The sequence below is a fragment of the Triturus cristatus genome, chromosome 1_1 (genome assembly GCF_964204655.1).
Source record: "Triturus cristatus chromosome 1_1, aTriCri1.1, whole genome shotgun sequence".
Lineage (NCBI taxonomy): Eukaryota > Metazoa > Chordata > Amphibia > Caudata > Salamandridae > Triturus > Triturus cristatus.
The window spans coordinates 868,384,344-868,672,701 of record NC_140579.1 but is presented as its reverse complement, the minus strand read 5'-3'; positions in this window follow the sequence as shown (position 1 = coordinate 868,672,701).

Here is a 288,358-nt window from a genome sequence, read left to right as displayed (position 1 = left end):
AGCACGACCCCCTACACTGCCAGAACACCACTGCAATGCCCTAAACCCTGAAACACCAGCCCCAGCATGAACCCCTAAACTGCCCGAACACCACTGCACTGCCCTTAACCCTGAAACATCACCCCCTGCACGACCCCCTATACTTCCCGAACACCACTGCGCTGCCCTAAACCCTAAAACACCACCCCCAGCACGATCCTCTACACTGCCCAAACACCACTGCTCTGCCCTAATCCCTAAAACACCACCCCAGCACGACCCCCTACACTGCCCGAACACCACTTCACTGCCCTAAACCCTAAAACACCAGCCCCAGCACGATCCCCTACACTGCCCGAACACCACTGCACTGCCCTAAACCCTGAAACACCAGCCCCAGCACGACCCCTTACACTGCCCAAACACCACTGCACTGCCCTGAGCCCTGAAACACCAGCCCCAGCACGACCCCCTTCACTGCCAAAACAACACTGCACTGCCCTAAACCACGAAACACCAGCCCCAGCACGACCCCCTACACTGCCCAAACACGACTGCACTGCACTAAACCCTGAAACGCCAGCCCCAGCACGACCCCCTACACTGCCCAAACACCACTGCACTGCACTAAACCCTGAAACGCCAGCCTCAGCACGACCCCCTACACTTCCCAAACACCACTGCACTGCCCTAAAACCTGAAACACCACCCCCAGCAAGATCCCCTACACTGCCCGAACACCACTGCACTGCCCTGAACCCTGAAACACCAGCCCCATCACAACCCCCTACACTGCCCGAACACCACTGCACTGCCCTAAACCCAGAAACACCAGCCCCAGCATGACCCCCTACACTGCCCAAACACCACTGCAATGCCCTAAACCCTGAAACACCAGCCCCAGCACGACCCCCTACACTGCCCGAACACCACTGCACTGCCCTTAACCCTGAAACATCAGCCCCAGCACGACCCCTTACACTGCCTGAACACCACTGCCCTAAACACTGGAGCACCAGCCCCGGTACACCCCCTGCACTGCCCGAACACCACAGCACTGCCCTAAACCCTGATACACTACCCCCTGCATGACCCACTATACTGCCCGAACACCACTGCACTGTCCTAAACCATAAAACACCACCCCCAGCACGACCCTCTACACTGCCCAAACACCACTGCTCTGCCCTAAAGCCTGAAACACCACCCCAGCTCGACCCCCTACACTGCCCGAACACCACTGCTCTGCCCTAAAGCCTATAACACCAGTCACAGCACGACCCCCTACACTGCCCAAACACCACTGCACTGCCCTAAACCCTGAAACACCAGCCTCAGCATGACCCCCTTCATGGCCCGAACACCACTGCACTGCCCTAAACCCTAAAACACCAGCCCCAGCATGACCCCCTACACTGCCCGAACACTTCTGTATTGCCCTAAACCCTGAACACCAGACCAAGCACGACCCCCTACACTGCCCGAACACCACTGCACTGCCCTACACCCTGAAACCCCAACCCCAGCATGACCCCCTACACTGCCCAAACACCACTGCACTGCCCTAAACCCTGAATCACCAGCCCCAGCGTGACCCCCTTCACTGCCCGAACAACACTGCACTGCCCTAAACAACAAAACACCAGCCACAGCACGACCCCCTACACTGCCCAAACACCACTGCACTGCCCTAAACCCTGAAACACCAGACCCAGCATGACCCCCTATACTTCCCAAACACCACTGCATTGCCCTAAACCCTGAAACACCACCCCCAGGCAAAACCCCCTACACTGACCGAACACCACAGCACTGCCACTTAAACTCTACCCCTACACGACCCCCTACACTGCCCGAACACCACTGCACTGCCCTAAACCCTGAAACACCACCCCAACGAAGACCCCCTAAACTGCCTGAACACCACTGCACTGCCCTAATCCCTGTAACACTACCCCTGCACAACACCCCATACTACCCGAACACCACTGCCCTGCCCTAAACCCTAAAACACCACCCCCAGCACGACCCACTACACTGCCCAAACACCACTGCTCTGCCCTAAACCCTGAAACACCACCCCAGCACGACCCCCTACACTGCCCGAAAACCACTGCTCTGCCCTAAACCCTAAAACACCAGCCCCAGCATGACCCCCTACACTGCACGAACACCAATGTACTGCCCTACACCCTAAAACACCAGCATCAGCACGACCCCCTACACTGCCCAAACACCACTGCACTACCCTAAACCCTGAAACATCACCCCCAGCACGACCCCCTACACTGCTTGAACACCACTGCACTGCCCTAAACCCTGAAACCCCAGCCCCAGCATGACAACCTGCACTGCCTGAACACCACTGCACTGCCATAAACCCTGAAACACCACCCGTGCACAACCCCCCATACTGCCCGAACACCACTAACCTGCCCTAAACCCTGAAGCACCACCCAGCACGACCCCTACACTGCCCGAACACTTCTGTATTGCCCTAAATTCTGAACACCAGACCAAGCACGACCCCCTACACTGCCCGAACACCACTGCACTGCCCTAAACCCTGAAACACCAACCCCAGCATGACCCCCTACACAGCCCAAACACCACTGCACTGCCCTAAGCCCCGAAAATCCAGTCCCAGCATGACCCCCTTCACTGCCCGAACAACACTGCACTGCCCTAAACCACGAAACACCAGCCCCAGCATGACCCCCCTACACTGCCCAAACACCACTGCACTGCCCTAAACCCTGAAACACCAGCCCCAGCATGACCCCCTATACTTCCCAAACACCACTGCACTGCCCTAAACCCTGAAACACCACCCCCAGCAAGACCCCCTACACTGACCGAACACCATAGCACTGCCCCTTAAACACTACCCCTACACGACCCCCTACACTGCCCGAACACCACTGCACTGCCCTAAACCCTGAAACACCACCCCCAGCAAGACCCCCTAAACTGCCTGAACACCACTGCACTGCCCTAAACCCTGTAACACCACCCCTGCACAACCCCCCATACTACCCGAACACCACTGCCCTGCCCTAAACGCTAAAACACCACCCCCAGCACGACCCACTACACTGCCCAAACACCACTGCTCTGCCCTAAACCCTGAAACACCACCCCAGCACGACCCCCTACACAGCCCGAACACCACTGCTCTGCCCTAAACCCTAAAACACCAGCACCAGCATGACCCCCTACAGTGCACGAACACCACTGCACTGCCCTACACCCTAAAACACCAGCCTCAGCATGACCCCCTACACTGCCCAAACACCACTGCACTACCCTAAACCCTAAGATACCACCCCAGCATCACCCCCTACACTGCCCTAAACCCAGAAACACCATCCCCAGCACGACCCCCTACACTGCCAGAACACCACTGCAATGCCCTAAACCCTGAAACACCAGCCCCAGCATGACCCCCTAAACTGCCCGAACACCACTGCACTGCCCTTAACCCTGAAACATCACCCCCTGCACGACCCCCTATACTTCCCGAACACCACTGCACTGCCCTAAACCCTAAAACACCACCCCCAGTACGATCCTCTACACTGCCCAAACACCACTGCTCTGCCCTAATCCCTGAAACACCACCCCAGCACGACCCCCTACACTGCCCGAACACCACTTCACTGCCCTAAACCCTAAAACACCAGCCCCAGCACGATCCCCTACACTGCCCGAACACCACTGCATTGCCCTAAACCCTGAAACACCAGCCCCAGCACGACCCCTACACTGCCCAAACACCACTGCACTGCCCTAAGCCCTGAAACACCAGCCCCAGCACGACCCCCTTCACTGCCAAAACAACACTGCCCTAAACCACGAAACACCAGCCCCAGCACGACCCCCTACACTGCCCAAACACCACTGCTCTGCCCTAAACCCTGAAGCACCACCCCAGCACGACCCCCTACACTGCCCAAACACCACTGCACTGCACTAAACCCTGAAACGCCAGCCCCAGCACGACCGCTACACTTCCCAAACACCACTGCACTGCCCTAAAACCTGAAACACCACCCCCAGCAAGACTCCCTACATTGCCCGAACACCACTGCACTGCCCTGAAGCCTGAAACACCAGCCCCATCACAACCCCCTACACTGCCCGAACACCACTGCACTGCCCTAAACCCAGAAACACCAGCCCCAGCATGACCCCCTACACTGCCCGAACACCACTGCAATGCCCTAAACCCTGAAATACCAGCCCCAGCACGACCCCCTACACTGCCCGAACACCACTGCACTGCCCTTAACCCTGAAACATCAGCCCCAGCACGACCCCTTACACTGCCTGAACACCACTGCCCTAAACACTGGAACACCAGCCCCGGTACACCCCCTGCACTGCCCGAACACCACAGTACTGCCCTAAACCCTGATACACTACCCCCTGCATGACCCCCTATACTGCCCGAACACCACTGCACTGTCCTAAACCCTAAAACACCACCCCCAGCACGACCCTCTACACTGCCCAAACACCACTGCTCTGCCCTAAAGCCTGAAACACCACCCCAGCTCGACCCCCTACACAGCCCGAACACCACTGCTCTGCCCTAAACCCTAAAACACCAGCACCAGCATGACCCCCTACACTGCACGAACACCACTGCACTGCCCTACACCCTAAAACACCAGCCTCAGCATGACCCCCTACACTGCCCAAACACCACTGCACTACCCTAAACCCTAAGATACCACCCCAGCATCACCCCCTACACTGCCCTAAACCCAGAAACACCATCCCCAGCACGACCCCCTACACTGCCAGAACACCACTGCAATGCCCTAAACCCTGAAACACCAGCCCCAGCATGACCCCCTAAACTGCCCGAACACCACTGCACTGCCCTTAACCCTGAAACATCACCCCCTGCACGACCCCCTATACTTCCCGAACACCACTGCACTGCCCTAAACCCTAAAACACCACCCCCAGTACGATCCTCTACACTGCCCAAACACCACTGCTCTGCCCTAATCCCTGAAACACCACCCCAGCACGACCCCCTACACTGCCCGAACACCACTTCACTGCCCTAAACCCTAAAACACCAGCCCCAGCACGATCCCCTACACTGCCCGAACACCACTGCATTGCCCTAAACCCTGAAACACCAGCCCCAGCACGACCCCTACACTGCCCAAACACCACTGCACTGCCCTAAGCCCTGAAACACCAGCCCCAGCACGACCCCCTTCACTGCCAAAACAACACTGCCCTAAACCACGAAACACCAGCCCCAGCACGACCCCCTACACTGCCCAAACACCACTGCTCTGCCCTAAACCCTGAAGCACCACCCCAGCACGACCCCCTACACTGCCCAAACACCACTGCACTGCACTAAACCCTGAAACGCCAGCCCCAGCACGACCCCTACACTTCCCAAACACCACTGCACTGCCCTAAAACCTGAAACACCACCCCCAGCAAGACTCCCTACATTGCCCGAACACCACTGCACTGCCCTGAAGCCTGAAACACCAGCCCCATCACAACCCCCTACACTGCCCGAACACCACTGCACTGCCCTAAACCCAGAAACACCAGCCCCAGCATGACCCCCTACACTGCCCGAACACCACTGCAATGCCCTAAACCCTGAAATACCAGCCCCAGCACGACCCCCTACACTGCCCGAACACCACTGCACTGCCCTTAACCCTGAAACATCAGCCCCAGCACGACCCCTTACACTGCCTGAACACCACTGCCCTAAACACTGGAACACCAGCCCCGGTACACCCCCTGCACTGCCCGAACACCACAGCACTGCCCTAAACCCTGATACACTACCCCCTGCATGACCCCCTATACTGCCCGAACACCACTGCACTGTCCTAAACCCTAAAACACCACCCCCAGCACGACCCTCTACACTGCCCAAACACCACTGCTCTGCCCTAAAGCCTGAAACACCACCCCAGCTCGACCCCCTACACTGCCCGAACACCACTGCTCTGCCCTAAAGCCTAAAACACCAGCCACAGCATGACCCCCTACACTGCCCAAACAACACTGCACTGCCCTAAACCCTGAAACACCAGCCTCAGCATGACCCCCTTCATGGCCCGAACACCACTGCACTGCCCTAAACCCTAAAACACCAGCCCCAGCATGACCCCCTACACTGCCCGAACACTTCTGTATTGCCCTAAACCCTGAACACCAGACCAAGCACGACCCCCTACACTGCCCCTACACCACTGCACTGCCCTAAACCCTGAAACCCCAACCCCAGCATGACCCCCTACACTGCCCAAACACCACTGCACTGCCCTAAACCCTGAATCACCAGCCCCAGGCAAAACCCCCTACACTGACCGAACACCACAGCACTGCCCCTTAAACTCTACCCCTACACGACCCCCTACACTGCCCGAACACCACTGCACTGCCCTAAACCCTGAAACACCACCCCAACCAAGACCCCCTAAACTGCCTGAACACCACTGCACTGCCCTAATCCCTGTAACACCACCCCTGCACAAAGCTCCATACTACCCGAACACCACTGCCCTGCCCTAAACCCTAAAACACCACCCCCAGCACGACCCACTACACTGCCCAAACACTCACTGCTCTGCCCTAAACCCTGAAACACCACCCCAGCACGACCCCCTACACTGCCCGAACACCACTGCTCTGCCCTAAACCCTAAAACACCAGCCCCAGCATGACCCCCTACACTGCACGAACACCACTGCACTGCCCTACACCCTAAAACACCAGCATCAGTACGACCCCCTACACTGCCCAAACACCACTGCACTACCCTAAACCCTGAAACTTCACCCCCAGCACGACCCCCTACACTGCTTGAACACCACTGCACTGCCCTAAACCCTGAAACACCAGCCCCAGCACGACCCCCTACACTGCCCGAACACCACTGCACTGCCCTTAACCCTGAAACATCAACCCCAGCACGACCCCTTACACTACCTGTACACCACTGCCCTAAACACTTAAACACCAGGCCCAGTACACCCGCTGCACTGCCCGAACACCACTGCACTGCCCTAAACCCTGAAACACCACCCCCAGCAAGACCCCTATACTTCCCAAACACCACTGCACTGCCCTAAATCCTGAAACACCACCCCCAGCAAGACCCCTACACTGACCGAGCACCACTGCACTGCCCTAAACCCTGAAACACCACCCCAGCAATACGCCTTCCACTTCCCGAACACCACTGCACTAAACCCTGAAACACTACCCCTACATGACCCCCTACACTGCCCGAACACCACTGCACTGCCCTAAACCCTGAAACACCACCCCCAGCAAGACAACCTGCACTGCATGAACACCTCTGCACTGCCCTAAACCCTGAAACACCACCCCCTGCACGAACCCCTATACTTCCCGAACACCACTGCACTGCCCTAAACCCTAAAACACCACCCCCAGTACGATCCTCTACACTGCCCAAACACCACTGCTCTGCCCTAATCCCTGAAACACCACCCCAGCACGACCCCCTACACTGCCCGAACACCATTTCACTGCCCTAAACCCTAAAACACCAGCCCCAACACGATCCCCTACAATGCCCGAACACCACTGCACTGCCCTAAACCCTGAAACACCAGCCCCAGCACGACCCCCTACACTGCCCAAACACCACTGCACTGCCCTAAGCCCTGAAACACCAGCCCCAGCACGACCCCCTTAACTGCCAAAACAACACTGCACTGCCCTAAACCCTGAAACATCACCCCCAGCATGACCCCCTACACTGCTTGAACACCACTGCACTGCCCTAAACCCTGAAACACCAGCCCCAGCATGACCCCCTAAACTGCCCGAACACCACTGCACTGCCCTTAACCCTGAAACATCAACCCCAGCACGACCCCTTACACTACCTGTACACCACTGCCCTAAACATTGAAACACCAGGCCCAGTACACCCGCTGCACTGCCCGAACTCCACTGCACTGCCCTAAACCCTGAAACACAACCCCCTGCACAACCCCTTATACTTCCCGAACACCACTGCACTGCCCTAAACCCTAAAACACCACCCCAGTACGATCCTCTACACTGCCCAAACACCACTGCTCTGCCCTAATCCATGAAACACCACCCCAGCACGACCCCCTACACTGCCCGAACACCACTGCACTGCCCTTAACCCTGAAACATCAGCCCCAGCACGACCCCTTACACTGCCTGAACACCACTGCCCTAAACACTGGAACACCAGCCCCGGTACACCCCCTGCACTGCCCGAACACCACAGCACTGCCCTAAACCCTGATACACTACCCCCTGCATGACCCCCTATACTGCCCGAACACCACTGCACTGTCCTAAACCCTAAAACACCACCCCCAGCACGACCCTCTACACTGCCCAAACACCACTGCTCTGCCCTAAAGCCTGAAACACCACCCCAGCTCGACCCCCTACACTGCCCGAACACCACTGCTCTGCCCTAAAGCCTAAAACACCAGCCACAGCACGACCCCCTACACTGCCCAAACAACACTGCACTGCCCTAAACCCTGAAACACCAGCCTCAGCATGACCCCCTTCATGGCCCGAACACCACTGCACTGCCCTAAACCCTAAAACACCAGCCCCAGCATGACCCCCTACACTGCCCGAACACTTCTGTATTGCCCTAAACCCTGAACACCAGACCAAGCACGACCCCCTACACTGCCCCTACACCACTGCACTGCCCTAAACCCTGAAACCCCAACCCCAGCATGACCCCCTACACTGCCCAAACACCACTGCACTGCCCTAAACCCTGAATCACCAGCCCCAGGCAAAACCCCCTACACTGACCGAACACCACAGCACTGCCCCTTAAACTCTACCCCTACACGACCCCCTACACTGCCCGAACACCACTGCACTGCCCTAAACCCTGAAACACCACCCCAACCAAGACCCCCTAAACTGCCTGAACACCACTGCACTGCCCTAATCCCTGTAACACCACCCCTGCACAAAGCTCCATACTACCCGAACACCACTGCCCTGCCCTAAACCCTAAAACACCACCCCCAGCACGACCCACTACACTGCCCAAACACTCACTGCTCTGCCCTAAACCCTGAAACACCACCCCAGCACGACCCCCTACACTGCCCGAACACCACTGCTCTGCCCTAAACCCTAAAACACCAGCCCCAGCATGACCCCCTACACTGCACGAACACCACTGCACTGCCCTACACCCTAAAACACCAGCATCAGTACGACCCCCTACACTGCCCAAACACCACTGCACTACCCTAAACCCTGAAACATCACCCCCAGCACGACCCCCTACACTGCTTGAACACCACTGCACTGCCCTAAACCCTGAAACACCAGCCCCAGCACGACCCCCTACACTGCCCGAACACCACTGCACTGCCCTTAACCCTGAAACATCAACCCCAGCACGACCCCTTACACTACCTGTACACCACTGCCCTAAACACTTAAACACCAGGCCCAGTACACCCGCTGCACTGCCCGAACACCACTGCACTGCCCTAAACCCTGAAACACCACCCCCAGCAAGACCCCTATACTTCCCAAACACCACTGCACTGCCCTAAATCCTGAAACACCACCCCCAGCAAGACCCCTACACTGACCGAGCACCACTGCACTGCCCTAAGCCCTGAAACACCACCCCAGCAATACGCCTTCCACTTCCCGAACACCACTGCACTAAACCCTGAAACACTACCCCTACATGACCCCCTACACTGCCCGAACACCACTGCACTGCCCTAAACCCTGAAACACCACCCCCAGCAAGACAACCTGCACTGCATGAACACCTCTGCACTGCCCTAAACCCTGAAACACCACCCCCTGCACGAACCCCTATACTTCCCGAACACCACTGCACTGCCCTAAACCCTAAAACACCACCCCCAGTACGATCCTCTACACTGCCCAAACACCACTGCTCTGCCCTAATCCCTGAAACACCACCCCAGCACGACCCCCTACACTGCCCGAACACCATTTCACTGCCCTAAACCCTAAAACACCAGCCCCAACACGATCCCCTACAATGCCCGAACACCACTGCACTGCCCTAAACCCTGAAACACCAGCCCCAGCACGACCCCCTACACTGCCCAAACACCACTGCACTGCCCTAAGCCCTGAAACACCAGCCCCAGCACGACCCCCTTAACTGCCAAAACAACACTGCACTGCCCTAAACCCTGAAACATCACCCCCAGCACGACCCCCTACACTGCTTGAACACCACTGCACTGCCCTAAACCCTGAAACACCAGCCCCAGCATGACCCCCTAAACTGCCCGAACACCACTGCACTGCCCTTAACCCTGAAACATCAACCCCAGCACGACCCCTTACACTACCTGTACACCACTGCCCTAAACATTGAAACACCAGGCCCAGTACACCCGCTGCACTGCCCGAACTCCACTGCACTGCCCTAAACCCTGAAACACAACCCCCTGCACGACCCCTTATACTTCCCGAACACCACTGCACTGCCCTAAACCCTAAAACACCACCCCAGTACGATCCTCTACACTGCCCAAACACCACTGCTCTGCCCTAATCCCTGAAACACCACCCCAGCACGACCACCTACACTGCCCGAACACCACTTCACTGCCCTAAACCCTAAAACACCAGCCCCAGCAGGATCCCCTACACTGCCCGAACACCACTGCACTGCCCTAAACCCTGAAACACCAGCCCCAGCACGACCCCCTACACTGCCCGAACACCACTGCACTGCCCTAAACCCTGAAACACCAGCCCCAGCACGACCCCCTACACTGCCCAAACACCACTGCTCTGCCCTAAACTCTGAAACGCCAGCCCCAGTACGACCCCCTACACTTCCCAAACACCACTGCACTGCCCTAAAACCTGAAACACCACCCCCAGCAAGACCCCCTACACTGCCCGAACACCACTGCACTGCCCTGAACCCTGAAACATCAACCCCAGCACGACCCCTTACACTACCTGTACACCACTGCCCTAAACATTGAAACACCAGGCCCAGTACACCCGCTGCACTGCCCGAAGTCCACTGCACTGCCCTAAACCCTGAAACACAACCCCCTGCACGACCCCTTATACTTCCCGAACACCACTGCACTGCCCTAAACCCTAAAACACCACCCCCAGTACGATCCTCTACACTGCCCAAACACCACTGCTCTGCCCTAATCCCTGAAACACCACCCCAGCACGACCCCCTACACTGCCCGAACACCACTTCACTGCCCTAAACCCTAAAAACACCAGCCCCAGCACGATCCCCTACACTGCCCGAACACCACTGCACTGCCCTAAACCCTGAAACACCAGCCCCAGCACGACTCCCTATACTGCCCGAACACCACTGCACTGCCCTAAACCCTGAAACACCAGCCCCAGCACGACCCCCTACACTGCCCAAACACCACTGCTCTGCCCTAAACCCTGAAACACCACCCCAGCACGACCCCCTACACTGCCTGAACACCACTGCTCTGCCCTAAACCCTAAAACACCAGCCCCAGCATGACCCCCTAGACTGCACGAACACCACTGCACTGCACTACACCCTAAAACACCAGCATCAGCACGACCCCCTACACTGCCCAAACACCACTGCACTAACCTAAACCCTAAAACACCACCCCAGCATCACCCCCTACACTGCCTGAACACCACTGCACTGCCCTAAACCCTGAAACACCACCCCCTGTACAACCCCCTATACTTCCCGAACACCACTGCACTGCCCTAAACCCTAAAACACCACCCCCAGTACGATCCTCTACACTGCCCAAACACCACTGCTCTGCCCTAATCCCTGAAACACCACCCCAGCACGACCCCCTACACTGCCCAAACACCACTGCACTGCACTAAACCCTGAAACGCCAGCCCCAGCACGACCCCCTACACTTCCCAAACACCACTGCACTGCCCTAAAACCTGAAACACCACCCCCAGCAAGACTCCCTACATTGCCCGAACACCACTGCACTGCCCTGAAGCCTGAAACACCAGCCCCATCACAACCCCCTACACTGCCCGAACACCACTGCACTGCCCTAAACCCAGAAACACCAGCCCCAGCATGACCCCCTACACTGCCCGAACACCACTGCAATGCCCTAAACCCTGAAATACCAGCCCCAGCACGACCCCCTACACTGCCCGAACACCACTGCACTGCCCTTAACCCTGAAACATCAGCCCCAGCACGACCCCTTACACTGCCTGAACACCACTGCCCTAAACACTGGAACACCAGCCCCGGTACACCCCCTGCACTGCCCGAACACCACAGCACTGCCCTAAACCCTGATACATTACCCCCTGCATGACCCCCTATACTGCCCGAACACCACTGCACTGTCCTAAACCCTAAAACACCACCCCCAGCAGGACCCTCTACACTGCCCAAACACCACTGCTCTGCCCTAAATCCTGAAACACCACCCCAGCTCGACCCCCTACACTGCCCGAACACCACTGCTCTGCCCTAAAGCCTAAAACACCAGCCACAGCATGACCCCCTACACTGCCCAAACAACACTGCACTGCCCTAAACCCTGAAACACCAGCCTCAGCATGACCCCCTTCATGGCCCGAACACCACTGCACTGCCCTAAACCCTAAAACACCAGCCCCAGCATGACCCCCTACACTGCTCGAACACTTCTGTATTGCCCTAAACCCTGAACACCAGACCAAGCACGACCCCCTACACTGCCCCTACACCACTGCACTGCCCTAAACCCTGAAACCCCAACCCCAGCATGACCCCCTACACTGCCCAAACACCACTGCACTGCCCTAAACCCTGAATCACCAGCCCCAGGCAAAACCCCCTACACTGACCGAACACCACAGCACTGCCCCTTAAACTCTACCCCTACACGACCCCCTACACTGCCCGAACACCACTGCACTGCCCTAAACCCTGAAACACCACCCCAACCAAGACACCCTAAACTGCCTGAACACCACTGCACTGCCCTAATCCCTGTAACACCACCCCTGCACAACACTCCATACTACCCGAACACCACTGCCCTGCCCTAAACCCTAAAACACCACCCCCAGCCCGACCCACTACACTGCCCAAACACTCACTGCTCTGCCCTAAACCCTGAAACACCACCCCAGCACAACCCCCTACACTGCCCGAACACCACTGCTCTGCCCTAAACCCTAAAACACCAGCCCCAGCATGACCCCCTACACTGCACAAACACCACTGCACTGCCCTACACCCTAAAACACCAGCATCAGCACGACCCCCTACACTGCCCAAACACCACTGCACTACCCTAAACCCTGAAACATCACCCCCAGCACGACCCCCTACACTGCTTGAACACCACTGCACTGCCCTAAACCCTGAAACACCAGCCCCAGCACAACCCCCTACACTGCCCAAACACCACTGCACTGCCCTTAACCCTGAAACATCAACCCCAGCACGACCCCTTACACTACCTGTACACCACTGCCCTAAACACTTAAACACCAGGCCCAGTACACCCGCTGCACTGCCCGAACACCACTGCACTGCCCTAAACCCTGAAACACCACCCCCAGCAAGACCCCTATACTTCCCAACACCACTGCACTGCCCTAAATCCTGAAACACCACCCCCAGCAAGACTCCTACACTGACCGAGCACCACTGCACTGCCCTAAACCCTGAAACACCACCCCAGCAATACGCCTTCCACTTCCCGAACACCACTGCACTAAACCCTGAAACACTACCCCTACATGACCCCCTACACTGCCCGAACACCACTGCAATGCCCTAAACCCTAAAACACCACCCCCAGTACGATCCTCTACACTGCCCAAACACCACTGCTCTGCCCTAATCCCTGAAACACCACCCCAGCACGACCCCCTACACTGCCTGAACACCACTGCTCTGCCCTAAACTCTGAAACACCACCCCTGCACGACCCCCTATTCTTTCCTAACACCACTGCACTGCCCTCAACCCTAAAACACCACCCCAGTACGATCCTCTACACTGCCCAAACACCACTGCTGTGCCCTAAACCCTGAAACACCACCCCAGCACGACCCCCTACACTGCCCGAACACCACTGCTCTGCCCTAAACCCTAAAACACCAGCCCCAGCATGACCCCCTATACTGCCCGAACACCACTGCACTGCCCTTAACCCTGAAACATCAACCCCAGCACGACCCCTTACACTACCTGTACACCACTGCCCTAAACATTGAAACACCAGGCCCAGTACACCCGCTGCACTGCCCGAAGTCCACTGCACTGCCCTAAACCCTGAAACACAACCCCCTGCACGACCCCTTATACTTCCCGAACACCACTGCACTGCCCAAACCCTAAAACACCACCCCCAGTACGATCCTCTACACTGCCCAAACACCACTGCTCTGCCCTAATCCCTGAAACACCACCCCAGCACGACCCCCTACACTGCCCGAACACCACTTCACTGCCCTAAACCCTAAAAACACCAGCCCCAGCACGATCCCTACACTGCCCGAACACCACTGCACTGCCCTAAACCCTGAAACACCAGCCCCAGCACGACCCCCTATACTGCCCGAACACCACTGCACTGCCCTAAACCCTGAAACACCAGCACCAGCACGACCCCCTACACTGCCCAAACACCACTGCTCTGCCCTAAACCCTGAAACACCACCCCAGCACGACCCCCTACACTGCCTGAACACCACTGCTCTGCCCTAAACCCTAAAACACCAGCCCCAGCATGACCCCCTAGACTGCACGAACACCACTGCACTGCCCTACACCCTAAAACACCAGCATCAGCACGACCCCCTACACTGCCCAAACACCACTGCACCAACCTAAACCCTAAAATACCACCCCAGCATCACCCCCTACACTGCCTGAACACCACTGCACTGCCCTAAACCCTGAAACACCACCCCTGCACAACCCCCTATACTTCCTGAACACCACTGCACTGCCCTAAACCCTAAAACACCACCCCCAGTACGATCCTCTACACTGCCCAAACACCACTGCTCTGCCCTAATCCCTGAAACACCACCCCAGCACGACCCCCTACACTGCCCGAACACCATTTCACTGCCCTAAACCCTAAAACACCAGCCCCAACACGATCCCCTACAATGCCCGAACACCACTGCACTGCCCTAAACCCTGAAACACCAGCCCCAGCACGACCCCCTACACTGCCCAAACACCACTGCACTGCCCTAAGCCCTGAAACACCAGCCCCAGCACGACCCCCTTCACTGCCAAAACAACACTGCACTGCCCTAAACCCTGAAACATCACCCCCAGCACGACCCCCTACACTGCTTCAACACCACTGCACTGCCCTAAACCCTGAAACACCAGCCCCAGCATGACCCCCTAAACTGCCCGAACACCACTGCACTGCCCTTAACCCTGAAACATCAACCCCAGCACGACCCCTTACACTACCTGTACACCACTGTCCTAAACATTGAAACACCAGGCCCAGTACACCCGCTGCACTGCCCGAACTCCACTGCTCTGCCCTAAACCCTGAAACACAACCCCCTGCACGACCCCTTATACTTCCCGAACACCACTGCACTGCCCTAAACCCTAAAACACCACCCCAGTACGATCCTCTACACTGCCCAAACACCACTGCTCTGCCCTAATCCCTGAAACACCACCCCAGCACGACCACCTACACTGCCCGAACACCACTTCACTGCCCTAAACCCTAAAACATCAGCCCCAGCAGGATCCCCTACACTGCCCGAACACCACTGCACTGCCCTAAACCCTGAAACACCAGCCCCAGCACGACCCCCTACACTGCCCGAACACCACTGCACTGCCCTAAACCCTGAAACACCAGCCCCAGCACGACCCCCTACACTGCCCGAACACCACTGCACTGCCCTGAACCCTGAAACATCAACCCCAGCACGACCCCTTACACTACCTGTACACCACTGCCCTAAACATTGAAACACCAGGCCCAGTACACCCGCTGCACTGCCCGAAGTCCACTGCACTGCCCTAAACCCTGAAACACAACCCCCTGCACGACCCCTTATACTTCCCGAACACCACTGCACTGCCCTAAACCCTAAAACACCACCCCAGTACGATCCTCTACACTGCCCAAACACCACTGCTCTGCCATAATCCCTGAAACACCACCCCAGCACGACCCCCTACACTGCCCGAACACCACTTCACTGCCCTAAACCCTAAAAACACCAGCCCCAGCACGATCCCCTACACTGCCCAAACACCACTGCACTGCCCTAAACCCTGAAACACCAGCCCCAGCATGACCCCCTATACTGCCCGAACACCACTGCACTGCCCTAAACCCTGAAACACCAGCCCCAGCACGACCCCCTACACTGCCCAAACACCACTGCTCTGCCCTAAACCCTGAAACACCACCCCAGCATGACCCCCTACACTGCCTGAACACCACTGCTCTGCCCTAAACCCTAAAACACCAGCCCCAGCATGACCCCCTAGACTGCACGAACACCCCTGCACTGCCCTACACCCTAAAACACCAGCATCAGCATGACCCCCTACACTGCCCAAACACCACTGCACTAACCTAAACCCTAAAATACCACCCCAGCATCACCCCCTACACTGCCTGAACACCACTGCACTGCCCTAAACCCTGAAACACCACCCCCTGCACAACCCCCTATACTTCCCGAACACCACTGCACTGCCCTAAACCCTAAAACACCACCCCCAGTACGATCCTCTACACTGCCCAAACACCACTGCTCTGCCCTAATCCCTGAAACACCACCCCAGCACGACTCCCTACACTGCCCGAACACCATTTCACTGCCCTAAACCCTAAAACACCAGCCCCAACACGATCCCCTACAATGCCCGAACACCACTGCACTGCCCTAAACCCTGAAACACCAGCCCCAGCATTACCCCCTACACTGCCCAAACACCACTGCACTGCCCTAAGCCCTGAAAACCCAGCCCCAGCATGACCCCCTTCACTGCCAAAACAATACTGCACTGCCCTAAACCCTGAAACATCACCCCCAGCACGACCCCCTACACTGCTTGAACACCACTGCACTGCCCTAAACCCTGAAACACCAGCCCCAGCATGACCCCCTAAACTGCCCGAACACCACTGCACTGCCCTTAACCCTGAAACATCAACCCCAGCACGACCCCTTACACTACCTGTACACCACTGCCCTAAACATTGAAACACCAGGCCCAGTACACCCGCTACACTGCCCGAACTCCACTGCACTGCCCTAAACCCTGAAACACAACCCCCTGCACGACCCCTTATACTTCCCGAACACCACTGCACTGCCCTAAACCCTTAAACACCACCCCAGTACGATCCTCTACACTGCCCAAACACCACTGCTCTGCCCTAATCCCTGAAACACCACCCCAGCACGACCACCTACACTGCCTGAACACCACTTCACTGCCCTAAACCCTAAAACACCAGCCCCAGCACGATCCCCTACACTGCCCGAACACCACTGCACTGCCCTAAACCCTGAAACACCAGCCCCAGCACGACCCCTACACTGCCCGAACACCACTGCACTGCCCTAAACCCTGAAACACCAGCCCCAGCACGACCCCCTACACTGCCCAAACACCACTGCTCTGCCCTAAACCCTGAAACGCCAGCCCCAGCACGACCCCCTACACTTCCCAAACACCACTGCACTGCCCTAAAACGTGAAACACCACCCCCAGCAAGACCCCCTACACTGCCCGAACACCACTGCACTGCCCTGAACCCTGAAACACCAGCCCCACCACAACCCCCTACACTGCCCGAACACCACTGCACTGCCCTAAACCCAGAAACACCAGCCCCAGCATGACCCCCTACACTGCCCGAACACCACTGCAATGCCCTAAACCCTGAAGCACCAGACCCAGCATGACCCCCTACACTGCCCGAACACCACTGCACTGCCCTTAACCCTGAAACATCAGCCCCAGCACGACCCCTTACACTGCCTGAACACCACTGCCCTAAACACTGGAACACCAGCCCCGGTACACCCCCTGCACTGCCCGAACACCACAGCACTGCCCTAAACCCTGATACACGACCCCCTGCATGACCCCCTATACTGCCCGAACACCACTGCACTGCCCTAAACCCTGAAACACCAGCCTCAGCATTACCCCCTTCATGGCCCGAACACCACTGCACTGCCCTAAACCCTAAAACACCAGCCCCAGCATGACCCCCTACACTGCCCGAACACTTCTGTATTGCCCTAAACCCTGAACACCAGACCAAGCACGACCCCCTTCACTGCCCTAACAACACTGCACTGCCCTAAACAACGAAACACCAGCCCAGCACGACCCCCTACACTGCCCAAACACCACTGCACTGCCCTAAACCCTGAAACACCAGACCCAGCATGACCCCCTATACTTCCCAAAGACCACTGCACTGCCCTAAACCCTGAAACACCACCCCCGGGCAAAACCCCATACACTGACCGAACACCACAGCACTGCCCCTTAAACTCTACTCCTACACGACCCCTTACACTGCCCGAACACCACTGCACTGCCCTAAACCCTGAAACACCACCCCAACCAAGAACCCCTAAACTGCCTGAATACCACTGCACTACCCTAAACCCTGTAACACCACCCCTGCACAACCCCCCAAACTACCCGAACACCACTGCCCTGCCCTAAACCCTAAAACACCACTCCCAGCACGACCCACTACACTGCCCAAACACCACTGCTCTGCCCTAAACCCTGAAACACCACCCCAGCATGACCCCCTACACTGCCCGAACACCACTGCTCTGCCCTAAACCCTAAAACACCAGCCCCAGCATGACCCACTACACTGCACGAACGCCACTGCACTGCCCTACACCCTAAAACACCAGCATCAGCACGACCCCCTACACTGCCCAAACACCACTGCACTACCCTAAACCCTAAAATACCACCCCAGCATCACCCCCTACACTGCCCGAACACCACTTCACTGCCCTAAACCCAGAAACACCAGACCCAGCACGACCCCCTACACTGCTTGAGCACCACTGCACTGCCCTAAACCCTGAAACATCACCCCCAGCACGACCCCCTACACTGCTTGAACACCACTGCCTTGCCCTTAACCCTGAAACATCAACCCCAGCACGACCCCTTACACTACCTGTACACCACTGCCCTAAACACTGAAACACCAGGCCCAGTACACCCGCTGCACTGCCCGAACACCACTGCACTGCCCTAAACCCTGAAACACCACCCCCTGCACGACCCCCTATACTGCCCGAACACCCCTGCACTGCCCTAAACCCTAAAACACCAGCCCCAGCACGACCCCCTACACTGCCCAAACACCACTGCACTGCCCGAAGCCCTGAAACACCAGCCCCAGCATGACCCCCTATACTTCGCACACACCACTGCACTGCCCTAATCCCTGAAACACCACCCCCAGCAAGACCCCTACTCTGACCGAGCACCACTGCACTGCCCTAAACCCTGAAACACAACCCCAGCAATACGCCTTCCACTTCCAGAACACCACTGCACTAAACCCTGAAACACTACCCCTACATGACCCCCTACACTGCCCGAACACCACTGCACTGCCCTAAACCCTGAAACACCTCCCCCAGCAAGACAACCTGCACTGCCTGAACACCACTTCACTGCCCTAAACCCTGAAACACCACCCCCTGCACGACCCCCTATACTTCCCAAACACCACTGCACTGCCCTAAACCCCAAAACACCACCCCCAGTACGATCCTCTACACTGCCCAAACACCACTGCTCTGCCCTAATCCCTGAAACACCACCCCAGCACGACCCCCTACACTGCCCGAACACCATTTCACTGCCCTAAACCCTAAAACACCAGCCCCAGCACGATCCCCTACACTGCCCGAACACCACTGCACTGCCCTAAACCCTGAAACACCAGCCCCAGCACGACCCCCTACACTGCCCAAACACCACTGCACTGCCCTAAGCCATGAAACACCACCCCAGCACGACCCCCTACACTGCCTGAACAACACTGCTCTGCCCTAAACTCTGAAACACCACCCCTGCACGACCCCCTATACTTCCCGAACACCACTGCACTGCCCTAAACCCTAAAACACCACCCCCAGTACGATCCTCTACACTGCCCAAACACCACTGCTCTGCCCTAAACCCTGAAACACCACCCCAGCACGACCCCCTACACTGCCCGAACACCACTGCTCTGCCCTAAACCCTAAAACACCAGCCCCAGCATGACCCCCTACACTGCACAAACACCACTGCACTGCCCTACACCCTAAAACACCAGCCTCAGCACGACCCACTACACTGCCCAAACACCACTGCACTACCCTAAACCCTAAAATACCACCCCAGCATCACCCCCTACACTGCCCTAAACCCAGAAACACCATCCCCAGCACGACCCCTACACTGCCAGAACACCACTGCAATGCCCTAAACCCTGAAACACCAGCCCCAGCATGACCCCCTAAACTGCCCGAACACCACTGCACTGCCCCTAACCCTGAAACATCAACCCCAGCACGACCCCTTACACTACCTGTACGCCACTGCCCTAAACATTGAAACACCAGGCCCGGTACACCCGCTGCACTGCCCGAACTCCACTGCACTGCCCTAAACCCTGAAACACATCCCCCTGCATGACCCCTTATACTTCCCGAACACCACTGCACTGCCCTAAACCCTAAAACACCACCCCCAGTACGATCCTCCACACTGCCCAAACACCACTGCTCTGCCCTAATCCATGAAACACCACCCCAGCACGATCCCCTACACTGCCCGAACACCACTTCACTGCCCTAAACCCTAAAACACCAGCCCCAGCACGATCCCCTACACTGCCCGAACACCACAGCACTGCCCTAAACCCTGAAACACCAGCCCCAGCACGACCCCCTACACTGCCCGAACACCACTGCACTGCCCTAAACCCTGAAACACCAGCCCCAGCACGACCCCCTACACTGCCCAAACACCACTGCTCTGCCCTAAACCCTGAAACACCACCCCAGCACGACCCCCTACACTGCCTGAACACTACTGCTCTGCCCTAAACCCTGAAACACCACCCCAGCAATACGCCTTCCACTTCCCGAACACCACTGCACTAAACCCTGAAACACTACCCCTACATGACCCCCTACACTGCCCGAACACCACTGCACTGCCCTAAACCCTGAAACACCACCCCCAGCAAGACAACCTGCACTGCCTGAACACCACTGCACTGCCCTAAACCCTGAAACACCACCCCCTGCACGAACCCCTATACTTCCCGAACACCACTGCACTGCCCTAAACCCTAAAACACCACCCCCAGTACGATCCTCTACACTGCCCAAACACCACTGCTCTGCCCTAATCCCTGAAACACCACCCCAGCACGATCCCCTACACTGCCTGAACACCACTGCTCTGCCCTAAACTCTGAAACACCACCCCTGCACAACCCCCTATACTTCCCGAACAGAACTGCACTGCCCTAAACCCTAAAACACAAACCCCAGTACGATCCTCTACACTGCCCAAACACCACTGCTCTGCCCTAAACCCTGAAACACCACCCCAGCAAGACCCCCTCCACTGCCCGAACACCACTGCTCTGCCCTAAACCCTAAAACACCAGCCCCAGCATGACCCCCTACACTGCACGAACACCACTGCACTGCCCTACACCCTAAAACACCAGCCTCAGCACAACCCCCTACACTGCCCAAACACCACTGCACTACCCTAAACCCTAAAATACCACCCCAGCATCACCCCCCACACTGCCCTAAACCCAGAAACACCATCCCCAGCACGACCCCCTACACTGCCAGAACACCACTGCAATGCCCTAAACCCTGAAACACCAGCCCCAGCATGACCCCCTAACCTGCCCGAACACCACTGCACTGCCCTTAACCCTGAAACATCAACCCCAGCACGACCCCTTACACTACCTGTACACCACTGCCCTAAACATTGAAACACCAGGCCCAGTACACCCGCTGCACTGCCCGAAGTCCACTGCACTGCCCTAAACCCTGAAACACAACCCCCTGCACGACCCCTTATACTTCCCGAACACCACTGCACTGCCCTAAACCCTAAAACACCACCCCAGTACGATCCTCTACACTGCCCAAACACCACTGCTCTGCCATAATCCCTGAAACACCACCCCAGCACGACCCCCTACACTGCCCGAACACCACTTCACTGCCCTAAACCCTAAAAACACCAGCCCCAGCACGATCCCCTACACTGCCCAAACACCACTGCACTGCCCTAAACCCTGAAACACCAGCCCCAGCATGACCCCCTATACTGCCCGAACACCACTGCACTGCCCTAAACCCTGAAACACCAGCCCCAGCACGACCCCCTACACTGCCCAAACACCACTGCTCTGCCCTAAACCCTGAAACACCACCCCAGCATGACCCCCTACACTGCCTGAACACCACTGCTCTGCCCTAAACCCTAAAACACCAGCCCCAGCATGACCCCCTAGACTGCACGAACACCACTGCACTGCCCTACACCCTAAAACACCAGCATCAGCACGACCCCCTACACTGCCCAAACACCACTGCACTAACCTAAACCCTAAAATACCACCCCAGCATCACCCCCTACACTGCCTGAACACCACTGCACTGCCCTAAACCCTGAAACACCACCCCCTGCACAACCCCCTATACTTCCCGAACACTACTGCACTGCCCTAAACCCTAAAACACCACCCCCAGTACGATCCTCTACACTGCCCAAACACCACTGCTCTGCCCTAATCCCTGAAACACCACCCCAGCACGACTCCCTACACTGCCCGAACACCATTTCACTGCCCTAAACCCTAAAACACCAGCCCCAACACGATCCCCTACAATGCCCGAACACCACTGCACTGCCCTAAACCCTGAAACACCAGCCCCAGCATTACCCCCTACACTGCCCAAACACCACTGCACTGCCCTAAGCCCTGAAAACCCAGCCCCAGCATGACCCCCTTCACTGCCAAAACAATACTGCACTGCCCTAAACCCTGAAACATCACCCCCAGCACGACCCCCTACACTGCTTGAACACCACTGCACTGCCCTAAACCCTGAAACACCAGCCCCAGCATGACCCCCTAAAATGCCCGAACACCACTGCACTGCCCTTAACCCTGAAACATCAACCCCAGCACGACCCCTTACACTACCTGTACACCACTGCCCTAAACATTGAAACACCAGGCCCAGTACACCCGCTACACTGCCCGAACTCCACTGCACTGCCCTAAACCCTGAAACACAACCCCCTGCACGACCCCTTATACTTCCCGAACACCACTGCACTGCCCTAAACCCTTAAACACCACCCCAGTACGATCCTCTACACTGCCCAAACACCACTGCTCTGCCCTAATCCCTGAAACACCACCCCAGCACGACCACCTACACTGCCTGAACACCACTTCACTGCCCTAAACCCTAAAACACCAGCCCCAGCACGATCCCCTACACTGCCCGAACACCACTGCACTGCCCTAAACCCTGAAACACCAGCCCCAGCACGACCCCCTACACTGCCCGAACACCACTGCACTGCCCTAAACCCTGAAACACCAGCCCCAGCACGACCCCCTACACTGCCCAAACACCACTGCTCTGCCCTAAACCCTGAAACGCCAGCCCCAGCACGACCCCCTACACTTCCCAAACACCACTGCACTGCCCTAAAACGTGAAACACCACCCCCAGCAAGACCCCCTACACTGCCCGAACACCACTGCACTGCCCTGAACCCTGAAACACCAGCCCCACCACAACCCCCTACACTGCCCGAACACCACTGCACTGCCCTAAACCCAGAAACACCAGCCCCAGCATGACCCCCTACACTGCCCGAACACCACTGCAATGCCCTAAACCCTGAAGCACCAGACCCAGCATGACCCCCTACACTGCCCGAACACCACTGCACTGCCCTTAACCCTGAAACATCAGCCCCAGCACGACCCCTTACACTGCCTGAACACCACTGCCCTAAACACTGGAACACCAGCCCCGGTACACCCCCTGCACTGCCCGAACACCACAGCACTGCCCTAAACCCTGATAGACGACCCCCTGCATGACCCCCTATACTGCCCGAACACCACTGCACTGCCCTAAACCCTGAAACACCAGCCTCAGCATTACCCCCTTCATGGCCCGAACACCACTGCACTGCCCTAAACCCTAAAACACCAGCCCCAGCATGACCCCCTACACTGCCCGAACACTTCTGTATTGCCCTAAACCCTGAACACCAGACCAAGCACGACCCCCTTCACTGCCCTAACAACACTGCACTGCCCTAAACAACGAAACACCAGCCCAGCACGACCCCCTACACTGCCCAAACACCACTGCACTGCCCTAAACCCTGAAACACCAGACCCAGCATGACCCCCTATACTTCCCAAACACCACTGCACTGCCCTAAACCCTGAAACACCACCCCCAGGCAAAACCCCATACACTGACCGAACACCACAGCACTGCCCCTTAAACTCTACTCCTACACGACCCCTTACACTGCCCGAACACCACTGCACTGCCCTAAACCCTGAAACACCACCCCAACCAAGAACCCCTAAACTGCCTGAATACCACTGCACTACCCTAAACCCTGTAACACCACCCCTGCACAACCCCCCGAACTACCCGAACACCACTGCCCTGCCCTAAACCCTAAAACACCACTCCCAGCACGACCCACTACACTGCCCAAACACCACTGCTCTGCCCTAAACCCTGAAACACCACCCCAGCATGACCCCCTACACTGCCCGAACACCACTGCTCTGCCCTAAACCCTAAAACACCAGCCCCAGCATGACCCACTACACTGCACGAACGCCACTGCACTGCCCTACACCCTAAAACACCAGCATCAGCACGACCCCCTACACTGCCCAAACACCACTGCACTACCCTAAACCCTAAAATACCACCCCAGCATCACCCCCTACACTGCCCGAACACCACTTCACTGCCCTAAACCCAGAAACACCAGACCCAGCACGACCCCCTACACTGCTTGAGCACCACTGCACTGCCCTAAACCCTGAAACATCACCCCCAGCACGACCCCCTACACTGCTTGAACACCACTGCACTGCCCTAAACCCTGAAACACCAGCCCCAGCACGACCCCCTACACTGCCCGAACACCACTGCCTTGCCCTTAACCCTGAAACATCAACCCCAGCACGACCCCTTACACTACCTGTACACCACTGCCCTAAACACTGAAACACCAGGCCCAGTACACCCGCTGCACTGCCCGAACACCACTGCACTGCCCTAAACCCTGAAACACCACCCCCTGCACGACCCCCTATACTGCCCGAACACCCCTGCACTGCCCTAAACCCTAAAACACCAGCCCCAGCACGACCCCCTACACTGCCCAAACACCACTGCACTGCCCGAAGCCCTGAAACACCAGCCCCAGCATGACCCCCTATACTTCGCACACACCACTGCACTGCCCTAATCCCTGAAACACCACCCCCAGCAAGACCCCTACTCTGACCGAGCACCACTGCACTGCCCTAAACCCTGAAACACAACCCCAGCAATACGCCTTCCACTTCCAGAACACCACTGCACTAAACCCTGAAACACTACCCCTACATGACCCCCTACACTGCCCGAACACCACTGCACTGCCCTAAACCCTGAAACACCTCCCCCAGCAAGACAACCTGCACTGCCTGAACACCACTTCACTGCCCTAAACCCTGAAACACCACCCCCTGCACGACCCCCTATACTTCCCAAACACCACTGCACTGCCCTAAACCCCAAAACACCACCCCCAGTACGATCCTCTACACTGCCCAAACACCACTGCTCTGCCCTAAACCCTGAAACACCACCCCAGCAAGACCCCCTCCACTGCCCGAACACCACTGCTCTGCCCTAAACCCTAAAACACCAGCCCCAGCATGACCCCCTACACTGCACGAACACCACTGCACTGCCCTACACCCTAAAACACCAGCCTCAGCACAACCCCCTACACTGCCCAAACACCACTGCACTACCCTAAACCCTAAAATACCACCCCAGCATCACCCCCCACACTGCCCTAAACCCAGAAACACCATCCCCAGCACGACCCCCTACACTGCCAGAACACCACTGCAATGCCCTAAACCCTGAAACACCAGCCCCAGCATGACCCCCTAACCTGCCCGAACACCACTGCACTGCCCTTAACCCTGAAACATCAACCCCAGCACGACCCCTTACACTACCTGTACACCACTGCCCTAAACATTGAAACACCAGGCCCAGTACACCCGCTGCACTGCCCGAAGTCCACTGCACTGCCCTAAACCCTGAAACACAACCCCCTGCACGACCCCTTATACTTCCCGAACACCACTGCACTGCCCTAAACCCTAAAACACCACCCCAGTACGATCCTCTACACTGCCCAAACACCACTGCTCTGCCATAATCCCTGAAACACCACCCCAGCACGACCCCCTACACTGCCCGAACACCACTTCACTGCCCTAAACCCTAAAAACACCAGCCCCAGCACGATCCCCTACACTGCCCAAACACCACTGCACTGCCCTAAACCCTGAAACACCAGCCCCAGCATGACCCCCTATACTGCCCGAACACCACTGCACTGCCCTAAACCCTGAAACACCAGCCCCAGCACGACCCCCTACACTGCCCAAACACCACTGCTCTGCCCTAAACCCTGAAACACCACCCCAGCATGACCCCCTACACTGCCTGAACACCACTGCTCTGCCCTAAACCCTAAAACACCAGCCCCAGCATGACCCCCTAGACTGCACGAACACCACTGCACTGCCCTACACCCTAAAACACCAGCATCAGCACGACCCCCTACACTGCCCAAACACCACTGCACTAACCTAAACCCTAAAATACCACCCCAGCATCACCCCCTACACTGCCTGAACACCACTGCACTGCCCTAAACCCTGAAACACCACCCCCTGCACAACCCCCTATACTTCCCGAACACCACTGCACTGCCCTAAACCCTAAAACACCACCCCCAGTACGATCCTCTACACTGCCCAAACACCACTGCTCTGCCCTAATCCCTGAAACACCACCCCAGCACGACTCCCTACACTGCCCGAACACCATTTCACTGCCCTAAACCCTAAAACACCAGCCCCAACACGATCCCCTACAATGCCCGAACACCACTGCACTGCCCTAAACCCTGAAACACCAGCCCCAGCATTACCCCCTACACTGCCCAAACACCACTGCACTGCCCTAAGCCCTGAAAACCCAGCCCCAGCATCACCCCCTTCACTGCCAAAACAATACTGCACTGCCCTAAACCCTGAAACATCACCCCCAGCACGACCCCCTACACTGCTTGAACACCACTGCACTGCCCTAAACCCTGAAACACCAGCCCCAGCATGACCCCCTAAAATGCCCGAACACCACTGCACTGCCCTTAACCCTGAAACATCAACCCCAGCACGACCCCTTACACTACCTGTACACCACTGCCCTAAACATTGAAACACCAGGCCCAGTACACCCGCTACACTGCCCGAACTCCACTGCACTGCCCTAAACCCTGAAACACAACCCCCTGCACGACCCCTTATACTTCCCGAACACCACTGCACTGCCCTAAACCCTTAAACACCACCCCAGTACGATCCTCTACACTGCCCAAACACCACTGCTCTGCCCTAATCCCTGAAACACCACCCCAGCACGACCACCTACACTGCCTGAACACCACTTCACTGCCCTAAACCCTAAAACACCAGCCCCAGCACGATCCCCTACACTGCCCGAACACCACTGCACTGCCCTAAACCCTGAAACACCAGCCCCAGCACGACCCCCTACACTGCCCGAACACCACTGCACTGCCCTAAACCCTGAAACACCAGCCCCAGCACGACCCCCTACACTGCCCAAACACCACTGCTCTGCCCTAAACCCTGAAACGCCAGCCCCAGCACGACCCCCTACACTTCCCAAACACCACTGCACTGCCCTAAAACGTGAAACACCACCCCCAGCAAGACCCCCTACACTGCCCGAACACCACTGCACTGCCCTGAACCCTGAAACACCAGCCCCACCACAACCCCCTACACTGCCCGAACACCACTGCACTGCCCTAAACCCAGAAACACCAGCCCCAGCATGACCCCCTACACTGCCCGAACACCACTGCAATGCCCTAAACCCTGAAGCACCAGACCCAGCATGACCCCCTACACTGCCCGAACACCACTGCACTGCCCTTAACCCTGAAACATCAGCCCCAGCACGACCCCTTACACTGCCTGAACACCACTGCCCTAAACACTGGAACACCAGCCCCGGTACACCCCCTGCACTGCCCGAACACCACAGCACTGCCCTAAACCCTGATAGACGACCCCCTGCATGACCCCCTATACTGCCCGAACACCACTGCACTGCCCTAAACCCTGAAACACCAGCCTCAGCATTACCCCCTTCATGGCCCGAACACCACTGCACTGCCCTAAACCCTAAAACACCAGCCCCAGCATGACCCCCTACACTGCCCGAACACTTCTGTATTGCCCTAAACCCTGAACACCAGACCAAGCACGACCCCCTTCACTGCCCTAACAACACTGCACTGCCCTAAACAACGAAACACCAGCCCAGCACGACCCCCTACACTGCCCAAACACCACTGCACTGCCCTAAACCCTGAAACACCAGACCCAGCATGACCCCCTATACTTCCCAAACACCACTGCACTGCCCTAAACCCTGAAACACCACCCCCAGGCAAAACCCCATACACTGACCGAACACCACAGCACTGCCCCTTAAACTCTACTCCTACACGACCCCTTACACTGCCCGAACACCACTGCACTGCCCTAAACCCTGAAACACCACCCCAACCAAGAACCCCTAAACTGCCTGAATACCACTGCACTACCCTAAACCCTGTAACACCACCCCTGCACAACCCCCCGAACTACCCGAACACCACTGCCCTGCCCTAAACCCTAAAACACCACTCCCAGCACGACCCACTACACTGCCCAAACACCACTGCTCTGCCCTAAACCCTGAAACACCACCCCAGCATGACCCCCTACACTGCCCGAACACCACTGCTCTGCCCTAAACCCTAAAACACCAGCCCCAGCATGACCCACTACACTGCACGAACGCCACTGCACTGCCCTACACCCTAAAACACCAGCATCAGCACGACCCCCTACACTGCCCAAACACCACTGCACTACCCTAAACCCTAAAATACCACCCCAGCATCACCCCCTACACTGCCCGAACACCACTTCACTGCCCTAAACCCAGAAACACCAGACCCAGCACGACCCCCTACACTGCTTGAGCACCACTGCACTGCCCTAAACCCTGAAACATCACCCCCAGCACGACCCCCTACACTGCTTGAACACCACTGCACTGCCCTAAACCCTGAAACACCAGCCCCAGCACGACCCCCTACACTGCCCGAACACCACTGCCTTGCCCTTAACCCTGAAACATCAACCCCAGCACGACCCCTTACACTACCTGTACACCACTGCCCTAAACACTGAAACACCAGGCCCAGTACACCCGCTGCACTGCCCGAACACCACTGCACTGCCCTAAACCCTGAAACACCACCCCCTGCACGACCCCCTATACTGCCCGAACACCCCTGCACTGCCCTAAACCCTAAAACACCAGCCCCAGCACGACCCCCTACACTGCCCAAACACCACTGCACTGCCCGAAGCCCTGAAACACCAGCCCCAGCATGACCCCCTATACTTCGCACACACCACTGCACTGCCCTAATCCCTGAAACACCACCCCCAGCAAGACCCCTACTCTGACCGAGCACCACTGCACTGCCCTAAACCCTGAAACACAACCCCAGCAATACGCCTTCCACTTCCAGAACACCACTGCACTAAACCCTGAAACACTACCCCTACATGACCCCCTACACTGCCCGAACACCACTGCACTGCCCTAAACCCTGAAACACCTCCCCCAGCAAGACAACCTGCACTGCCTGAACACCACTTCACTGCCCTAAACCCTGAAACACCACCCCCTGCACGACCCCCTATACTTCCCAAACACCACTGCACTGCCCTAAACCCCAAAACACCACCCCCAGTACGATCCTCTACACTGCCCAAACACCACTGCTCTGCCCTAATCCCTGAAACACCACCCCAGCACGACCCCCTACACTGCCCGAACACCATTTCACTGCCCTAAACCCTAAAACACCAGCCCCAGCACGATCCCCTACACTGCCCGAACACCACTGCACTGCCCTAAACCCTGAAACACCAGCCCCAGCACGACCCCCTACACTGCCCAAACACCACTGCACTGCCCTAAGCCATGAAACACCACCCCAGCACGACCCCCTACACTGCCTGAACAACACTGCTCTGCCCTAAACTCTGAAACACCACCCCTGCACGACCCCCTATACTTCCCGAACACCACTGCACTGCCCTAAACCCTAAAACACCACCCCCAGTACGATCCTCTACACTGCCCAAACACCACTGCTCTGCCCTAAACCCTGAAACACCACCCCAGCACGACCCCCTACACTGCCCGAACACCACTGCTCTGCCCTAAACCCTAAAACACCAGCCCCAGCATGACCCCCTACACTGCACAAACACCACTGCACTGCCCTACACCCTAAAACACCAGCCTCAGCACGACCCACTACACTGCCCAAACACCACTGCACTACCCTAAACCCTAAAATACCACCCCAGCATCACCCCCTACACTGCCCTAAACCCAGAAACACCATCCCCAGCACGACCCCTACACTGCCAGAACACCACTGCAATGCCCTAAACCCTGAAACACCAGCCCCAGCATGACCCCCTAAACTGCCCGAACACCACTGCACTGCCCCTAACCCTGAAACATCAACCCCAGCACGACCCCTTACACTACCTGTACGCCACTGCCCTAAACATTGAAACACCAGGCCCGGTACACCCGCTGCACTGCCCGAACTCCACTGCACTGCCCTAAACCCTGAAACACATCCCCCTGCATGACCCCTTATACTTCCCGAACACCACTGCACTGCCCTAAACCCTAAAACACCACCCCCAGTACGATCCTCCACACTGCCCAAACACCACTGCTCTGCCCTAATCCATGAAACACCACCCCAGCACGACCCCCTACACTGCCCGAACACCACTTCACTGCCCTAAACCCTAAAACACCAGCCCCAGCACGATCCCCTACACTGCCCGAACACCACTGCACTGCCCTAAACCCTGAAACACCAGCCCCAGCACGACCCCCTACACTGCCCGAACACCACTGCACTGCCCTAAACCCTGAAACACCAGCCCCAGCACGACCCCCTACACTGCCCAAACACCACTGCTCTGCCCTAAACCCTGAAACACCACCCCAGCACGACCCCCTACACTGCCTGAACACTACTGCTCTGCCCTAAACCCTGAAACACCACCCCAGCAATACGCCTTCCACTTCCCGAACACCACTGCACTAAACCCTGAAACACTACCCCTACATGACCCCCTACACTGCCCGAACACCACTGCACTGCCCTAAACCCTGAAACACCACCCCCAGCAAGACAACCTGCACTGCCTGAACACCACTGCACTGCCCTAAACCCTGAAACACCACCCCCTGCACGAACCCCTATACTTCCCGAACACCACTGCACTGCCCTAAACCCTAAAACACCACCCCCAGTACGATCCTCTACACTGCCCAAACACCACTGCTCTGCCCTAATCCCTGAAACACCACCCCAGCACGATCCCCTACACTGCCTGAACACCACTGCTCTGCCCTAAACTCTGAAACACCACCCCTGCACAACCCCCTATACTTCCCGAACAGAACTGCACTGCCCTAAACCCTAAAACACAAACCCCAGTACGATCCTCTACACTGCCCAAACACCACTGCTCTGCCCTAAACCCTGAAACACCACCCCAGCAAGACCCCCTCCACTGCCCGAACACCACTGCTCTGCCCTAAACCCTAAAACACCAGCCCCAGCATGACCCCCTACACTGCACGAACACCACTGCACTGCCCTACACCCTAAAACACCAGCCTCAGCACAACCCCCTACACTGCCCAAACACCACTGCACTACCCTAAACCCTAAAATACCACCCCAGCATCACCCCCCACACTGCCCTAAACCCAGAAACACCATCCCCAGCACGACCCCCTACACTGCCAGAACACCACTGCAATGCCCTAAACCCTGAAACACCAGCCCCAGCATGACCCCCTAACCTGCCCGAACACCACTGCACTGCCCTTAACCCTGAAACATCAACCCCAGCACGACCCCTTACACTACCTGTACACCACTGCCCTAAACATTGAAACACCAGGCCCAGTACACCCGCTGCACTGCCCGAAGTCCACTGCACTGCCCTAAACCCTGAAACACAACCCCCTGCACGACCCCTTATACTTCCCGAACACCACTGCACTGCCCTAAACCCTAAAACACCACCCCAGTACGATCCTCTACACTGCCCAAACACCACTGCTCTGCCATAATCCCTGAAACACCACCCCAGCACGACCCCCTACACTGCCCGAACACCACTTCACTGCCCTAAACCCTAAAAACACCAGCCCCAGCACGATCCCCTACACTGCCCAAACACCACTGCACTGCCCTAAACCCTGAAACACCAGCCCCAGCATGACCCCCTATACTGCCCGAACACCACTGCACTGCCCTAAACCCTGAAACACCAGCCCCAGCACGACCCCCTACACTGCCCAAACACCACTGCACTAACCTAAACCCTAAAATACCACCCCAGCATCACCCCCTACACTGCCTGAACACCACTGCACTGCCCTAAACCCTGAAACACCACCCCCTGCACAACCCCCTATACTTCCCGAACACCACTGCACTGCCCTAAACCCTAAAACACCACCCCCAGTACGATCCTCTACACTGCCCAAACACCACTGCTCTGCCCTAATCCCTGAAACACCACCCCAGCACGACTCCCTACACTGCCCGAACACCATTTCACTGCCCTAAACCCTAAAACACCAGCCCCAACACGATCCCCTACAATGCCCGAACACCACTGCACTGCCCTAAACCCTGAAACACCAGCCCCAGCATTACCCCCTACACTGCCCAAACACCACTGCACTGCCCTAAGCCCTGAAAACCCAGCCCCAGCATGACCCCCTTCACTGCCAAAACAATACTGCACTGCCCTAAACCCTGAAACATCACCCCCAGCACGACCCCCTACACTGCTTGAACACCACTGCACTGCCCTAAACCCTGAAACACCAGCCCCAGCATGACCCCCTAAAATGCCCGAACACCACTGCACTGCCCTTAACCCTGAAACATCAACCCCAGCACGACCCCTTACACTACCTGTACACCACTGCCCTAAACATTGAAACACCAGGCCCAGTACACCCGCTACACTGCCCGAACTCCACTGCACTGCCCTAAACCCTGAAACACAACCCCCTGCACGACCCCTTATACTTCCCGAACACCACTGCACTGCCCTAAACCCTTAAACACCACCCCAGTACGATCCTCTACACTGCCCAAACACCACTGCTCTGCCCTAATCCCTGAAACACCACCCCAGCACGACCACCTACACTGCCTGAACACCACTTCACTGCCCTAAACCCTAAAACACCAGCCCCAGCACGATCCCCTACACTGCCCGAACACCACTGCACTGCCCTAAACCCTGAAACACCAGCCCCAGCACGACCCCCTACACTGCCCGAACACCACTGCACTGCCCTAAACCCTGAAACACCAGCCCCAGCACGACCCCCTACACTGCCCAAACACCACTGCTCTGCCCTAAACCCTGAAACGCCAGCCCCAGCACGACCCCCTACACTTCCCAAACACCACTGCACTGCCCTAAAACGTGAAACACCACCCCCAGCAAGACCCCCTACACTGCCCGAACACCACTGCACTGCCCTGAACCCTGAAACACCAGCCCCACCACAACCCCCTACACTGCCCGAACACCACTGCACTGCCCTAAACCCAGAAACACCAGCCCCAGCATGACCCCCTACACTGCCCGAACACCACTGCAATGCCCTAAACCCTGAAGCACCAGACCCAGCATGACCCCCTACACTGCCCGAACACCACTGCACTGCCCTTAACCCTGAAACATCAGCCCCAGCACGACCCCTTACACTGCCTGAACACCACTGCCCTAAACACTGGAACACCAGCCCCGGTACACCCCCTGCACTGCCCGAACACCACAGCACTGCCCTAAACCCTGATAGACGACCCCCTGCATGACCCCCTATACTGCCCGAACACCACTGCACTGCCCTAAACCCTGAAACACCAGCCTCAGCATTACCCCCTTCATGGCCCGAACACCACTGCACTGCCCTAAACCCTAAAACACCAGCCCCAGCATGACCCCCTACACTGCCCGAACACTTCTGTATTGCCCTAAACCCTGAACACCAGACCAAGCACGACCCCCTTCACTGCCCTAACAACACTGCACTGCCCTAAACAACGAAACACCAGCCCAGCACGACCCCCTACACTGCCCAAACACCACTGCACTGCCCTAAACCCTGAAACACCAGACCCAGCATGACCCCCTATACTTCCCAAACACCACTGCACTGCCCTAAACCCTGAAACACCACCCCCAGGCAAAACCCCATACACTGACCGAACACCACAGCACTGCCCCTTAAACTCTACTCCTACACGACCCCTTACACTGCCCGAACACCACTGCACTGCCCTAAACCCTGAAACACCACCCCAACCAAGAACCCCTAAACTGCCTGAATACCACTGCACTACCCTAAACCCTGTAACACCACCCCTGCACAACCCCCCGAACTACCCGAACACCACTGCCCTGCCCTAAACCCTAAAACACCACTCCCAGCACGACCCACTACACTGCCCAAACACCACTGCTCTGCCCTAAACCCTGAAACACCACCCCAGCATGACCCCCTACACTGCCCGAACACCACTGCTCTGCCCTAAACCCTAAAACACCAGCCCCAGCATGACCCACTACACTGCACGAACGCCACTGCACTGCCCTACACCCTAAAACACCAGCATCAGCACGACCCCCTACACTGCCCAAACACCACTGCACTACCCTAAACCCTAAAATACCACCCCAGCATCACCCCCTACACTGCCCGAACACCACTTCACTGCCCTAAACCCAGAAACACCAGACCCAGCACGACCCCCTACACTGCTTGAGCACCACTGCACTGCCCTAAACCCTGAAACATCACCCCCAGCACGACCCCCTACACTGCTTGAACACCACTGCACTGCCCTAAACCCTGAAACACCAGCCCCAGCACGACCCCCTACACTGCCCGAACACCACTGCCTTGCCCTTAACCCTGAAACATCAACCCCAGCACGACCCCTTACACTACCTGTACACCACTGCCCTAAACACTGAAACACCAGGCCCAGTACACCCGCTGCACTGCCCGAACACCACTGCACTGCCCTAAACCCTGAAACACCACCCCCTGCACGACCCCCTATACTGCCCGAACACCCCTGCACTGCCCTAAACCCTAAAACACCAGCCCCAGCACGACCCCCTACACTGCCCAAACACCACTGCACTGCCCGAAGCCCTGAAACACCAGCCCCAGCATGACCCCCTATACTTCGCACACACCACTGCACTGCCCTAATCCCTGAAACACCACCCCCAGCAAGACCCCTACTCTGACCGAGCACCACTGCACTGCCCTAAACCCTGAAACACAACCCCAGCAATACGCCTTCCACTTCCAGAACACCACTGCACTAAACCCTGAAACACTACCCCTACATGACCCCCTACACTGCCCGAACACCACTGCACTGCCCTAAACCCTGAAACACCTCCCCCAGCAAGACAACCTGCACTGCCTGAACACCACTTCACTGCCCTAAACCCTGAAACACCACCCCCTGCACGACCCCCTATACTTCCCAAACACCACTGCACTGCCCTAAACCCCAAAACACCACCCCCAGTACGATCCTCTACACTGCCCAAACACCACTGCTCTGCCCTAATCCCTGAAACACCACCCCAGCACGACCCCCTACACTGCCCGAACACCATTTCACTGCCCTAAACCCTAAAACACCAGCCCCAGCACGATCCCCTACACTGCCCGAACACCACTGCACTGCCCTAAACCCTGAAACACCAGCCCCAGCACGACCCCCTACACTGCCCAAACACCACTGCACTGCCCTAAGCCATGAAACACCACCCCAGCACGACCCCCTACACTGCCTGAACAACACTGCTCTGCCCTAAACTCTGAAACACCACCCCTGCACGACCCCCTATACTTCCCGAACACCACTGCACTGCCCTAAACCCTAAAACACCACCCCCAGTACGATCCTCTACACTGCCCAAACACCACTGCTCTGCCCTAAACCCTGAAACACCACCCCAGCACGACCCCCTACACTGCCCGAACACCACTGCTCTGCCCTAAACCCTAAAACACCAGCCCCAGCATGACCCCCTACACTGCACAAACACCACTGCACTGCCCTACACCCTAAAACACCAGCCTCAGCACGACCCACTACACTGCCCAAACACCACTGCACTACCCTAAACCCTAAAATACCACCCCAGCATCACCCCCTACACTGCCCTAAACCCAGAAACACCATCCCCAGCACGACCCCTACACTGCCAGAACACCACTGCAATGCCCTAAACCCTGAAACACCAGCCCCAGCATGACCCCCTAAACTGCCCGAACACCACTGCACTGCCCCTAACCCTGAAACATCAACCCCAGCACGACCCCTTACACTACCTGTACGCCACTGCCCTAAACATTGAAACACCAGGCCCGGTACACCCGCTTCACTGCCCGAACTCCACTGCACTGCCCTAAACCCTGAAACACATCCCCCTGCATGACCCCTTATACTTCCCGAACACCACTGCACTGCCCTAAACCCTAAAACACCACCCCCAGTACGATCCTCCACACTGCCCAAACACCACTGCTCTGCCCTAATCCATGAAACACCACCCCAGCACGACCCCCTACACTGCCCGAACACCACTTCACTGCCCTAAACCCTAAAACACCAGCCCCAGCACGATCCCCTACACTGCCCGAACACCACTGCACTGCCCTAAACCCTGAAACACCAGCCCCAGCACGACCCCCTACACTGCCCGAACACCACTGCACTGCCCTAAACCCTGAAACACCAGCCCCAGCACGACCCCCTACACTGCCCAAACACCACTGCTCTGCCCTAAACCCTGAAACACCACCCCAGCACGACCCCCTACACTGCCTGAACACTACTGCTCTGCCCTAAACCCTGAAACACCACCCCAGCAATACGCCTTCCACTTCCCGAACACCACTGCACTAAACCCTGAAACACTACCCCTACATGACCCCCTACACTGCCCGAACACCACTGCACTGCCCTAAACCCTGAAACACCACCCCCAGCAAGACAACCTGCACTGCCTGAACACCACTGCACTGCCCTAAACCCTGAAACACCACCCCCTGCACGAACCCCTATACTTCCCGAACACCACTGCACTGCCCTAAACCCTAAAACACCACCCCCAGTACGATCCTCTACACTGCCCAAACACCACTGCTCTGCCCTAATCCCTGAAACACCACCCCAGCACGATCCCCTACACTGCCTGAACACCACTGCTCTGCCCTAAACTCTGAAACACCACCCCTGCACAACCCCCTATACTTCCCGAACAGTACTGCACTGCCCTAAACCCTAAAACACAAACCCCAGTACGATCCTCTACACTGCCCAAACACCACTGCTCTGCCCTAAACCCTGAAACACCACCCCAGCAAGACCCCCTCCACTGCCCGAACACCACTGCTCTGCCCTAAACCCTAAAACACCAGCCCCAGCATGACCCCCTACACTGCACGAACACCACTGCACTGCCCTACACCCTAAAACACCAGCCTCAGCACAACCCCCTACACTGCCCAAACACCACTGCACTACCCTAAACCCTAAAATACCACCCCAGCATCACCCCCCACACTGCCCTAAACCCAGAAACACCATCCCCAGCACGACCCCCTACACTGCCAGAACACCACTGCAATGCCCTAAACCCTGAAACACCAGCCCCAGCATGACCCCCTAACCTGCCCGAACACCACTGCACTGCCCTTAACCCTGAAACATCAACCCCAGCACGACCCCTTACACTACCTGTACACCACTGCCCTAAACATTAAAACACCAGGCCCAGTACACCCGCTGCACTGCCCGAAGTCCACTGCACTGCCCTAAACCCTGAAACACAACCCCCTGCACGACCCCTTATACTTCCCGAACACCACTGCACTGCCCTAAACCCTAAAACACCACCCCAGTACGATCCTCTACACTGCCCAAACACCACTGCTCTGCCATAATCCCTGAAACACCACCCCAGCACGACCCCCTACACTGCCCGAACACCACTTCACTGCCCTAAACCCTAAAAACACCAGCCCCAGCACGATCCCCTACACTGCCCAAACACCACTGCACTGCCCTAAACCCTGAAACACCAGCCCCAGCATGACCCCCTATACTGCCCGAACACCACTGCACTGCCCTAAACCCTGAAACACCAGCCCCAGCACGACCCCCTACACTGCCCAAACACCACTGCTCTGCCCTAAACCCTGAAACACCACCCCAGCATGACCCCCTACACTGCCTGAACACCACTGCTCTGCCCTAAACCCTAAAACACCAGCCCCAGCATGACCCCCTAGACTGCACGAACACCACTGCACTGCCCTACACCCTAAAACACCAGCATCAGCACGACCCCCTACACTGCCCAAACACCACTGCACTAACCTAAACCCTAAAATACCACCCCAGCATCACCCCCTACACTGCCTGAACACCACTGCACTGCCCTAAACCCTGAAACACCACCCCCTGCACAACCCCCTATACTTCCCGAACACCACTGCACTGCCCTAAACCCTAAAACACCACCCCCAGTACGATCCTCTACACTGCCCAAACACCACTGCTCTGCCCTAATCCCTGAAACACCACCCCAGCACGACTCCCTACACTGCCCGAACACCATTTCACTGCCCTAAACCCTAAAACACCAGCCCCAACACGATCCCCTACAATGCCCGAACACCACTGCACTGCCCTAAACCCTGAAACACCAGCCCCAGCATTACCCCCTACACTGCCCAAACACCACTGCACTGCCCTAAGCCCTGAAAACCCAGCCCCAGCATGACCCCCTTCACTGCCAAAACAATACTGCACTGCCCTAAACCCTGAAACATCACCCCCAGCACGACCCCCTACACTGCTTGAACACCACTGCACTGCCCTAAACCCTGAAACACCAGCCCCAGCATGACCCCCTAAACTGCCCGAACACCACTGCACTGCCCTTAACCCTGAAACATCAACCCCAGCACGACCCCTTACACTACCTGTACACCACTGCCCTAAACATTGAAACACCAGGCCCAGTACACCCGCTACACTGCCCGAACTCCACTGCACTGCCCTAAACCCTGAAACACAACCCCCTGCACGACCCCTTATACTTCCCGAACACCACTGCACTGCCCTAAACCCTTAAACACCACCCCAGTACGATCCTCTACACTGCCCAAACACCACTGCTCTGCCCTAATCCCTGAAACACCACCCCAGCACGACCACCTACACTGCCTGAACACCACTTCACTGCCCTAAACCCTAAAACACCAGCCCCAGCACGATCCCCTACACTGCCCGAACACCACTGCACTGCCCTAAACCCTGAAACACCAGCCCCAGCACGACCCCCTACACTGCCCGAACACCACTGCACTGCCCTAAACCCTGAAACACCAGCCCCAGCACGACCCCCTACACTGCCCAAACACCACTGCTCTGCCCTAAACCCTGAAACGCCAGCCCCAGCACGACCCCCTACACTTCCCAAACACCACTGCACTGCCCTAAAACGTGAAACACCACCCCCAGCAAGACCCCCTACACTGCCCGAACACCACTGCACTGCCCTGAACCCTGAAACACCAGCCCCAGCACGATCCCCTACACTGCCCAAACACCACTGCACTGCCCTAAACCCTGAAACACCAGCCCCAGCATGACCCCCTATACTGCCCGAACACCACTGCACTGCCCTAAACCCTGAAACACCAGCCCCAGCACGACCCCCTACACTGCCCAAACACCACTGCTCTGCCCTAAACCCTGAAACACCACCCCAGCATGACCCCCTACACTGCCTGAACACCACTGCTCTGCCCTAAACCCTAAAACACCAGCCCCAGCATGACCCCCTAGACTGCACGAACACCACTGCACTGCCCTACACCCTAAAACACCAGCATCAGCACGACCCCCTACACTGCCCAAACACCACTGCACTAACCTAAACCCTAAAATACCACCCCAGCATCACCCCCTACACTGCCTGAACACCACTGCACTGCCCTAAACCCTGAAACACCACCCCCTGCACAACCCCCTATACTTCCCGAACACCACTGCACTGCCCTAAACCCTAAAACACCACCCCCAGTACGATCCTCTACACTGCCCAAACACCACTGCTCTGCCCTAATCCCTGAAACACCACCCCAGCACGACTCCCTACACTGCCCGAACACCATTTCACTGCCCTAAACCCTAAAACACCAGCCCCAACACGATCCCCTACAATGCCCGAACACCACTGCACTGCCCTAAACCCTGAAACACCAGCCCCAGCATTACCCCCTACACTGCCCAAACACCACTGCACTGCCCTAAGCCCTGAAAACCCAGCCCCAGCATGACCCCCTTCACTGCCAAAACAATACTGCACTGCCCTAAACCCTGAAACATCACCCCCAGCACGACCCCCTACACTGCTTGAACACCACTGCACTGCCCTAAACCCTGAAACACCAGCCCCAGCATGACCCCCTAAACTGCCCGAACACCACTGCACTGCCCTTAACCCTGAAACATCAACCCCAGCACGACCCCTTACACTACCTGTACACCACTGCCCTAAACATTGAAACACCAGGCCCAGTACACCCGCTACACTGCCCGAACTCCACTGCACTGCCCTAAACCCTGAAACACAACCCCCTGCACGACCCCTTATACTTCCCGAACACCACTGCACTGCCCTAAACCCTTAAACACCACCCCAGTACGATCCTCTACACTGCCCAAACACCACTGCTCTGCCCTAATCCCTGAAACACCACCCCAGCACGACCACCTACACTACCTGAACACCACTTCACTGCCCTAAACCCTAAAACACCAGCCCCAGCACGATCCCCTACACTGCCCGAACACCACTGCACTGCCCTAAACCCTGAAACACCAGCCCCAGCACGACCCCCTACACTGCCCGAACACCACTGCACTGCCCTAAACCCTGAAACACCAGCCCCAGCACGACCCCCTACACTGCCCAAACACCACTGCTCTGCCCTAAACCCTGAAACGCCAGCCCCAGCACGACCCCCTACACTTCCCAAACACCACTGCACTGCCCTAAAACGTGAAACACCACCCCCAGCAAGACCCCCTACACTGCCCGAACACCACTGCACTGCCCTGAACCCTGAAACACCAGCCCCACCACAACCCCCTACACTGCCCGAACACCACTGCACTGCCCTAAACCCAGAAACACCAGCCCCAGCATGACCCCCTACACTGCCCGAACACCACTGCAATGCCCTAAACCCTGAAGCACCAGACCCAGCATGACCCCCTACACTGCCCGAACACCACTGCACTGCCCTTAACCCTGAAACATCAGCCCCAGCACGACCCCTTACACTGCCTGAACACCACTGCCCTAAACACTGGAACACCAGCCCCGGTACACCCCCTGCACTGCCCGAACACCACAGCACTGCCCTAAACCCTGATACACGACCCCCTGCATGACCCCCTATACTGCCCGAACACCACTGCACTGCCCTAAACCCTGAAACACCAGCCTCAGCATTACCCCCTTCATGGCCCGAACACCACTGCACTGCCCTAAACCCTAAAACACCAGCCCCAGCATGACCCCCTACACTGCCCGAACACTTCTGTATTGCCCTAAACCCTGAACACCAGACCAAGCACGACCCCCTTCACTGCCCTAACAACACTGCACTGCCCTAAACAACGAAACACCAGCCCAGCACGACCCCCTACACTGCCCAAACACCACTGCACTGCCCTAAACCCTGAAACACCAGACCCAGCATGACCCCCTATACTTCCCAAACACCACTGCACTGCCCTAAACCCTGAAACACCACCCCCAGGCAAAACCCCATACACTGACCGAACACCACAGCACTGCCCCTTAAACTCTACTCCTACACGACCCCTTACACTGCCCGAACACCACTGCACTGCCCTAAACCCTGAAACACCACCCCAACCAAGAACCCCTAAACTGCCTGAATACCACTGCACTACCCTAAACCCTGTAACACCACCCCTGCACAACCCCCCAAACTACCCGAACACCACTGCCCTGCCCTAAACCCTAAAACACCACTCCCAGCACGACCCACTACACTGCCCAAACACCACTGCTCTGCCCTAAACCCTGAAACACCACCCCAGCATGACCCCCTACACTGCCCGAACACCACTGCTCTGCCCTAAACCCTAAAACACCAGCCCCAGCATGACCCACTACACTGCACGAACGCCACTGCACTGCCCTACACCCTAAAACACCAGCATCAGCACGACCCCCTACACTGCCCAAACACCACTGCACTACCCTAAACCCTAAAATACCACCCCAGCATCACCCCCTACACTGCCCGAACACCACTTCACTGCCCTAAACCCAGAAACACCAGACCCTGCACGACCCCCTACACTGCTTGAGCACCACTGCACTGCCCTAAACCCTGAAACATCACCCCCAGCACGACCCCCTACACTGCTTGAACACCACTGCACTGCCCTAAACCCTGAAACACCAGCCCCAGCACGACCCCCTACACTGCCCGAACACCACTGCCTTGCCCTTAACCCTGAAACATCAACCCCAGCACGACCCCTTACACTACCTGTACACCACTGCCCTAAACACTGAAACACCAGGCCCAGTACACCCGCTGCACTGCCCGAACACCACTGCACTGCCCTAAACCCTGAAACACCACCCCCTGCACGATCCCCTATACTGCCCGAACACCCCTGCACTGCCCTAAACCCTAAAACACCAGCCCCAGCACGACCCCCTACACTGCCCAAACACCACTGCACTGCCCGAAGCCCTGAAACACCAGCCCCAGCATGACCCCCTATACTTCGCACACACCACTGCACTGCCCTAATCCCTGAAACACCACCCCCAGCAAGACCCCTACTCTGACCGAGCACCACTGCACTGCCCTAAACCCTGAAACACAACCCCAGCAATACGCCTTCCACTTCCAGAACACCACTGCACTAAACCCTGAAACACTACCCCTACATGACCCCCTACACTGCCCGAACACCACTGCACTGCCCTAAACCCTGAAACACCTCCCCCAGCAAGACAACCTGCACTGCCTGAACACCACTTCACTGCCCTAAACCCTGAAACACCACCCCCTGCACGACCCTCTATACTTCCCAAACACCACTGCACTGCCCTAAACCCCAAAACACCACCCCCAGTACGATCCTCTACACTGCCCAAACACCACTGCTCTGCCCTAATCCCTGAAACACCACCCCAGCACGACCCCCTACACTGCCCGAACACCATTTCACTGCCCTAAACCCTAAAACACCAGCCCCAGCACGATCCCTTACACTGCCCGAACACCACTGCACTGCCCTAAACCCTGAAACACCAGCCCCAGCACGACCCCCTACACTGCCCAAACACCACTGCACTGCCCTAAGCCATGAAACACCACCCCAGCACGACCCCCTACACTGCCTGAACAACACTGCTCTGCCCTAAACTCTGAAACACCACCCCTGCACGACCCCCTATACTTCCCGAACACCACTGCACTGCCCTAAACCCTAAAACACCACCCCCAGTACGATCCTCTACACTGCCCAAACACCACTGCTCTGCCCTAAACCCTGAAACACCACCCCAGCACGACCCCCTACACTGCCCAAACACCACTGCTCTGCCCTAAACCCTAAAACACCAGCCCCAGCATGACCCCCTACACTGCACAAACACCACTGCACTGCCCTACACCCTAAAACACCAGCCTCAGCACGACCCACTACACTGCCCAAACACCACTGCACTACCCTAAACCCTAAAATACCACCCCAGCATCACCCCCTACACTGCCCTAAACCCAGAAACACCATCCCCAGCACGATCCCTACACTGCCAGAACACCACTGCAATGCCCTAAACCCTGAAACACCAGCCCCAGCATGACCCCCTAAACTGCCCGAACACCACTGCACTGCCCCTAACCCTGAAACATCAACCCCAGCACGACCCCTTACACTACCTGTACGCCACTGCCCTAAACATTGAAACACCAGGCCCGGTACACCCGCTGCACTGCCCGAACTCCACTGCACTGCCCTAAACCCTGAAACACATCCCCCTGCATGACCCCTTATACTTCCCGAACACCACTGCACTGCCCTAAACCCTAAAACACCACCCCCAGTACGATCCTCCACACTGCCCAAACACCACTGCTCTGCCCTAATCCATGAAACACCACCCCAGCACGACCCCCTACACTGCCCGAACACCACTTCACTGCCCTAAACCCTAAAACACCAGCCCCAGCACGATCCCCTACACTGCCCGAACACCACTGCACTGCCCTAAACCCTGAAACACCAGCCCCAGCACGACCCCCTACACTGCCCGAACACCACTGCACTGCCCTAAACCCTGAAACACCAGCCCCAGCACGACCCCCTACACTGCCCGAACACCACTGCTCTGCCCTAAACCCTGAAACACCACCCCAGCACGACCCCCTACACTGCCTGAACACTACTGCTCTGCCCTAAACCCTGAAACACCACCCCAGCAATACGCCTTCCACTTCCCGAACACCACTGCACTAAACCCTGAAACACTACCCCTACATGACCCCCTACACTGCCCGAACACCACTGCACTGCCCTAAACCCTGAAACACCACCCCCAGCAAGACAACCTGCACTGCCTGAACACCACTGCACTGCCCTAAACCCTGAAACACCACCCCCTGCACGAACCCCTATACTTCCCGAACACCACTGCACTGCCCTAAACCCTAAAACACCACCCCCAGTACGATCCTCTACACTGTCCAAACACCACTGCTCTGCCCTAATCCCTGAAACACCACCCCAGCACGATCCCCTACACTGCCTGAACACCACTGCTCTGCCCTAAACTCTGAAACACCACCCCTGCACAACCCCCTATACTTCCCGAACAGTACTGCACTGCCCTAAACCCTAAAACACAAACCCCAGTACGATCCTCTACACTGCCCAAACACTACTGCTCTGCCCTAAACCCTGAAACACCACCCCAGCAAGACCCCCTCCACTGCCCGAACACCACTGCTCTGCCCTAAACCCTAAAACACCAGCCCCAGCATGACCCCCTACACTGCACGAACACCACTGCACTGCCCTACACCCTAAAACACCAGCCTCAGCACAACCCCCTACACTGCCCAAACACCACTGCACTACCCTAAACCCTAAAATACCACCCCAGCATCACCCCCCACACTGCCCTAAACCCAGAAACACCATCCCCAGCACGACCCCCTACACTGCCAGAACACCACTGCAATGCCCTAAACCCTGAAACACCAGCCCCAGCATGACCCCCTAACCTGCCCGAACACCACTGCACTGCCCTTAACCCTGAAACATCAACCCCAGCACGACCCCTTACACTACCTGTACACCACTGCCCTAAACATTGAAACACCAGGCCCAGTACACCCGCTGCATTGCCCGAACTCCACAGCACTGCCCTAAACCCTGAAACACAACCCCCTGCACGACCCCTTATACTTCCCGAACACCACTGCACTGCCCTAAACCCTAAAACACCACCCCCAGTACGATCCTCTACACTGCCCAAACACCACTGCTCTGCCCTAATCCCTGAAACACCACCCCAGCACGACCCCCTACACTGCCCGAACACCACTTCACTGCCCTAAACCCTAAAAACACCAGCCCCAGCCCGATCCCCTACACTGCCCGAACACCACTGCACTGCCCTAAACCCTGAAACACCAGCCCCAGCACGACCCCCTATACTGCCCGAACACCACTGCACTGCCCTAAACCCTGAAACACCAGCCCCAGCACGACCCCCTATACTGCCCGAACACCACTGCACTGCCCTAAACCCTGAAACACCAGCCCCAGCACGACCCCCTACACTGCCCAAACCCCACTGCTATGCCCTAAACCCTGAAACACCACCCCAGCATGACCCCCTACACTGCCTGAACACAACTGCTCTGCCCTAAACCCTAAAACACCAGCCCCAGCATGACCCCCTACACTGCACGAACACCACTGCACTGCCATACACACTAAAACACCAGCATCAGCACGAGCCCCTACACTGCCCAAACACCACTGCACTAACCTAAACCCTAAAATACCACCCCAGCATCACCCCCTACACTGCCTGAACACCACTGCACTGCACTAAACCCTGAAACACCACCCCCTGCACAACCCCCTATACTTCCCGAACATCACTGCACTGCCCTAAACCCTAAAACACCACCCCCAGTACGATCCTCTACACTGCCCAAACACCACTGCACTGCCCTAAACCCTGAAACACCAGCCCCAGCACGACCCCCTGCACTGCCCAAACACCACTGCACTGCCCTAAGCCCTGAAACACCAGCCCCAGCACGACCCCCTTCACTGCCAAAACAACACTGCACTGCCCTAAACCCTGAAACATCACGCCCAGCACGACCCCCTACACTGCTTGAACACCACTGCACTGCCCTAAACCCTGAAACACCAGCCCCAGCATGACCCCCTAAACTGCCCGAACACCACTGCACTGCCCTTAACCCTGAAACATCAACCCCAGCACGACCCCTTACACTACCTGTACACCACTGCCCTAAACATTGAAACACCAGGCCCAGTACACCCGCTGCACTGCCCGAACTCCACTGCACTGCCCTAAACCCTGAAACAAAACCCCCTGCACGACCCCTTATACTTCCCGAACACCACTGCACTGCCCTAAACCCTAAAACACCACCCCAGTGCGATCCTCTACACTGCCCAAACACCACTGCTCTGCCCTAATCCCTGAAACACCACCCCAGCACGACCCCCTACACTGCCCGAACACCACTTCACTGCCCTAAACCCTAAAACACCAGCCCCAGCACGATCCCCTACACTGCCCGAACACCACTGCACTGCCCTAAACCCTGAAACACCAGCCCCAGCACGACCCCCTACACTGCCCGAACACCACTGCACTGCCCTAAACCCTGAAACACCAGCCCCAGCACGACCCCCTACACTGCCCGAACACCACTGCTCTGCCCTAAACCCTGAAATGCCAGCCCCAGCACGACCCCCTACACTTCCCAAACAACACTGCACTGCCCTAAAACCTGAAACACCACCCCCAGCAAGACCCCCTACACTGCCCGAACACCACTGCACTTCCCTGAACCCTGAAACACCAGCCCCACCACATACCCCCTACACTGCCCGAACACCACTGCACTGCCCTAAACCCAGAAACACCAGCCCCAGCATGACCCCCTACACTGCCTGAACACCACTGCAATGCCCTAAACCCTGAAACACCAGCCCCAGCACGACCCCCTAAACTGCCCGAACACCACTGCACTGCCCTTAACCCTGAAACATCAGCCCCAGCATGACCCCTTACACTGCCTGAACACCACTGCCCTAAACACTGGAACACCAGCCACGGTACACCCCCTGCACTGCCCGAACACCACAGCACTGCCCTAAACCCTTATACACTACCCCCTGCATGACCCCCTATACTGCCCGAACACCACTGCACTGCCCTAAACCCTAAAACACCACCCCCAGCACGACCTTCTACACTGCCCAAACACCACTGCTCTGCCCTAAAGCCTGAAACACCACCCCAGCTCGACCCCCTACACTGCCCAAACACCACTGCACTGCCCTAAACCCTGAAACACCAGCCTCAGCATGACCCCCTTCATGGTCCGAACACCACTGTACTGCCCTATACCCTAAAACACCAGCCCCAGCATGACCCCCTACACTGCCCGAACACTTCTGTATTGCCCTAAACCCTGAACACCAGACCAAGCACGACCCCCTACACTGCCTGAACACCACTGCACTGCCCTAAACCCTGAATCACCAGCCCCAGCATGACCTCCTTCACTGCCCGAACAACACTGCACTGCCCTAAACAACGAAACACCAGCCCCAGCACGACCCCCTACACTGCCCAAACACCACTGCACTGCCCTAAACCCTGAAACACCAGACCCAGCATGACCCCCTATACTTCCCAAACACCACTGCACTGCCCTAAACCCTGAAACACCACCCCCAGGCAAAACCCCCTACACTGCCTGAACACCACAGCACTGCCCCTTAAACTCTACTCCTACACGACCCCCTACACTGCCCGAACACCACTGCACTGCCCTAAACCCTGAAACACCACCCCAACCAAGACCCCCTAAACTGCCTGAATACCACTGCACTGCCCTAACCCCTGTAACACCACCCCTGCACAACCCCCCATACTACCCGAACACCACTGCCCTGCCCTAAACCCTAAAACACCACCCCCAGCACGACCCACTACACTGCCCAAACACCACTGCTCTGCCCTAAACCCTGAAACACCACCCCAGCACGACCCCCTACACTGCCCGAACACCACTGCTCTGCCCTAAACCCTAAAACACCAGCCCCAGCATGACCCCCTACACTGCACGAACACCACTGCACTGCCCTACACCCTAAAACACCAGCATCAGCACGACCCCCTACACTGCCCAAACACCACTGCACTACCCTAAACCCTAAAATACCACCCCAGCATCACCCCCTACACTGCCCGAACACCACTTCACTGCCCTAAACCCAGAAACACCAGACCCAGCACGACCCCCTACACTGCTTGAACACCACTGCGCTGCCCTAAACCCTGAAAAATCACCCCCAGCACGACCCCCTACACTTCCCGAACACCACTGCACTGCCCTTAACCCTGAAACATCAACCCCAGCACGACCCCTTACACTACCTGTACACCACTGCCCTAAACACTGAAACACCAGGCCCAGTACACCCGCTGCACTGCCCGAACACCACTGCACTGCCCTAAACCCTGAAACACCACCCCCTGCACGACCCCCTATACTGCCCGATCACCACTGCACTGCCCTAAACCCTAAAACACCAGCCCCAGCATGACTCCCTACACTGCCCAAAAACCACTGCACTGCCCTAAGCCCTGAAACACCAGCCCCAGCATGACCCCCTATACTTCCCAAACACCACTGCACTGCCCTAATCCCTGAAACACCACCCCCAGCAAGACCCCTACACTCACCGAGCACCACTGCACTGCCCTAAACCCTGAAACACAACCCCAGCAATACGCCTTCCACTTCCCGAACACCACTGCACTAAACCCTGAAAGACTACCCCTACATGACCCCCTACACTGCCCGAACACCACTGCACTGCCCTAAACCCTGAAACACCACCCCCAGCAAGACAACCTGCACTGCCTGAACACCACTGCACTGCCCTAAACCCTGAAACACCACCCCCTGCACGACCCCCTATACTTCCCGAACACCACTGCACTGCCCTAAACCCTAAAACACCACCCCCAGTACGATCCTCTACACTGCCCAAACACCACTGCTCTGCCCTAATCCCTGAAACACCACCCCAGCATGACCCCCTACACTGCCCGAACACCATTTCACTGCCCTAAACCCTAAAACACCAGCCCCAGCACGATCCCCTACACTGCCCGAACACCACTGCACTGCCCTAAACCTTGAAACACCACCCCCATCACGACCCCCTACACTGCCCAAACACCACTGCACTGCCCTAAGCCCTGAAACACCACCCCAGCACGACCCCCTACACTGCCTGAACACCACTGCTCTGCCCTAAACTCTGAAACACCACCCCTGCACAACCCTCTATACTTCCCGAACACCACTGCTCTGCCCTAAACCCTAAAACACCAGCCCCAGCATGACCCCCTACACTGCACGAACACCACTGCACTGCCCTACACCCTAAAACACCAGCCTCAGCACGACCCACTACACTGCCCAAACACCACTGCACTACCCTAAACCCTAAAATACCACCCCAGCATCACCCCCTACACTGCCCTAAACCCAGAAACACCATCCCCAGCACGACCCACTACACTGCCAGAACACCACTGCAATGCCCTAAACCCTGAAACACCAGCCCCAGCATGACCCCCTACACTGCACGAACACCACTGCACTGCCCGACACCCTAAAACACCAGCATCAGCACGACCCCCTACACTGCCCAAACACCACTGCACTAACCTAAACCCTAAAATACCACCCCAGCATCACCCCCTATACTGCCTGAACACCACTGCACTGCCCTAAACCCTGAAACACCACCCCCTGCACGACCCCCTATACTTGCCGAATACCACTGCACTGCCCTAAACCCTAAAACACCACCCCCAGTACGATCCTCTACACTGCCCAAACACCACTGCTCTGCCCTAATCCCTGAAACACCACCTCAGCACGACCCCTACACTGCCCGAACACCATTTCACTGCCCTAAACCCTAAAACACCAGTCCCAGCATGATCCCCTACACTGCCCGAACACCACTGCACTGCCCTAAACCCTGAAACACCAGCCCCAGCACGACCCCCTACACTGCCCAAACACCGCTGCACTGCCCTAAGCCCTGAAACACCAGACCCAGCATGACCCCCTATACTTCCCAAACACCACTGCACTGCCCTAAACCCTGAAACACCACCCCCAGGCAAAACCCCCTACACTGACCGAACACCACTGCACTGCCCTACACCCTAAAACACCAGCCTCAGCACGACCCACTACACTGCCCAAACACCACTGCACTACCCTAAACCCTAAAATACCACCCCAGCATCACCCCCTACACTGCCCTAAACCCAGAAACACCATCCCCAGCACGACCCACTACACTGCCAGAACACCACTGCAATGCCCTAAACCCTGAAACACCAGCCCCAGCATGACCCCCTACACTGCACGAACACCACTGCACTGCCCGACACCCTAAAACACCAGCATCAGCACGACCCCCTACACTGCCCAAACACCACTGCACTAACCTAAACCCTAAAATACCACCCCAGCATCACCCCCTATACTGCCTGAACACCACTGCACTGCCCTAAACCCTGAAACACCACCCCCTGCACGACCCCCTATACTTGCCGAATACCACTGCACTGCCCTAAACCCTAAAACACCACCCCCAGTACGATCCTCTACACTGCCCAAACACCACTGCTCTGCCCTAATCCCTGAAACACCACCTCAGCACGACCCCTACACTGCCCGAACACCATTTCACTGCCCTAAACCCTAAAACACCAGTCCCAGCATGATCCCCTACACTGCCCGAACACCACTGCACTGCCCTAAACCCTGAAACACCAGCCCCAGCACGACCCCCTACACTGCCCAAACACCGCTGCACTGCCCTAAGCCCTGAAACACCAGACCCAGCATGACCCCCTATACTTCCCAAACACCACTGCACTGCCCTAAACCCTGAAACACCACCCCCAGGCAAAACCCCCTACACTGACCGAACACCACAGCACTGCCCCTTAAACTCTACTCCTACACGACCCCCTACACTGCCCGAACACCACTGCACTGCCCTAAACCCTGAAACACCACCCCAACGAAGAACCCCTAAACTGCCTGAATACCACTGCACTGCCCTAAACCCTGTAACACCACCCCTGCACAACCCCCCATACTACCCGAACACCACTACCCTGCCCTAAACCCTAAAACACCACCCCCAGCACGACCCACTACATTGCCCAAACACCACTGCTCTGCCCTAAACCCTGAAACACCACCCCAGCACGACCCCCTACACTGCCCGAACACCACTGCTCTGCCCTAAACCCTAAAACACCAGCCCCAGCATGACCCCCTACACTGCATGAACACCACTGCACTGCCCTACACCCTAAAACACTAGCATCAGCACGACCCCCTACACTGCCTAAACACCACTGCACTACCCTAAACCCTAAAATACCACCCCAGCATCACCCCCTACACTGCCCGAACACCACTTCACTGCCCTAAACCCAGAAACACAAGACCCAGCACGACCCCTACACTGCTTGAACACCACTGCGCTGCCCTAAACCCAGAAACATCACCCCCAGCACGACCCCCTCCACTGCTTGAACACCACTGCACTGCCCTAAACCCTGAAACACCAGCCCCAGCATGACCCCCTACACTGCCCGAACACCACTGCACTGCCCTTAACCCTGAAACATCAAACCCAGCACGACCCCTTACACTACCTGTACACCACTGCCCTAAACACTGAAACACCAGGCCCAGTACACCCGCTGCACTGCCCGAACACCACTGCACTGCCCTAAACTCTGAAACACCACCCCCTGCACGACCCCATATACTGCCCGAACACCACTGCACTGCCCTAAACCCTAAATCACCAGCCCCAGCACGACCCCCTACACTGCCCAAACACCACTGCACTGCCCTAAGCCCTGAAACACCAGCCCCAGCATGACCCCCTATACTTCCCAAACACCACTGCAATGCCCTAATCCCTGAAACACCACCCCCAGCAAGACCCCTACACTCACCGAGCACCACTGCACTGCCCTAAACCCTGAAACACAACCCCAGCAATACGCCTTCCACTTCCCGAACACCACTGCACTAAACCCTGAAAGACTACCCCTACATGACCCCCTACACTGCCCGAACACCACTGCACTGCCCTAAACCCTGAAACACCACCCCCAGCAAGACAACCTGCACTGCCTGAACACCACTGCACTGCCCTAAACCCTGAAACCCCACCCCCTGCACGACCCCCTATACTTCCCGAACACCACTGCACTGCCCTAAACCCTAAAACACCACCCCCAGTACGATCCTCTACACTGCCCAAACACCACTGCTCTGCCCTAATCCCTGAAACACCACCCCAGCACGACCCCCTACACTGCCCGAATACCATTTCACTGCCCTAAACCCTAAAACATCAGCCCCAGCACGATCCCCTACACTGCCCGAACACCACTGCACTGCCCTAAACCCTGAAACACCAGCCCCAGCACGACCCCCTACACTGCCCAAACACCACTGCACTGCCCTAAGCCCTGAAACACCACCCCAGCACGACCCCCTACACTGCCTGAACACCACTGCTCTGCCCGAAACTCTGAAACACCACCCCTGCACGACCCCCTATAGTTCCCGAACACCACTGCACTGCCCTAAACCCTAAAACACCACTCCCAGTACGATCCTCTACACTGCCCAAACACCACTGCTCTGCCCTAAACCCTGAAACACCACCCCAGCACGACCCCCTACACTGCCCGAACACCACTGCACTGCCCTACACCCTAAAACACCAGCCTCAGCACGACCCACTACACTGCCCAAACACCACTGCACTACCCTAAACCCTAAAATACCACCCCTGCATCACCCCCTACACTGCCCTAAACCTAGAAACACCATCCCCAGCATGACCCCCTACACTGCCAGAACACCACTGCAATGCCCTAAACCCTGAAACACCAGCCCCAGCATGACCCCCTACACTGCACGAACACCACTGCACTGCCCTACACCCTAAAACACCAGCATCAGCACGACCCCCTACACTGCCCAAACACCACTGCACTAACCTAAACCCTAAATTACCACCCCAGCATCACCCCCTATACTGCCTGAACACCACTGCACTGCCCTAAACCCTAAAACACCACCCCCAGTACGATCCTCTACACTGCCCAAACACCACTGCTCTGCCCTAATCCCTGAAACAGCACCCCAGCACGACCCCCTACACTGCCCGAACACCATTTCACTGCCCTAAACCCTGAAACACCAGCCCCAGCACGACCCCCTACACTGCCCAAACACCGCTGCACTGCCCTAAGCCCTTAAACACCAGCCCCAGCACGACCCCCTTCACTGCCAAAACAACACTGCACTGCCCTAAACCCTGAAACACCACCCCAGCACAACCCCCTACACTGCCTGAAAACCACTGCTCTGCCCTAAACTCTGAAACACCACCCCTGCACGACCCCCTATACTTACCGAATACCACTGCACTGCCCTGAACCCTAAAACACCACCCCCAGTACGATCCTCTACACTGCCCAAATACCACTGCTCTGCTCTAAACCCTGAAACACCACCCCAGCACGACCCCCTACACTGCCTGAACACCACTGCTCTGCCCTAAACCCTAAAACACTAGCCCCAGCATGACCCCCTACACTGCACGAACACCACTGCACTGCCATACACCCTAAAACACCAGCCTCAGCACGACCCCCTACACTGCCCAAACACCACTGCACTACCCTAAACCCTAAAATACCACCCCAGCATCACCCCCTACACTGCCCTAAACCCAGAAACACGATCCCCAGCACGACCCCCTACACTGCCAGAACACCACTGCAATGCCCTAAACCCTGAAACACCACCCCCTGCATGACCCCCTAAACTGCCCGAACACCACTGCACTACCCTGAAACAACAACCCCAGCATGACCCCTTACACTACCTGTACACCACTACCCTAAACATTGAAACACCAGGCCCAGTACACCCGCTGCACTGCCCGAACTCCACTGCACTGCCCTAAACCCTGAAACACAACCCCCTGCACAACCCCTTATACTTCCCAAACACCACTGCTCTGCCCTAATCCCTGAAACACCACCCCAGCACGACCCCCTACACTGCCCGAACACCACTTCACTGCCCTAAACCCTAAAACACCGGCCCCAGCACTATCCCCTACACTGCCCGAACACCACTGCACTGCCCTAAACCCTGAAACACCAGCCCCAGCACGACCCCCTACACTGCCCGAACACCACTGCACTGCCCTAAACCCTAAAACACCAGCCCCAGCATGACCCCCTACACTGCACGAACACCACTGCACTGCCCTACACCCTAAAACACCAGCATCAGCACGACCCCCTACACTACCCAAACACCACTGCACTGCCCTAAGCCCTGAAACACCAGCCCCAGCATGACCCCCTATACTTCCCAAACACCACTGCACTGCCTTAAACCCTGAAACACCACCCCCAGCAAGACCCCCTACACTGACCGAACACCACTGCAATGCCCTAAACCCTGAAACACCACCCCAGCAAAACGCCTTCCACTGCCCGAACACCACTGCACTAAACCCTGAAACACTACCCCTACATGACCCCCTACACTGCCCGACTACCACTGCACTGCCCTAAACCCTGAAACACCACCCCCAGCAAGACATCCTGCACTGCCTGAACACCACTGCACTGCCCTAAACCCTGAAACACCACCCCTGCACAACACCCATACTGCCCGAACACCACTGCCCTGCCCTAAACCCTAAAACACCACTCCCAGCACGACCCCCTACACTGCCCAAACACCACTGCTCTGCCCTAAACCCTGAAGCACCACCCCAGCACGACCCCCTACACTGCCCGAACACCACTGCTCTGCCTTAAACCCTAAAACACCAGCCCCAGCATGACCCCCTACACTGCCCGAACACTTCTGTATTGCCCTAAACCCTGAACACCAGACCAAGCACGACCCCCTATACTGCCCGAACACCACTGCACTGCCCTAAACCCTGAAACACCAACCCCAGAATGACCCCCTACACAGCCCAAAACCCACTGCACTGTCCTAAGCCCCGAAACAGCAGTCCCAGCATGACCCCCTTCACTGCCCGAACAACACTGCACTGCCCTAAACCCTGAAACACCAGCCCCAGCATGACCCCCTATACTTCCCAAACACCACTGCACTGCCCTAAACCCTGAAACACCACCCCCAGCAAGACCCCCTACACTGACCGAACACCACAGCACTGCCCCTTAAACACAACCCCTGCACGACCCCGTACACTGCCCGAACACCACTGCACTGCCCTAAACCCTGAAACACCACCCCCAGCAAGACCCCCTACACTGCCCGAACACTTCTGTATTGCCCTAAACCCTGAACACCAGACCAAGCACGACCCCCTACACTGCCCGAACACCACTGCACTGCCCTAAACCCTGAAACACCAACCAAAGCACGACCCCCTACACTGACAGAACACCACTGCAATGCCCTAAACCCTGAAACACCAGCCCCAGCCCGACCCCCTACACTGCCCGAACACCACTGCACTGCCCTTAACCCTGAAACATCAACCCCAGCACGACCCCTTACACTACCTGTACACCACTGACATAAACACTGAAACACCAGGCCCAGTACACCCGCTGCACTGCCCGAACACCACTGCACTGCCCTAAACCCTGAAACACCACCCCCTGCACGACCCCCTATACTGCCCAAACACCACTGCACTGCCCTAAACCCTGAAACACCAGCACCAGCACGACCCCCTACACTGCCCAAACACCACTGCACTGCCCTAAGCCCTGAAACACCAGCCCCAGCATGACACCCTATACTTCCCAAACACCACTGCACTGCCCTAAACCCTGAAACACCACCCCCAGCAAGACCCCCTACACTGACCGAACACCACTGCAATGCCCTAAACCCTGAAACACCACCCCAGCAAAACGCCTTCCACTGCCCGAACACCACTGCACTAAACCCTGAAACACTACCCCTACATGACCCCCTACACTGCCCGAACACCACTGCACTGCCCTAAACCCTGAAACACCACCCCCAGCAAGACATCCTGCACTGCCTGAACACCACTGCACTGCCCTAAACCCTGAAACACCACCCCTGCACAACCCCCATACTGCCCGAACACCACTGCCCTGCCCTAAACCCTAAAACACCACTCCCAGCACGACCCCCTACACTGCCCAAACACCACTGCTCTGCCCTAAACCCAGAAGCACCACCCCAGCACGACCCCCTACACTGCCCGAAAACCACTGCTCTGCCTTAAACCCTAAAACACCAGCCCCAGCATGACCCCCTACACTGCCCGAACACTTCTGTATTGCCCTAAACCCTGAACACCAGACCAAGCACGACCCCCTACACTGCCTGAACACCACTGCACTGCCCTAAACCCTGAAACACCAACCCCAGAATGACCCCCTACACAGCCCAAAACCCACTGCACTGTCCTAAGCCCCGAAACAGCAGTCCCAGCATGACCCCCTTCACTGCCCGAACAACACTGCACTGCCCTAAACCCTGAAACACCAGCCCCAGCATGACCCCCTATACTTCCCAAACACCACTGCACTGCCCTAAACCCTGAAACACCACCCCCAGCAAGACCCCCTACACTGACCGAACACCACAGCACTGCCCCTTAAACACTACCCCTGCACGACCCCGTACACTGCCCGAACACCACTGCACTGCCCTAAACCCTGAAACACCTCCCCCAGCAAGACCCCCTACACTGCCCGAACACTTCTGTATTGCCCTAAACCCTGAACACCAGACGAAGCACGACCCCCTACACTGCCCGAACACCACTGCACTGCCCTAAACCCTGAAACACCAATCCAAGCATGACCCCCTACACAGCCCAAAACCCACTGCACTGCCCTAAACCCTGAAACACCACCCCCAGCAAGACCCCCTACACTGACCGAACAACACTGCACTGCCCTAAACCACGAAACACCAGCTCCAGCACGACCCCCTACACTGCCCAAACACCACTGCACTGCCCTAAACCCTGAAACACCAGCCCCAGCATGAGCCCCTATACTTCCCAAACACCACTGCACTGCCCTAAACCCTGAAACACCACCCCCAGCAAGACCCCCTACACTGACCGAACACCACAGCACTGCCCCTTAAACACTACCCCTACACGACCCACTACACTGCCCAAACACCACTACTCTGCCCTAAACCCTGAAACACCACCCCAGCACGACCCCCTACACTGCCCGAACACCACTGCTCTGCCCTAAACCCTAAAACACCAGCCCCAGCATGACCCCCTACACTGCACGAACAACACTGCACTGCCCAACACCCTAAAAAACCAGCCTCAGCACGACCCCCTACACTGCCCAAACACCACTGCACTACCCTAAACCCAGAAACACCATCCCCAGCACAACCCCCTACACTGCCAGAACACCACTGCAATGCCCTAAACCCTGAAACACCAGCCCCAGCATGACCTCCTAAACTGTCCGAACACCACTGCACTGCCCTTAACCCTGAAACATCAACCCCAGCATGACCCCTTACACTACCTGTACACCACTGCCCTAAACACTGAAACACCAGGCCCAGTACACCCGCTGCACTGCCCAAACACCACAGCGCTGCCCTAATCCCTGAAACACCACCCCAGCACGACCCCCTACACTGCCCGAACACCACTTCACTGCCCTAAGCCCTGAAACACCAGCCCCAGCACGACCCCCTTCACTGCCAAAACAACACTGCACTGCCCTAAAGCACGAAACACCAGCCCCAGCACGACCCCCTACACTGCCCAAACACCACTGCACTGCACTAAACCCTGAAACGCCAGCCCCAGCACTACCCCCTACACTGCCCAAACACCACTGCACTGCACTAAACCCTGAAACGCCAGCCCCAGCACGACCCCCTACACTTCCCAAACACCACTGCACTGTCCTAAAACCTGAAACACCACCCCCAGCAAGACCCCCTACACTGCCCGAACACCAATGCAATGCCCTAAACCCGGAAACCCCAGCCCCAGCACGACCCCTTACACTGCCTGAACACCACTGCCCTAAACACTGGAACACCAGCCCCGGTACACCCCATGCACTTCCCGAACACCAGAGCACTGCCCTAAACCCTGAAACACAACCCCCTGCATGACCCCCTATACTACCCGAACACCACTGCACTGCCCTAAACCCTAAAACGCCAGCCCCAGCACGACCCCCTACACTTCCCAAACACCACTGCACTGCCCTAAAACCTGAAACACCACCCCCAGCAAGACTCCCTACACTGCCCGAACACCACTGCACTGCCCTGAACCCTGAAACACCAGCCCCACCACAACCCCCTACACTGCCCGAACACCACTGCACTGCCCTAAACCCAGAAACACCAGCCCCAGCATGACCCCCTACAATGCCCGAACACCACAGCACTGCCCTAAACCCTGATACACTACCCCCTGCATGACCCCCTATACTGCCCGAACACCACTGCACTGCCCTAAACCTGAATACACCACCCCCAGCACGACCCTCTACACTGCCCAAACACCACTGCTCTGCCCTAAAGCCTGAAACACCACCCCAGCTCGACCCCCTACACTGCCCGAACACCACTGCTCTGCCCTAAACCCTAAAACACCAGCCCCAGCACGAACCCCTACACTGCCCAAACACCACTGCACTGCCCTAAACCCTGAAACACCAGCCTCAGCATGACCCCCTTCATGGCCCGAACACCACTGCACTGCCCTAAACCCTAAAACACCAGCCCCAGCATGACCCCCTACACTGCCCGAACACTTCTGTATTGCCCTAAACCCTGAACACCAGACCAAGCACGACTCCCTACACTGCCCGAACACCACTGCACTGCCCTAAACCCTGAAACACCAACCCCAGCATGACCCCCTACACTGCCCAAACACCACTGCACTGCCCAAAAGCCTGAATCACCAGCCCCAGCATGACCCCCTTCACTGCCCTAACAACACTGCACTGCCCTAAACAACGAAACACCAGTAACAGCACGACCCCCTACACTGCCCAAACACCACTGCACTGCCTTAAACCCTGAAACACCAGACCCAGCATGACCCCCTATACTTCCCAAACACCACTGCACTGCCCTAAACCCTGAAACACCACCCCCAGGCAAAAACCCCTACACTGACCGAACACCACAGAACTGCCCCTTAACCTCTACCCCTACACGACCCCCTACACTGCCCCAACACCACTGCACTGCCCTAAACCCTGAAACACCACCCCAACCAAGACCCTCTAAACTGCCTGAACACCACTGCACTGCCCTAAACCCTGTAACACCACCCCTGCACAACCCCCCATACTACCCAAACACCAATGCCCTGCCCTAAACCCTAAAACACCACCCCCGCATGACCCACTACACTGCCCAAACACCACTGCTCTGCCCTAAACCCTGAAACACCACCCCAGCACGACCCGCTACACTGCCCGAACACCACTGCTCTCCCCTAAACCCTAAAACACCAGCCCCAGCATGACCCCCTACACTGCACGAAGACCACTGCACTGCCCTACACCCTAAAACACCAGCATCAGCACGACCCCCTACACTGCCCAAACAGCACTGCACTACCCTAAACCCTAAAATACCACCCCAGCATCACCCCTACACTGCCCGAACACCACTTCACTGCCCTAAACCCAGAAACACCAGCCCCAGCACGACACCCTACACTGCTTGAACACCACTGCACTGCCCTAAACCCTGAAACACCAGCCCCAGCACGACCCCCTACACTGCCCAAACACCACTCCACTGCCCTAAGCCCTGAAACACCAGCCCCAGCACGACCCCCTTCACTGCCAAAACAACACTGCACTGCCCTAAACCCTGAAACATCACCCCCAGCACGACCCCCTACACTGCTTGAACACCACTGCACTGCCCTAAACCCTGAAACACCAGCCCCAGCATGACCCCCTAAACTGCCCGAACACCACTGCACTGCCCTTAACCCTGAAACATCAACCCCAGCACGACCCCTTACACTACCTGTACACCACTGCCCTAAACATTGAAACACCAGGCCCAGTACACCCGCTGCACTGCCCGAACTCCACTGCACTGCCCTAAACCCTGAAACACAACCCCCTGCACGACCCCTTATACTTCCCGAACACCACTGCACTGCCCTAAACCCTAAAATACCACCCCAGTACGATCCTCTACACTGCCCAAACACCACTGCTCTGCCCTAATCCCTGAAACACCACCCCAGCACGACCCCCTACACTGCCCGAACACCACTTCACTGCCCTACACCCTAAAACACCAGCCCCAGCACGATCCCCTACACTGCCCGAACACCACTGCACTGCCCTAAACCCTGAAACACCAGCCCCAGCACGACCCCCTACACTGCCAGAACACCACTGCACTGCCCTAAACCCTGAAACACCAGCCCCAGCACGACCCCCTACACTGCCCAAACACCACTGCTCTGCCCTAAACCCTGAAACGCCAGACGCAGCACGACCCCCTACACTTCCCAAACACCACTGCACTGCCCTAAAACCTGAAACACCACCCCCAGCAAGACCCCCTACACTGCCCGAACACCACTGCACTGCCCTGAACCCTGAAACACCAGCCCCACCACAACCCCCTACACTGCCCGAACACCACTGCACTGCCCTAAACACAGAAACACCAGCCCCAGCATGACCCCCTACACTGCCCGAACACCACTGCAATGCCCTAAACCCTGAAACACCAGCCCCAGCACGACCCCCTAAACTGCCCGAACACCACTGCACTGCCCTTAACCCTGAAACATCAGCCCCAGCATGACCCCTTACACTGCCTGAACACCACTGCCCTAAACACTGGAACACCAGCCCCGGTACACCCCCTGCACTGCCCGAACACCACAGCACTGCCCTAAACCCTGATACACTACCCCCTGCATGACCCCCTATACTGCCCGAACACCACTGCACTGCCCTAAACCCTAAAACACCACCCCCAGCACGACCCTCTACACTGCCCAAACACCACTGCTCTGCCCTAAAGCCTGAAACACCATCCCAGCTCGACCCCCTACACTGCCCGAACACCCCTGCTCTGCCCTAAACCCTAAAACACCAGCCCCAGCACGACCCCGTACACTGCCCAAACACCACTGCACTGCCCTAAACCCTGAAACACCAGCCTCAGCATGACCCTCTTCATGGCCCGAACACCACTGCACTGCCCTAAACCCTAAAACACCAGCCCCAGCATGACCCCCTACACTGCCCGAACACTTCTGTATTGCCCTAAACCCTGAACACCAGACCAAGCACGACCCCCTACACTGCCCGAACACCACTGCACTGCCCTAAACCCTGAATCACCAGCCCCAGCATGACCCCCTTCACTGCCCGAACAACACTGCACTGCCCTATACAACGAAACACCATCCCCAGCATGACCCCCTACACTGCCCAAACACCACTGCACTGCCCTAAACCCTGAAACACCAGACCCAGCATGACCCCCTATACTTCCCAAACACCACTGCACTGCCCTAAACCCTGAAACACCACCCCCAGGCAAAACCCCCTATACTGCCCGAACACCACTGCACTGCCCTAAACCCTAAAACACCAGCCCCAGCACGACCCCCTACACTGCCCAAACACCACTGCACTGCCCTAAGCCCTGAAACACCAGCCCCAGCATGACCCCCTATACTTCCCAAACACCACTGCACTGCCCTAATCCCTGAAACACCACCCCCAGCAAGACCCCTACACTCACCGAGCACCACTGCACTGCCCTAAACCCTGAAACACAACGACAGCAATACGCCTTCCACTTCCCGAACACCACCCCACTAAACCCTGAAAGACTACCCCTACATGACCCCCTACACTGCCCGAACACCACTGCACTGCCCTAAACCCTGAAACACCACCCCCAGCAAGACAACCTGCACTGCCTGAACACCACTGCACTGCCCTAAACCCTGAAACACCACCCCCTGCACTACCCCCTATACTTCCCGAACACCACTGCACTGCCCTAAACCCTAAAACACCACCCCCAGTACGATCCTCTACACTGCCCAAACACCACTGCTCTGCCCTAATCCCTGAAACACCACCCTAGCACGACCCCCTACACTGCCCGAACACCATTTCACTGCCCTAAACCCTAAAACACCAGCCCCAGCACGATCCCCTACACTGCCCGAACACCACTGCACTGCCCTAAACCTTGAAACACCAGCCCCAGCACGACCCCCTACACTGCCCAAACACCACTGCACTGCCCTAAGCCCTGAAACACCACCCCAGCACGACCCCCTACACTGCCTGAACACCACTGCTCTGCCCTAAACTCTGAAACACCACCCCTGCACGACCCCCTATACTTCCCGAACCCCACTGCACTGCCCTAAACCCTAAAACACCACTCCCAGTACGATCCTCTACACTGCCCAAACACCACTGCTCTGCCCTAAACCCTGAAACACCACCCCAGCACGACCCCCTACACTGCCCGAACACCACTGCTCTGCCCTAAACCCAAAAACTCCAGCCCCAGCATGACCCCCTACACTGCACGAACACCACTGCACTGCCCTACACCCTAAAACACCAGCCTCAGCACGACCCACTACACTGCCCAAACACCACTGCACTACCCTAAACCCTAAAATACCACCCCAGCATCACCCCCTACACTGCCCTAAACCCAGAAACACCATCCCCAGCACGACCCCCTACACTGCCAGAACACCACTGCAATGCCCTAAACCCTGAAACACCAGCCCCAGCATGACCCCCTACACTGCATGAACACCACTGCACTGCCCTACACCCTAAAACACCAGCATCAGCACGACCCCCTACACTGCCCAAACACCCCTGCACTAACCTAAACCCTAAAATACCACCCCAGCATCACCCCCTACACTGACTGAACACCACTGCACTGCCCTAAACCCTGAAACACCACCCCCTGCACGACCCCCTATACTTCCCGAACACCACTGCACTGCCCTAAACCCTAAAACACCACCCCCAGTACGATCCTCTACACTGCCCAAACACCACTGCTCTGCCCTAATCCCTGAAACACCACCCCAGCACGACCCCCTACACTGCCCGAACACCATTTAACTGCCCTAAACCCTAAAACACCAGCCCCAGCATGATCCCCTACACTGCCCGAACACCACTGCACTGCCCTTAACCCTGAAACACCAGCCCCAGCATGACCCCCTACACTGCCCGAACACCACTGCACTGCCCTAAACCCTGAAACACCACCCCAGCACGACCCCCTACACTGCCTGAAAACCACTGCTCTGCCCTAAACTCTGAAACACCACCCCTGCACGACCCCCTATACTTACCGAACACAACTGCACTGCCCTAAACCCTAAAACACCACCCCCAGTACGATCCTCTACACTGCCCAAACACCACTGCTCTGCTCTAAACCCTGAAACACCACCCCAGCACGACCCCCTACACTGCCCGAACACCACTGCTCTGCCCTAAACCCTAAAACACCAGCCCCAGCATGACCCCCTACACTGCACGAACACCACTGCACTGCCCTACACCCTAAAACACCAGCCTCAGCACGACCCCCTACACTGCCCAAACACCACTGCACTACCCTAAACCCTAAAATACCACCCCAGCATCACCCCCTACACTGCCCTAAACCCAGAAACACCATCCCCAGCACGACCCCCTACACTGCCAGAACACCACTGCAATGCCCTAATCCCTGAAACACCAGCTCCAGCATGACCCCCTAAACTGCCCGAACAGCACTGCACTACCCTGAAACATCAACCCCAGCATGACCCCTTACACTACCTGTACACCACTGCCCTAAACATTGAAACACCAGGCCCAGTACACCCGCTGCACTGCCCGAACTCCACTGCACTGCCCTAAACCCTGAAACACAACCCCCTGCACAACCCCTTATACTTCCCGAACACCACTGCTCTGCCCTAATCCCTGAAACACCACCCCAGCATAACCCCCTACACTGCCCGAACACCACTTCACTGCCCTAAACCCTAAAACACCAGCCCCAGCACTATCCCCTACACTGCCCGAACACCACTGCACTGCCCTAAACCCTGAAACAACAGCCCCAGCACGACCCCCTACACTGCCCGAACACCACTGCACTGCCCTAAACCCTGAAACACCAGCCCCAGCACGACCCCCTACACTGCCCGAACACCACTGCACTGACCTAAACCCTAAAACACCAGCCCCAGCATGACCCCCTACACTGCACGAACACCACTGCACTGCCCTACACCCCAAAAACACCAGCATCAGCACGACCCCCTACACTGCCCAAACACCACTGCACTAACCTAAACCCTAAAATTCTACCCCAGCATCACCCCCTACACTGCCCGAACACCACTTCACTGCCCTAAACCCAGAAACACCAGCCCCAGCACGACCCCCTACACTGCCAGAACACAACTGCAATGCCCTAAACCCTGAAACACCAGCCCCAGCCCGACCCCCTACACTGCCCGAACACCACTGCACTGCCCTTAACCCTGAAACATCAACCCCAGCACGACCCCTTATACTACCTGTACACCACTGACATAAACACTGAAACACCAGGCCCAGTACACCCGCTGCACTGCCCGAACACCACTGCACTGCCCTAAACCCTGAAACACCACCCCCTGCACGACCCCCTATACTGCCCAAACACCACTGCACTGCCCTAAACCCTGAAACACCAGCCCCAGCACGACCCCCTACACTGCCCAAACACCACTGCACTGCCCTAAGCCCTGAAACACCAGCCCCAGCATGACACCCTATACTTCCCAAACACCACTGCACTGCCCTAAACCCTGAAACACCACCCCCAGCAAGACCCCCTACACTCACCGAACACCACTGCAATGCCCTAAACCCTGAAACACCACCCCAGCAAAACGCCTTCCACTGCCCGAACACCACTGCACTGAACCCTGAAACACTACCCCTACATGACCCCCTACACTGCCCGAACACCACTGCACTGCCCTAAACCCTGAAACACCAACTCCAGCAAGACATCCTGCACTGCCTGAACACCACTGCACTGCCCTAATCCCTGAAACACCCCCCCTGCACAACCCCCATACTGCCCGAACACCACTGCCCTGCCCTAAACCCTAAAACACCAGCCCCAGCATGACCCCCTACACTGCACGAACACTTCTGTATTGCCCTAAACCCTGAACACCAGACCAAGCACGACCCCCTACACTGCCCGAACACCACTGCACTGCCCTAAACCCTGAAACACCAACCCCAGAATGACCCCCTACACAGCCCAAAACCCACTGCACTGTCCTAAGCCCCGAAACAGAAGTCCCAGCATGACCCCCTTCACTGCCCAAACAACACTGCACTGCCCTAAACCCTGAAACACCAGCCCCAGCATGACCCCCTATACTTCCCAAACACCACTGCACTGCCCTAAACCCTGAAACACCACCCCCAGTAAGACCCCCTACATTGACCGAACACCACAGCACTGCCCCTTAAACACTACCCCTACACGACCCACTACACTGCCCAAACACCACTACTCTGCCCTAAACCCTGAAACACCACCCCAGCATGACCCCCTACACTGCCTGAACACCACTGCTCTGCCCTAAACCCTAAAACACCAGCCCCAGCATGACCCCCTAGACTGCACGAACAACACTGCACTGCCCTACACCCTAAAACACCAGCCTCAGCACGACCCCCTACACTGCCCAAACACCACTGCACTACCCTAAACCCTAAGATACCACCCCAGCATCACCCCCTACACTGCCCTAAACCCAGAAACACCATCCCCAGCACAACCCCCTACACTGCCAGAACACCACTGCAATGCCCTAAACCCTGAAACACCAGCCCCAGCATGACCTCCTAAACTGCCCGAACACCACTGCACTGCCCTTAACCCTGAAACATCAACCCCAGCACGACCCCTTACACTACCTGTACACCACTGCCCTAAACACTGAAACACCAGGCCCAGTACACCCGCTGCACTGCCCGAACTCCACTGTACTGCCCTAAACCCTGAAACACCACCCCCTGCACGACCCCCTATACTTCCCGAACACCACTGCACTGCCCTAAACCCTAAAACACCACCCCCAGTACGATCCTCTACACTGCCCAAACACCACTGCTCAGCCCTAATCCCTGAAACACAACCCCAGCACGACCCCCTACACTGCCGAAACACCACTGCACTGCCCTAAGCCCTCAAACACCAGCCCCAGCACGACCCCCTTCACTGCCAAAACAACACTGCACTGCCCTAAACCACGAAACACCAGAACCAGCACGACCCCCTACACTGCCCAAACACCACTGCACTGCACTAAACCCTGAAACGCCAGCCCCAGCACTACCCCCTACACTGCCCAAATACCACTGCACTGCACTAAACCCTGAAACACCACCCCCAGCAAGACCCCCTACTCTGCCCGAACACCACTGCACTGCCCTGAACCCTGAAACACCAGCCCCACTACAACCCCCTACACTGCCCGAACACCACTGCACTGCCCTAAACCCAGAAACACCACCCCCAGCAAGACCCCCTACACTGCCCGAACACCACTGCACTGCCCTGAACCCTGAAACACTAGCCCCACCACAACCCCCTACACTGCCCGAACACCACTGCACTGCCCTAAACCCAGAAACACCAGCCCCAGCATGACCCCCTACACTGCCCGAACACCACAGCACTGCCCTAAACCCTGATACACTACCCCCTGCATGACCCGCTATACTGCCCTAACACCACTGCACTGACCTAAACCCGAAAACACCAACCCCAGCACGACCCGCTACACTGCCCAAACACCACTGCTCTTCCCTAAAGCCTGAAACACCTCCCCAGCTCGAACCCCTACACTGCCCGAACACCACTGCTCTGCCCTAAACCCTAAAACACCAGCCCCAGCACAACCCCCTACACTGCCCAGACACCACTGCACTGCCCTAAACCCTAAAACACCAGCCCCAGCATGACCCCCTACACTGCCCGAACACTTCTGTATTGCCCTAAACCCTGAACACCAGACCAAGCACGACCCCCTACACTGCCCGAACACCACTGAACTGGCCTCAACCCTGAAACACCAACCCCAGCATGACCTCCTACACTGCCCAAACACCACTGCACTGCCCAAAAGCCTGAATCACCAGCCCCAGCATGACCCCCTTCACTGCCCTCACAACACTGCACTGCCCTAAACAACGAAACACCAGCCCCAGCACGACCCCCTACACTGCCCAAACACCACTGCACTGCCTTAAACCCTGAAACACCAGACCCAGCATGACCCCCTATACTTCCCAAACACCACTGCACTGCCCTAAACCCTGAAACACCACCCCCAGGCAAAACCCCCTACACTGACCGAACATCACAGCACTGCCCCTTAAACTCTACCCCTACACGACCCCCTACACTGCCCAAACACCACTGCACTGCCCTAAACCCTGAAACACCACCCCATCCAAGACCCCCTAAACTGCCTGAACACCACTGCACTGCCCTAAACCCTGTAACACCACCCCTGCACAACCCCCCACACTACCCGAACACCACTGCCCTGCCATAAACCCTAAAACACCACCCCCAGCACGACCCACTACACTGCCCAAACACCACTGCTCTGCCCTAAACCCTGAAACACCACCCCAGCACGACCCGCTGCACTGCCCGAACACCACTGCTCTCCCCTAAACCCTAAAACACCAGCCCCAGCATGACCCCCTACACTACCTGTACACCACTGCCCTAAACACTGAAACACCAGGCCCAGTACACCCGCTGCACTGCACGAACACCACTGCACTGCCCTAAACCCTAAAACACCAGCATCAGCACGACCCCCTACACTGCCCAAACACCACTGCACTACCCTAAACCCTAAAATACCACCCCAGCATCACCCCTACACTGCCTGAACACCACTTCACTGCCCTAAACCCAGAAACACCAGCCCCAACACGACCCCCTACACTGCTTGAACACCACTGCACTGCCCTAAACCCTGAAACATCACCCCCAGCACGACCCCCTACACTGCTTGAACACCACTGCACTGCCCTAAACCCTGAAACACCAGCCCCAGCACGACCCCCTACACTTCCCGAACACCACTGCACTGCCCTTAACCCTGAAACATCAACCCCAGCACGACCCCTTACACTACCTGTACACCACTGCCCTAAACACTGAAAACCCAGGCCCAGTACATCCGCTGCACTGCACGAACACCACTGCACTGCCCTAAACCCTGAAACACCACCCCCTGCACGACCCCCTATACTGCCCGAACACCACTGCACTGCCCTAAACCCTAAAACACCAGCCCCAGCATGACCCCCTACACTGCCCAAACACCACTGCACTGCCCTAAGCCCTGAAACACCAGCCCCAGCATGACCCCCTACATTGCCCGAACACCACTGCACTGCCCTAAACCCTGAAACACCACCCCCAGCAAGACCCCCTAAACTGCCTGAACACCACTGTACTGCCCTAAACCCTGTAACACCACCCCTGCACAACCCCCCATACTACCCGAACACCACTGCCCTGCCCTAAACCCTAAAACACCATCCCCAGCACGACCCAGTACACTGCCCAAACACCACTGCTCTGCCCTAAACACTGAAACACCATCCCAGCACGACCCCCTACACTGCCCAAACACCACTGCTCTGCCCTAAACCCTAAAACACCAGCCCCAGCATGACCCCCTACACTGCACGAACACCACTGCACTGCCCTACACCCTAAAACACCAGCCTCAGCACGACCCCCTACACTGCCCAAACACCACTGCACTACCTTAAACCCTAAAATACCACCCCAGCATCACCCCCTACACTGCCCGAACACCACTTCACTGCCCTAAACCCAGAAACACCAGCCCCAGCACGACCCCCTACACTGCCAGAACACCACTTCACTGCCCTAAACCCAGAAACACCAGCCCCAGCACGACCCCCTACACTGCCAGAACACCACTGCACTGCCCTTAACCCTGAAACATCAACCCCAGCACGAGCTCTTACACTACCTGTACACCACTGCCCTAAACACTGAAACACCAGGCCCAGTACACCCGCTGCACTGCCCGAACACCACTGCCCTAAACCCTGAAACACCACCCCCTGCACGACCCCCTATATTGCCCGAACACCACTGCACTGCCCTAAACCCTAAAACACCACCCCCAGTACGATCCTCTACACTGCCCAAACACCACTGCTCTGCCCTAATCCCTGAAACACCACCCCAGCACGACCCCCTACACTGCCCGAACACCACTTCAGTGCCCTAAACCCTAAAACACCAGCCCCAGCACGATCCCCTACACTGCCCGAACACCACTGCACTGCCCTAAACCCTGAAACACCAGCCCCAGTACGACCCCCTACACTGCCCAAACACCACTGCACTGCCCTAAACCCTGAAACACCAGCCCCAGCATGACCCCCTGCACTGCCCAAACACCACTGCACTGCCCTAAGCCCTGAAACACCAGCCCCAGCACGACCCCCTTCACTGCCAAAACAACACTGCACTGCCCTAAACCACGAAACACCAGCCCCAGCACGACCCCCTAGACTGCCCAAACACCACTGCACTAAACCCTGAAACCCCAGCCCCAGCACTACCTCCTACACTGCCCAAACACCACTGCACTGCACTAAACCCTGAAACGCCAGCCGCAGCACGACCCCCTTCACTTCCCAAACACCACTGCACTGCCCTAAAACCTGAAACACCACCCTCAGCAAGACCCCCTACACTGCCCGAACACCACTGCACTGCCCAGGACCCTGAAACACCAGCCCCACTACAACCCCCTACACTGCCCGAACACCACTGCACTGCCCTAAACCCAGAAACACCAGCCCCAGCATGACCCCCTACACTGCCCGAACACCACTGCAGTGTCCTAAACCCTGAAGCACCAGCCCCAGCACGACCCCCTACACTGCCCGAACACCACTGCACTGCCCTTAACCCTGAAACATCAGCCCCAGCACGACCCCTTACACTGCCTGAACACCACTGCCCTAAACCCTGGAACACCAGCCCCGGTACACCCCATGCACTTTCCGAACACCACAGCACTGCCCTAAACCCTGAAACACAACCCCCTGCATGACCCCCTATACTGCCCGAACACCACTGCACTGCCCTAAACCCTAAAACGCCACCCCAGCACGACCCCCTACACTTCCCAAACACCACTGCACTGCCCTAAAACCTGAAACACCACCCCCAGCAAGACCCCTACACTGCCCGAACACCACTGCACTGCCCTGAACCCTGAAACACCAGCCCCACCACAACCCCCTACACTGCCCGAACACCACTGCACTGCCCTAAACCCAGAAACACCAGCCCCAGCATGACCCCCTACACTGCCCGAACACCACAGCACTGCCCTAAACCCTGATACACTACCCCCTGCATGACCCCCTATACTGCCCGAACACCACTGCACTGCCCTAAACCCGAAAACACCACCCCCAGCACGACCCTCTACACTGCCCAAACACCACTGCTCTGCCCTAAAGCCTGAAACACCACCCCAGCTCGACCCCCTACACTGCCCGAACACCACTGCTCTGCCCTAAACCCTAAAACACCAGCCCCAGCACAACCCCCTACACTGCCCAAACACCACTGCACTGCCCTAAACCCTGAAACACCAGCCTCAGCATGACCCCCTTCATGGCCCGAACACCACTGCACTGCCCTAAACCCTAAAACACCAGCCCCAGCATGACCCCCTACACTGCCCGAACACTTCTGTATTGCCCTAAACCCTGAATACCAGACCAAGCACGACCCCCTACACTGCCCGAACACCACTGCACTGCCCTAAACCCTGAAACACCAACCCCAGCATGACCCCCTACACTGCCCAAACACCACTGCACTGCCCTAAAGCCTGAATCACCAGCCCCAGCATGACCCCCTTCACTGCCCTAACAACACTGCACTGCCCTAAACAACGAAACACCAGCCCCAGCACGACCCCCTACAGTGCCCAAACACCACTGCACTGCCCTAAACCCTGAAACACCAGACCCAGCATGACCCCCTATACTTCCCAAACACCACTGCACTGCCCTAAACCCTGAAACACCACCCCCAGGCAAAACCCCCTACACTGACCGAACACCACAGCACTGCCCCTTAAACTCTACCCCTACACGACCCCCTACACTGCCCGAACACCACTGCACTGCCCTAAACCCTGAAACACCACCCCAACCAAGACCCCCTAAACTGCCTGAACACCACTGCTCTGCCCTAAACCCTGTAACACCACCCCTGCACAACCCCCCATACTACCCGAGCACCACTGCCCTGCTCTAAACCCTAAAACACCACCCACAGCACGACCCACTACACTGCCCAAACACCACTGCTCTGCCCTAAACCCTGAAACACCACCCCAGCACGACCCGCTACACTGCCCGAACACCACTGCTCTCCCCTAAACCCTAAAACACCAGCCCCAGCATGACCCCCTTCACTGCACGAACACCACTGCACTGCCCTACACCCTAAAACACCAGCATCAGCATGACCCCCTACACTGCCCAAACACCACTGCACTACCCTAAACCCTAAAATACCACCCCAGCATCACCCCTACACTGCCCGAACACCACTTCACTGCCCTAAACCCAGAAACACCAGCCCCAACATGACCCCCTACACTGCTTGAACACCACTGCACTGCCCTAAACCCTGAAACACCAGCCCCAGCACGACCCCCTACACTTCACGAACACCACTGCACTGCCCTTAACCCTGAAACATCAACCCCAGCACGACCCCTTACACTACCTGTACACCACTGCCCTAAACACTGAAACACCAGGCCCAGTACACCCGCTGCACTGCACGAACACCACTGCACTGCCCTAAACCCTGAAACACCACCCCCTGCATGACCCCCTATACTGCCCGAACACCACTGCACTGCCCTAAACCCTAAAACACCAGCCCCAGCATGACCCCCTACACTGCCCAAACACCACTGCACTGCCCTAAGCCCCGAAACACCAGCCCCAGCATGACCCCCTATACTTCCCAAACACCACTGCACTGCCCTAAACCCTGAAACACCACCCCCAGCAAGACCCCTACACTTACCGAGCACCACTGCACTGCCCTAAACCCTGAAACACCACCCCAGCAATACGCCTTCCACTTCCCGAACACCACTGCACTAAACCCTGAAACACTACCCCTACATGACCCCTACACTGCCTGAACACCACTGCACTCCCCTAAAGCCTGAAACACCACCCCCAGCAAGACAACCTGCACTGCCTGAACACCACTGCACTGCCCTAAACCCTGAAACACCACCCCTGCACAACATCCCATACTGCCCGAACACCACTGCCCTGTCCTAAACCCTAAAACACCACCCCCAGCACGACCCCCTACACTGCCCAAAACACCACTGCTCTGCCCTAAACCCTGAAGCACCACCCCAGCATGACCCCCTACACTGCCCGAACACCACTGCTCTGACTTAAACCCTAAAACACCAGCCCCAGCATGACCCCCTTCACTGCCCGAACAACACTGCACTGCCCTAAACCACGAAACACCAGCCCCAGCACGACCCCCTACACTGCCCGAACACTTCTGTATTGCCCTAAACCCTGAACACCAGACCAAGCACGACCCCCTACACTGCCCAAACACCACTGCACTGCCCTAAACCCTGAAACACCAACCCCAGCATGACCCCCTTCACTGCCCGAACAACACTGCACTGCCCTAAACCACGAAACACCAGCCCCAGCACGACCCCCTAAACTGCCCAAACACCACTGCACTGCCCTAAACCCTGAAACACCAGCCCCAGCATGACCCCCTATACTTCCCAAACACCACTGCACTGCCCTAAACCCTGAAACACCACCCCCAGCAAGACCCCCTACACTGACCGAACACCACAGCACTGCCCCTTAAACACTACCCCTACACGACCCCCTACACTGCCCGAACACCACTGCACTGCCCTAAACCCTGACACACCACCCCCCAGCAAGACCCCCTAAACTGACTGAACACCACTGCACAGCCCTAAACCCTGTAACACCACCCCTGCACAACCCCCATACTACCCAAACACCACTGCCCTGCCCTAACCCCTAAAACACCACCCCCAGCACGACCCACTACACTGCCCAAACACCACTGCTCTGCCCAAACCCTAAAACACCAGCCCCAGCACGACCCCCTACACTGCCCAAACACCACTGCACTACCCTAAACCCTAAAATACCACCCCAGCATCACCCCCTACACTGCCCGAACACCACTTCACTGCCCTAAACCCAGAAACACCAGCCCCAGCACAACCCCCTTCACTGCCAGAACACCACTGCAATGCCCTAAACCCTGAAACACCATCCCAAGCACGACCCCCTACACTGCCCGAACAACAGTGCACTGCCCTTAACCCTGAAACATCAACCCCAGCACGACCCATTAGACTACCTGTACACCAATACCCTAAACACTGAAACACCAGGCCCAGTACACCCGCTGCACTTCCCGAACACCACTGCATTGCCCTAAACCCTGAAACACCACCCCCTGCACGACCCCCTATACTGCCCGAACACCACTGCACTGCCCTAAACCCTAAAACACCACCCCAGCACGATCCTCTACACTGCCCAAACACCACTGCTCTGCCCTAATCCCTGAAACACCACCCCAGGACGACCTCCTACACCGCCCAAACACCACTTCACTGCCCTAAACCCTAAAACACCAGCCCCACCACCACCCCCTACACTGCCCGAACGCCACTGCACTGCCCTAAACCCAGAAACACCAGCCCCAGCATGACCCCCTACACTGCCCGAACACCACTGCAATTCCCTAAACCCTGAAACACCAGCCCCAGCACGACCCCCTACACTGCCCGAACACCACTGCACTGCCCTTAACCCTGAAACATCAGCCCCAGCACGACCCCTTACACTGCCTGAACACCTCTGCCCTAAACACTGGAACACCAGCCCCGGTACACCCCCTGCACTTCCCGAACACCACAGCACTGCCCTAAACCCTGAAACACCACCCCCTGCATGACCTCCTATACTGCCCGAACACCACTGCACTGCCCTAAACTCTAAAAAACCACCCCCAGCACGACCCTCTACACTGCCCAAACACCACTGCTCTGCCCTAAACCCTAAAACACCAGCCCCAGCACGATCCCCTACACTGCCCGAACACCACTGCACTGCCCTAAACCCTGAAACACCAACCCCAGCACGACCCCCTACACTGCCCAAACACCACTGCACTGCCCTAAACCCTAAATCACCAGCCTCAGCATGACCCCCTTCATGGCCCGAACACCACTGCACTGCCCTAAACCCTAAAACACCAGCCCCAGCATGACCCCCTACACTGCCCGAACACTTCTGTATTGCCCTAAACCCTGAACACCAGACCAAGCACGACCCCCTACACTGCCCGAACACCACTGCACTGCCCTAAACCCTGAAACACCAACCCCAGCATGACCCCCTAAACTGCCCAAACACCACTGCACTGCCCTAAGCCCTGAAACACCAGCCCCAGCATGACCCCCTTCACTGCCCGAACAACACTGCACTGCTCTAAACCACGAAACACCAGCCCCAGCACGACCCCCTACACTGCCCAAATACCACTGCACTGCCCTAAACCCTGAAATACCAGCCCCAGCATCACGCCCTATACTTCCCAAACACCACTGCACTGCCCTAAACCCTGAAACACCACCCCCAGCAAGACCCCCTATACTGACCGAACACCACAGCACTGCCCCTTAAACACTACCCCTACACGACCCCCTACACTGCCCGAACACCACTGCACTGCCCTAAACCCTGAAATACCACCCCCAGCAAGACCCCTAAACTGCCTGAACACCACTGTACTGCCCTAAACCCTGTAACACCACCCCTGCACAACCCCCCATACTACCCGAACACCACTGCCCTGCCCTAAACCCTAAAACACCATCCCCAGCACGACCCACTACACTGCCCAAACAGCACTGCTCTGCCCTAAACACTGAAACACCACCCCAGCACGACCCCCTACACTGCCCGAACACCACTGCTCTGCCCTAAACCCTAAAACACCAGCCCCAGCATGACCCCCTACACTGCACGAACACCACTGCACTGCCCTACACCCTAAAACACCAGCCTCAGCACGGCCCCCTACACTGCCCAAACACCACTGCACTACCTTAAACCCTAAAATACCACCCCAGCATCACCCCCTACACTGCCTGAACACCACTTCACTGCCCTAAACCCAGAAACACCAGCCCCAGCACGATCCCCTACACTGCCCGAACACCACTGCACTGCCCTAAACCCTGAAACACCAGCCCCAGTACGACCCCCTACACTGCCCAAACACCACTGCACTGCCCTAAACCCTGAAACACCAGCCCCAGCATGACCCCCTGCACTGCCCAAACACCACTGCACTGCCCTAAGCCCTGAAACACCAGCCCCAGCACGACCCCCTTCACTGTCAAAACAACACTGCACTGCCCTAAACCATGAAACACCAGCCCCAGCACGACCCCCTAGACTGCCCAAACACCACTGCACTGCACTAAACCCTGAAACGCCAGCCCCAGCACTACCCCCTACACTGCCCAAACACCACTGCACTGCACAAAACCCTGAAACGCCAGCCCCAGCACGACCCCCTACACTTCCCAAACACCACTGCACTGCCCTAAAACCTGAAACACCACCCTCAGCAAGACCCCCTACACTGCCCGAACACCACTGCACTGCCCAGGACCCTGAAACACCAGCCCCACTACAACCCCCTACACTGCCCGAACACCACTGCACTGCCCTAAACCCAGAAACACCAGCCCCAGCATGACCCCCTACACTGCCCGAACACCACTGCAGTGCCTAAAACCCTGAAGCACCAGCCCCAGCACGACCCCCTACACTGCCCGAACACCACTGCACTGCCCTTAACCCTGAAACATCAGCCCCAGCACGACCCCTTACACTGCCTGAACACCACTGCCCTAAACACTGGAACACCAGCCCCGGTACACCCCATGCACTTTCCGAACACCACAGCACTGCCATAAACCCTGAAACACAACCCCCTGCATGACCCCCTATACTGCCCGAACACCACTGCACTGCCCTAAACCCTAAAACGCCAGCCCCAGCACGACCCCCTACACTTCCCAAACACCACTGCACTGCCCTAAAACCTGAAACACCACCCCCAGCAAGACCCCCTACACTGCCCGAACACCACTGCACTGCCCTGAACCCTGAAACACCAGCCCCACCACAACCCCCTACACTGCCCGAACACCACTGCACTGCCCTAAACCCAGAAACACCAGCCCCAGCATGACCCCCTACACTGCCCGAACACCACAGCACTGCCCAAAACCCTGATACACTACCCCCTGCATGACCCCCTATACTGCCCGAACACCACTGCACTGCCCTAAACCCGAAAACACCAACCCCAGCATGACCCCCTACACTGCCCAAACACCACTGCACTGCCCTAAAGCCTGAATCACCAGCCCCAGCATGACCCCCTTCACTGCCCTAACAACAATGCACTGCCCTAAACAACGAAACACCAGCCCCAGCACGACCCCCTACAGTGCCCAAACACCACTGCACTGCCCTAAACCCTGAAACACCAGACCCAGCATGACCCCCTATACTTCCCAAACACCACTGCACTGCCCTAAACCCTTAAACACCACCCCCAGGCAAAACCCCCTACACTGACCGAACACCACAGCACTGCCCCTTAAACTCTACCCCTACACGACCCCCTACACTGCCAGAACACCACTGCACTGCCCTAAACCCTGAAACACCACCCCAACCAAGACCCCCTAAACTGCCTGAACACCACTGCTCTGCCCTAAACCCTGTAACACCACCCCTGCACAACCCCCCATACTACCCAAACACCACTGCCCTGCCCTAAACCCTAAAACACCACCCCCAGCACGACCCACTACACTGCCCAAACACCACTGCTCTGCCCTAAACCCTGAAACACCACCCCAGCACGACCCGCTACACTGCCCGAACACCACTGCTCTCCCCTAAACCCTAAAACACCAGCCCCAGCATGACCCCCTACACTGCACGAACACCACTGCACTGCCCTACACCCTAAAACACCAGCATCAGCATGACCCCCTACACTGCCCAAACACCACTGCACTACCCTAAACCCTAAAATACCACCCCAGCATCACCCCTACACTGCCCGAACACCACTTCACTGCCCTAAACCCAGAAACACCAGCCCCAACACGACCCCCTACACTGCTTGAACACCACTGCACTGCCCTAAACCCTGAAACACCAGCCCCAGCACGACCCCCTACACTTCCGGAACACCACTGCACTGCCCTTAACCCTGAAACATCAACCCCAGCACGACCCCTTACACTACCTGTACACCACTGCCCTAAACACTGAAACACCAGGCCCAGTACACCCGCTGTACTGCACGAACACCACTGCACTGCCCTAAACCCTGAAACACCACCCCCTGCACGACCCCCTATACTGCCCGAACACCACTGCACTGCCCTAAACCCTAAAACACCAGCCCCAGCATGACCCCCTACACTGCCCAAACACCACTGCACTGCCCTAAGCCCCGAAACACCAGCCCCAGCATGACCCACTATACTTCCCAAACACCACTGCACTGCCCTAAACCCTGAAACACCACCCCCAGCAAGACACCTACACTTACCGAGCACCACTGCACTGCCCTAAACCCTGAAACACCACCCCAGCAATACGCCTTCCACTTCCCGAACACCACTGCACTAAACCCTGAAACACTACCCCTACATGACCACTACACTGCCTGAACACCACTGCACTCCCCTAAACCCTGAAACACCACCCCCAGCAAGACAACCTGCACTGCCTGAACACCACTGCACTGCCCTAAACCCTGAAACACCACCCCTGCACAACATCCCATACTGCCCGACCACCACTGCCCTGTCCTAAACCCTAAAACACCACCCTCAGCATGACCCCCTACACTGCCCAAACACAACTGCTCTGCCCTAAACCCTGAAGCACCACCCCAGCACGACCCCCTACACTGCCCGAACACCACTGCTCTGACTTAAACCCTGAAACACCAGCCCCAGCATGACCCCCTTCACTGCCTTAACAACACTGCACTGCCCTAAACCATGAAACACCAGCTCCAGCACGACCCCCTACACTGCCCGAACACTTCTGTATTGCCCTAAACCCTGAACACCAGACCAAGCACGACCCCCTACACTGCCCAAACACCACTGCACTGCCCTAAACCCTGAAACACCAACCCCAGCATGACCCCCTTCACTGCCCGAACAACACTGCATTGCCCTAAACCACGAAACACCAGCCCCAGCACGACCCCCTAAACTGCCCAAACACCACTGCACTGCCCTAAACCCTGAAACACCAGCCCCAGCATGACCCCCTATACTTCCCAAACACCACTGCACTGCCCTAAACCCTGAAACACCACCCCAAGCAAGACCCCCTACACTGACCGAACACCACAGCACTGCCCCTTAAACACTACCCCTACACGACCCCCTACACTGCCCGAACACCACTGCACTGCCCTAAACCCTGACACACCACCCCCCAGCAGGACCCCCTAAACTGACTGAACACCACTGCACAGCCCTAAACCCTGTAACACCACCCCTGCACAACCCCCATACTACCCAAACACCACTGCCCTGCCCTAACCCCTAAAACACCACCCCCAGCACGACCCACTACACTGCCCAAACACCACTGCTCTGCCCTAAACCCTTAAACACCAGCCCCAGCACGACCCCCTACACTGCCCAAACACCACTGCACTACCCTAAACCCTAAAATACCACCCCAGCATCACCCCCTACACTGCCCGAACACCACTTCACTGCCCTAAACCCAGAAACACCAGCCCCAGCACAACCCCCTTCACTGCCAGAACACCACTGCAATGCCCTAAACCCTGAAACACCATCCCCAGCACGACCCCCTACACTGCCCGAACAACAGTGCACTGCCCTTAACCCTGAAACATCAACCCCAGCACGACCCATTACACTACCTGTACACCACTACCCTAAACACTGAAACACCAGGCCCAGTACACCCGCTGCACTTCCCGAACACCACTGCATTGCCCTAAACCCTGAAACACCACCCCCTGTATGACCCCTATACTGCCCGAACACCACTGCACTGCCCTAAACCCTAAAACACCACCCCAGCACGATCCTCTACACTGCCCAAACACCACTGCTCTGCCCTAATCCCTGAAACACCACCCCAGGACGACCTCCTACACTGCCCAAACACCACTTCACTGCCCTAAACCCTAAAACACCAGCCCCAGCACGATCCCCTACCCTGCCCGAACACCACTGCACTGCCCTAAACCCTGAAACACCAACCCCAGCACGACCCCCTACACTGCCCAAACACCACTGCACTGCCCTAAGCCCTGAAACACCAGCCCCAGCACGACCCCCTTCACTGCCAGAACAACACTGCACTGCCCTAAACCACGAAACACCAGCCCCAGCACGACCCCCTACACTGCCCAAACACCACTGCACTGCACTAAAACCCTGAAACGCCAGCCCCAGCACGACCACCTACACTTCCCAAACGCCACTGCACTGCCCTAAAACCTGAAACACCACCCCCAGCACGACCCCCTACACTGCCTGAACACCACTGCACTGCCCTGAACCCTGAAACACCAGCCCCACCACAACCCCCTACACTGCCCGAACGCCACTGCACTGCCCTAAACCCAGAAACACCAGCCCCAGCATGACCCCCTACACTGCCCGAACACCACTGCAATGCCCTAAACCCTGAAACACCAGCCCCAGCACGACCCCCTACACTGCCCGAACACCACTGCACTGCCCTTAACCCTGAAACATCAGCCCCAGCACGACCCCTTACACTGCCTGAACACCACTGCCCTAAACACTGGAACACCAGCCCCGGTACACCCCCTGCACTGCCCGAACACCACAGCACTGCCCTAAACCCTGAAACACCACCCCCTGCATGACCTCTTATACTGCCCGAACACCACTGCACTGCCCTAAACTCTAAAACACCACCCCCAGCACGACCCTCTACACTGCCCAAACACCACTGCTCTGCCCTAAACCCTAAAACACCAGCCCCAGCACGATCCCCTACACTGCCCGAACACCACTGCACTGCCCTAAACCCTGAAACACCAACCCCAGCACGACCCCCTACACTGCCCAAACACCACTGCACTGCCCTAAACCCTAAATCACCAGCCTCAGCATGACCCCCTTCATGGCCCGAACACCCCTGCACTGCCCTAAACCCTAAAACACCAGCCCCAGCATGACCCCCTACACTGCCCGAACACTTCTGTATTGCCCTAAACCCTGAACACCAGACCAAGCACGACCCCCTACACTGCCCGAACACCACTGCACTGCCCTAAACCCTGAAACACCAACCCCAGCATGACCCCCTACACTGCCCAAACACCACTGCACTGCCCTAAGCCCTGAAACACCAGCCCCAGCATGACCCCCTTCACTGCCCGAACAACACTGCACTGCTCTAAACCACGAAACACCAGCCCCAGCACGACCCCCTACACTGCCCAAATACCACTGCACTGCCCTAAACCCTGAAACACCAGCCCCAGCATCACCCCCTATACTTCCCAAACACCACTGCACTGCCCTAAACCCTGAAACACCACCCCCAGCAAGACCCCCTACACTGACCGAACACCACAGCACTGCCCCTTAAACACTACCCCTACACGACCCCCTACACTGCCCGAACACCACTGCACTGCCCTAAACCCTGAAATACCACCCCCAGCAAGACCCCCTAAACTGCCTGAACACCACTGTACTGCCCTAAACCCTGTAACACTACCCCTGCACAACCCCCCATACTACCCGAACACCACTGCCCTGCCCTAAACCCTAAAACACCATCCCCAGCACGACCCACTACACTGCCCAAACAGCACTGCTCTGCCCTAAACATTGAAACACCACCCCAGCACGACCCCCTACACTGCCCGAACACCACTGCTCTGCCCTAAACCCTAAAACACCAGCCCCAGCATGACCCCCTACACTGCACGAACACCACTGCACTGCCCTACACCCTAAAACACCAGCCTCAGCACGACCCCCTACACTGCCCAAACACCACTGCACTACCTTAAACCCTAAAATACCACCCCAGCATCACCCCCTACACTGCCTGAACACCACTTCACTGCCCTAAACCCAGAAACACCAGCCCCAGCACGACCCCCTACACTGCCAGAACACCACTTCACTGCCCTAAACCCAGAAACACCAGCCCCAGCACGACCCCCTACACTGCCAGAACACCACTGCACTGCCCTTAACCCTGAAACATCAACCCCAGCACGACCTCTTACACTACCTGTACACCACTGCCCTAAACACTGAAACACCAGGCCCAGTACACCCGCTGCACTGCCCGAACACCACTGCACTGCCCTAAACCCTGAAACACCACCCCCTGCACGACCCCCTATACTGCCCAAACACCACTTCACTGCCCTAAACCCTAAAACACCACCCCCAGTACGATCCTCTACACTGCCCAAACACCACTGCTCTGCCCTAATCCCTGAAACACCACCCCAGCACGACCCCCTACACTTCCCGAACACCACTTCAGTGCCCTAAACCCAAAAACACCAGCCCCAGCACGATCCCCTACACTGCCCGAACACCACTGCACTGCCCTGAACCCTGAAACACCAGCCCCAGTACGACCCCCTACACTGCCCAAACACCACTGCACTGCCCTAAACCCTGAAACACCAGCCCCAGCACGACCCCCTACACTGCCCAAACACCACTGCACTGCCCTAAGCCCTGAAACACCAGCCCCAGCATGACCCCCTTCACTGCCAAAACAACACTGCACTGCCCTAAACCACGAAACACCAGCCCCAGCACGACCCCCTAGACTGCCCAAACACCACTGCACTGCACTAAACCCTGAAACGCCAGCCCCAGCACTACCCCCTACACTGCCCAAACACCACTGCACTGCACTAAACCCTGAAACGCCAGCCCCAGCACGACCCCCTACACTTCCCAAACACCACTGCACTGCCCTAAAACCTGAAACACCACCCCCAGCAAGACTCCCTACTCTGCCCGAACACCACTGCACTGCCCTGAACCCTGAAACACCAGCCCCACTACAACCCCATACACTGCCCGAACACCACTGCACTGCCCTAAACCCAGAAACACCAGCCCCAGCATGACCCCCTACTCTGCCCGAACACCACTGCAATGCCCTAAACCCTGAAACACCAGCCCCAGCCCACCCCCCTACACTGCCCGAACACCACTGCACTGCCCTTAACCCTGAAACATCAGCCCCAGCACGACCCCTTACACTGCCTGAACACCACTGCCCTAAACACTGGAACACCAGCCCCGGTACACCCCATGCACTTCCCGAACACCACAGCACTGCCCTAAACCCTGAAACACAACCCCCTGCATGACCCCCTTCACTGCCAAAACAACACTGCACTGCCCTAAACCACGAAACACCAGCCCCAGCACGACCCCCTAGACTGCCCAAACACCACTGCACTGCACTAAACCCTGAAACGCCAGCCCCAGCACTACCCCCTATACTGCCCGAACACCACTGCACTGCCCTAAAACCTGAAACACCACCCCCAGCAAGACCCCCTACACTGCCCAAACACCACTGCACTGCCCTGAACACTGAAACACCAGCCCCACCACAATCCCCTACACTGCCCGAACACCACTGCACTGCCCTAAACCCAGAAACACCAGCCCCAGCATGACCCCCTACACTGCCCGAACACCACAGCACTGCCCTAAACCCTGATACACTACCCCCTGCATGATCCCCTATACTGCCCGAACACCACTGCACTGCCCTAAACCCGAAAACACCACCCCCAGCACGACCCTCTACACTGCCCAAACACCACTGCTCTGCCCTAAAGCCTGAAACACCACCCCAGCTCGACCCCCTACACTGCCCGAACACCACTGCTCTGCCCTAAACCCTAAAACACCAGCCCCAGCACGACCCCCTACACTGCCCAAACACCACTGCACTGCCCTAAACTCTGAAACACCAGCCTCAGCATGACCCCCTTCATGGCCCGAACACCACTGCACTGCCCTAAACCCTAAAACACCAGCCCCAGCATGACCCCCTACACTGCCCGAACACTTCTGTATTGCCCTAAACCCTGAACACCAGACCAAGCACGACCCCCTACACTGCCTGAACACCACTGCACTGCCCTAAACCCTGAAACACCAACCCCAGCATGACCCCCTACACTGCCCAAACACCACTGCACTGCCCTAAAGCCTGAATCACCAGCCCCAGCATGACCCCCTTCACTGCCCTAACAACACTGCACTGCCCTAAACAACGAAACACCAGCCCCAGCACGACCCCCTACACTGCCCAAACACCACTGCACTGCCCTAAACCCTGAAACACCAGACCCAGCATGACCCCCTATACTTCCCAAACACCACTGCACTGCCCTAAACCCTGAAACACAACCCCCAGACAAAACCCCCTACGCTGACCGAACACCACAGCACTGCCCCTTAAACACTACCCCTACACGACCCCCTACACTGCCCGAACACCACTGCACTGCCCTAAACCCTGAAATACCACCCCCAGCAAGACCCCCTAAACTGCCTGAACACCACTGTACTGCCCTAAACCCTGTAACACTACCCCTGCACAACCCCCCATACTACCCGAACACCACTGCCCTGCCCTAAACCCTAAAACACCATCCCCAGCACGACCCACTACACTGCCCAAACAGCACTGCTCTGCCCTAAACATTGAAACACCACCCCAGCACGACCCCCTACACTGCCCGAACACCACTGCTCTGCCCTAAACCCTAAAACACCAGCCCCAGCATGACCCCCTACACTGCACGAACACCACTGCACTGCCCTACACCCTAAAACACCAGCCTCAGCACGACCCCCTACACTGCCCAAACACCACTGCACTACCTTAAACCCTAAAATACCACCCCAGCATCACCCCCTACACTGCCTGAACACCACTTCACTGCCCTAAACCCAGAAACACCAGCCCCAGCACGACCCCCTACACTGCCAGAACACCACTTCACTGCCCTAAACCCAGAAACACCAGCCCCAGCACGACCCCCTACACTGCCAGAACACCACTGCACTGCCCTTAACCCTGAAACATCAACCCCAGCACGACCTCTTACACTACCTGTACACCACTGCCCTAAACACTGAAACACCAGGCCCAGTACACCCGCTGCACTGCCCGAACACCACTGCACTGCCCTAAACCCTGAAACACCACCCCCTGCACGACCCCCTATACTGCCCAAACACCACTTCACTGCCCTAAACCCTAAAACACCACCCCCAGTACGATCCTCTACACTGCCCAAACACCACTGCTCTGCCCTAATCCCTGAAACACCACCCCAGCACGACCCCCTACACTTCCCGAACACCACTTCAGTGCCCTAAACCCAAAAACACCAGCCCCAGCACGATCCCCTACACTGCCCGAACACCACTGCACTGCCCTGAACCCTGAAACACCAGCCCCAGTACGACCCCCTACACTGCCCAAACACCACTGCACTGCCCTAAACCCTGAAACACCAGCCCCAGCACGACCCCCTACACTGCCCAAACACCACTGCACTGCCCTAAGCCCTGAAACACCAGCCCCAGCATGACCCCCTTCACTGCCAAAACAACACTGCACTGCCCTAAACCACGAAACACCAGCCCCAGCACGACCCCCTAGACTGCCCAAACACCACTGCACTGCACTAAACCCTGAAACGCCAGCCCCAGCACTACCCCCTACACTGCCCAAACACCACTGCACTGCACTAAACCCTGAAACGCCAGCCCCAGCACGACCCCCTACACTTCCCAAACACCACTGCACTGCCCTAAAACCTGAAACACCACCCCCAGCAAGACTCCCTACACTGCCCGAACACCACTGCACTGCCCTGAACCCTGAAACACCAGCCCCACTACAACCCCATACACTGCCTGAACACCACTGCACTGCCCTAAACCCAGAAACACCAGCCCCAGCATGACCCCCTACTCTGCCCGAACACCACTGCAATGCCCTAAACCCTGAAACACCAGCCCCAGCCCACCCCCCTACACTGCCCGAACACCACTGCACTGCCCTTAACCCTGAAACATCAGCCCCAGCACGACCCCTTACACTGCCTGAACACCACTGCCCTAAACACTGGAACACCAGCCCCGGTACACCCCATGCACTTCCCGAACACCACAGCACTGCCCTAAACCCTGAAACACAACCCCCTGCATGACCCCCTTCACTGCCAAAACAACACTGCACTGCCCTAAACCACGAAACACCAGCCCCAGCACGACCCCCTAGACTGCCCAAACACCACTGCACTGCACTAAACCCTGAAACGCCAGCCCCAGCACTACCCCCTATACTGCCCGAACACCACTGCACTGCCCTAAACCCTAAAACGCCAGCCCCAGCACGACCCCCTACACTTCCCAAACACCACTGCACTGCCCTAAAACCTGAAACACCACCCCCAGCAAGACCCCCTACACTGCCCAAACACCACTGCACTGCTCTGAACACTGAAACACCAGCCCCACCACAATCCCCTACACTGCCCGAACACCACTGCACTGCCCTAAACCCAGAAACACCAGCCCCAGCATGACCCCCTACACTGCCCGAACACCACAGCACTGCCCTAAACCCTGATACACTACCCCCTGCATGATCCCCTATACTGCCCGAACACCACTGCACTGCCCTAAACCCGAAAACACCACCCCCAGCACGACCCTCTACACTGCCCAAACACCACTGCTCTGCCCTAAAGCCTGAAACACCACCCCAGCTCGACCCCCTACACTGCCCGAACACCACTGCTCTGCCCTAAACCCTAAAACACCAGCCCCAGCACGACCCCCTACACTGCCCAAACACCACTGCACTGCCCTAAACTCTGAAACACCAGCCTCAGCATGACCCCCTTCATGGCCCGAACACCACTGCACTGCCCTAAACCCTAAAACACCAGCCCCAGCATGACCCCCTACACTGCCCGAACACTTCTGTATTGCCCTAAACCCTGAACACCAGACCAAGCACGACCCCCTACACTGCCTGAACACCACTGCACTGCCCTAAACCCTGAAACACCAACCCCAGCATGACCCCCTACACTGCCCAAACACCACTGCACTGCCCTAAAGCCTGAATCACCAGCCCCAGCATGACCCCCTTCACTGCCCTAACAACACTGCACTGCCCTAAACAACGAAACACCAGCCCCAGCACGACCCCCTACACTGCCCAAACACCACTGCACTGCCCTAAACCCTGAAACACCAGACCCAGCATGACCCCCTATACTTCCCAAACACCACTGCACTGCCCTAAACCCTGAAACACAACCCCCAGACAAAACCCCCTACGCTGACCGAACACCACAGCACTGCCCCTTAAACTCTACCCCTACACGACCCCCTACACTGCCCAAACACCACTGCACTGCCCTAAACCCTGAAACACCACCCCAACCAAGACCCCCTAAACTGCCTGAACACCACTGCTCTGCCCTAAACCCTGTAACACAACCCCTGCACAACCCCCCATACTACCCGAACACCACTGCCCTGCCCTAAACCCTAAAACACCACCCCAGCACGACCCACTACACTGCCCAAACACCACTGCTCTGCCCTAAACCCTGAAACACCACCCCAGCACGACCCGCTACACTGCCCGAACACCACTGCTCTCCCCTAAACCCTAAAACACCAGCCCCAGCATGACCCCCTACACTGCATGAACACCACTGCACTGCCCTACACCCTAAAACACCAGCATCAGCACGACCCCCTACACTGCCCAAAAACCACTGCACTACCCAAAACCCTAAAATACCACCCCAGCATCACCCCTACACTGCCCGAACACCACTGCACTGCCCTAAACCCTGAAACATCACCCCCAGCACGACCCCCTACACTGCTTGAACACCACTGCACTGCCCTAAACCCTGAAACACCAGCCCCAGCACGGCCCCCTACACTTTCCGAACACCACTGCACTGCCCTTAACCCTGAAACATCAACCCCAGCACGACCCCTTACACTACCTGTACACCACTGCCCTAAACACTGAAACACCAGGCCCAGTACACCCGCTGCACTTCACGAACACCACTGCACTGCCCTAAACCCTGAAACACCACCCCCTGCACGACCCCCTATACTGCCCGAACACCACTGCACTGCCCTAAACCCTAAAACACCAGCCCCAGCATGACCCCCTACACTGCCCAAACACCACTGCACTGCCCTAAGCCCTGAAACACCAGCCCCAGCATGACCCCCTATACTTCCCAAACACCACTGCACTGCCCTAAACCCTGAAACACCACCCCCAGCAAGACCCCTACACTGACCGAGCACCACTGCACTGCCCTAAACCCTGAAACACCACCCCAGCAATACGCCTTCCACTTCCCGAACACCACTGCACTAAACCCTGAAACACTACCCCTACATGACCCCCTACACTGCCCGAACACCACTGCACTCCCCTAAACCCTGAAACACCACCCCCAGCAAGACAACCTGCACTGCCTGAACACCACTGCACTGCCCTAAACCCTGAAACACCACCCCCTGCACGACCCCCTATACTTCCCGAACACCACTGCACTGCCCTAAACCCTAAAACACCACCCCCAGTACGATCCTCTACACTGCCCAAACACCACTGCTCTGCCCTAATCCCTGAAACACCACCCCAGCACGACCCCCTACACTGCCCGAACACCACTGCTCTGACTTAAACCCTAAAACACCAGACCAAGCACGACCCCCTACACTGCCCAAACACCACTGCACTGCCCTAAACCCTGAAACACCAACCCCAGCATGACCCCCTTCACTGCCCGAACAACACTGCACTGCCCTAAACCACGAAACACCAGCCCCAGCACGACCCCCTAAACTGCCCAAACACCACTGCACTGCCCTAAACCCTGAAACACCAGCCCCAGCATGACCCCCTATACTTCCCAAACACCACTGCAGTGCCCTAAACCCTGAAACACCACCCCCAGCAAGACCCCCTACACTGACCGAACACCACAGCACTGCCCCTTAAACACTACCCCTACACGACACCCTACACTGCCCGAACACCACTGCACTGCCCTAAACCCTGACACACCACCCCCCAGCAAGAACCCCTAAACTGACTCAACACCACTGCACTGCCCTAAACCCTGTAACACCACCCCTGCACAACCCCCATACTACCCAAACACCACTGCCATGCCCTAACCCCTAAAACACCACCCCCAGCACGACCCACTACACTGCCCAAACACCACTGCTCTGCCCTAAACCCTAAAACACCAGCCCCAGCACGACCCCCTACACTGCCCAAACACCACTGCACTACCCTAAACCCTAAAATACCACCCCAGCATCAACCCCTACACTGCCCGAACACCACTTCACTGCCCTAAACTCCGAAACACCAGCCCCAGCACGAACCCCTACACTGCCAGAACACCACTGCAATGCCCTAAACCCTGAAACACCAGCCCCAGCACGACCCCCTACACTGCCCGAACAACACTGCACTGCCCTTAACCCTGAAACATCAACCCCAGCACGACCCATTACACTACCTGTACACCACTACCCTACTCACTGAAACACCAGGCCCAGTACACCCGCTGCACTTCCCGAACACCACTGCACTGCCCTAAACCCTGAAACACCACCCCCTGCACGACCCCCTATACTGCCCGAACACCACTGCACTGCCCTAAACCCTAAAACACCACCCCAGCACGATCCTCTACACTGCCCAAACACCACTGCTCTGCCCTAATCCCTGAAACACCACCCCAGGACGACCTCCTACACTGCCCGAACACCACTTCACTGCCCTAAACCCTAAAACACCAGCCCCAGCACGATCCCCTACCCTGCCCGAACACCACTGCACTGACCTAAACCCTGAAACACCAACCCCAGCACGACACCCTACACTGCCCAAACACCACTGCACTGCCCTAAGCCCTGAAACACCAGCCCCAGCACGACCCCCTTCACTGCCAGAACAACACTGCACTGCCCTAAACCACGAAACACCAGCCCCAGCACGACCCCTTACACTGCCCAAACACCACTGCACTGCACTAAACCCTGAAACGCCAGCCCCAGCACGACTCCCTACACTTCCCAAACGCCACTGCACTGCCCTAAAATCTGAAACACCACCCCCAGCAAGACCCCCTACACTGCCTGAACACCACTGCACTGCCCTGAACCCTGAAACACCAGCCCCACCACAACCCCCTACACTGCCCGAACACCACTGCACTGCCCTAAACCCAGAAACACCAGCCCCAGCATGACCCCCTGCACTGCCCGAACACCACTGCAATGCCCTAAACCCTGAAATACCAACCCCAGCACGACCCCCTACACTGCCCGAACACCACTGCACTGCCCTTAACCCTGAAACATCAGCCCCAGCATGACCCCTTACACTGCCTGAACACCACTGCCCTAAACACTGGAACACCAGCCCCGGTACACCCACTGCACTGCCCGAACACCACAGCACTGCCCTAAACCCTGAAACACCACCCCCTGCATGACCTCCTATACTGCCCGAACACAACTGCACTGCCCTAAACTCTAAAACACCACCCCCAGCACGACCCTCTACACTGCCCAAACACCACTGCTCTGCCCTAAACCCTAAAACACCAGCCCCAGCACGATCCCCTACACTGCCCGAACACCACTGCACTGCCCTAAACCCTGAAACACCAACCCCAGCACGACCCCCTACACTGCCCAAACACCACTGCACTGCCCTAAACCCTAAAACACCAGCCTCAGCATGACCCCCTTCATGGCCCGAACACCACTGCACTGCCCTAAACCCTAAAACACCAGCCCCAGCATGACCCCCTACACTGTCCGAACACTTCTGTATTGCCCTAAACCCTGAACACCAGACCAAGCACGACCCCCTACACTGCCCGAACACCACTGCACTGCCCTAAACCCTGAAACACCAACCCCAGCATGACCCCCTACACTGCCCAAACACCACTGCACTGCCCTAAGCCCTGAAACACCAGCCCCAGCATGACCCCCTTCACTGCCCGAACAACACTGCACTGCTCTAAACCACGAAACACCAGCCCCAGCACGACCCCCTACACTGCCCAAACACCACTGCACTGCCCTAAACCCTGAAACAAGTGCCCCAGCATGACCCCCTATACTTCCCAAACACCACTGCACTGCCCTAAACCCTGAAACACCACCCCCAGCAAGACCCCCTACACTGACCGAACACCACAGCACTGCCCCTTAAACACTACCCCTACACGACCCCCTACACTGCCCGAACACCACTGCACTGCCCTAAACCCTGAAACACCACCCCCAGCAAGACCCCCTAAACTGCCTGAACACCACTGTACTGCCCTAAACCCTGTAACACCACCCCTGCACAACCCCCCATACTACCCGAACACCACTGCCCTGCCCTAAACCCTAAAACACCATCCCCAGCATGACCCACTACACTGCCCAAACACCACTGCTCCGCCCTAAACACTGAAACACCACCCCAGCACGACCCCCTACACTGCCCGAACACCACTGCTCTGCCCTAAATCCTGAAACATCAGCCCCAGCATGACCCCCTACACTGCACGAATACCACTGCACTGCCCTACACCCTAAAACACCAGCCTCAGCACGACCCCCTACACTGCCCAAACACCACTGCACTACCTTAAACCCTAAAATACCACCCCAGCATCACCCCTACACTGCCCGAACACCACTTCACTGCCCTAAACCCAGAAACACCAGCCCCAGCACGACCCCCTACACTGCCAGAACACCACTTCACTGCCCTAAACCCAGAAACACCAGCCCCAGCACGACCCCCTACACTGCCAGAACACCACTGCACTGCCCTTAACCCTGAAACATCAACCCCAGCACGACCTCTTACACTACCTGTACACCACTGCCCTAAACACTGAAACACCAGGCCCACTACACCCGCTGCACTGCCCGAACACCACTGCACTGCCCTAAACCCTGAAACACCACCCCCTGCACGACCCTCTATACTGCCCGAACACCTCTGCACTGCCCAAAACCCTAAAACACCACCCCCAGTACGATCCTCTACACTGCCCAAACACCACTGCTCTGCCCTAATCCCTGAAAAACCACCCCAGCACGACCCCCTACACTGCCCGAACACCACTTCAGTGCCCTAAACCCTGAAACACCAGCCCCAGCATGACCCCCTATACTTCCCAAACACCACTGCACTGCCCTAAACCCTGAAACACCACCCCCAGCAAGACCCCTACACTGACCGAGCACCACTGCACTAAACCCTGAAACACTACCCCTACATGACCCCCTACACTGCCCGAACACCACTGCACTCCCCTAAACCCTGAAACACCACCCCTAGCACGACCCCCTACTCTTCCCGAACACCACTGCACTGCCCTTAACCCTGAAACATCAACCCCAGCACGACCCCTTACACTACCTGTACACCACTGCCCTAAACACTGAAACACCAGGCCCAGTACACCCGCTGCACTGCACGAACACCACTGCACTGCCCTAAACCCTGAAACACCACCCCCTGCACGACCCCCTATACTGCCCGAACACCACTGCACTGCCCTAAACCCTAAAACACCAGCCCCAGCATGACCCCCTACACTGCCCAAACACCACTGCACTGCCCTAAGCCCTGAAACACCAGCCCCAGCATGACCCCCTATACTTCCCAAACACCACTGCACTGCCCTAAACCCTGAAACACCACCCCCAGCAAGACCCCTACACTGACCGAGCACCACTGCACTGCCCTAAACCCTGAAACACCACCACAGCAATACGCCTTCCACTTCCCGAACACCACTGCACTAAACCCTGAAACACTACCCCTACATGACCCCCTACACTGCCCGAACACCACTGCACTCCCCTAAACCCTGAAACACCACCCCCAGCAAGACAACCTGCACTGCCTGAACACCACTGCACTGCCCTAAACCCTGAAACACCACCCCTGCACAACACCCCATACTGCCCGAACACCACTGCCCTGTCCTAAACCCTAAAACACCACCCCCAGCACGACCCCCTACACTGCCCAAACACCACTGCTCTGCCCTAAACCCTGAAGCACCACCCCAGCACGACCCCCTACACTGCCCGAACACCACTGCTCTGACTTAAACCCTAAAACACCAGCCCCAGCATGACCCCCTACACTGCCCGAACACTTCTGTATTGCCCTAAACCCTGAACACCAGACCAAGCACGACCCCCTACACTGCCCAAACACCACTGCACTGCCCTAAACCCTGAAACACCAACCCCAGCATGACCCCCTTCACTGCCCGAACAACACTGCACTGCCCTAAACCACGAAACACCAGCCCCAGCACGACCCCCTACACTGCCAGAACACCACTGCAATGCCCTAAACCCTGAAACACCAGCCCCAGCACGACCCCCTACACTGCCCGAACAACACTGCACTGCCCTTAACCCTGAAACATCAACCCCAGCACGACCCATTACACTACCTGTACACCACTACCCTAAACACTGAAACACCAGGCCCAGTACACCCGCTGCACTTCCCGAACACCACTGCACTGCCCTAAACCCTGAAACACCACCCCCTGCACAACCCCCTATACTGCCCGAACACCACTGCACTGCCCTAAACCCTAAAACACCACCCCAGCACGATCCTCTACACTGCCCAAACACCACTGCTCTGCCCTAATCCCTGAAACACCACCCCAGCACGACCTCCTACACTGCCCGAAACCGCAGGTCCAACAGGAAATTAGATCCGTGTTCATCTCTAAATTCTCAACGAGAAGTCATCAAATTAAGAAAATTGTGCTAAGGTATTGGCCGATACTTAGCAATGAACCTGATTTTCAACACATCTTTGATTCACAACCTAGATTTGCATACCAAAGATCTCAAAATTTGAAACAACTTTTATCTACGCCTAAAAAAGCGCAAACCAGTGAATTCAAAGGTACTATCCCCTGCTTGAACTGCGGAAACTGTAACTCCATTATTAAGGGTAATAAGATCGCACACCCTCACAAAGGTTTTCCCATAAATTTATCTGTAACAGCCACGTGTAACACACAGAACGTCATCTATTTACTTAAATGCCCCTGTGGGCTTGTTTACGTTGGCAAGACGGAGAGAAAAATACGCATTCGTCTGAACGAACACAAGAGCAACATACGTACTCACCAGGCAAAGTCTCCTATTGCTACCCATTTTGATCGTTTACAACATAACATTTGCCAACTACGTTTCTTGATTCTCGAACAAGTACCGATCATAAAAGGACGAAATAACACCCAACATCTATTACAACGTGAAGTTTTTTGGATTAACAAGCTCGATTCGATTCACCCTAAAGGACTCAATGATCGTTTTGATCTAGGTTGCTATCTGTAATGTTCTTTGACTCTGATTTGTTCTCCGATATTCTGAGTACACCTTGATATGAGGCTTATGGGCACACACCCATGAGCATTCTGGACCTCACAACCTTGTATTCCCTGATGTTCTACCTTAGTTGTTTATTTAGCCAGCTACTTGTTGCATCAGTTATTATCATTTACGAATACTGCATGTCAGCATCTTCCAGTGTACTGTATGTGTGCATTTTACACCGCATTATGTGTTACATTTTCTCATTTGGATCCAGTATTTACCTTGCATACACTATTACTTCACATTACTTGGCTATCAGCTGGATTAATATATTGACATTACTTTTTCTTATCATTGGGCACACTTCTTCCCTTTTTTTCAAGACTACGGTTGATCGTACACTTGGGTTTCTTCACTCTTTCTTTTTTTACATTTTGCTCAGACTGTTTTACTATCACGTTTTGATCGCATAAACATTATCTACCTTTCACGTATTCCCTTTAACATTATTACGGAGTTGCTGTTACTTTGTAACAGGCTTGTATTTTCTTATTTTGATTGGTCTTTACCTCCGTTAACTAACCTATCGGCGTCACACACGTTGGATGATACACCGACTAACATCGACGCACACGACTGGCTATGCAGCCTCGCACACCTGATTAGTGATAATCATCACCTGACACCCTTTAAAAACCGCGCGCGTTTCACAGTCTACTGACTTGCTGAAAAACCGGCACTTTTGACCGCTCTGCTTTCAACGATCTAGCATCACGTAAGTGGAATACGTTACTTGATTACACCGGCTTGTTTCTTCACACTTGCGCTGCTCTGCGTTTACTAATATACCTTTGACGCTCTTTTTAACTTGGCACTCGAACTCTTCCTTCACCTTTTTCCTTCGTATTTGCGCTTGCTTAGATCCATCTCTATACTCGGTATAATTTAATTACTCGCACTTGCTACGTTTTTCACTCACGCTATTTACTCTTTCCTCATACGGTCTCATGTTTACTTCTGTTTTTTGTTCGCACATAATTCAGCCCATCACCAAGACTCGTTTTACACGATTGACCATGGACTTGTATTCATCTCACTCACGATTCCATTTCTCAAAACAATTGCTCTTCGACACCACACCACGCATGCATCAACGCACCATCGCCCTACTTTAAGTACACTTCCTGAATGCTGTATACACTTTCGTTCGTTGTTTTTTCAGTTAAACCAGTTAATTTGGAATGTGAATTTACGTTTTTTACGTTTTTTGTACTTTGCTCTTTACTAATGTTGATATTTCCATATTGAGTAAAAGCTGTTCCCTTGTATCCTCCCCTTTAGTGCTGCCCCTGACGAAGGGCCGTACCGGCCCGAAATGCATTGGGCTATACCGAGTTTATGAATACAATATACTCGTTTGTGATGTACAATCGTCAGTGATAACGTCACCTTTTCAAAGGAATGATTAAATTCATGTGAACGGAATAAATTGATGAACTACATACAAACTTCGCTTGACTAATTTCTCCACCGGAGTGCAATTCGAGTGACACGCTTCCAACCAGAACGTGCTCTCACTGTATTCTCATCCCTACTCAGGGGGATCTACTCGTCTGCACCCATACCTTGTCTACCGAAAGTATATGATTAAACCAGAGTGCGCTCCCCCTCTTTTCATCAATCTAAACCCTGAAACACCACCCCCTGCACGACCCCCTATACTGCCCGAACACCACTGCACTGCCCTAAACCCTAAAACACCACCCCAGCACGATCCTCTACACTGCCCAAACACCACTGCTGTGCCCTAATCCCTGAAACACCACCCCAGGACGACCTCCTACACTGCCCGAACACCACTTCACTGCCCTAAACCCTAAAACACCAGCCCCAGCACGATCCCCTACCCTGCCCGAACACCACTGCACTGACCTAAACCCTGAAACACCAACCCCAGCACGACGCCCTACACTGCCCAAACACCACTGCACTGCCCTAAGCCCTGAAACACCAGCCCCAGCACGACCCCCTTCACTGCCAGAACAAAAATCCACTGCCCTAAACCACAAAACACCAGTCCCAGCACGACCCAATACACTGCCCAAACACCACTGCACTGCACTAAACCCTGAAACGCGAGCCCCAGCACGACTCTCTACACTTCCCAAACGCCACTGCACTGCCCTAAAATCTGAAACACCACCCCCAGCAAGACCCCCTACACTGCCTGAACACCACTGCACTGCCCTGAACCCTGAAACACCAGCCCCACCACAACCCCCTACACTGCCCGAACACCACTGCACTGCCCTAAACCCAGAAACACCAGCCCCAGCATGACCCCGTGCACTGCCCGAACACCACTGCAATGCCCTAAACCCTGAAATACCAGCCCCAGCACGACCCCCTACACTGCCCGAACACCACTGCACTGCCCTTAACCCTGAAACATCAGCCCCAGCATGACCCCTTACACTGCCTGAACACCACTGCCCTAAACACTGGAACACCAGCCCAGGTACACCCACTGCACTGCCCGAACACCACAGCACTGCCCTAAACCCTGAAACACCACCCCCTGCATGACCTCCTATACTGCCCGAACACCACTGCACTGCCCTAAACTCTAAAACACCACCCCCAGCACGACCCTCTACACTGCCCAAACACCACTGCTCTGCCCTAAACCCTAAAACACCAGCCTCAGCTCGATCCCCTACACTGCCCGAACACCACTGCACTGCCCTAAACCCTGAAACACCAACCCCAGCACGACCCCCTACACTGCCCAAACACCACTGCACTGCCCTAAACCCTAAAACACCAGCCTCAGCATGACCCCCTTCTTGGCCCGAACACCACTGCACTGCCCTAAACCCTAAAACACCAGCCCCAGCATGACCCCCTACACTGTCCGAACACTTCTGTATTGCCCTAAACCCTGAACACCAGACCAAGCACGACCCCCTACACTGCCCGAACACCACTGCACTGCCCTAAACCCTGAAACACCAACCCCAGCATGACCCCCTACACTGCCCAAACACCACTGCACTGCCCTAAGCCCTGAAACACCAGCCCCAGCATGACCCCTTCACTGCCCGAACAATACTGCACTGCTCTAAACCACGAAACACCAGCCCCAGCACGACCCCCTACACTGCCCAAACACCACTGCACTGCCCTAAACCCTGAAACACCAGCCCCAGCATGACCCCCTATACTTCCCAAACACCACTGCACTGCCCTAAACCCTGAAACACCACCCCCAGCAAGACCCCCTACACTGACCGAACACCACAGCACTGCCCCTTAAACACTACCCCTACACGACCCCCTACACTGCCCGAACACCACTGCACTGCCCTAAACCCTGAAACACCACCCCCAGCAAGACCCCCTAAACTGCCTGAACACCACTGAACTGCCCTAAACCCTGTAACACCACCCCTTCACAACCCCCCATACTACCCGAACACCACTGCCCTGCCCTAAACCCTAAAACACCATCCCCAGCATGACCCACTACACTGCCCAAACACCACTGCTCCGCCCTAAACACTGAAACACCACCCCAGCACGACCCCCTACACTGCCCGAACACCACTGCTCTGCCCTAAATCCTAAAACACCAGCCCCAGCCCCAGCATGACCCCCTACACTGCACGAATACCACTGCACTGCCCTACACCCTAAAACACCAGCCTCAGCACGACCCCCTACACTGCCCAAACACCACTGCACTACCTTAAACCCTAAAATACCACCCCAGCATCACCCCTACACTGCCCAAACACCACTTCACTGCCCTAAACCCAGAAACACCAGCCCCAGCACGACCCCCTACACTGCCAGAACACCACTTCACTGCCCTAAACCCAGAAACACCAGCCCCAGCACGACCCCCTACACTGCCAGAACACCACTGCACTACCCTTAACCCTGAAACATCAACCCCAGCACGACCTCTTACACTACCTGTACACCACTGCCCTAAACACTGAAACACCAGGCCCACTATACCCGCTGCACTGCCCGAACACCACTGCACTGCCCTAAACCCTGAAACACCACCCCCTGAACGACACCCTATACTGCCCGAACACCACTGCACTGCCCTAAACCCTAAAACACCACCCCCAGTACGATCCTCTACACTGCCCAAACACCACTGCTCTGCCCTAATCCCTGAAACACCACCCCAGCACGACCCCTACACTGCCCGAACACCACTTCAGTGCCCTAAACCCTAAAACACCAGCCCCAGCACGATCCCCTGCACTGCCCGAACACCACTGCACTGCCCTAAACCCTGAAACACCAGCCCCAGTACGACCACCTACACTGCCCAAACACCACTGCACTGCCCTAAACCTTGAAACACCAGCCCCAGCACAACCCCCTACACTGCCCAAACACCACTGCACTGCCCTAAGCCCTGAAACACCAGCCCCAGCATGACCCCCTTCACTGCCAAAACAACACTGCCCTAAACCACGAAACACCAGCCCCAGCACGACCCCCTAGACTGCCCAAACACCACTGCACTGCACTAAACCCTGAAACGCCAGCCCCAGCACTACCCCCTACACTGCCCAAACACCACTGCACTGCACTAAACCCTGAAACGCCAGCCCCAGCACGACCCCCTACACTTCCCAAACACCACTGCACTGCCCTAAAACCTGAAACTCCACCCCCAGCAAGACCCCCTACACTGCCCGAACACCACTGCACTGCCCTGAACCCTGAAACACCAGCCCCACTACAACCCCCTACACTGCCCGAACACCACTGCACTGCCCTAAACCCAGAAACACCAGCCCCAGCATGACCCCCTACACTGCCCAAATACCACTGCAATGCCCTAAACCCTGAAACACCAGCCCCAGCACGACCCCCTACACTGCCCGAACACCACTGCACTGCCCTTAACCCTGAAACATCAGCCCCAGCACGACCCCTTACACTGCCTGAACACCACTGCCCTAAACACTGGAACACCAGCCCCGGTACACCCCATGCACTTCCCGAACACCACAGCACTGCCCTAAACCCTGAAACACAACCCCCTGCATGACCCCCTATACTGCCCGAACACCACTGCACTGCCCTAAACCCTAAAACGCCAGCCCCAGCACGACCCCCTACACTTCCCAAACACCACTGCACTGCCCTAAAACCTGAAACACCACCCCCAGCAAGACCCCCTACACTGCCCGAACACCACTGCACTGCCCTGAACCCTGAAACACCAGCCCCACCACAACCCCCTACACTGCCCGAACACCACTGCACTGCCCTAAACCCAGAAACACCAGCCCCAGCATGACCCCCTACACTGCCCGAACACCACAGCATTGCCCTAAACCCTGATACACTACCCCCTGCATGACCCCCTAAACTGCCCGAACACCACTGCACTGCCCTAAACCCGAAAACACCACCCCCAGCACGACCCTCTACACTGCCCAAACACCACTGCTCTGCCCTAAAGCCTGAAACACTACCCCAGCTCGACCCCCTACACTGCCCGAACACCACTGCTCTGCCCTAAACCCTAAAACACCAACCCCAGCACGACCCCCTACACTACCCAAACACCACTGCACTGCCCTAAACCCTGAAACACCAGCCTCAGCATGACCCCCTTCATGGCCCGAACACCACTGCACTGCCATAAACCCTAAAACACCAGCCCCAGCATGACCCCCTACACTGCCCGAACACTTCTGTATTGCCCTAAACCCTGAACACCAGACCAAGCACGACCCCCTACACTGCCCGAACACCACTGCACTGCCCTAAACCCTGAAACACCAACCCCAGCATGAACCCCTACACTGCCCAAACACCACTGCACTACCCTAAAGCCTGAATCACCAGCCCCAGCATGACCCCCTTCACTGCCCTAACAACACTGCACTGCCCTAAACAACGAAACACCAGCCCCAGCACGACCCCCTACACTGCCCAAACACCACTGCACTGCCCTAAACCCTGAAACACCAGACCCAGCATGACCCCCTATACTTCCCAAACACCACTGCACTGCCCTAAACCCTGAAACACCACCCCCAGGCAAAACCCCCTACACTGACCGAACACCACTGCACTTCCCCTTAAACTCTACCCCTACACGACCCCCTACACTGCCCGAACACCACTGCACTGCCCTAAACCCTGAAACACCACCCCAACCAAGACCCCCTAAACTGCCTGAACACCACTGCTCTGCCCTAAACCCTGTAACACCACCCCTGCACAACCCCCCATACTACCCGAACACCACTGCCCTGCCCTAAACCCTAAAACACCACCCCCAGCACGACCCACTACACTGCTCAAACACCCTTGCTCTGCCCTAAACCCTGAAACACCACCCCAGCACGACCCGCTACACTGCCCGAACACCACTGCTCTCCCCTAAACCCTAAAACACCAGCCCCAGCATGACCCCCTACACTGCACGAACACCACTGCACTGCCCTACACCCTAAAACACCAGCATCAGCACGACCCCCTACACTGCCCAAACACCACTGCACTACCCTAAACCCTAAAATACCACCCCAGCATCACCCCTACACTGCCCGAACACCACTTCACTGCCCTAAACCCAGAAACACCAGCCCCAACACGACCCCCTACACTGCTTGAACACCACTGCACTGCCCTAAACCCTGAAACATCACCCCCAGCACGACCCCCTACACTGCTTGAACACCACTGCACTGCCCTAAACCCTGAAACACCAGCCCCAGCATGACCCCCTACACTTCCCGAACACCACTGCACTGCCCTTAACCCTGAAACATCAACCCCAGCACGACCCCTTACACTACCTGTACACCACTGCCCTAACACTGAAACACCAGGCCCAGTACACCCGCTGCACTGCACGAACACCACTGCACTGCCCTAAACCCTGAAACACCACCCCCTGCACGACCCCCTATACTGCCCGAACACCACTGCACTGCCCTAAACCCTAAAACACCAGCCCCAGCATGACCCCCTACACTGCCCAAACACTACTGCACTGCCCTAAGCCCTGAAACACCAGCCCCAGCATGACCCCCTATACTTCCCAAACACCACTGCACTGCCCTAAACCCTGAAACACCACCCCCAGCAAGACCCCTACACTGACCGAGCACCACTGCACTGCCCTAAACCCTAAACCCTGAAACACCACCCCAGCAATACGCCTTCCACTTCCCGAACACCACTGCACTAAACCCTGAAACACTACCTCTACATGACCCCCTACACTGCCCGAACACCACTGCACTCCCCATAACTCTGAAACACCACCCCCAGCAAGACAACCTGCACTGCCTGAACACCACTGCACTGCCCTAAACCCTGAAACACCACCCCTGCACAACACCCCATACTGCTCGAACACCACTGCCCTGTCCTAAACCCTAAAACACCACCCCCAGCACGACCCCCTACACTGCCCGAACACCACTGCTCTGACTTAAACCCTAAAACACCAGCCCCAGCATGACCCCCTACACTGCCCGAACACTTCTGTATTGCCCTAAACCCTGAACACCAGACCAAGCACGACCCCCTACACTGCCCAAACACCACTGTACTGCCCTAAACCCTGAAACACCAACCCCAGCATGACCCCCTTCACTGCCCGAACAACACTGCACTGCCCTAAACCACAAAACACCAGCCCCAGCACGACCCCCTAAACTGCCCAAACACCACTGCACTGCCCTAAACCCTGAAACACCAGCCCCAGCATGACCCCCTATACTTCCCAAACACCACTGCACTGCCCTAAACCATGAAACACCACCCCCAGCAAGACCCCCTACACTGACCGAACACCACAGCACTGCCCCTTAAACACTACCCCTACACGACCCCCTAAACTGACTGAACACCACTGCACTGCCCTAAACCCTGTAACACCACCCCTGCACAACCCCCATACTACCCAAAACCACTGCCCTGCCCTAACCCCTAAAACACCACCCCCAGCACGACCCACTACACTGCCCAAACACCACTGCTCTGCCCTAAACCCTAAAACACCAGCCCCAGCACGACCCCCTACACTGCCCAAACACCACTGCACTACCCTAAACCCTAAAATACCACCCCAGCATCACCCCCTACACTGCCCGAACACCACTTCACTGCCCTAAACCCAGAAACACCAGCCCCAGCACGACCCCCTACACTGCCAGAACACCACTGCAATGCCCTAAACCCTGAAACACCAGCCCCAGCACGACCCCCTACACTGCCCGAACAACACTGCACTGCCCTTAACCCTGAAACATCAACCCCAGCACGACCCATTACACTACCTGTACACCACTACCCTAAACACTGAAACACCAGGCCCAGTACACCCGCTGCACTTCCCGAACACCACTGCACTGCCCTAAACCCTGAAACACCACCCCCTGCACGACCCCCTATACTGCCCGAACACCACTGCACTGCCCTAAACCCTAAAACACCACCCCAGCACGATCCTCTATAGTGCCCAAACACCACTGCTCTGCCCTAATCCCTGAAACACCACCCCAGGACGACCTCCTACACTGCCCGAACACCACTTCACTGCCCTAAACCCTAAAACACCAGCCCCAGCACGATCCCCTACACTGCCCGAACACCACTGCACTGTCCTAAACCCTGAAACACCAACCCCAGCACGACCCCCTACACTGCCCAAACACCACTGCACTGCCCTAAGCCCTGAAACACCAGCCCCAGCACGACCCCCTTCACTGCCAGAACAACACTGCACTGCCCTAAACCACGAAACACCAGCCCCAGCACGACCCCCTACACTGCCCAAACACCACTGCACTGCCCTAAACCCTGAAACACCAACCCCAGCATGACCCCCTTCACTGCCCGAACAACACTGCACTGCCCTAAACCACAAAACACCAGCCCCAGCACGACCCCCTAAACTGCCCAAACACCACTGCACTGCCCTAAACCCTAAAACACCAGCCCCAGCATGACCCCTATACTTCCCAAACACCACTGCACTGCCCTAAACCCTGAAACACCACCCCCAGCAAGACCTCCTACACTGACCGAACACCACAGCACTGCCCCATAAACACTACCCCTACACGACCCCCTACACTGCCCGAACACCACTGCACTGCCCTAAACCCTGACACACCACCCCCCAGCAAGACCCCCTAAACTGACTGAACACCACTGCACTGCCCTAAACCCTGTAACACCACCCCTGCACAACCCCCATACTACCCAAAACCACTGCCCTGCCCTAACCCCTAAAACACCACCCCCAGCACGACCCACTACACTGCCCAAACACCACTGCTCTGCCCTAAACCCTAAAACACCAGCCCCAGCACGACCCCCTACACTGCCCAAACACCACTGCACTACCCTAAACCCTAAAATACCACCCCAGCATCACCCCCTACACTGCCCGAACACCACTTCACTGCCCTAAACCCGGAAACACCAGCCCCAGCACGACCCCCTACACTGCCAGAACACCACTGCAATGCCCTAAACCCTGAAACACCAGCCCCAGCACGACCCCCTACACTGCCCGAACAACACTGCACTGCCCTTAACCCTGAAACATCAACCCCAGCATGACCCATTAAACTACCTGTACACCACTACCCTAAACACTGAAACACCAGGCCCAGTACACCCGCTGCACTTCCCGAACACCACTGCACTGCCCTAAACAATGAAACACCACCCCCTGCACGACCCCCTATACTGCCCGAACACCACTGCACTGCCCTAAACCCTAAAACACCACCCCAGCACGATCCTCTACACTGCCCAAACACCACTGCTCTGCCCTAATCCCTGAAACACCACCCCAGGACGACCTCCTACACTGCCCGAACACCACTTCACTACCCTAAACCCTAAAACACCAGCCCCTAGCACGATCCCCTACACTGCCCGAACACCACTGCACTGTCCTAAACCCTGAAACACCAACCCCAGCACGACCCCCTACACTGCCCAAACACCACTGCACTGCCTAAGCCGTGAAACACCAGCCCCAGCACGACCCCCTTCACTGCCAGAACAACACTGCACTGCCCTAAACCACAAAACACCAGCCCCAGCACGACCCCCTACACTGCCCAAACACCACTGCACTGCACTAAACCCAGAAACACCAGCCCCAGCACGACCCCCTACACTTCCCAAATGCCACTGCACTGCCCTAAAACCTGAAACACCACCCCCAGCAAGACCCCCTACACTGCCTGAACACCACTGCACTGCCCTGAACCCTGAAACACCAGCCCCACCACAACCCCCTACACTGCCCGAACACCACTGCACTGCCCTAAACCCAGAAAAACCAGCCCCAGCATGACCCCCTACACTGCCCGAACACCACTGCAATGCCCTAAACCCTGAAACACCAGCCCCAGCACGACCCCTACACTGCCCGAACACCACTGCACTGCCCTTAACCCTGAAACATCCGCCCCAGCATGACCCCTTACACTGCCTGAACACCACTGCCCTAAACACTGGAACACCAGCCCCGGTACACCCCCTGCACTGCCCGAACACCACAGCACTGCCCTAAACCCTGAAACACCACCCCCTGCATGACCTCCTATACTGCCCGAACACCACTGCACTGCCCTAAACTCTAAAACACCACCCCCAGCACGACCCTCTACACTGCCCAAACACCACTGCTCTGCCCTAAACCCTAAAACACCAGCCCCAGCACGATCCCCTACACTGCCCGAACACCACTGCACTGCCCTAAACCCTGAAACACCAACGCCAGCACGACCCCCTACACTGCCCAAACACCACTGCACTGCCCTAAACCCTAAAACAACAGCCTCAGCATGACCCCCTTCATGGCCCGAACACCACTGCACTGCCCTAAACCCTAAAACACCAGCCCCAGCATGACCCCCTACACTGCCCGAACACTTCTGTATTGCCCTAAACCCTGAACACCAGACCATGCACGACCCCCTACACTGCCCGAACACCACTGCACTGCCCTAAACCCTGAAACACCAACCCCAGCATGACCCCCTACACTGCCCAAACACCACTGCACTGCCCTAAGCCCTGAAGCACCAGCCCCAGCATGACCCCCTTCACTGCCCGAACAACACTGCACTGCTCTAAACCACGAAACACCAGCCCCAGCACGACCCCCTACACTGCCTAAACACCACTGCACTGCCCTAAACCCTGAAACACCAGCCCCAGCCTGACCCCCTATACTTCCCAAACACCACTGCACTGCCCTAAACCCTGAAACACCACCCCCAGCAAGACCCCCTACACTGACCGAACACCACAGCACTGCCCCTTAAACACTACCACTACACGACCCCCTACACTGCCCGAACACCACTGCACTTCCCTAAACCCTGAAACACCACCCCCAGCAAGACCCCCTAACCTGCCTGAACACCACTGTACTGCCCTAAACCCTGTAACACCACCCCTGCACAACCCCCCATACTACCCGAACACCACTGCCCTGCCCTAAACCCTAAAACACCATCCCCAGCACGACCCACTACACTGCCCAAACAGCACTGCTCTGCCCTAAACACTGAAACACCACCCCAGCACGACCCCCTACACTGCCCGAACACCACTGCTCTGCCCTAAACCCTAAAACACCAGCCCCAGCATGACCCCCTACACTGCACGAACACCACTGCACTGCCCTACACCCTAAAACACCAGTCTCAGCACGACCCCCTACACTGCCCAAACACCACCTCACTACCTTAAACCCTAAAATACCACCCCAGCATCACCCCCTACACTGCCCGAACACCACTTCACTGCCCTAAACCCAGAAACACCAGCCCCAGCACGACCCCCTACACTGCCAGAACACCACTTCACTGCCCTAAACCCAGAAACACCAGCCCCAGCACGACCCCCTACACTGCCAGAACACCACGGCACTGCCCTTAACCCTGAAACATCAACCCCAGCACGACCTCTTACACTACCTGTACACCACTGACCTAAACACTGAAACACCAGGCCCAGTACACCCGCTGCACTGCCCGAACACCACTGCTCTGCCCTAATCCCTGAAACACAACCCCAGCACGACCCCCTACACTGCCCGAACACCACTTCAGTGCCCTAAACCCTAAAACACCAGCCCCAGCACGATCCCCTACACTGCCCGAACACCACTGCACTGCCCTAAACCCTGAAACACCAGCTCCAGTACGACCCCCTACACTGCCCAAACACCACTGCACTGCCCTAAACCCTGAAACTCCAGCCCCAGCACGACCCCCTACACTGCCCAAACACCACTGCACTGCCCTAAGCCCTGAAACACCAGCCCCAGCACGACCCCCTTCACTGCCAAAACAACACTGCACTGCCCTAAACCATGAAACACCAGCCCCAGCACGACCCCCTAGACTGCCCAAACACCACTGCACTGCACTAAACCCTGAAACGCCAGCCCCAGCACTACCCCCTACATTGCCCAAACACCACTGCACTGCACTAAACCCTGAAACGCCAGCCCCAGCACGACCCCCTACACTTCATAAACACCACTGCACTGCCCTAAAACCTGAAACACCACCCCCAGCAAGACCCCCTACACTGCCCGAACACCACTGCACTGCCCTGAACCCTGAAACACCAGCCCCACTACAACCCTCTACACTGCCCGAACACCACTGCACTGCCCTAAACCCAGAAACACCAGCCCCAGCATGACCCCCTACACTGCCCGAACACCACTGCAATGCCCTAAACCCTGAAACACCAGCCCCAGCACGACCCCCTACACTGCCCGAACACCACTGCACTGCCCTTAACCCTGAAACATCAGCCCCAGCACGACCCCTTACACTGCCTGAACACCACTGCCCTAAACACTGGAACACCAGCCCCGGTACACCCCATGCACTTCCCGAACACCACAGCACTGCCCTAAACCCTGAAACACAACCCCCTGCATGACCCCCTATACTGACCGAACACCACTGCACTGCCCTAAACCCTAAAACGCCAGCCCCAGCACGACCCCCTACACTTCCCAAACACCACTGCACTGCCCTAAAACCTGAAACACCAGCCCCAGCAAGACCCCCTACACTGCCCGAACACCACTGCACTGCCCTGAACCCTGAAACACCAGCCCCACCACAACCCCCTACACTGCCCGAACACCACTGCACTGCCCTAAACCCAGAAACACCAGCCCCAGCATGACCCCCTACACTGCCCGAACACCACAGCACTTCCCTAAACCCTGATACACTACCCCCTGCATGACCCCCTATACTGCCCGAACACCACTGCACTGCCCTAAACCCGAAAACACCACCCCCAGCACGACCCTCTACACTGCCCAAACACCACTGCTCTGCCCTAATGCCTGAAACACCACCCCAGCTCGACCCCCTACACTGCCCGAACACCACTGCTCTGCCCTAAACCCTAAAACACCAGCCCCAGCACGACCCCCTACACTGCCCAAACACCACTGCACTGCCCTAAACCCTGAAACACCAGCCTCAGCATGACCCCCTTCATGGCCCGAACACCACTGCACTGCCCTGAACCCTAAAACACCAGCCCCAGCATGACCCCCTACACTGCCCGAACACTTCTGTATTGCCCTAAACCCTGAACACCAGACCAAGCAAGACCCCCTACACTGCCCGAACACCACTGCACTGCCCTAAACCCTGAAACACCAACCCAAGCATGACCCCCTACACTGCCCAAACACCACTGCACTGCCCTAAAGCCTGAATCACCAGCCCCAGCATGACCCCCTTCACTGCCCTAACAACACTGCACTGCCCTAAACAACGAAACACCAGCCCCAGCACGACCCCCTACACTGCCCAAACACCACTGCACTGCCCTAAACCCTGAAACACCAGACCCAGCATGACCCCCTATACTTCCCAAACACCACTGCACTGCCCTAAACCCTGAAACACCACCCCCAGGCAAAACCCCCTACACTGACCGAACACCACAGCACTGCCCCTTAAACTCTACCCCTACACGACCCCCTACACTGCCCGAACACCACTGCACTGCCCTAAACCCTGAAACACCACCCCAACCAAGACCCCCTAAACTGCCTGAACACCACTGCTCTGCCCTAAACCCTGTAACACCACCCCTGCACAACCCCCCATACTACCTGAACACCACTGCCCTGCCCTAAACCCTAAAACACCACCCCCAGCATGACCCACTACACTGCCCAAACACCACTGCTCTGCCCTAAACCCTGAAACACCACCCCAGCACGACCCGCTACACTGCCCGAACACCACTGCTCTCCCCTAAACCCTAAAACACCAGCCCCAGCATGACCCCCTACACTGCACGAACACCACTGCACTGCCCTACACCCTAAAACACCAGCATCAGTACGACCCCCTACACTGCCCAAACACCACTGCACTACCCTAAACCCTAAAATACCACCCCAGCATCACCCCTACACTGCCCGAACACCACTTCACTGCCCTAAACCCAGAAACACCAGCCCCAACACGACCCCCTACACTGCTTGAACACCACTGCACTGCCCTAAACCCTGAAACATCACCCCCAGCACGACCCCCTACACTGCTTGAACACCACTGCACTGCCCTAAACCCTGAAACACCAGCCCCAGCACGACCCCCTACACTTCCCGAACACACCACTGCACTGCCCTTAACCCTGAAACATCAACCCCAGCACGACCTCTTACACTACCTGTACACCACTGCCCTAAACACTGAAACACCAGGCCCAGTACACCCGCTGCACTGCACGAACACCACTGCACTGCCCTAAACCCTGAAACATGACCCCCTATACTGCCCGAAAACCACTGCACTGCCCTAAACCCTAAAACACCAGCCCCAGCATGACCCCCTACACTGCCCAAACACCACTGCACTGCCCTAAGCCCTGAAACACCAGCCCCAGCATGACCCCCTATACTTCCCAAACACCACTGCACTGCCCTAAACCCTGAAACACCAGCCCCAGCAAGACCCCTACACTGACCGAGCACCACTGCACTGCCCTAAACCCTGAAACACCAACCCAGCAATACGCCTTCCACTTCCCGAACACCACTGCACTAAACCCTGAAACACTACCCCTACATGACCCCCTACACTGCCCGAACACCACTGCACTCCCCTAAACCCTGAAACACCACCCTCAGCAAGACAACCTGCACTGCCTGAACACCACTGCACTGCCCTAAACCCTGAAACACCACCCCTGCACAACCCCCCATACTGCCCGAACACCACTGCCCTGTCCTAAACCCTAAAACACCACCCCCAGCACGACCCCCTACACTGCCCAAACACCACTGCTCTGCCCTAAACCCTGAAGCACCACCCCAGCACGACCCCCTACACTGCCCGAACACCACTGCTCTGACTTAAACCCTAAAACACCAGCCCCAGCATGACCCCCTACACTGCCCGAACACTTCTGTATTGCCCTAAACCCTGAACACCAGACCAAGCACGACCCCCTACACTGCCCGAACACCACTGCACTGCCCTAAACCCTGAAACATCACCCCCAGCACGACCCCCTACACTGCTTGAACACCACTGCACTGCCCTAAACCCTGAAACACCAGCCCCAGCACGACCCCCTACACTTCCCGAACACACCACTGCACTGCCCTTAACCCTGAAACATCAACCCCAGCACGACCCCTTACACTACCTGTACACCACTGCCCTAAACACTGAAACACTAGGCCCAGTACACCCTCTGCACTGCACGAACACCACTGCACTGCCCTAAACCCTGAAACACCACCCCCTGCACGACCCCCTATACTGCCCGAACACCACTGCACTGCCCTAAACCCTAAAACACCAGCCCCAGCATGACCCCCTACACTGCCCAAACACCACTGCACTGCCCTAAGCCCTGAAACACCAGCCCCAGCATGACCCCCTATACTTCCCAAACACCACTGCACTGCCCTAAACCCTGAAACACCAGCCCCAGCAAGACCCCTACACTGACCGAGCACCACTGCACTGCCCTAAACCCTGAAACACCACCCCAGCAATACGCCTTCCACTTCCCGAACACCACTGCACTAAACCCTGAAACACTACCCCTACATGACCCCCTACACTGCCCGAACACCACTGCACTCCCCTAAACCCTGAAACACCACCCCCAGCAAGACAACCTGCACTGCCTGAACACCACTGCACTGCCCTAAACCCTGAAACACCACCCCTGCACAACCCCCCATACTGCCCGAACACCACTGCCCTGTCCTAAACCCTAAAACACCACCCCCAGCACGACCCCCTACACTGCCCAAACACCACTGCTCTGCCCTAAACCCTGAAGCACCACCCCAGCACGACCCCCTACACTGCCCGAACACCACTGCTCTGACTTAAACCCTAAAACACCAGCCCCAGCATGACCCCCTACACTGCCCGAACACTTCTGTATTGCCCTAAACCCTGAACACCAGACCAAGCACGACCCCCTACACTGCCCGAACACCACTGCACTGGCCTAAACCCTGAAACACCAACCCCAGCATGACCCCCTTCACTGCCCGAACAACACTGCACTGCCCTAAACCACAAAACACCAGCCCCAGCACGACCCCCTAAACTGCCCAAACACCACTGCACTGCCCTAAACCCTGAAACACCAGCCCCAGTATGACCCCCTATACTTCCCAAACACCACTGCACTGCCCTAAACCCTGAAACACCACCCCCAGCAAGACCCCCTACACTGACCGAACACCACAGCACTGCCCCTGAAACACTACCCCTACACGACCCCCTACACTGCCCGAACACCACTGCACTGCCCTAAACCCTGACACACCACCCCCAGCAAGACCCCCTAAACTGACTGAACACCACTGCACTGCCCTAAACCCTGTAACACCACCCCTGCACAACCCCCATACTACCAAAACACCACTGCCCTGCCCTAACCCCTAAAACACCACCCCCAGCATGACCCACTACACTGCCCAAATACCACTGCTCGGCCCTAAACCCTAAAACACCAGCCCCAGCACGACCCCCTACACTGCCCAAACACCACTGCACTACCCTAAACCCTAAAATACCACCCCAGCATCACCCCCTACACTGCCCGAACACCACTTCACTGCCCTAAACCCAGAAACACGAGCCCCAGCACGACCCCCTACACTGCCAGAACACCACTGCAATGCCCTAAACCCTGAAACATCAACCCCAGCACGACCCATTACACTACCTGTACACCACTACCCTAAATAGTGAAACACCAGGCCCAGTACACCCGCTGCACTTCCCGAACACCACTGCACTGCCCTAAACCCTGAAACACCACCCCCTGCACGACCCCCTATACTGCCCGAACACCACTGCACTGCCCTAAACCCTAAAACACCACCCCAGCACGATCCTCTACACTGCTCAAACACCACTGCTCTGCCCTAATCCCTGAAACACCACCCCAGGACGACCTCCTACACTGCCCGAACACCACTTCACTGCCCTAAACCCTAAAACACCAGCCCCAGCACGATCCCCTACACTGCCCGAACACCACTGCACTGCCCTAAACCCTGAAACACCAACCCCAGCACGACCCCCTACACTGCCCAAACACCACTGCACTGCCCTAAGCCCTGAAACACCAGCCCCAGCACGACCCCCTTCACTGCCAAATCAACACTGCACTGCCCTAAACCACGAAACACCAGCCCCAGCACGACCCCCTACACTGCCCAAACACCACTGCACTAAACCCTGAAACGCCAGACCCAGCACGACCCCCTACACTTCCTAAACGCCACTGCACTGCCCTAAAACCTGAAACACCACCCCCAGCAAGACCCCCTACATTGCCTGAACACCACTGCACTGCCCTGAACCCTGAAACACCAGCCCCACCTCAACCCCCTACACTGCCCGAACACCACTGCACTGCCCTAAACCCAGAAACACCAGCCCCAGCATGACCCCCTGCACTGCCCGAACACCACTGCAATGCCCTAAACCCTGAAACACCAGCCCCAGCATGACCCCCTACACTGCCCGAACACCACTGCACTGCCCTTAACCCTGAAACATCAGCCCCAGCACGACCCCTTACACTGCCTGAACACCACTGCCCTAAACACTGGAACACCAGCCCCGGTACACCCCCTGCACTGCCCGAACACCACAGCACTGCCCTAAACCCTGAAACACCACTCCCTGCATGACCTCCTATACTGCCTGAACACCACTGCACTGCCCTAAACTCTAAAACACCACCCCCAGCACGACCCTCTACACTGCCCAAACACCACTGCTCTGCCCTAAACCCTAAAACACCAGCCCCAGCACGATCCCCTACACTGCCCAAACACCACTGCACTGCCCTAAACCCTGAAACACCACCCCCTGCACGACCCCCTATACTGCCCGAACACCACTGCACTGCCCTAAACCCTAAAACACCAGCCCCAGCATGACCCCCTACACTGCCCAAACACCACTGCACTGCCCTAAGCCCTGAAACACCAGCCCCAGCATGACCCCCTATACTTCCCAAACACCACTGCACTGCCCTAAACCCTGAAACACCAGCCCCAGCAAGACCCCTACACTGACCGAGCACCACTGCACTGCCCTAAACCCTGAAACACCAACCCAGCAATACGCCTTCCACTTCCCGAACACCACTGCACTAAACCCTGAAACACTACCCCTACATGACCCCCTACACTGCCCGAACACCACTGCACTCCCCTAAACCCTGAAACACCACCCTCAGCAAGACAACCTGCACTGCCTGAACACCACTGCACTGCCCTAAACCCTGAAACACCACCCCTGCACAACCCCCCATACTGCCCGAACACCACTGCCCTGTCCTAAACCCTAAAACACCACCCCCAGCACGACCCCCTACACTGCCCAAACACCACTGCTCTGCCCTAAACCCTGAAGCACCACCCCAGCACGACCCCCTACACTGCCCGAACACCACTGCTCTGACTTAAACCCTAAAACACCAGCCCCAGCATGACCCCCTACACTGCCCGAACACTTCTGTATTGCCCTAAACCCTGAACACCAGACCAAGCACGACCCCCTACACTGCCCGAACACCACTGCACTGCCCTAAACCCTGAAACATCACCCCCAGCACGACCCCCTACACTGGTTGAACACCACTGCACTGCCCTAAACCCTGAAACACCAGCCCCAGCACGACCCCCTACACTTCCCGAACACACCACTGCACTGCCCTTAACCCTGAAACATCAATCCCAGCACGACCCCTTACACTACCTGTACACCACTGCCCTAAACACTGAAACACCAGGCCCAGTACACCCGCTGCACTGCACGAACACCACTGCACTGCCCTAAACCCTGAAACACCACCCCCTGCACGACCCCCTATACTGCCCGAACACCACTGCACTGCCCTAAACCCTAAAACACCAGCCCCAGCATGACCCCCTACACTGCCCAAACACCACTGCACTGCCCTAAGCCCTGAAACACCAGCCCCAGCATGACCCCCTATACTTCCCAAACACCACTGCACTGCCCTAAACCCTGAAACACCAGCCCCAGCAAGACCCCTACACTGACCGAGCACCACTGCACTGCCCTAAACCCTGAAACACCACCCCAGCAATACGCCTTCCACTTCCCGAACACCACTGCACTAAACCCTGAAACACTACCCCTACATGACCCCCTACACTGCCCGAACACCACTGCACTCCCCTAAACCCTGAAACACCACCCCCAGCAAGACAACCTGCACTGCCTGAACACCACTGCACTGCCCTAAACCCTGAAACACCACCCCTGCACAAGCCCCCATACTGCCCGAACACCACTGCCCTGTCCTAAACCCTAAAACACCACCCCCAGCACGACCCCCTACACTGCCCAAACACCACTGCTCTGCCCTAAACCCTGAAGCACCACCCCAGCACGACCCCCTACACTGCCCGAACACCACTGCTCTGACTTAAACCCTAAAACACCAGCCCCAGCATGACCCCCTACACTGCCCGAAAACTTCTGTATTGCCCTAAACCCTGAACACCAGACCAAGCACGACCCCCTACACTGCCCGAACACCACTGCACTGGCCTAAACCCTGAAACACCAACCCCAGCATGACCCCCTTCACTGCCCGAACAACACTGCACTGCCCTAAACCACAAAACACCAGCCCCAGCACGACCCCCTAAACTGCCCAAACACCACTGCACTGCCCTAAACCCTAAAACACCAGCCCCAGTATGACCCCCTATACTTCCCAAACACCACTGCACGACCTAAACCCTGAAACACCACCCCCAGCAAGACCCCCTACACTGACCGAACACCACAGCACTGCCCCTGAAACACTACCCCTACACGACCCCCTACACTGCCCGAACACCACTGCACTGCCCTAAACCCTGACACACCACCCCCAGCAAGACCCCCTAAACTGACTGAACACCACTGCACTGCCCTAAACCCTGTAACACCACCCCTGCACAACCCCCATACTACCAAAACACCACTGCCCTGCCCTAACCCCTAAAACACCACCCCCCAGCATGACCCACTACACTGCCCAAATACCACTGCTCGGCCCTAAACCCTAAAACACCAGCCCCAGCACGACCCCCTACACTGCCCAAACACCACTGCACTACCCTAAACCCTAAAATACCACCCCAGCATCACCCCCTACACTGCCCGAACACCACTTCACTGCCCTAAACCCAGAAACACGAGCCCCAGCACGACCCCCTACACTGCCAGAACACCACTGCAATGCCCTAAACCGTGAAACACCAGCCCCAGCACGACCCCCTACACTGCCCGAACAACACTGCACTGGCCTTAACCCTGAAACATCAACCCCAGCACGACCCATTACACTACCTGTACACCACTACCCTAAATACTGAAACACCAGGCCCAGTACACCCGCTGCACTTCCCGAACACCACTGCACTGCCCTAAACCCTGAAACACCACCCCCTGCACGACCCCCTATACTGCCCGAACACCACTGCACTGCCCTAAACCCTAAAACACCACCCCAGCACGATCCTCTACACTGCTCAAACACCACTGCTCTGCCCTAATCCCTGAAACACCACCCCAGGACGACCTCCTACACTGCCCGAACACCACTTCACTGCCCTAAACCCTAAAACACCAGCCCCAGCACGATCCCCTATACTGCCCGAACACCACTGCACTGCCCTAAACCCTGAAACACCAACCCCAGCACGACCCCCTACACTGCCCAAACACCACTGCACTGCCCTAAGCCCTGAAACACCAGCCCCAGCACGACCCCCTTCACTGCCAAATCAACACTGCACTGCCCTAAACCACGAAACACCAGCCCCAGCACGACCCCCTACACTGCCCAAACACCACTGCACTAAACCCTGAAACGCCAGACCCAGCACGACACCCTACACTTCCTAAACGCCACTGCACTGCCCTAAAACCTGAAACACCACCCCCAGCAAGACCCCCTACATTGCCTGAACACCACTGCACTGCCCTGAACCCTGAAACACCAGCCCCATCTCAACCAACTACACTGCCCGAACACCACTGCACTGCCCTAAACCCAGAAACACCAGCCCCAGCATGACCCCCTGCACTGCCCGAACACCACTGCAATGCCCTAAACCCTGAAACACCAGCCCCAGCACGACCCCCTACACTGCCCGAACACCACTGCACTGCCCTTAACCCTGAAACATCAGCCCCAGCACGACCCCTTACACTGCCTGAACACCACTGCCCTAAACACTGGAACACCAGCCCCGGTACACCCCCTGCACTGCCCGAACACCACAGCACTGCCCTAAACCCTGAAACACCACCCCCTGCATGACCTCCTATACTGCCTGAACACCACTGCACTGCCCTAAACTCTAAAACACCACCCCCAGCACGACCCTCTACACTGCCCAAACACCACTGCTCTGCCCTAAACCCTAAAACACCAGCCCCAGCACGATCCCCTACACTGCCCAAACACCACTGCACTGCCCTAAACCCTAAAACACCAGCCTCAGCATGACCCCCTTCATGGCCCGAACACCACTGCACTGCCCTAAACCCTAAAACACCAGCCCCAGCATGACCCCCTACACTGCCTGAACACTTCTGTATTGCCCTAAACCCTGAACACCAAACCAAGCACGACCCCGTACACTGCCCGAACACCACTGCACTGCCCTAAAGCCTGAAGCACCAACCCCAGCATGACCCCCTACACTGCCCAAACACCACTGCACTGCCCTAAGCCCTGCAACACCAGCCCCTGCATGACCCCTTCACTGCCCGAACAACACTGCACTGCTCTAAACCACGAAACACCAGCCCCAGCACGACCCCCTACACTGCCCAAACACCACTGCACTGCCCTAAACCCTGAAACACCAGCCCCAGCATGACCCCCTATACTTCCCAAACACCACTGCACTGCCCTAAACCCTGAAACACCACCCCCAGCAAGACCCCCTACACTGACCGAACACCACAGCACTGCCCCTTAAATACTACCCCTACACGACCCCCTACACTGCCCGAACACCACTGCACTGCCCTAAACCCTGAAACACCACCCCCAGCAAGACCCCCTAAACTGCCTGAACACCACTGTACTGTCCTGAACCCTGTAACACCACCCCTGCACAACCCCCATACTACCCGAACACCACTGCCCTGCCCTAAACCCTAAAACACCATCCCCAGCACGACCCACTACACTGCCCAAACACCACTGCTCTGCCCTAAACACTGAAACACCACCCCAGCACGACCCCCTACACTGCCCGAACACCACTGCTCTGCCCTAAAACCTAAAACACCAGCCCCAGCATGACCCCCTACACTGCACGAACACCACTGCACTGCCCTACACCCTAAAACACCAGCCTCAGCACGACCCCCTACACTGCCCAAACACCACTGCACTACCTTAAACCCTAAAATACCACCCCAGCATCACCCCCTACACTGCCCGAACACCACTTCACTGCCCTAAACCCAGAAACACCAGCCCCAGCACGACCCCCTACACTGCCAGAACACAACTTCACTGCCCTAAACCCAGAAACACCAGCCCCAGCACGACCCCCTACACTGCCTAAACACCACTGCACTGCACTAAACCCTGAAACGCCAGACCCAGCACGACCCCCTACACTTCCTAAACGCCACTGCACTGCCCTTAAACCTGAAACACCACCCCCAGCAAGACCCCCTACACTGCCTGAACACCACTGCACTGCCCTGAACCCTGAAACACCAGCCCCACCTCAACCCCCTACACTGCCGGAACACCACTGCACTGCCCTAAACCCAGAAACACCAGCCCCAGCATGACCCCCTGCACTGCCCGAACACCACTGCAATGTCCTAAACCCTGAAACACCAGCCCCAGCACGACCCCCTACACTGCCCGAACACCACTGCACTGCCCTTAACCCTGAAACATCAGCCCCAGCATGACCCCTTACACTGCCTGAACACCACTGCCCTAAACACTGGAACACCAGCCCCGGTACACCCCCTGCACTGCCCGAACACCACAGCACTGCCCTAAACCCTGAAACACCACCCCCTGCATGACCTGCTATACTGCCCGAACACCACTGCACTGCCCTAAACTCTAAAACACCACCCCCAGCACGACCCTCTACACTGCCCAAACACCACTGCTCTGCCCTAGACCCTAAAACACCAGCCCCAGCACGATCCCCTACACTGCCCAAACACCACTGCACTGCCCTAAACCCTAAAACACCAGCCTCAGCATGACCCCCTTCATGGCCCGAACACCACTGCACTGCCCTAAACCCTAAAACACCAGCCCCAGCATGACCCCCTACACTGCCCGAACACTTCTGTATTGCCCTAAACCCTGAACACCAAACCAAGCACGACCCCCTACACTGCCCGAACACCACTGCACTGCCCTAAACCATGAAACACCAACCCCAGCATGACCCCCTACACTGCCCAAACACCACTGCACTGCCCTAAGCCCTGCAACACCAGCCCCAGCATGACCCCTTCACTGCCCGAACAACACTGCACTGCTCTAAACCACGAAACACCAGCCCCAGCACGACCCCCTACACTGCCCAAACACCACTGCACTGCCCTAAACCCTGAAACACCAGTCCCAGCATGACCCCCTATACTTCCCAAACACCACTGCACTGCCCTAAACCCTGAAACACCACCCCCAGCAAGACCCCCTACACTGACTGAACACCACAGCACTGCCCCTTAAACACTACCCCTACACGACCCCCTACACTGCCCGAACACCACTGCACTGCCCTAAACCCTGAAACACCACCCCCAGCAAGACCCCCTATACTGCCTGAACACCACTGTACTGCCCTAAACCCTGTAACACCACCCCTGCACAACCCCCATACTACCCGAACACCACTGCCCTGCCCTAAACCCTAAAACACCATCCCCAGCACGAACCACTACACTGCCCAAACACCACTGCTCTGCCCTAAACACTGAAACACCACCCCAGCACGACCCCCTACACTGCCCGAACACCACTGCTCTGCCCTAAACCCTAAAACACCAGCCCCAGCATGACCCCCTACACTCCACAAACACCACTGCACTGCCCTACACCCTAAAACACCAGCCTCAGCACGACCCCCTACACTGCCCAAACACCACTGCACTACCTTAAACCCTAAAATACCACCCCAGCATCACCCCTACACTGCCCGAACACCACTTCACTGCCCTAAACCCAGAAACACCAGCCCCAGCACGACCCCCTACACTGCCAGAACACCACTTCACTGCCCTAAACCCAGAAACACCAGCCCCAGCACGACCCCCTACACTGCCAGAACACCACTGCACTGCCCTTAACCCTGAAACATCAACCCCAGCACGACCTCTTACACTACCTGTACACCACTGCCCTAAACACTGAAACACCAGGCCCAGTACACCCGCTGCACTGCCCGAACACCACTGCACTGCCCTAAACCCTGAAACACCACCCCCTGCACGACCCCCTATACTGCCCGAACACCACTGCACTGCCCTAAACCCTAAAACACCACCCCAGTACGATCCTCTACACTGCCCAAACACCACTGCTCTGCCCTAATCCCTGAAACACTACCCCAGCACGACCCCCTACACTGCCCGAACACCACTTCAGTGCCCTAAACCCTAAAACACCAGCCCCAGCACGATCCGCTACACTGCCCGAACACCACTGCACTGCCCTTTACCCTGAAACACCAGCCCCAGTACGACCCCCTACACTTTCCAAACACCACTGCACTGCCCTAAGCCCTGAAACACCAGCCCCAGCACGACCCCCTACACTGCCCAAACACCACTGCACTGCACTAAAACCTGAAACGCCAGCCCCAGCACGATCCCCTACACTGCCCGAACACCACTGCACTGCCCTATACCCTGAAACACCAGCCCCAGTACGACCCCCTACACTTTCCAAACACCACTGCACTGCCCTAAGCCCTGAAACACCAGCCCCAGCACGACCCCCTACACTGCCCAAACACCACTGCACTGCACTAAAACCTGAAACGCCAGCCCCAGCACGACCCCCTACACTTCCCAAACACCACTGCACTGTCCTAAAACCTGAAACACCACCCCCAGCAAGACCCCCTACACTCCCCGAACACCACTGCACTGCCCTGAACCCTGAAACACCAGCTCCACCACAACCCCCTACACTGCCCGAACACCACTGCACTGCCCTAAACCCAGAAAAACCAGCCCCAGCATGACCCCCTACACTGCCTGAACACCACTGCACTGCCCTAAACCCTGAAACACCAGCCCCAGCACGACCCCCTTCACTGCCCGAACACCACTGCACTGCCCTTAACCCTGAAACATCAGCCCCAGCACGACCCCTTACACTGCCTGAACACCACTGCCCTAAACACTGGAACACCAGCCCCAGTACACCCCCTGCACTGCCCAAACACCACAGCACTGCCCTAAACCCTGAAACACTACCCCTTGCATGACCCCCTATACTTCCCGAACACCACTGCACTGCCCTAAACCCTAAAACACCACCCCCAGCATGACCCTCTACACTGCCCAAACACCACTGCTCTGCCCTAAAGCCTGAAACACCACCCCAGCTCGACCCCCTACACTGCCCGAACACCACTGCTCTGCCCTAAACCCTGAAACACCAGCCCCAGCACGACCCCCTACACTGCCCAAACACCACTGCACTGCCCTAAACCCTGAAACACCAGCCTCAGCATGACCCCCTTCATGGCCCGAACACCACTGCACTGCCCTAAACCCTAAAAAACCAGCCCCAGCATGACCCCCTACACTGCCCGAACACTTCTGCATTGCCCTAAACCCTGAATTACCAGCCCCAGCATGACCCCCTTCACTGCCCGAACAACACTGCACTGCCCTAAACAACAAAACACCAGCCCCAGCACGACCCCCTACACTGCCCAAACACCACTGCACTGCCCTAAGCCCTGCAACACCAGCCCCTGCATGACCCCTTCACTGCCCGAACAACACTGCACTGCTCTAAACCACGAAACACCAGCCTCAGCACGACCCCCTACACTGCCCAAACACCACTGCACTGCCCTAAACCCTGAAACACCAGCCCCAGCATGACCCCCTATACTTCCCAAACACCACTGCACTGCCCTAAACCCTGAAACACCACCCCCAGCAAGACCCCCTACACTGACCGAACACCACAGCACTGCCCCTTAAACACTACCCCTACACGACCCCCTACACTGCCCAAACACCACTGCACTGCCCTAAACCCTGAAACACCACCCCCAGCAAGACCTCCTAAACTGCCTGAACACCACTGTACTGCCCTAAACCCTGTAACACCACCCCTGCACAACCCCCATACTACCCGAACACCACTGCCCTGCCCTAAACCCTAAAACACCATCCCCAGCACGACCCACTACACTGCCCAAACACCACTGCTCTGCCCTAAACACTGAAACACCACCCCAGCACGACCCCCTACACTGCCCGAACACCACTGCTCTGCCCTAAAACCTAAAACACCAGCCCCAGCATGACCCCCTACACTGCACGAACACCACTGCACTGCCCTACACCCTAAAACACCAGCCTCAGCACGACCCCCTACACTGCCCAAACACCACTGCACTACCTTAAACCCTAAAATACCACCCCAGCATCACCCCCTACACTGCCCGAACACCACTTCACTGCCCTAAACCCAGAAACACCAGCCCCAGCACGACCCCCTAAACTGCCAGAACACCACTTCACTGCCCTAAACCCAGAAACACCAGCCCCAGCACAACCCCCTACACTGCCCAAACACCACTGCACTGCACTAAAACCTGAAACGCCAGACCCAGCATGACCCCCTACACTTCCTAAACGCCACTGCACTGCCCTAAAACCTGAAACACCACCCCCAGCAAGACCCCCTACACTGCCTGAACACCACTGCACTGCCCTGAACCCTGAAACACCAGCCCCACCTCAACCCCCTACACTGCCGGAACACCACTGCACTGCCCTAAACCCAGAAACACCAGCCCCAGCATGACCCCCTGCACTGCCCGAACACCACTGCAATGCCCTAAACCCTGAAACACCAGCCCCAGCACGACCCCCTACACTGCCCGAACACCACTGCACTGCCCTTAACCCTGAAACATCAGCCCCAGCATGACCCCTTACACTGCCTGAACACCACTGCCCTAAACACTGGAACACCAGCCCCGGTACACCCCCTGCACTGCCCGAACACCACAGCACTGCCCTAAACCCTGAAACACCACCCCCTGCATGACCTGCTATACTGCCCGAACACCACTGCACTGCCCTAAACTCTAAAACACCACCCCCAGCACGACCCTCTACACTGCCCAAACACCACTGCTCTGCCCTAAACCCTAAAACACCAGCCCCAGCACGATCCCCTACACTGCCCAAACACCACTGCACTGCCCTAAACCCTAAAACACCAGCCTCAGCATGACCCCCTTCATGGCCCGAACACCACTGCACTGCCCTAAACCCTAAAACACCAGCCCCAGCATGACCCCCTACACTGCCCGAACACTTCTGTATTGCCCTAAACCCTGAACACCAAACCAAGCACGACCCCCTACACTGCCCGAACACCACTGCACTGCCCTAAACCCTGAAACACCAACCCCAGCATGACCCCCTACACTGCCCAAACACCACTGCACTGCCCTAAGCCCTGCAACACCAGCCCCAGCATGACCCCTTCACTGCCCGAACAACACTGCACTGCTCTAAACTACGAAACACCAGCCCCAGCACGACCCCCTACACTGCCCAAACACCACTGCACTGCCCTAAACCCTGAAACACCAGCCCCAGCATGACCCCCTATACTTCCCAAACACCACTGCATTGCCCTAAACCCTGAAACACCACCCCCAGCAAGACCCCCTACACTGACCGAACACCACAGCACTGCCCCTTAAACACTACCCCTACACGACCCCCTACACTGCCCGAACACCACTGCCCTGCCCTAAACCCTAAAACACCATCCCCAGCACGACCCACTACACTGCCCAAACACCACTGCTCTGCCCTAAACACTGAAACACCACCCCAGCACGACCCCCTACACTGCCCGAACACCACTGCTCTGCCCTAAACCCTAAAACACCAGCCCCAGCATGACCCCCTACACTCCACAAACACCACTGCACTGCCCTACACCCTAAAACACCAGCCTCAGCACGACCCCCTACACTGCCCAAACACCACTGCACTACCTTAAACCCTAAAATACCACCCCAGCATCACCCCTACACTGCCCGAACACCACTTCACTGCCCTAAACCCAGAAACACCAGCCCCAGCACGACCCCCTACACTGCCAGAACACCACTTCACTGCCCTAAACCCAGAAACACCAGCCCCAGCACGACCCCCTACACTGCCAGAACACCACTGCACTGCCCTTAACCCTGAAACATCAACCCCAGCATGACCTCTTACACTACCTGTACACCACTGCCCTAAACACTGAAACACCAGGCCCAGTACACCCGCTGCACTGCCCGAACACCACTGCACTGCCCTAAACCCTGAAACACCACCCCCTGCACGACCCCCTATACTGCCCGAACACCACTGCACTGCCCTAAACCCTAAAACACCACCCCCAGTACGATCCTCTACACTGCCCAAACACCACTGCTCTGCCCTAATCCCTGAAACACTACCCCAGCACGACCCCCTACACTGCCCGAACACCACTTCAGTGCCCTAAACCCTAAAACACCAGCCCCAGCACGATCCCCTACACTGCCCGAACACCACTGCACTGCCCTATACCCTGAAACACCAGCCCCAGTACGACCCCCTACACTTTCCAAACACCACTGCACTGCCCTAAGCCCTGAAACACCAGCCCCAGCACGACCCCCTACACTGCCCAAACACCACTGCACTGCACTAAAACCTGAAACGCCAGCCCCAGCATGATCCCCTACACTGCCCGAACACCAGTGCACTGCCCTATACCCTGAAACACCAGCCCCAGTACGACCCCCTACACTTTCCAAACACCACTGCACTGCCCTAAACCCTGAAACACCAGCCCCAGCACGACCCCCTACAATGCCCAAACACCACTGCACTGCACTAAAACCTGAAACGCCAGCCCCAGCACGACCCCCTACACTTCCCAAACACCACTGCACTGTCCTAAAACCTGAAACACCACCCCCAGCAAGACCCCCTACACTCCCCGAACACCACTGCACTGCCCTGAACCCTGAAACACCAGCTCCACCACAACCCCCTACACTGCCCGAACACCACTGCACTGCCCTAAACCCAGAAAAACCAGCCCCAGCATGACCCCCTACACTGCCCGAACACCACTGCAATGCCCTAAACCCTGAAACACCAGCCCCAGCACGACCCCCTTCACTGCCCGAACACCACTGCACTGCCCTTAACCCTGAAACATCAGCCCCAGCACGACCCCTTACACTGCCTGAACACCACTGCCCTAAACACTGGAACACCAGCCCCGGTACACCCCCTGCACTGCCCAAACACCACAGCACTGCCCTAAACCCTGAAACACTACCCCCTGCATGACCCCCTATACTTCCCGAACACCACTGCACTGCCCTAAACCCTAAAACACCACCCCCAGCATGACCCTCTACACTGCCCAAACACCACTGCTCTGCCCTAAAGCCTGAAACACCACCCCAGCTCGACCCCCTACACTGCCCGAACACCACTGTTCTGCCCTAAACCCTAAAACACCAGCCACAGCACGACCCCTTACACTGCCCAAACACCACTGCACTGCCCTAAACCCTGAAACACCAACCCCAGCATGACCCCCTACACTGCCCAAACACCACTGCACTGCCCTAAACCCTAAAACACCACCCCCAGCATGACCCTCTACACTGCCCAAACACCACTGCTCTGCCCTAAAGCCTGAAACACCACCCCAGCTCGACCCCCTACACTGCCCGAACACCACTGTTCTGTCCTAAACCCTGAACACCAGACCAAGCACGACCCCCTACACTGCCTAAACACCACTGCACTGCCCTAAACCCTGAAACACCAACCCCAGCATGACCCCCTACACTGCCCAAACACCACTGCACTGCCCTAAACCCTGAAACACCAACCCCAGCATGACCCCCTACACTGCCCAAACACCACTGCACTGCCCTAAGCCCTGAAACACCAGCCCCAGCATGACCCCCTTCACTGCCCGAACAACACTGCACTGCCCTAAACCCTGAAACACCAACCCCAGCATGACCCCCTACACTGCCCAAACACCACTGCACTGCCCTAAGCCCTGCAACACCAGCCCCAGCATGACCCCTTCACTGCCGGAACAACACTGCACTGCTCTAAACCACGAAACACCAGCCCCAGCACGACCCCCTACACTGCCCAAACACCACTGCACTGCCCTAAACCCTGAAACACCAGCCCCAGCATGACCCCCTATACTTCCCAAACACCACTGCACTGCCCTAAACCCTGAAACACCACCCCCAGCAAGACCCCCTAAACTGCCTGAACACCACTGTACTGCCCTAAACCCTGTAACACCACCCCTGCACAACCCCCATACTACCGAACACCACTGCCCTGCCCTAAACCCAAAAAACACCATCCCCAGCACGACCCACTACACTGCCCAAACACCACTGCTCTGCCCTAAACACTGAAACACCACCCCAGCACGACCCCCTACACTGCCCGAACACCACTGCTCTGCCCTAAACCCTAAAACACCAGCCCCAGCATGACCCCCTACACTGCACGAACACCACTGCACTGCCCTACACCCTAAAACACCAGCCTCAGCACGACCCCCTACATTGCCCAAACACCACTGCACTACCTTAAACCCTAAAATACCACCCCAGCATCACCCCCTACACTGCCCGAACACCACTTCACTGCCCTAAACCCAGAAACACCAGCCCCAGCACGACCCCCTACACTGCCAGAACACCACTTCACTGCCCTAAACCCAGAAACACCAGCCCCAGCACGACCCCCTACACTGCCAGAACACCACTGCACTGCCCTTAACCCTGAAACATCAACCCCAGCACGACCTCTTACACTACCTGTACACCACTGACCTAAACACTGAAACACCAGGCCCAGTACACCCGCTGCACTGCCCGAACACCACTGCACTGCCGTAAACCCTGAAACACCACCCCCTGCATGACCCCCTATACTGCCCGAACACCACTGCACTGCCCTAAACCCTAAAACACCACCCCCAGTACGATCCTCTACACTGCCCAAACCCCACTGCTCTGCCCTAATCCCTGAAACACTACCCCAGCGCGACCCCCTACACTGCCCGAACACCACTTCAGTGCCCTAAACCCTAAAAGACCAGCCCCAGCACGATCCCCTACACTGCCCGAACACCACTGCACTGCCCTAAACCCTGAAACACCAGCCCCAGTACGACACCCTACACTGTCCAAACACCACTGCACTGCCCTAAGCCCTGAAACACCAGCCCCAGCACGACCCCCTTCACTGCCAGAACAACACTGCACTGCCCTAAACCACGAAACACCAGCCCCAGCACGACCCCCTACACTGCTCAAACACCACTGCACTGCACTAAAACCTGAAACGCCAGCCCCAGCACGACCCCCTACACTTCCCAAACACCACTGCACTGTCCTAAAACCTGAAACACCACCCACAGCAAGACCCCCTACACTCCCCGAACACCACTGCACTGCCCTGAACCCTGAAACACCAGCCCCACCACAACCCCCTACACTGCCCGAACACCACTGCACTGCCCTAAACCCAGAAAAACCAGCCCCAGCATGACCCCCTACACTGCCCGAACACCACTGCAATGCCCTAAACCCTGAAACACCAGCCCCAGCACGACCCCCTTCACTGCCCGAACACCACTGCACTGCCCTTAACCCTGAAACATCAGCCCCAGCACGACCCCTTACACTGCCTGAACACCACTGCCCTAAACACTGGAACACCAGCCCCGGTACACCCCCTGCACTGCCCAAACACCACAGCACTGCCCTAATCCCTGAAACACTACCCCCTGCATGACCCCCTATACTGCCCGAACACCACTGCACTGCCCTAAACCCTAAAACACCACCCCCAGCACGACCCTCTACACTGCCCAAACACCACTGCTCTGCCCTAAAGCCTGAAACACCACCCCAGCTCGACCCCCTACACTGCCCGAACACCACTGTTCTGCCCTAAACCCTAAAACACCAGCCACAGCACGACCCCTTACACTGCCCGAAAACCACTGCACTGCCCTAAACCCTAAAACACCAGCCCCAGCATGACCCCCTACACTGCCCGAACACTTCTGTATTGCCCTAAACCCTGAACACCAGACCAAGCACGACCCCCTACACTGCCCAAACACCACTGCACTGCCCTAAACCCTGAAACACCAACCCCAGCATGACCCCCTACACTGCCCAAACACCACTGCACTGCCCTAAGCCCTGAAACACCAGCCCCAGCATGACCCCCTTCACTGCCTGAACAACACTGCACTGCTCTAAACCACGAAACACCAGCCCCAGCACGACCCCCTACACTGCCCAAACACCACTGCACTGCCCTAAACCCTGAAACACCAGCCCCAGCATGACCCCCTATACTTCCCAAACACCACTGCACTGCCCTAAACCCTGAAACACCACCTGCAGCAAGACCCCCTACACTGACCGAACACCACAGCACTGCCCCTTAAACACTACCCCTACACGACCCCCTACACTGCCCGAACACCACTGCACTGCCCTAAACCCTGAAACACCACCCCCAGCAAGACCCCCTAAACTGCCTGAACACCACTGTACTGCCCTAAACCCTGTAACACCACCCCTGCACAACCCCCCATACTACCCGAACACCACTGCCCTGCCCTAAACCCTAAAACACCATCCCCAGCACGACCCACTACACTGCCCAAACACCACTGCTCTGCCCTAAACACTGAAACACCACCCCAGCACGACCCCCTACACTGCCCGAACACCACTGCTCTGCCCTAAACCCTAAAACACCAGCCCCAGCATGACCCCCTACACTGCACGAACACCACTGCACTGCCCTACACCCTAAAACACCAGCCTCAGCACGACCCCCTACACCGCCCAAACACCACTGCACTACCTTAAACCCTAAAATACCACCCCAGCATCACCCCCTACACTGCCCGAACACCACTTCACTGCCCTAAACCCAGAAACACCAGCCCCAGCACGACCCCCTACACTGCCAGAACACCACTGCAATGCCCTAAACCCTGAAACACCGGCCCCAGCACGACCCCCTACACTGCCCGAAAACCACTGCACTGCCCTTAACCCTGAAACATCAACCCTAGCACGACCTCTTACACTACCTGTACACCACTGCCCTAAATACTGAAACACCAGGCCCAGTACACCCGCTGCACTGCCCGAACACCACTGCACTGCCCTAAACCCTGAAACACCACCCCCTGCACAACCCTCTATACTGCCCGAACACCACTGCACTGCCCTAAACCCTAAAACACCACCCCCGGCACGATCCTCTACACTGCCCAAACACCACTGCTCTGCCCTAATCCCTGAAACACCACCCCAGCATGACCCCCTACACTGCCCGAACACCACTTCAGTGCCCTAAACCCTAAAACACCAGCCCCAGCACGATCCCCTACACTGCCCGAACACCACTGCACTGCCCTAAACCCTGAAACACCAGCCCCAGTACGACCCCCTACACTGCCCAAACACCACTGCACTGCCCTAAGCCCTGAAACACCAGCCCCAGCACGACCCCCTTCACTGCCAGAACAACACTGCACTGCCCTAAACCACGAAACACTGGCCCCAGCACGACCCCCTACACTGCCCAAACACCACTGCACTGCACTAAAACCTGAAACGCCAGCCCCAGCACGACCCCCTACACTTCCCAAACACCACTGCACTGTCCTAAAACCTGAAACACCACCCCCAGCAAGACCCCCTACACTGCCCGCACACCACTGCACTGCCCTGAACCCTGAAACACCATCCCCACCACAACCCCCTACACTGCCCGAACACCACTGCACTGCCCTAAACCCAGAAAAACCAGCCCCAGCATGACCCCCTACACTGCTCAAACACCACTACAATGCTCTAAACCCTGAAACACCATCCCCAGCACGACCCCCTACACTGCCCGAACACCACTGCACTGCCCTTAACCCTGAAACATCAGCCCCAGCACGACACCTTACACTGCCTGAACACCACTGCCCTAAACACTGGAACACCAGCCCCGGTACACCCCCTGCACTGCCCAAACACCACAGCACTGCCCTAAACCCTGAAACACTACCCCCTGCATGACCCCCTATACTGCCCAAACACCACTGCACTGCCCTAAACCCTAAAACACCACCCCCAGCACGACCCTCTACACTGCCCAAACACCACTGCTCTGCCCTAAAGCCTGAAACACCACCGCAGCTCGACCCCCTACACTGCCCGAACACCACTGTTCTGCCCTAAACCCTAAAACACCAGCCCCAGCATGACCCCTTACACTGCCCGAAAACCACTGCACTGCCCTAAACCCTAAAACACCAGCCTCAGCATGACCCCCTACACGGCCTGAACACCACTGCACTGCCCAAAACCTAAAATACCACCCCAGCATGACACCCTACACTGCCAGAACACCACTGCACTGCCCTAAACCACGAAACACCAGCCCCAGCACGACCCCCTACACTGCCCAAACACCACTGCACTGCCCTAAACCCTAAAACACCAGCCCCAGCACGATCCCCTACACTGCCCGAACACCACTGCACTGCCCTAAACCCTGAAACACCAGCCCCAGTACGACCCCCTACACTGCCCAAACACCACTGCACTGCCCTAAGCCCTGAAACACCAGCCCCAGCACGACCCCCTTCACTGCCAGAACAACACTGCACTGCCCTAAACCACGAAACACTGGCCCCAGCACGACCCCCTACACTGCCCAAACACCACTGCACTGCACTAAAACCTGAAACGCCAGCCCCAGCACGACCCCCTACACTTCCCAAACACCACTGCACTGTCCTAAAACCTGAAACACCACCCCCAGCAAGACCCCCTACACTGCCCGCACACCACTGCACTGCCCTGAACCCTGAAACACCATCCCCACCAAAACCCCCTACACTGCCCGAACACCACTGCACTGCCCTAAACCCAGAAAAACCAGCCCCAGCATGACCCCCTACACTGCTCAAACACCACTACAATGCTCTAAACCCTGAAACACCATCCCCAGCACGACCCCCTACACTGCCCGAACACCACTGCACTGCCCTTAACCCTGAAACATCAGCCCCAGCACGACACCTTACACTGCCTGAACACCACTGCCCTAAACACTGGAACACCAGCCCCGGTACACCCCCTGCACTGCCCAAACACCACAGCACTGCCCTAAACCCTGAAACACTACCCCCTGCATGACCCCCTATACTGCCCGAACACCACTGCACTGCCCTAAACCCTAAAACACCACCCCCTGCACGACCCTCTACACTGCCCAAACACCACTGCTCTGCCCTAAAGCCTGAAACACCACTGCAGCTCGACCCCCTACACTGCCCGAACACCACTGTTCTGCCCTAAACCCTAAAACACCAGCCCCAGCATGACCCCTTACACTGCCCGAAAACCACTGCACTGCCCTAAACCCTAAAACACCAGCCTCAGCATGACCCCCTACACGGCCTGAACACCACTGCACTGCCCTAAAACCTAAAATACCACCCCAGCATGACACCCTACACTGCCAGAACACCACTGCACTGCCCTAAACCACGAAACACCAGCCCCAGCACGACCCCCTACACTGCCCAAACACCACTGCACTGCCTTAAACCCTGAAACACCAGCCCCAGCATGAACCCCTATACTTCCCAAACACCACTGCACTGCCCTAAACCCTGAAACACCACCCTCAGCAAGACCCCCTACACTGACCGAACACCACTGCACTGCCCTAAACCCTGAAATACCACCCCAGCAATACGCCCTCCACTGCCCGAACACCACTGCACTAAACCCTGAAACACTTTCCCTACATGTGAGAAGTTGGCCTGGTATATGCTGTTCACTAGTTCTAGTGACCACCTTGTACCATGCCAAGCAACCCTTATGGTGTGGTTGTAAGTCAACCTTTTTGGACTAGCTGCCCTAGTGGTAGCGTAGGCTAAGCAGTCTTTGAGGCTAAACTCGTGAAGCGTGTTAAGCCAGCTGTTTTACCAAATGCAACCCCCTTTTATACCAATGAAAGGACACCACACAGATATATATTCAAAATATATATGTATTTATTTCTCAAAGTAACCCCTAGTCTCTTTATGAGCACAGGAGCACAAATCGTCAAACAAGATTATCACAGAATACACAGAAGTTGCACTTTATATGGATAGGCCCTGGTGGCCACTCAAACCATATACTAAAATAGTGGTATAAGTACCACGAACAGAAAAGGGAAAAGGCCTAAGGCCTCTAGAATCGCTGGGCCTACAAGGAGCTAACGTCAGTTAGTGACCAGGAGGTCCACGGGTGGCGTGTGCAGAGCAAATAGTCACACGCGTGCTCCCATAGGTTTCAATGGGTGCGTAAAAAGTACAAAGTTACTGCAAAAGGAATCTTCCGGATGACCTAGGAACTTAAGATTTGGAACACAGGCACTAGAGATGTAATACTACACTTGGGCACAGGTGTGCCAGCTTTACCTCACCCACAGGAAGCGGGTGCATAGGCCTCGAAGTGCGTCGGGTTTCTTCTATCTGTTCCGTGGGGCCTGTAGACAAAAGTGCTGCAGGCGGTCGGTCGGGAAGAGATGCAGTGGATCCAAGAGTGGATCGGAGATGTTGAAGACCTGTAAGCAGAGGGGACAGTGTTCACAGTCACTAGCCAGTGACCAGCGTGGCACCAGGTGGGTACCAGGCGATGTCGGGTGCAAACAGGTGATGAGGGGTAGCTTGTCTCCGCAGCCACGTGGTCCCTGAAGGTCGACGACGTCCAGGAGTCGGCTCACGAGCTGTCCCACGCAGGCTCTCGCTGTCGGCGGTGTCGGCGACTTGATCGAAGCAAACAAGCCTTGGCAAAAGCAATTGCAGGAGGATTCGGAAATCAGCTGTTGGTTCTGACCAGCAAGGTCAGATGGATTGCTCCTTTGGAGGGGAGCAAGGGCCAGTCTGGAGCAACCAGACCAGCGGTGTTTGTCGTAGATTTCGTCGCCAAGATGGCCACTAGCCAGCGGGCCAGCAACCGGTTAGGCGCGTCGAGTGGCAAAATGCAGAAGGGCCCCACGCAGATCGTGGAGATGCTGGAGGGCTCACCTTTGGTGCAGATGCTGCTCGAGGGTTGGGCTTCTCAGGACCCAAAGCACAACTTGGAGGGAGCCTCGGTTGTTGCACTGGTCAGCTTGTCGTAGTCGTTCCAAGATGGCTGGCTCCACGTGTCTCGGTGCCTCCACGGGTCTCCTCTTTGCAGGGACTGTGGATCGGGCGGTGAGAGGTCTGGAGGTCCAGGTCTTGTCAGTCTCTGGGCTCGGGCTCCGGCGGGAGGCGGCGGCAAAGCAGACGGTGATTCGCTGGATGGTGCTTGCGTTAGCAAGGTGGTCACTCCCTGACCACAGGGGAGATTTTCTTCAGTCTTCTGTGCAGCAGAATGTCGAAGTTCCCGTCTTCTTCTTAGTTTCAAGTTGATTCCAGGATGTCTGAAGTCTTAGGACACAGCTCCTACCTTTAAGCGGATTCTAGGGGCCGGACTACCTGCTAGGTCCCTCCCTAAGGGTGGGACCAGGAAGGGGGGTGGTTACACCCCCAATCCTTTGTCCAGCTCGCCCCAGGCCCGGGACTGGTGTGCCCCAGGACCGGTTTGAACTGGCATATGCACCGAGGCTCCTTGTGAGCCACAGGCATGTCTGGTTTCTTTCAAGCCCTACCTGACCAATACACAAAATCCTGTCTGGGGTGGTGCATGCACCTCCCCTGGCAGGAAACCCTTTGTCCACACCTCCCAAGCTGGAAGGACTCCCAGCAGCAGGAGGGCAGACTTGTGTCTGTGGTGGCAGCATCCATTTTGTGGAGCTGAGGCTATGTCTGATTTTACCCGGGTTTCAGGTACTGTACATGTCGTGTCCCTCTAGAAGGGTGGAATGCTAACCCCGTCGCCAGAATTGGCGAGGGGTTAGTATTCCAATTCGTATGACACCTTACTCGACATGTTTTGATAAAGCCAAACCAAAGATAGCATTTAACCGCGAGGTTCATAATGCACTTAAGAGTATATGGTATGACGATATCTGGAAACAGTAGAAGGAAGTTGTTCCGACCACTGCAGACAGGCTCAGCTCATGCCAGAGCACCATCTCACATGGAACCAAGCACTCTGCCTTCAGGATTGTTAAGGCCTGCCATAGGAGTGACTTATAGGTTACCAGGTGTCCCATTTAAGGTTAGGTATAGGTATACTACACCTAAGTAAGAGGTGATTACACCAACTTACCCCAGCTGAGTGATCAGCCAGTTGTGTCAGATTGTTAGGCCAAGCCTGGGGTGGCATAATACATGCTGCAGCCCCTGGCAGGCCTTGGGTACACCAATGCCCTGGGTACCTAGTGTACACTGGTACAGGGGCTGACAGGGTGATCCACTTCCAATTGGTTATGCACCTAGGGTGCATAGTTTTAATTTAGTAGAGAGAACAGCAGGCTGGGGGTCTGATTGGCAGGCCCACAGCCTCAATATGTCAAAAACCAGTGAAGCAAAAAGCAAAAATTTGGGGTGACCATAGGATAGCAGACCCTACTCTCCTACACAACATGACCCCCTACACTGCCCGAACACCACTGTACTGCCCTAAACCCTGAAACACCACCCCTGCACAACCCCCCATACTTTTCGAACACCACTGCCCTGCCGTAAACCCTAAAACACCACTCCAAGCACGACCCCCTACACTGCCCAAACACCACTGCTCTGCCTTAAACCCTAAAACACCAGCCCCAGCATGACCCCCTACACTGCCCGAACACTTCTGTATTGCCCTAAACCCTGAACACCAGACCTAGCACGACCGCCTACACTGCCCGAACACCACTGCACTGCCCTAAACCCTGAAACACAAACCCCAGCATGACCCCCTACACAGCCCAAACACCACTGCACTGCCCTAAGCCCCAAAACACCAGTCCCAGCATGACCCCCTTCACTGCCCGAACAACACTGCACTGCTCTAAACCACAAAACACCAGCCCCAGCACGACCCCCTACACTGGCCAAACACCACTGCAATGCCCTAAACCCTGAAACACCAGCCCCAGCATGACCCCCTATACTTCCCAAACACCACTGCACTGCCCTAAACCCTGAAACACCACCCCCAGCAAGACCCCCTACACTGACCGAACACCACAGCACTGCCCCTTAAACACTACCCCTACACGACCCCCTACACTGCCCGAACACCACTGCACTGCCCTAAACCCTGAAACACCACCCCCAGCAAGACCCCCTAAACTGCCTGAACACCACTGCACTGCCCTCAACCCTGTAACACCACCCCTGCACAACCCCCCATACTACCCGAACACCACTGCTCTGCCCTAAGCCCTAAAACACCACCCCCAGCAGGACCCACTACACTGCCCAAACACCACTGCTCTGCCCTAAACTCTGAAATACCACCCCAGCACGACCCCCTACACTGCCCGAAACCACTGCTCTGCCCTAAACCCTAAAACACCAGCCCCAGCATGACCCCCTACACTGCACGAACACCACTGCACTGCCCTACACCCTAAAACACCAGCCTCAGCACGACCCCCTACACTGCCCAAACACCACTGCACTACCCTAAACCCTAAGATACCACCCCAGCATCACCCCCTACACTGCCCTAAACCCAGAAACACCATCCCCAGCACGACCCCCTACACTGCCAGAACACCACTGCAATGCCCTAAACCCTGAAACACCTGCCCCAGCATGACCCCCTAAACTGCCCGAACACCACTGCACTGCCCATAACCCTGAAAAATCAACACCAGCACGACCCCTTACACTACCTGTACACCACTGCCCTAAACACTAAAACACCAGGACCAGTACACCCGCTGCACTGCCCGAACTCCACTGCACTGCCCTAAACCCTGAAACACCACCCCCTGCACGACCCCCTATACTTCCCGAACACCACTGCACTGACCTAAACCCTAAAACACCACCCCCAGTACGATCCTCTACACTGCCCAAACACCACTGCTCTTCCCTAATCCCTGAAACACCACCCCAGCACGACCCCCTACACTGCCCGAACACCACTTCACTGCCCTAAACCCTAAAACACCAGCCCCAGCACGATCCCCTACACTGCCCGAACACCACTGCACTGCCCTAAACCCTGAAACACCAGCCCCAGCACGACCCCCTACACTGCCCAAACACCACTGCACTGCCGTAAGCCCTGAAACACCAGCCTCAGCACGACCCCCTACACTGCCCAAACACCACTGCACTACCCTAAACCCTAAGATACCACCCCAGCATCACCCCCTACACTGCCCTAAACCCAGAAACACCATCCCCAGCACGACCCCCTACACTGCCAGAACACCACTGCAATGCCCTAAACCCTGAAACACCTGCCCCAGCATGACCCCCTAAACTGCCCGAACACCACTGCACTGCCCATAACCCTGAAACATCAACACCAGCACGACCCCTTACACTACCTGTACACCACTGCCCTAAACACTAAAACACCAGGACCAGTACACCCGCTGCACTGCCCGAACTCCACTGCACTGCCCTAAACTCTGAAACACCACCCCCTGCACGACCCCCTATACTTCCCGAACACCACTGCACTGACCTAAACCCTAAAACACCACCCCCAGTACGATCCTCTACACTGCCCAAACACCACTGCTCTTCCCTAATCCCTGAAACACCACCCCAGCACGACCCCCTACACTGCCCGAACACCACTTCACTGCCCTAAACCCTAAAACACCAGCCCCAGCACGATCCCCTACACTGCCCGAACACCACTGCACTGCCCTAAACTCTGAAACACCAGCCCCAGCACGACCCCCTACACTGCCCAAACACCACTGCACTGCCGTAAGCCCTGAAACACCAGCCCCAGCACGACCCCCTTCACTGCCAAAACAACACTGCACTGCCCTAAACCACGAAACACCAGCCCCAGCACGAACCCCTACACTGCCCAAACACCACTGCACTGCACTAAACCCTGAAACGCCAGCCCCAGCACGACCCCCTACACTGCCCAAACACCACTGCCTTGTACTAAACCCTGAAACGCCAGCCCCAGCACGACCCCCTTCACTTCCCAAACACCACTGCACTGCCCTAAAACCTGAAACACCACCCCCAGCAAGACCCCCTACACTGCCCGAACACCACTGCACTGCCATGAACCCTGAAACACCAGCCCCACCACAACCCCCTACACTGCTCGAACAACACTGCACTGCCCTAAACCACAAAACACCATCCCCAGCACGACCCCCTACACTGCCCAAACACCACTGCACTGCCCTAAACCCTGAAACACCAGCCCCAGCATGACCCCCTATACTTCCCAAACACCACTGCACTGCCCTAAACCCTGAAACACCACCCCCAGCAAGACCCCCTACACTGACCGAACACCACAGCACTGCCCCTTAAACACTACCCCTACATGACCCCCTACACTGCCCGAACACCACTGCACTGCCCTAAACCCTGAAACACCACCCCCAGCAAGAACCCCTAAACTGCCTGAACACCACTGCACTGCCCTAAACCCTGTAACACCACCCCTGCACAACCCCCCATACTACCCGAACACCACTGCCCTGCCCTAAGCCCTAAAACACCACCCCCAGCACGACCCACTACACTGCCCAAACACCACTGCTCTGCCCTAAACTCTGATATACCACCCCAGCACGACCCCCTACACTGCCCGAACACCACTGCTCTGCCCTAAACCCTAAAACACCAGCCCCAGCATGACCCCCTACACTGCACGAACACCACTGCACTGCCCTACACCCTAAAACACCAGCCTCAGCACGACCCCCTACACTGCCCAAACACCACTGCACTACCCTAAACCCTAAGATACCACCCCAGCATCACCCCCTACACTGCCCTAAACCCAGAAACACCATCCCCAGCATGACCCCCTACACTGCCAGAACACCACTGCAATGCCCTAAACCCTGAAACACCTGCCCCAGCATGACCCCCTAAACTGCCCGAACACCACTGCACTGCCCTTAACCCTGAAACATCAGCCCCAGCACGACCCCTTACACTGCCTGAACACCACTGCCCTAAACACTGAATCACCAGCCCCGGTTCACCCCCTGCACTGCCCGAACACCACAGCACTGCCCTAAACTCTGATACACTACCCCCTGCATGACCCCCTATACTGCCCGAACACGACTGCACTGCCCTAAACCCTAAAACACCACCCCCAGCACGACCCTCTACACTGCCCAAACACCACTGCTCTGCCCTAAAGCCTGAAACACAACCCCAGCTCGACCCCCTACACTGCCCGAACACCACTGCTCTGCCCTAAACCCTGAAACACCAGCCCCAGCACGACCCCCTACACTGCCCAAACACCACTGCACTGCCCTAAACCCTGAAACACCAGCCTCAGCATGACCCCCTTCATGGCCCGAACACCACTGCACTGCCCTAAATCCTAAAAAACCAGCCCCAGCATGACCCCCTACACTGCCCGAACACTTCTGCATTGCCCTAAACCCTGAGTTACCAGCCCCAGCATGACCCCCTTCACTGCCCGAATAACACTTCACTGCCCTAAACAACAAAACACCAGCCCCAGCACGACCCCCTACACTGCCCAAATATCACCGCACTGCCCTAAACCCTGAAACACCAGACCCAGCATGACCCCCTATACTTCCCAAACACCACTGCACTGCCCTAAACCCTGAAACACCACCCCCAGGCAAAACCCCCTACACTGACCGAAAACCACAGCACTGCCCCTTAAACTCTACCCCTACACGACCCCCTACACTGCCCGAACACCACTGCACTGCCTTAAACCCTGAAACACCACCCCAACCAAGACCCCTTAAACTGCCTGAACACCACTGCACTGCCCTAAACCCTGTAACACCACCCCTGCACAACCCCCCATACAACCCGAACACCACTGCCCTGCCCTAAACCCTAAAACACCATCCCCAGCACGACCCACCACACTGCCCAAACACCACTGCTCTGCCCTAAACCCTGAAACACCACCCCAGCACGACCCCCTACACTGCCTGAACACCACTGCTTTGCCCTAAACCCTAAAACACCAGCCCCAGCATGACCCCCTACACTGCACGAACACCACTGCACTGCCCTACACCCTAAAACACCAGCATCAGCACGACCCCCTACACTGCCCAAACACCACTGCACTACCCTAAACCCTAAAATACCACCCCAGCATCACCCCTACACTGCCCGAACACCACTTCACTGCCCTAAACCCAGAAACACCAGCCCCAGCACGACCCCCTACACTGCTTGAACACCACTGCACTGCCCTAAACCCTGAAACATCACCCCCAGCACGACCCCCTACACGGCTTGAACACGACTGCACTGCCCTAAACCCTGAAACACCAGCCCCAGCACGACCCCATACACTGCCCGAACACCACTGCACTGCCCTTAAGCCTGAAACATCAACCCCAGCACGACCCCTTACACTACCTGTACACCACTGCCCTAAACACTGAAACACCAGGCCCAGTACACCCGCTGCACTGCCCGAACACCACTGCACTGCCCTAAACCCTGAAACACCACCCCCTGCACGACCCCCTATACTGCCTGAACACCACTGCACTGCCCTAAACCCTAAAACACCAGCCCCAGCACGACCCCCTACACTGCCCAAACACCACTGCACTGCCCTAAGCCCTGAAACACCAGCCCCAGCATGACCCCCTATACTTCCCAAACACCACTGCACTGCCCTAAACCCTAAAATACCACCCCAGCATCACCCCTACACTGCCCGAACACCACTTCACTGCCCTAAACCCAGAAACACCAGCCCCAGCACGACCCCCTACACTGCTTGAACACCACTGCACTGCCCTAACCCCTGAAACATCACCCCCAGCACGACCCCCTACACGGCTTGAACACGACTGCACTGCCCTAAACCCTGAAACACCAGCCCCAGCACGACCCCCTACACTGCCCGAACACCACTGCACTGCCCTAAACCCTGAAACACCAGCCCCAGCACGACCCCCTACACTGCCCAAACACCACTGCTCTGCCCTAAACTCTGAAACGCCAGCCCCAGTACGACCCCCTACACTTCCCAAACACCACTGCACTGCCCTAAAACCTGAAACACCACCCCCAGCAAGACCCCCTACACTGCCCGAACACCACTGCACTGCCCTGAACCCTGAAACATCAACCCCAGCACGACCCCTTACACTACCTGTACACCACTGCCCTAAACACTGAAACACCAGGCCCAGTACACCCGCTGCACTGCCCGAACACCACTGCACTGCCCTAAACCCTGAAACACCACCCCCTGCACGACCCCCTATACTGCCTGAACACCACTGCACTGCCCTAAACCCTAAAACACCAGCCCCAGCACGACCCCCTACACTGCCCAAACACCACTGCACTGCCCTAAGCCCTGAAACACCAGCCCCAGCATGACCCCCTATACTTCCCAAACACCACTGCACTGCCCTAAACCCGGAAACACCACCCCCAGCAAGAACCCCACACTGACCGAGCACCACTGCACTGCCCTAAACCCTGAAACACCACCCCAGCAATACGCCTTCCACTTCCCGAACACCACTGCACTAAACCCTGAAACACTACCCCTACATGACCCCCTACACTGCCCGAACACCACTGCACTACCCTAAACCCTAAAATACCACCCCAGCATCACCCCTACACTGCCCAAACACCACTTCACTGCCCTAAACTCAGAAACACCAGCCCCAGCACGACCCCCTACACTGCTTGAACACCACTGCACTGCCCTAAACCCTGAAACATCACCCCCAGCATGACCCCCTACACGGCTTGAACGCGACTGCACTGCCCTAAACCCTGAAACACCAGCCCCAGCACGACCCCATACACTGCCCGAACACCACTGCACTGCCCTTAAGCCTGAAACATCAACCCCAGCACGACCCCTTACTCTACCTGTACACCCCTGCCCTAAACACTGAAACACCAGGCCCAGTACACCCGCTGCACTGCCCGAACACCACTGCACTGCCCTAAACCCTGAAACACCACCCCCTGCACGACCCCCTATACTGCCTGAACACCACTGCACTACCCTAAACCCTAAAACACCAGCCCCAGCACGACCCCCTACACTGCCCAAACACCACTGCACTGCCCTAAGCCCTGAAACACCAGCCCCAGCATGACCCCCTATACTTCCCAAACACCACTGCACTGCCCTAAACCCTGAAACACCACCCCCAGCAAGAACCCTACACTGACCGAGCACCACTGCACTGCCCTAAACCCTGAAACACCACCCCAGCAATACGCCTTCCACTTCCCGAACATCACTGCCCTAAACCCTGAAACACCACCCCAGCAAGACAACCTGCACTGCCTGAACACCACTGCACTGCCCTAAACCCTGAAACACCACCCCAGCAAGACAACCTGCACTGCCTGAACACCACTGCACTGCCCTAAACCCTGAAACACCACCCCTGCACAACCCCCCATGCTGCCCGAACACCACTGCCCTGCCCTAAACCCTAAAACACCACCCCCAGCACGACCCCCTACACTGACCAAACACCACTGCTCTGCCCTAAACCCTGAAGCACCACTCCAGCACAACCCCCTACACTGCCCGAACACCACTGCTCTGACTTAAACCCTAAAACACCAGCCTCAGCATGACCCCCTACACTGCCCGAACACTTCTGTATTGCCCTAAACCCTGAACACCAGACCAAGCACGACCTCCTACACTGCCCGAACACCACTGCACTGCCCTAAACCCTGAAACACCAACCCCAGCATGACCACCTTCACTGCCCGAACAACACTGCACTGCCCCAAACCACGAAACACCAGCCCCAGCACGGCCCCCTAAACTGCCCAAACACCACTTCACTGCCCTAAACCCTGAAACACGACCCCCAGCAAGACCCCCTACACTGACCGAACATCACAACACTGCCCCTTAAACACTACCCCTACACGACCCCCTACACTGCCCGAACACCACTGCACTGCCCTAAACCCTGAAATACCACCCCAGCAAGACCCCTTAAACTGACTGAACACCACTGCACTGCCCTAAACCCTGTAACACCTCCCATGCACAACCCCCCATACTACCCAAACACCACTGCCCTGCCCTAACCCCTAAAACACCACCCCCAGCACGACCCACTACACTGCCCAAACACCACTGCTCTGCCCTAAACCCTGAAACACCACCCCAGCATGACCCCCTACACTGCCCGAACACCACTGCTCTGACCTAAACCCTAAAACACCAGCCCCAGCACGACCCCCTACACTGCCCAAACACCACTGCACTACCCGAAACCCTAAAATACCACCCCAGCATCACCCCCTACACTGCCCGAACATCACTTCACTGCCCTAAACCCAGAAACACCAGCCCCAGCACGACCCCCTACACTGCCAGAACACAACTGCAATGCCCTAAACCCTGAAACACCAGCCCCAGCACGACCCCCTACACTGCCCGAACACCACTGCACTGCCCTAAACCCTAAAACACCACCCCAGCACGACCCCCTACACTTCCCAAACGCCACTGCACTGCCCTAAAACCTGAAACACCAGCCCCAGCACGACCCCCTACACTGCCCAAACACCACTGCACTGCACTAAACCCTGAAACGCCAGCCCTAGCACGACCCCCTACACTTCCCAAATGCCACTGCACTGCCCTAAAACCTGAAACACCACCCCCAGCAAGACCCCCTACACTGCCCGAACACCACTGCACTGCCCTGAACCCTGAAACACCAGCCCCACCACAACCCCCTACACTGCCCTAACACCACTGCACTGCCCTAAACCCAGAAACACCAGCCCCAGCATGACCCCCTACACTGCCCGAACACCACTGCAATGCCCTAAACCCTGAAACACCAGCCCCAGCACGACCCCCTACACTGCCCGAACACCACTGCACTGCCCTTAACCCTGAAACATCAGCTCCAGCACGACCCCTTACACTGCCTGAACACCACTGCACTGCCCTAAACCCTGTAACACCACCCCTGCACAACCCCCATACTACCCGAACACCACTGCCCTGCCCTAAGCCCTAAAACACCACCCCAGCACGACCCACTACACTGCCCAAACACCACTGCTCTGCCCTAAACTCTGAAATACCACCCCAGCACGACCCCCTACACTGCCCGAACACCACTGCTCTGCCCTAAACCCTAAAACACCAGCCCCAGCATGACCCCCTACACTGCACGAACAGCACTGCACTGCCCTACACCCTAAAACACCAGCCTCAGCACGACCCCCTACACTGCCCAAACACCACTGCACTACCCTAAACCCTAAGATACCACCCTAGCATCACCCCCTACACTGCCCTAAACCCAGAAACACCATCCCCAGCACGACCCCCTACACTGCCAGAACACCACTGCAATGCCCTGAACCCTGAAACACCTGCCCCAGCATGACCCCCTAAACTGCCCGAACACCACTGCACTGCCCTTAACCCTGAAACATCAACACCAGCACGACCCCTTACACTACCTGTTCACCACTGCCCTAAACACTAAAACACCAGGACCAGTACACCCGCTGCACTGCCCGAACTCCACTGCACTGCCCTAAACCCTGAAACACCACCCCCTGCATGACCCCCTATACTTCCCGAACACCACTGCACTGACCTAAACCCTAAAACACCACCCCCAGTACGATCCTCTACACTGCCCAAACACCACTGCTCTGCCCTAATCCCTGAAACACCACCCCAGCACGACCCCCTACACTGCCCGAACACCACTTCACTGCCCTAAACCCTAAAACACCAGCCCCAGCACGATCCCCTACACTGCCCGAACACCACTGCACTGCCCTAAACCCTGAAACACCAGCCCCAGCACGACCCCCTACACTGCCCAAACACCACTGCACTGCCGTAAGCCCTGAAACACCAGCCCCAGCACGACCCCCTTCACTGCCAAAACAACACTGCACTGCCCTAAACCACGAAACACCAGCCCCAGCACGACCCCCTACACTGCCCAAACACCACTGCACTGCACTAAACCCTGAAACCTCAGCACCAGCACGACCCCCTACACTGCCCAAACACCACTGCCTTGCACTAAACCCTGAAACGCCAGCCCCAGCACGACCCCCTTCACTTCCCAAACACCACTGCACTGCCCTAAAACCTGAAACACCACCCCCAGCAAGACCCCCTACACTGCCCGAACACCACTGCACTGCCCTGAACCCTGAAACACCAGCCCCACCACAACCCCCTACACTGCCCGAACAACACTGCACTGCCCTAAACCACGAAACACCATCCCCAGCACGACCCCCTACACTGCCCAAACACCACTGCACTGCCCTAAACCCTGAAAAACCAGCCCCAGCATGACCCCCTATACTTCCCAAACACCACTGCACTGCCCTAAACCCTGAAACACCACCCCCAGCAAGACCCCCTACACTGACCGAACACCACAGCACTGCCCCTTAAACACTACCCCTACACGACCCCCTACACTGCCCGAACACCACTGCACTGCCCTAAACCCTAAAACACCACCCCCAGCAAGACCCCCTAAACTGCCTGAACACCACTGCACTGTCCTAAACCCTGTAACACCACCCCTGCACAACCCCCCATACTACCCGAACACCACTGCCCTGCCCTAAGCCCTAAAACACCACCCCCAGCACGACCCACTACACTGCCCTAACACCACTGCACTGCCCTAAACCCAGAAACACCAGCCCCAGCATGACCCCCTACACTGCCCAAATACCACTGCAATGCCCTAAACCCTGAAACACCAGCCCCAGCATGACCCCCTACACTGCCCGAACACCACTGCACTGCCCTTAACCCTGAAACATCAGCTCCAGCACGACCCCTTACACTGCCTGAACACCACTGCACTGCCCTAAACCCTGTAACACCACCCCTGCACAACCCCCATACTACCCGAACACCACTGCCCTGCCCTAAGCCCTAAAACACCACCCCCAGCACGACCCACTACACTGCCCAAACACCACTGCTCTGCCCTAAACTCTGAAATACCACCCCAGCACGACCCCCTACACTGCCCGAACACCACTGCTCTGCCCTAAACCCTAAAACACCAGCCCCAGCATGACCCCCTACACTGCACGAACAGCACTGCACTGCCCTACACCCTAAAACACCAGCCTCAGCACGACCCCCTACACTGCCCAAACACCACTGCACTACCCTAAACCCTAAGATACCACCCCAGCATCACCCCCTACACTGCCCTAAACCCAGAAACACCATCCCCAGCACGACCCCCTACACTGCCAGAACACCACTGCAATGCCCTAAACCCTGAAACACCTGCCCCAGCATGACCCCCTAAACTGCCCGAACACCACTGCACTGCCCTTAACCCTGAAACATCAACACCAGCACGACCCCTTACACTACCTGTTCACCACTGCCCTAAACACTAAAACACCAGGACCAGTACACCCGCTGCACTGCCCGAACTCCACTGCACTGCCCTAAACCCTGAAACACCACCCCCTGCACGACCCCCTATACTTCCCGAACACCACTGCACTGACCTAACCCTAAAACACCACCCCCAGTACGATCCTCTACACTGCCCAAACACCACTGCTCTGCCCTAATCCCTGAAACACCACCCCAGCACGACCCCCTACACTGCCCGAACACCACTTCACTGCCCTAAACCCTAAAACACCAGCCCCAGCACGATCCCCTACACTGCCCGAACACCACTGCACTGCCCTAAACCCTGAAACACCAGCCCCAGCACGACCCCCTACACTGCCCAAACACCACTGCACTGCCGTAAGCCCTGAAACACCAGCCCCAGCACGACCCCCTTCACTGCCAAAACAACACTGCACTGCCCTAAACCACGAAACACCAGCCCCAGCACGACCCCCTACACTGCCCAAACACCACTGCACTGCACTAAACCCTGAAACCTCAGCCCCAGCACGACCCCCTACACTGCCCAAACACCACTGCCTTGCACTAAACCCTGAAACGCCAGCCCCAGCACGACCCCCTTCACTTCCCAAACACCACTGCACTGCCCTAAAACCTGAAACACCACCCCCAGCAAGACCCCCTACACTGCCCGAACACCACTGCACTGCCCTGAACCCTGAAACATCAGCCCCACCACAACCCCCTACACTGCCCGAACAACACTGCACTGCCCTAAACCACGAAACACCATCCCCAGCACGACCCCCTACACTGCCCAAACACCACTGCACTGCCCTAAACCCTGAAACACCAGCCCCAGCATGACCCCCTATACTTCCCAAACACCACTTCACTGCCCTAAACCCTGAAACACCACCCCCAGCAAGACCCCCTACACTGACCGAACACCACAGCACTGCCCCTTAAACACTACCCCTACACGACCCCCTACACTGCCCGAACACCACTGCACTGCCCTAAACCCTAAAACACCACCCCCAGCAAGACCCCCTAAACTGCCTGAACACCACTGCACTGCCCTAAACCCTGTAACACCACCCCTGCACAACCCCCCATACTACCCGAACACAACTGCCCTGCCCTAAGCCCTAAAACACCACCCCCAGCACGACCCACTACACTGCCCAAACACCACTGCTCTGCCCTAAACTCTGAAATACCACCCCAGCACGACCCCCTACACTGCCCGAACACCACTGCACTGCCCTGAACCCTGAAACACCAGCCCCACCACAACCCGTACACTGCCCGAACACCACTGCACTGCCCTAAACCCAGAAACACCAGCCCCAGCATCACCCCCTACATTGCCCGAACACCACTGCAATGCCCTAAACCCTGAAACACCAGCCCCAGCACGACCCCCTACACTGCCCGAACACCACTGCACTGCCCTTAACCGTGAAACATCAGCCCCAGCACGACCCCTTACACTGCCTGAACACCACTGCCCTAAACACTGAAACACCAGCCCCGGTTCACCCCCTGCACTGCCCGAACACCACAGCACTGCCCTAAACTCTGATACACTACCCCCTGCATGACCCCCTATACTGCCCAAACACCACTGCACTGCCCTAAACCCTAAAACACCACCCCCACCACGACCCTCTACACTGCCCAAACACCACTGCTCTGCCCTAAAGCCTGAAACACCACCCCAGCTCGACCCCCTACACTGCCCGAACACCACTGCTCTGCCCTAAACCCTAAAACACCAGCCCCAGCACGACCCCCTACACTGCCCAAACACCACTGCAGTTCCCTAAACCCTGAAACACCAGCCTCAGCATGACACCCTTCATGGCCCGAACACCACTGCACTGCCCTAAACCCTAAAAAACCAGCCCCAGCATGACCCCCTACACTGCCCGAACACTTCTGTATTGCCCTAAACCCTGAATTACCAGCCCCAGCATGACCCCCTTCACTGCCCGAACAACACTGCACTGCCCTAAACAACGAAACACCAGCCCCAGCACGACCCCCTACACTGCCCAAATACCACTGCACTGCCCTAAACCCTGAAACACCAGACCCAGCATGACCCCTATACTTCCCAAACACCGCTGCACTGCCCTAAACCCTGAAACACCACCCCAGCCAAAACCCCCTACACTGACCGAACACCACAGCACTGCCCCTTAAACTCTACCCCTACACGAACCCCTACACTGCCCGAACACCACTGCACTGCCTTAAACCCTGAAACACCACCCCAACCAAGACCCCCTAAACTGCCTGAACACCACTGCACTGCCCTAAACCCTGTAACACCACCCCTGCACAACCCCCATAGAACCCAAACACCACTGCCCTGCCCTAAACCCTAAAACACCACCCCCAGCACGACCCACTACACTGCCCAAACACCACTGCTCTGCCCTAAACCCTGAAACACCACCCCAGCACGACACCCTACACTGCATGAACACCACTGCTCTTCCCTAAACCCTAAAACACCAGCCCCAGCATGACCCCCTACACTGCACGAACACCACTTCACTGCCCTAAACCCAGAAACACCAGCCCCAGCACGACCCCCTACACTGCTTGAACACCACTGCACTGCCCTAAACCCTAAAACACCAGCATCAGCACGACCCCCTACACTGCCCAAACACCACTGCACTACCCTAAACCCTAAAATACCACCCCAGCATCACCCCTACACTGCCCGAACACCACTTCACTGCCCTAAACCCAGAAACACCAGCCCCAGCACGACCCCCTACACTGCTTGAACACCACTGCACTGCCCTAAACCCTGAAACATCACCCCCAGCACGGCCCCCTACACTGCTTGAACTCGACTGCACTGCCCTAAACCCTGAAACACCAGCCCCAGCACGACCCCATACACTGCCCGAACACCACTGCACTGCCCTTAAGCCTGAAACATCGACCCCAGCACGACCCCTTACACTACCTGTACACCACTGCCTTAAACACTGAAACACCAGGCCCAGTACACCCGCTGCACTGCCCGAACACCACTGCACTGCCCTAAACCCTGAAACACCACCAAGTGCACGACCCCCTATACTGCCTGAACACCACTGCACTGCCCTAAACCCTAAAACACCAGCCCCAGCACGACCCCCTACACTGCCCAAACACCACTGCACTGCCCTAAGCCCTGAAACACCAGCCCCAGCATGACCCCCTATACTTCCCAAACACCACTGCACTGCCCTAAACCCTGAAACACCACCCCCAGCAGGAACCCTACACTGACCGAGCACCACTGCACTGCCATAAACCCTGAAACACCACCCCAGCAATACGCCTTCCACTTCCCGAACACCACTGCACTAAACCCTGAAACACTACCCCTACATGACCCCCTACACTGCCCGAACACCACTGCACTGCCCTAAACCCTGAAACACCACCCCCAGTAAGACAACCTACACTGCCTGAACACCACTGTACTGCCCTAAACCCTGAAACACCACCCCTGCACAACCCCCCATACTGCCCGAACACCACTGCCCTGCCCTAAACCCTAAAACACCATCCCCAGCACGACCCCCTACACTGCCCAAACACCACTGCTCTGCCCTAAACCCTGAAGCACCACCCCAGCACGACCCCCTACACTGCCCGAACACCACTGCTCTGACTTAAACCCTAAAACACCAGCCCCAGCATGACCCCCTACACTGCCCGAACACTTCTGTATTGCCCTAAACCCTGAACACCAGACCAAGCACGACCTCCTACACTGCCCGAACACCACTGCACTGCCCTAAACCCTGAAACACCAACCCCAGCATGACCCCCTTTACTGCCCGAACAACACTGCACTGCCCTAAACCACGAAACACCAGCCCCAGCACGGCCCCCTAAACTGCCCAAACACCACTGCACTGCCCTAAACCCTGAAACACCAGCCCCAGCATGACCCCCTATACTTCCCAAACACCACTGCACTGCCCTAAACCCTGAAACACCACCCCCAGCAAGACCCCCTACACTGACCGAACATCAGAACACTGCCCCTTAAACACTACCCCTACACGACCCCCTACACTGCCCGAACACCACTGCACTGCCCTAAACCCTGAAATACCACCCCAGCAAGACCCCCTAAACTGACTGAACACCACTGCACTGCCCTAAACCCTGTAACACCTCCCCTGCACAACCCCCATACTACCCAAACACCACTGCCCTGCCCTAAACCCTGAAACACCACCCCAGCATGACCCCCTACACTGCCCTAACACCACTGCTCTGACCTAAACCCTAAAACACCAGCCCCAGCACGACCCCCTACACTGCCCAAACACCACTGCTCTGACCTAAACCCTGAAACACCACCCCAAAATGACCCCCTACACTGCCCGAACACCACTGCTCTGACCTAAACCCTAAAACACCAGCCCCAGCATGTCCCCCTACACTGCCAAAACACCACTGAACTACCCTAAACCCTAAAATACCACCCCAGCATCACCCCTACACTGCCCGAACACCACTTCACTGCCCTAAACCCAGAAACACCAGCCCCAGCACGACCCCCTACACTGCCAGAACACAACTGCAATGCCCTAAACCCTGAAACACCAGCCCCAGCACGACCCCCTACACTGCCCGAACACCACTGAACTGCCCTTAACCCTGAAACATCAACCCCAGAACGACCCCTTACACTACCTGTACACCACTATCCTAAACACTGAAACACCAGGCCCAGTACACCCGCTGCACTTCCCGAACACCTCTGCACTGCCCTAAACCCTGAAACACCACCCCCTGCACAACCCCCTATACTGCCCGAACACCACTGCACTGCCCTAAACCCTAAAACACCACCCCAGCACGATCCTCTACACTGCCCAAACACCACTGCTCTGCCCTAATCCCTGAAACACCACCCCAGCACGACCTCCTACACTGCCCGAACACCACTTCATTGCCCTAAACCCTAAAACACCAGCCCCAGCACGATCCCCTACACTGCCCGAACACCACTGCACTGCCCTAAACCCTGAAACACCAACCCCAGCACGACCCCCTACACTGCCCAAACACCACTGCACTGCCCTAAGCCCTGAAACACCAGCACCAGCACGACCCCTTCACTGCCAGAACAACACTGCACTGCCCTAAACCACGAAACACCAGCCCCAGCACGACCCCCTACACTGCCCAAACACCACTGCACTGCACTAAACCCTGAAACGCCAGCCCTAGCACGACCCCCTACACTTCCCAAACGCCACTGCACTGCCCTAAAACCTGAAACACCACCCCCAGCAAGACCCCCTACACTGCCCGAACACCACTGCACTGCCCTGAACCCTGAAACACCAGCCCCACCACAACCCCCTACACTGCCCGAACACCACTGCACTGCCCTAAACCCAGAAACACCAGCCCCAGCATGACCCCCTACACTGCCCGAACACCACTGCAATGCCCTAAACCCTGAAACACCAGCCCCAGCACGACCCCCTACATTGCCCGAACACCACTGCACTGCCCGTAACCCTGAAACATCAGCTCCAGCACGACCCCTTACACTGCCTGAACACCACTGCCCTAAACACTGGAACACCAGCCCCGGTACACCCCCTGCACTGCCTGAACACCACAGCACTGCCCTAAACCCTGAAACTCTACCCCCTGCATGACCTCCTATACTGCCCGAACACCACTGCACTGCCCTAAACCCTAAAACACCACCCCCAGCGACGACCCTCTACACTGCCCAAACACCACTGCTCTGCCCTAAACCCTAAAACACCAGCCCCAGCACGATCCCCTACACTGCCCGAACACCACTGCACTGCCCTAAACCCTGAAACACCAACCCCAGCACGACCCCCTACACTGCCCGAACAACACTGCACTGCCCTAAACCACGAAACACCAGCCCCAGCACGGCCCCCTAAACTGCCCAAACACCACTGCACTGCCCTAAACCCTGAAACACCAGCCCCAGCATGACCCCCTATACTTCCCAAACACCACTGCACTGCCCTAAACCCTGAAACACCACCCCAGCAAGACCCCCTACACTGACCGAACATCACAACACTGCCCCTTAAACACTACCCCTACATGACCCCCTACACTGCCCGAACACCACTGCACTGCCCTAAACCCTGAAATACCACCCCAGCAAGACCCCCTAAACTGACTGAACACCACTGCACTGCCCTAAACCCTGTAACACCTCCCCTGCACAACCCCCCATACTACCCAAACACCTCTGCCCTGCCCTAAACCCTGAAACACCACCCCAGCATGACCCCCTACACTGCCCTAACACCACTGCTCTGACCTAAACCCTAAAACACCAGCCCCAGCACGACCCCCTACACTGCCCAAACACCACTGCTCTGACCTAAACCCTGAAACACCACCCCAGCATGACCCCCTACACTGCCCGAACACCACTGCTCTGACCTAAACCCTAAAACACCAGCCCCAGCACGACCCCCTACACTGCCCAAACACCACTGCACTACCCTAAACCCTAAAATACCACCCCAGCATCACCCCCTACACTGCCCGAACACCACTTCACTGCCCTAAACCCAGAAACACCAGCCCCAGCATGACCCCCTACACTGCCAGAACACAACTGCAATGCCCTAAACCTTGAAACACCAGCCCCAGGACGACCCCCTACACTGCCCGAACACCACTGAACTGCCCTTAACCCTGAAACACCAACCCCAGCACGACCCCCTACACTGCCCAAACACCACTGCACTGCCCTAAACCCTGAAACACCAACCCCAGCACGACCCCCTACACTGCCCAAACACCACTGCACTGCCCTAAACACTAAAACACCAGCCTCAGCATGACCCCCTTCATGGCCCGAATACCACTGCACTGCCCTAAACCCTAAAACACCAGCCCCAGCATGACCCCCTACACTGCCCGAACACTTCTGCATTGCCCTAAACCCTGAACACCAGACCAAGCACGACCCCCTACACTGCCCGAACACCACTGCACTGCCCTAAACCCTGAAACACCAACCCCAGCATGACCCCCTACACTGCCCAAACACCACTGCACTGCCTTAAGCCCTGAAACACCAACCCCAGCATGACCCCCATCACTGCCCGAACAACACTGCACTGCTCTAAACCACGAAACACCAGCCCCAGCACGACCCCCTACACTGCCCAAACACCACTGCACTGCCCTAAACCCTGAAACACCAGCCCCAGCATGACCCCCTATACTTCCCAAACACCACTGCACTGCCCTCAACCCTGAAACACCACCCCCAGCAAGACCCCCTACACTGACCGAACACCACAGCACTGCCCCTTAAACACTACCCCTACACGACCCCCTACACTGCCCGAACAACACTGCACTGCCCTAAACCCTGAAACACCACCCCCAGCAAGACCCCCTAAACTGCCTGAACACCACTGTACTGCCCTAAACCCTGTAACACCACCCCTGCACAACCCCCATACTACCAGAACACCACTGCCCTGCCCTAAACCCTAAAACACCATCCCCAGCACGACCCCCTACACTGCCCGAACACCACAGCACTGCCCCTTAAACACTACCCCTACACGACCCCCTACACTGCCCGAACACCACTGCACTGCCCTAAACCCTGAAACACCAACCCCAGCATGACCCCCTACACTGCCCAAACACCACTGCACTGCCCTAAGCCCTGAAACACCAACCCCAGCATGACCCCCATCACTGCCCGAACAACACTGCACTGCTCTAAACCACGAAACACCAGCCCCAGCACGACCCCCTACACTGCCCAAACACCACTGCACTGCCCTAAACCCTGAAACACCAGCCCCAGCATGACCCCCTATACTTCCCAAACACAACTGCACTGCCCTCAACCCTGAAACACCACCCCCAGCAAGACCCCCTACACTGACCGAACACCACAGCACTGCCCCTTAAACACTACCCCTACACGACCCCTACACTGCCCGAACAACACTGCACTGCCCTAAACCCTGAAACACCACCCCCAGCAAGACCCCCTAAACTGCCTGAACACCACTGTACTGCCCTAAACCCTGTAACACCACCCCTGCACAACCCCCCATACTACCCGAACACAACTGCCCTGCCCTAAACCCTAAAACACCATCCCCAGCACGACCCCCTACACTGACCGAACACCACAGCACTGCCCCTTAAACACTACCCCTACACGACCCCCTACACTGCCCGAACACCACTGCACTGCCCTAAACCCTGAAACACCACCCGCAGCAAGACCCCCTACACTGACCGAACACCACTGCACTGCCCTAAACCCTGAAAAACCACCCCAGCAATACGCCCTCCACTGCCCAAACACCACTGCACTAAACCCTGAAACACTTCCCCTACATGACCCCCTACACTGCCCGAACACCACTGTACTGCCCTAAACCCTGAAACACCACCCCCAGCAAGACCCCCTACACTGACCGAACACCACTGCACTGCCCTAAACCCTGAAACACCAACCCCAGCATGACCCCCATCACTGCCCGAACAACACTGCACTGCTCTAAACCACGAAACACCAGCCCCAGCACGACCCCCTACACTGCCCAAACACCACTGCACTGCCCTAAACCCTGAAACACCAGCCCCAGCATGACCCCCTATACTTCCCAAACACAACTGCACTGCCCTCAACCCTGAAACACCACCCCCAGCAAGACCCCCTACACTGACCGAACACCACAGCACTGCCCCTTAAACACTACCCCTACACGACCCCTACACTGCCCGAACAACACTGCACTGCCCTAAACCCTGAAACACCACCCCCAGCAAGACCCCCTAAACTGCCTGAACACCACTGTACTGCCCTAAACCCTGTAACACCACCCCTGCACAACCCCCCATACTACCCGAACACAACTGCCCTGCCCTAAACCCTAAAACACCATCCCCAGCACGACCCCCTACACTGACCGAACACCACAGCACTGCCCCTTAAACACTACCCCTACACGACCCCCTACACTGCCCGAACACCACTGCACTGCCCTAAACCCTGAAACACCACCCGCAGCAAGACCCCCTACACTGACCGAACACCACTGCACTGCCCTAAACCCTGAAAAACCACCCCAGCAATACGCCCTCCACTGCCCAAACACCACTGCACTAAACCCTGAAACACTTCCCCTACATGACCCCCTACACTGCCCGAACACCACTGTACTGCCCTAAACCCTGAAACACCACCCCCAGCAAGACCCCCTACACTGACCGAACACCACTGCACTGCCCTAAACCCTGAAACACCACCCCAGCAATACGCCCTGCACTGCCCGAACACCACTGCACTGCCCTAAACCCTGAAACATCACCCCCAGCACGACCCCCTACACTGCTTGAACACCACTGCACTGCCCTAAACCCTGAAACACCAGCCCCAGCACGACCCCCTACACTGCCCGAAAACCACTGCACTGCCCTAAACCCAGAAACACCAGCCCCTGAACGACCCCCTACACTGCCCAAACACCACTGCTCTGCCCTAAACCCTGAAGCACCATCCCAGCATGACCCCCTACACTGCCTGAAACACCACTGCTCTGCCTTAAACCCTAAAACACCAGCCCCAGCATGACCCCCTACACTACCCGAACACTTCTGTATTGCCCTAAACCCTGAGCACCAGACCAAGCACGACCCCCTACACTGCCCGAACACCACTGCACTGCCCTAAACCCTGAAACACCAACCACAGCATGACCCCCTACACTGCCCAAACACCACTGCACTGCCCTAAGCCCTGAAACACCAGACCCAGCATGACCCCCTACACTGCTCGAACAACACTGCACTGTCCTAAACCCCGAACCACCAGCCCCAGCATGACCCCCTACACTGCCCAAACACCACTGCAGTGCCCTAAACCCTGAAACACCTACTCAGCACAACCCCCTACACTTCCCGAACACCACTGCACTGCCCGAAACCCTGAAACGCCATCACCAGCCAGACCCCCTACACTGTGCAAATGCCACTGCACTGCCCTAAACCCTGAAAAACCACACCAACAATACGCCCTACACTGCCCGAACACCACTGCACTAAACCCTGAAACACCACCCCCTGCACGACTCCTACACTGCCTGAACACCACTGCATTGCCCCAAACCCTAAAACACCACCCCCAGCATGACCCCCTACACTGCTCGAAAACCACCGCACAGCCCTAAACCCTGAAACACCAACCCTAAAACACCACCCCCAGCACGACCCTCTACACTGCGTGAAAACCACTGCACTGCCCTAAACCCTGAAACACCACCACCCAGCACGACCCCCTACACTGCCCGAACACCATTGCACTGCCCTAAACACTGAAACACCTCCCCCAGGACGACCCCCTACACTGCGCAACACCACTGCACTGCCTTAAACCCTGAAACACCAGCCCCAGCATGACCCCCTATACTTCCCAAACACCACTGCACTGCCCTAAACCCTGAAACACCACCCCCAGCAAGACCCCCTACACTGCCCGAACACCACTACACTGCCCTAAACCCTGAAACACCTCCCCCTGCATGACCCCCTACACTGCTTAAACACCAGTGCACTGCCGTAAACCCTGAAACACCACCCCCAGGATGACCCCCTACACTGCGCAACACCACTGCACTGCCGTAAACCCTGAAACACCTCCCCCAGGACGACCCCCTACACTGCGCAACACCACTGCACTGCCTTAAACCCTGAAACACCGGCCCCAGCATGACCCCCTATACTTCCCAAACACCACTGGACTGCCCTAAACCCTGAAACACCACCCCCAGCAAGACCCCCTACACTGACCGAACACCACTGCATTGCCCTAAACCCTGAAACACCACCCCAGCAATACGCCCTCCACTGCCCGAACACCACTGCACTACCCTAAACCCTGAAACATCACCCCCAGCACGACCCCCTACACTGCTTGAACACCACTGCACTGCCCTAAACCCTGAAACACCAGCCCCAGCATGACCCCCTACACTGCCCGAACACAACTGCACTGCCCTAAACCCAGAAACACCAGCCCCAGAACGACCCCCTACACTGCGCAACACCACTGCACTGCCGTAAACCCTGAAACACCTCCCCCAGGATGACCCCCTACACTGCGCAACACCACTGCACTGCCTTAAACCCTGAAAAACCACACCAACAATACGCCCTACACTGCCCGAACACCACTGCACTAAACCCTGAAACACCACCCCCTGCACGACTCCTACACTGCCTGAACACCACTGCATTGCCCCAAACCCTAAAACACCACCCCCAGCATGACCCCCTACACTGCTCAAAAACCCCCGCACAGCCCTAAACCCTGAAACACCAACCCTAAAACACCACCCCCAGCATGACCCTCTACACTGCGTGAAAACCACTGCACTGCCCTAAACCCTGAAACACCACCACCCAGCACGACCCCCTACACTGCCCGAACACCATTGCACTGCCCTAAACCCTGAAACACCACCACCCAGCACGACCCCCTACACTGCCTGAACACCATTGCACTGCCCTAAACACTGAAACACCACCTCCTGCATGACCCCCTACACTGCTTAAACACCAGTGCACTGCCGTAAACCCTGAAACACCTCCCCCAGGACGACCCCCTACACTGCGCAACACCACTGCACTGCCTTAAACCCTGAAACACCAGCCCCAGCATGACCCCCTATACTTCCCGAACACCACTGCACTGCCCTAAACCCTGATACACCACCCCCAGCAAGACCCCCTAAACTGCCTGAACACCAATGTACTGCCCTAAACCCTGTAACACCACCCCTGCACAACCCCCCATACTACCCGAACACCACTGCCCTGCCCTAAACCCTAAAACACCACCTCCGGCACGGCCCACTACACTGCCCAAACACCACTGCTCTGCCCTAAACACTGAAACACCACCCCAGCACGACCCCCTACACTGCCCGAACACCACTGCACTGTCCTTAACCCTGAAACATCAACCCCAGCACGACCCCTTACACTACCTGTACACCACTGCCCTAAACACTGAAACACCAGGCCCAGTACACCCGCTACACTGCCCGAACACCACTGCACTGCCCTAAACCCTGAAACACCACCCCCTGCACGACCCCCTATACTGCCCGAACACCACTGCACTGCCCTAAACCCTAAAACACCACCCCAGCACGATCCTCTACGCTGCCCAAACACCACTGCTCTGCCCTAATCCCTGAAACACCACCCCAGCATGACCTCCTACACTGCCTGAACACCACTTCACTGCCCTAAACCCTAAAACACCAGCCCCAGCACGATCCCCTACACTGCCCGAACACCACTGCACTGCCTTAAACCCTGAAACACCAACCCCAGCACGACCCCCTACACTGCCCAAACACCACTGCACTGCCCTAAGCCCTGAAACACCAGCCCCAGCATGACCCCCTACACTGCCCAAACACCACTGCTCTGCCCTAAACCCTGAAGCACCACCCCAGCATGACCCCCTACACTGCCCGAACACCACTGCTCTGACTTAAACCCTAAAACACCAGCCCCAGCATGACCCCCTACACTGCCCAAACACTTCTGTATTGCTCTAAACCCTGAACACCATTCCAAGCACAACCGCCTACACTGCCCGAACACCACTGCACTGCCCTAAACCCTGTAACACCAACCCCAGCATGACCCCCTACAGAGGCCAAACACCACTGCACTGCCCTAAGCCCCGAAACACCAGCCCCAGCATGACCCCCTTCACTGCCCGAACAACACTGCACTGCCCTAAACCACGATACACCAGCCCCAGCACGACCCCCTAAACTGCCCAAACACCACTGCACTGCCCTAAACCCTGAAACACCAGCCCCAGCATTACCCCCTATACTTCCCAACCACCACTGCACTGCCCTAAACCCTGAAACACCACCCCCAGCCAGACCCCCTACACTGACCGAACACCACAGCACTGCCCCTTAAACACTACCCCTAGACGACCCCCTACACTGCCCGAACACCACTGCACTGCCCTAAACCCTGAAACACCACTCCCAGCAAGACCCCCTAAACAGACTGAACACCACTGCACTGCCCTTAACCCTGTAACACCACCCCTGCACCAACCCCCATACTACCCAAACACCACTGCCCTGCCCTAACCCCTAAAACACCACCCCCAGCACGACCCACTACACTGTCCAAACACCACTGCTCTGCCCTAAACCCTGAAACACCACCCCAGCACGACCCCCTACACTGCCCGAACACCACTGCTCTGCCCTAAACCCTAAAACACCAGCTCCAGCGCGACCCCCTACACTGCCCAAACACCACTGCACTACCCTAAATCCTAAAATACCACCCCAGCATCACCCCCTACACTGCCCGAACACCACTTCACTGCCCTAAACCCATTGACACCAGCCCCAGCACGACCCCCTACACTGCCAGAACACCACTGCAATGCCAAAAACCCTGAAACACCAGCCCCAGCACGACCCCCTACACTGCCCGAACACCACTGCACTGTCCTTAACCCTGAAAAATCAACCCCAGCACGACCCCTTACACTACCTGTACACCACTGCCCTAAACACTGAAACACCAGGCCCAGTACACCCGCTACACTGCCCGAACACCACTGCACTGCCCTAAACCCTAAAACACCACCCCAGCACGATCCTCTACACTGCCCAAACACCACTGCTCTGCCCTAATCCCTGAAACACCACCCCAGCACGACCTCCTACACTGCCCGAACACCACTTCACTGCCCTAAACCCTAAAACACCAGCCCCAGCACGATCCCCTACACTGCCCGAACACCACTGCACTGCCCTAAACCCTGAAACACCAACCCCAGCACGACCCCTACACTGCCCAAACACCACTGCACTGCCCTAAGCCCTGAAACACCAGCCCCAGCACGACCCCCTTCACTGCCAGAACAACACTGCACTGCCCTAAACCACGAAACACCAGCCCCAGCACGACCCCCTACACTGCCCAAAAAACACTGCACTGCACTAAACCCTGAAACGCCAGCCCCAGCACGACCCCCTACACTTCCCAAACGCCACTGCACTGCTCTAAAACCTGAAACACCACCCCCAGCAAAACCCCCTACACTGCCCGAACACCACTGCACTGCCCTGAACCCTGAAACACCAGCCCCACCACAACCCCCTACACTGCCCGAACACCACTGCACTGCCCTAAACCCAGAAACACCAGCCCCAGCATGACCCCCTACACTGCCCGAACACCACTGCAATGCCCTAAACCCTGAAACACCAGCCCCAGCACGACCCCCTACACTGCCCGAACACCACTGCACTGCCCTTAACCCTGAAACGCCAGCCCCAGCACAACCCCCTACACTTCCCAAACGCCACTGCACTGCTCTAAAACCTTAAACACCACCCCCAGCAAGACCCCCTACACTGCCCGAACACCACTGCACTGCCCTGAACCCTGAAACACCAGCCCCAGCACAACCCCCTACACTGCCCGAACAACACTGCACTGCCCTAAACCCTGAAACACCAACCCCAGCATGACCCCCTACAGAGCCCAAACACCACTGCACTGCCCTAAGCCCCGAAACACCAGCCCCAGCATGACCCCCTTCACTGCCCGAACAACACTGCACTGCCCTAAACCACAAAACACCAGCCCCAGCACGACCCCCTAAACTGCCCAAACACCACTGCACTACCCTAAACCCTGAAACACCAGCCCCAGCATGACCCCCTATACTTCCCAAACACCACTGCACTGCCCTAAACCCTGAAACACCACCCCCAGCCAGACCCCCTACACTGACCGAACACCACAGCACTGCCCCTTAAACACTACCCCTAGACGACCCCCTACACTGCCCGAAGACCACTGCACTGCCCTAAACCCTGAAACACCACCCCCAGCAAGACCCCCTAAACTGACTGAACACCACTGCACTGTCCTTAACCCTGTAACACCACCCCTGCACCAACCCCCATACTACCCAAACACCACTGCCCTTCCCTAACCCCTAAAACACCACCCCCAGCACGACCCACTACACTGCCCAAACACCACTGCTCTGCCCTAAACCCTAAAACACCAGCTCCAGCGCGACCCCCTACACTGCCCAAACACCACTGCACTACCCTAAATCCTAAATACCACCCCAGCATCACCCCCTACACTGCCCGAACACCACTTCACTGCCCTAAACCCAGAGACACCAGCCCCAGCACGACCCCCTACACTGCCAGAACACCACTGCAATGCCATAAACCCTGAAACACCAGCCCCAGCACGACTCCCTACACTGCCCAAACACCACTGCACTGTCCTTAACCCTGAAACATCAACCCCAGCACGACCCCTTACACTACCTGTACACCACTGCCCTAAACACTGAAACACCAGGCCCAGTACACCCGCTACACTGCCCGAACACCACTGCACTGCCCTAAACCCTGAAACTCCACCCACTGCACGACCCCCTTTACTGCCCTAACACCACTGCACTGCCATAAACCCTAAAACACCACCCCCAGCACGATCCTCTACACTGCCCAAACACCACTGCTCTGCCCTAATCCCTGAAACACCACCCCAGCACGACCTCCTACACTGCCCGAACACCACTTCACTGCCCTAAACCCAGAAACACCAGCCCCAGAACGACCCCCTACACTGCGCAACACCACTGCACTGCCGTAAACCCTGAAACACCTCCCCCAGGATGACCCCCTACACTGCGCAACACCACTGCACTGCCTTAAACCCTGAAAAACCACACCAACAATACGCCCTACACTGCCCGAACACCACTGCACTAAACCCTGAAACACCACCCCCTGCACGACTCCTACACTGCCTGAACACCACTGCATTGCCCCAAACCCTAAAACACCACCCCCAGCATGACCCCCTACACTGCTCGAAAACCCCCGCACAGCCCTAAACCCTGAAACACCAACCCTAAAACACCACCCCCAGCACGACCCTCTACACTGCGTGAAAACTACTGCACTGCCCTAAACCCTGAAACACCACCACCCAGCACGACCCCCTACACTGCCCGAACACCATTGCACTGCCCTAAACCCTGAAACACCACCACCCAGCACGACCCCCTACACTGCCTGAACACCATTGCACTGCCCTAAACACTGAAACACCACCTCCTGCATGACCCCCTACACTGCTTAAACACCTGTGCACTGCCGTAAACCCTGAAACACCTCCCCCAGGACGACCCCCTACACTGCGCAACACCACTGCACTGCCTTAAACCCTGAAACACCAGCCCCAGCATGACCCCCTATACTTCCCGAACACCACTGCACTGCCCTAAACCCTGATACACCACCCCCAGCAAGACCCCCTAAACTGCCTGAACACCACTGCACTGCCCTAAACCCTGAAACACCACCCCCAGCAAGACCCCCTACACTGACCGAACACCACAGCACTGCCCCGTAAACACTACCCCTACACGACCCCCTACACTTCCCGAACACCACTGCACTGCCCTAAACCCTGATACACCACCCCCAGCAAGACCCCCTAAACTGCCTGAACACCAATGTTCTGCCCTAAACCCTGTAACACCACCCCTGCACAACCCCCCATACTACCCGAACACGACTGCCCTGCCCTAAACCCTAAAACACCACCCCCGGCACGGCCCACTACACTGCCCAAACACCACTGCTCTGCCCTAAACACTGAAACACCACCCCAGCATGACCCCCTACACTGCCCAAACACCACTGCACTGTCCTTAACCCTGAAACATCAACCCCAGCACGACCCATTACACTACCTGTACACCACTGCCCTAAACACTGAAACACCAGGCCCAGTACACCCGCTACACTGCCCGAACACCACTGCACTGCCCTAAACCCTGAAACACCACCCCCTGCACGACCCCCTATACTGCCCGAACACCACTGCACTGCCCTAAACCCTAAAACACCACCCCCAGCACGATCCTCTACGCTGCCCAAACACCACTGCTCTGCCCTAATCCCTGAAACACCACCCCAGCACGACCTCCTACACTGCCCGAACACAACTTCACTGCCCTTAACCCTAAAACACCAGCCCCAGCACGATCCCCTACACTGCCCGAACACCACTGCACTGCCTTAAACCCTGAAACACCAACCCCAGCACGACCCCCTACACTGCCCAAACACCACTGCACTGCCCTAAACCCAGAAACACCAGCCCCAGCATGACCCCCTACACTGCCCGAACACCACTGCAATGCCCTAAACCCTGAAACACCAGCCCCAGCACGACCCCCTACACTGCCCGAACACCACTGCACTGCCCTTAACCCTGAAACATCAGCCCCAGCACGACCCCTTACACTGCCTGAACACCACTGCCCTAAACACTGGAACACGAGCCCCGGTACACCCCCTGCACTGCCCGAACACCACAGCACTGCCCTAAACCCTGAAAAACTACCCCCTGCATGACCCCCTATACTGCCCGAACACCACTGCACTGCCCTAAACCCTAAAACACCACCCCCAGCACGACCCTCTACACTGCCCAAACACCACTGCTCTGCCCTAAAGCCTGAAACACCACCCCAGCTCGACCCCCTACACTGCCCGAACACCACTTCACTGCCCTAAACCCTAAAACACCAGCCCCAGCACGATCCCCCACACTGCCCGAACACCACTGCACTGCCCTAAACCCTGAAACACCAACCCCAGCACGACCCCCTACACTGCCCAAACACCACTGCACTGCCCTAAGCCCTGAAACACCAGCCCCAGCACGACCACCTTCACTGCCAGAACAACACTGCACTGCTCTAAACCACGAAACACCAGCCCCAGCACGACCCCCTACACTGCCCAAACACCACTGCACTGCACTAAACCCTGAAACGCCAGCCCCAGCACGATGCCCTACACTTCCCAAACACCACTGCACTGCCCTAAAACCTGAAACACCACCCCCAGCAAGACCCCCTACACTGCCCGAACACCACTGCACTGCCCTGAACCCTGAAACACCAGCCCCACCACAACCCCCTACACTGCCCGAACACCACTCCACTGCCCTAAACCCAGAAACACCATCCCCAGCATGACCCCCTACACTGCCCGAACACAACTGCAATGCCCTAAACCCTGAAACACCAGCCCCAGCACGACCCCCTACACTGCCCGAACACCACTGCTCTGCCCTAAACCCTGAAGCACCACCCCAGCATGACCCCCTACACTGCCCAAACACCACTGCTCTGACTTAAACCCTAAAACACCAGCCCCAGCATGACCCCCTACACTGCCTGAACACCACTGCACTGCCCTAAACCCTGAAACACCAACCCCAGCATGACCCCCTACACTGCCCAAACACCACTGCACTGCCCTAAACCCTGAAACACCAGCCCCAGCATGACCCCCTTCTCTGCCCGAACAACACTGCACTGCCCTAAACCATGAAACACCAGCCCCAGCACGACCCCCTACACTGCCCAAACACCATTGCACTGCCCTAAACCCTGAAACACCAGCCCCAGCATGATCCCCTATACTTCCCAAACACCACTGCACTGCCCTAAACCCTGAAACACCACCCCCAGCAAGACCCCCTACACTGACCGAACACCACAGCACTGCCCCGTAAACACTACCCCTACACGACCCCCTACACTTCCCGAACACCACTGCACTGCCCTAAACCCTGATACACCACCCCCAGCAAGACCCCCTAAACTGCCTGAACACCAATGTACTGCCCTAAACCCTGTAACACCACCCCTGCACAACCCCCCATACTACCCGAACACGACTGCCCTGCCCTAAACCCTAAAACACCACCCCCGGCACGGCCCACTACACTGCCCAAACACCACTGCTCTGCCCTAAACACTGAAACACCACCCCAGCACGACCCCCTACACTGCCCAAACACCACTGCACTGTCCTTAACCCTGAAACATCAACCCCAGCACGACCCCTTACACTACCTGTACACCACTGCCCTAAACACTGAAACACCAGGCCCAGTACACCCGCTACACTGCCCGAACACCACTGCACTGCCCTAAACGCTGAAACACCACCCCCTGCACGACCCCCTATACTGCCCGAACACCACTGCACTGCCCTAAACCCTAAAACACCACCCCCAGCACGATCCTCTACGCTGCCCAAACACCACTGCTCTGCCCTAATCCCTGAAACACCACCCCAGCAGGACCTCCTACACTGCCCGAACACCACTTCACTGCCCTAAACCCTAAAACACCAGCCCCAGCACGATCCCCTACACTGCCCGAACACCACTGCACTGCCTTAAACCCTGAAACACCAACCCCAGCATGACCCCCTACACTGCCCAAACACCACTGCACTGCCCAAAGCCCTGAAACACCAGCCCCAGCACGACCCCCTACACTGCCCAAACACCACTGCTCTGCCCTAAACCCTGAAGCACCACCCCAGCATGACCCCCTACACTGCCCGAACACCACTGCTCTGACTTAAACCCTAAAATACCAGCCCCAGCATGACCCCCTACACTGCCCAAACACTTCTGTATTGCTCTAAACCCTGAACACCAGACCAAGCACGACCCCCTACACTGCCCGAACACCACTGCACTGCCCTAAACCCTGTAACACCAACCCCAGCAAGACCCCCTACAGAGGCCAAACACCACTGCACTGCCCTAAGCCCCGAAACACCAGCCCCAGCATGACCCCCTTCACTGCCCGAACAACACTGCACTGCCCTAAACCATGAAACACCAGCCCCAGCACGACCCCCTAAACTGCCCAAACACCACTGCACTGCCCTAAACCCTGAAACACCAGCCCCAGCATGACCCCCTACACTGCCCGAACACCACTGCACTGCCCTAAACCCTGAAACACCACTCCCAGCAAGACCCCCTAAACTGACTGAACACCACTGCACTGCCCTTAACCCTGTAACACCACCCCTGCACCAACCCCCATACTACCCAAACACCACTGCCCTGCCCTAACCCCTAACACACCACCCCCAGCACGACCCACTACACTGTCCAAACACCACTGCTCTGCCCTAAACGCTAAAATACCAGCTCCAGCGCGACCCCCTACACTGCCCAAACACCACTGCACTACCCTAAATCCTAAAATACCACCCCAGCATCACCCCCTACACTGCCCGAACACCACTTTACTGCCGTAAACCCATTGACACCAGCCCCAGCACGACCCCCTACACTGCCAGAACACCACTGCAATGCCATAAACCCTGAAACACCAGCCCCAGCACGACCCCCTACACTGCCCGAACACCATTGCACTGTCCTTAACCCTGAAACATCAACCCCAGCACGACCCCTTACACTACCTGTACACCACTGCCCTAAACACTGAAACACCAGGCCCAGTACACCCGCTACACTGCCCGAACACCACTGCACTGCCCTAAACCCTAAAACACCACCCCAGCACGATCCTCTACACTGCCCAAACACCACTGCTCTGCCCTAATCCCTGAAACACCACCCCAGCACGACCTCCTACACTGCCCGAACACCACTTCACTGCCCTAAACCCTAAAACACCAGCCCCAGCACGATCCCCTACACTGCCCGAACACCACTGCACTGCCCTAAACTCTGAAACACCAACCCCAGCACGACCCCTACACTGCCCAAACACCACTGCACTGCCCTAAGCCCTGAAACACCAGCCCCAGCACGACCCCCTTCACTGCCAGAACAACACTGCACTGCCCTAAACCACGAAACACCAGCCCCAGCACAACCACGTACACTGCCCAAAAAACACTGCACTGCACTAAACCCTGAAACGCCAGCCCCAGCACGACCCCCTACACTTCCCAAACGCCACTGCACTGCTCTAAAACCTGAAACACCACCCCCAGCAAAACCCCCTACACTGCCCGAACACCACTGCACTGCCCTGAACCCTGAAACACCAGCCCCACCACAACCCCCTACACTGCCCGAACACCACTGCACTGCCCTAATCCCAGAAACACCAGCCCCAGCATGACCCCCTACACTGCCCGAACACCACTGCAATTCCCTAAACCCTGAAACACCAGCCCCAGCACGACCCCCTACACTGCCCGAACACCACTGCACTGCCCTTAACCCTGAAACGCCAGCCCCAGCACAACCCCCTACACTTCCCAAACGCCACTGCACTGCTCTAAAACCTGAAACACCAGCCCCAGCACGATCCCCTACACTGCCCGAACACCACTGCACTGCCCTAAACTCTGAAACACCAACCCCAGCACGACCCCTACACTGCCCAAACACCACTGCACTGCCCTAAGCCCTGAAACACCAGCCCCAGCACGACCCCCTTCACTGCCAGAACAACACTGCACTGCCCTAAACCACGAAACACCAGCCCCAGCACGACCACGTACACTGCCCAAAAAACACTGCACTGCACTAAACCCTGAAACGCCAGCCCCAGCACGACCCCCTACACTTCCCAAACGCCACTGCACTGCTCTAAAACCTGAAACACCACCCCCAGCAAAACCCCCTACACTGCCCGAACACTACTGCACTGCCCTGAACCCTGAAACACCAGCCCCACCACAACCCCCTACACTGCCCGAACACCACTGCACTGCCCTAATCCCAGAAACACCAGCCCCAGCATGACCCCCTACACTGCCCGAACACCACTGCAATTCCCTAAACCCTGAAACACCAGCCCCAGCACGACCCCCTACACTGCCCGAACACCACTGCACTGCCCTTAACCCTGAAACGCCAGCCCCAGCACAACCCCCTACACTTCCCAAACGCCACTGCACTGCTCTAAAACCTGAAACACCACCCCCAGCAAGACCCCCTACACTGCCCGAACACCACTGCACTGCCCTGAACCCTGAAACACCAGCCCCAGCACAACCCCCTACACTGCCCGAACAACACTCCACTGCCCTAAACCCTGAAACACCAACCCCAGCATGACCCCCTACAGAGCCCAAACACCACTGCACTGCCCTAAGCCCCGAAACACCAGCCCCAGCATGACCCCCCTTCACTGCCCGAACAACACTGCACTGCCCTAAACCACAAAACACCAGCCCCATCACGACCCCCTAAACTGCCCAAACTCCACTGCACTACCCTAAACCCTGAAACACCAGCCCCAGCATGACCCCCTATACTTCCCAAACACCACTGCACTGCCCTAATCCCTGAAACACCACCCCAGCACGACCTCCTACACTGCCCGAACACCACTTCACTGCCCTAAACCCTAAAACACCAGCCCCAGCACGATCCCCTACACTGCCCGAACACCACTGCACTGCCCTAAACCCTGAAACACCAACCCCAGCACGACCTCCTACACTGCCCAAACACCACTGCACTGCCCAAAGCCCTGAAACACCAGCCCCAGCACGACCCCCTTCACTGCCAGAACAACACTGCACTGCCCTTAACCACGAAACACGAGCCCCAGCACGACCCCCTACACTGCCCAAACACCACTGCACTGCACTAAACCCTGAAACGCCAGCCCCAGCACGACCCCCTACACTTCCCAAACGCCACTGCACTGCTCTAAAACCTGAAACACCACCCCAAGCAAGACCCCCTACACTGCCCGAACACCACTGCAGTGCCCTGAACCCTGAAACACCAGCCCCACCACAACCCCCTACACTGCCCGAACACCACTGCACTGCCCTAAACCCAGAAACACCAGCCCCAGCATGACCCCCTACACTGCCCGAACACCACTGCAATGCCCTAAACCCTGAAACACCAGCCCCAGCACGACCCCCTACACTGCCCGAACACCACTGCACTGCCCTTAACCCTGAAACATCAGCCCCAGCACGACCCCTTACACTGCCTGAACACCACTGCCCTAAACACTGGAACACCAGCCCCGGTACACCCCCTGCACTGCCCGAACACCACAGCACTGCCCTAAACCCTGAAAAACTACCCCCTGCATGACCCCCTATACTGCCCGAACACCACTGCACTGCCCTAAACCCTAAAACAACACCCCCAGCACGACCCTCTACACTGCCCAAACACCACTGCTCTGCCCTAAAGCCTGAAACACCACCCCAGCTCGACCCCCTACACTGCCCAAACACCACTTCACTGCCCTAAACCCTAAAACACCAGCCCCAGTACGGTCCCCCACACTGCCCGAACACCACTGCACTGCCCTAAACCCTGAAACACCAACCCCAGCACGACCCCCTACACTGCCCAAACACCACTGCACTGCCCTAAGCCCTGAAACACCAGCCCCAGCACGACCACCTTCACTGCCAGAACAACACTGCACTGCCCTAAACCACGAAACACCAGCCCCAGCACGACCCCCTACACTGCCCAAACACCACTGCACTGCACTAAACCCTGAAACGCCAGCCCCAGCACGACCCCCTACACTTCCCAAACACCACTGCACTGCCCTAAAACCCGAAACACCACCCCCAGCATGACCCCCTACACTGCCCGAACACTACTGCACTGCCCTGAACCCTGAAACACCAGCCCCACCACAACCCCCTACACTGCCCGAACACCACTCCACTGCCCTAAACCCAGAAACACCAGCCCCAGCATGACCCCCTACACTGCCCGAACACAACTGCAATGCCCTAATCCCTGAAACACCAGCCCCAGCACGACCCCCTACACTGCCCGAACACCACTGCACTGCCCTTGACCCTAAAACATCAGCCGCAGCACGACCCCTTACACTGCCTGAACACCACTGCCCTAAACACTGGAACACCAGCCCCGGTACACCCCCTGCACTGCCCGAACACCACAGCACTGCCCTAAACCCTGAAACACTACCCCCTGCATGACCCCCTATACTGCCCGAACACCACTGCACTGCCCTAAACCCTTAAACACCACCCCCAGCACGACCCTGTACACTGCCCAAACACCACTGCTTTGCCCTAAACCCTAAAACACCAGCCCTAGCACGACCCCCTACACTGCCCAAACACCACTGCACTGCCCTAAACCCTAAAACACCAGCCTCAGCATGACCCCCTTCATGGCCCGAACACCACTGCACTGCCCTAAACTCTAAAACACCAGCCCAAGCATGACCCCCTACACTGCCCGAACACTTCTGTATTGCCCTAAACCCTGAACACCAGACCAAGCACGACCCCCTACACTGCCCGAACACCACTGCACTGCCCTAAACCCTGAAACACCAACCCCAGCATGACCCCCTACACTGCCCAAACACCACTGCACTGCCCTAAACCCTGAAACACCAGCCCCAGCATGACCCCCTATACTTCCCAAACACCACTGCACTGCCCTAAACCCTGAAACACCACCCCCAGCAAGACCCCCTACACTGACCGAACACCACAGCACTGCCCCGTAAACACTACCCCTACACGACCCCCTACACTTCCCGAACACCACTGCACTGCCCTAAACCCTGATACACCACCCCCAGCAAGACCCCCTAAACTGCCTGAACACTAATGTTCTGCCCTAAACCCTGTAACACCACCCCTGCACAACCCCCCATACTACCCGAACACGACTGCCCTGCCCTAAACCCTAAAACACCACCCCCGGCACGGCCCACTACACTGCCCAAACACCACTGCTCTGCCCTAAACACTGAAACACCACCCCAGCATGACCCCCTACACTGCCCAAACACCACTGCATTGTCCTTAACCCTGAAACATCAACCCCAGCACGACCCATTACACTACCTGTACACCACTGCCCTAAACACTGAAACACCAGGCCCAGTACACCCGCTACACTGCCCGAACACCACTGCACTGCCCTAAACCCTGAAACACCACCCCCTGCACGACCCCCTATACTGCCCGAACACCACTGCACTGCCCTAAACCCTAAAACACCACCCCCAGCACGATCCTCTACGCTGCCCAAACACCACTGCTCTGCCCTAATCCCTGAAACACCACCCCAGCACGACCTCCTACACTGCCCGAACACCACTTCACTGCCCTAAACCCTAAAACACCAGCCCCAGCACGATCCCCTACACTGCCCGAACACCACTGCACTGCCTTAAACCCTGAAACACCAACCCCAGCACGACCCCCTACACTGCCCAAACACCACTGCACTGCCCCAAGCCCTGAAACACCAGCCCCAGCACGACCCCCTACACTGCCCAAACACCACTGCTCTGCCCTAAACCCTGAAGCACCACCCCAGCATGACCCCCTACACTGCCCGAACACCACTGCTCTGACTTAAACCCTAAAACACCAGCCCCAGCATGACCCCCTACACTGCCCAACCACTTCTGTATTGCTCTAAACCCTGAACACCAGACCAAGCACGACCCCCTACACTGCCCGAACACCACTGCACTGCCCTAAACCCTGTAACACCAACCCCAGCATGACCCCCTACAGAGGCCAAACACCACTGCACTGCCCTAAGCCCCGAAACACCAGCCCCAGCATGACCCCCTTCACTGCCCGAACAACACTGCACTGCCCTAAACCACGAAACACCAGCCCCAGCACGACCCCCTAAACTGCCCAAACACCACTGCACTGCCCTAAACCCTGAAACACCAGCCCCAGCATGACCCCCTATACTTCCCAAACACCACTGCACTGCCCTAAACCCTGAAACACCACCCCCAGCCAGACCCCCTACACTGACCGAACACCACAGCACTGCCCCTTAAACACTACCCCTAGACGACCCCCTACACTGCCCGAACACCACTGCACTGCCCTAAACCCTGAAACACCACTCCCAGCAAGACCCCCTAAACTGACTGAACACCACTGCACTGCCCTTAACCCTGTAACACCACCCCTGCACCAACCCCCATACTACCCAAACACCACTGCCCTGCCCTAACCCCTAAAACACCACCCCCAGCACGACCCACTACACTGTCCAAACACCACTGCTCTGCCCTAAACCCTAAAATACCAGCTCCAGCGCGACCCCCTACACTGCCCAAACACCACTGCACTACCCTAAATCCTAAAATACCACCCCAGCATCACCCCCTACACTGCCCGAACACCACTTCACTGCCCTAAACCCATTGACACCAGCCCCAGCACGACCCCCTACACTGCCAGAACACCACTGCAATGCCATAAACCCTGAAACACCAGCCCCAGCACGACCCCCTACACTGCCCGAACACCATTGCACTGTCCTTAACCCTGAAACATCAACCCCAGCACGACCCCTTACACTACCTGTACACCACTGCCCTAAACACTGAAACACCAGGCCCAGTACACCCGCTACACTGCCCGAACACCACTGCACTGCCCTAAACCCTAAAACACCACCCCAGCACGATCCTCTACACTGCCCAAACACCACTGCTCTGCCCTAATCCCTGAAACACCACCCCAGCACGACCTCCTACACTGCCCGAACACCACTTCACTGCCCTAAACCCTAAAACACCAGCCCCAGCACGATCCCCTACACTGCCCGAACACCACTGCACTGCCCTAAACTATGAAACACCAACCCCAGCACGACCCCTACACTGCCCAAACACCACTGCACTGCCCTAAGCCCTGAAACACCAGCCCCAGCACGACCCCCTTCACTGCCAGAACAACACTGCACTGCCCTAAACCACGAAACACCAGCACCAGCACGACCCCGTACACTGCCCAAAAAACACTGCACTGCACTAAACCCTGAAACGCCAGCCCCAGCACGACACCCTACACTTCCCAAACGCCACTGCACTGCTCTAAAACCTGAAACACCACCCCCAGCAAAACCCCCTGCACTGCCCGAACACCACTGCACTGCCCTGAACCCTGAAACACCAGCCCCACCACAACCCCCTACACTGCCCGAACACCACTGCACTGCCCTAATCCCAGAAACACCAGCCCCAGCATGACCCCCTACACTGCCCGAACACCACTGCAATGCCCTAAACCCTGAAACACCAGCCCCAGCACGACCCCCTACACTGCCCGAACACCACTGCACTGCCCTTAACCCTGAATCACCAGCCCCAGCACAACCCCCTACACTTCCCAAACGCCACTGCACTGCTCTAAAACCTGAAACACCACCCCCAGCAAGACCCCCTACACTGCCCGAACACCACTGCACTGCCCTGAACCCTGAAACACCAGCCCCAGCACAACCCCCTACACTGCCCGAACAACACTGCACTGCCCTAAACCCTGAAACACCAACCCCAGCATGACCCCCTACAGAGCCCAAACACCACTGCACTGCCCTAAGCCCCGAAACACCAGCCCCAGCATGACCCCCCTTCACTGCCCGAACAACACTGCACTGCCCTAAACCACAAAACACCAGCCCCATCACGACCCCCTAAACTGCCCAAACACCACTGCACTACCCTAAACCCTGAAACACCAGCCCCAGCATGACCCCCTATACTTCCCAAACACCACTGCACTGCCCTAAACCCTGAAACACCACCCCCAGCCAGACCCCCTACACTGACCGAACACCACAGCACTGCCCCTTAAACACTACCCCTAGACGACCCCCTACACTGCCCGAACACCACTGCACTGCCCTAAACCCTGAAACACCACCCCCAGCAAGACCCCCTAAACTGACTGAACACCACTGCACTGTCCTTAACCCTGTAACACCACCCCTGCACCAACCCCCATACTACCCAAACACCACTGCCCTTCCCTAACCCCTAAAATACCACCCCCAACACGACCCACTACACTGCCCAAACACCACTGCTCTGCCCTAAACCCTAAAACACCAGCTCCAGCGCGACCCCCTACACTGCCCAAACACCACTGCACTACCCTAAATCCTAAAATACCACCCCAGCATCACCCCCTACACTGCCCGAACACCACTTCACTGCCCTAAACCCAGAGACACCAGCCCCAGCACGACCCCCTACACTGCCAGAACACCACTGCAATGCCATAAACCCTGAAACACCAGCCCCAGCATGACCCCCTACACTGCCCGAACACCACTGCACTGTCCTTAACCCTGAAACATCAACCCCAGCACGACCCCTTACACTACCTGTACACCACTGCCCTAAACACTGAAACACCAGGCCCAGTACACCCGCTACACTGCCCGAACACCACTGCACTGCCCTAAACCCTGAAACTCCACCCCCTGCACGACCCCCTTTACTGCCCTAACACCACTGCACTGCCATAAACCCTAAAACACCACCCCCAGCACGATCCTCTACACTGCCCAAACACCACTGCTCTGCCCTAATCCCTGAAACACCACCCCAGCACGACCTCCTACACTGCCCGAACACCACTTCACTGCCCTAAACCCTAAAACACCAGCCCCAGCACGATCCCCTACACTGCCCGACCACCACTGCACTGCCCTAAACCCTGAAACACCAACCCCAGCACGACCCCCTACACTGCCCAAACACCACTGCACTGCCCTAAGCCCTGAAACACCAGCCCCAGCACGACCCCCTTCACTGCCAGAACAACACTGCACTGCCCTAAACCACGAAACACCAGCCCCAGCACGACCCCCTACACTGCCAAAACACCACTGCACTGCACTAAACCCTGAAACGCCAGCTCCAGCACGACCCCCTACACTTCCCAAACGCCACTGCACTGCTCTAAAACCTGAAACACCACCCCCAGCAAGACCCCCTACACTGCCCGAACTTCACTGCACTGCCCTGAACCCTGAAACACCAGCCCCACCACAACCCCCTACACTGCCGAACACCACTGCACTGCCCTAAACCCAGAAACACCAGCCCCAGCACGACCCCCTACACTGCCTGAACACCACTGCAATGCCCTAAACCCAGAAACACCAGCCCCAGCACGAACCCCTACAATGCCCGAACACCACTGCACTGCCCTTAACCCTGAAACATCAGCCCCAGCACAACCCCTTACACTGCCTGAACACCACTGCCCTAAACACTGGAACACCAGCCCCGGTACACCCCCTGCACTGCCCGAACACCACAGCACTGCCCTAAACCCTGAAAAACTACCCCCTGCATGATCCCCTATACTGCCCGAACACCACTGCACTGCCCTAACCCTAAAACACCACCCCCAGCACGACCCTCTACACTGCTCAAACACCACTGCTCTGCCCTAAAGCCTGAAACACCACCCCAGCACGACCCCCTACACTGCCCGAACACCACTTCACTGCCCTAAACCCTAAAACACCAGCCCCAGCACGATCCCCCACACTGCCCGAACACCACTGCACTGCCCTAAACCCTGAAACACCAACCCCAGCACGACCCCCTACACTGCCCAAACACCACTGCACTGCCCTAAGCCCTGAAACACCAGCCCCAGCACGACCACCTTCTCTGCCAGAACAACACTGCACTGCCCTAAACCAAGAAACACCAGCCCTAGCACGACCCCCTACACTGCCCAAACACCACTGCACTGCACTAAACCCTGAAACGCCAGCCCCTGCACGACTCCCTACACTTCCCAAACACAACTGCACTGCCCTAAAACCTGAAACACCACCCCCAGCAAGACCCCCTACACTGCCCGAACACCACTGCACTGCCCTGAACCCTGAAACACCAGCCCCACCACAACCCCCTACACTGCCCGAACACCACTCCACTGCCCTAAACCCAGAAACACCAGCCCCAGCATGACCCCCTACACTGCCCGAACACAAATGCAATGCCCTAAACCCTGAAACACCAGCCCCAGCACGACCCACTACACTGCCCGAACACCACTGCACTGCCCGTAACCCTAAAACATCAGCCGCAGCACGACCCCTTACACTGCCTGAACACCACTGCCCTAAACACTGGAACACCAGCCCCGGTACACCCCCCGCACTGCCCGAACACCACAGCACTGCCCTAAACCCTGAAACACTACCCCCTGCATGACCCCCTATACTGCCCGAACACCACTGCACTGCCCTAAACCCTTAAACACCACCCCCAGCACGACCCTGTACACTGCCCAAACACCACTGCTCTGCCCTAAAGCCTGAAACACCACCCCAGCTCGACCCCCTACACTGCCCGAACACCACTGCTCTGCCCTAAACCCTAAAACACCAGCCCTAGCACGACCCCCTACACTGCCCAAACACCACTGCACTGCCCTAAACCCTAAAACACCAGCCTCAGCATGACCCCCTTCATGGCCCGAACACCACTGCACTGCCCTAAACCCTAAAACACCAGCCCAAGCATGACCCCCTACACTGCCCGAACACTTCTGTATTGCCCTAAACCCTGAAACACCAACACCAGCATGACCCCCTACACTGCCCAAACACCACTGCACTGCCCTAAGCCCTGAAACACCAGCCCCAGCATGACCCCCTTCTCTGCCTGAACAACACTGCACTGCCCTAAACCATGAAACACCAGCCCCAGCACGACCCCCTACACTGCCCAAACACCATTGCACTGCCCTAAACCCTGAAGCACCAGCCCCAGCATGACCCCCTATACTTCCCAAACACCACTGCACTGCCCTAAACCCTGAAACACCACCCCCAGCAAGACCCCCTACACTGACCGAACACCACAGCACTGCCCCTTAAACACTACCCCTACACGACCCCCTACACTGCCCGAACACCACTGCACTGCCCTAAACCCTGATACACCACCCCCAGCAAGACGCCCTAAACTGCCTGAACACCAATGTACTGCCCTAAACCCTGTAACACCACCCCTGCACAACCCCCCATACTACCCAAACACCACTGCCCTGCCCTAAACCCTAAAACACCACCCCCGGCACGGCCCACTACACTGCCCAAACATCACTGCTCTGCCCTAAACACTGAAACACCACCCCAGCACGACCCCCTACACTGCCCAAACACCACTGCTCTGCCCTAAACCCTAAAACACCAGCCCCAGCATGACCCCCTACACTGCACGAACACCACTGCACTGCCCTACACCCTAAAACACCAGCCTCAGCATGACCCCTACACTGCTCAAAAACACCACTGCACTACCCTAAACCCTAAAATACCACCCCAGCATCAGCCCCTACACTGCCCGAACACCACTTCACTGCCCTAAACCCAGAAACACCAGCCCCAGCACGACCCCCTACACTGCCAGAACACCACTGCAATGCCCTAAACCCTGAAACACCAGCCCCAGCACGACCCCCTACACTGCCCGAACACCACTGCACTGCCCTTAACCCTGAAACATCAACCCCAGCAAGACCCCCTACACTGCCCGAACACCACAGCACTGCCCCTTAAACACTACCCCTACACGACCCCCTACACTGCCCGAACACCACTGCACTGCCCTAAACCCTGATACACCACCACCAGCAAGACCCCCTAAACTGCCTGAACACCAATGTACAGCCCTAAACCCTGTAACACCAACCCTGCACAACCCCCCATACTACCCGAACACCACTGCCCTGCCCTAAACCCTAAAACACCACCCCCGGCACGGCCCACTACACTGCCCAAACACCACTGCTCTGCCCTAAACACTGAAACACCACCCCAGCACGACCCCCTACACTGTCCGAACACCACTGCTCTGCCCTAAACCCTAAAACACCAGCCCCAGCATGACCCCCTACATTGCATGAACACCACTGCACTGCCCTACACCCTAAAACACCAGCCTCAGCATGACCCCCTACACTGCTCAAAAACACCACTGCACTACCCTAAACCCTAAAATACCACCCCAGCATCACCCCCTACACTGCCCGAACACCACTTCACTGCCCTAAACCCAGAAACACCAGCCCCAGCACGACCCCCTACACTGCCAGAACACCACTGCAATGCCCTAAACCCTGAAACACCAGCCCCAGCACGACCCCCTACACTGCCCGAACACCACTGCACTGCCCTTAACCCTGAAACATCAACCCCAGCACGACCCCCTACACTGCTTGAACACCACTGCACTGCCCTAAACCCTGAAACACCAGCCCCAGCACGACCCCCTACACTGCCCGAACACCACTGCACTGCCCTAAACCCAGAAACACCAGCCCCAGAACGACCCCCTACAGTGCCCGATCACCCCTGCACTGCCCTAAACCCTGAAACACCAGCCCCAGCACGACCCCTACAGTGCCCGAACACCACTGCACTGCCCTAAACTCTGAAACCCCAGAGCCAACACGACGCCCTACACTGCCCGGACACCACTGTACTGCCCGAAACCCCACCCCCAGCAAGACCCCCTAGACTGCCCGAACACAACTGCACTACCCTAATCCCTGAAACACCACCCCCAGCAAGACCCCCTACACTGCCCGAATACCACTCCCCTAACCCTGAAACACCACCCCCAGCAAGAACCCCATACTGCCCGAACATCACTGCACTGCCCTAAACCCTAAAACACCAGCCCCAGCACGACGACCTAATCTGCCCAAACACCACTGCGCTTCCCTAAACCCTAAAACACCACCCCAGCAATACGCCTTCCACTTCCCGAACACCACTGCACTAAACCCTGAAACACTACCCCTACATGACCCCCTACACTGCCCGAACACCACTGCACTGCCCTAAACCCTGAAACTCCAGCCCCAGCACGACCCCCTACACTGCCCGAACACCACTGCACTGCCCTTAACCCTGAAACATCAACCCCAGCACGACCTCTTACACTACCTGTACACCACTGCCCTAAACACTGAAACACCCCCTGCACTGCCCGAACAACACAGCACTGCCCTAAACCCTGAAACACTACCCCCTGCATGACCCTCTATACTGCCCGAACACCACTGCACTGCCCTAAACCCTAAAACACCACCCCCTACACGACCCATTATACTGCCCGAACACCACTGCACTGCCCTAAACCCTAAAACACCACCCCCAGCACGATCCTCTACACTGCCCAAAGACCACTGCTCTGCCCTAATCCCTGAAACACCACCCCAGCACGACCCCCTACACTGCCCGAACACGACTGCACTGCCCTAAACCCTGAAACACCAGCCCCAGCACGACCCCCTACACTGCCCAAACACCACTGCACTGCCTTAAGCCCTGAAACACCAGCCCCAGCACGACCCCCTTCACTGCCAGAACAACACTGCACTGCCCTAAACCACGAAACATCAGCCCCAGCACAACCCCCTACACTGCTCAAACACCACTGCACTGCACTAAACCCTGAAACGCCAGCCCGAGCACGACCCCCTACACTTCCCAAACACCACTGCATTGCCCTAAAACCTGAACCACCACCCCCAGCAAGACCCCCTACACTGCCCAAACACCACTGCACTGCCCTGAACCCTGAAACACCAGCCCCACCACAACCCCCTACACTTCTCGAACACTACTGCACTGCCCTAAACCCAGAAACACCAGCCCCAGCATGACCCCCTACACTGCCCGAACACCACTGCAATGCCCTAAACCCTGAAACACCAGCCCCAGCACGACCCCCTACACTGCCCGAACACCACTGCACTGCCCTTAACCCTGAAACATCAACCCCAGCACGACCTCTTACACTACCTGTACACCTCTGCCCTAAACACTGAAACACCCCCTGCACTGCCCGAACAACACAGCACTGCCCTAAACCCTGAAACACTACCCCCTGCATGACCCTCTATACTGCCCGAACACCACTGCACTGCCCTAAACCCTAAAACACCACCCCAGCACGATCCTCTACACTGCCCAAACACCACTGCTCTGCCCTAATCCCTGAAACACCACCCCAGCACGACCCCCTACACTGCCCGAACACGACTTCACTGCCCTAAACCCTAAAACACCAGCCCCAGCACGATCCCCTACACTGCCCGAACACGACTGCACTGCCCTAAACCCTGAAACACCAGCCCCAGCACGACCCCTACACTGCCCAAACACCACTGCACTGCCCTAAGCCCTGAAACACCAGCCCCAGCACGACCCCCTTCACTGCCAGAACAACACTGCACTGCCCTAAACCCTGAAACGCCAGCCCCAGCACGACCCCCTACACTTCCCAAACACCACTGCACTGCCCTAAAACCTGAACCACCACCCCCAGCAAGACCCCCTACACTGCCCGAACACCACTGCACTGCCCTGAACCCTGAAACACCAGCCCCACCACAACCCCCTACACTGCCCGAACAACACTGCACTGCCCTAAACCCAGAAACACCAGCCCCAGCATGACCCCCTACACTGCCCGAACACCACTGCAATGCCCTAAACCCTGAAACACCAGCCCCAGCACTACCCCCTACACTGCCCGAACACCACTGCACTGCCCTTAACCCTGAAACATCAACCCCAGCACGACCTCTTACACTACCTGTACACCTCTGCCCTAAACACTGAAACACCCCATGCACTGCCCGAACAACACAGCACTGCCCTAAACCCTGAAACACTACCCCCTGCATGACCCCCTATACTGCCCGAACACCACTGCACTGCCCTAAACCCTAAAACACCACCCCCAGTACGACCCTCTACACTGCCCAAACACCACTGCTCTGCCCTAAAGCCTGAAACACCACCCCAGCTCGACCCCCTACACTGCCCGAACACCACTGCTCTGCCCTAAACCCTAAAACACCAGCCCCAGCACGACCCCCTACAGTGCCCGAAAACCACTGCACTGCCCTAAACCCTAAAACACCAGCCTCAGCATGACCCCCTACACGGCCTGAACACCACTGCACTGCCCTAAAACCTAAAATGCCACCCCAGCATGACACCCTACACTGCCAGAACACCACTGCACTGCCCTAAACCACGAACACCAGCCCCAGCACGACCCCCTACACAGCCCAAACACCTCTGCACTGCCTTAAACCCTAAAACACCAGCCCCAGCATGACCCCCTATACTTCCCAAACACCACTGCACTGCCCTAAACCCTGAAACACCACCCTCAGCAAGACCCCCTACACTGACCGAACACCACTGCACTGCCCTATACCCTGAAGCACCACCCCAGCAATACGCCCTCCACTGCCCGAACACCACTGCACTAAACCCTGAAACGCTTCCCCTACATGACCCCCTACACTGCCTGAACACCACTGTACTGCCCTAAACCCTGAAACACCACCCCCAGCAAGACCCACTGCACTGCCTGAACACCACTGCACTTCCCTAAACCCTGAAACACCACCCCTGCACAACCACCATACTGCCTGAACACCACTACCCTGCCCTAAACCGTAAAACACCACCCCCAGCACGACCCCCTACACTGCCCAAACACCACTGCTCTGCCCTAAACCCTGAAGCACCACCCCAGCATGACCCCCTACACTGCCCGAAACACCACTGCTCTGCCTTAAACCCTAAAACACCAGCCCCAGCATGACCCCCTACACTGCCCGAACACTTCTGTATTGCCCTAAACCCTGAACACCAGACCAAGCACGACCCCCTACACTGCCTGAACACCACTGCACTGCCCTAAACCCTGAAACACCAACCCCAGCATGACCCCCTACAGAGCCCAAACACCACTGCACTGCCCTAAGCCCTGAAACACCAGCCACAGCACGACCCCCTACACTGCCTGAACTCCACTGCACTGCCCTAAACCCAGAAACACCAGCCCCAGAACGACCCCCTACAGTGCCCGAACACCACTGCACTGCCCTAAACCCTGAAACACCAGCCCCAGCACGACCCCTACAGTGCCCGAACACCACTGCACTGCCCTAAACTCTGAAACCCCAGAGCCAACACGACCCCCTACACTGCCCGGACATCACTGTACTGCCCGAAACCCCACCCCCAGCAAGACCCCCTAGACTGCCCGAACACAACTGCACTGCCCTAATCCCTGAAACACCACCCCCAGCAAGACCCCCTACACTGCCCGAATACCACTCCCCTAACCCTGAAACACCACCCCCAGCAAGAACCCCATACTGCCCGAACATCACTGCACTGCCCTAAACCCTAAAACACCAGCCCCAGCACGACGACCTAATCTGCCCAAACACCACTGCGCTTCCCTAAACCCTGAAACACCACCCCAGCAATACGCCTTCCACTTCCCGAACGCCACTGCACTAAACCCTGAAACACTACCCCTACATGACCCCCTACACTGCCCGAACACCACTGCACTGCCCTAAACCCTGAAACACCACCCCCAGCAAGACCCACTGCACTGCCTGAACACCACTGCACTGCCCTAAACCCTGAAACACCACCCCTGCACAACCCCCATACTGCCCGAACACCACTGCCCTGCCCTAAACCGTAAAACACCACCCCCAGCACGACCCCCTACACTGCCCAAACACCACTGCTCTGCCCTAAACCCTGAAGCACCACCCCAGCATGACCCCCTACACTGCCCGAAATACCACTCCTCTGCCTTAAACCCTAAAACACCAGCCCCAGCATGACCCCCTATACTGCCCGAACACTTCTGTATTGCCCTAAACCCTGAACACCAGACCAAGCACGACCCCCTACACTGCCTGAACACCACTGCACTGCCCTAAACCCTGAAACACCAACCACAGCATGACCCCCTACAGAGCCCAAACACCACTGCACTGCCCTAAGCCCCGAAACACCAGCACCAGCATGACCCCCTTCACTGCCCGAACAACACTGCACTGCCCTAAACCACGAAACACCAGCCCCAGCACGACCCCCTAAACTGCCCAAACACCATTGCACTGCCCTAAACCCTGAAACACCAGACCCAGCATGACCCCCTATACTTCCCAAACACCACTGCACTGCCCTAAACCCTGAAACACCACCCCCAGCAAGATCCCCTACACTGACCGAACACCACAGCACTGCCCCTTACACACTACCCCTAGACGACCCCCTACACTGCCCGAACACCACTGCACTGCCCTAAACCCTGAAACACCACCCCCAGCAAGACCCCCTAAACTGACTGAACACCACTGCACTGCCCTAAACCCTGTAACACCATCCCTGCACAACCCCCCATACTACCAAAACACCACTGCCCTGCCCTAACCCCTAAAACACCACCCCCAGCACGACCCTCTACACTGCCCAAACACCACTGCTCTGCCCTAAACCCTGAAACACCACCCCAGCACGACCCCCTACACTGCCCGAACACCACTGCTCTGCCCTAAACCTTAAAACACCAGCTCCAGCACGACCCCCTACACTGCCCAAACACCACTGCACTACCCTAAACCCTAAAATACCACCCCAGCATCACCCCCTACACTACCCGAACACCACTTCACTGCCCTAAACCCAGAAACACCAGCCCCAGCACGACCCCCTACACTGCCAGAACACCACTGCAATTCCCTAAACCCTGAAACACCAGCCCCATCACGACCCCCTACACTGCCCAAACACCACTGCTCTGCCCTAAACCCTGAAGCACCACCCCAGCATGACCCCCTACACTGCCCGAAACACCACTCCTCTGCCTTAAACCCTAAAACACCAGCCCCAGCATGACCCCCTATACTGCCCGAACACTTCTGTATTGCCCTAAACCCTGAACACCAGACCAAGCACGACCCCCTACACTGCCTGAACACCACTGCACTGCCCTAAACCCTGAAACACCAACCCCAGCATGACCCCCTACAGAGCCCAAACACCACTGCACTGCCCTAAGCCCCGAAACACCAGCACCAGCATGACCCCCTTCACTGCCCGAACAACACTGCACTGCCCTAAACCACGAAACACCAGCCCCAGCACGACCCCCTAAACTGCCCAAACACCATTGCACTGCACTAAACCCTGAAACACCAGACCCAGCATGACCCCCTATACTTCCCAAACACCACTGCTCTGCCCTAAACCCTAAAACACCAGCCCCAGCACGACCCCCTACAGTGCCCTAACACCACTGCACTGCCCTAAACCACGAACACCAGCCCCAGCACGACCCCCTACACAGCCCAAACACCTCTGCACTGCCTTAAACCCTGAAACACCAGCCCCAGCATGACCCCCTATACTTCCCAAACACCACTGCACTGCCCTAAACCCTGAAACACCACCCTCAGCAAGACCCCCTACACTGACCGAACACCACTGCACTGCCCTATACCCTGAAGCACCACCCCAGCAATACGCCCTCCACTGCCCGAACACCACTGCACTAAACCCTGAAACACTTCCCCTACATGACCCCCTACACTGCCTGAACACCACTGTACTGCCCTAAACCCTAAAACACCACCCCCAGCAAGACCCACTGCACTGCCTGAACACCACTGCACTGCCCTAAACCCTGAAACACCACCCCTGCACAACCACCATACTGCCTGAACACCACTACCCTGCTCTAAACCGTAAAACACCACCCCCAGCACGACCCCCTACACTGCCCAAACACCACTGCTCTGCCCTAAACCCTGAAGCACCACCCCAGCATGACCCCCTACACTGCCCGAAACACCACTGCTCTGCCTTCAACCCTAAAACACCAGCCCCAGCATGACCCCCTACACTGCCCGAACACTTCTGTATTGCCCTAAACCCTGAACACCAGACCAAGCACGACCCCCTACACTGCCTGAACACCACTGCACTGCCCTAAACCCTGAAACACCAACCCCAGCATGACCCCCTACAGAGCCCAAACACCACTGCACTGCCCTAAGCCCTGAAACACCAGCCCCAGCACGACCCCCTACACTGCCTGAACTCCACTGCACTGCCCTAAACCCAGAAACACCAGCCCCAGAACGACCCCCTACAGTGCCCGAACACCACTGCACTGCCCTAAACCCTGAAACACCAGCCCCAGCACGACCCCTACAGTGCCCGAACACCACTGCACTGCCCTAAACTCTGAAACCCCAGAGCCAACACGACCCCCTACACTGCCCGGACATCACTGTACTGCCCGAAACCCCACCCCCAGCAAGACCCCCTAGACTGCCCGAACACAACTGCACTGCCCTAATCCCTGAAACACCACCCCAAGCATGACCCCCTACACTGCCCGAATACCACTCCCCTAACCCTGAAACACCACCCCCAGCAAGAACCCCATACTGCCCGAACATCACTGCACTGCCCTAAACCCTAAAACACCAGCCCCAGCACGACGACCTAATCTGCCCAAACACCACTGCGCTTCCCTAAACCCTGAAACACCACCCCAGCAATACGCCTTCCACTTCCCGAACACCAGTGCACTAAACCCTGAAACACTACCCCTACATGACCCCCTACACTGCCCGAACACCACTGCACTGCCCTAAACCCTGAAACACCACCCCCAGCAAGACCCACTGCACTGCCTGAACACCACTGCACTGCCCTAAACCCTGAAACACCACCCCTGCACAACCCCCATACTGCCCGAACACCACTGCCCTGCCCTAAACCGTAAAACACCACCCCCAGCACGACCCCCTACACTGCCCAAACACCACTGCTCTGCCCTAAACCCTGAAGCACCACCCCAGCATGACCCCCTACACTGCCCGAAACACCACTCCTCTGCCTTAAACCCTAAAACACCAGCCCCAGCATGACCCCCTATACTGCCCGAACACTTCTGTATTGCCCTAAACCCTGAACACCAGACCAAGCACGACCCCCTACACTGCCTGAACACCACTGCACTGCCCTAAACCCTGAAACACCAACCACAGCATGACCCCCTACAGAGCCCAAACACCACTGCACTGCCCTAAGCCCCGAAACACCAGCACCAGCATGACCCCCTTCACTGCCCGAACAACACTGCACTGCCCTAAACCACGAAACACCAGCCCCAGCACGACCCCCTAAACTGCCCAAACACCATTGCACTGCCCTAAACCCTGAAACACCAGACCCAGCATGACCCCCTATACTTCCCAAACACCACTGCACTGCCCTAAACCCTGAAACACCACCCCCAGCAAGATCCCCTACACTGACCGAACACCACAGCACTGCCCCTTACACACTACCCCTAGACGACCCCCTACACTGCCCGAACACCACTGCACTGCCCTAAACCCTGAAACACCACCCCCAGCAAGACCCCCTAAACTGACTGAACACCACTGCACTGCCCTAAACCCTGTAACACCATCCCTGCACAACCCCCCATACTACCAAAACACCACTGCCCTGCCCTAACCCCTAAAACACCACCCCCAGCACGACCCTCTACACTGCCCAAACACCACTGCTCTGCCCTAAACCCTGAAACACCACCCCAGCACGACCCCCTACACTGCCCGAACACCACTGCTCTGCCCTAAACCCTAAAACACCAGCTCCAGCACGGCCCCCTACACTGCCCAAACACCACTGCACTACCCTAAACCCTAAAATACCACCCCAGCATCACCCCCTACACTACCCGAACAACACTTCACTGCCCTAAACCCAGAAACACCAGCCCCAGCACGACCACCTACACTGCCAGAACACCACTGCAATGCCCTAAACCCTGAAACACCAGCCCCAGCACGACCCCTACACTGCCCGAACACCACTGCACTGCCCTTAACCATGAAACATCAACCCCAGCACGACCCCTTACACTACCTGTACACCACTGCCCTAAACACTGAAACACCAGGCCCAGTACACCCGCTGTACTGCCCGAACACCACTGTACTGCCCTAAACCCTGAAACACCACCCCCTGCACGACCCCCTATACTGCCCGAACACCACTGCACTGCCCTATACCCTAAAACACCACCCCCAGCACAATCCTCTACACTGCCGAAACACCACTGCTGGGCCCTAATCCCTGAAACACCACCCCAGCACGACCTCCTACACTGCCCGAACACCACTTCACTGCCCTAAACCCTAAAACACCAGCCCCAGCACGATCCCCTACACTGCCCGAACACCACTGCACTGCCCTAAACCCTGAAACACCAACCCCAGCACGACCCCCTACACTGCCCAAACACCACTGCACTGCCCTAAGCCCTGAAACACCAGCCCCAGCACGACCACCTTCACTGCCAGAACAACACTGCACTGCCCTAAACCACGAAACACCAGCCCCAGCACGACCCCCTACACTGCCCAAACACCACTGCACTGCACTAAACCCTGAAACGCCAGCCCCAGCACGACCCCCTACACTTCCCAAACACCACTGCACTGCCCTAAAACCTGAAACACCACCCCCAGCATGACCCCCTACACTGCCCGAACACCACTGCACTGCCCTGAACCCTGAAACACCAGCCCCACCACAACCCCCTACACTGCCCGAACACCACTCCACTGCCCTAAACCCAGAAACACCAGCCCCAGCGTGACCCCCTACACTGCCCGAACACAACTGCAATGCCCTAAACCCTGAAACACCAGCCCCAGCACGACCCCCTACACTGCCCGAACACCACTGCACTGCCCTTAACCCTAAAACATCAGCCGCAGCACGACCCCTTACACTGCCTGAACACCACTGCCCTGAACACTGGAACACCAGCCCCGGTACACCCCCTGCACTGCCCGAACACCACAGTACTGCCCTAAACCCTGAAACACTACCCCCTGCATGACACCCTATACTGCCCGAACACCACTGCACTGCCCTAAACCCTTAAACACCACCCCCAGCACGACCCTGTACACTGCCCAAACACCACTGCTCTGCCCTAAACCCTAAAACACCAGCCCTAGCACGACCCCCTACACTGCCCAAACACCACTGCACTGCCCTAAACCCTAAAACACCAGCCTCAGCATGACCCCCTTCATGGCCCGAACACCACTGCACTGCCCTAAACCCTAAAACACCAGCCCAAGCATGACCCCCTACACTGCCCAAACACTTCTGTATTGCCCTAAACCCTGAACACCAGACCAAGCACGACCCCCTACACTGCCCGAACACCACTGCACTGCCCTAAACCCTGAAACACCAACCCCAGCATGACCCCCTACACTGCCCAAACACCACTGCACTGCCCTAAGCCCTGAAACACCAGCCCCAGCATGACCCCCTTCTCTGCCCGAACAACACTGCACTGCCCTAAACCATGAAACACCAGCCCCAGCACGACCCCCTACACTGCCCAAACACCATTGCACTGCCCTAAACCCTGAAACACCAGCCCCAGCATGACCCCCTATACTTCCCAAACACCACTGCACTGCCCTAAACCCTGAAACACCACCCCCAGCAAGACCCCCTACACTGACCGAACACCACAGCACTGCCCCGTAAACACTACCCCTACACGACCCCCTACACTTCCCGAACACCACTGCACTGCCCTAAACCCTGATACACCACCCCCAGCAAGACCCCCTAAACTGCCTGAACACCAATGTACTGCCCTAAACCCTGTAACACCACCCCTGCACAACCCCCCATACTACCCGAACACGACTACCCTGCCCTAAACCCTAAAACACCACCCCCAGCACGGCCCACTACACTGCCCAAACACCACTGCTCTGCCCTAAACACTGAAACATCACCCCAGCACGACCCCCTACACTGCCCAAACACCACTGCACTGTCCTTAACCCTGAAACATCAACCCCAGCACGACCCCTTACACTACCTGTATACCACTGCCCTAAACACTGAAACACCAGGCCCAGTACACCCGCTACACTGCCCGAACACCACTGCACTGCCCTAAACCCTGAAACACCACCCCCTGCACGACCCCCTATACTGCCCGAACACCACTGCACTGCCCTAAACCCTAAAACACCACCCCCAGCACGATCCTCTACGCTGCCCAAACACCACTGCTCTGCCCTAATCCCTGAAACACCACCCCAGCACGACCTCCTACACTGCCCGAACACCACTTCACTGCCCTAAACTCTAAAACACCAGCCCCAGCACGATCCCCTACACTGCCCGAACACCACTGCACTGCCTTAAACCCTGAAACACCAACCCCAGCACGACCCCCTACACTGCCCAAACACCACTGCACTGCCCCAAGCCCTGAAACACCAGCCCCAGCGTGACCCCCTACACTTCCCAAACACCACTGCTCTGCCCTAAACCCTGAAGCACCACCCCAGCATGACCCCCTACACTGCCCGAACACCACTGCTCTGACTTAAACCTTAAAACACCAGCCCCAGCATGACCCCCTACACTGCCCAAACACTTCTGTATTGCTCTAAACCCTGAACACCAGACCAAGCACGACCCCCTACACTGCCCGAACACCACTGCACTGCCCTAAACCCTGTAACACCAACCCCAGCATTACCCCCTTCACTGCCCGAACAACACTGCACTGCCCTAAACCACGAAACACCAGCCCCAGCACGACCCCCTAAACTGCCCAAACACCACTGCACTGCCCTAAACCCTGAAACACCAGCCCCAGCATGACCCCCTATACTTCCCAAACACCACTGCACTGCCCTAAACCCTGAAACACCACCCCCAGCCAGACCCCCTACACTGACCGAACACCACAGCACTGCCCCTTAAACACTACCCCTAGACGACCCCCTACACTGCCCGAACACCACTGCACTGCCCTAAACCCTGAAACACCACTCCCAGCAAGACCCCCTAAACTGACTGAACACCACTGCACTGCCCTGAACCCTGTAACACCACCCCTGCACCAACCCCCATACTACCCAAACACCACTGCCCTGCCCGAACCCCTAAAACACCACCCCCAGCACGACCCACTACACTGTCCAAACACCACTGCTCTGCCCTAAACCCTGAAACACCACCCCAGCACGACCCCCTACACTGCCCGAACACCACTGCTCTGCCCTAAACCCTGAAACAACAGCTCCAGCGCGACCCCCTACACTGCCCAAACACCACTGCACTACCCTAAATCCTAAAATACCACCCCAGCATCACCCCCTACACTGCCCGAACACCACTTCACTGCCCTAAACCCATTGACACCAGCCCCAGCACGACCCCCTACACTGCCAGAACACCACTGCAATGCCATAAACCCTGAAACACCAGCCCCAGCACGACCCCCTACACTGCCCGAACACCACTGCACTGTCCTTAACCCTGAAACATCAACCCCAGCACGACCCCTTACACTACCTGTACACCACTGCCCTAAACACTGAAACACCAGGCCCAGTACACCCGCTACACTGCCCGAACACCACTGCCCTAAACCCTAAAACACCACCCCAGCACGATCCTCTACACTGCCCAAACACCACTGCTCTGCCCTAATCCCTGAAACACCACCCCAGCACGACCTCCTACACTGCCCGAACACCACTTCACTGCCCTAAACCCTAAAACACCAGCCCCAGCACGTTCCCCTACACTGCCCGAACACCACTGCACTGCCCTAAACCCTGAAACACCAACCCCAGCATGACCCCTACACTGCCCAAACACCACTGCACTGCCCTAAGCCCTGAAACACCAGCCCCAGCACGACCCCCTTCACTGCCAGAACAACACTGCACTGCCCTAAACCACGAAACACCAGCCCCAGCACGACCCCGTACACTGCCCAAAAAACACTGCACTGCACTAAACCCTGAAACGCCAGCCCCAGCACGACCCCCTACACTTCCCAAACGCCACTGCACTGCTCTAAAACCTGAAACACCACCCCCAGCAAAACCCCCTACACTGCCCGAACACCACTGCACTGCCCTGAACCCTGAAACACCAGCCCCACCACAACCCCCTACACTGCCCGAACACCACTGCACTGCCCTAAACCCAGAAACACCAGCCCCAGCATGACCCCCTACACTGCCCGAACACCACTGCAATGCCCTAAACCCTGAAACACCAGCCCCAGCACGACCCCCTACACTGCCCGAACACCACTGCACTGCCCTGAACCCTGAAACACCAGCCCCAGCACAACCCCCTACACTGCCCGAACACCACTGCACTGCCCTAAGCCCCGAAACACCAGCCCCAGCATGACCCCCTTCACTGCCCGAACAACACTGCACTGCCCTAAACCACAAAACACCAGCCCCAGCACGACCCCCTAAACTGCCCAAACACCACTGCACTACCCTAAACCCTGAAACACCAGCCCCAGCATGACCCCCTATACTTCCCAAACACCACTGCACTGCCCTAAACCCTGAAACACCACCCCCAGCCAGACCCCCTACACTGACCGAACACCACAGCACTGCCCCTTAAACACTACCCCTAGACGACCCCCTACACTGCCCGAACACCACTGCACTGCCATAAACCCTGAAACACCACCCCCAGCAAGACCCCCTAAACTGACTGAACACCACTGCACTGTCCTTAACCCTGTAACACCACCCCTGCACCAACCCCCATACTACCCAAACACCACTGCCCTTCCCTAACCCCTAAAACACCACCCCCAGCACGACCCACTACACTGCCCAAACACCACTGCTCTGCCCTAAACCCTAAAACACCAGCTCCAGCGCGACCCCCTACACTGCCCAAACACCACTGCACTACCCTAAATCCTAAAATACCACCCCAGCATCACCCCCTACACTGCCCGAACACCACTTCACTGCCCTAAACCCAGAGACACCAGCCCCAGCACGACCCCCTACACTGCCAGAACACCACTGCAATGCCATAAACCCTGAAACACCAGCCCCAGCACGACCCCCTACACTGCCCGAACACCACTGCACTGTCCTTAACCCTGAAACATCAACCCCAGCACGACCCCTTACACTACCTGTACACCACTGCCCTAAACACTGAAACACCAGGCCCAGTACACCCGCTACACTGCCCGAACACCACTGCACTGCCCTAAACCCTGAAACTCCACCCCCTGCACGACCCCCTTTACTGCCCTAACACCACTGCACTGCCATAAACCCTAAAACACCACCCCCAGCACGATCCTCTACACTGCCCAAACACCACTGCTCTGCCCTAATCCCTGAAACACCACCCCAGCACGACCTCCTACACTGCCCGAACACCACTTCACTGCCCTAAACCCTAAAACACCAGCCCCAGCACGATCCCCTACACTGCCCGAACACCACTGCACTGCCCTAAACCCTGAAACACCAACCCCAGCACGACCCCCTACACTGCCCAAACACCACTGCACTGCCCTAACCCCTGAAACACCACCCCTAGCAAGACCCCCTACACTGCCCGAACTTCACTGCACTGCCCTGAACCCTGAAACACCAGCCCCACCACAACCCCCTACACTGCCCGAACACCACTGCACTGCCCTAAACCCAGAAACACCAGCCCCAGCACGACCCCCTACACTGCCCGAACACCACTGCAATGCCCTAAAACCCTGAAACACCAGCCCCAGCACGAACCCCTACAATGCCCAAACACCACTGCACTGCCCTTAACCCTGAAACATCAGCCCCAGCACAACCCCTTACACTGCCTGAACACCACTGCCCTAAACACTGGAACACCAGCCCCGGTACACCCCCTGCACTGCCAGAACACCACAGCACTGCCCTAAACCCTGAAAAACTACCCCCTGCATGACCCCCTATACTGCCCGAACACCACTGCACTGCCCTAACCCTAAAACATCACCCCCAGCATGACCCTCTACACTGCTCAAACACCACTGCTCTGCCCTAAAGCCTGAAACACCACCCCAGCTCGACCCCCTACACTGCCCGAACACCACTTCACTGCCCTAAACCCTAAAACACCAGCCCCAGCACGACCACCTTCTCTGCCAGAACAACACTGCACTGCCCTAAACCAAGAAACACCAGCCCTAGCACGACCCCCTACACTGCCCAAACACCACTGCATTGCACTAAACCCTGAAACGCCAGCCCCAGCACGACCCCCTACACTTCCCAAACACCACTGCACTGACCTAAAACCTGAAACACCACCCCCAGCAAGACCCCCTACACTGCCCGAACACCACTGCACTGCCCTGAACCCTGAAACACCAGCCCCACCACAACCCCCTACACTGCCCGAACACCACTGCACTGCCCTAAACCCAGAAACACCAGCCCCAGCATGACCCCCTACACTGCCCGAACACAAATGCAATGCCCTAAACCCTGAAACACCAGCCCCAGCACGACCCACTACACTGCCCGAACACCACTGCACTGCCCGTAACCCTAAAACATCAGCCGCAGCACGACCCCTTACACTGCCTGAACACCACTGCCCTAAACACTGGAACACCAGCCCCGGTACACCCCCCGCACTGCCCGAACACCACAGCACTGCCCTAAACCCTGAAACACTACCCCCTGCATGACCCCCTATACTGCCCGAACACCACTGCACTGCCCTAAACCCTTAAACACCACCCCCAGCCCGACCCTGTACACTGCCCAAACACCACTGCTCTGCCCTAAACCCTAAAACACCAGCCCTAGCACGACCCCCTACACTGCCCAAACACCACTGCACTGCCCTAAACCCTAAAACACCAGCCTCAGCATGACCCCCTTCATGGCCCGAACACCACTGCACTGCCCTAAACCCTAAAACACCAGCCCAAGCATGACCCCCTACACTGCCCGAACACTTCTGTATTGCCCTAAACCCTGAAACACCAACACCAGCATGACCCTCTACACTGCCCAAACACCACTGCACTGCCCTAAGCCCTGAAACACCAGCCCCAGCATGACCCCCTTCTCTGCCTGAACAACACTGCACTGCCCTAAACCATGAAATACCAGCCCCAGCACGACCCCTACACTGCCCAAACACCATTGCACTGCCCTAAACCCTGAAGCACCAGCCCCAGCATGACCCCCTATACTTCCCAAACACCACTGCACTGCCCTAAACCCTGAAACACCACCCCCAGCAAGACCCCCTACACTGACCAAACACCACAGCACTGCCCCTTAAACACTACCCCTACACGACCCCCTACTCTGCCCGAACACCACTGCACTGCCCTAAACCCTGATACACCACCCCCAGCAAGACGCCCTAAACTGCCTGAACACCAATGTACTGCCCTAAACCCTGTAACACCACCCCTGCACAACCCCCCATACTACCCGAACACCACTGCCCTGCCCTAAACCCTAAAACACCACCCCGGCGCGGCCCACTACACTGCCCAAACACCACTGCTCTGCCCTAAACACTGAAACACCACCCCAGCACGACCCCCTACACTGCCCAAACACCACTGCTCTGCCCTAAACCCTAAAACACCAGCCCCAGCTTGACCCCCTACACTGCACGAACACCACTGCACTGCCCTACACCCTAAAACACCAGCCTCAGCATGACCCCCTACACTGCTCAAAAACACCACTGCACTACCCTAAACCCTAAAATACCACCCCAGCATCAGCCCCTACACTGCCCGAACACCACTTCACTGCCCTAAACCCAGAAACACCAGCCCCAGCACGACCCCCTACACTGCCAGAACACCACTGCAATGCCCTAAACCCTGAAACACCAGCCCCAGCACGACCCCCTACACTGCCCGAACACCACTGCACTGCCCTTAACCCTGAAACATCAACCCCAGCAAGACCCCCTACACTGACCGAACACCACAGCACTGCCCCTTAAACACTACCCCTACACGACCCCCTACACTGCCCGAACACCACTGCACTGCCCTAAACCCTGATACACCACCCCCAGCAAGACCCCCTAAACTGCCTGAACACCAATGTACTGCCCTAAACCCTGTAACACCACCCCTGCACAACCCCCCATACTACCCGAACACCACTGCCCTGCCCTAAACCCTAAAACACCACCCCGGCACGGCCCACTACACTGCCCAAACACCACTGCTCTGCCCTAAACACTGAAACACCACCCCAGCACGACCCCCTACACTGTCCGAACACCACTGCTCTGCCCTAAACCCTAAAACACCAGCCCCAGCATGACCCCCTACACTGCATGAACACCACTGCACTGCCCTACACCCTAAAACACCAGCCTCAGCATGACCCCCTACACTGCTCAAAAACACCACTGCACTACCCTAAACCCTAAAATACCACCCCAGCATCACCCCCTACACTGCCCGAACACCACTTCACTGCCCTAAACCCAGAAACACCAGCCCCAGCACGACCCCCTACACTGCCAGAACACCACTGCAATGCCCTAAACCCTGAAACATCAACCCCAGCACGACCCCCTACACTGCTTGAACACCACTGCACTGCCCTAAACCCTGAAACACCAGCCCCAGCACGACCCCCTACTCTGCCCGAACACCACTGCACTGCCCTAAACCCAGAAACACCAGCCCCAGAACGACCCCCTACAGTGCCCGAACACCACTGCACTGCCCTAAACCCTGAAACACCAGCCCCAGCACGACCCCTACAGTGCCCGAACACCACTGCACTGCCCTAAACTCTGAAACCCCAGAGCCAACACGACCCCCTACACTGCCCGGACACCACTGTACTGCCCGAAACCCCACCCCCAGCAAGACCCCCTAGACTGCCCGAACACAACTGCACTACCCTAATCCCTGAAACACCACCCCCAGCAAGACCCCCTACACTGCCCGAATACCACTCCCCTAACCCTGAAACACCACCCCCAGCAAGCGCCCCATACTGGCCGAACATCACTGCACTGTCCTAAACCCTAAAACACCAGCCCCAGCACGACGACCTAATCTGCCCAAACACCACTGCGCTTCCCTAAACCCTGAAACACCACCCCAGCAATACGCCTTCCACTTCCCGAACACCACTGCACTAAACCCTGAAACACTACCCCTACATGACCCCCTACACTGCCCGAACACCACTGCACTGCCCTAAACCCTGAAACACCAGCCCCAGCACGACCCCCTACACTGCCCGAACACCACTGCACTGCCCTTAACCCTGAAACATCAACCCCAGCACGACCTCTTACACTACCTGTACACCACTGCCCTAAACACTGAAACACCAGGCCCAGTACACCCGCTGCACTGCCCGAACACCACTGCACTGCCCTAATCCCTGAAACACCACCCCCTGCACGACCCCCTATACTGCCCGAACACCACTGCACTGCCCTAAACCCTAAAACACCACCCCCAGCACGATCCTCTACACTGCCCAAAGACCACTGCTCTGCCCTAATCCCTGAAACACCACCCCAGCACGACCCCCTACACTGCCCGAACACGACTGCAATGCCCTAAACCCTGAAACACCAGCCCCAGCACGACCCCCTACACTGCCCAAACACCACTGCACTGCCCTAAGCCCTGAAACACCAGCCCCAGCACGACCCCCTTCACTGCCAGAACAACACTGCACTGCCCTAAACCACGAAACACCAGCCCCAGCACAACCCCCTACACTGCTCAAACACCACTGCACTGCACTAAACCCTGAAACGCCAGCCCCAGCACGACCCCCTACACTTCCCAAACACCACTGCACTGCCCTAAAACCTGAACCACCACCCCCAGCAATACCCCCTACACTGCCCGAACACCACTGCACTGCCCTGAACCCTGAAACACCAGCCCCACCACAACCCCCTACACTTCTCGAACACCACTGCACTGCCCTAAACCCAGAAATACCAGCCCCAGCATGACCCCCTGCACTGCCCGAACACCACTGCAATGCCCTAAACCCTGAAACACCAGCCCCAGCACGACCCCCTACACTGCCCGAACACCACTGCACTGCCCTTAACCCTGAAACATCAACCCCAGCATGACCTCTTACACTACCTGTACACCTCTGCCCTAAACACTGAAACACCCTCTGCACTGCCCGAACAACACAGCACTGCCCTAAACCCTGAAACACTACCCCCTGCATGACCCTCTATACTGCCCGAACACCACTGCACTGCCCTAAACCCTAAAACACCACCCCAGCACGATCCTCTACACTGCCCAAACACCACTGCTCTGCCCTAAACCCTAAAACACCACCCCCTGCACGACCCCCTATACTGCCCGAACACCACTGCACTGCCCTAAACCCTAAAACACCACCCCCAGCACGATCCTCTACACTGCCCAAAGACCACTGCTCTGCCCTAATCCCTGAAACACCACCCCAGCACGACCCCCTACACTGCCCGAACACGACTGCACTGCCCTAAACCCTGAAACACCAGCCCCAGCACGACCCCCTACACTGCCCAAACACCACTGCACTGCCCTAAGCCCTGAAACACCAGCCCCAGCACGACCCCCTTCACTGCCAGAACAACACTGCACTGCCCTAAACCACGAAACACCAGCCCCAGCACAACCCCCTACACTGCTCAAACACCACTGCACTGCACTAAACCCTGAAACGCCAGCCCCAGCACGACCCCCTACACTTCCCAAACACCACTGCACTGCCCTAAAACCTGAACCACCACCCCCAGCAAGACCCCCTACACTGCCCGAACACCACTGCACTGCCCTGAACCCTGAAACACCAGCCCCACCACAACCCCCTACACTTCTCGAACACCACTGCACTGCCCTAAACCCAGAAACACCAGCCCCAGCATGACCCCCTACACTGCCCGAACACCACTGCAATGCCCTAAACCCTGAAACACCAGCCCCAGCACGACCCCCTACACTGCCCGAACACCACTGCACTGCCCTTAACCCTGAAACATCAACCCCAGCACGACCTCTTACACTACCTGTACACCTCTGCCCTAAACACTGAAACACCCCCTGCACTGCCCGAACAACACAGCACTGCCCTAAACCCTGAAACACTACCCCCTGCATGACCCTCTATACTGCCTGAACACCACTGCACTGCCCTAAACCCTAAAACACCACCCCAGCACGATCCTCTACACTGCCCAAATACCACTGCTCTGCCCTAATCCCTGAAACACCCCCCCAGCATGACCCCCTACACTGCCCGAACACGACTTCACTGCCCTAAACCCTAAAACACCAGCCCCAGCACGATCCCCTACACTGCCCGAACACGACTGCACTGCCCTAAACCCTGAAACACCAGCCCCAGCACGACCCCTACACTGCCCAAACACCACTGCACTGCCCTAAGCCCTGAAACACCAGCCCCAGCACGACCCCCTTCACTGCCAGAACAACACTGCACTGCCCTAAACCCTGAAACGCCAGCCCCAGCACGACCCCCTACACTTCCCAACTACCACTGCACTGCCCTAAAACCTGAACCACCACCCCCAGCAAGACCCCCTACACTGCCCGAACACCACTGCACTGCCCTGAACCCTGAAACACCAGCCCCACCACAACCCCCTACACTGCCCGAACACCACTGCACTGCCCTAAACCCAGAAACACCAGCCCCAGCATGACCCCCTACACTGCCCGAACACCACTGCAATGCCCTAAACCCTGAAACACCAGCCCCAGCACTACCCCCTACACTGCCCGAACACCACTGCACTGCCCTTAACCCTGAAACATCAACCCCAGCACGACCTCTTACACTACCTGTACTCCTCTGCCCTAAACACTGAAACACCCCCTGCACTGCCCAAACAACACAGCACTGCCCTAAACCCTGAAACACTACCCCCTGCATGACCCCCTATACTGCCTGAACACCACGGCACTGCCCTAAACCCTAAAACACCACCCCCAGTACGACCCTCTACACTGCCCAAACACCACTGCTCTGCCCTAAAGCCTGAAACACCACCCCAGCTCGACCCCCTACACTGCCCGAACACCACTGCTCTGCCCTAAACCCTAAAACACCAGCCCCAGCACGACCCCCTACAGTGCCCGAAAACCACTGCACTGCCCTAAACCCTAAAACACCAGCCTCAGCATGACCCCCTACACGGCCTGAACACCACTGCACTGCCCTAAAACCTAAAATACCACCCCAGCATGACACCCTACACTGCCAGAACACCACTGCACTGCCCTAAACCACGAACACCAGCCCCAGCACGACCCCCTACACAGCCCAAACACCTCTGCACTGCCTTAAACCCTGAAACACCAGCCCCAGCATGACCCCCTATACTTCCCAAACACCACTGCTCTGCCCTAAACCCTGAAGCACCACCCCCAGCAAGACCCACTGCACTGCCTGAACACCACTGCACTGCCCTAAACCCTGAAACACCACCCCTGCACAACCACCATACTGCCTGAACACCACTACCCTGCCCTAAACCGTAAAACACCACCCCCAGCACGACCCCCTACACTGCCCAAACACCACTGCTCTGCCCTAAACCCTGAAGCACCACCCCAGCATGACCCCCTACACTGCCCGAAACACCACTGCTCTGCCTTAAACCCTAAAACACCAGCCCCAGCATGACCCCCTACTCTGCCCGAACACTTCTGTATTGCCCTAAACCCTGAACACCAGACCAAGCACGACCCCCTACACTGCCTGAACACCACTGCACTGCCCTAAACCCTGAAACACCAACCCCAGCATGACCCCCTACAGAGCCCAAACACCACTGCACTGCCCTAAGCCCTGAAACACCAGCCCCAGCACGACCCCCTACACTGCCTGAACTCCACTGCACTGCCCTAAACCCAGAAACACCAGCCCCAGAGCGACCCCCTACAGTGCCCGAAAACCACTGCACTGCCCTAAACCCTGAAACACCAGCCCCAGCACGACCCCTACAGTGCCCGAACACCACTGCACTGCCCTAAACTCTGAAACCCCAGAGCCAACACGACCCCCTACACTGCCCGGACATCACTGTACTGCCCGAAACCCCACCCCCAGCAAGACCCCCTAGACTTCCCGAACACAACTGCACTGCCCTATTCCCTGAAACACCACCCCCAGCAAGACCCCCTACACTGCCCGAATACCACTCCCCTAACCCTGAAACACCACCCCCAGCAAGAACCCCATACTGCCCGAACATCACTGCACTGCCCTAAACCCTAAAACACCAGCCCCAGCACGACGACCTAATCTGCCCAAACACCACTGCGCTTCCCTAAACCCTGAAACACCACCCCAGCAATACGCCTTCCACTTCCCGAACACCACTGCACTAAACCCTGAAACACTACCCCTACATGACCCCCTACACTGCCCGAACACCACTGCACTGCCCTAAACCCTGAAACACCACCCCCAGCAAGACCCACTGCACTGCCTGAACACCACTGCACTGCCCTAAACCCTGAAACACCACCCCTGCACAACCCCCATACTGCCCGAACACCACTGCCCTGCCCTAAACCGTAAAACACCACCCCCAGCACGACCCCCTACACTGCCCAAACACCACTGCTCTGCCCTAAACCCTGAAGCACCACCCCAGCATGACCCCCTACACTGCCCGAAACACCACTCCTCTGCCTTAAACCCTAAAACACCAGCCCCAGCATGACCCCCTATACTGCCCGAACACTTCTGTATTGCCCTAAACCCTGAACACCAGACCAAGCACGACCCCCTACACTGCCTGAACACCACTGCACTGCCCTAAACCCTGAAACACCAACCCCAGCATGACCCCCTACAGAGCCCAAACACCACTGCACTGCCCTAAGCCCCGAAACACCAGCACCAGCATGACCCCCTTCACTGCCCGAACAACACTGCACTGCCCTAAACCACGAAACACCAGCCCCAGCACGACCCCCTAAACTGCCCAAACACCATTGCACTGCCCTAAACCCTGAAACACCAGACCCAGCATGACCCCCTATACTTCCCAAACACCACTGCACTGCCCTAAACCCTGAAACACCACCCCCAGCAACATCCCCTACACTGATGGAACACCACAGCACTGCCCCTTACACACTACCCCTAGACGACCCCCTACACTGCCCGAACACCACTGCACTGCCCTAAACCCTGAAACACCACCCCCAGCAAGACCCCCTAAACTGACTGAACACCACTGCACTGCCCTAAACCCTGTAACACCACCCCTGCACAACCCCCCATACTACCCAAACACCACTGCCCTGCCCTAACCCCTAAAACACCACCCCCAGCACGACCCTCTACACTGCCCAAACACCACTGCTCTGCCCTAAACCCTGAAACACCACCCCAGCACGACCCCCTACACTGCCCGAACACCACTGCTCTGCCCTAAACCCTAAAACACCAGTTCCAGCGCGACCCCCTACACTGCCCAAACACCACTGCACTACCCTAAACCCTAAAATACCACCCCAGCATCACCCCCTACACTACCCGAACACCACTTCACTGCCCTAAACCCAGAAACACCAGCCCCAGCACGACCCCCTACACTGCCAGAACACCACTGCAATGCCCTAAACCCTGAAACACCAGCCCCAGCACGACACCTACACTGCCCGAACACCACTGCACTGCCCTTAACCCTGAAACATCAACCCCAGCACGACCCCTTACACTACCTGTACACCACTGCCCTAAACACTGAAACACCAGGCCCAGTACACCCGCTGTACTGCCCGAACACCACTGCACTGCCCTAAACCCTGAAACACCCCCCCCTGCACGACCCCCTATACTGCCCAAACACCACTGCACTGCCCTATACCCTAAAACACCACCCCCAGCACGATCCTCTACACTGCCCAAACACCATTGCTGGGCCCTAATCCCTGAAACACCACCCCAGCACGACCTCCTACACTGCCCGAACACCACTTCACTGCCCTAAACCCTAAAACACCAGCCCCAGCACGATCCCCCACACTGCCCGAACACCACTGCACTGCCCTAAACCCTGAAACACCAACCCCAGCACGACCCCCTACACTGCCCAAACACCACTGCACTGCCCTAAGCCCTGAAACACCAGCCCGAGCACGACCCCCTTCACTGCCAGAACAACACTGCACTGCCCTAAACCACGAAACACCAGCCCCAGCACGACCCCCTACACTTCCCAAACGCCACTGCACTGCCCTAAAACCTGAAACACCACCCCCAGCAAGACCCCTACACTGCCCGAACACCACTGCACTACCCTGAACCCTGAAACACCAGCCCCACCACAACCCCCTACACTGCCCGAACACCACTGCACTGCCCTAAACCCAGAAACACCAGCCCCAGCATGACCCCCTACACTGCCCGAACACCACTGCAATGCCCTAAACCCTGAAACACCAGCCCCAGCACGACCCCTACACTGCCCAAACACCACTGCACTGCCCTTAACCCTGAAACATCAGCCCAAGCACGACCCCTTACACTGCCTGAACACCACTGCCCTAAACACTGGAACACCAGCCCCGGTACACCCCCTGCACTGCCCGAACACCACAGCACTGCCCTAAACCCTGAAACACTACCCCCTGCATGACCCCCTATACTGCCCGAACACCACTGCACTGCCCTAAACCCAAAAACACCACCCCCAGCATGACCCTCTACACTGCCCGAACACTTCTGTATTGCCCTAAACCCTGAACACCAGACCAAGCACGACCCCCTACACTACCCGAACACTACTGCACTGCCCTAAACCCTGAAACACTACCCCCTGCATGACCCCCTATACTGCCCGAACACCACTGCACTGCCCTAAACCCTAAAACACCAGCCCCAGCATGACCCCCTATACTGCCCGAACACTTCTGTATTGCCCTAAACCCTGAACACCAGACCAAGCACGACCCCCTACACTGCCTGAACACCACTGCACTGCCCTAAACCCTGAAACACCAACCCCAGCATGACCCCCTACAGAGCCCAAACACCACTGCACTGCCCTAAGCCCCGAAACACCAGCACCAGCATGACCCCCTTCACTGCCCGAACAACACTGCACTGCCCTAAACCACGAAACACCAGCCCCAGCACGACCCCCTAAACTGCCCAAACACCATTGCACTGCCCTAAACCCTGAAACACCAGACCCAGCATGACCCCCTATACTTCCCAAACACCACTGCACTGCCCTAAACCCTGAAACACCACCCCCAGTAAGATCCCCTACACTGACCGAACACCACAGCACTGCCCCTTACACACTACCCCTAGACGACCCCCTACACTGCCCGAACACCACTGCACTGCCCTAAACCCTGAAACACCACCCCAGCAAGACCCCCTAAACTGACTGAACACCACTGCACTGCCCTAAACCCTGTAACACCACCCCTGCACAACCCCCCATACTACCCAAACACCACTGCCCTGCCCTAACCCCTAAAACACCACCCCCAGCACGACCCTCTACACTGCCCAAACACCACTGCTCTGCCCTAAACCCTGAAACACCACCCCAGCACGACCCCCTACACTGCCCGAACACAACTGCTCTGCCCTAAACCCTAAAACACCAGTTCCAGCGCGACCCCCTACACTGCCCAAACACCACTGCACTACCCTAAACCCTAAAATACCACCCCAGCATCACCCCCTACACTACCCGAACACCACTTCACTGCCCTAAACCCAGAAACACCAGCCCCAGCACGACCCCCTACACTGCCAGAACACCACTGCAATGCCCTAAACCCTGAAACACCAGCCCCAGCACGACCCCTACACTGCCCGAACACCACTGCACTGCCCTTAACCCTGAAACATCAACCCCAGCACGACCCCTTACACTACCTGTACACCACTGCCCTAAACACTGAAACACCAGGCCCAGTACACCCGCTGTACTTCCCGAACACCACTGCACTGCCCTAAACCCTGAAACACCACCCCCTGCACGACCCCCTATACTGCCCAAACACCACTGCACTGCCCTATACCCTAAAACACCACCCCCAGCGCGATCCTCTACACTGCCGAAACACCATTGCTGGGCCCTAATCCCTGAAACACCACCCCAGCACGACCTCCTACACTGCCCGAACACCACTTCACTGCCCTAAACCCTAAAACACCAGCCCCAGCACGATCCCCCACACTGCCCGAACACCACTGCACTGCCCTAAACCCTGAAACACCAACCCCAGCACGACCCCCTACACTGCCCAAACACCACTGCACTGCCCTAAGCCCTGAAACACCAGCCCCAGCACGACCCCCTTCACTGCCAGAACAACACTGCACTGCCCTAAACCACGAAACACCAGCCCCAGCACGACCCCCTACACTGCCCAAACACCACTGCACTGCACTAAACCCTGAAACGCCAGCCCCAGCACGACCCCCTACACTTCCCAAACGCCACTGCACTGCCCTAAAACCTGAAACACCACCCCCAGCAAGACCCCCTACACTGCCCGAACACCACTGCACTACCCTAAACCCAGAAACACCAGCCCAAGCATGACCCCCTATACTGCCCGAACACCACTGCAATGCCCTAAACCCTGAAACACCAGCCCCAGCACGACACCCTACACTGCCCGAACACCACTGCACTGCCCTTAACCCTGAAACATCAGCCCCAGCACGACCCCTTACACTGCCTGAACACCACTGCCCTAAACACTGGAACACCAGCCCCGGTACACCCCATGCACTGCCCGAACACCACAGCACTGCCCTAAACCCTGAAACACTACCCCCTGCATGACCCCCTATACTGCCCGAACACCACTGCACTGCCCTAAACCCTAAAACACCACCCCCAGCACGACCCTCTACACTGCCCAAACACCACTCCTCTGCCCAAAAGCCTGAAACACCACCCCAGCTCGACCCCCTACACTGCCTGAACACCACTTCACTGCCCTAAACCCTAAAACACCAGCCCCAGCACGATCCCCTACACTGCCCGAACACCACTGCACTGCCCTAAACCCTGAAACACCAACCCCAGCACGACCCCCTACACTGCCCAAACACCACTGCACTGCCCTAAGCCCTGAAACACCAGACCCAGCACGACCCCCTTCACTGCCAGAACAACACTGCACTGCCCTAAACCACGAAACACCAGCCCCAGCACGACCCCCTACATTGCCCAAATACAACTGCACTGCACTAAATCCTGAAACGCCAGCCCCAGCACGACCCCCTACACTTCCCAAACACCACGGCACTGCCCTAAAACCTGAAACACCACCCCCAGCAAGACCCCCTACACTGCCCGAACACCACTGCACTGCCCTGAACCCTGAAACACCAGCCCCACCACAACCCCCTACACTGCCCGAACACCACTGCACTGCCCTAAACCCAGAAACACCAGCCCCAGCATGACCCCGTACACTGCCCGAACATCACTACGATGCCCTAAACCCTGAAACACCAGCCCCAGCACGACACCCTACACTGCCCGAACACCACTGCACTGCCCTTAACCCTGAAACATCAGCCGCAGCACGACCCCTTACACTGCCTGAACACCACTGCCCTAAACACTGGAACACCAGCCCCGGTACACCCCCTGCACTGCCCGAACACCAACCACAGCACTGCCTTAAACCCTGAAACACTACCCCCTGCATGACCCCCTATACTGCCCGAACACCACTGCACTGCCCTAAACCCTTAAACACCACCCCCAGCACGACCCTCTACACTGCCCAAACACCACTGCTCTGCCCTAAAGCCTGAAACACCACCCCAGCTCGACCCCCTACACTGCCCGAACACCACTGCTCTGCCCTAAACCCTAAAACACCAGCCCTAGCACGACCCCCTACACTGCCCAAACACCACTGCACTGCCCTAAACCCTAAAACACCAGCCCCAGCATGACCCCCTACACAGCCCGAACACTTCTGTATTGCCCTAAACCCTGAACACCAGACCAAGCACGACCCCCTACACTGCCCGAACACCACTGCACTGCCCTAAACCCTGAAACACCAACCCCAGCATGACCCCCTACACTGCCCAAACACCACTGCACTGCCCTAAGCCCTGAAACACCAGCCCCAGCATGACCCCCTTCACTGCCCGAACAACACTGCACTGCCCTAAACCATGAAACACCAGCCCCGGCACGACCCCCTACACTGCCCGAACACCACTGCACTGCTCTAAACCCTAAAACACCAGCCCCAGCATGACCCCCTATACTTCCCAAACACCACTGCACTGCCCTAAACTCTGAACCACCACCCCCAGCAAGACCCCCTACACTGACCGAACACCACAGCACTGCCCCTTAAACACTACCCCTACACGACCCCCTAAACTGCCCGAACACCACTGCACTGCCCTAAACCCTGAAACACCAGCCTCAGCACGACCCCCCTACACTGCCCAAACACCACTGCACTACCCTAAACCCTAAAATACCACCCCAGCATCACCCCCTACACTGCCCGAACACCACTTCACTGCCCTAAACCCAGAAACACCAGCCCCAGCACGACCCCCTACACTGCCAGAACACCACTGCAATGCCCTAAACCCTGAAACACCAGCCCCAGCACGACCCCCTACACTGCTCAAACACCACTGCACTGCCCTTAACCCTGAAACATCAACCCCAGCACGACCTCTTACACTACCTGTACACCACTGCCCTAAACACTGAAACACCAGGCCCAGTACACCCGCTGCACTGCCCGAACACCACTGCACTGCCCTAATCCCTGAAACACCACCCCCTGCATGACCCCCTATACTGCCCAAGCACCACTGCACTGCCCTAAACCCTGAAACATCACCCCCAGCACGACCCCCTAAGCTGCTTGAACACGACTGCACTGCCCTAAACCCTGAAACACCAGCCCAAGCACGACCCCCTACACTGCCCGAACACCACTGCACTGCCCTAAACCAAGAAACACCAGCCCCAGAACGACCCCCTACAGTGCCCGAACACCACTGCACTGCCCTAAACCCTGAAACACCAGCCCCAGCACAACCTCCTACACTGCCCGAACACCACTGCACTGCCCTAAACCCAGAAACACCAGCCCCAGCATGACCCCGTACACTGCCCGAACACCACTGCAATGCCCTAAACCCTGAAACACCAGCCCCAGCACGACCCCCTACTCTGCCCGAACACCACTGCACTGCCCTTAACCCTGAAACATCAGCCGCAGCACGACCCCTTACACTGCCTGAACACCACTGCGCTAAACACTGGAACACCAGCCCCGGTAGACCCAATGCACTGCCCAAACACCACAGCACTGCCCTAAACCCTGAAACACTACCCCCTGCATGACCCCCTATACTGCCCGAACACCACTGCACTGCCCTAAACCCTTAAACACCACCCCCAGCACAACCCTCTACACTGCCCAAACACCACTGCTCTGCCCTAAAGCCTGAAACACCACCCCAGCTCGACCCCCTACACTGCCCGAACACCACTGATCTGCCTTAAACCCTAAAACACCAGCCCTAGCACGACCCCCTACACTACCCAAACACCATTGCACTGCCCTAAACCCTAAAACACCAGCCTCAGCATGACCCCCTTCATGGCCCGAACACCACTGCACTGCCCTAAACCCTAAACCCTAAAACACCAGCCCCAGCATGACCCCTACACTGCCCGAACACTTCTGTATTGCCCTAAACCCTGAACACCAGACCAAGCACGACCCCCTACACTGCCCGAACACCACTGCACTGCCCTAAACCCTGAAACACCAACCCCAGCATGACCCCCTACACTGCCCAAACACCACTGCACTGCCCTAAGCCCTGAAACACCAGCCCCAGCATGACCCCCTTCACTGCCCGAACAACACTGCACTGCCTTAAACCATGAAACACCAGCCCCAGCACAACCCCCTACACTGCCCAAGCACCACTGCACTGTTCTAAACCCTGAAACACCAGCCCCAGCATGACCCCCTATGCTTCCCAAACACCACTGCCCTGCCCTAAACCCTGAAACACCACCCCCAGCAAGACCCCCTACACTGACCGAACACCACAGCACTGTCCCTTAAACACTACCCCTACACGACCCCCTACACTGCCCGAACACCACTGCACTGCCCTAAATCCTGAAACACCACCCCCAGCAAGACCCTCTAAACTGCCTGAACACCACTTTACTGCCCTAAACCCTGTAACACCACCCCTGCACAACCCCCCATACTACCCGACCACCACTGCCCTGCCCTAAACCCTAAAACACCACCCCAGCACAACCCACTACACTGCCCAAACACCACTGCTCTGCCCTAAACACTGAAACACCACCCCAGCACGACCCCCTACACTGCCCGAACACCACTGCTCTGCCCTAAACCCTAAAACACCAGCCCCAGCATGACCCCCTACACTGCACGAACACCACTGCACTGCCCTACACCCTAAAACACCAGCCTCAGCACAACCCCCTACACTGCCCAAACACCACTGCACTACCCTAAACCCTAAAATACCACCCCAGCATCACCCCCTACACTGCCCGAACGCCACTTCACTGCCCTAAACCCAGAAACACCAGCCCCAGCACGACCCCCTACACTGCCAGAACACCACTGCAATGCCCTAAACCCTGAAACTCCAGCCCCAGCACGACCCCCTACACTGCCCGAACACCACTGCACTGCCCTTAACCCTGAAACATCAACCCCAGCACGACCTCTTACACTACCTGTACACCACTGCCCTAAACACTGAAACACCAGGCCCAGTACACCCGCTGCACTGCCCGAACACCACTGCACTGCCCTAATTTCTGAAACACCACCCCTGCACGACCCCCTATACTTCCTGAACACCACTGCACTGCCCTAAACCCTAAAACACCACCCCCAGCACGATCCTCTACACTGCCCAAAACCCACTGCTCTGCCCTAATCCCTGAAACACCACCCCAGCACGACCCCCTACACTGCCCGAACACGACTTCACTGCCCTAAACCCTAAAACACCAGCCCCAGCACGATCCCCTACACTGCCCGAACACCACTGCACTGCCCTAAACCCTGAAACACCAGCCCCAGCATGACCCCCTACAGTGCCCAAACACCACTGCACTGCCCTAAGCCCTGAAACACCAGCCCCAGCACGACCCCCTTCACTGCCAGAACAACACTGCACTGCCCTAAACCACGAAACACCAGCCCCAGCACGACCCCCTACACTGCCCAAACACCACTGCACTGCACTAAACCCTGAAACGCCAGCCCCAGCACGACCCCCTACACTTCCCAAACACCACTGCACTGCCCTAAAACCTGAACCACCACCCCCAGCAGGACCCCCTACACTGCCCGAACACCACTGCACTGCCCTGAACCCTGAAATACCAGCCCCACCACAACCCCCTACACTGCCCGAACACCACTGCACTGCCCTAAACCCAGAAACACCAGCCCCAGCATGACCCCCTACACTGCCCGAACACCACTGCAATGCCCTAAACCCTGAAACACCAGCCCCAGCACGACCCCTACACTGCCCAAACACCACTGCACTGCCCTTAACCCTGAAACATCAGCCCAAGCACGACCCCTTACACTGCCTGAACACCACTGCCCTAAACACTGGAACACCAGCCCCGGTACACCCCCTGCACTGCCCGAACACCACAGCACTGCCCTAAACCCTGAAACACTACTCCCTGCATGACCCCCTATACTGCCCGAACACCACTGCACTGCCCTAAACCCAAAAACACCACCCCCAGCATGACCCTCTACACTGCCCAAACACCCCTGCTCTGCCCTAAACCCTAAAACACCAGCCCCAGCTCGAACCCCTACACTGCCCGAACACCACTGCTCTGCCCTAAACCCTAAAACACCAGCCCCAGCACGACCCCCTACACTGCCTGAAAACCACTGCACTGCCCTAAACCCTAAAACACCAGCCTCAGCATGACCCCCTACACGGCCTGAACACCACTGCACTGCCCTAAAACCTAAAATACCACCCCAGCATGACACCCTACACTGCCAGAACACCACTGCACTGCCCTAAACCACGAAACACCAGCCCCAGCACGACCCCCTACACAGCCCAAACACCACTGCACTGCCTTAAACCCTGAAACACCAGCCCCAGCATGACCCCCTATACTTCCCAAACACCACTGCACTGACCTAAACCCTGAAACACCATCCTCAGCAAGACCCCCTACACTGACCGAACACCACTGCACTGCCCTAAACCCTGAAACACCACCCCAGCAATACGCCCTCCACTGCCCGAACACCACTGCACTAAACCCTGAAACACTTCCCCTACATGACCCCCTACACTGCCCGAACACCACTGTACTGCCCTAAACCCTGAAACACCACCCCCAGCAAGACCCCCTGTACTGCCTGAACACCACTGCACTGCCCTAAACCCTGAAACACCACCCCTGCATAACCCCCATACTGCCCGAACACCACTGCCCTGCCCTAAACCATAAAACACCACCCCCAGCACGACCCCCTACACTGCCCAAACACCACTGCTCTGCCCTAAACCCTGAAGCACCACCCCAGCATGACCCCCTACACTGCCCGAAATACCACTGCTCTGCCTTAAACCGTAAAACACCAGCCCCAGCATGACCCCCTACACTGCCCGAACACTTCTGTATTGCCCTAAACCCTGAACACCAGACCAAGCACGACCCCCTACACTGCCCGAACACCACTGCACTGCCCTAAACCCTGAAACACCAACCACAGCATGACCCCCTACACTGCCCAAACACCACTGCACTGCCCTAAGCCCTGAAACACCAGCCCCAGCATGACCCCCTACACTGCTCAAACAACACTGCACTGTCCTAAACCCCGAACCACCAGCCCCAGCATGACCCCTACACTGCCCAAACACCACTGCAGTGCCCTAAACCCTGAAACACCTCCTCAGCACAACCCACTTCACTTCCCGAACACAGCTGCACTGCCCGAAACCCTGAAACACCACCACCAGCAAGACCCCCTAGACTGCGCAAATGCCACTGCACTGCCCTAAATCCTGAAAAACCACACCAACAATACGCCCTACACTGCCCGAACACCACTGCACTAAACCCTGAAACACCACCCCCTGCACGACTCCTACACTAGCATGACCCCCTACACTGCTCGAAAACCACCGCACAGCCCTAAACCCTGAAACACCAACCCTAAAACACCACCCCCAGCACGACCCTCTACACTGCCTGAAAACCACTGCACTGCCCTAAACCCTGAAACACCACCACCCAGCACGACCCCCTACACTGCCCGAACACCATTGCACTGCCCTAAACACTGAAACACCACCTCCAGCAAGATGCTCTAAACTGTCTGAACACCACTGCACTAAACCCTGAAACACCTCCCCCTGCATGACACCCTACACTGCTTAAACACCAGTGCACTGCCATAAACCCTGAAACTCCACCCCCAGGATGACCCCCTACACTGCGCAACACCACTGCACTGCCTTAAACCCTGAAACACCAGCCCCAGCATGACCCCCTATACTTCTCAAACACCACTGCACTGCCCTAAACCCTGAAACACCACCCCCAGCAAGACCCCCTACACTGACCGAACACCACTGCACTGCCCTAAACCCTGAAACACCACCCCAGCAATACGCCCTCCACTGCCCGAACACCACTGCACTAAACCCTGAAACACTACCCTTACATGACCCCCTACACTGCCCGAACACCACTGCACTGCTCTAAACCCTGAAACACCACCCCCAGCAAGACCCCCTGCACTGCCTGAACACCACTGCACTGCCCTAAACCCTGAAACACCACCCGTGCACAACCCCCCATACTGACCAAACACCACTGCCCTGCCCTAAACCCTAAAACACCACCTCCAGCAAGACCTCCTACACTGCCCAAACACCACTGCTCTGCCCTAAACCCTGAAGCACCACCGCAGCACGACCCCTACACTGCCCGAAAACCGCTGCTCTGCCTTAAACCCTAAAACACCAGCCCCAGCATGACCCCCTACACTGCCCGAACACTTCTGTATTGCCCTAAACCCTGAACACAAGACCAAGCACGACCCCCTACACTGCCCGAACACCACTGCACTGCCCTAAACCCTGAAACACCAACCCCAGCATGACCCCCTACACTGCTTAAACACCAGTGCACTGCCGTAAACCCTGAAACATAACCCCCAGGATGACCCCCTACACTGCGCAACACCACTGCACTGCCGTAAACCCTGAAACACCTCCCCCAGGACGACCCCCCATACTGCGCTACACCAGTGCACAGCCCTAAACCCTAAAACACCACCCCCAGCACGACCCCTACACTGCCCGAACACCACTGCACTACCCTAAACCCTGAAACACCAACCCTAAAACACCACCCCCAGCACAACCCCCTACACTGATCGAACACCACTGCACTGCCCTAAATCCTGACAGACCAGCCCCAGCACAACCCCCTACACTGTCCGAACACCACTGCACTGCCCTAAACCCTGAAACACCAGCCCGAGCAAGACCCCCTACACTGCCCGAACACCACTGCACTGCCCTATACCCTGAAACACCAGCCCCAGCACGACCCCCTACACTGCCCGAACACCACTGCACTGCCATTAACCCTGAAACATCAGCCCCAGCACGACCTCTTACACTGCCTGAACACCACTGCCCTAAACACTGAAACACCAGCCCCAGTACACCCAATACACTGTCAAAACACAACTGCAATGCCCTAAACCCTGAAACACCAGCCCCAGCACAGTCCACTATACTGCCCGAACACCACTGCACTGCCCTAAACCCTGAAACACCAGCCACAGCATGACACCCTACACTGGACGAACATCACTGCACTGTCCTAAACCCTGAAACACCACCCCAGCACGACCCCCTACATTACCCGAACACCACTGCACTGCCCTAAACCCTGAAACACCAGCCCCAGCACGACCCACTATACTTCCCGAACACCACTGCACTGCCCTCAACCCTGAAACACCAGCCACAGCACGACACCCTACACTGCCCGAACACCACAACACTGTCCTAAACCCTGAAACACCACTCCCTGCACGACCCCCTACACTGCCCAAGCACCACTGCACTGCCCTAAACCCTGAAACATCACCCCCAGCATGACCCCCTACACTGCTTGAACACCACTGCACTGCCCTAAACCCTGAAACACCAGCCCCAGCACGACCCCCTACACTGCCCGAACGCCACTGCACTGCCCTAAACCCAGAAACACCAGCCCCAGACCGACCCCCTACACTGCCCGAACACCACTGCACTGCCCTAAACCCTGAAACACCAGCCCCAGCACGACCCCTACAGTGCCCGAACACCACTGCACTGCCCTAAGCCCTGAAACACCAGCCCCAGCATGACCCCCTACACTGCCCGAACAACACTGCACTGCCCTAAACCCCGAACCACCAGCCCCAGCATGACCCCCTACACTGCCCAAACACCACTGCAGAGCCCTAAACCCTGAAACACCTGCTCAGCACAACCCCCTACACTTCCCGAACACCACTGCACTGCCCGAAACCCTGAAACACCACCACCAGCAATACCCCCTACACTGCGCAAACGCCACTGCACTGCCCTAAACCCTGAAAAACCACCCCAGCAATATGCCCTACACTGCCCGAACACCACTGCACTAAACCCTGAAACACCACCCCCTGCACGACTCCTACACTGCCTGAAAACCACTGCACTGCCCTAAACCCTAAAACACCACCCCCAGCATTACCCCCTACACTGCTCGAAAACCACCGCACAGCCCTAAACCCTGAAACACCAACCCTGAAACACCACCCCCAGCACGACCCCCTACACTGCCTGAAATCCACTGCACTGCCCTAAACCCTGAAATACCACCACCCAGCTCGACCCCCTACACTGCCCGAACACCACTGCACTGCCCTAAACACTGAAACACCGCCTCCAGCAAGATGCACTAAACTGTCTGAACACCACTGCACTAAACCCTGAAACACCACCCCCTTCACAACCCCCTACACTGCCCGAACACCACTACACTGCCCTAAACCATGAAACACCTCCCCCTGCATGACCCCCTACACTGCTTAAACACCAGTGCACTGCCGTAAACCCTGAAACATAACCCCCAGGATGACCCCCTACACTGCGCAACACCACTGCACTGCCGTAAACCCTGAAACACCTCCCCCAGGACGACCCCCCATACTGCGCTACACCAGTGCACAGCCCTAAACCCTAAAACACCACCCCCAGCACGACCCCTACACTGCCCGAACACCACTGCACTACCCTAAACCCTGAAACACCAACCCTAAAACACCACCCCCAGCACAACCCCCTACACTGATCGAACACCACTGCACTGCCCTAAATCCTGACAGACCAGCCCCAGCACAACCCCCTACACTGTCCGAACACCACTGCACTGCCCTAAACCCTGAAACACCAGCCCGAGCAAGACCCCCTACACTGCCCGAACACCACTGCACTGCCCTATACCCTGAAACACCAGCCCCAGCACGACCCCCTACACTGCCCGAACACCACTGCACTGCCATTAACCCTGAAACATCAGCCCCAGCACGACCTCTTACACTGCCTGAACACCACTGCCCTAAACACTGAAACACCAGCCCCAGTACACCCAATACACTGTCAAAACACAACTGCAATGCCCTAAACCCTGAAACACCAGCCCCAGCACAGTCCACTATACTGCCCGAACACCACTGCACTGCCCTAAACCCTGAAACACCAGCCACAGCATGACACCCTACACTGCTCGAAAACCACCGCACAGCCCTAAACCCTGAAACACCAACCCTGAAACACCACCCCCAGCACGACCCCCTACACTGCCTGAAATCCACTGCACTGCCCTAAACCCTGAAATACCACCACCCAGCACGACCCCCTACACTGCCCGAACACCACTGCACTGCCCTAAACACTGAAACACCGCCTCCAGCAAGATGCACTAAACTGTCTGAACACCACTGCACTAAACCCTGAAACACCACCCCCTTCACAACCCCCTACACTGCCCGAACACCACTACACTGCCCTAAACCATGAAACACCTCCCCCTGCATGACCCCCTACACTGCTTAAACACCAGTGCACTGCCGTAAACCCTGAAACATAACCCCCAGGATGACCCCCTACACTGCGCAACACCACTGCACTGCCGTAAACCCTGAAACACCTCCCCCAGGACGACCCCCCATACTGCGCTACACCAGTGCACAGCCCTAAACCCTAAAACACCACCCCCAGCACGACCCCTACACTGCCCGAACACCACTGCACTACCCTAAACCCTGAAACACCAACCCTAAAACACCACCCCCAGCACAACCCCCTACACTGATCGAACACCACTGCACTGCCCTAAATCCTGACAGACCAGCCCCAGCACAACCCCCTACACTGTCCGAACACCACTGCACTGCCCTAAACCCTGAAACACCAGCCCGAGCAAGACCCCCTACACTGCCCGAACACCACTGCACTGCCCTATACCCTGAAACACCAGCCCCAGCACGACCCCCTACACTGCCCGAACACCACTGCACTGCCATTAACCCTGAAACATCAGCCCCAGCACGACCTCTTACACTGCCTGAACACCACTGCCCTAAACACTGAAACACCAGCCCCAGTACACCCAATACACTGTCAAAACACAACTGCAATGCCCTAAACCCTGAAACACCAGCCCCAGCACAGTCCACTATACTGCCCGAACACCACTGCACTGCCCTAAACCCTGAAACACCAGCCACAGCATGACACCCTACACTGGACGAACATCACTGCACTGTCCTAAACCCTGAAACACCACCCCAGCACGACCCCCTACATTACCCGAACACCACTGCACTGCCCTAAACCCTGAAACACCAGCCCCAGCACGACCCACTATACTTCCCGAACACCACTGCACTGCCCTCAACCCTGAAACACCAGCCACAGCACGACACCCTACACTGCCCGAACACCACAACACTGTCCTAAACCCTGAAACACCACTCCCTGCACGACCCCCTACACTGCCCAAGCACCACTGCACTGCCCTAAACCCTGAAACATCACCCCCAGCATGACCCCCTACACTGCTTGAACACCACTGCACTGCCCTAAACCCTGAAACACCAGCCCCAGCACGACCCCCTACACTGCCCGAACGCCACTGCACTGCCCTAAACCCAGAAACACCAGCCCCAGACCGACCCCCTACACTGCCCGAACACCACTGCACTGCCCTAAACCCTGAAACACCAGCCCCAGCATGACCCCTACAGTGCCCGAACACCACTGCACTGCCCTAAGCCCTGAAACACCAGCCCCAGCATGACCCCCTACACTGCCCGAACAACACTGCACTGCCCTAAACCCCGAACCACCAGCCCCAGCATGACCCCCTACACTGCCCAAACACCACTGCAGAGCCCTAAACCCCGAACCACCAGCCCCAGCATGACCCACTACACTGCCCAAACACCACTGCAGTGCCCTAAACCCTGAAACACCTGCTCAGCACAACCCCCTACACTTCCCGAACACCACTGCACTACCCTAAACCCTGAAACACCAACCCTAAAACACCACCCCCAGCACAACCCCCTACACTGATCGAACACCACTGCACTGCCCTAAATCCTGACAGACCAGCCCCAGCACAACCCCCTACACTGTCCGAACACCACTGCACTGCCCTAAACCCTGAAACACCAGCCCGAGCAAGACCCCCTACACTGCCCGAACACCACTGTACTGCCCTATACCCTGAAACACCAGCCCCAGCACGACCCCCTACACTGCCCGAACACCACTGCACTGCCATTAACCCTGAAACATCAGCCCCAGCACGACCTCTTACACTGCCTGAACACCACTGCCCTAAACACTGAAACACGAGCCCCAGTACACCCAATACACTGTCAAAACACCACTGCAATGCCCTAAACCCTGAAACACCAGCCCCAGCACAGTCCACTATACTGCCCGAACACCACTGCACTGCCCTAAACCCTGAAACACCAGCCACAGCATGACACCCTACACTGGACGAACATCACTGCACTGTCCTAAACCCTGAAACACCACCCCAGCACGACCCCCTACATTACCCGAACACCACTGCACTGCCCTAAACCCTGAAACACCAGCCCCAGCACGACCCACTATACTTCCCGAACACCACTGCACTGCCCTCAACCCTGAAACACCAGCCACAGCACGACACCCTACACTGCCCGAACACCACAACACTGTCCTAAACCCTGAAACACCACTCCCTGCACGAACCCCTACACTGCCCAAGCACCACTGCACTGCCCTAAACCCTGAAACATCACCCCCAGCATGACCCCCTACACTGCTTGAACACCACTGCACTGCCCTAAACCCTGAAACACCAGCCCCAGCACGACCCCCTACACTGCCCGAACGCCACTGCACTGCCCTAAACCCAGAAACACCAGCCCCAGACCGACCCCCTACACTGCCCGAACACCACTGCACTGCCCTAAACCCTGAAACACCAGCCCCAGCACGACCCCTACAGTGCCCGAACACCACTGCACTGCCCTAAACACTGAAACACCAGCCCCAGAACGACCCCCTACACTGCCCAAACACCACTGCACTGCCCTAAGCCCTGAAACACCAGCCCCAGCATGACCCCCTACACTGCCCGAACAACACTGCACTGCCCTAAACCCCGAACCACCAGCCCCAGCATGACCCACTACACTGCCCAAACACCACTGCAGTGCCCTAAACCCTGAAACACCTGCTCAGCACAACCCCCTACACTTCCCGAACACCACTGCACAGCCTGAAACCCTGAAATACCACCACCAGCAATACCCCCTAAACTGCGCAAACGCCACTGCACTGCCCTAAACCCTGAAAAACCACCCCAGCAATATGCCCTACACTGCCCGAACACCACTGCACTAAACCCTGAAACACCACCCCCTGCATGACTCCTACACTGCCTGAACACCACTGCACTGCCCTAAACCCTAAAACACCACCCCCAGCATGACCCCCTACACTGCTCGAAAACCACCGCACAGCCCTAAACCCTGAAACACCAACCCTGAAACACCAGCCCCAGCACGACCCCCTACACTGCCTGAAAACCACTGCACTGCCCTAAACCCTAAAACACCAGCCTCAGCATGACCCCCTACACGGCCTGAACACCACTGCACTGCCCTAAAACCTAAAATACCACCCCAGCATGACACCCTACACTGCCAGAACACCACTGCACTGCCCTAAACCACGAAACACCAGCCCCAGCACGACCCCCTACACAGCCCAAACACCACTGCACTGCCTTAAACCCTGAAACACCAGCCCCAGCATGACCCCCTATACTTCCCAAACACCACTGCACTGCCCTAAACCCTGAAACACCACCCTCAGCAAGACCCCCTACACTGAACGAACACCACTGCACTGCCCTAAACCCTGAAACACCACCCCAGCAATACGCCCTCCACTGCCCGACCACCACTGCACTAAACCCTGAAACACTTCCCCTACATGACCCCCTACACTGCCCGAACACCACTGTACTGCCCTAAACCCTGAAACACCACCCCCAGCAAGACCCCCTGCACTGCCTGAACACCACTGCACTGCCCTAAACCCTGAAACACCACCCCTGCATAACCCCCATACTGCCCGAACACCACTGCCCTGCCCTAAACCATAAAACACCACCCCCAGCACGACCCCCTACACTGCCCAAACACCACTGCTCTGCCGTAAACCCTGAAGCACCACCCCAGCAGGACCCCCTACACTGCCCGAAACACCACTGCTCTGCCTTAAACCCTAAAACACCAGCCCCAGCATGACCCCCTACACTGCCCGAACACTTCTGCATTGCCCTAAACCCTGAACACCAGACCAAGCACGACCCCCTACACTGCCCGAACACCACTGCACTGCCCTAAACCCTGAAACACCAACCACGGCATGACCCCCTACACTGCCCAAACACCACTGCACTGCCCTAAGCCCTGAAACACCAGCCCCAGCATGACCCCCTACACTGCTCAAACAACACTGCACTTTCCTAAACCCCGAACCACCAGCCCAGCATGACCCCTACACTGCCCAAACACCACTGCACTGCCCTAAGCCCTGAAACACCAGCCCCAGCACGACCCCCTACACTGCCCAAACACCACTGCACTGCACTAAACCCTGAAATGCCAGTCCCAGCACGACCCCCTACACTTCCCAAACACCACTGCACTGCCCTAAAACCTGAACCACCACCCCCAGCAGGACGCCCTACACTGCCCGAACACCACTGCACTGCCATGAACCCTGAAATACCAGCCCCACCACAACCCCCTACACTGCCCGAACACCACTGCACTGCCCTAAACCCAGAAACACCAGCCCCAGCATGACCCCCTACACTGCCCGAACACCACTGCAATGCCCTAAACCCTGAAACACCAGCCCCAGCACGACCCCTACACTGCCCAAACACCACTGCACTGCCCTTAACCCTGAAACATCAGCCCAAGCACGACCCCTTACACTGCCTGAACACCACTGCCCTAAACACTGGAACACCAGCCCCGGTACACCCCCTGCACTGCCCGAACACCACAGCACTGCCCTAAACCCTGAAACACTACCCCCTGCATGACCCCCTATACTGCCCGAACACCACTGCACTGCCCTAAACCCAAAAACAACACCCCCAGCATGACCCTCTACACTGCCCAAACACCACTGCTCTGCCCTAAACCCTAAAACACCAGCCCCAGCTCGAACCCCTACACTGCCCGAACACCACTGCTCTGCCCTAAACCATGAAGCACTACCCCAGCAGGACCCCCTACACTGCCCGAAACACCACTGCACTGCCCGAAACCCTGAAACACCAGCCCCAGAACCACCTCCTACACTACCTGAACACCACTGCACTGCCCAAAAGACAGAAACACCAGCCCCAGAACTACCCCCTACACTGCCCGATCACCACTGCACTGCCCTAAAGCCTGAAACATCATCCCCAGCACGACCCCGACAGTGCCCGAACACCACTGCACTGCCCTAAACCCTGAAACACCAGCCCCAGCACAGCCCCCTACACTGCCCGAACACCACTGCACTGCCCTAAACCCTGAAACACCAGCCCCAGCACGACCCCCTACACTGCCCAAACACCACTGCACTGCCCTAAACCCTGAAACAAAACCCCCAGCAAGACCCCCTACACTGCCCGAGCACCACTGCACTGCCCTAAACCCTGAAACACCACCCCAGCAATACGCCCTACACTGCCTGAACACCACTGCACTAAACACTGAAACTCCACCCCTGCATGACCCCCTACACTGCCCAAACACCACTGCACTGCCCTAAACCCTGAAACAAAACCCCCAGCAAGACCCCCTAGACTGCCCTAACACCACTGCACTGCCCTAATCCCTGAAAAACCACCCCCAGCAAGACCCCCTACACTGCCCGAACACCACTGCACTGCCCTAAACCATGAAACACCACACCCAGCAAAAACCCCCTTTACTCCCCGAACACCACTGCACTGGCCTTCACCCTGAAACACCAGCCCAAGCACGGCCACCTACACTGCCTGAATACCACTGCACTGCCCTAATCCCTAAAACACCACCCCCTGCACGACCTCCTACACTGCCCGAACACCACTGCACTGCCCTAAACCCTGAAACACCAGCCCCAGCATGGCATCTACACTGCCCGAATACCACTGCACTGCCCTAAACCCTGAAACACCAGCCCCAGCACGACCCCCTACACTGCCCGAACACCACTGCACTGCCCTAATCCCTGAAACACCAGCCCCAACACAACCCCCTACACTGCCCGAACAACACTGCACTGCCCTCAACCCTGAAATAGCAGTCCCAGCACGACCCCCTACACTGCCCGAACACCACTGCACTGCCCTAATACCTGAAACACCAGCCCCAACACGAACCCCTACACTGCCCGACCAACACTGCACTGCCCTAAACCCTGAAATACCAGCCCCAGCACGACCCCTTACACTGCCCGAACACCACTGCACTGTCTTAATCCCTGAAACACCAGCCCCAGCATGACCCCCTACACTGCCGAAACAACACTGCACTGCCCTAAACCCTGAAACACCAGCCCCAACACGACCCCCTACACTGCATGAACACTACTGCATTGCCCTAAACCCTGAAACACCAGCCCCAGTACGACCCCCTACACTGCCCAAATACCACTGCACTGCCCTAAACCCTAAAACACCACCCCAGCAAGATCCCCTACACTGCCCGAACACCACTGCACTGCCCTAAACCCTGAAACACCACCCCAGCAATATGCCCTACAATTTCCGAACACCACTGCACTAAACACTAAAACACCACCCCCTGCACGGCCCCCTATACTGACTGAACACCACTGCACTGCCCTAAACCCTAAAACACCACCCCCAGCATGACTCCCTACACTGCCCGAACACCACTGCACTGCCCTAAACCCTGAAACACCACCCCTAAAACACCACCCCCAGCACGACCCCCTACACTGCCTGAACTCCACTGCACTGCCCTCAACCCTGAAACACCAGCCCCAGCAAAACCCCCTACACTGCACGAACACCACAGCACTGCCCTAATCCCTGAATCACAAACCCCAGCACGACCCCCACACTGCCCGAACAACACTGTACTGCACTAAATCCTGAAAAACCAGCCTCAGCATGACCCCCTACCCTGCCCGAACACCACTGCACTGCCCTAAACCCTGAAACACCAACCCTAAAACACCAGCCCCAGCATGACCCCCTACACTGCCCGAAAAACACTGCACTGTCCTAAACCCTGAAACACCAGCCCCAGCACGACCCCCTACACTGCCCGAACACCAGTGCACTGCCCTAAACCCCGAACCACCAGCCCCAGCACGACCCCCTACACTGCCCCAGCACCACTGCACTGCCCTAAACCCTGAAACACCACCCCAGCAATACGCCCTACTCTGCCTGAACACCACTGCACTAAACACTGAAACTCCACCCCTGCACGACCCCCTACACTGCCCGAACACCACTGCACTGCCCAAAATCCCAAACACCACCTCCAGCATGACCCCTACACTGCCCGAACAACACTGCACTGCTCTAAACTCAGAAACACCAACCCTAAAACACCACCCCCAGCACGACCACATACACTGCCCGAACACCACTGTACTGCGCTAAATCCTGAAACACCAGCCCCAGCACGACCCGCTACACTGCCCGAACAACACTGCAATGCCCTAAACCCTGAAACACCAGCCCCAGCACAACCCCCTACACTGCCTGAACACAAATGCACTGTCCTAAACTCTGAAACACATGCTCCAGCACGACCCCCTACACTGCCCGAATACCACTGCACTGCCCTTAACCCTAAAACATCAGCCCCAGCATGACCACTGACACTGCCTGAACACCACTGCGCTAAATACTGAAACACCACCCAACAGCAAGACCCCCTACACTTCCCGAACATCACTGCCCTAAACTACTGAAACACCACCTCAGCAAGACCCCCTACACTGCCCAAACACCACTGCACTGCCCGAAACCCTGAAACGCCAGCCCCAGAACCACCCCCTACACTACCTGAACACCACTGAACTGCCCAAAAGACAGAAACACCAGCCCCAGAACGACCCCCTACACTGCCCGATCACCACTGCACTGCCCTAAACCCTGAAACACCATCCCCAGCACGACCCCGACAGTGCCCGAACACCACTGCACTGTCCTAAACCCTGAAACACCAGCCCCAGCACAGCCCCCTACACTGCCCGAACACCACTGCACTGCCCTAAACCCTGAAACACCAGCCCCAGCACGACCCCCTACACTGCCCAAACACCACTGCACTGCCCTAAACCCTGAAACAAAACCCCCAGCAAGACCCCCTAGACTGCCCTAACACCACTGCACTGCCCTAATCACTGAAACACCACCCCCAGCAAGACCCCCTAAGCTGCCTGAACACCACTTCCCTGAACCCTGAAATACCAACCCCAGAAAGACCCTCTAGACTGCCCGAACACCACTGCACTGCTCTAATCTGTGAAACACCAACCCCAGCAAGACCCCCTAGACTGCCCAAACATCACTGCACTGCCCTAAATCCTGAAACACCGGCCCCAGCATGACCCCCTACACTGCCCAAACACCACTGCGCTCCCCTAAAGACCAGCCCCAGCATGACCCCCTCCGCTGCCCGAACACCACTGCACTGCCTTAATCCCAGAAAAACCAGCCCCATAACGGCCCCCTACTGTGTCCAAACACTACTGCACTGCCCTAAACCCTGAATCACCAGCACCAGCACGACCCTTACACTGCCCGAACACCAATGCTCTGCCCTAAACCCTGAAACACCAGCCCCAGCATGGCCCCCTACACTCCCGAACACCACTGCACTGCCCTAAATCCTGAAACACCAGCTCCAGCACGACCCCCTACACTACCCGAACACCACTGCAATGCCATAAACCCTGAATCACCAGCCCCAGCACGACCCCCTAGACTGCCCGAACAACACTGTACTGCACTAAACCCTGAAATACCAGCCTCAGCATGACCCCCTACACTGCCCGAACACCACTGCACTGCCCTAAACCCTGAAACACCAACCCTAAAACACCAGCCCCAGCATGACCCCCTACACTGCCCGAACAACACTGCACTGTCCTAAACCCTGAAACACCAGCCCCAGCACGACCCCCTACACTGCCCGAACACCAGTGCACTGCCCTAAACCCCGAACCACCAGCCCCAGCATGACCCCCTACACTGCCCGAGCACCACTGCACTGCCCTAAACCCTGAAACACCACCCCAGCAATACGCCCTACACTGCCTGAACACCAGTGCACTAAACACTGAAACTCTACCCCCTGCACGACCCCCAACACTGCCCGAACACCACTGCACTGCCCAAAACCCCAAACACCACCTCCAGCACGACCCCTACACTGCCCGAACACCACTGCACTGCCTTAAGCCCTGAAACACCAGCCCCAGCACGACCCCCTACACTGCCCGAACACCACTGCACTGCCCTAAACCCTAAAACACTACCCCAGCAAGACCCCCTACACTGCCCGAACACCACTGCACTGCCCTAAACCCTGAAACACCACCCCAGCAATACGCCCTACACTTCCCGAACACCACTGCACTAAACACTGAAATACCACCCCCTGCACGGCCCCCTACACTGACCGAACACCACTGCACTGCCCTAAACCCTATACACCACCCTCAGCATGACCCCCTACACTGCCCGAACACCACGGCTCTGCCCTAAACCCTGAATCACCACCCCAAAACACCACCCCCAGCACGACCCCCTACACTGCCTGAACTCAACTGCACTGCCCTCAACCCTGAAACACCAGCCCCAGCACGACCCCCTACACTGCCCAAACACCACGGCACTGCCCTAATCCCTGAATCACCAGCCCCAGCCCGACCCCCACACTGCCCGAACAACACTGTACTGCACTAAACCCTGAAATACCAGCCTCAGCATGACCCCCTACACTGCCCGAACACCACTGCACTGCCCTAAACCCTGAAACACCAACCCTAAAACACCAGTCCCAGCATTACCCCTACACTGCCCGAACAACACTGCACTGTCCTAAACCCTGAAACACCAGCCCCAGTATGACCCCCTACACTGCCCGAACACCACTGCACTGCCCTAAACCCCGAACCACCAGCCACAGCATGACCCCCTACACTGCCCGAGCACCACTGCACTGCCCTAAACCGTGAAACACCACCCCAGCAATACGCCCTACACTGCCTGAACACCACTGCACTAAACACTGAAACTCTATCTCCAGCACGACCCCTACACTGCCTGAACACCACTGCACTGCTCTAAACTCTGAAACACCAACCCTAAAACACCACCCCCAGCACGACCCCCTACACTGCCTGAACACCACTGCACTGCCCTAAACCCTGAAACACAAGCCCCAGCACGACCCCCTACACTGCCCAAATACCACTGCACTGCCCTTAACCCTGAAACATCAACCCCAGCATGACCACTGACACTGCCTGAACACCACTGCGCTAAATACTGAAACACCACCCAACAGCACAACCCCCTACACTGCCGTAACACCAGTGCTCTGTCCTAAACCCTGAAACACCACCCCCAGCAAGACCCCCTACACTTCCCGAACATCACTGCCCTAATTACTGAAACACCAGCCCCAGAACCACCCCCTACACTATCTGAACACCACTGCACTGCCCTAAGCACAGAAAACCAGGCCCAGAACGACCCCCTACACAGCCCGATCACCACTGCACTGCCCTAAAGCCTGAAACACCATCCCCAGCACGACCCCTATAGTGCCCAAACACCACTGCACTGCCCTAAACCCTGAAACACCAGCCCCAGCACAGCCCCCTACACTGCCCGAACACCACTGCACTGCCCTAAACCCCGAACCACCAGCCACAGCATGACCCCCTACACTGCCCGAGCACCACTGCACTGCCCTAAACCGTGAAACACCACCCCAGCAATACGCCCTACACTGCCTGAACACCACTGCACTAAACACTGAAACTCCACCTCCAGCACGACCCCTACACTGCCCGAACACCACTGCACTGCTCTAAACTCTGAAACACCAACCCTAAAACACCACCCCCAGCACGACCCCCTACACTGCCTGAACACCACTGCACTGCCCTAAACCCTGAAACACCAGCCCAAGCACAACCCCCTACACTGCCTGAACACAAATGCACTGACCTAAATTCTGAAACACAAGCCCCAGCACGACCCCCTACACTGCCCAAATACCACTGCACTGCCCTTAACCCTGAAACATCAACCCCAGCATGACCACTGACACTGCCTGAACACCACTGCGCTAAATACTGAAACACCACCCAACAGCACAACCCCCTACACTGCCATAACACCAGTGCTCTGTCGTAAACCCTGAAACACCACCCCTAGCAAGACCCCCTACACTTCCCGAACATCACTGCCCTAATTACTGAAACACCAGCCCCAGAACCACCCCCTACACTATCTGAACACCACTGCACTGCCCTAAGCACAGAAACACCAGCCCCAGAACGACCCCCTACACAGCCCGATCACCACTGCACTGCCCTAAAGCCTGAAACACCATCCCCAGCACGACCCCTACAGTGCCCGAACACCACTGCACTGCCCTAAACCCTGAAACACCAGCCCCAGCACAGCCCCCTACACTGCCCGAACACCACTGCCCTAAACCCTGAAACACCAGCCCCAGCACGACCCCCTACACTGCCCGAACACCACTGCACTGCCCTAAACCCTGAAAAACCACCCCCAGCAAGACCCCCTACACTGCCCGAACACCACTGCACTGCCCTAAACCATGAAACACCACACCCAGCAAAAAACCCCTTTACTCCCCGAACACCACTGCAGTGGCCTTAACCCTGAAACACCAGCCCAAGCACGGCCACCTACACTGCCCGAATACCACTGCACTGCCCTAATCCCTAAAACACCACCCCCTGCACGACCTCCTACACTGCCCGAACACCACTGCACTGCCCTAAACCCTGAAACACCAGCCCCAGCATGGCATCTACACTGCCCGAATACCACTGCACTGCCCTAAACCCTGAAACACCAGCCCCAGCACGACCCCCTACACTGCCCGAACACCACTGCACTGCCCTAATCCCTGAAACACCAGCCCCAACACAACCCCCTACACTGCCCGAACAACACTGCACTGCCCTCAACCCTGAAATAGCAGTCCCAGCACGACCCCCTACACTGCCCGAACACCACTGCACTGCCCTAATACCTGAAACACCAGCCCCAACACGAACCCCTACACTGCCCGACCAACACTGCACTGCCCTAAACCCTGAAATACCAGCCCCAGCACGACCCCTTACACTGCCCGAACACCACTGCACTGTCTTAAGCCCTGAAACACCAGCCCCAGCATGACCCCCTACACTGCCCAAACAACACTGCACTGCCCTAAACCCTGAAACACCAGCCCCAACAAGACCCCCTACACTGCATGAACACTACTGCATTGCCCTAAACCCTGAAACACCAGCCCCAGTATGACCCCCTACACTGCCCAAACACCACTGCACTGCCCTAAACCCTAAAACACCACCCCAGCAAGATCCCCTACACTGCCCAAACACCACTGCACTGCCCTAAACCCTGAAACACCACCCCAGCAATATGCCCTACAATTCCCGAACACCACTGCACTAAACACTAAAACACCACCCCCTGCACGGCCCCCTACACTGACCGAACACCACTGCACTGCCCTAAACCCTAAAACACCACCCCCAGCATGACTCCCTACACTGCCCGAACACCACTGCACTGCCCTAAGCCCTGAAACACCACCCCTAAAACACCACCCCCAGCACGACCCCCTACACTGCCTGAAGTCCACTGCACTGCCCTCAACCCTGAAACACCAGCCCCAGCAAAACCCCATACACTGCACGAACACCACAGCACTGCCCTAATCCCTGAATCACAAACCCCAGCACGACCCCCACACTGCCTGAACTCCACTGCACTGCACTAAACCCTGAAATGCCAGCCTCAGCATGACCCCCTACACTGCCCGAACACCACTGCACTGCCCTAAACCCTGAAACACCAACCCTAAAACACCAGCCCCAGCATGACCCCCTACACTGCCCGAACACCAGTGCACTGCCCTAAACCCCGAACCACTAGCCCCAGCATGACCCCCTACACTGCCCGAGCACCACTGCACTGCCCTAAACCCTGAAACACCAGCCCCAACACGACCCCCTACACTGCATGAACACTACTGCATTGCCTTAAACCCTGAAACACCAGCCCCAGTACGACCCCCTACACTGCCCAAATACCACTGCACTGCCCTAAACCCTAAAACACCACCCCAGCAAGATCCCCTACACTGCCCGAACACCACTGCACTGCCCTAAACCCTGAAACACCACCCCAGCAATATGCCCTACAATTTCCGAACACCACTGCACTAAACACTAAAACACCACCCCCTGCACGGCCCCCTACACTGACCGAACACCACTGCACTGCCCTAAACCCTAAAACACCACCCCCAGCATGACTCCCTACACTGCCCGAACACCACTGCACTGCCCTAAACCCTGAAACACCACCCCTAAAACACCACCCCCAGCAAGACCCCCTACACTGCCTGAACTCCACTGCACTGCCCTCAACCCTGAAACACCAGCCCCAGCAAAACCCCCTACACTGCACGAACACCACAGCACTGCCCTAATCCCTGAATCACAAACCCCAGCACGACCCCCACACTGCCCGAACAACACTGTACTGCACTAAGCCCTGAAATACCAGCCTCAGCATGACCCCCTACCCTGCCCGAACACCACTGCACTGCCCTAAACCCTGAAACACCAACCCTAAAACACCAGCCCCAGCATGACCCCCTATACTGCCCGAAAAACACTGCACTGTCCTAAACCCTGAAACACCAGCCCCAGCACGACCCCCTACACTGCCCGAACACCAGTGCACTGCGCTAAACCCCGAACCACCAGCCCCAGCATGACCCCCTACACTGCCCCAGCACTACTGCACTGCCCTAAACCCTGAAACACCACCCCAGCAATACGCCCTACACTGCCTGAACACCACTGCACTAAACACTGAAACTCCACCCCTGCACGACCCCCTACACTGTCCGAACACCACTGCACTGCCCAAAACCCCAAACACCACCTCCAGCATGACCCCTACACTGCCCGAACACCACTGCACTGCTCTAAACTCAGAAACACCAACCCTAAAACACCACCCCCAGCACGACCCCCTACACTGCCCGAACACCACTGTACTGCGCTAAATCCTGAAACACCAGCCCAAGCACGACCCGCTACACTGCCCGAACAACACTGCAATGCCCTAAACCCTGAAACACCAGCCCCAGCACAACCCCCTACACTGCCTGAACACAAATGCACTGTCCTAAACTCTGAAACACATGCCTCAGCACGACCCCCTACACTGCCCGAATACCACTGCACTGCCCTTAACCCTGAAACATCAGCCCCAGCATGACCACTGACACTGCCTGAACACCACTGCGCTAAATACTGAAACACCACCCAACAGCAAGACCCCCTACACTTCCCGAACATCACTGCCCTAAACTACTGAAACACCACCTCAGCAAGACCCCCTACACTGCCCAAACACCACTGCACTGCCCGAAACCCTGAAACACCAGCCCCAGAACCACCCCCTACACTACCTGAACACCACTGCACTGCCCAAAAGACAGAAACACCAGCCCCAGAACGACCCCCTACACTGCCCGATCACCACTGCACTGCCCTAAACCCTGAAACACCATCCCCAGCACGACCCCGACAGTGCCCGAACACCACTGCACTGCCCTAAAACCTGAAACACCAGCCCCAGCACAGCCCCCTACACTGCCCGAACACCACTGCACTGCCCTAAACCCTGAAACACCAGCCCCAGCACGACCCCCTACACTGCCCAAACACCACTGCACTGCCCTAAACCCTGAAACAAAACCCCCAGCAAGACCCCCTAGACTGCCCTAACACCACTGCACTGCCCTAATCCCTGAAACACCATCCCCAGCAAGACCCCCTAAGCTGCCTGAACACCACTTCCCTGAACCCTGAAATACCAACCCCAGAAAGACCCTCTAGACTGCCCGAACACCACTGCACTGCCCTAATCTGTGAAACACCAACCCCAGCAAGACCCCCTAGACTGCCCAAACATCACTGCACTGCCCTAAATCCTGAAACACCGGCCCCAGCATGACCCCCTACACTGCCCAAACACCACTGCGCTCCCCTAAAGACCAGCCCCAGCATGACCCCCTACGCTGCCCGAACACCACTGTACTGCCTTAATCCCAGAAAAACCAGCCCCATAACGGCCCCCTACAGTGTCCAAACACAACTGCACTGCCCTAAACCCTGAATCACCAGCCCCAGCACGACCCTTACACTGCCCGAACACCAATGCTCTGCCCTAAACCCTAAAACACCAGCCCCAGCATGGCCCCCTACACTCCCGAACACCACTGCACTGCCCTAAATCCTGAAACACCAGCCCCAGCACGACCCCCTACACTACCTGAACACCACTGCAATGCCATAAACCCTGAAACACCAGCCCCAGCACAACCCCCTACACTGCCCGAACACCACTGCACTGCCATTAACCCTAAAACATTAGCCCCAGCACGACCGCTTACACTGTCTGAACACCACTGCCGTCAACAGTAAAACACCAGCCCCAGTACGCCCCATACACTGCTGAAACACCACTGCACTGCCCTAAACCCTGAAACACCAGCCCCAGCACAGCCCCCTACACTGCCCGAACACCACTGCCCTGCCCTAATCGCTGAAACACTACCCCCAGCAAGACCCACTACGCTGCCCGAACTCCACTGCCCTAAATCCTGAAACACCACCCCCAGCAAGACCCCCTAGACTGCCTGAACACCACTGCACTGCCCTAATCCCTGAAACACAACTCCCAGCAAGACCCTCTACCCTGCCCGAAAACCACTGCACAGCCCTAAACCCTGAAACACCACCCCCAGCAAGACCCCCTAGACTGCCCGAACACCACTACACTGCCCTAAACCCTGAAACACCAACCCCAGCAGGACCCCTTGCACTGCCATAAACACCACTGCGGTGGCCTAAATCCTGAAACACCAGCCCAAGCACGACCCGCTACACTGCCCGAAAACCACTGCACTGCCCTAAACCCTGAAACACCAGCCCCAGCACAACCCCCTACAGTGTCAGAACACAACTGCTCTGCCCTAAACTCTGAAACACATGCCTCAGCACGACCCCCTACACTGCCCGAATACCACTGCACTGCCCTTAACCCTGAAACATCAGCCCCAGCATGACCACTGACACTGCCTGAACACCACTGCGCTAAATACTGAAACACCACCCAACAGCAAGACCCCCTACACTTCCCGAACATCACTGCCCTAAACTACTGAAACACCACCTCAGCAAGACCCCCTACACTGCCCAAACACCACTGCACTGCCCGAAACCCTGAAACACCAGCCCCAGAACCACAACCTACACTACCTGAACGCCACTGCACTGCCCAAAAGACAGAAACACCAGCCCCAGAACGACCCCCTACACTGCCCGATCACCACTGCACTGCCCTAAACCCTAAAACACCATCCCCAGCACGACCCCGACAGTGCCCGAACACCACTGCACTGCCCTAAAACCTGAAACACCAGCCCCAGCACAGCCCCCTACACTGCCCGAACACCACTGCACTGCCCTAAACCCTGAAACACCAGCCCCAGCACGACCCCCTACACTGCCCAAACACCACTGCACTGCCCTAAACCCTGAAACAAAACCCCCAGCAAGACCCCCTAGACTGCCCTAACACCACTGCACTGCCCTAATCCCTGAAACACCACCCCCAGCAAGACCCCCTAAGCTGCCTGAACACCACTTCCCTGAACCCTGAAATACCAACCCCAGAAAGACCCTCTAGACTGCCCGAACACCACTGCACTGCCCTAATCTGTGAAACACCAACCCCAGCAAGACCCTCTAGACTGCCCAAACATCACTGCACTGCCCTAAATCCTGAAACACCGGCCCCAGCATGACCACCGGCCCCAGCAAGACCCTCTAGACTGCCCGAACACCACTGCACTGCCCTAATCTGTGAAACACCAGCCCCAGCATGACCCTTACACTGCCCGAACACCACTGCACTGCCCTAAACCCTGAAACACCACCTCAGCAATACGCCCTACACTTCCCGAACACCACTGCACTTAACACTGAAACACCACCCCCTGCACGACCCCCTACACTGCCCGAACACCACTGCACTGCCCTAAACCCTAAAACACCACCCCAGTATGACCCACTACACTGCCCGAACACCACTCCACTGTCCTAAACCCTGAATCACCAGCCCCAGCACGACCCCCTACACTGCCCGAACACCACTGCACTGTCCTAAACCCTCAAACACCAGCCTCAGCACGACCCCCTACAATGCTCGAACACCACTGCACTGCCCTAAGCCCTGAAACACCAGCCCCAGCACGACCCCCTACACTGCCAGAACAACACTGCACTGTCCTAAACCCTGAAACAACAGCCCCAGCATGACCCCATACACTTCTTGAACAACAGTGCACTGCCCTAAACCCCGAAACACCAGCCCCAGCACGACCCCTACACTGCACGAACACCACTGCACTGCCCTAAACCCTAAAACACCATCCCCAAGAAGACCCCATCACTGCCTGAACACCACTGCACTGCCCTAAACCCTGAAACACCACCCCAGCAATACGTCCTACACTGCCCGAACACCACTGCACTAAACACTGAAACTGCCCTCCCTGCACGACCCCCTACACTGCGCGAACACCACTGCACTGCCCTAAACCCTAAACACCACCTCCAGCACGACCTGCTACACTGCCCGAACACCACTGCTCTGCTCTATACTCTGAAAAACCAACCCTAAAACACCACCCCCAGCACGACCCCATACACTGCCCGAACACCACTGCAATGCCCCAAACCCTGAAACACCAGCCCCAGCACGACCCCCTACACTGCCTGAACACCAATGCACTGACCTAAACCCTGAAACACAAGCCCCAGCACGACCCCCTATACTGCCCGAACACCACTGCACTGTCCTTAACCCTGAAACATCAGCCCCAGCACGACCCCTTACACTATCTGAACACCATTGCCCTAAATACTGAAACACTACCCGCAGCACGACCCCCTACACTGCACTAACACCTGTGCTCTGCCCTAAACCCTGAAACACCACCCCAGCAAGACCCCCTACACTCCCCGAATATCACTGCAATAATCTACTGAATCACCACCCCCAGCCAGACCCCCTACACTGCCTGAACACCACTGCACTGCCCTAAACCCTGAAACACCAGCCCCAGAACCAACCCCTACACTACCCAAACACCACTGCACTGCCCTAAACACAGAAACACCAGCCCCAGAATGACCCCCTACACTGCCCGATCACCACTGCACTGCCCTAAACCCTGAAACACAATCCCCAGCATGATCCCTACAGTGCCCGAACACCACTGCACTGCCCTAAACCCTGAAACACCAGCCTCAGCACAGCCCACTACACTGCCCGAACACCACTGCACTGCCCTATACCCTGAAACACCAGCCCCAGCACGACCCCCTACACTGCCCGAACACCACTGCACTGCCCTAAACCCTGAAACACCACCCCCAGCACGACACCCTAGACTGCCCTAACACCACTGCACTGCCCTAATCCCTGAAAAACGACCTCCAGCAAGACCCCCTAGACTGCCCGAACTCCACTGCACTGACCTAATCCCTGAAACACCACCCCCAGCAAGACCCTCTAATCTGCCCGAACACCATTGCCCTAAACTCTGAAACACCACCCCCAGCAAGACCCCCTAGACTGCCTGAACACCACTGCACTGCTCTAAACCCTGAAACACCAGACCCAGCATGACCCCCTACACTGCCCGAACACCACTGCGCTCCCCTAAACACCAGCCCCAGCATGACCCCCTACACTGCCCAAACACCACTGCACTGCCCTAATCCCAGAAACACCAGCCCCATAATGACCCCCTACAGTGTCCAAACACGACTGCACTGCCTTAAACCCTGAAACACCAGCCCCAGCACGACCCTTACACTGCCCGAACACCACTGCTCTGCCCTAAACCCTGAAACACCAGCCCCAGCACGGCCCCCTACACTTCCCGAACACCACTGCACTGCCCTAAACCCTGAAACACCAGCCCCACTACGACTCCCTACACTACCCGAACACAACTGCACTGCCCTAAACCCTGAAACACCAGCCCCAGCACGACCCCCTACACTGCCCGAACACCACTGCACTGCCATTAACCCTGAAACATTATCCCCAGCATGACCCCTTATACTGCCTGAACACCACTGCCATAAACACTGAAACACCAGCCCCAGTACGCCCCACACACTGGTGAAACACCACTGCCCTGCCCTAATTGCTAAAACACCACCCCCAGAAAGACCCCCTACATAGCCCAAACACCACTGCCCTAAATCCTGAAACACCACCACCAGCAAGACCCCCTAGACTGCCCGAACACCACTGCACTTCCCTAATCCCTGAAACACCACCCCCAGCAAGACCCCCTACATAGCCCGAACACCACTGCACTGCCCTAAACCCTGAAACACCACCCCCAGCAAGACCCCCTACACTGCACGAACACCACTGCACTGCCCTAAACCCTGAAACACCAGCCCCAGCACGACCCCCTGCACTGCCCGTACACCACTGCGCTGCCCTTAACCCCAAAACACCAGCCGCAGCATGACCCCCTACACTGCCCGAACACCACTGCACTGCCCTCATCCCAGAAACACCAGTCCCATAATGACCCCCTACAGTGTCGGAACACAACTGCTCTGCCCTAAACCCTGAAACACCAGCCCCAGCAAGACCCCCTACACTGCTGAAACACCACTGCACTGCCCTAAACCCTGAAACACCAGCCCCAGCATTGCCCCCTACACTGCCCGAACACCACTGCCCTGCCCTAATCGCTAAAACACAACCCCCTGCAAGACCCCCTACGCTGCCCGAACACCACTGCCCTAAATCCTGAAACACCACCCCCAGCAAGACCCCCTAGACTGCCCGAACACCACTGCACTGCCCTAATCCCTGAAACACCACCCCCAGCAAGACCCCCTACACTGGCCGAAAACCACTGCAATGCCCTAAACCCTGAAACACGACCCCCAGCAAGACCCCCTAGACTGCCCGAACACCACTGCACTGCCCTAAACCCTGAAACACTATCCCCAGCATGACCCCTTGCACTACCCGAACACCACTGTGCTGCCCTAAACCCCAAGACACCAGCCCCAGCATGACCCCCTACACTGCCCAAACACCACTGCCCTAATCCCAGAAACACCAGCCGCATAACGACCCCCTACAGTGTCGGAACACAACTGCTCTGCCCTAAACCCTGAAACACCAGCCCCAGCACGACCCTTACACTGCCCGAACACCACTGCACTGCCCTAAACCCTGAAACACCACCCCAGCAATATGCCCTACACTTCCCGAACATCACTGCACTAAACACTGAAACACCACACCATGCACGGCCCCCTACACTGCCTGAATACCACTGCACTGCCCTAAACCCTAAAACACAACCCCAAGCATGACCCCCTACACTGCCCGAACACCACTGCACTGACTAAACCCTGAAACACCAACCCTAAAACACCACCCCCAGCATGACCCCCTACACTGCCTGAACACCACTGCACTGCCCTCAACCCTGAAACACCAGCCCCAGCACGACACCCTACACTGCCCGAAAACCACTCCACTGCCCTAAACACTGAAACACCAGCCCCAGCACGACCCCCTACACTGCCCAAACACCACTGCACTGCCCTAAACCCTGAAACACCAGCCTCAGCACGACCCCCTACAATGCTCGAACACCACTGCACTGCCCTAAGGCCTGAAACACCAGCCCCAGCATGACCCCCTACATTGCCCAAACAACACTGCACTGTCCTAAACCCTGAATCACCAGCCCCAGCACGACCCCCGCACACTGCCCCAACACCACTGCACTGCCGTACACCCTGAAACACCAGCCCTAGCACAGCCCTCTACACTGCACGAACAACACTGCACTGCCCTAAACCCAGAAACACCAGCCCCAGCACGACCCCCTACACTGCCCGAACACCACTGCACTGCCCTAAACCCTGAAACACCAGCCCCATCACGACCCCCTACACTGCCCGAACACCACTGCACTGCTTTAAACCCTGAAACACCACCCCCAGCAAGACCCCCTAGACTGCCCGAAAACCACTGCACTGCCCTAAACCCTGAAACACCAGCCCCAGCACGACCCCCTGCACTGCCCGAACACCACTGCACTGCCCTAAATCCCAAAACACCAGCCCCAGCATGACCCCCTACACTGCCCGAACACCACTGCACTGCCCTAATCCCAGAAACACCAGCCCTATAACGACCCCCTACAGTGTCGGAACACAACTGCTCTGCCCTAAACCCTGAAACACCAGCCCGAGCATGACCCTTACACTGCCCGAACACAACTGCACTGCCCTAAACCCTGAAACACCACCCCAGCACGGCACCCTGCAATGCCCGAACACCACTGCACTGCCCTAAACCCTGAAATACCAGCCGTAGCATGACCCCCTACACTGCCCGAACACGACTGCACTGCCCTAAGCTCTGAAACACCAGCCCCAGCACGAACCCCCACACAGCCTGAACAACACTGCACTGCCCATACACCCTGAAACACCAGCCCCAGCAGGACCCCCTACACTGCACAAACAATTTTGTCTTCCCTAAGCCCTGAAACACCAGCCCCAGCACGACTCCGTACACTGCCCGACCTCCACTGCACTGCCCTAAACCCTAAAACACCACCCCAGCAAGACCCCCTACACTGCTGAAACACCACTGCACTGCCCTAAACCCTGAAACACCAGCCCCAGCATTGCCCCCTACACTGCCCGAACACCACTGCCCTTCCCTAATCGCTGAAACACCACCCCCTGCAAGACCCCCTACGCTGCCCGAACACCACTGCCCTAAATCCTGAAACACCAACCCCAGCAAGACCCCCTAGACTGCCCGAACACCACTGCACTGCCCTAATCCCTGAAACACCACCCCCAGCAAGACCCCCTACACTGCCCGAAAACCACTGCACTGCCCTAAACCCTGAAACACTATCCCCAGCATGACCCCTTGCACTGCCCGAACACCACTGCGCTGCCCTAAACCCCAAGACACCAGCCCCAGCAAGACCCCCTAGACTGCCCGAACACCACTGCACTGCCCTAATCCCTGAAACACCACCCCCAGTAAGACCCCCTACACTGCCCGAACACCACTGCACTGCCCTAAACCCTGAAACATCAGCCCCATCACGACCCCCTACACTGCCCGAACACCAGTGCACTGCTTTAAACCCTGAAACACCACCCCCAGCAAGACCCCCTAGACTGCCCGAAAACCACTGCACTGCCCTAAACCCTGAAACACCAGCCCCAGCACGACCCCCTGCACTGCCCGAACACCACTGCACTGCCCTAAACCCCAAAACACCAGCCCCAGCATGACCCCCTACACTGCCCGAACACCACTGCACTGCCGTAATCCCAGAAACACCAGCCCTATAACGACCCCCTACAGTGTCGGAACACAACTGCTCTGCCCTAAACCCTGAAACACCAGCCCGAGCATGACCCTTACACTGCCCGAACACAACTGCACTGCCCTAAACCGTGAAACACCAGCCCCAGCACGGCACCCTACAGTGCCTGAACACCACTGCACTGCCCTAAACCCTGAACCACCAGCCCCAGCACGACCCCCTACACAGCCCGAACACCACTGCATTGCCCTAATCCCTGAAACACCAGCCCCAGCACGACCCCCTACACTGCCCGAACACCACTGCACTGCCCTAAACCCTGAAATACCAGCCGCAGCACGACCCCCTACACAGCCTGAACACCACTGCACTGCCCTAAACCCTGAAACACCAACCCTAAAACACCACCCCCAGCACGACCCCCTACACTGCCTGAACACCACTGCACTGTCCTCAACCCTGAAACACCAGCCCCAGCACGACACCCTACACTGCCCGAACACCACTCCACTGCCCTAAACCCTGAAACACCACACCCAGCACAACCCCCTACACTGCCCGAACACCACTGCACTGCCCTAAACCCTGAAACACCAGCACCAGCACGACCCCCTACACTGTCTGAACTCCACTGCACTGACCTAAACCCTGAAACACCAGCCCCAGCATGACCCCCTACACTGCCAGAACACCACTGCACTGCCCTCAACCATGAAACATCAGCCCCAGCATGACACCTTACACTGCCTGAACACCATTGCCCTAAATACTAAAACACCACCCCCAGCAAGACCCCCTACACTGCCCGAACACCACTTCACTGCCCTAATCCCTGAAACACCAGCCCCAACACGACCTCCTACACTGCCCGAACAACACTGCACTGCCCTAAACCCTGAAACAAAACCCCCAGCAAGACCCCCTACACTGCCCGAGCACCACTGCACTGCCCTAAACCCTGAAACACCACCCCAGCAATACGCCCTACTCTGCCTGAACACCACTGAACTAAACACTGAAACTCCACCCCTGCACGACCCCCTACACTGCCCAAACACCACTGCACTGCCCTAAACCCTGAAACAAAACCCCCAGCAAGACCCCTAGACTGCCCTAACACCACTGCACTGCCCTAATCCCTGAAAAACCACCCCCAGCAAGACCCCCTACACTGCCCGAACACCACTGCACTGCCCTAAACCATGAAACACCACACCCAGCAAAAACCCCCTTTACTCCCCGAACACCACTGCACTGGCCTTAACCCTGAAACACCAGCCCAAGCATGGCCACCTACACTGCCCGAATACCACTGCACTGCCCTAATCCCTAAAACACCACCCCCTGCACCACCTCCTACACTGCCCGAACACCACCGCACTGCCCTAAACCCTGAAACACCAGCCCCAGCATGGCATCTACACTGCCCGAATACCACTGCACTGCCCTTCCCTAAACCCTGAAACACCAGCCCCAGCACGACCCCCTACACTGCCCGAACACCACTGCACTGCCCTAATCCCTGAAACACCAGCCCCAACACAACCCCCTACACTGCCCGAACAACACTGCACTGCCCTGAACCCTGAAATAGCAGTCCCAGCACGACCCCCTACACTGCCCGAACACCACTGCACTGCCCTAATACCTGAAACACCAGCCCCAACACGAACCCCTACACTGTCCGACCAACACTGCACTGCCCTAAACCCTGAAATACCAGCCCCAGCACGAACCCTTACACTGCCCGAACACCACTGCACTGTCTTAAGCCCTGAAACACCAGCCCCAGCATGACCCCCTACACTGCCCAAACAACACTGCACTGCCCTAAACCCTGAAACACCAGCCCCAACACGACCCCCTACACTGCATGAACACTACTGCATTGCCCTAAACCCTGAAACACCAGCCCCAGTACGACCCTCTACACTGCCCAAACACCACTGCACTGCCCTAAACCCTAAAACACCACCCCAGCAAGATCCCCTACACTGCCCGAACACCACTGCACTGCCCTAAACCCTGAAACACCACCCCAGCAAAATGCCCTACAATTCCCGAACACCACTGCACTAAACACTAAACACCACCCCCTGCACGGCCCCCTACACTGACCGAACACCACTGCACTGCACTGCCCTAAACCCTAAAACACCACCCCCAGCATGACTCCCTACACTGCCCGAACACCACTGCACTGCCCTAAACCCTGAAACACCACCCCTAAAACACCACCCCCAGCACGACCCCCTACACTGCCTGAACTCCACTGCACTGCCCTCAACCCTGAAACACCAGCCCCAGCAAAACCCCCTACACTGCACAAACACCACAGCACTGCCCTAATCCCTGAATCACAAACCCCAGCACGACCCCCACACTGCCCGAACAACACTGTACTGCACTAAACCCTGAAATACCAGCCTCAGCATGACCCCCTACACTGCCCGAACACCACTGCACTGCCCTAAACCCTGAAACACCAACCCTAAAACACCAGCCCCAGCATGACCCCCTACACTGCCCGAAAAACACTGCACTGTCCTAAACCCTGAAACACCAGCCCCAGCACGACCCCCTACACTGCCCGAACACCAGTGCACTGCCCTAAACCCCGAACCACCAGCCCCAGCATGACCCCCTACACTGCCCCAGCACCACTGCACTGCCCTAAACCCTGAAACACCACCCCAGCAATACGCCCTACACTGCCTGAACACCACTGCACTAAACACTGAAACTCCACCCCTGCATGACCCCCTACACTGCCCGAACACCACTGCACTGCCCAAAACCCCAAACACCACCTCCAGCACGACCCCTACACTGCCCGAACACGACTGCACTGCTCTAAACTCTGAAACACCAACCCTAAAACACCACCCCCAGCACGACCCCCTACACTGCCCGAACACCACTGTACTGCGCTAAATCCTGAAACACCAGCCCCAGTACGACCCGCTACACTGCCCGAACAACACTGCAATGCCTTAAACCCTGAAACACCAGCCCCAGCACAACCCCCTACACTGCCTGAACACAAATGCACTGACCTAAACTCTGAAACACATGCCCCAGCACGACCCCCTACACTGCCCGAATACCACTGCACTGCCCTTAACCCTGAAACATCAGCCCCAGCATGACCACTGACACTGCCTGAACACCACTGCGCTAAATACTGAAACACCACCCAACAGCAAGACCCCCTACACTTCCCGAACATCACTGACCTAAACTACTGAAACACCACCCCAGCAAGACCCCCTACACTGCCCAAACACCACTGCACTGCCCGAAACCCTGAAACACCAGCCCCAGAACCACCCCCTACACTACCTGAACACCACTGCACTGCCCAAAAGACAGAAACACCAGCCCCAGAACGACCCCCTACACTGCCCGATCACCACTGCACTGCCCTAAAGCCTGAAACACCATCCCCAGCACGACCCCGACAGTGCCCGAACACCACTGCACTGCCCTAAACCCTGAAACACCAGCCCCAGCACAGCCCCCTACACTGCCCGAACACCACTGCACTGCCCTAAACCCTGAAACACCAGCCCCAGCATGACCCCCTACACTGCCCAAACACCACTGCACTGCCCTAAACCCTGAAACACCACCCCCAGCAAGACCCCCTAGACTGCCCGAACACCACTGCACTGCCCTAATCCCTGAAACACCACCCCCAGCAAGACCCCCTACACTGGCCGAAAACCACTGCAATGCCCTAAACCCTGAAACACGACCCCCAGCAAGACCCCCTAGACTGCCCGAACACCACTGCACTGCCCTAAACCCTGAAACACTATCCCCAGCATGACCCCTTGCACTACCCGAACACCACTGTGCTGCCCTAAACCCCAAGACACCAGCCCCAGCATGACCCCCTACACTGCCCAAACACCACTGCCCTAATCCCAGAAACACCAGCCGCATAACGACCCCCTACAGTGTCGGAACACAACTGCTCTGCCCTAAACCCTGAAACACCAGCCCCAGCACGACCCTTACACTGCCCAAACACCACTGCACTGCCCTAAACCCTGAAACACCACCCCAGCAATATGCCCTACACTTCCCGAACATCACTGCACTAAACACTGAAACACCACACCATGCACGGCCCCCTACACTGCCTGAATACCACTGCACTGCCCTAAACCCTAAAACACAACCCCAAGCATGACCCCCTACACTGCCCGAACACCACTGCACTGACTAAACCCTGAAACACCAACCCTAAAACACCACCCCCAGCACGACCCCCTACACTGCCTGAACACCACTGCACTGCCCTCAACCCTGAAACACCAGCCCCAGCACGACACCCTACACTGCCTGAACACCACTCCAATGCCCTAAACCCTGAAACACCAGCCCCAGCACGACCCCCTACACTGCCCAAACACCACTGCACTGCCCTAAACCCTGAAACACCAGCCTCAGCACGACCCCCTACAATGCTCGAACACCACTGCACTGCCCTAAGGCCTGAAACACCAGCCCCAGCACGACCCCCTACATTGCCCAAACAACACTGCACTGTCCTAAACCCTGAATCACCAGCCCCAGTACGACCCCCGCACACTGCCCGAACACCACTGCACTGCCGTACACCCTGAAACACCAGCCCCAGCACAGCCCTCTACACTGCACGAACAACACTGCACTGCCCTAAACCCTGAAATGCCAGCCCCAGCACGACCCCCTACACTGCCCGAACACCACTGCACTGCCCTAAACCCTGAAACACCAGCCCCATCACGACCCCCTACACTGCCCGAACACCACTGCACTGCTTTAAACCCTGAAACACCACCCCCAGCAAGACCCCCTAGACTGCCCGAAAACCACTGCACTGCCCTAAACCCTGAAACACCAGCCCCAGCACGACCCCCTGCACTGCCCGAACACCACTGCACTGCCCTAAACCCCAAAACACCAGCCCCAGCATGACCCCCTACACTGCCCGAACACCACTGCACTGACCTAATCCCAGAAACACCAGCCCTATAACGACCCCCTACAGTGTCGGAACACAACTGCTCTGCCCTAAACCCTGAAACACCAGCCCGAGCATGACCCTTACACTGCCCGAACACAACTGCACTGCCCTAAACCCTGAAACACCACCCCAGCACGGCACCCTGCACTGCCCGAACACCACTGCGCTGCCCTAAACCCCAAAACACCAGCCGCAGCATGACCCCCTACACTGCCCGAACACCACTGCACTGCCCTCATCCCAGAAACACCAGTCCCATAATGACCCCCTACAGTGTCGGAACACAACTGCTCTGTCCTAAACCCTGAAACACCAGCCCCAGCATGACCCTTACACTGCCCAAACACAACTGCACTGCCCTAATCCCTGAAACACCAGCCCCAGCACGACCCCCTACACTGCCCGAACACCACTGCACTGTCCTAAACCCTGAAATACCAGCTGCAGCACGACCCCCTACACTACCCGAACACCACTGCACTGCCCTAAGCTCTGAAACACCAGCCCCAGCATGACCCCCCACACAGCCTGAACAACACTGCACTGCCCATACACCCTGAAACACCAGCCCCAGCACGACCCCCTACACTGCACAAACAATTTTGTTTCCCTAAGCCCTGAAACACCAGACCCAGCACGACTCCGTACACTGCCCGACCTCCACTGCACTGCCCTAAACCCTAAAACACCACCCAGCAAGACCCCCTACACTGCTGAAACACCACTGCACTGCCCTAAACCCTGAAACACCAGCCCCAGCATTGCCCCCTACACTGCCCGAACACCACTGCCCTGCCCTAATCGCTGAAACACCACCCCCTGCAAGACCCCCTACGCTGCCCGAACACCACTGCCCTAAATCCTGAAACACCACCCCCAGCAAGACCCCCTAGACTGCCCGAACACCACTGCACTGCCCTAATCCCTGAAACACCACCCCCAGCAAGACCCCCTACACTGCCCGAAAACCACTGCACTGCCCTAACGCCTGAAACACGACCCCCAGCAAGACCCCCTAGACTGCCCGAACACCACTGCACTGCCCTAAACCCTGAAACACTATCCCCAGCATGACCCCTTGCACTGCCCGAACACCACTGCGCTGCCCTAAACCCCAAGACACCACCCCCAGCAAGACCCCCTACACTGCCCGAACACCACTGCACTGCCCTAAACCCTGAAACATCAGCCCCATCACGACCCCCTACACTGCCCGAACTCCACTGCACTGCTTTAAACCCTGAAACACCACCCCCAGCAAGACCCCCTAGACTGCCCGAAAACCACTGCACTGCCCTAAACCCTGAAACACCAGCCCCAGCACGACCCCCTGCACTGCCCGAACACCACTGCACTGCCCTAATCCCAGAAACACCAGCCCTATAACGACCCCCTACAGTGTCGGAACACAACTGCTCTGCCCTAAACCCTGAAACACCAGCCCGAGCATGACCCTTACACTGCCCGAACACAACTGCACTGCCCTAAACCCTGAAACACCAGCCCCAGCACGGCACCCTACAGTGCCTGAACACCACTGCACTGCACTGCCCTAAACCCTGAACCACCAGCCCCAGCACGACCCCCTGCACAGCCCGAACACCACTGCATTGCCCTAATCCCTGAAACACCAGCCCCAGCACGACCCCCTACACTGCCCGAACACCACTGCACTGCCCTAAACCCTGAAACACCAGCCCCAGCACGACCCCCTGCACTGCCCGAACACCACTGCACTGCCCTAATCCCAGAAACACCAGCCCTATAACGACCCCCTACAGTGTCGGAACACAACTGCTCTGCCATAAACCCTGAAACACCAGCCCGAGCATGACCCTTACACTGCCGGAACACAACTGCACTGCCCTAAACCCTGAAACACCAGCCCCAGCACGGCACCCTACAGTGCCTGAACACCACTGCACTGCACTGCCCTAAACCCTGAACCACCAGCCCCAGCACGACCCCCTGCACAGCCCGAACACCACTGCATTGCCCTAATCCCTGAAACACCAGCCCCAGCACGACCCCCTACACTGCCCGAACACCACTGCACTGCCCTAAACCCTGAAATACCAGCCGCCGCACGACCCCCTACACAGCCTGAACACCACTGCACTGCCCTAAACCCTGAAACACCAACCCTAAAACACCACCCCCAGCACGACCCCCTACACTGCCTGAACACCACTGCACTGTCCTCAACCCTGAAACACCAGCCCCAGCACGACACCCTACACTGCCCGAACACCACTCCACTGCCCTAAACCCTGAAACACCACACCCAGCACGACCCCCTACACTGCCCGAACACCACTGCACTGCCCTAAACCCTGAAACACCAGCACCAGCACGACCCCCTACACTGCCTGAACTCCACTGCACTGACCTAAACCCTGAAACACCAGCCCCAGCACGACCCCCTACACTGCCTGAACACCAATGCACTGACCTAAACCCTGAAACACAAGCCCCAGCATGACCCCATACACTGCCTTAACACCACTGCACTGCCCTCAACCCTGAAACATCAGCCCCAGCACGACCCCTTACACTGCCTGAACACCATTGCCCTAAATACTAAAACACCACCCCCAGCAAGACCCCCTACACTGCCCGAACACCAGTGCTCTGCACTAAACCCTGAAACACCACCCCTAGCAAGACCCCCTACACTCCCCGAATATCACTGACCTAAACTACTGAAACACCCCCAACAGCAAGACCCCCTACACAGCCCAAACACCACTGCACTGCCCTAAACCCTGAAACGCCAGCCCCAGAACAACCCCCTACACTACCCGAACATCACTGCACTGCCCTAAACACAGAAACAACAGCCCCAGAACGACCGCCTACACTGTCCGATCACCACTGCACTGTCCTAAACCCTGAAACACAATCCCCAGCACGACCCCTAGTGCGCGAACACCACTGCACTTCCCTAAACCCTGAAACACCACCCCCAGCAAGACCCCCTAGACTGCCCTAACACCATTACACTGCCCTAATCCCTGAAACACCACCTCCAGCAAGACCCCCGAGACTGCCCGAACACCACTGCACTGCCCTAATCCCTGAAACACCACCGCCAGCAAGACCCCCTACGCTGCCCGAACACCATTGCCCTAAACCCTGTAACACCACCCCCAGTAAGATCCCCTAGACTGTCTGAACACCACTGCACTGCCCTAATCTCTGAAACACCACCCCCAGCAAGACCCCCTAGACTGCCGAACACCACTGCACTGCCCTAAACCCTGAAACACCAGCCCCAGCACAACCCCCTACACTGGCCAAACACCACTGCGCTCCCCTAGACACCAGCCCCAGCATGACCCCCTACACTGCTCAAACACCACTGCACTAATCCCAGAAACACCAGCCCCATAACGACCCCCTACAGTGTCCAAACACAACTGCACTGCCCTAAACCCTGAAACACCAGCCCCAGCACGACCCTTACACTGCCCGAGCACCACTGCTCTGCCCTAAACCCTGAAGCATCCAGCCCCAGCACGACCCCCTACACTTCCCGAACACCACTGCACTGCCCTAAACCCTGAAACACCAGCCCCAGCATGACCCCCTACACTGCCCGAACACCACTGCACTGCCCTAAACCATGAAACACCACACCCAGCAAGACCCCCTACACTGCCCGAACACCACTTCACTGCCCTAATCCCTGAAACACCACTCCCAGCAAGACCCCCTACACTGCCTGAACACCACTGCACTGCCCTAAACCCTGAAACACCAGCCCCAGAACCACCCCCTACACTGCCCAAACACCACTGCACTGCCCTAAACACAGAAACACCAGCCCCAGAACGACCCCCTACACTGCCCAATCACCACTGCACTGCCCTAAACCCTGAAACACAATCCCCAGCACGATCCCTACTGTGCCCGAACACCACTGCACTGCCCTAAACCCTGAAACACCAGCCTCAGCACAGCCCCCTACACTGCCCGAACACCACTGCACTGCCCTACACCCTGAAACACCAGCCCCAGCACGACCCCCTACACTGCCCGAACACCACTGCACTGCCCTAAACCCTGAAACACCACCCCCAGAAAGACCTCCTAGACTGCCCTAACACCACTGCACTGCCCTAATCCCTGAAACACCACCTCCAGCAAGACCCCCAAAACTGCCCGAACACCACTGCACTGCCCTAATCCCTGAAACACCACCGAAAGCGAGACCCCCTATGCTGCCCGAACACCATTGCCCTAAACCCTGAAACACCACCCCCAGCAAGACCCCCTAGACTGCCTGAACACCACTGCACTGCCCTAAACCCTGAAACACCAGCCCCAGCACGACCCCCTATACTGCCCGAACACCACTGCGCTCCCCTAAACAACAGCCCCAGAATGACCCCCTACACTGATCAAACACCACTGCACTGCCCTAATCCAATAAACACCAGCCCCATAACGACCCCCTACAGTGTCCAAACACAACTGCACTGCCCTAAACCCTGAAACACCAGCCCCAGCACGACCCTTACACTGCCCGAACACCACTGAACTGCCCTAAACCCTGAAACACAATCCCCAGCACGATCCCTACAGTGCCCGAACACCACTGCACTGCCCTAAACCCTGAAACACCAGCCTCAGCACAGCCCCCTACACTGCCCGAACACCACTGCACTGCCCTATACCCTGAAACACCAGCCCCAGCACGACCCCCTACACTGCCCAAACACCACTGCACTACCCTAAACCCTGAAACACCACCCCCAGCAAGACCCCCTAGACTGCCCTAACACCACTGCACTGCCCTAATCCCTGAAACACCACCTCCAGCAAGACCCCCAAAACTGCCCGAACACCACTGCACTGCCCTAATCCCTGAAACACCACCACCAGCAAGACCCCCTACGCTGCCCGAACACCATTGCCCTAAACCCTGAAACACCACCCCCAGTAAGACCCCCCTAGACTGCCTGAACACCACTGCACTGCCCTAATCTCTGAAACCCCACCCCCAGCAAGACCCCCAAGACTGCCTGAACACCACTGCACTGCCCTAAACCCTGAAACACAAGCCCCAGCACGACCCCCTAGACTGCCTGAACACCACTGCACTGCCCTAAGCCCTGAAACACCAGCCCCAGCACGACCACCTATACTGCCCGAACACCACTGCGCTCCCCGAAACAACAGCCCCAGCATGACCCCCTACACTGCTCAAACACCACTGCACTGCCCTAATCGCATGAACACCAGCCCCATAACAACCCCCTACAGTGTCCAAACACAACTGCACTGCCCTAAACCCTGAAACACCAGCCCCAGCACGATCCCTACAGTGCCCTAACACCACTGCACTGCCCTAAACCCTGAAACACCAGCCTCAGCACAGCCCCCTACACTGCCCGAACACCACTGCACTGCCCTATACCCTGAAACACCAGCCCCAGCACGACCCCCTACACTGCCCAAATACCACTGCACTACCCTAAACCCTGAAACACCACCCCCAGCAAGACCCCCTAGACTGCCCTAACACCACTGCACTGCCCGAATCCCTGAAACACCACCTCCAGCAAGACCCCCAAAACTGCCCGAACACCACTGCACTGCCCTAAACCCTGAAACAACAGCCTCAGAACCACCCCCTACACTTCCTGAACACCACTGCACTGCCCTAAACCCTGAAACACCATCCCCAGCACGACCCCCTACACTGCCCGAACACCACTGCACTGCCATTAATCCTGAATCATTAGCCCAATCAGGACCCCTTACACTGCATGAACACCACTGCTGTAAACACTGAAACACCAGCCCCGGTACGCCCCATACACTGCTGAAACACCACTGCCCTGTCCTAATCGCTGAAACACCACCCCCAGCAAGACCCCCTAGACTTCCCGAACACCACTTCACTGCCCTAATCCCTGAAACACCACCCCCAGCAAGACCCCCTACACTGCCCGAACACCACTGCACTGCCCTAAACACAGAAACACCAGCCCCAGAACGACCCCCTACACTGCCCGATCACCGTTGCACTGCCCTAAACCCTGAAACACAATCCCCAGCACGATCCCTACAGTGCCCGAACACCACTGCACTGCCCTAAACCCTGAAACACCAGCCTCAGCACAGCCCCCTACACTGCCCGAACACCACTGCACTGCCCTATACCCTGAAACACCAGCCCCAGCATGACCCCCTCCACTGCCCGAAAACCACTGCACTGCCCTAAACCCTGAAACACCACCCCCAGCAAGACCCCCTAGACTGCCCTAACACCACTGCACTGCCCTAATCCCTGAAACACCACCTCCAGCAAGACCCCCAAAACTGCCCTAACACCACTGCACTGCCCTAATCCCTGAAACACCACCGCCAGCAAGACCCCCTACGCTGCCCGAACACCATTGCCCTAAACCCTGAAACACCACCCCCAGCAAGACCCCCTAGACTGCCTGAACACCACTGCACTGCCCTAATCTCTGACACACCACCCCCAGCAAGACCCCCTACACTGCCTGAACACCACTGCACTGCCCTAATCTCTGAAACAGCACCCCCAGCAAGACCCACTAGACTGCCTGAAAACCACTGCACTGCCCTAATCTCTGAAACACCACCCCCAGCAAGACCCCCTAGACTGCCTGAACACCACTGCACCGCACTGCCCTAAACCCTTAAACACCAGCCCCAGCACGGACCCCTATACTGCCCGAACACCACTGCGCTCCCCTAAACAACAGCCCCAGCATGACCCCCTACACTGCTCAAACAACACCGCACTGCCCTAATCCCATAAACACCAGCCTCATAACGACCCCCTACAATGTCCAAACACAACTGCACTGCCCTAAACCCTGAAACACCAGCCCCAGCACAACCCTTACACTGCCCGAACACCACTGCACTGCCCTAAACCCTGAAACACAATCCCCAGCACGATCCCTACAGTGCCCGAACACCACTGCACTGCCCTAAACCCTGAAACACCAGCCTCAGCACAGCCCCCTACACTGCCCGAACACCACTGCACTGCCCTATACCCTGAAACACCAGCCCCAGCCCCACCCCTACACTGCCCGAACACGACTGCACTGCCCTAAACCCTGAAACACCACCCCCAGCAAGACCCCCTAGACTGCCCTAACACCACTGCACTGCCCTAATCCCTGAAACACCACCTCCAGCAAGACCCCCAAAACTGCCCGAACACAACTGCACTGCCCTAATTTCTGAAACACCACCGCCAGCAAGACCCCCTACGCTGCCCGAACACCATTGCCCTAAACCCTGAAACACCACCCCAGCAAGACCCCCTAGACTTCTTGAACACCACTGCACTGCCTTAATCTCTGAAACACCACCCCCAGCAAGACACCCTAGACTGCCTGAACACCACTGCACTGCCCTAAACCCTGAAACACCAGCCCCAGCACGACCCCCTATACTGCCCGAACCCACTGCGCTCCCCTAAACAACAGCCCCAGCATGACCCCCTACACTGCTCAAACACCACTGCACTGCCCTAATCCCATAAACACCAGCCCCATAACGACCCCCTACAGTGTCAAAACACAACTGCACTGCCCTAAACCCTGAAAAACCAGCCCCAGCATGACCCCTACACTGCCCGAACACCACGGCACTGCCGTTAATCCTGAAACACCAGCCCCAGGATGACCCCTTACACTGCATGAACACCACTGCCGTAAACACTGAAACACCAGCCCCAGTACGCCCCATACACTGCTGAAACACCACTGCCCTGCCCTAATCGCTGAAACACCTCCCAAGCAAGACCCTCTACGCTGCCCGAACACCACTGCCCTAAATCCGGAAACACCACCCCCAGCAAGACACCCTAGACTGCCCGAACACCACTGCACTGCCCTAATCCCTGAAACACCACGCCCAGCAAGACCCCCTACAGTGCCCGAACACCACTGCACTGTCCTAAACCCTGAAACACCAACCCCAGCAAGACCCCCTAGACTGCCCGAACACCACTGCACTGCCCTAAACCCTGAAACACCAGCCCCAGCACGACCCCCTACACTGCCCGAACATCACTGCACTTCCCTAAACCCTGAAATACCAGCCGCAGCATGACCCCCTACACTACCAGAACACCACTGAACTGCCCTAAACCCTGAAACACCAGCCCCAGCACGACACCCTACACTGCCCGAACACCACTGCACTTCCCTAAACCCTGAAATACCAGCCGCAGCACGACCCCCTACTCTACCAGAACACCACTGCACTGCCCTAAACCCTGAAACACCACCCCCTCGAGATGCCTAACACTGCCCGAACACCACTGCACTAAACCCTGAAACACCACCCCCTGCACAACCCCCTACACTGATCGAACACCGTTGCACTGCCCTAAACCCTGAAACACCAACCCCTGCATGACCCCCTACACTGCCCGAACACCACTGCACTGCCGTAAACCCAGAAACACCACCCCCAGCACGACCCCCTAGACTACCGGAAAACCACTGCACTGCCCTACACCCCGAAACACCAGCCCCAGCATGACCCCCTACACTGCCCGAACACCACTGCACTGCCCTAAACCACAAAACACCAGCCCCAGCATGACCCACCTACACTGTCCGAACACCACTGCACTGCCCTAACCTCCAGAAACACCAGCCCCATACTGACCCCCTACAGTGTCCGAACACAACTGCACTGCCCTAAACCATGAAACACCAGCCCCAGCATGGCACCCTACACTGCCCGAACACCACTGCACTGCCCTGAACCCTGAAATACCAGCCGCAGCATGACCCCTTACACAGTCCGAACATCACTGCACTGCCCAAGCTCTGAAACACCAGCCCCAGCACGACCCCCTACACTGCCTGAACAACACTGCACTGCCCATAAACCCTGAAACACCATCCCCAGCATGACCCCCTCTACTGCCCGAACACCACTGCACTGCCCTAAACCCTGAAACACCAACACTAAAACATCACCCCCAGCACGACCCCCTACACTGCCCGAACACCACTGCGCTGCCCTAAACTGTGAAACACCAGCCCCAGCATGACCCCCCTACACTGTCCGAACACCACTGCACTGCCCTAATCTCTGAAACACCACCCCCAGCAAGACCCCCTAGACTGCCTGAACACCAATGCACTGCACTGCCCTGAACCCTTAAACACCAGCCCCAGCACGACCCCCTATACTGCCCGAACACCACTGCGCTCCCCTAAACAACAGCCCCAGCATGACCCCCTACACTGCTCAAACACCACTGCACTGCCCTAATCCCATAAACACCAGCCCCATAACGACCCCCTACAGTGTCCAAACACAACTGCACTGCCCTAAACCCTGAAACACCAGCCCCAGCACGACCCTTACACTGCCCGAACACCACTGCACTGCCCTAAACCCTGAAACACAATCCCCAGCACGATCCCTACAGTGCCCGAACACCACTGCACTGCCCTAAACCCTGAAACACCAGCCTCAGCACAGCCCCCTACACTGCCCGAACACCACTGCACTGCCCTATACCCTGAAACACCAGCCCCAGCACCACCCCTACACTGCCCGAACACGACTGCACTGCCCTAAACCCTGAAACACCACCCCCAGCAAGACCCCCTAGACTGCCCTAACACCACTGCACTGCCCTAATCCCTGAAACACCACCTCCAGCAAGACCCCCAAAACTGCCCGAACACAACTGCACTGCCCTAATCCCTGAAAGACCACCGCCAGCAAGACCCCCTACGCTGCCCGAACACCATTGCCATAAACCCTGAAACACCACCCCCAGCAAGACACCCTAGACTGCCTGAACACCACTGCACTGCCCTAAACCCTGAAACACCAGCCCCAGCACGACCCCCTATACTGCCCGAACACCACTGCGCTCCCCTAAACAACAGCCCCAGCATGACCCCCTACACTGCTCAAACACCACTGCACTGCCCTAATCCCAGAAACACCAGCCCCATAACGACCCCCTACAGTGTCCGAACAAAACTGCACTGCCCTAAACCCTGAAACACCAGCCCCAGCATGGCACCCTACACTGCCTGAACACCACTGCACTGCCCTGAACCCTGAAATACCAGCTGCAGCATGACCCCTTACACTGTCCGAACATCACTGCACTGCCTTAAGCTCTGAAACACCAGCCCCAGCACGACCCCTACACTGCCTGAACAACACTGCACTGCCTATAAACCCTGAAACACCAACCCCAGCACAACACCCTACACTGTCTGAACACTACTGCACTGCCCTAAACCCTGAAACACCAGCCCCAGCAGGACCCCTACACTGCCCGAGCACCACTGCACTGCCCTAAACCCTGAAACACCACCCCAGCAATACGCCCTACACTTCCCGAACACCACCGCATTAAACACTGAAACACCACCCCCTGCACGACCCCCTACACTGCCCGAACACCACTGCACTGCCCTAAACCCTGAAACACCAACACTAAAACATCACCCCCAGCACAACTCCCTATACTGCCTGAACACCACTGAACTGCCCTAAACCCTGAAACACCAGCCCCAGCATGACCCCCTACACTGCCTGAAGACCACTGCACTGCCCTAAACCCTGAAACACCAGCCCCAGCACGACCCCCTACACTACAGGACCACCACTGCACTTCCCTAAACCCTTAAACACCATCCTCAGCATGACCCCCTACACTTCCTGAACACCACTGCAATGCCCTAAGCCCTGAAACACCAGCCCCAGAATGACCCCCTACACTGTCCGAACAACACTGCACTGCCCTAAACCCTGAAAGACCACCCCCAGCAAGACCCCCTACACTGCCCAAACAACACTACACTGCCCTAAACCCTGAAACACCACCCCCAGCAAGATGCCCTACACTGCCAGAACACCACTGAACTAAACCCTGAAACACCACCCCCTGCACGACCCCCTACACTGCCCGAACACAACTACACTGCCCTAAACCCTGAAACACCACCCCCTGCACGACCCCCTACACTGCCCCAACACCACTGCTCTGCCCTAAACCCTGAAACACAATCCCCAGCACGATCCCTACAGTGCCCGAACACCACTGCACTGCCCTAAACCCTGAAACACCAGCCTCAGCACAGCCCCCTACACTGCCCGAACACCACTGCACTGCCCTATACCCTGAAACACCAGCCCCAGCACCACCCCTACACTGCCCGAACACGACTGCACTGCCCTAAACCCTGAAACACCACCCCCAGCAAGACCCCCTAGACTGCCCTAACACCACTGCACTGCCCTAATCCCTGAAACACCACCTCCAGCAAGACCCCCAAAACTGCCCGAACACAACTGCACTGCCCTAATCCCTGAAAGACCACCGCCAGCAAGACCCCCTACGCTGCCCGAACACCATTGCCATAAACCCTGAAACACCACCCCCAGCAAGACACCCTAGACTGCCTGAACACCACTGCACTGCCCTAAACCCTGAAACACCAGCCCCAGCACGACCCCCTATACTGCCCGAACACCACTGCGCTCCCCTAAACAACAGCCCCAGCATGACCCCCTACACTGCTCAAACACCACTGCACTGCCCTAATCCCAGAAACACCAGCCCCATAACGACCCCCTACAGTGTCCGAACAAAACTGCACTGCCCTAAACCCTGAAACACCAGCCCCAGCATGGCACCCTACACTGCCTGAACACCACTGCACTGCCCTGAACCCTGAAATACCAGCTGCAGCATGACCCCTTACACTGTCCGAGCATCACTGCACTGCCTTAAGCTCTGAAACACCAGCCCCAGCACGACCCCTACACTGCCTGAACAACACTGCACTGCCTATAAACCCTGAAACACCAACCCCAGCACAACACCCTACACTGTCTGAACACTACTGCACTGCCCTAAACCCTGAAACACCAGCCCCAGCAGGACCCCTACACTGCCCGAGCACCACTGCACTGCCCTAAACCCTGAAACACCACCCCAGCAATACGCCCTACACTTCCCGAACACCACCGCATTAAACACTGAAACACCACCCCCTGCACGACCCCCTACACTGCCCGAACACCACTGCACTGCCCTAAACCCTGAAACACCAACACTAAAACATCACCCCCAGCACAACTCCCTATACTGCCTGAACACCACTGAACTGCCCTAAACCCTGAAACACCAGCCCCAGCATGACCCCCTACACTGCCTGAAGACCACTGCACTGCCCTAAACCCTGAAACACCAGCCCCAGCACGACCCCCTACACTACAGGACCACCACTGCACTTCCCTAAACCCTTAAACACCATCCTCAGCATGACCCCCTACACTTCCTGAACACCACTGCAATGCCCTAAGCCCTGAAACACCAGCCCCAGAATGACCCCCTACACTGTCCGAACAACACTGCACTGCCCTAAACCCTGAAAGACCACCCCCAGCAAGACCCCCTACACTGCCCAAACAACACTACACTGCCCTAAACCCTGAAACACCACCCCCAGCAAGATGCCCTACACTGCCAGAACACCACTGAACTAAACCCTGAAACACCACCCCCTGCACGACCCCCTACACTGCCCGAACACAACTACACTGCCCTAAACCCTGAAACACCACCCCCTGCACGACCCCCTACACTGCCCCAACACCACTGCTCTGCTCTAAACTCTGAAACACCACCCCCAGCACAACCCACTACACTGCCCGAACACCACTGCTTTGCCCCAAACCGTAAAACACCACCCTCAGCATGACCCCCTACACTGACCGAACACCACAGCACTGCCCCTTAAACACTACCCCTACACGACCCCCTACACTGCCCGAACACCACTGCACTGCCCTAAACCCTAAAACACCACCCCCAGCAAGACCCCCTAAACTGCCTGAACACCACTGCACTGCCCTAAACCCTGTAACACCACCCCTGCACAACCCCCCATACTACCCGAACACAACTGCCCTGCCCTAAGCCCTAAAACACCACCCCCAGCACGACCCACTACACTGCCCAAACACCACTGCTCTGCCCTAAACTCTGAAATACCACCCCAGCACGACCCCCTACACTGCCCGAACACCACTGCACTGCCCTGAACCCTGAAACACCAGCCCCACCACAACCCGTACACTGCCCGAACACCACTGCACTGCCCTAAACCCAGAAACACCAGCCCCAGCATCACCCCCTACATTGCCCGAACACCACTGCAATGCCCTAAACCCTGAAACACCAGCCCCAGCACGACCCCCTACACTGCCCGAACACCACTGCACTGCCCTTAACCGTGAAACATCAGCCCCAGCACGACCCCTTACACTGCCTGAACACCACTGCCCTAAACACTGAAACACCAGCCCCGGTTCACCCCCTGCACTGCCCGAACACCACAGCACTGCCCTAAACTCTGATACACTACCCCCTGCATGACCCCCTATACTGCCCAAACACCACTGCACTGCCCTAAACCCTAAAACACCACCCCCACCACGACCCTCTACACTGCCCAAACACCACTGCTCTGCCCTAAAGCCTGAAACACCACCCCAGCTCGACCCCCTACACTGCCCGAACACCACTGCTCTGCCCTAAACCCTAAAACACCAGCCCCAGCACGACCCCCTACACTGCCCAAACACCACTGCAGTTCCCTAAACCCTGAAACACCAGCCTCAGCATGACACCCTTCATGGCCCGAACACCACTGCACTGCCCTAAACCCTAAAAAACCAGCCCCAGCATGACCCCCTACACTGCCCGAACACTTCTGTATTGCCCTAAACCCTGAATTACCAGCCCCAGCATGACCCCCTTCACTGCCCGAACAACACTGCACTGCCCTAAACAACGAAACACCAGCCCCAGCACGACCCCCTACACTGCCCAAATACCACTGCACTGCCCTAAACCCTGAAACACCAGACCCAGCATGACCCCTATACTTCCCAAACACCGCTGCACTGCCCTAAACCCTGAAACACCACCCCAGCCAAAACCCCCTACACTGACCGAACACCACAGCACTGCCCCTTAAACTCTACCCCTACACGAACCCCTACACTGCCCGAACACCACTGCACTGCCTTAAACCCTGAAACACCACCCCAACCAAGACCCCCTAAACTGCCTGAACACCACTGCACTGCCCTAAACCCTGTAACACCACCCCTGCACAACCCCCATAGAACCCAAACACCACTGCCCTGCCCTAAACCCTAAAACACCACCCCCAGCACGACCCACTACACTGCCCAAACACCACTGCTCTGCCCTAAACCCTGAAACACCACCCCAGCACGACCCCCTACACTGCATGAACACCACTGCTCTTCCCTAAACCCTAAAACACCAGCCCCAGCATGACCCCCTACACTGCACGAACACCACTTCACTGCCCTAAACCCAGAAACACCAGCCCCAGCACGACCCCCTACACTGCTTGAACACCACTGCACTGCCCTAAACCCTAAAACACCAGCATCAGCACGACCCCCTACACTGCCCAAACACCACTGCACTACCCTAAACCCTAAAATACCACCCCAGCATCACCCCTACACTGCCCGAACACCACTTCACTGCCCTAAACCCAGAAACACCAGCCCCAGCACGACCCCCTACACTGCTTGAACACCACTGCACTGCCCTAAACCCTGAAACATCACCCCCAGCACGGCCCCCTACACTGCTTGAACTCGACTGCACTGCCCTAAACCCTGAAACACCAGCCCCAGCACGACCCCATACACTGCCCGAACACCACTGCACTGCCCTTAAGCCTGAAACATCGACCCCAGCACGACCCCTTACACTACCTGTACACCACTGCCTTAAACACTGAAACACCAGGCCCAGTACACCCGCTGCACTGCCCGAACACCACTGCACTGCCCTAAACCCTGAAACACCACCAAGTGCACGACCCCCTATACTGCCTGAACACCACTGCACTGCCCTAAACCCTAAAACACCAGCCCCAGCACGACCCCCTACACTGCCCAAACACCACTGCACTGCCCTAAGCCCTGAAACACCAGCCCCAGCATGACCCCCTATACTTCCCAAACACCACTGCACTGCCCTAAACCCTGAAACACCACCCCCAGCAGGAACCCTACACTGACCGAGCACCACTGCACTGCCATAAACCCTGAAACACCACCCCAGCAATACGCCTTCCACTTCCCGAACACCACTGCACTAAACCCTGAAACACTACCCCTACATGACCCCCTACACTGCCCGAACACCACTGCACTGCCCTAAACCCTGAAACACCACCCCCAGTAAGACAACCTACACTGCCTGAACACCACTGTACTGCCCTAAACCCTGAAACACCACCCCTGCACAACCCCCCATACTGCCCGAACACCACTGCCCTGCCCTAAACCCTAAAACACCACCCCCAGCACGACCCCCTACACTGCCCAAACACCACTGCTCTGCCCTAAACCCTGAAGCACCACCCCAGCACGACCCCCTACACTGCCCGAACACCACTGCTCTGACTTAAACCCTAAAACACCAGCCCCAGCATGACCCCCTACACTGCCCGAACACTTCTGTATTGCCCTAAACCCTGAACACCAGACCAAGCACGACCTCCTACACTGCCCGAACACCACTGCACTGCCCTAAACCCTGAAACACCAACCCCAGCATGACCCCCTTTACTGCCCGAGCAACACTGCACTGCCCTAAACCACGAAACACCAGCCCCAGCACGGCCCCCTAAACTGCCCAAACACCACTGCACTGCCCTAAACCCTGAAACACCAGCCCCAGCATGACCCCCTATACTTCCCAAACACCACTGCACTGCCCTAAACCCTGAAACACCACCCCCAGCAAGACCCCCTACACTGACCGAACATCAGAACACTGCCCCTTAAACACTACCCCTACACGACCCCCTACACTGCCCGAACACCACTGCACTGCCCTAAACCCTGAAATACCACCCCAGCAAGACCCCCTAAACTGACTGAACACCACTGCACTGCCCTAAACCCTGTAACACCTCCCCTGCACAACCCCCATACTACCCAAACACCACTGCCCTGCCCTAAACCCTGAAACACCACCCCAGCATGACCCCCTACACTGCCCTAACACCACTGCTCTGACCTAAACCCTAAAACACCAGCCCCAGCACGACCCCCTACACTGCCCAAACACCACTGCTCTGACCTAAACCCTGAAACACCACCCCAAAATGACCCCCTACACTGCCCGAACACCACTGCTCTGACCTAAACCCTAAAACACCAGCCCCAGCACGTCCCCCTACACTGCCAAAACACCACTGAACTACCCTAAACCCTAAAATACCACCCCAGCATCACCCCTACACTGCCCGAACACCACTTCACTGCCCTAAACCCAGAAACACCAGCCCCAGCACGACCCCCTACACTGCCAGAACACAACTGCAATGCCCTAAACCCTGAAACACCAGCCCCAGCACGACCCCCTACACTGCCCGAACACCACTGAACTGCCCTTAACCCTGAAACATCAACCCCAGAACGACCCCTTACACTACCTGTACACCACTACCCTAAACACTGAAACACCAGGCCCAGTACACCCGCTGCACTTCCCGAACACCTCTGCACTGCCCTAAACCCTGAAACACCACCCCCTGCACAACCCCCTATACTGCCCGAACACCACTGCACTGCCCTAAACCCTAAAACATCACCCCAGCACGATCCTCTACACTGCCCAAACACCACTGCTCTGCCCTAATCCCTGAAACACCACCCCAGCACGACCTCCTACACTGCCCGAACACCACTTCATTGCCCTAAACCCTAAAACACCAGCCCCAGCACGATCCCCTACACTGCCCGAACACCACTGCACTGCCCTAAACCCTGAAACACCAACCCCAGCACGACCCCCTACACTGCCCAAACACCACTGCACTGCCCTAAGCCCTGAAACACCAGCACCAGCACGACCCCTTCACTGCCAGAACAACACTGCACTGCCCTAAACCACGAAACACCAGCCCCAGCACGACCCCCTACACTGCCCAAACACCACTGCACTGCACTAAACCCTGAAACGCCAGCCCTAGCACGACCCCCTACACTTCCCAAACGCCACTGCACTGCCCTAAAACCTGAAACACCACCCCCAGCAAGACCCCCTACACTGCCCGAACACCACTGCACTGCCCTGAACCCTGAAACACCAGCCCCACCACAACCCCCTACACTGCCCGAACACCACTGCACTGCCCTAAACCCAGAAACACCAGCCCCAGCATGACCCCCTACACTGCCCGAACACCACTGCAATGCCCTAAACCCTGAAACACCAGCCCCAGCACGACCCCCTACATTGCCCGAACACCACTGCACTGCCCGTAACCCTGAAACATCAGCTCCAGCACGACCCCTTACACTGCCTGAACACCACTGCCCTAAACACTGGAACACCAGCCCCGGTACACCCCCTGCACTGCCTGAACACCACAGCACTGCCCTAAACCCTGAAACTCTACCCCCTGCATGACCTCCTATACTGCCCGAACACCACTGCACTGCCCTAAACCCTAAAACACCACCCCCAGCGACGACCCTCTACACTGCCCAAACACCACTGCTCTGCCCTAAACCCTAAAACACCAGCCCCAGCACGATCCCCTACACTGCCCGAACACCACTGCACTGCCCTAAACCCTGAAACACCAACCCCAGCACGACCCCCTACACTGCCCGAACAACACTGCACTGCCCTAAACCACGAAACACCAGCCCCAGCACGGCCCCCTAAACTGCCCAAACACCACTGCACTGCCCTAAACCCTGAAACACCAGCCCCAGCATGACCCCCTATACTTCCCAAACACCACTGCACTGCCCTAAACCCTGAAACACCACCCCCAGCAAGACCCCCTACACTGACCGAACATCACAACACTGCCCCTTAAACACTACCCCTACATGACCCCCTACACTGCCCGAACACCACTGCACTGCCCTAAACCCTGAAATACCACCCCAGCAAGACCCCCTAAACTGACTGAACACCACTGCACTGCCCTAAACCCTGTAACACCTCCCCTGCACAACCCCCCATACTACCCAAACACCACTGCCCTGCCCTAAACCCTGAAACACCACCCCAGCATGACCCCCTACACTGCCCTAACACCACTGCTCTGACCTAAACCCTAAAACACCAGCCCCAGCACGACCCCCTACACTGCCCAAACACCACTGCTCTGACCTAAACCCTGAAACACCACCCCAGCATGACCCCCTACACTGCCCGAACACCACTGCTCTGACCTAAACCCTAAAACACCAGCCCCAGCACGACCCCCTACACTGCCCAAACACCACTGCACTACCCTAAACCCTAAAATACCACCCCAGCATCACCCCCTACACTGCCCGAACACCACTTCACTGCCCTAAACCCAGAAACACCAGCCCCAGCATGACCCCCTACACTGCCAGAACACAACTGCAATGCCCTAAACCTTGAAACACCAGCCCCAGGACGACCCCCTACACTGCCCGAACACCACTGAACTGCCCTTAACCCTGAAACACCAACCCCAGCACGACCCCCTACACTGCCCAAACACCACTGCACTGCCCTAAACCCTGAAACACCAACCCCAGCACGACCCCCTACACTGCCCAAACACCACTGCACTGCCCTAAACACTAAAACACCAGCCTCAGCATGACCCCCTTCATGGACCGAATACCACTGCACTGCCCTAAACCCTAAAACACCAGCCCCAGCATGACCCCCTACACTGCCCGAACACTTCTGCATTGCCCTAAACCCTGAACACCAGACCAAGCACGACCCCCTACACTGCCCGAACACCACTGCACTGCCCTAAACCCTGAAACACCAACCCCAGCATGACCCCCTACACTGCCCAAACACCACTGCACTGCCTTAAGCCCTGAAACACCAACCCCAGCATGACCCCCATCACTGCCCAAACAACACTGCACTGCTCTAAACCACGAAACACCAGCCCCAGCACGACCCCCTACACTGCCCAAACACCACTGCACTGCCCTAAACCCTGAAACACCAGCCCCAGCATGACCCCCTATACTTCCCAAACACCACTGCACTGCCCTCAACCCTGAAACACCACCCCCAGCAAGACCCCCTACACTGACCGAACACCACAGCACTGCCCCTTAAACACTACCCCTACACGACCCCCTACACTGCCCGAACAACACTGCACTGCCCTAAACCCTGAAACACCACCCCCAGCAAGACCCCCTAAACTGCCTGAACACCACTGTACTGCCCTAAACCCTGTAACACCACCCCTGCACAACCCCCATACTACCAGAACACCACTGCCCTGCCCTAAACCCTAAAACACCATCCCCAGCACGACCCCCTACACTGCCCGAACACCACAGCACTGCCCCTTAAACACTACCCCTACACGACCCCCTACACTGCCCGAACACCACTGCACTGCCCTAAACCCTGAAACACCAACCCCAGCATGACCCCCTACACTGCCCAAACACCACTGCACTGCCCTAAGCCCTGAAACACCAACCCCAGCATGACCCCCATCACTGCCCGAACAACACTGCACTGCTCTAAACCACGAAACACCAGCCCCAGCACGACCCCCTACACTGCCCAAACACCACTGCACTGCCCTAAACCCTGAAACACCAGCCCCAGCATGACCCCCTATACTTCCCAAACACAACTGCACTGCCCTCAACCCTGAAACACCACCCCCAGCAAGACCCCCTACACTGACCGAACACCACAGCACTGCCCCTTAAACACTACCCCTACACGACCCCTACACTGCCCGAACAACACTGCACTGCCCTAAACCCTGAAACACCACCCCCAGCAAGACCCCCTAAACTGCCTGAACACCACTGTACTGCCCTAAACCCTGTAACACCACCCCTGCACAACCCCCCATACTACCCGAACACAACTGCCCTGCCCTAAACCCTAAAACACCATCCCCAGCACGACCCCCTACACTGACCGAACACCACAGCACTGCCCCTTAAACACTACCCCTACACGACCCCCTACACTGCCCGAACACCACTGCACTGCCCTAAACCCTGAAACACCACCCGCAGCAAGACCCCCTACACTGACCGAACACCACTGCACTGCCCTAAACCCTGAAAAACCACCCCAGCAATACGCCCTCCACTGCCCAAACACCACTGCACTAAACCCTGAAACACTTCCCCTACATGACCCCCTACACTGCCCGAACACCACTGTACTGCCCTAAACCCTGAAACACCACCCCCAGCAAGACCCCCTACACTGACCGAACACCACTGCACTGCCCTAAACCCTGAAACACCACCCCAGCAATACGCCCTGCACTGCCCGAACACCACTGCACTGCCCTAAACCCTGAAACATCACCCCCAGCACGACCCCCTACACTGCTTGAACACCACTGCACTGCCCTAAACCCTGAAACACCAGCCCCAGCACGACCCCCTACACTGCCCGAAAACCACTGCACTGCCCTAAACCCAGAAACACCAGCCCCTGAACGACCCCCTACACTGCCCAAACACCACTGCTCTGCCCTAAACCCTGAAGCACCATCCCAGCATGACCCCCTACACTGCCTGAAACACCACTGCTCTGCCTTAAACCCTAAAACACCAGCCCCAGCATGACCCCCTACACTACCCGAACACTTCTGTATTGCCCTAAACCCTGAGCACCAGACCAAGCACGACCCCCTACACTGCCCGAACACCACTGCACTGCCCTAAACCCTGAAACACCAACCACAGCATGACCCCCTACACTGCCCAAACACCACTGCACTGCCCTAAGCCCTGAAACACCAGACCCAGCATGACCCCCTACACTGCTCGAACAACACTGCACTGTCCTAAACCCCGAACCACCAGCCCCAGCATGACCCCCTACACTGCCCAAACACCACTGCAGTGCCCTAAACCCTGAAACACCTACTCAGCACAACCCCCTACACTTCCCGAACACCACTGCACTGCCCGAAACCCTGAAACGCCATCACCAGCCAGACCCCCTACACTGTGCAAATGCCACTGCACTGCCCTAAACCCTGAAAAACCACACCAACAATACGCCCTACACTGCCCGAACACCACTGCACTAAACCCTGAAACACCACCCCCTGCACGACTCCTACACTGCCTGAACACCACTGCATTGCCCCAAACCCTAAAACACCACCCCCAGCATGACCCCCTACACTGCTCGAAAACCACCGCACAGCCCTAAACCCTGAAACACCAACCCTAAAACACCACCCCCAGCACGACCCTCTACACTGCGTGAAAACCACTGCACTGCCCTAAACCCTGAAACACCACCACCCAGCACGACCCCCTACACTGCCCGAACACCATTGCACTGCCCTAAACACTGAAACACCTCCCCCAGGACGACCCCCTACACTGCGCAACACCACTGCACTGCCTTAAACCCTGAAACACCAGCCCCAGCATGACCCCCTATACTTCCCAAACACCACTGCACTGCCCTAAACCCTGAAACACCACCCCCAGCAAGACCCCCTACACTGCCCGAACACCACTACACTGCCCTAAACCCTGAAACACCTCCCCCTGCATGACCCCCTACACTGCTTAAACACCAGTGCACTGCCGTAAACCCTGAAACACCACCCCCAGGATGACCCCCTACACTGCGCAACACCACTGCACTGCCGTAAACCCTGAAACACCTCCCCCAGGACGACCCCCTACACTGCGCAACACCACTGCACTGCCTTAAACCCTGAAACACCGGCCCCAGCATGACCCCCTATACTTCCCAAACACCACTGGACTGCCCTAAACCCTGAAACACCACCCCCAGCAAGACCCCCTACACTGACCGAACACCACTGCATTGCCCTAAACCCTGAAACACCACCCCAGCAATACGCCCTCCACTGCCCGAACACCACTGCACTGCCCTAAACCCTGAAACATCACCCCCAGCACGACCCCCTACACTGCTTGAACACCACTGCACTGCCCTAAACCCTGAAACACCAGCCCCAGCATGACCCCCTACACTGCCCGAACACAACTGCACTGCCCTAAACCCAGAAACACCAGCCCCAGAACGACCCCCTACACTGCGCAACACCACTGCACTGCCGTAAACCCTGAAACACCTCCCCCAGGATGACCCCCTACACTGCGCAACACCACTGCACTGCCTTAAACCCTGAAAAACCACACCAACAATACGCCCTACACTGCCCGAACACCACTGCACTAAACCCTGAAACACCACCCCCTGCACGACTCCTACACTGCCTGAACACCACTGCATTGCCCCAAACCCTAAAACACCACCCCCAGCATGACCCCCTACACTGCTCAAAAACCCCCGCACAGCCCTAAACCCTGAAACACCAACCCTAAAACACCACCCCCAGCATGACCCTCTACAGTGCGTGAAAACCACTGCACTGCCCTAAACCCTGAAACACCACCACCCAGCACGACCCCCTACACTGCCCGAACACCATTGCACTGCCCTAAACCCTGAAACACCACCACCCAGCACGACCCCCTACACTGCCTGAACACCATTGCACTGCCCTAAACACTGAAACACCACCTCCTGCATGACCCCCTACACTGCTTAAACACCAGTGCACTGCCGTAAACCCTGAAACACCTCCCCCAGGACGACCCCCTACACTGCGCAACACCACTGCACTGCCTTAAACCCTGAAACACCAGCCCCAGCATGACCCCCTATACTTCCCGAACACCACTGCACTGCCCTAAACCCTGATACACCACCCCCAGCAAGACCCCCTAAACTGCCTGAACACCAATGTACTGCCCTAAACCCTGTAACACCACCCCTGCACAACCCCCCATACTACCCGAACACCACTGCCCTGCCCTAAACCCTAAAACACCACCTCCGGCACGGCCCACTACACTGCCCAAACACCACTGCTCTGCCCTAAACACTGAAACACCACCCCAGCACGACCCCCTACACTGCCCGAACACCACTGCACTGTCCTTAACCCTGAAACATCAACCCCAGCACGACCCCTTACACTACCTGTACACCACTGCCCTAAACACTGAAACACCAGGCCCAGTACACCCGCTACACTGCCCGAACACCACTGCACTGCCCTAAACCCTGAAACACCACCCCTGCACGACCCCCTATACTGCCCGAACACCACTGCACTGCCCTAAACCCTAAAACACCACCCCAGCATGATCCTCTACGCTGCCCAAACACCACTGCTCTGCCCTAATCCCTGAAACACCACCCCAGCACGACCTCCTACACTGCCTGAACACCACTTCACTGCCCTAAACCCTAAAACACCAGCCCCAGCACGATCCCCTACACTGCCCGAACACCACTGCACTGCCTTAAACCCTGAAACACCAACCCCAGCACGACCCCCTACACTGCCCAAACACCACTGCACTGCCCTAAGCCCTGAAACACCAGCCCCAGCATGACCCCCTACACTGCCCAAACACCACTGCTCTGCCCTAAACCCTGAAGCACCACCCCAGCATGACCCCCTACACTGCCCGAACACCACTGCTCTGACTTAAACCCTAAAACACCAGCCCCAGCATGACCCCCTACACTGCCCAAACACTTCTGTATTGCTCTAAACCCTGAACACCAGACCAAGCACAACCGCCTTCACTGCCCGAACACCACTGCACTGCCCTAAACCCTGTAACACCAACCCCAGCATGACCCCCTACAGAGGCCAAACACCACTGCACTGCCCTAAGCCCCGAAACACCAGCCCCAGCATGACCCCCTTCACTGCCCGAACAACACTGCACTGCCCTAAACCACGATACACCAGCCCCAGCACGACCCCCTAAACTGCCCAAACACCACTGCACTGCCCTAAACCCTGAAACACCAGCCCCAGCATTACCCCCTATACTTCCCAAACACCACTGCACTGCCCTAAACCCTGAAACACCACCCCCAGCCAGACCCCCTACACTGACCGAACACCACAGCACTGCCCCTTAAACACTACCCCTAGACGACCCCCTACACTGCCCGAACACCACTGCACTGCCCTAAACCCTGAAACACCACTCCCAGCAAGACCCCCTAAACAGACTGAACACCACTGCACTGCCCTTAACCCTGTAACACCACCCCTGCACCAACCCCCATACTACCCAAACACCACTGCCCTGCCCTAACCCCTAAAACACCACCCCCAGCACGACCCACTACACTGTCCAAACACCACTGCTCTGCCCTAAACCCTGAAACACCACCCCAGCACGACCCCCTACACTGCCCGAACACCACTGCTCTGCCCTAAACCCTAAAACACCAGCTCCAGCGCGACCCCCTACACTGCCCAAACACCACTGCACTACCCTAAATCCTAAAATACCACCCCAGCATCACCCCCTACACTGCCCGAACACCACTTCACTGCCCTAAACCCATTGACACCAGCCCCAGCACGACCCCCTACACTGCCAGAACACCACTGCAATGCCAAAAACCCTGAAACACCACCCCAGCACGATCCTCTACACTGCCCAAACACCACTGCTCTGCCCTAATCCCTGAAACACCACCCCAGCACGACCTCCTACACTGCCCGAACACCACTTCACTGCCCTAAACCCTAAAACACCAGCCCCAGCACGATCCCCTACACTGCCCGAACACCACTGCACTGCCCTAAACCCTGAAACACCAACCCCAGCACGACCCCTACACTGCCCAAACACCACTGCACTGCCCTAAGCCCTGAAACACCAGCCCCAGCACGACCCCCTTCACTGCCAGAACAACACTGCACTGCCCTAAACCACGAAACACCAGCCCCAGCACGACCCCCTACACTGCCCAAAAAACACTGCACTGCACTAAACCCTGAAACGCCAGCCCCAGCACGACCCCCTACACTTCCCAAACGCCACTGCACTGCTCTAAAACCTGAAACACCACCCCCAGCAAAACCCCCTACACTGCCCGAACACCACTGCACTGCCCTGAACCCTGAAACACCAGCCCCACCACAACCCCCTACACTGCCCGAACACCACTGCACTGCCCTAAACCCAGAAACACCAGCCCCAGCATGACCCCCTACACTGCCCGAACACCACTGCAATGCCCTAAACCCTGAAACACCAGCCCCAGCACGACCCCCTACACTGCCCGAACACCACTGCACTGCCCTTAACCCTGAAACGCCAGCCCCAGCACAACCCCCTACACTTCCCAAACGCCACTGCACTGCTCTAAAACCTTAAACACCACCCCCAGCAAGACCCCCTACACTGCCCGAACACCACTGCACTGCCCTGAACCCTGAAACACCAGCCCCAGCACAACCCCCTACACTGCCCGAACAACACTGCACTGCCCTAAACCCTGAAACACCAACCCCAGCATGACCCCCTACAGAGCCCAAACACCACTGCACTGCCCTAAGCCCCGAAACACCAGCCCCAGCATGACCCCCTTCACTGCCCGAACAACACTGCACTGCCCTAAACCACAAAACACCAGCCCCAGCACGACCCCCTAAACTGCCCAAACACCACTGCACTACCCTAAACCCTGAAACACCAGCCCCAGCATGACCCCCTATACTTCCCAAACACCACTGCACTGCCCTAAACCCTGAAACACCACCCCCAGCCAGACCCCCTACACTGACCGAACACCACAGCACTGCCCCTTAAACACTACCCCTAGACGACCCCCTACACTGCCCGAAGACCACTGCACTGCCCTAAACCCTGAAACACCACCCCCAGCAAGACCCCCTAAACTGACTGAACACCACTGCACTGTCCTTAACCCTGTAACACCACCCCTGCACCAACCCCCATACTACCCAAACACCACTGCCCTTCCCTAACCCCTAAAACACCACCCCCAGCACGACCCACTACACTGCCCAAACACCACTGCTCTGCCCTAAACCCTAAAACACCAGCTCCAGCGCGACCCCCTACACTGCCCAAACACCACTGCACTACCCTAAATCCTAAATACCACCCCAGCATCACCCCCTACACTGCCCGAACACCACTTCACTGCCCTAAACCCAGAGACACCAGCCCCAGCACGACCCCCTACACTGCCAGAACACCACTGCAATGCCATAAACCCTGAAACACCAGCCCCAGCACGACTCCCTACACTGCCCAAACACCACTGCACTGTCCTTAACCCTGAAACATCAACCCCAGCACGACCCCTTACACAACCTGTACACCACTGCCCTAAACACTGAAACACCAGGCCCAGTACACCCGCTACACTGCCCGAACACCACTGCACTGCCCTAAACCCTGAAACTCCACCCACTGCATGACCCCCTTTACTGCCCTAACACCACTGCACTGCCATAAACCCTAAAACACCACCCCCAGCACGATCCTCTACACTGCCCAAACACCACTGCTCTGCCCTAATCCCTGAAACACCACCCCAGCACGACCTCCTACACTGCCCGAACACCACTTCACTGCCCTAAACCCAGAAACACCAGCCCCAGAACGACCCCCTACACTGCGCAACACCACTGCACTGCCGTAAACCCTGAAACACCTCCCCCAGGATGACCCCCTACACTGCGCAACACCACTGCACTGCCTTAAACCCTGAAAAACCACACCAACAATACGCCCTACACTGCCCGAACACCACTGCACTAAACCCTGAAACACCACCCCCTGCACGACTCCTACACTGCCTGAACACCACTGCATTGCCCCAAACCCTAAAACACCACCCCCAGCATGACCCCCTACACTGCTCGAAAACCCCCGCACAGCCCTAAACCCTGAAACACCAACCCTAAAACACCACCCCCAGCACGACCCTCTACACTGCGTGAAAACCACTGCACTGCCCTAAACCCTGAAACACCACCACCCAGCACGACCCCCTACACTGCCCGAACACCATTGCACTGCCCTAAACCCTGAAACACCACCACCCAGCACGACCCCCTACACTGCCTGAACACCATTGCACTGCCCTAAACACTGAAACACCACCTCCTGCATGACCCCCTACACTGCTTAAACACCTGTGCACTGCCGTAAACCCTGAAACACCTCCCCCAGGACGACCCCCTACACTGCGCAACACCACTGCACTGCCTTAAACCCTGAAACACCAGCCCCAGCATGACCCCCTATACTTCCCGAACACCACTGCACTGCCCTAAACCCTGATACACCACCCCCAGCAAGACCCCCTAAACTGCCTGAACACCAATGTACTGCCCTAAACCCTGTAACACCACCCCTGCACAACCCCCCATACTACCCGAACACCACTGCCCTGCCCTAAACCCTAAAACACCACCTCCGGCACGGCCCACTACACTGCCCAAACACCACTGCTCTGCCCTAAACACTGAAACACCACCCCAGCACGACCCCCTACACTGCCCGAACACCACTGCACTGTCCTTAACCCTGAAACATCAACCCCAGCACGACCCCTTACACTACCTGTACACCACTGCCCTAAACACTGAAACACCAGGCCCAGTACACCCGCTACAGTGCCCGAACACCACTGCACTGCCCTAAACCCTGAAACACCACCCCCTGCACGACCCCCTATACTGCCCGAACACCACTGCACTGCCCTAAACCCTAAAACACCACCCCAGCACGATCCTCTACGCTGCCCAAACACCACTGCTCTGCCCTAATCCCTGAAACACCACCCCAGCACGACCTCCTACACTGCCTGAACACCACTTCACTGCCCTAAACCCTAAAACACCAGCCCCAGCACGATCCCCTACACTGCCCGAACACCACTGCACTGCCTTAAACCCTGAAACACCAACCCCAGCACGACCCCCTACACTGCCCAAACACCACTGCACTGCCCTAAGCCCTGAAACACCAGCCCCAGCACGACCCCCTACACTGCCCAAACACCACTGCTCTGCCCTAAACCCTGAAGCACCACCCCAGCATGACCCCCTACACTGCCCGAACACCACTGCTCTGACTTAAACCCTAAAACACCAGCCCCAGCATGACCCCCTACACTGCCCAAACACTTCTGTATTGCTCTAAACCCTGAACACCAGACCAAGCACAACCCCCTACACTGCCCGAACACCACTGCACTGCCCTAAACCCTGTAACACCAACCCCAGCATGACCCCCTACAGAGGCCAAACACCACTGCACTGCCCTAAGCCCCGAAACACCAGCCCCAGCATGACCCCCTTCACTGCCCGAACAACACTGCACTGCCCTAAACCACGATACACCAGCCCCAGCACGACCCCCTAAACTGCCCAAACACCACTGCACTGCCCTAAACCCTGAAACACCAGCCCCAGCATGACCCCCTATACTTCCCAAACACCACTGCACTGCCCTAAACCCTGAAACACCACCCCCAGCCAGACCCCCTACACTGACCGAACACCACAGCACTGCCCCTTAAACACTACCCCTAGACGACCCCCTACACTGCCCGAACACCACTGCACTGCCCTAAACCCTGAAACACCACTCCCAGCAAGACCCCCTAAACAGACTGAACACCACTGCACTGCCCTTAACCCTGTAACACCACCCCTGCACCAACCCCCATACTACCCAAACACCACTGCCCTGCCCTAACCCCTAAAACACCACCCCCAGCACGACCCACTACACTGTCCAAACACCACTGCTCTGCCCTAAACCCTGAAACACCACCCCAGCACGACCCCCTACACTGCCCGAACACCACTGCTCTGCCCTAAACCCTAAAACACCAGCTCCAGCGCGACCCCCTACACTGCCCAAACACCACTGCACTACCCTAAATCCTAAAATACCACCCCAGCATCACCCCCTACACTGCCCGAACACCACTTCACTGCCCTAAACCCATTGACACCAGCCCCAGCACGACCCCCTACACTGCCAGAACACCACTGCAATGCCATAAACCCTGAAACACCAGCCCCAGCACGACCCCCTACACTGCCCGAACACCACTGCACTGTCCTTAACCCTGAAAAATCAACCCCAGCACGACCCCTTACACTACCTGTACACCACTGCCCTAAACACTGAAACACCAGGCCCAGTACACCCGCTACACTGCCCGAACACCACTGCACTGCCCTAAACCCTAAAACACCACCCCAGCACGATCCTCTACACTGCCCAAACACCACTGCTCTGCCCTAATCCCTGAAACACCACCCCAGCACGACCTCCTACACTGCCCGAACACCACTTCAATGCCCTAAACCCTAAAACACCAGCCCCAGCACGATCCCCTACACTGCCCGAACACCACTGCACTGCCCTAAACCCTGAAACACCAACCCCAGCACGACCCCTACACTGCCCAAACACCACTGCACTGCCCTAAGCCCTGAAACACCAGCCCCAGCACGACCCCCTTCACTGCCAGAACAACACTGTACTGCCCTAAACCACGAAACACCAGCCCCAGCACGACCCCCTACACTGCCCAAAAAACACTGCACTGCACTAAACCCTGAAACGCCAGCCCCAGCACGACCCCTACACTTCCCAAACGCCACTGCACTGCTCTAAATCCTGAAACACCACCCCCAGCAAAACCCCCTACACTGCCCGAACACCACTGCACTGCCCTGAACCCTGAAACACCAGCCCCACCACAACCCCCTACACTGCCCGAACACCACTGCACTGCCCTAAACCCAGAAACACCAGCCCCAGCATGACCCCCTACACTGCCCGAACACCACTGCAATGCCCTAAACCCTGAAACACCAGCCCCAGCACGACCCCCTACACTGCCCGAACACCACTGCACTGCCCTTAACCCTGAAACGCCAGCCCCAGCACAACCCCCTACACTTCCCAAACGCCACTGCACTGCTCTAAAACCTTAAACCCCACCCCCAGCAAGACCCCCTACACTGCCCGAACACCACTGCACTGCCCTGAACCCTGAAACACCAGCCCCAGCACAACCCCCTACACTGCCCGAACAACACTGCAATGCCCTAAACCCTGAAACACCAACCCCAGCATGACCCCCTACAGAGCCCAAACACTACTGCACTGCCCTAAGCCCCGAAACACCAGCCCCAGCATGACCCCCTTCACTGCCCGAACAACACTGCACTGCCCTAAACCACAAAACACCAGCCCCAGCACGACCCCCTAAACTGCCCAAACACCACTGCACTACCCTAAACCCTGAAACACCAGCCCCAGCATGACCCCCTATACTTCCCAAACACCACTGCACTGCCCTAAACCCTGAAACACCACCCCCAGCCAGACCCCCTACACTGACCGAACACCACAGCACTGCCCCTTAAACACTACCCCTAGACGACCCCCTACACTGCCCGAACACCACTGCACTGCCCTAAACCCTGAAACACCACCCCCAGCAAGACCCCCTAAACTGACTGAACACCACTGCACTGTCCTTAACCCTGTAACACCACCCCTGCACCAACCCCCATACTACCCAAACACCACTGCCCTTCCCTAACCCCTAAAACACCACCCCCAGCACGACCCACTACACTGCCCAAACACCACTGCTCTGCCCTAAACCCTAAAACACCAGCTCCAGCGCGACCCCCTACACTGCCCAAACACCACTGCACTACCCTAAATCCTAAAATACCACCCCAGCATCACCCCCTACACTGCCCGAACACCACTTCACTGCCCTAAACCCAGAGACACCAGCCCCAGCACGACCCCCTACACTGCCAGAACACCACTGCAATGCCATAAACCCTGAAACACCAGCCCCAGCACGACCCCCTACACTGCCCGAACACCACTGCACTGTCCTTAACCCTGAAACATCAACCCCAGCACGACCCCTTACACTACCTGTACACCACTGCCCTAAACACTGAAACACCAGGCCCAGTACACCCGCTACACTGCCCGAACACCACTGCACTGCCCTAAACCCTGAAACTCCACCCACTGCACGACCCCCTTTACTGCCCTAACACCACTGCACTGCCATAAACCCTAAAACACCACCCCCAGCACGATCCTCTACACTGCCCAAACACCACTGCTCTGCCCTAATCCCTGAAACACCACCCCAGCACGACCTCCTACACTGCCCGAACACCACTTCACTGCCCTAAACCCTAAAACACCAGCCCCAGCACGATCCCCTACACTGCCCGAACACCACTTCACTGCCCTAAACCCTAAAACACCAGCCCCAGCACGATCCCCTACACTGCCCGAACACCACTGCACTGCCCTAAACCCTGAAACACCAGCCCCAGCACGACCCCCTTCACTGCCAGAACAACACTACACTGCCATAAACCACGAAACACCAGCCCCAGCACGACCCCCTACACTGCCAAAACACCACTGCACTGCACTAAACCCTGAAACGCCAGCTCCAGCACGACCCCCTACACTTCCCAATCGCCACTGCACTGCTCTAAGCCCTGAAACACCAGCCCCAGCACGACCCCCTTCACTGCCAGAACAACACTGCACTGCCATAAACCACGAAACACCAGCCCCAGCACGACCCCCTACACTGCCAAAACACCACTGCACTGCACTAAACCCTGAAAAACCACCCCCAGCAAGACCCCCTACACTGCCCGAACTTCACTGCACTGCCCTGAACCCTGAAACACCAGCCCCACCACAACCCCCTACACTGCCCGAACACCACTGCACTGCCCTAAACCCAGAAACACCAGCCCCAGCACGACCCCCTACACTGCCCGAACACCACTGCAATGCCCTAAACCCTGAAACACCAGCCCCAGCATGAACCCCTACAATGCCCGAACACCACTGCACTGCCCTTAACCCTGAAACATCAGCCCCAGCACAACCCCTTACACTGCCTGAACACCACTGCCCTAAACACTGGAACACCAGCCCCGGTACACCCCCTGCACTGCCCGAACACCACAGCACTGCCCTAAACCCTGAAAAACTACCCCCTGCATGATCCCCTATACTGCCCGAACACCACTGCACTGCCCTAACCCTAAAACACCACCCCCAGCACGACCCTCTACACTGCTCAAACACCACTGCTCTGCCCTAAAGCCTGAAACACCACCCCAGCTCGACCCCCTACACTGCCCGAACACCACTTCACTGCCCTAAACCCTAAAACACCAGCCCCAGCACGATCCCCCACACTGCCCGAACACCACTGCACTGCCCTAAGCCCTGAAACAGCAGCCCCAGCACGACCACCTTCTCTGCCAGAACAACACTGCACTGCCCTAAACCAAGAAACACCAGCCCTAGCACGACCCCCTACACTGCCCAAACACCACTGCACTGCACTAAACCCTGAAACGCCAGCCCCAGCACGACCCCCTACACTTCCCAAACACCACTGCACTGCCCTAAAACCTGAAACACCACCCCCAGCAAGACCCCCTACACTGCCCAAACACCACTGCACTGCCCTGAACCCTGAAACACCAGCCCCACCACAACCCCCTACACTGCCCGAACACCACTCCACTGCCCTAAACCCAGAAACACCAGCCCCAGCATGACCCCCTACACTGCCCGAACACAAATGCAATGCCCTAAACCCTGAAACACCAGCCCCAGCACGACCCACTACACTGCCCGAACACCACTGCACTGCCCGTAACCCTAAAACATCAGCCGCAGCACGACCCCTTACACTGCCTGAACACCACTGCCCTAAACACTGGAACACCAGCCCCGGTACACCCCCCGCACTGCCCGAACACCACAGCACTGCCCTAAACCCTGAAACACTACCCCCTGCATGACCCCCTATACTGCCCGAACACCACTGCACTGCCCTAAACCCTTAAACACCACCCCCAGCACGACCCTGTACACTGCCCAAACACCACTGCTCTGCCCTAAAGCCTGAAACACCACCCCAGCTCGACCCCCTACACTGCCCGAACACCACTGCTCTGCCCTAAACCCTAAAACACCAGCCCTAGCACGACCCCCTACACTGCCCAAACACCACTGCACTGCCATAAACCCTAAAACACCAGCCTCAGCATGACCCCCTTCATGGCCCGAACACCACTGCACTGCTTTAAACCCTAAAACACCAGCCCAAGCATGACCCCCTACACTGCCCGAACACTTCTGTATTGCCCTAAACCCTGAACACCAGACCAAGCACGACCCCCTACACTGCCCGAACACCACTGCACTGCCCTAAACCCTGAAACACCAACACCAGCATGACCCCCTACACTGCCCAAACACCACTGCACTGCCCTAAGCCCTGAAACACCAGCCCCAGCATGACCCCCTTCTCTGCCTAAACAACACTGCACTGCCCTAAACCATGAAACACCAGCCCCAGCACGACCCCCTACACTGCCCAAACACCATTGCACTGCCCTAAACCCTGAAACACCACCCCCAGCAAGACCCCCTACACTGACCGAACACCACAGCACTGCCCCTTAAACACTACCCCTACACGACCCCCTACACTGCCCGAACACCACTGCACTGCCCTAAACCCTGATACACCACCCCCAGCAAGACGCCCTAAACTGCCTGAACACCAATGTACTGCCCTAAACCCTGTAACACCACCCCTGCACAACCCCCCATACTACCCGAACACCACTGCCCTGCCCTAAACCCTAAAACACCACCCCCGGCACGGCCCACTACACTGCCCAAACACCACTGCTCTGCCCTAAACACTGAAACACCACCCCAGCACGACCCCCTACACTGCCCAAACACCACTGCTCTGCCCTAAACCCTAAAACACCAGCCCCAGCATGACCCCCTACACTGCACGAACACCACTGCACTGCCCTACACCCTAAAACACCAGCCTCAGCATGACCCCCTACACTGCTCAAAAACACCACTGCACTACCCTAAACCCTAAAATACCACCCCAGCATCACCCCCTACACTGCCCGAACACCACTTCACTGCCCTAAACCCAGAAACACCAGCCCCAGCACGACCCCCTACACTGCCAGAACACCACTGCAATGCCCTAAACCCTGAAACACCAGCCCCAGCACGACCCCCTACACTGCCCGAACACCACTGCACTGCCCTTAACCCTGAAACATCAACCCCAGCAAGACCCCCTACACTGACCGAACACCACAGCACTGCCCCTTAAACACTACCCCTACACGACCCCCTACACTGCCCGAACACCACTGCACTGCCCTAAACCCTGATACACCACCCCCAGCAAGACCCCCTAAACTGCCTGAACACCAATGTACTGCCCTAAACCCTGTAACACCACCCCTGCACAACCCCCCATACTACCCGAACACCACTGCCCTGCCCTAAACCCTAAAACACCACCCCCGGCACGGCCCACTACACTGCCCAAACACCACTGCTCTGCCCTAAACACAGAAACACCACCCCAGCACGACCCCTACACTGTCCGAACACCACTGCTCTGCCCTAAACCCTAAAACACCAGCCCCAGCATGACTCCCTACATTGCATGAACACCACTGCACTGCCCTACACCCTAAAACACCAGCCTCAGCATGACCCCCTACACTGCTCAAAAACACCACTGCACTACCCTAAACCCTAAAATACCACCCCAGCATCACCCCTACACTGCCCGAACACCACTTCACTGCCCTAAACCCAGAAACACCAGCCCCAGCACGACCCCCTACACTGCCAGAACACCACTGCAATGCCCTAAACCCTGAAACACCAGCCCCAGCACGACCCCCTACACTGCCCGAACACCACTGCACTGCCCTTAACCCTGAAACATCAACCCCAGCACGACCCCCTACACTGCTTGAACACCACTGCACTGCCCTAAACCCTGAAACACCAGCCCCAGCACGACCCCCTACACTGCCCGAACACCACTGCACTGCCCTAAACCCAGAAACACCAGCCCCAGAACGACCCCCTACAGTGCCCAAACACCACTGCACTGCCCTAAACCCTGAAACACCAGCCCCAGCACGACCCCTACAGTGCCCGAACACCACTGCACTGCCCTAAACTCTGAAACCCCAGAGCCAACACGACCTCCTACACTGCCCGGACACCACTGTACTGCCCGAAACCCCACCCACAGCAAGACCCCCTAGACTGCCCAAACACAACTGCACTACCCTAATCCCTGAAACACCACCCCCAGCAAGACCCCCTACACTGCCCGAATACCACTCCCCTAACCCTGAAACACCACCCCCAGCAAGAACCCCATACTGCCCGAACATCACTGCACTGCCCTAAACCCTAAAACACCAGCCCCAGCACGATGACCTAATCTGCCCAAACACCACTGCGCTTCCCTAAACCCTGAAACACCACCCCAGCAATACGCCTTCCACTTCCCGAACACCACTGCACTAAACCCTGAAACACTACCCCTACATGACCCCCTACACTGCCCAAACACCACTGCACTGCCCTAAGCCCTGAAACACCAGCCCCAGCACGACCACCTTCACTGCCAGAACAACACTGCACTGCTCTAAACCACGAAACACCAGCCCCAGCACGACCCCTACACTGCCCAAACAACACTGCACTGCACTAAACCCTGAAACGCCAGCCCCAGCACGATGCCCTACACTTCCCAAACACCACTGCACTGCCCTAAAACCTGAAACACCACCCCCAGCAAGACCCCCTACACTGCCCGAACACCACTGCACTGCCCTGAACCCTGAAACACCAGCCCCACCACAACCCCCTACACTGCCCGAACACCACTCCACTGCCCTAAACCCAGAAACACCAGCACCAGCATGACCCCCTACACTGCCCGAACACAACTGCAATGCCCTAAACCCTGAAACACCAGCCCCAGCACGACCCCCTACACTGCCCGAACACCACTGCTCTGCCCTAAACCCTGAAGCACCACCCCAGCATGACCCCCTACACTGCCCGAACACCACTGCTCTGACTTAAACCCTAAAACACCAGCCCCAGCATGACCCCCTACACTGCCCGAAAACCACTGCACTGCCCTAAACCCTGAAACACCAACCCCAGCATGACCCCCTACACTGCCCAAACACCACTGCACTGCCCTAAACCCTGAAACACCAGCCCCAGCATGACCCCCTTCTCTGCCCGAACAACACTGCACTGCCCTAAACCATGAAACACCAGCCCCAGCACGACCCCCTACACTGCCCAAACACCATTGCACTGCCCTAAACCCTGAAACACCAGCCCCAGCATGACCCCCTATACTTCCCAAACACCACTGCACTGCCCTAAACCCTGAAACACCACCCCCAGCAAGACCCCCTACACTGCCCGAACACCACTTCACTGCCCTAAACCCTAAAACACCAGCCCCAGCACGATCCCCCACACTGCCCGAACACCACTGCACTGCCCTAAACCCTGAAACACCAGCCCCACCACAACCCCCTACACTGCCCGAACACCACTGCACTGCCCTAAACCCAGAAACACCAGCCCCAGCATGACCCCCTACACTGCCCGAACACCACTGCAATGCCCTAAACCCTGAAACACCAGCCCCAGCACGACCCCCTACACTGCCCGAACACCACTGCACTGCCCTTAACCCTGAAACATCAGCCCCAGCACGACCCCTTACACTGCCTGAACACCACTGCCCTAAACACTGGAACACCAGCCCCGGTACACCCCCTGCACTGCCCGAACACCACAGCACTGCCCTAAACCCTGAAAAACTACCCCCTGCATGACCCCCTATACTGCCCGAACACCACTGCACTGCCCTAAACCCTAAAACACCACCCCCAGCACGACCCTCTACACTGCCCAAACACCACTGCTCTGCCCTAAAGCCTGAAACACCACCCCAGCTCGACCCCCTACACTGCCCGAACACCACTTCACTGCCCTAAACCCTAAAACACCAGCCCCAGCACGATCCCCCACACTGCCCGAACACCACTGCACTGCCCTAAACCCTGAAACACCAACCCCAGCACGACCCCCTACACTGCCCAAACACCACTGCACTGCCCTAAGCCCTGAAACACCAGCCCCAGCACGACCACCTTCACTGCCAGAACAACACTGCACTGCTCTAAACCACGAAACACCAGCCCCAGCACGACCCCTACACTGCCCAAACAACACTGCACTGCACTAAACCCTGAAACGCCAGCCCCAGCACGATGCCCTACACTTCCCAAACACCACTGCACTGCCCTAAAACCTGAAACACCACCCCCAGCAAGACCCCCTACACTGCCCGAACACCACTGCACTGCCCTGAACCCTGAAACACCAGCCCCACCACAACCCCCTACACTGCCCGAACACCACTCCACTGCCCTAAACCCAGAAACACCAGCCCCAGCATGACCCCCTACACTGCCCGAACACAACTGCAATGCCCTAAACCCTGAAACACCAGCCCCAGCACGACCCCCTACACTGCCCGAACACCACTGCTCTGCCCTAAACCCTGAAGCACCACCCCAGCATGACCCCCTACACTGCCCGAACACCACTGCTCTGACTTAAACCCTAAAACACCAGCCCCAGCATGACCCCCTACACTGCCCGAAAACCACTGCACTGCCCTAAACCCTGAAACACCAACCCCAGCATGACCCCCTACACTGCCCAAACACCACTGCACTGCCCTAAACCCTGAAACACCAGCCCCAGCATGACCCCCTTCTCTGCCCGAACAACACTGCACTGCCCTAAACCATGAAACACCAGCCCCAGCACGACCCCCTACACTGCCCAAACACCATTGCACTGCCCTAAACCCTGAAACACCAGCCCCAGCATGACCCCCTATACTTCCCAAACACCACTGCACTGCCCTAAACCCTGAAACACCACCCCCAGCAAGACCCCCTACACTGACCGAACACCACAGCACTGCCCCGTAAACACTACCCCTACACGACCCCCTACACTTCCCGAACACCACTGCACTGCCCTAAACCCTGATACACCACCCCCAGCAAGACCCCCTAAACTGCCTGAACACCAATGTACTGCCCTAAACCCTGTAACACCACCCCTGCACAACCCCCCATACTACCCGAACACGACTGCCCTGCCCTAAACCCTAAAACACCACCCCCGGCACGGCCCACTACACTGCCCAAACACCACTGCTCTGCCCTAAACACTGAAACACCACCCCAGCACGACCCCCTACACTGCCCAAACACCACTGCACTGTCCTTAACCCTGAAACATCAACCCCAGCACGACCCCTTACACTACCTGTACACCACTGCCCTAAACACTGAAACACCAGGCCCAGTACACCCGCTACACTGCCCGAACACCACTGCACTGCCCTAAACGCTGAAACACCACCCCCTGCATGACCCCCTATACTGCCCGAACACAACTGCACTGCTCTAAACCCTAAAACACCACCCCCAGCACGATCCTCTACGCTGCCCAAACACCACTGCTCTGCCCTAATCCCTGAAACACCACCCCAGCAGGACCTCCTACACTTCCCAAACACCACTGCACTGCCCCAAGCCCTGAAACACCAGCCCCAGCACGACCCCCTACACTGCCCAAACACCACTGCTCTGCCCTAAACCCTGAAGCACCACCCCAGCATGACCCCCTACACTGCCCGAACACCACTGCTCTGACTTAAACCCTAAAACACCAGCCCCAGCATGACCCCCTACACTGCCCAAACACTTCTGTATTGCTCTAAACCCTGAACACCAGACCAAGCATGACCCCCTACACTGCCCGAACACCACTGCACTGCCCTAAACCCTGTAACACCAACCCCAGCAAGACCCCCTACAGAGGCCAAACACCACTGCACTGCCCTAAGCCCCGAAACACCAGCCCCAGCATGACCCCCTTCACTGCCCGAACAACACTGCACTGCCCTAAACCACGAAACACCAGCCCCAGCACGACCCCCTAAACTGCCCAAACACCACTGCACTGCCCTAAACCCTGAAACACCAGCCCCAGCATGACCCCCTATACTTCCCAAACACCACTGCACTGCCCTAAACCCTGAAACACCACCCCCAGCCAGACCCCCTACACTGACCGAACACCACAGCACTGCCCCTTAAACACTACCCCTAGACGACCCCCTACACTGCCCGAACACCACTGCACTGCCCTAAACCCTGAAACACCACTCCCAGCAAGACCCCCTAAACTGACTGAACACCACTGCACTGCCCTTAACCCTGTAACACCACCCCTGCACCAACCCCCATACTACCCAAACACCACTGCCCTGCCCTAACCCCTAAAACACCACCCCCAGCACGACCCACTACACTGTCCAAACACCACTGCTCTGCCCTAAACCCTAAAATACCAGCTCCAGCGCGACCCCCTACACTGCCCAAACACCACTGCACTACCCTAAATCCTAAAATACCACCCCAGCATCACCCCCTACACTGCCCGAACACCACTTTACTGCCGTAAACCCATTGACACCAGCCCCAGCACGACCCCCTACACTGCCAGAACACCACTGCAATGCCATAAACCCTGAAACACCAGCCCCAGCACGACCCCCTACACTGCCCGAACACCATTGCACTGTCCTTAACCCTGAAACATCAACCCCAGCACGGCCCCTTACACTACCTGTACACCACTGCCCTAAACACTGAAACACCAGGCCCAGTACACCCGCTACACTGCCCGAACACCACTGCACTGCCCTAAACCCTAAAACACCACCCCAGCACGATCCTCTACACTGCCCAAACACCACTGCTCTGCCCTAATCCCTGAAACACCACCCCAGCACGACCTCCTACACTGCCCGAACACCACTTCACTGCCCTAAACCCTAAAACACCAGCCCCAGCACGATCCCCTACACTGCCCGAACACCACTGCACTGCCCTAAACTCTGAAACACCAACCCCAGCACGACCCCTACACTGCCCAAACACCACTGCACTGCCCTAAGCCCTGAAACACCAGCCCCAGCACGACCCCCTTCACTGCCAGAACAACACTGCACTGCCCTAAACCACGAAACACCAGCCCCAGCACGACCCCGTACACTGCCCAAAAAACACTGCACTGCACTAAACCCTGAAACGCCAGCCCCAGCACGACCCCCTACACTTCCCAAACGCCACTGCACTGCTCTAAAACCTGAAACACCACCCCGAGCAAAACCCCCTACACTGCCCGAACACCACTGCACTGCCCTGAACCCTGAAACACCAGCCCCACCACAACCCCCTACACTGCCCGAACACCACTGCACTGCCCTAATCCCAGAAACACCAGCCCCAGCATGACCCCCTACACTGCCCGAACACCACTGCAATTCCCTAAACCCTGAAACACCAGCCCCATCACGACCCCCTACACTGCCCGAACACCACTGCACTGCCCTTAACCCTGAAACGCCAGCCCCAGCACAACCCCCTACACTTCCCAAACGCCACTGCACTGCTCTAAAACCTGAAACACCACCCCCAGCAAGACCCCCTACACTGCCCGAACACCACTGCACTGCCCTGAACCCTGAAACACCAGCCCCAGCACAACCCCCTACACTGCCCGAACAACACTCCACTGCCCTAAACCCTGAAACACCAACCCCAGCATGACCCCCTACAGAGCCCAAAAACCACTGCACTGCCCTAAGCCCCGAAACACCAGCCCCAGCATGACCCCCCTTCACTGCCCGAACAACACTGCACTGCCCTAAACCACAAAACACCAGCCCCATCACGACCCCCTAAACTGCCCAAACACCACTGCACTACCCTAAACCCTGAAACACCAGCCCCAGCATGACCCCCTATACTTCCCAAACACCACTGCACTGCCCTAATCCCTGAAACACCACCCCAGCACGACCTCCTACACTGCCCGAACACCACTTCACTGCCCTAAACCCTAAAACACCAGCCCCAGCACGATCCCCTACACTGCCCGAACACCACTGCACTGCCCTAAACCCTGAAACACCAACCCCAGCACGACCTCCTACACTGCCCAAACACCACTGCACTGCCCAAAGCCCTGAAACACCAGCCCCAGCACGACCCCCTTCACTGCCAGAACAACACTGCACTGCCCTTAACCACGAAACACGAGCCCCAGCACGACCCCCTACACTGCCCAAACACCACTGCACTGCACTAAACCCTGAAACGCCAGCCCCAGCACGACCCCCTACACTTCCCAAACGCCACTGCACTGCTCTAAAACCTGAAACACCACCCCAAGCAAGACCACCTACACTGCCCGAACACCACTGCACTGCCCTGAACACTGAAACACCAGCCCCACCACAACCCCCTACACTGCCCGAACACCACTGCACTGCCCTAAACCCAGAAACACCAGCCCCAGCATGACCCCCTACACTGCCCGAACACCACTGCAATGCCCTAAACCCTGAAACACCAGCCCCAGCACGACCCCCTACACTGCCCGAACACCACTGCACTGCCCTTAACTCTGAAACATCAGCCCCAGCACGACCCCTTACACTGCCTGAACACCACTGCCCTAAACACTGGAACACCAGCCCCGGTACACCCCCTGCACTGCCCGAACACCACAGCACTGCCCTAAACCCTGAAAAACTACCCCCTGCATGACCCCCTATACTGCCCGAACACCACTGCACTGCCCTAAACCCTAAAACAACACCCCCAGCACGACCCTCTACACTGCCCAAACACCACTGCTCTGCCCTAAAGCCTGAAACACCACCCCAGCTCGACCCCCTACACTGCCCGAACACCACTTCACTGCCCTAAACCCTAAAACACCAGCCCCAGCACGATCCCCCACACTGCCCGAACACCACTGCACTGCCCTAAACCCTGAAACACCAACCCCAGCACGACCCCCTACACTGCCCAAACACCACTGCACTGCCCTAAGCCCTGAAACACCAGCCCCAGCACGACCACCTTCACTGCCAGAACAACACTGCACTGCCCTAAACCACGAAACACCAGCCCCAGCACGACCCCCTACACTGCCCAAACACCACTGCACTGCCCTAAAACCCGAAACACCACCCCCAGCATGACCCCCTACACTGCCCGAACACTACTGCACTGCCCTGAACCCTGAAACACCAGCCCCACCACAACCCCCTACACTGCCCGAACACCACTCCACTGCCCTAAACCCAGAAACACCAGCCCCAGCATGACCCCCTACACTGCCCGAACACAACAGCAATGCCCTAATCCCTGAAACACTAGCCCCAGCACGACCCCCTACACTGCCCGAACACCACTGCACTGCCCTTAACCCTAAAACATCAGCCGCAGCACGACCCCTTACACTGCCTGAACACCACTGCCCTAAACACTGGAACACCAGCCCCGGTACACCCCCTGCACTGCCCGAACACCACAGCACTGCCCTAAACCCTGAAACACTACCCCCTGCATGACCCTGTACACTGCCCAAACACCACTGCTTTGCCCTAAACCCTAAAACACCAGCCCTAGCACGTCCCCCTACACTGCCCAAACACCACTGCACTGCCCTAAACCCTAAAACACCAGCCTCAGCATGACCCCCTTCATGGCCCGAACACCACTGCACTGCCCTAAACTCTAAAACACCAGCCCAAGCATGACCCCCTACACTGCCCGAACACTTCTGTATTGCCCTAAACCCTGAACACCAGACCAAGCACGACCCCCTACACTGCCCGAACACCACTGCACTGCCCTAAACCCTGAAACACCAACCCCAGCATGACCCCCTACACTGCCCAAACACCACTGCACTGCCCTAAACCCTGAAACACCAGCCCCAGCATGACCCCCTATACTTCCCAAACACCACTGCACTGCCCTAAACCCTGAAACACCACCCCCAGCAAGACCCCCTACACTGACCGAACACCACAGCACTGCCCCGTAAACACTACCCCTACACGACCCCCTACACTTCCCGAACACCACTGCACTGCCCTAAACCCTGATACACCACCCCCAGCAAGACCCCCTAAACTGCCTGAACACCAATGTTCTGCCCTAAACCCTGTAACACCACCCCTGCACAACCCCCCATACTACCCGAACACGACTGCCCTGCCCTAAACCCTAAAACACCACCCCCGGCACGGCCCACTACACTGCCCAAACACCACTGCTCTGCCCTAAACACTGAAACACCACCCCAGCATGACCCCCTACACTGCCCAAACACCACTGCACTGTCCTTAACCCTGAAACATCAACCCCAGCACGACCCATTACACTACCTGTACACCACTGCCCTAAACACTGAAACACCAGGCCCAGTACACCCGCTACACTGCCCGAACACCACTGCACTGCCCTAAACCCTGAAACACCACCCCCTGCACGACCCCCTATACTGCCCGAACACCACTGCACTGCCCTAAACCCTAAAACACCACCCCCAGCACGATCCTCTACGCTGCCCAAACACCACTGCTCTGCCCTAATCCCTGAAACACCACCCCAGCACGACCTCCTACACTGCCCGAACACAACTTCACTGCCCTTAACCCTAAAACACCAGCCCCAGCACGATCCCCTACACTGCCCGAACACCACTGCACTGCCTTAAACCCTGAAACACCAACCCCAGCACGACCCCCTACACTGCCCAAACACCACTGCACTGCCCTAAACCCAGAAACACCAGCCCCAGCATGACCCCCTACACTGCCCGAACACCACTGCAATGCCCTAAACCCTGAAACACCAGCCCCAGCACGACCCCCTACACTGCCCGAACACCACTGCACTGCCCTTAACCCTGAAACATCAGCCCCAGCACGACCCCTTACACTGCCTGAACACCACTGCCCTAAACACTGGAACACGAGCCCCGGTACACCCCCTGCACTGCCCGAACACCACAGCACTGCCCTAAACCCTGAAAAACTACCCCCTGCATGACCCCCTATACTGCCCGAACACCACTGCACTGCCCTAAACCCTAAAACACCACCCCCAGCACGACCCTCTACACTGCCCAAACACCACTGCTCTGCCCTAAAGCCTGAAACACCACCCCAGCTCGACCCCCTACACTGCCCGAACACCACTTCACTGCCCTAAACCCTAAAACACCAGCCCCAGCACGATCCCCCACACTGCCCGAACACCACTGCACTGCCCTAAACCCTGAAACACCAACCCCAGCACGACCCCCTACACTGCCCAAACACCACTGCACTGCCCTAAGCCCTGAAACACCAGCCCCAGCACGACCACCTTCACTGCCAGAACAACACTGCACTGCTCTAAACCACGAAACACCAGCCCCAGCACGACCCCCTACACTGCCCAAACACCACTGCACTGCACTAAACCCTGAAACGCCAGCCCCAGCACGATGCCCTACACTTCCCAAACACCACTGCACTGCCCTAAAACCTGAAACACCACCCCCAGCAAGACCCCCTACACTGCCCGAACACCACTGCACTGCCCTGAACCCTGAAACACCAGCCCCACCACAACCCCCTACACTGCCCGAACACCACTCCACTGCCCTAAACCCAGAAACACCATCCCCAGCATGACCCCCTACACTGCCCGAACACAACTGCAATGCCCTAAACCCTGAAACACCAGCCCCAGCACGACCCCCTACACTGCCCGAACACCACTGCTCTGCCCTAAACCCTGAAGCACCACCCCAGCATGACCCCCTACACTGCCCAAACACCACTGCTCTGACTTAAACCCTAAAACACCAGCCCCAGCATGACCCCCTACACTGCCTGAACACCACTGCACTGCCCTAAACCCTGAAACACCAACCCCAGCATGACCCCCTACACTGCCCAAACACCACTGCACTGCCCTAAACCCTGAAACACCAGCCCCAGCATGACCCCCTTCTCTGCCCGAACAACACTGCACTGCCCTAAACCATGAAACACCAGCCCCAGCACGACCCCCTACACTGCCCAAACACCATTGCACTGCCCTAAACCCTGAAACACCAGCCCCAGCATGATCCCCTATACTTCCCAAACACCACTGCACTGCCCTAAACCCTGAAACACCACCCCCAGCAAGACCCCCTACACTGACCGAACACCACAGCACTGCCCCGTAAACACTACCCCTACACGACCCCCTACACTTCCCGAACACCACTGCACTGCCCTAAACCCTGATACACCACCCCCAGCAAGACCCCCTAAACTGCCTGAACACCAATGTACTGCCCTAAACCCTGTAACACCACCCCTGCACAACCCCCCATACTACCCGAACACGACTGCCCTGCCCTAAACCCTAAAACACCACCCCCGGCACGGCCCACTACACTGCCCAAACACCACTGCTCTGCCCTAAACACTGAAACACCACCCCAGCACGACCCCCTACACTGCCCAAACACCACTGCACTGTCCTTAACCCTGAAACATCAACCCCAGCACGACCCCTTACACTACCTGTACACCACTGCCCTAAACACTGAAACACCAGGCCCAGTACACCCGCTACACTGCCCGAACACCACTGCACTGCCCTAAACGCTGAAACACCACCCCCTGCACGACCCCCTATACTGCCCGAACACCACTGCACTGCCCTAAACCCTAAAACACCACCCCCAGCACGATCCTCTACGCTGCCCAAACACCACTGCTCTGCCCTAATCCCTGAAACACCACCCCAGCAGGACCTCCTACACTGCCCGAACACCACTTCACTGCCCTAAACCCTAAAACACCAGCCCCAGCACGATCCCCTACACTGCCCGAACACCACTGCACTGCCTTAAACCCTGAAACACCAACCCCAGCATGACCCCCTACACTGCCCAAACACCACTGCACTGCCCCAAGCCCTGAAACACCAGCCCCAGCACGACCCCCTACACTGCCCAAACACCACTGCTCTGCCCTAAACCCTGAAGCACCACCCCAGCATGACCCCCTACACTGCCCGAACACCACTGCTCTGACTTAAACCCTAAAATACCAGCCCCAGCATGACCCCCTACACTGCCCAAACACTTCTGTATTGCTCTAAACCCTGAACACCAGACCAAGCACGACCCCCTACACTGCCCGAACACCACTGCACTGCCCTAAACCCTGTAACACCAACCCCAGCAAGACCCCCTACAGAGGCCAAACACCACTGCACTGCCCTAAGCCCCGAAACACCAGCCCCAGCATGACCCCCTTCACTGCCCGAACAACACTGCACTGCCCTAAACCATGAAACACCAGCCCCAGCACGACCCCCTAAACTGCCCAAACACCACTGCACTGCCCTAAACCCTGAAACACCAGCCCCAGCATGACCCCCTACACTGCCCGAACACCACTGCACTGCCCTAAACCCTGAAACACCACTCCCAGCAAGACCCCCTAAACTGACTGAACACCACTGCACTGCCCTTAACCCTGTAACACCACCCCTGCACCAACCCCCATACTACCCAAACACCACTGCCCTGCCCTAACCCCTAACACACCACCCCCAGCACGACCCACTACACTGTCCAAACACCACTGCTCTGCCCTAAACGCTAAAATACCAGCTCCAGCGCGACCCCCTACACTGCCCAAACACCACTGCACTACCCTAAATCCTAAAATACCACCCCAGCATCACCCCCTACACTGCCCGAACACCACTTTACTGCCGTAAACCCATTGACACCAGCCCCAGCACGACCCCCTACACTGCCAGAACACCACTGCAATGCCATAAACCCTGAAACACCAGCCCCAGCACGACCCCCTACACTGCCCGAACACCATTGCACTGTCCTTAACCCTGAAACATCAACCCCAGCACGACCCCTTACACTACCTGTACACCACTGCCCTAAACACTGAAACACCAGGCC